Here is a 222,092-nt window from a genome sequence, read left to right as displayed (position 1 = left end):
CATTTCCCTGCTTCTGAAACCTTTTGGATTGTGTTTTCACAGGCAGTGGAGGACTCCCCTTTGCCCCTTTGATTGATCTGGGAAAGGCTGGAGAGGACCAAACACACAGGCCCACACAGGTCCAGCCTTTCAGGCTGGCATCCTTAGTTTGATGCTTCAAGACCCTGGGTTGACCTAGCTTCCAACAGAAGGGGAGGCCTAAGCCATATAGTTTTCCCCCCACGTCTCCACTGTCCTCCCGGCACCCCTCACTGGGGATGGTTCCTATGAACGTGGTATGTGAATGAGGTAAGAGGACAGATGAAATGCCCTGTCACTGCTGTTGCCTGGCAGCTCTCTGCTCCCACATGCACCTTTTTGGCTGAGTCAATGTTAACCCCCTGCCTGGGGTCAATGTTTAACCTCTGCCAGGAGTGAATGTTTAATCTCTGGCCAGCCAGCCCTGAAACACAGCATTCCTCAGTAAGCTAATACTATAGAGTCATTTTAATATCAATCACTGTAAGTCAGAAGTGTGACAGTGAATCTACCAAAGCTAACTAACCAGCCTCCCCCCGCCCCTTTTTTTTTTTAAAGGCTATTGACTGTTTGGGATACTCCATGCCCAAGTAGTTTCACCCTTGCCATCAACGGATAATCATCTGCTATTTCCTCACTCTAGTCGTCATTTGTTGGCGGGAGTACAGCATCTACTCCTCCTGTTCTGATGTCAACTTGGGCTGGGGGAGGGCATGGAGGGGGACTACTCCCCTGGTTGCTCAGCTCGGCGCTGCTGACTGGCCTTGTGGTCCCTCGTGTGGCCTCTGAGAGAGTGGGGATGGGAATAGTACGTTTGGTTGCTGGACCTGGGTAGACTTTTAGGGAGTTTCTGAGTCCAGACTGATGTTCAAAAGCAGGAACCTTTTGTAAGGTGAGCTTCCCTGTTAGGGGGTAGGTAGGAAGTCAAGTGGCAGCATGTGTCAATGCCAAGAGCAACCTTCATGAGGGACAAGTCAGAGGATGACAGGCTGGTGGTGGGCATGTGGGGGTGTGCAAGAGGGGAGAGGGCTGTTGCCAGATTAGCAGTTCTAGACACTGGGTAGTGTTGGAGATCATAGTGACATAGTGGCCAAATGTATGCATCTGAGTCTTAAACCATTTTTTTTTTTACATGAACTCACTGAATCACCTCCTTCTCCCTGACCACCTGCCTCCCTGTGTCACAGTCTAGATGTCCAATCCCTCGCCTGTTTTCCTAGCTCTGTTGACTCCCACCAGAGAGGGAAAACTACCTCTCTGGGGCTTCCAGGATGGGAGGTGTCTGTACTGTTTATCCTTTTGGCTGGTGGAGGTGTAAAGGCATAGATGGCTGTGTCTTGCCCTGAGGAGGTTGTCATTGTGGAGAGCAAAGAGTGAGGGGTGGCACTTGAGAGCCTAGCAGTGGAGCGCTGGCCTTGGTCCTCGGCTCTCTCAATTCCCCCTGAGCCAGAGACAGCTTTCGAGACTCTGGTTCTAAGAGGTAAGAGTAGACGAACCAACCCTTCCTGAGGTTGCCCTCTCCTACCTCCATCCCTGGCGGGGGAGGGAAAGAAGGAGGAAGATTTTTGGAGCAGGCATCCAAAGTCAACGAGAGGAGTATCAGGTGACAGGGCCCACAGCCCCTCTCATAAGCCCTCAATGTATTCCGAAAGATTTGCTGTTTCCTTGTTCCTGGTCTAAACCTGGCCTCCAGCCCAAGGTTTGCTTGGCAGGCAGACATTGAAAATATCCCATGATCCCCTGCAGCCAGTGCCCATCTGAGCTGCAGCATTCCTATCTGTACAATGGCGTGCAATCCCCTTCTTTCTGGGGATGGATGCAGTAGTTAATTCTTAGTTGTCTGCACTACACAGGTGAAAGAGAGGGCTGGCAAAAGGAAGAGCGTAGACCCTTGCAGTCCTCCCGAGGCCAGGATCTGGAGAAGCAAACTCCCTGATGCCCCTTCCTGAACTCTCTTCAGATGTGAAGTACATTCAGACAAATTGCGAGGCAACTTAGAAAACACTTTGGGCCATGGCAGTCCTGCTTCTCTTCCTCCTCCCTAAGACATTCAGGGCTGGGGAGCCAGAAACTTGTAACATTAGGGAACGAAGTGGCCCTTAACTGACCCTCTACGCACTGAGCAGAACTGTAGATCTAGGTCCCAATGGCAAATAAGAGAAGGGTGGGGACTCGGCCAGAGGCTGGAAGAAGCAGGACACAGAAGACTCCTGTGATAATTAAGGAATGAGTGTGTGTCTGCAACAAAATGGGACCCGGAGGCAAACGGTGGCCTCCTGGCCCAGAGCCTCAGTCCTTGCTAGTGTGGCATTGGGTCCTCTCCCAGAGCAGGCACCTTTCTGCTGCCTATTTGGGTTTCAGCTGAGCCCTCGAGAGTGGACCTCAGGTGCCAGCTCACCCCCTTGCTGGCAGTAAAGGGAACAGGGTGGCCTGGGAGGGCCCGTGTAAGACAAGCTATGTCACTTTATGAGGGGCGGAGAGCTTTGTGGTGCTGGACGCTCCACAGAGTCTGTTTCCTTTTGTGTAGAGTCTCCATTCTCTAGGCAATGTTTGTCAGGCGCTTTGTCTTGGAATAGCTTAACCAATGAGAAACAATCACCTAGCCCATGTTTACTTGGCTGAAGTACATGATGGGTCTTTCCCTGGAAATACCTTCCTCTTTGCTTCGGACCAAAGCAGCTATTAAACCAGTTCTGTATTTCCGGACTTCACTGGCTGCTGGAGGAGAGAAAGAACCCACCCTCAAAATTTAAGTGGAGAACAAGGAACTGCTGTCTGGGGGTCGGGCATCTGCGCTGAGTTACCTGAGAAAGATGGACCCCCTCTCCCCCCCTCCCTTCCCTCTTCTCCTCGCCCCCCCGCCCCCCCACACCATCCCACAGGGAAAGAAGATCTGAGCTCAGTTTGTACAAACCCAGGAAGGACCTCAGGGCTGGTGACTTAGTTTTTAGCTGTCAGTTTCAGCTCCCTGAGCTTTTACATGCCACTGGCCAAGACAGGACTATGCCAGTTAGGTGACTGAAATTACTGGAAATGCTTATGAATCTTTCTATACCTGGACCTAGAAGAAAAAAAGAAAGGGGGCTTTGGCAACCTAAACAGGAAAGGACTTGACCAGATACCCAGCCATACCTCCAAGCATGGAGGAAGGCAGTGCGGCCTACTGATCAAAGGTTTAGTCTATCCCTCACGTTGCATTTAATTCCCAGCTTGCCCTTTCCCTAGTTGTATAACTAGCTGACGTCTCTGCATTCAGTTTTATCATCTGTGAAATGGGAATTATTATACTTACCTTACAGAAATGTTGCATCCACTACAATAAGGGAATGTGAAAACCCCTGGGGTGGTACCTGCTATGTGGAGACACTTTATCAAGTGGCAATTGGAGAACATCATGCTGAGTGAAACAAGCCAGTCAATGAAAGAGAGACACCACATGACCTCACTTATTTATGGATGATAAAGAACATTATAAACTGAAGAACCAAAAGATAGATATAGAGAAAGTAAAGCAACAAGCAGACTGTCAAATTACAGCGGGGCGGTTGGGGAGATCTGGGGGAGATAAGAGATCAACCGAAGGACTTGTATACATGCATATAAGTACAACCAATGGACACAAAACTCTGGGAAGGGAGGGTATGTACGGAAGGGGGTATATGTACAAAAATAATAATTTAATAAAAAAAATATTAAAAAGAGAGAGAGAGAGAGAGAGAGAGAGAGAGAGAGAGAGAGAGAGAGAGGAGAGTGAAAGAGCTGTGCCCTGAGCCAAAGGACCTGCAGGATCATAGAGAAGTCAGTGCTTCCTGGGTCTGGGATTAGAAATCACCACAGACATGCCCTGACTCCAGGCTGGTGGTGGATGTTTGTCTCTCTGCTCCATGTCCTTGTGATGTGGCATCATGCTAGCAGGAGATACACAACAAAAAACAAACCACTGATAGTACCAAGCAGTGGAGTTGGCTGGCTTTGCCTATTCTGTGTCAGGTCGTTTAAGTCAACCACTCCTGCCTCATTCTATGCATCAATTAGTCCATAAAAAAGAAGCTATAAACACTCGGGGCTGCCCCACTTCCCTCCTGGCAAAGATTTCACTCAGATCTTATCTCTGCCCAGTTCCATACTCGGCCCTGAGACTCTGATCTTATTTCTGTTCTGGCCCTTTGAACTTGTACTGGCTCCCCCCGTGGACCTCGGCGTTCCCTGTAACACCTTACCTTGGCAGCCTTTTCTACTTATGGGAGCTGCTCCTGGCTTCAGCTCCCTGGCCAACACGCTTGCCGGGCTGGTGTCCTTTCCCCCCATAAGATGGGTGGTCAGGCACGGTGTGCTGAGTGCTGAGTCCCAAGCAGAAAGAATTAGAGGAGTTGGGAGGAAGGGGAAGTGCCTATGGAGCTTTTGAGGAAGAGTGGGCTCTGGTCCTCCCCACTGGAGTAGGAATAGGAAAGTCTGGTTGGTTTAATGGCTTAGTGCAGGAATTGGCAAATTCCTGCTACTTGCTCCTGTAAATAAAATGTTGTTGGAAGACAAAGTCAGCCCTTCATGCATTGTCTCTGGCCAGTTCCTGTGCGACAACAGCAGAGCTGAGTGGTTGTGATAGAGGCTAACTGCCTACAAAGTCTAAAATATTTACTAGTGGACCTTTGTTAAAAAAAACAAAATTTAACTGAGTAAATTTTAAAGATCTTGGCTTTATTCAACAATTCATGAGTCGGGCAGGTGAAATAGAAAGGAGCAAACAGAAAGAAGCTCCAAGGAACTGTGCAAAAATGACAGATTTTTACAGACAGAAGGGAGAGGGACAGGTAAGTCATACCAGCAAAAAGTGAATTGGCTGTGGCAAGGCCATTGTCCTTAGAGTAACAGCTGGGGTCTAGCAGGCAGATACCCTCACTACTGTTGACAGGAGATTCCTGATTGACTGATTTAAGACTACATTTGTGGGAGAGGCTGAGAATATAATTAAGTCTCTTTGTGGTGATGTGGGCCTTAGCATAAGTGACTCCATTTTGGGCCTGTTGTTTTGTTTTTAGCACACTTAACTTTTTTTTTTTTTTGGACAGTTTATAATAACCAGACCCTGGAAACGATACAAATGTCCACCAATAGGTGAATGGATAGTCCAAACTGGGTATATGCATACAATTAAATATTTTTCAGCAATAAAAAGGAATGAACTATTGGTAAACACTATAACCTGGGTGAATCTCAAAAGCATGTTGAGTAAAATAAGTCAGACACATACAAATACATACTATATAACGTAGGCATAAAGATAGGCTTAATCATGGAAATCTGATGAATAGGAAGAGAGAGAAGGGGGTTGCTGGTCATTGTTGACTCATCAAGGAAACTGGGGGTGAGGGAAGTGGTCTACATCTTTTTATTTATTTTTATTGAATTTATTGGGGTGATACTGGTTAATAAAATTATATAGGTTTTAGGTGTACAATTCTATATTATAATACATCATCTGTATATGGTTTTGTGTGTTTACCATCCTAAGTCAAGTCTTCTTCTATCACCATTTATCCTCCCTTTACCCTCTTCTACCTCACCTTAGCCCCTTTACCTCTGGTAATTACCATTTTGTTTTCTGTGTCTATGAGTTTTTGTTAGATTTTTTTTCTTAATCCTAATCCTAACCCTAAACTTAACCCTAACCTTAACTCTAACCCTAACCCAGTGATAGGCAAACTCATTAGTCAACAGAGCCAAATAAATACAGTACAATGATTGAAATTTCTTTCGAGAGCCAACTTTTTTAAACTTAAACTTCTAATGCCACTTCTTCAAAATAGACTCGCCTAGGCCGTTGTATTTTGTGGAAGAGCCACACTCAAGGGGCCAAAGAGCTGCATGTGGCTCGTGAGCCACAGTTTGCCAACCATGGCCCTAACCCATTTCACCAAGCTCCACTATCCCCTCCCTTCTGACAGCTGTACAAAAAAATTTTTGCAGATCCCTGCTTTAGTGCATTAAGCTTTCCCTCAAAAGGGGTGATCTGAGGAACCCAGTTTTGTAAGATTACTTCGTCAAAATGCAACAGTCCAACATGTTGGGGAAATAGACATAATGTTCCCACCTCCTGGGGCTATTCCCAATGCTCTTTAGGGTATTAGAAGCTCTAAAAGAAAAAAAAAAAAATCCCATGCAGAAGAAACTGTTTATTGTTTAACTTTTATTTGCCAAACTTCTTTGAGTTACCAAATCTGCCTTTCCTCAGAACACCTCTTAACAATCCTGAGGAGCTAGCATTCTGTAGAATGCCCGATAAATGCTACTGGTAATTAGGTAAAATGATTTTATATAACCTGGTTCTCAGCCCATCCCTGCCTCTAACGAGCTAAGTGACCTTGGCTGAATTACATATCCATCGGGGCCTGCTTCCTCATTGGCTGAGTAGGATAATGTTGGCTGTTATATCTCTTTTACAGTTTTTTTTAAAGCAAGTCACTGAGATAGTGTGCATGAGAATGGCCTGGAACAACACAACTTGGTGTAATTGATTTTTTGATTAGTTTTGTTTTGAATATTGTTAATAACGGTGATAGTGGAGACAGCAAGAGATCAAGGTCCTGAGTTCTCTTTTCTGGTCCTCACTCTGCTACTACTACTAACTGGGTTAACTGAGTAACTTTGAACAAGTTCCTTCCCCCACAGGGCTTCAGTTAGCTCCCATGAGGTTGAGGGATTTAGAGAGGTTAATCTCTAAGGATCTATTAGCTTTGAAATTCAATAATTCCCTTTGGTTACATGCATACAATTTCCCTACTTATCCAGAACAATGGGTCTCTCTCTCACAAACCAGGAAGACAGCATCTCCTTGATTTTCTTAAGAAGGTGTCCGGCCTCAGACTCAGCTATGAGAAGGTATTAATAAAAGGTCTCTGGTGCCACGGACAGCTTAGGAAGCAGGGCTAAAGCTTCTGGGAATGTCTACCTAACAATTCTCACTCTCTATCAGAGTCTTTCTTTCCCTTCTCTTCAATTGCCCAGACATGAAGCTCAGGCAGCTGGTTAACAGATATGGCAAAATAAAAAAGCAGTGGTAACTCCTGCAAAGACAGTGGAACCAAGGGTGGAGCAAAAGTCTCTCCACAGGCATGAGATGAAGTGGTTAGAAAAGCAGAATTCACATAAATTCCATTTGACCACTCTCTTTCTTACCCCGGCCCCCTACAACCATTTTCTAGCTCCATCAACATCCTTGCTATCAAGGGTTTAGAAGCAATTGAACAAGAGAAGCTTTGGGAAGAAGGTGAGAATCTACTGAAAAATACCCTCCTCCTCCACGAATTTAGGAAAATCCCAGAAAATCTTGCCTGGGTCAAATAGTCTACAGCATGATGAGTATGGGGCCAAATGGGGAGAGATGATTTGAGGACTGGCTGTCCTTTTGGTCTCTTTGTAAAAACCACAAGGGCACTCCTAAAATTAGGGACAGTCAGACCATCTGCATGAGTAGGGTCCCCAGAGGCCACTGAGATCCATGCCCTTGCAGTCAGCCATTCAGTAACAAATATTTATGGGGGGCCCTACTGGAATGGAAGTTCTCTGGGGGCATTGTGAGATAAAACACAGTTACTGTCCTAAAAGAACTTAGAATTTACTTGAGAAAACAAGGCTAGTATACATGAATATAATTCAATGTGTGCAGCAGGCTGAATGCTAACAGACGTCAGAAAAGAGGGCAACTGCCATGGGCTAGATGTGATGGTTGAAAATTTGTAATTCCTCACACTGATTGAAAACCTCTTATATTTTGAAACCTTCAAGAATGGAAATTTCACATTTTTCCTAAGTGACCTCCACCAGTGTTTAATAAATCCTTTCTTGAAGCCTTCTTTGAGTCATACTGTCATCTTTGACTGTGGCCAATTTGTGACCTTTATAGGTCTCAGCATTTGCTTCCCCAATGGAAGGCCAGCTCCATTCACTTCCTTTTGTACTGGTGAAGGAAGGATGAGAAGGGGTCATGGTGTTTGGTCCTGGTTCTCCCTCCATGGTGATCAAGAAGCTTATCCTTCCATTCCTCAGGGTCCAGGGTCCCTCTCTGGGACCATCATGGTGGCATGGGCAGGAGAAGAATCCTCTTGGAGTATCTTCCTTTCCACATGGGGCAGCTGATCTGGCTGGAGGCTCAGCTCCAGCAAATGTGTCATGTGAATCAAGGTGACTCTTGCTGCCTTTTCTGTCTCCTGAGCTGCACAGACAGAGCACACTGTGAGGGTAGTGGGCACTGAATTTGATTCCTCAAGAATCATCCCCATCCACCATAAGCCTTCAAGAGCTTCCTGAACCCTTAGGTCAACACAAATTGGATCTGAGAATCTTAGCTTCCTCCATTCGCTCCCCAAAAATTTTACCCCTTCTTCACCAGATTTAAACACCATGGGGGGTTTAAACTCATTTTAGCAATATTTAAACCTGATAATGTTGCTGTAAGAGACTTTCAGCTGAGCCATGTTAAGGGTGCAAATATAGTCTGGTCTCACATCTGAGCCCTGCACTCCTGCTATCTGCTGCTGGGGTTGCTCATGTGGTTCATACGTCTATGGTTGGCATAGGTCGTGCCATTTTCAGAAAAGCTTCTCCTTAAGCTCTGGGATGCAGCTGAGATATAAGGTCAAAGATGATTTTCCTGTCTGATAAAGAAACCAAGGCTAAAACCCCTGGCAATGGGCAAGGAGACACCTGATTGGTGGTGTTACTCTTATATCAATCAGGGGCAAAGCAGATGCACAGCTCTTAGTTCATCCTAGCTTGATGCCTGTGTTGGTGGCCAGAGCTGTTTCATGCCTGAGGCACATAAAATAATAAATAATAAATAATAAATAATAAATAACAAATAAATTATATGTATATTAGAGACCCGATGCATGAAATTCATGCAAGAGTAGGCCTTCCTCCCCCTGGCTGCTGGCATCAGCTTCCCTCTGGCACCCAGGACCTGGGCTTCCTTCACAGCCCCAGCTTTGTCCGGAAGGTTGTCCGGAAGGATGTCCAGAAAGCCATCCTATCTAATTGGCATATCATGCTTTTTTTTAATTATTATTATAGATATAGGAAACCAAGGCCAAGAATGGTTAAATGGCTTAGGCTAGAATTTACCACTTCTACATCTAGAAGTCCTGGCACCAACTTTGACCCAACCCAGTCCTGAGGGTGTCAGATGGGAGCAAGCCCCCTCCTCCCCAGCCTTGAGGTTACTTAAACTCAACTCACAAGACCTCTTTCTCCACAGCTTCCTTTGCAATAGAAAAAGAGCCACAAGCGCAAGTGGGCACAGCACCGCGGAGACAGGAGTCAGCATCCGAGAGATGTTTTTCTCTTCTGGAGAAGCACTGGAATGCAAGTAGCAGGGGTAGGGAGGGGAAGAGCACCAGACATGTGAGGTTAGAGCTGAATAAGAGACCATTTTAGGGGTAAGAAGCTGAGGCCAAGATGAGTTGGCTGCCCTCATTCCCATGGCAGGTTAGTAGCAGAACTGGGACAAGAAGTTCTGTCCTCAGGTTCCCGAGCCCTGATTTCTTTTCCCAACTCCCCCACCCATGTGTGGGTTCCTCTACTGAGCTATAGTGGGAAAGAGGACTGGGTGAGAGTCAGGGAATCCACCTTTGGCATTTGGTTCTGCCACAATCTTTCCTTGTGGTTTTAGCAAGTCACCTCCTCTCTCTGGAGCTGTTGTTCCTCACCTTTAAAAAAAAAAGTCCCACCCTGGCATGTGTGGCTAAGTTGGTTGGGCTTTGTCCCATGCACCAGGAGGTAGCTGGTTCAATTCCCAGTCAAGGCCACATGCCAGGGCTGTGGCCTTGATCCCTGATAATGAGTGTGCAGGAGGCAGCCAATTGATGTTTTTCTCTCACTCAATGTTTCTCTCTCTCTCTCTCTCTCTCTCTCTCTCTCTCTCTCTCTCTCTCTCTCCCTCTCCTTTCTTCTCTTTCTAAAAAATAAAACAAAACAAAACAAAAAAAACAATGTGGTTTTTTTATAATATATATAAAAAACTAAAATATATATAAAAAACTATAATATATATAAAAAACTAAAATATATATAAAAATAAACTTTAAAAGTTCCAAAGGTTCCATTGTTTAGATTTTTCTTGAAAATACTAATGGACCTTGAATGAGGAAGGAGGGATGATTTTATGTCCCTTGCCCTTTACTGTCTGTGGTTACAAAAGGAAAGAAGTGAGTAGATGGAGAGGGCACAGAAGTCAGCTTACTGAGGGGTGTGCCAGAGGAAAGGGCAGATGTGGAACCTCAGCTGACAGAAGGGCCTGGGGCTTTACCTCTTCATGGAGGACCCCTTCCCTCGAGGCCTTAGGGGTCCTGCTACCAGGTCCTGGCTTGGTGCTGTTTGGGGACCACTGCCTCCAGCAGGCATGTCTAGGTCCCCTTCAGTACTCCCTTCGGCAGATGACATCTCTGTGCTGCTGGGCCCCAAGGCCCATACACCTGCAGCTCCAGTAGTTCCTTCAATGGAGCCCAGGGCTTGTGGCGTAGAAACCAAGCTTGCTTCTTGGTGGGTTTCCCACACCCATTTTTCTGAGGCCAGTGTTGATTGCCTGATGGTCTTTATGGCTGTCCAGTCTGTAGCCAGGGCTATTCTGACCCTTTCTGCTTCCTCTCTTGGCCTATTGGTCTCAATGGTTATCTCTCTCTCCTTCTCTTTGGCCCCAGCTCTGTTTGTTGCTGAGCTCCCGGTGCCCCACAGCCAATCATGTTCTGCTGTATCGGGCATCCCTCCAACTGCTGAAGCTGGACTCTTAGGAATAGAGATGGTGGCCCAGATGGAACTATCTACCTGGCTAACTGCCTCTGCAGCCACCAACCCAGGGGTTCCTGGTGTTTGCATTCCCTTAGCTGAAGCTGTTGTTTTACTGGTTTCTGGAGTCAGAGCAGCTCTGTCCCATTCTATCCCCTGCCTTTCTATAGTCTGGGTGATTCCTGGGGCCCATTTGTTGGCCGCTGGAGAGGCTGTTCTGAAGAATCTCCTGATGAGCTCACTGGCAGCTGACGTCGCTCTGGGACTGGGGCTGGGGCTGGGGCTGGGAGGGCCTGTGTGAAGAGCAGAGGGAAATATGAGAAGGCTACTTGCTGCCACAGAGTTTAGCAAACTATGCCACACTGAAGGTATTCGCTACATGCAATGCAACCTTGCGAAGTGATATAGTCTTTGGTCAATGTGTTGAATAAAATTAAAATTTGGGAAACCAGATGTATTCTCCAATCTGTTGCAAATATAGACATTTGATGGTCCTATCTCTCTTTTTCTGCCCACAGAGTCTCTAACCAAGCTGTTGGATCCTGTGTGCTACTCCATTTCCCAGAGGCCCACAGCCTAGCATGTACTCTTGTCAAATAAGAAAAAAAGTCACAGTGGAGCAGTGGAGCAGCCAGTCTCAGCAGGTGGTTAGATCACAAGTGACACCTAATAAATAAAACAAGTCCATGGGCACTGTTTGCTGACACACCACCTCTCCTGTAGACTGGCTGTCACAGCCTTCCTCAGACTCTGGGTGCCTGGCTCGGGGTCAGGTCTCCAGAGACCGCCATGTAGGGCATGGACCTGGTACACCACAGCCGTAAGCAGTTGCATTATCCAATTCATTACTTTCTTGGAACTCTCCCTGAATGTACAGGCCACACGTTGGGGGGTTTGAAGGGGTGTGTGTGAGAGGAGTGGCTAGCCAACGTGCATCCAGGTGGGCAATTCTCCCTGACATCCGCCTTCCTTCTGATGGTAGTTTCCTTAGAGACAAAGCCTTCTTCTCAAAGTCTTTCCCTCATCACAGCCTCATGGTTAAAGTCCCCTGGGACCGCTTCCTTCCTTTACACCTGTTTCCTGGCACCCGCTTCATCAACCTGTGTGGAGCGTGGCTACAGTGTTTGGACAGGTTCAAGCCTCGGACTAATGAGAGGACACAGTCCTCTCGTGGCCACGTGTAAGTCCCAGCTTGGGGGGGAAGAGCCCTCCCAGCACAATGATAGCCAACAGCTGTAGTTGTCAGCTTGAACCTATGGTCCGAACACGTGGCCCCACGTGCCTACGTGATATAGGCTGCAAGTAAACAAAGCTTGATCAGGTGCATGCAGTTGAGTAGGATTGAAACCCAGGAGAACGCTGTAAACATCTTGACCACGCCCTTACTTTGCCTCGTGGCATCTGCTATACAATAAAGACACAGCTTGTGGGCACTGGTCTTTGTCTCTCAGAGAAACAGTGTCCCACCGAGACCCAGCTTTCATTCTCTTGTCTGTCTTTTCTAAGCCTTTCAGCCTCCCCCGTTCAGGGTCACCGTTGGCCGTGCAGATGCGGCACAAACTTTGACTCACCCATACCTGCAGAGATGGCCAGGTTCATGCTCAAGAACAGCATATTGTTCCCATTTCCGATGCCACAGCGGTAGGACCCCACATCTTCCGGGGACAGCTGGGTCAGCCTCACCACAAACAAGCCACTGTGAGGGAAGTCTGCCAGAGCCACGCGGCCACTGTAGTGAGCGTGCGTGTAGTGGTTGGTGGACACGATGGTGTGGCAGAGCCACGTCAGGGGGCTGAGGCGGCACCAGTACTTCCGCTGGTGCCTGTTGATGGAAGTGGGGGTGTAATGACACTGGATGGTGACAGCGCCCCCAGGGTCCCCAGACACCAGCCTTGGGCCCTTCAGCGCGTTGGCAGCTGCAGGCAGAGAAAGCAGAGTGTCAGGAGAGGGAGTGTTGTGTCAAATCCAGCTCCAAACGGTGTCAGAATTAGGGAGCAGGCGAGAAAATGCCTCCTTCAAAGTGAGGCAAGAAGAATCAATATAGAAACATCAGCACTTAGTCCCTGAATGAAGAGTAGTCTCAATATATGGAATGAAGCTACATCCAAGGCCCCATCTGAGAAATGAGCACGAAAAAAGCACCTTAGCCACGACTTAGCCCACACTCCTCAGGCGCCAGGTGTTCCCACACGAGTCCGTGCAGGGCCTGGCTTCCTTTCGCTGGGCTCGGATGCAGATGTTTAAAAGGCTGCCATCTGAGCATGCGTAAGAGGGCGGAGGGGACATCTGGCAGAGGACTGTGGTGTATTTGCATGAAATGTAAAAAGAAATGTTCAATAGTAAGAACAGATCAGCGTGCTTTCTGCTGAAACTGGGGTGGGGATTGGGAGCCGGGAGGGGACTGAAACACAAGAATTCTAGGCTGCATGGGGGTCTATCCCCAGACCAGAGTTTGCAAAAGTGTTCACACTGGCCACCTTTTTGGGGAAATGGACACAAGCACGTGCCACGTCAAGGCCCAGAGGCCGGTATTGTGACTACGTTTGCTTTGGCAACAGGTGTAAACACCAGTTGAATCACAGTAGGTGGCCTGTTTATTGAATGCCTTAAACTTGATCGGTGCCAGCAGAAACAATGTTTATCCTTTCTCTTTCTGCCTGTTCATCCTTGCTCTGTGGACTTCTCTGCTCCCTCATACAATTGCAGGCATGCTCTCACGCACCATGGCTTTCAGTCTCACCTCGGTAAGAAAAAGCCAGCCTAGACTGCAGGCATATGTAAAATCATGGAACCAGTCCAGTCAAGACTGTTTCCACCTCCACTCTCTGACCCAACTGAAGCTGTTCTCTTTCTTTCTCCCAATTAGGTTTGGAGGTCTACATGGAGGAAGGGGAGGGACCTTTGGGGGTTTCTTGCTTTGCTCTACCCCTTCCTTTACCCCATCTGCTCTTTGAGGCCCCTCTGGGAGTGGATATGGAGGAGAGCGAAGAGAGGGGCAGTGTGGTCTGCTCTGGTGCCCTGTGGACATGCAGATGGCCAGAGCAGATTCCTTCTCTGCTGCCTCTCAGATGTGTCCATGCTTCTGGCTGCAGTCCCTTCCTTGTCAGAACTGCCTTTCTTGCTGGCCTCCTGGGACTTCCCCACCTCCAAACTTATGACTTCTGGCCATCACCTGTGGCATGTTGTGGTCACAGTGTCCTCTGGATGGCCCTCTTGGTGGAGGCCCCAAGCCAGGTCCTTTCTGTAGGTTCCATATTTGCTCACAGGAAGCACACCTTTGTCCTGCTGTCACAGCAAACTTGGGCATACAGCAAACTTGTTGAGCGCCTTTCTAGAAGTCCCTTCGAACCTGGCTTAACGTGGGTCCCACAGTGAGCTCTTCTACCCTCAGATGGTCGGCTACTGTGGGAACAGCCAGCTTTGCAGTCTCTCTCCACAGTCCTTCACAGTGGTTCAACATCTATCCATTGATTCTATGTCTTTAGTACCTCTGACCCAAGAAAGTTCAGTTTAACATCCTATTGTGAGGACCCGCTATATAATTTGCAGGGCCCATTGTGAAATGGAAATATAAGATCCCTTGTTCAGAAATGGCAGGGTACTAATAAAGCAGGCCCTGTCCGTTGCATGTGTCTTGAGGAATAGTTATAGGAAGAGTCAAAGTCATAAATGCTATGGACGTACCAACAGTCAGTGTAGGTTTAACTAAATGACCAAATGTCAACTATGCCCCTATTAATAAAATTAAATAGCAATTTACCATTAGGAGGCAAAAAAATTCACAATTGCAAACAAGGATCTTCTCAGGACAAGAGTGATGGTGCCCTGATAGAGGGCTTCTCCCCCAGATTTCAGGAACTCTCATGATCAACATGTGGCATGTGTGAGAGGCACTCTGCCCTGTCAATCAGCAGGCTGGGACGGTCCAACTTTCCTGTGGGAGGCTGATTAACAATCCTGAATCGACTTGGCAATGCACATTTTTCTTTCAATAATACTACTGAATTCTGCTGGCCCTTAACTCATGTGGTAGATTACTGATGAGTAGCTCTTAGTTGTCTATAATCAAGGTATTATATTTGGGGTTTTCTTATTGGTCACCTGTGAAAATTAAAGAAAGGGCCAGTGTTTCAGTAGGAGTGGGGTGCCCATGTGGGGTCCCTGATGCAACTCTTTGCCCTTCAGAGGCAGAGGGGCCCTGCTCTCTCTCAACCACCATTTCCCAGCAGTTGTCCGTACCTGTGGCTTCTACTAGGGAGGGTGAGTGAGGCCTGCAGTTGGAGGGAGGCCCTGGACTGAGCAAGACTTGGCCTGAGAAGATGCAAGAGGTCAGTGGGGTTATCCCTGCCCTGGCTCTCTCCTTCCACCAACAAAGGTGTGAGAAACGTGTGTGTGTGTGTGTGTGTGTGTGTGTGTGTATGTGTGTGTGTGTCCCTGGTCAGGAGGTGGGGCCTGGAGGGAAGAGAGCCAACCCACAGCCATCTGTGACAGGGGTCTTCTGTGTGAGGGGCCACAGCAGACCCTGGGCACAGGGAGGAGATGGGCCAGCAGGGGCCATGAAAGGGTCCACAGAGGCACCTACAGGAGGAAGGGTCGGCTCTAACCCCCTGCCAGGCCGTCCCATCACTAGAGTCCCTGCCTCTGCCTCTCCTCCCTCCTGCCGCTGTGACCCTGGTAGGGTCCAAATGGCAGCTGCCAAGATAAGGGGGAATGGGAGGGGAAGAGAGAAGGTCGCCACCCCAGCCCCCTTTCTGCCTTTCTGACCGAAGCCCTTGAGTACATGAGGGGCCATGTCTCTGAATGAAGATTAAAATGCTGACCAAAATATCTAGCTGGACACTTAAAATGATTACTTTAGCATGTTTGAAACTTAAAGGAATTAAATTAGGACTAGTATCTACATGTCAGCAGAAAAATCATGAGTTTTCAATTAGGGACATGGGGAGTCAGTTCCTACTGATAACTTAAAGGGAGCAGTGAGAGATTAAAGAAATGGTATGATTTATCAGAGAATTCTTGCTCAGAGATTAGCTACCTTTGATTCATTAAAACTCTGATTTGTTGGTGGGGGGGGGGGAGGAACATTTGTAATAATATGAACAATAAAAAATTTATTTAAAAAAATATAAATAAATAAAACTCTGATTTGTTTATAAGCCAAAAACATTGTGGTTTTTTTTTTTTTTTTTTTTTTTTTTTTTTTTTTTTGCGTTACCATAACATTTTCATTTCGCTCATTCACTTGCTAGCAATTTGTTAAGTATCTACTTGGGGCCAGGTTCTAGGTACCAGACACTGTAGGCACGTACTTACTACATTCCTTAATGGCCCTCTGGCCATCAAATAAAGTTCAGAGACCACAGCATGACAACAGGCCATTCATCCTCTGAGGCTAATATGAACCTGGCCAGCCTCACCTCACCGCCTGCCAGCGCCTTTAGGGCAGGGACCCTGCTTTTCTTCCATTTGTCCCTCGTGCCTGGCACATGGCAGGCTCTCTGTAAATACGTACTACATATCTACTAAGTGAATATTTGCATAGATACTATTTTTATTTATCTATCTAGGTTTTTTTTATAGACTCTTTTCAAGTAGGACAGGGTCTTCTTCTTTATGTCTCTTGTACTGGGCCTGATTGTAGAGTAAGTAGTCACGGCGCAGTGCTAGTCTTTTTTACATAGCCTGAAACCTTGACCCTGCAAATGCAGCTGACTTCCAGACATTAAGTTGAATGGAAGAGGGCAGAGAGTAGGGAATATCAGAACAATGAATATTCTGGAAGCCATCAAATTAGGCATGTGCCTTCTCCTGTGAGCTCTTGGCTTCCTCACTCCCCCGGACCCCAGATCTGACCACTCCTTGGACCCGCCACGTGGCCTTGGATGCCAGGAGGAAAAGCCATGGCTGTGCCCTGACTGCCGAGGGCCGAGGTGCCCTCTAGGAGTCTCTTCAGCCTGGAAGGGTCGGGTCTGGCTTTGCAAGCTCTGCCCCTGGGCAGTTCGGAGCTCACCTTGCAGCAGGCACAGTATGAGGACCACCAGCATTTCCCATCCTGCTCTCTGGTTGGTGACCTGCAAAAAACACTAAATGAAGCAATGAAGCGGGCTGAGAAGGAGAAAGAGGGGAGCTGGGGTGAGCAGCAGTGGGCCTGGTTTTGGCACCTCTGGCTTTGGGGGCTCGGTCTGCTCAGTGTGGGCTGGATGGACATCTCTAAGAGCAGGACAGGGGCCGCCCTCTCTGAGAAAAGCTGGAGCCCATCTTCACACTCCCAAGCATGTGTGCTTGGCCTGGGCCACTGCCACCAAGGCTACCATTTCCCCACTTGGCCGTTTCTGTGTTCAGAAGAGGCGAAAGGCCCTCTGTGGCATTCACCCTCTGCACCCTCTTGGCAGTGGGAGCTCTGGGTGGGGAGGTCTGAGTTCAGGGAGCATGGTGCAGGGGAAAGACCAACGCTAGAGGTTTAACCCTTAGTGGCCTGTGGGACCTGGTCAAGGTTACTCTGTGCCAGCGACTGGTCTCCCCTCCAGGAAAAGAGAGCACACACATGAGGTTGTTATGGGACACCAATGAGATTGCCTTGGAAGTGCCAACAGTGAGCCTGGCACAGAGCAGCTCCCTTCCCCCTCTCCTGCCCCTTTCTCTTTTGTGGAACAGCTGGTCATGTGCCTCTGGAAAGTAACGAGGAGTTAAAAATGAACTCACAGCCCAAGGATTGTCTGCAAGAGGGTTCTAGAAAGCTCTCCCTGTCCCCTCATTCACTCCTATCTTCCCTGTGGTGTCTCCCATGGCCTGGGGAGCTCCTTGCAGACAGGGCTGGGTCTCCTCTGTCCTCCTCCAGGCTCTGAAGTGGGATCCAGCTCAGTGTGGGCGGCCCGGGTGCAGCTACTGTGAACAAGATCCCACCACTATTTTTTTTTTTCCTTTTTTTTTTTTCTTTTTCTTTTTTTTCTATTTTTTTTTTTCTTTTTCTTTTTTTTCTTTTTTTCAAAAGGCCAGGAAGCCAACCATCCCCTGGGCCTCTGGAAGGAACGCCGCCCCGCCAGCATCTGGGCCTCCGAGGCGATGTGGTCTCAGAAGCAGTGTGTATATACAGTATATATATAAAATTGATTTTTTACAGAGAGGAAGAGAGAGAGAGAGAGAGCTAGAAACATCGACCAGCTGCCTCTTGCACACCCCCCACCGGGGATGTGCCCACAACCAATGTACATGCCCTTGATTGGAATCGAACCTGGGACCTTTCAGTCCACAGACCGACGCTCTACCGCTGAGCCAAACCGGTTTCGGCTCCATCTACTCTTAATAGACCGCATACTGGTCATGGCAATGGTCTCTTAGTGCCTGCTGATTCAGAAGACAGTGTATATTATACTATTGTACCCTCCATAGGGTTTTCATGGATGCTTTTTAATGAAAAATCTGTTCTTTGAATCCAGCTACTGTCTGTTTTTTTACCTACCGATAAAAACTAAGGCAAACTGCCCTGGCTGGTGTGGCTCAGTTGCTTAGAGCATCATCCCACATGTTGAAACGTTTCAGGTTCAATCCTCAGTTGGAGCACATACGGAAAACAACCAATAGATGTTATCTCTCACACTGATGATTCTCTCTCTCTCTCTCTCTCTCTCTCTCTCTCTCTCTCTCTCCTTTCCCTTTCTCTGGAATCAATAAGCATATCCTTGGGTAAGGATTTTAAAAACAGGCAAGCTAAAGGGCCATTGTTTTCTCCTTCCTCCTCTCACAGCCCACACTAATGCTAAGAGCAGGCTTTGCAAGCCAGTGGTCGGGCCCAAGGGCAGGAGCCCCTGTCCCCCTGCCCCAACCAAGCCGCTGAGCTACATGCGGCCACTGGCCAGTCCGGGACAGGCTACAGGAGGAGAAAAGGGAATGGGAGAGAGATGACAGGAAAAAAATCAGAAAAATTCAGAGCAGGGGGAGAGGAAAGGAAGGGTGGGAGTTGAAAGAAAAAAGAGAGGAGAGAATAGGAGAAAAGCAGAACCCTAGGTTTGCCCTGTAGCTGCAAATTGTCACAGCAGCTTGGCTCTGCCCAGCCACCTCCACCACAGCCTTTGTCAGCCTATCCCGGTAGAGCCCTGAGTGTGGTCGGTTTTGGAGAAGTCCAGGGGCTCCTCATACCCCCTCTGGGCCTCCCCTCAGCTCCCCTGCCTTGGTCCCAGCCTTGGGCCTCCCCTGCCTCCCAGAGCTCTGACTTCCTGCCCTGGCCTGGACGCTCCCCCAGGTGTGCCCACACCTAGTCCATTGTTTGCTTAATGTTCTCCGAGCTCCGGCTCATTGGGGGCTGGCACCAGGCCCCGGGACCAGTTTCCCTAAAGAGCCAAGTGCTGACTCCACAGGCATTGGGGCCAATTTCTTCTGAGGCGCAGAGTCTCTGCCTCAGAGGGGCAATGAGGAAGCACAGCGTGGAGATTAAATGTCCCCGGGCAGTTATCAGCCTTAATTGGAGGCTGGAGGATAATGCCTCGCACTGTTTGGGCCCTGCCAATGACCTTCAGAAAGCCTTTCTCAGAGGGTGCGGGCCTGTTACTGGGCACGGCTTCTCAGGCCCCGAGGGATGCTCAGGGCCTCTCTTTTCCCGCGGTCCTGCTGGGAAGAGCCACTAGCTCACCGTCAGCACAGGCTGGTGTATGGCCCCCAAATCCTACTGCCTCCTGAGAGCCATTCTCTTAGCCTCCCAGCCCTGGGACAGCACACAAGGAAGGAGGGAGCCAGTGAGATGTAGATGGAGGTGAACAGAACCAGGATTAAGTAGGGTCTGGCCACGGAATGGCCTGGAGCAATGCGCCTTCCGTCTCAGTCTCTGCTGCTGTAGTGGAAGAGCACTGATTGCAGGATCTCCAAGTTCCCTTGGATTTCCAGCACTTGTTGGTTCTAAATGCTGCAAGGGACCCCCAGGGAATCAGGCTCTGATGGGAGGGAGAGTGGGAGTGAGCAGAAGAGGAGGGAGAGGGAGAGTGAGCAGAAGAGGAGGGGGGAGGAGGAGAGGCTGAGCCCTAAACTCCAGAGTCTTCCCTGGCCTTCTTGGGGGCAGGGGGAGCCAGCTGCTCTGGGAAAAGCATTGACAGCCACCCCCTTCAGCTCTGCACCCACATTCCACCCTCGGAGACCAGACCCCAGCCTCTGGGGAGAAAGCCTCACCTCACCTTTTGTCCTCCAGGCACAGCGGGGGCCTCTGCATCCATCTCAGTCTAGAAACGAAGTCCACTTGGCTTTCCCTCTTTCTCTCTTTGAGATGCTGGTGGCTGGACCTCTTCTAGCTTCTTCTCTTCAGACCTGCGGACTGAGGAGGCAGCATGGGCTGGGAAGTGGCCGGAGGCAGCCCTAAGGATGGAGGTGCAAGCGCAGCTCTGCTCTCACCCCCATGGCCTCTCCGGGGGAGTCGAAGGGGCCATGTCAACTCGAAGGTCTTATCCCGGGAAGAGGGAGCTGGTCCTGGCCCCTGGTCTCACTGCCTCTGATTTCTGCAGAACTTTTCCTGGAGCAGTGACCGTCGTTTCAAAAAAACACACACACACTGGTCTTAGCCTTCCACCTGTCACCCCTCTAAGTCCCGGGTCCCAGACTTGTCAGGGTGCTGCAGCTTAGCCAGCCCATTCCAGTGATGCAAACCCTCAGGCAGGAGAGAAAATTCAGGAGAGGAATTCCCCTGCTGACGGGGGCAGCTGGTGCCTTCGAGCTGACCTGGCCCCTTGGACTCCCCTGGAGAGGCCGATTGGGTCACTGACTGCAGTCCAGCTGCTCGCTGGCAGTGACTCAGTCATCCCGGACAAAGCCCCACAGTGATTAGATGATCTCATGGACAGGGAACACTAAGTGTGGCTTGTCTAGCTGGATGACATGCTTGAAAACCCCCCGATATTTCCCTCTGGAAAGATTTTATGGGTTGGTTTTGTCCCCTATGAGATGTGACCTGCCTACCCTGCTGGTTTTAAGCTGACCTCCCAGCGTCTGGCACAGCCCAAGCCCTCAACAGCCAAGGGCTCCTCGGATGGAGGAGCTGCGGCCTGTGGGTAAGGGCTCTCACCAGGACCTCGCAGACAATGTGGCACCCTTGGGCCAACGAGGAAGGACCCTTATTCCTTAAGAAAAGTAACGTGAGCAGGTACATTGCAGCACAATTTAATAAGCACAGTGGCAGCGTGTACTCTATGCATTTCCCCATCCAGGTGGGAAGACAGGTTGGGATAGGGGTTGGGTAGTGACTGAAAGCCAAAAGTGAGGGAAGGAGCAACTGCCCAGAACGCCTGGGCTGGGATGAGGTGGTCTCGTGCATGTGTGTTCCCCGTGAGCGTGCACAGGTGCCTGTGCTACTGTCCCAGGGCCTGGCTGGGAGCCCGTCTGGAGCTCGGCCTCCCACGGACATTAGGCCACAGCTAAGCCGTAAATGGCATCCCCAGAGCGAGGCACGCTTGTGCAGTGCACAGGAGAGTCAGAGGCTGTCCTAGACTGGAATGACCCTGTGCAGGGGGGGAGAAAGGCTTAACGCCTGGCAAGGTGCACCCCTCCCAGCTCCTCGGGGAGCAGCCTGGCATTTCGGTTGATTGATCCCTGGGTTGATCACTAGACTTTGGAATCAGACTCCCTCCAAGTCAATATCGCAGCCCTCCCTTTTTACTGAGGCAGTGATATGCCTCCAATTGTTTACCCTCCCTGAGCCTTGTTTTCCTAATCTGTGAAACAAGACGCGATAGTGCGTACCTCATAAAGTTATTATGCGGAGTAAGTGTGATAATCAGAAGGCATTAGCTGATAAAATGTAACAGTTGAGCTTTCAGCAGCAGGAAGCTGGTGTCTGTCTGGTAATGATCAAACCTTAAAAAAAAAAAAAAAAAAAAAAAAAAGTCCTTTTGTCCGGCCCGCATGGTTTGGTGGTTTGAGTGGCGACCTATGAACCAAGAAGTAACGGTTCGATTCCTGGTCAGGGCACATGCCCGGGTGGTGGGCTCGATCCCCAGTGAGGGGTGTGCAAGAGGCATCAATGATTCTCTTTCATCGTTGATGTTTCTCTCTCTCCCTCTCCCGTCCTCTTTGAAATCAACAGAAATATATATTTTTTAAAAGTCCTTCTGAAGGCGTTTCTCTGTTCAGAAGTCTGCCACTTTCTTACGTTTTTTTGTTCTTTTGCCATTTTGTTATTTTGGCATTTTGAAGGATTAAAAAGAAATCAATTGGGGACATGCCTGAGTTGATTTTGTATATTAAAATAAGTATTTATCAAATGTGTATTATCTATAAACAATGCGGTCATTTTATATCCTTGAGGCTGTCTTTTCCATTATGTTTACTTTTGGACACTTTGAAGAATACGTTAAAGGCTGGTTAGCTGTAAAGCACTGGGCCAGTTTCCAGGGCGGTGTCCCCGAGCCTGGACATCCCTGAGCCTGGACCTTTAAGGGCTTCTTCTTCTGGGGCTACATCTTGCCCAGCACAAAGCCACACGTTGCCTCTGTTTTGTTTTATTTATTTTTAACCCTCACCCAAGGATATTTTTTCATTGATTTTTAGAAAGAGTAGAAGGAATGGGGGAGACAGAAACATCCATGTGAGAGAGACACTCGATTGGTTTTCTCCCACACATGGCTCGGGGTTCAAGCCTGCAACCAACGTACATGCCCTTGACTGGAATCGAACCTGGCACCTTTCAGTCCCAGGGCCGAAGCTCTATCCACTGAGTTAAACCAGCCAGGGCTGGGTGGCCTCTTTACCAAGGCTCATGACACTGTGACCTTCTGATTTCAGGCTCCAGAAAATGGCTAAGTATTAATAGTACTTAGACCAAATGTCAGATTTGGGAAGAGCTTTATCCACTCCCCATCCCAGTTTTAGCAAAAGATTTTACCTGCTAAATGGACACATAAGGGTAAAAATCAGTAAGCAGAACACTAACCAGTGCAAGGAAGGCCCTTTGTGGTATAAACAGTCCATATTGTTTATATTGATCCTTTTCCCGGTGAATAATTATGAACAATGTACAGAGATGTGTTAAGCATCGATGTGGCTGGCACTCGAGGCTTACATTCCTCCTTAGATATCATTGCAACGTTTTCTGCTTACTCTGCCCACACATTTGAGCTTTTTTCTACCCTTGTTATTTGCGGGAGCGACACACCCCTCTTCACAATTCCTCACCAAAGCTCTGGTCAGAATACTGAATGCAGAAGAAAACACTGTTTAAAGACTCTTGGGTTACTACAAGTCCTACAAGTCTTGACCATTTACTTAGAAACTCCTAGAACAGTGGTCAGCAAACTCATTAGTCAACAGAGTACAACGTTGAAATTTCTTTTGAGAGTCAAAGTTTTTAAACTTAAACTTCTTCTAATGCCACTTCTTCAAAATAGACTTGCCCAGGCCGTGGTATTTTGTGAAAGAGCCACACTCAAGGGGACAAAGAGCTGCATGTGGCTCGAGAGCCGCAGTTTGCTGACCTCGGTCCTAGAAGAATGTAACTCTGACATTTACCACTCTTCCAAATGATAATAAAAGGAAGTATTTGTACAGCACAAATAAACATTTCAGAGTTGCCCCCCCTCCTTACCTATGATTTCACTTTGTAAGGTTCAGTTGCCTGCAGTCAATTGTGGTCTAAAAAAAATGAAGTGGAAAATTTCAGAAATAAACAATTTATACTTTTAAATATATATATATATTGACCTCAGAGGGGAAGGTTGAGGGAGAGAAAGATAGAAACACCAATGATGAGAGAGAATCATTAATTGGCTGCCTCCTACACGCCCCCCACTGGGGATCCAGCGCATAACCTGGGCATGTGTCCTGATTCATGGATCAATGCTCAACCACTGAGCCACACCAGCTGGGTCAATTCACACGTTTTAAATTGTGCACCATTCCAAGGAGTGTGATGAAATCTTGCGTTGTGATGAAATCTCGAATCGCCCCTGTGTCCAGCGTCTCCACGCCGCAGACACTCTCTCCCACTAGTCACCTAGTATCTGCCATCGTGGTTACTATATGGGCTGTCAAAGTATCAAAGTGCTTGTTCAAGTTACCCTCACAGTAGCCTAACGCTATGTGACATGTCTACGTCACTCACCTCACTTTATCTCATCACCTAGGTATCATGTCATCTCACATTATGACAAAATGAAGAAGGGTGAGTACAGTACGGTAAGAGATTTTCAGAGAGAGAGAAAGAGAGAGACCCCATTCACATAACTCTTAATCTAGTATGTTGTTATAAACGTTCTACTATATTATTAATTATTGTTGTTAATCTCTGACTGTACCTACTTTATAAATGAAGCTTTATCATAAGGATGGATGGGTAGCAAAATACGTTATGTAGAGAGAGTTTGATACCCTCTGTGGTGTCAGGCATTCATGGGGTGTCTTGAATGTATTCCCTTGTGGATGACAGAAGACTGCTGTCTAATGGCACTTACAGTAGTAGGTTTGACAATCTCCGCCATCATGTGGCTGATCGTGAAGATTGCAACCCAGCATCGTTAACACCCCTCCAAAAGCAACAGGCTTTCCCGAGGCGACAGGAGAGGGCTGTGGTTTATGTCCACACACACAGCTGGTTGAAGCACAGGGTACAGAAACCCTAGCTCATTTCCTAGAACCGTAGTTGGCAAACTGCGGCTCGCGAGCCACATGCAGCTCTTTGGCCCTTTGAGTGTGGCTCTTCCACAAAATACCACGGCCTGGGTCTATGTTGAAGAAGTGGCGTTAGAAGAAGTTTAAGTTTAAAAAATTTGGCTCTCCAAAGAAATTTCAATGGTATACTGTTGATAGTTGGCTCTGTTGACTGAGTTTGCCGACCACTGTGACCTAGAACATAAGGACATGTTGTCTAAGACTTCAGCTCACACTCATCTCCCCATGTTTTTAGGGACAAAATTCAACCCAATAACAGGGAAACAAAGAGAAAAGAGCTGACAAAGTATCATCTGGAAAACAGTCTCACACACCTGAGCAGTCTGTGCCTTCCGACCACAGAAGCTGCTGGGAGCAGGGTGTCCCAGAAAATGCTAGAAACAAATCTGAATTTAGGAGCTGAGAGAGGCCAGCTTTTCACAGCTGCCAGTATGGTTGTGCCATCTGTCCCAAGGCAGGGATGGACCAGGTGATCCCCCACAGATCCTTGCATTTTAAGACACCCTCTCTGTGTTAGCTTTATTTCCAGAGCTGTACTGGGTTACCCCAGAGGCCCCTTTCTCAGCCACAGATCTACTGGAACCGCCCACAAGCCGCAGTCCTTTTTCAACTGTGAGAAGATGCTGTCACCTTGTGGCAGAACGAAGCCATGACTCTGGTGACCGCTTAATGTTACTCTGACTAGAACACTTTTTAAAGTGAAAGGGGGCACTTTTAATCATTGTGGTGGGACAGCAGGTGTAAATAGAGACAATCTTAATTGTTCACATAAGGGGAATGGTTTTTTTTTAAAATTTATAAAGCAATTTGTTTTTTGAACTTTTCCTTCTTCAGAGCCGGCCATTCACCTTCCTGTGTAGCCAGGCTACTTCGCGGTTCCTTTCTTTCCGCATCCGTTCCATGACTTCTGAGAGCTGCATCCCAGCTGGGAGCTGTTTTTGTGTGATGATTCCTGGGACTGCTCCTTTAACTACACGGATGTGTTTGCAGATCAGTCTTTTCCTTGCTCCTCCTTCCTGCTTCCCTATTTTGTTCCAAACTTGAGGACTTGACCAGCAGGGGGTGCCAAGTGCTAGTGGCACTGGTGGCTCTGCTCTCAGATCCCTGGCTGATAGCACTTCCTTTGGTTTTCCTTTTCTGTTCCTTAGTTTACAGACAGCTGTGGGAGCTCTGCAGTGGGCCAGATGCGGTGTCAGAAGGGTTTCAAGGGGCCTCACCATGCCATGGGAAAATGGCCACACAACATACATGAGCACATGGCTTTTTACCTGAACCAGACAGCCGTGGCTTGGCCTCCAGTCCACAAGCCGCTGCAGGGAGAGGTTTCTCCTGGGCCATGGTGCCATGGCCTCCTCCTCGCACACCAAGAGCAACTCCCAGCTCTTCCCACGGGCTTTGAAAGGGTGCACCAGAGCGTAAGCTTGGCTTGGCTTGTGTGGAGCTGCTATGTAAAGAACCCCAAGAAGAAAATTAATCAGCTGGGCTTGAACCTCTGAGACAGAGACATGTGGTCCAGGAGCACACAGCGCACCAATAGATCCCCCACGGCCTCTTGGAGGCACTGGACAGGGCACTGTGCGAGCAGCTGGCCATGCACACCAGAGCAGGAGCCGCATGGGAGCCAGAAGTCCAGGCTTAAGTCAGCATCCCCGCAACATTTAAATAAAGGAACACGCCCAACCCTGGAAATGTTTCCAGGGCTTTCTCCTCCATCACCCCTTCCATCTCCCGCATGGCATCTCGGAGGACAAACTGTAGGAAACATCTGGCAACACGTACAGAACTGAGCACCCAACTTATCAATTTCTCTGAGGTCTGGGAGTTGGGGGGGGGGGGGGGATCATCTGTAGCCAAATCTCCAACACATTCCAAAAGGAAGCTGACCAGCTTTCTATGGTTGCCTTGTTTCCTGCTGCAAGACTTGGGTGGTTGTATTTCCGAATTTTCTCCACCACCGTAAGCTGCTCTTTCATCGGTTTTCCTGACAATAAAGATTTCTGTGCCCTATGGGATCCAGGAGCTGCCAACGAATAGGGCAGCTCAGTCCTGGTGGCTCCTCGAGCCACCTGACCCTCACTTGCTGGCCTTTTCCCAGGAGTCTGCCGCTGCTCTTCCGAGGCCTCCCTCTCCCTCGCCTCCTCCTGCCTTCCTTAGGTTCCAGGTCCGATGGGCTCTCTGAGCCACCACTGTCCTCTGTGTCCCCCTCACCCACTTCACCCCAGTTCTCACCCCTTCCTCCTCGTTCTGCCCATCGCTGGCTTCCCTGCTTTGCTCTTCCTTAACATTCATCTTCCCGACTCAGTAGGAGAGCAAACACCTCTCATCCTTATCCAATCCGAAGCCATTGCTTAAGTCATCCGCTGACATACATTTGGGTTTCTTCATATTTTCATCCTTGTCCTTTCTAGGAATTTTTCAGAGTCCTTTAGCCTCCAGGCTCTTGAGCTGCTTCTGGTCCTGCCCATCATTTTCTGTTTCCACCGTTCAAGGGCTGTGCCTTCATCTCAAAGCCAAGCTCCCGAACCGTCATGTCCTACGCACCAGGCCTGGGCTCTCCTTTCATCTCTGACTCGGGTGCTTTGTGGCCGGGAGAGACGAGCTTCTTTCCAGTCTTGTTTCTCTTGTGTTTTTATTATTTTTTTTTTTCATTGATTATGGTATCACATAATTGTCATCAATCCCCCATTCCCGTCCCAAACCCCTCCCTACATAAGCCCCCATGCTCCTGTTGTCCATGGCCACTGGTTAGGCTTATATGCATGCACACAAGTCCTTTGGTTGATCTCTCCCCTTCCCCCCACCTTCCCCTACCTTCCCTCTGAGGTTTGACGGTCTGATGGATGCTTCTCTTTCCCTGGGTCTGTTTTTGTTCATCAGTTTATGCTGTTCATTATTTCCCTAGATGTGTGAGATCATGTGATCCTCTTGTTTTGGCTTCGCAGTGAGCTCTTCAGTCAGTTCTTTGTGTGCTTCTGGTTCCCTCCCACCCCCTTTCTCTAGGTCTTCTAAGGAAGGAGCTCGCCACCAGGTCTTCACTACCCTATGGCCCGTGTCCATGGCTGTGCGTATAAGTGGATAAGTCCTGTGGTTTATCGCTTCTCATTCCCCCAAGCCCTCATCGCGGTTTGTCAGCCTGTTCCATGCCTCCCTGCTTCTGATCTTATTTTCTTGGGCAATTCATTTTGTTCATTAGATTCCACAAATAAATGAGATCATGTGATATTTGTCTTTCTCAGTTTGGCTTATTTCACTTGGCATTTTCCAGGTCCATCCAAGCTGTCCCAAAGGGTAAGGGATCCCTCTTTTTGAACGTTTTCAGTAAGTATATAATTGGTCCTCCGCCTCTGTGGGCTGCGAATCTGCAGATTCAACCAGCCTCAGATGGAAAACAGAATTTCTGACCTGCAGTTGGGAATCCAGGGATGCGGAGGGCCAATGGCACTGTGCCGCCCCATTTTATAGGGGGGGACTTGACAAGCACTCGTGGATTTTGATAATCCAGCAGGGACCCGGAACCAATCCCCCACAGATACTGAGAGCCCACTGAAGTTTTGGGGGAGTCAAAAGGTATACACAGATTTTTGATTGTGTGGGGTCAGCCTTCCTAACCCCTGAGTTGTTCAAGGGTCAACTTATCATCAAATGCCTCCAGGCCGTGAGAGGTTGGTTGGGTCCTCGTGTCTCAGCTGGACCTAGATCCACTGCTGCTCCACATGGGGGGCCTCAGCCACACCCGTCACCCTGCAGGCTCTTCTCAGGAAGATGGTGGGGCCCTCCCCAGGAGACCCTGGGGGGGCGGGGGGAGAGAAGGGGAGAGTATCACAGGCACCCTTCTTCTGCCTCCGCAGCCCTGCCCAGCTCAGCGCACTCTATCACATTTCTGAGGTCAGAAAAACTGGTTCTGGCTGTTTATTTACCTTCGATGTGTTTGTCTTTGGCCTGTGCCTCAGCTTTTGAAATTGAAAGCCCATTATTTGATGGTTTTATTATTTGGTTCTGCTGCACCACAGCCTCAGATATAAACGACAGCAGCACAAACCACAGTAAACATGCACACTCATCGGTGAATGTGTCCAAAAGCCCACCACAAAATGCTAAGAGAAGCAAACAGAACCCCAGAATGGCACACGGGACTTCATTATAACCATGTCAACATTACCCGTGCATTTGTGTGAAGCTACAAGGCAATATTAAGCTAGGTGATGTGATGGTGAGGAGAGAATATGGGTGACTTGGGGGAAAAACACACACATTTCCTTTATATTTGCTGTATGTAAATACCAGCCAAGTTGTTTGTGAAAAACATTAGATTATTTTACCTCTAATAATGCAGATTCCCCCTAGTTCCTGTGCTGCCCACCTGGTCTCCCGTCACTCTCCACCTGGCTTCTTCCCTCCAGTTAAGCCACAGGGAGTAAATGTTTCTCTCTCATCAATGTTCCTCTCTCTCCCTTCTCGTCTCTCTAAAATAAATAAAAACATATTCTTAAAAAATCACGCCCATTGAGTGGTGATCTTTAACAAAGTGAATTTTATGTTATACAAATTATATCCAGAAAAATCATAAAGATTGGTTTTATTTATACAGAGGTCAAAAATAAAGAAAACAAGCCCTAGCCAGTTTGGCTTAGTGGATAGGGGGTCGGCCTGCAGACTGAAGGATCCCAGGTTCAATTTCGGTAAAGGTGTCCCTCCATCCCAGGTTGTAGGCTCGATCCCCAGTAGGGGATGTGCAGGAGGCAGCCGATCAATGATTCTCTCTCATCATTGATATTTCTCTCTCTCTCTCTCTCTCTCTCTTCTCTCTCTCTCTCTCTCTCTCTCTCTCTCTCTCTCTCTCTCTCTCCCTCTCCTTTCCTCTCTGAAATCAATAAAAATATATTTTAAAAAGAAAGAATATGAAACAATGCATGGCTTAGGGACAGGTACATATATGGATAACACAAAGAAAAGCAAGGGCATCATCAAAATGTGGGCTGGCGGTCACCTTCAGGGGAGTGGGGGAGAGGGTCAGGGAGGGCCACAGAGATGTCGGAGGATCAGCTAACACTCTCCTGAAGCCCGGGGGCAGGTAAGTGGGTGCTCGTGCTATTACTTTAACAGAACACATCATCCTTTAAAGTAGGGGTGTCGAACTCAATCAGAGAAGGGGCCAAAATCTAAAATCCAGCCTAAATCGCGGGCCGAATGGTTTACTGAACAGTCATAAACTGACAATGTCATAAACTGACAGCGGAGTGCAGTGATGACAGCGCGGTGCGGGCCACATTGCAAGGCCTGGGGGGCTGGATTTGGCCCGCGGGCCTTGTGTTTGACACATGTGCTTTAAAGTGAGCTTCAACTCTCTATCTCAGATCTATCTATATGTCATCTATCTATGTAGATATACATACTCATCCATGTGTATATTTCCCAATTTCTAAGAATTAAATCCCTTTTTCCTATCCTTACACTTAGCGTTTAGTTTGTAGCTTTTTTTAATTTTTTATTTATTTTTATTTTTATGGATGTACTAAATATTGCTGAGGGTATTCACTTCAATATTTTACAAATTTCCTTCCTGTTAACTTATCCATTTGTTTACAATCCTCCCCCCGCCACCTACCCCCAATGCCCCCTCTAAGATATCTGGTTGTCCTTGGCTGTCTCTACATATTTGAAAGCATGACGCTGGGAGTTCTGGGAGCTTGTACTCACCTTGCTTTGGCCTGGGGAGCCGGGGAGCCAGTGGTTACATGGGGTGGGGGAGGGGGGACATCTAAATGCCCCTTTGAGAGTATATTTTCTCTGGGACTATTCCATTTTTCAAGGGAAAAGGCCCTCCCTTGTTTTTGCTTGGGCATCTTGTTTGTTTGGGGTTTGGGGTTACTCTTTTATTGCCCTGGGAGGTTGGTGCTGGCTCCTTCCTGTATGTTTGGGCAGCAGGGTTTCAGCAAATCCCTTCTTTCAAGCCCATGCCTCATCCTTGGCTTCACTCCACAGGGTGTTTCCTAGACCCAAGCCCTCTGGGCTCTGCAGAACTTGGGCGCCCCTGTCACTCTCTGTCACCCCCAGTCACTCTCTCTCCAGGCCCTGGTTCTGCTCAAAGCTTTACCCTTGTTACTCCTCCATCAGTCTCATCTCCTCCCCCACCCCTCACCCCCACCCCCATATTTATTCACTTCTCTCATCTGCTGAAAACCTCTCTACTGGTCTCTTCATTGCTCAAAGTTCATACATTTCCATTCTTTATTGTTACTTAGAGGATTCTATTATTATTTGAAGGGAGAGAAGAAAATGTGCGTAGTAAATCTGTCATCTTTAATCAGAAGTTAGGTTACCTTTAAAATTAAAAAAAAAAATACAAAGAAAAAGAACTCATGTCTATTGAACACTAACTAAGGGCCAGGCACTGGTCTGAGAATGTCGCCTGCATTCTTTTATTAATCTCCCCAACGATCCTGTGAGGCAAGTGCTCTTATTTCTTTCCCCTACTTTACAGATGAGGAAACTGAGAGACTGGATGATTAACATCTTGCCAAAAACCTAAGAGATAAGAAAGTGGTGGAGCCAGGCAGCCCCATGCAGGAGCCATGTCCCTAATCATCTAATCATCATGTGACACAGATATTGTAGATAGGTGACAGGTAGATAGACATACCACCTGTGGTCCTATCATCAAAGCGGCAGGTGGAAGACTCTCAACTCTGTCACAAAGTGAAAGAGTGACAATCAGCTCAGAATGAGAAATAGAAAAGCAGCCCGGCCCTTAAGCAGGTTGAGAGGACCGACACGGACAAAACCAGCTGCAAAATTAACAGAAACATTGCTTCTCTCAAAGGCATGCTGCAAAAGAGCCTCCTTCCGAGTGAGCACAGCTTTCTCACCAGGGATATTCCCAGGCTGCTCTGCTCTACCCATCTATTACTGGGGAGACACAACTGCTAATGGCCCTCTACTCATGACAGCATCCAATCCCTCATTAGACCCCTGTATCTTAACCCTGCATCGGAAACGGCAAGGAACTCAGAACTGAACCCCACTTCCCAGAGACTTTCCTCAAACACGTTCAGCAGGAACTTACGCCTTAGGCTCTTCCCTCTTGTTGAGTCTCATTCTGAAGTTCCTTTGGAATGCCCCCTCCCACCCTCAGTGCACTGAGTCTATCAATGCTATTTTGTCAGACGACAGGTTTGTGCCTGGTGGTCTTGGCTGCTTATGCTTGAACGTAGATATGTGTGGGTTCTTAGGGATTCATTCCTTTGGCTTAACGTCGTAGTGAGCTTTCTTGCAGTGCCAGGGAGGGCCGGGCAGCGGTGGAAGGTGGTCAGGTTGGGAAAAGTCATGAAAAGCCTTGGGAGAGAAGGCCCTCCTTGGGGGGAAGTGGGAGGGTAGGACTCGGAAGGCCCAGGTCCCTGCTTTGTATTTTGTTTTCCAGTTGGCCTTCGTTCTCTCCTTTACCTGGTCTCCAGGCACCACATTGTCTCAGTTTTAAGAGGAGTTTCAATCCTGCCTGGGGCAATGCAACTGCCATTTCTGATCTGATAAAGATCTCCCCCGCCTGGCCCTCCCGACCTTTGTACTTACTTTTTATTTTATTTTTAAACTTTTGAGAAAAAGAGAGAGAGAGAAACATCCATTGGTTGTATTTCACAGGCCCTTGCTGGGGAACAAACCCACAAGCTGGGTATGTGCCCCGACCAAGAGTGAACCTGCCACCTTTTGTCACTTACTTTAGCCAGACGGGGCTTCAGGATAACGGTGTCTCAGCTAAGAGAGAGGTGGTCTAGCCCTCATGCTCAGTGCCAGGGGAAGCTGCCCTGACCTGGCATAGCATCAGTGTGAGAGGGGCTGTCCTAGCCTTGAGTGTGGCATGTGAGGGCCAGGAGGGCAGTCTCAGCCTTTGGTTGGAATTTTATTTTATATATATATATATATATATATATGTGTGTGTATATATATATATATATATATATATATATTTAAATGTATTTTATTGATTTTTTTATAGAGAGGAAGGGAGAGGGATAGAGAGAAACATTAATGAGTGAGAAACATCTATCAGCTGCCTCCTGCACACCCCCTACTGGAGCTGTGCCCACAACCCAGGTAGATGCCCTTGACCGGAATCAAACCTGGGACCCTTCAGTCCGCAGACTGACCCTCTATCCATTGAGCCAAACCAGACAGGGTGGTTGGAGTTTTATTAAAGGATTCTCAGTGCTTTGGCAGCCACAGATGAGGACAAAGTTATTATTACTGCTCTTGTTGTTGCCATTCATATCATTATTAATACTTCTACACGAAGTTGTGATTCAAACTTTTCTAAGTACCTTCACTCTGATCTTTCTCCTCAGTGAGGTATATACCACACGGGGGAGCATTCTCTTATTTTCTAGTTGAAGAAAACGGAGCCCAGAGAAGTTGTGTTACTTGTCTGTGTTGGTGACAGAGCAGAGGTCTAAAATCAAAGTCCTGCCCTAACCAGTTTGGCTCAGTGGATAGAGCGTTGGCCTGCGGGCTGAAGGGTCCCAGGTTTGATTCCGGTCAAGGGCATGTACCTTGGTTGCTGACACATCCCCAGTGGGAGGTGTGCAGGAGGCAGCTGATCGATGTTTCTCGCCTATCGATGTTTCTACCTATCCCTCTCCCTTCCTCTCTGTAAAAAAAATAAAAAATAAAAAATAAATAAATAAATAAATAAAATTTATATATATGTATAATTTTAAAAAATAAAATAAAATAAAAGCCCCTTGGCCCCAGGCAATGGTCACTCCAGTTTCTCACAACAGGAGAAAAGACTACTGAACAGTGAGTGGTAAGAGATCTGCCTGAGCCTGGAGTGTTGAGTGGTGGATATGCCCAAAGTGTACATAGACCATTGGGGCTTAGTGGGCTACCAGGACTAGAAACTGGTTATTTCCATCTCCGATCCAGAACCTACCAATTAATCTTGCCTCCAGAAGCCACCCAGCCCCAAACAAGAGACAGGAGCCATGCCCGGAGCCCAGGTTATGTAAGTGGGGGCTGGGCTGCTGCCACCTGTCTGGGTAGGAAGGGGCGGAGGAGGGCCTTGCTCTGCCCTGGCCTCCCTCCCCGGGGGAGTGTGGGCACAGGAATGCGGAGCGGCCACTCTGAGCCAGGCCAGGTGGGTCCTGCCTTGCAGCCAGCTCTAAACCGACAGGCTCAAACCAGTTTGTGGCTTAGCCTGCACTTCAGAATGGGGTGGTGATTGCATTTTCCCCCCCCATCTGAGCCCTAACCCATTGAGAAGGAAGCGTGGATGGCACAGGAGGCGGTAGGTCAGACAAATAAATGTGCTTTAGGAAGGAGAGGACTCTAAGGACAGGAGGCTGCCTCTGCTCTCCAAGCACCGCCCCTGGAGTCAGCTCTCAGGCCCAGCCACCTTGGGTCTTTATCCCGAGTTTTCAAGGCATCAGTGCTTTTTAAACTCAGTTTCCCTCTCTGAATCTCCTCTTTCTCCCTTTTATCTATTCCTCACATAGCAATCCGAGTGAGCTTTCAAAAACACAGCCCTGATCATGTCATTCCCCGGCCTAAGACTCCCGATGGTCCCCTCTCGGCATCAGGCCCAGTCCCCCAGCATGGCCGGCCAGGCTCTGCGCGCTCCACAGCAGCCCACAGCAGCCTCAGCGTGCCCCACTGTCCTCACTGCTCCCCAAGCTAAACTCACATTCCGTGGAAAGGGTTCCGTGCTTTCCTGCCTCGAGACCTTTGCCCCTGCTATTTTCACTGCCTGGAATGCCTTTTGTCTTTAGATCCTTCATATACGAGCTCAGTATTTTCTTCGGAAAAGTCTACCCCAACATTAGAAAATATATCAGGAAAAAAAATTTGCTAAGATAAAGGTCAGAGTTATTGCCTATGTTTTCTTCTAGGAGTTTTATGGTTTTGAGTCTTACACTTACTAGTAAATCTCCAATCTATTAGGGGTTTATTCTTTTTAAATATATATATATATATATATATATATATATATATATATATATATATAAAATTGATTTTTTTACGGAGAGGAAAGGAGAGGGATAGAGAAGTAGAAATATAGATGAGAGAGAAACATCGATTCAGCTGCCTCTTGCACACTCCCAGCTGGGATGTGCCCACAACCAAGGTACATGCTCTTGACTGGAATCAAACCTAGGACCCTTGAGTCTGCAGGCTGACACTCTGCCTACTGAGCCAAACCAGTTAGGGGATGGGGTTTATTCTTGTATATGGTGTAAGAAGGTGGTCATTGTAAACCCATTAATTATTTACTAACATGTTATTTAGCCTCGATGTGTTTGTGTGCTTTTTAGTTTTGTCTTGTAATTGATTTCTAGTTCTGTACCATTGTAGTTAGAGAAAATTCTTGATATGATTTCAATCTTCTTAAATTTATTGAGACTTGTTTTGTGTTTTAGCATATAATTTATCCTGGAAAATGTTCCATGTGCACTTGAAATGAATGTGTATTATGCTGCTTTGGGCTGAAATGCTCTGAAAATATCAATTAAATCCATCGGTCTAGTGTGCTATTTAAAGTTGCTATTTTCTTGTTGATTTTCTGTCTGGAAGATTTATCCTTGATGTCAATGGGGTGTTACAGTTTCTTATTATGACTGTATTATTTTTGATCTCTCCCTTCAGTTCTATCAATATTTGCTTTAGGTGTTTCTATGTTGGGTGTTTACTATGTTGGGTGTAGAACTGCTAGCAGGGTCGCCTAAGACCATCAGAAAACACAGACATTTATATTATGATTCATAACAGTAGCAAAATTACAGTTATGAAGTACCAATGAAAATAATTTTATGGTTGGGGGTCACCACAACACGAGGAACTGTATTAAGGGGTTGTGGCATTAAAAAAGGTTGAGAACCACTGCTCTATACTCTTCCCACAGACCTTGCCCAATATATCACCTCCATCTGGTAGTTCCTGAGTTATACCCTTTTATAATAAACCTGTGTCCTGTGCACTGCTCCAGAAAATGATTCAAACCTATGCAGGGGGGTCATGGGTACCTGCAGTCTCTAGCTGGTTGCTCAGAGCACAGGTAACAACCTGAGCTTGTGACTGGTACCTGAAGGCAGCAGGGGCATAACAAAAATAGCTTTATGGTTGGGGGTCACCACCACGTGAGGAACTGTATTAAAGGGTCACAGCATTAGAAAGGTTGAGAACCACTGGTGTAGAGCTTCCATCTCCTCTCCAGGCACACCACTCCCCTTACCGCCATGTGTTCACCAACTGGGAAACTCTCAAAATCCCATTCTTATGTTGTTGTAAATGACAGCTTTATTACACAGACATGGGTTGATTAATAATTCATGGCCATTGGTGATCAATTCAACCTCCATCCCTTCTCCTCTTTCTGGAAGTTAGCTCGGTGACACTGAAGCTCCAACCCTCTGATCCCTTGGTAGAGTCACCTGGCAACTAGTCCCCCTCCCTAGGTGATCTAGAGGCATTCTAAAAGTCACCCCATTGCCGAAACCGGTTTGGCTCAGTAGATAGAGCGTCGGTCTGCGGACTGAAAGGTCCCAAGTTTGATTCCGGTCAAGGGCATGTACCTTGGTTGTGGGCAATCCCCAGTGGGGGTGTGCAGGAGGCAGCTGGTCGATGATTCCCTCTCATCAACATTTCTAACTCTCTATTCCTCTCTGTAAAAACTCAATAAAATATATTTTTAAAAAATAAATAAATAAATAAAATAAAAGTCACCTCATTAACATAGCAAGGTCACCTTTATCACCTCTAGCACTTAGGAAATTCCAAGGGTGTTAGGAGCTCTGCGCCAGGAGCAAGTGGAAGACCAAATATATATCCTATTATAAATTACAATATCACAAGACCCTAGCCGTTTCTCCCACCCTTTCTGATAAAATCCAAATGGCTTTTCTCTTCCCAAAAGTGGCCAGAGGTGACCTCTGAAAATCATTCGCTATCCACTTGCCCCAGAGAACCCCACAAAATCATGCAAATCAGAAGGTTGGAAGTGGTATGTTCGCTTTAACAACACTCATGAAACTGCCCCGGCCATCAAGGGTATGCATCTTTGCAAAGCCTCCAAGTATCTGAAGGGTGTCACTGTATAGAAGCAATGTGCCGTTTTGCCATAACAATAATGGATGGAGTTGGTAAGTGTGACAGGCCAGACAGTGGGGCTGGACACAGGATTGGTGGCCCAGAAAAAAAGTGTTGAATTTTTGTTGCATGTGCTTAAACATGCAGAGTGTAATGCTGGCCTGAAGGGTTTACATGCAGATTCTCTGGTTACTGAGCACATGCAGGTAAGCAAAGCTCCCAAGATGCGGCGTAAAACTTACAGAGCTCATGGGCAGATTGACCCCCAGAAGCAGTCTCCCTGCCATACTGAGAGGGCGCCTCCTGAAAAAGAGCAGATTGTTCTTAAACCAGAAGAGGAGGTCTCACAGGAGAAAAAGATACCCCAGAAGAAACGGAAGAAACAAACACTATGGCCCGGGACTAAATTCAGCATAAAATAAATACTGACTATATCTATCTCCAAATAGTCCAAACAATGGCGCTAATCTGTGAGCACAAGCCCTCCTTCCAAGAGTCATTCTTGATCAACTAGTCCTGAAACTGGCTGAACGCCACCTGACCCTTCCTCCAAAGCCCTGAACACATTCCTCTCTCCTTCCCCAAGTTAGGAGGGAACCAAGGCTATGCTCATGGGGCTCTGAGGATGCTCCTTCACCATGCACTCCCTGTGATAAAACAGTCCAGTCCGGGAGAGGGTCTTCTTTTTACCCCAAGAAACATCTTCTGGGGGAAGAGAAGAAAGAAAGATCATTCTACAGTTTGTGGAGGGATTTGAAAGAGTGTGCCAGGGAGGACGATTCTAGAATAGTGAAGGTGGGCCTAGCAGGTACCCCAGCTGGCCCAGGACTCTCCCGGACCCGTCCCTGGGTGGATGGCCCCTCACTTCCTCAAAGCTCACTGCGTCCAACTCTCAAGCCAGCTGTGCTTGCTTAGTGCCTCTGCTTCCCTGAGGAGCCACAAGCACCTGCTAGTTTTCCCTTTTAGATTTTGCCTTGGGAAGGCAATCAGCTGAAATAATGGAGAGGAAGTAAGGAACTGGCCCTTCACAGGGGAAGCCAGGCCCCTAGAAATGCTGGAGAGGACAGGTCTTAGTCCCAGAGTAGCGTGGACACAAGCCCTTGTTCTCTCTCCACATGGTTACCTGGCCCCGATCCTATCTCTTTCAGGGCAGGTGCAGCATTCCTGGGTGTGAGGAAAGCCTTATCAGAGGGGAGCAGCAGAAGCATGATATGCAGGCCAGGGTCCAAAGTCAGCCCCACGCTAGGTACAGCCACCTGCGTCTGGAGAACAGGACTTCCTCACGAATGCACTTCCTGCTCCTGCTTTCCCTGAATGGAATCCCAGCTTGTTTTCTGAGGGACGAGGTTAACAAGGCCAGGGTCCTATCAAAGGGCCTTTTGTCTCCTGAGCTAAACATTGGCTCATTGTTGCTTTCCTGCCTGGACCCTCCAGAGGTGGGAGGCCACTCGGAGCCTCCAGTTTCGGTTTGTGGCTCTGAATGCAATGGTGCAGGAGGAGGAGGCTGGCCCGACTCTGGGGAGAGGGACCCTGGGACAAGCTGATGGGATGCCTCCGCTCAGGGCCTCCTGTCCAGCGATGATGAGTTGATGGGCCGTTGACACGCTTACCTTCCTTCAGAACAAAGGATTCTTACAGCTTTGCCTTCCTCCCTTATAAATATGTACACATATAATACCTTAATAATAATAAAAAAAGAATAAAATAAATAAATAAACAAACAAACAAACTCAAGCCTGTTAACAGGATTTTTTTCCTCTTGCTTCTCAGGGGGTGGAAGTAACCCTGCAGTTTCTCAAACTGGAAGTGACTCACACCACCTTCCTTTCTCTGCACATTGACACTTTCTCGGAGAACACAGGGTGGTCTCTGACCCCTAGAACATCAACCAAGTAGGACAGTTTTCACCTCTTTCAGAGAATGATTGAGAAAGAACCATTTTAGAAAGTTTGTAGAACAGAGTTAAAGACCTGACACCACTTGTTAGCTGTGGAACTTAAGACAAGTCTTTTATCCTCTTTATGCCTCAGTTTCTCTCCTACAAAATGGCATAATACTGGAGTTGTTGTGAGGACTACACAGGATAATGTGGACAAAGTATTAACTGCAGTCATGTTACCTAGCATTGTTATTCTCAGGTTGGGCCTCAGGACCTGACCTCAGAGTCTGCCTAATCCGTTCCCTGATGCCCCTCAAAGCACATAAACATGGTCTTGGGGTGAGGTTCTCTCTCTCTCTGTTTAAAAGGTTCCCCAGTGTGCCCTAACTGGTTTGGCTCAGTGGATAGAGCATCGGTCTGTGGACTCAAGGGTCTCAGGTTTGATTCTGGTCAAGGGTATGTATCTTGGTTGCGGGCACATCCCCAGTAGGGGGTGTGCAGGAGGCAGCTGATTGATGTTTCTCTCTCAATTGATGTTTCTAACTCTCTATCCCTCTCCCTTCCTCTCTGTAAAAAATCAATAAAATATATATTTTTTAAAATGTTTCCTCAGTGTAGTTCAAGGCCATGGGTACAAGGGTAGAGACAATGTCCACACATTTGCTTGTCAAGCCTGACTACTAAGAGAACTACAAGGGTCACTTGACTATCTAACACCAGGTCCCAATATGAATAGAAAATTAAGATGAGTCACCTGAGACTTGGTGGGTCAGATTTCCCACAAGGGCTGTAGGAAAGATGAGCCCTTGTGGCATCCTGCACTCAAGTTCACCATTTTTTTCTTCATTAAATGAACAAATATTCATTGAGTGCTTACTGCTTGCTGGGAACTGTGCAATATTCAGGGCATACAAGATGAGCACAAGGATGTGTGGTCTTTGATCTTGTGGAACTTAGTCTAATGGAGGAGCAGACATTAATGTAATAGGTACGAGCAAGTACACTTTGGGGAAGAGAGTGACAAATTCCATTAACTGATGGAGAGATAAGCTCAGAGACAGTGCAGGCGAGGCTGGAGGGATGGACCGGGGTTGTTTGTGGTGGGACTTGAAGAGCTTAGAGTCCACGTTTAGGGTTTTGGTCTGTATCTAAGAGCAGTGGGGAAACCAGACAGATCATGACTACTTCAACTTTCTATTTTTTTTTAAATCTTTCTTAAAACTTTCTATTTTAAAATAATTTTTGACTTTAAAAAGTTTCTAAAATAGTACAAAGTGTTCCCACATTCTCTTCACCCATGTCCCCTAAATGTTAGTGTCGTACATAGCACACTTATTAAAACCAAATGGGGATGTCCTTTTCTGGAGCAACAAGATAAATGATAGCCATGGACACTACCACAAAAAAATACATTCTTCCATATTGATATAAATAACTATTTGAATATATATCATTAAATGGTATTAAGGCCCTGGTTGAGTGTCTCAGTTGGTTGGAACCTCATCCCATGCACCAGAAAGGCTGTGGCTTTGATTCCTGGTCAGGGCAAATACCTGGGTTGCAGGTGTGATCCCTGGTCAGGGCACAAGCAGAAAGCAACCAATAGATGATTCTCACATCAATGTTCCTCTCTCTCTCTCTCTCTCTCTCTCTCTCTCTCTCTTTTCCTACCTCTCTCTAAGTATATCCTCAGGTGAGGATTTAAAAAATAATTATAATAACATTTTTAAATTGGGGTTAAGAAACAATTCTTCATTACAGTAGAATTCCAAACAATAAATGTAGAAGAAACGATGGAAGTAGAAAAATCACAATTTGGCAAACACCATAGTGATAATTGTCTCAGGCCAGAATCATTAATGGATACTAAAATTAGTGGAAGAAAGTATGAGAAGAAATAGAATATTTGTGTAGCCCTAAAGTATTTCATTTCCCTTCTCTAACAGTGAGAAATCTGCTTCTTTTATCCAGAGATAGTTATTTATTTGTTTAATCTAGTAACATACATAAGAATGTTAGCCTCTAAGTATAAAAAACACATTCAAAATCTAGAATCTGTTTTTAGCCTTTGACAGTATAAAGCAAAAATAAATTTTTTCAAACTTAGTTTAGGTCTTTTCTTCCTCATTCCTCTCAGTATAGTTATGTCATTCTTTTATTTATTTTTTTAATACAGTGGGTTTGTTTTCTACTCTTTGGTATACCATTTTTGGATCTTTCCACCCTCCTCTAAACACACACACACACCCTTTACCCACACAAACACACACCCTGCTGTTATTTATTTATTTATGTATTATTTATATAATAATTCTATGGATATGCAAAACATTACCATGGCTCTAAAATCTGAGAGCTGCAAAAAGATATGTTCAGAGAAGTGCCATCCTCCCCCTCCTTTCCATGCTGTTTCCATTCCCCCCTTCCTTCCAGTTTCTCCACCCACCCTCTGTAGATAATCATATTAGTTTTTGGTTGACCCTGTCTATATATTTTTTGCGCAAATGCACTAATACATGTGTATTTTCTTAGGTCCTTTTATTCTTCCATGAAAGGTAGTGTACTACAGAGGCAAAGATAATTCTGGTTGCTAAGTAAAAGGGGCTAGAGTGGATGTAAAGAGAACACCTAGCTGCTGCTCTGGTCCAGGAGAGATAGTGGGATCCCAAGTTTGGCTGTGATGGTGCCAGAAAAGAAGAAAAAACTGGTTGGAGTGATGTTTGGAGGTGATATTGCCATGATTTATAATTGTTTACAGAGGACAGTGTCATGGATAGTCTTTTGATTTCTGGCTCTACTCATTGGGTGAGTGCTGGTCTTGCTAAACTAAGATACAGAACACTCTAAAAAGGGCCAGATATGTTGAGGGGCCCCACATGGGTCTGTGCTTGGACATATTTGGTTTGGAGTGGAAATATGTATGCAGCTGAGGCATTCAGCACTGAGGGGAGGTCTCAATAGAAATTTCTAAAGCTGTGAATTCTGGCCTGGTCTTCTGCACACACAGGTCAGGAAAAGGGAGAGCATGAAGAGTAGGATCCTTTGCTCAGTTCCAGTGAGCATGGAGCTCCCCACACCACCAAGCAGGTCTCAACACCAGCTGGGTGTCTTACAATTTGACTCAGTTCTGACCTTGTCTACCTGGAGATAGAGTCAGATCCCACAAGTTGAGGCCTCAGTCCCACAAAGCTGCCTCCCCATCCCTTCTGATGCCAATTGCAAGTCAGGATTGTTACCTGTGCTTTTGGCCGACAGACTAAATCAGAGGCTCTCACGATCCCCTCATTGGGTTTGATTAATTTGCAAGAGCAACTCAAAGAATTCAGGAAACCGGTTTACTCACTGGTTTACTGGTTTATTACAAAATATATTAAAGGAAACTAATGAACAGCCAGATGAAGAGATACACAAAGCCAGGTCTGGAACAAAGGAGCCCTGTTCCTGAGAGCTCAGGGCGGGAACTGTTCTGGTTTACCAACCTGGAAGCTCTCCGAACTCTTGGGTTGTTTTTTGTTTATTTGTTTGTTTTTTAAAATATATTTTATTGAATTTTTACAGAGAGGAAGAGAAAGGGATAGAGAGTTAGGAAGAGAGGGATAGAGTTAGAAACATCGATGAGAGAGAACCATCGATCAGCTGCCTCTTCCACACCCCCTACTGGGGATGTGCCAGCAACCAAGGTACATGCCCTTGACCGGAATTGAACCTGGGACCTTTCAGTCTGCAGGCCGACGCTCTATCCACTGAGCCAAACCAATTTCAGCCGAATTCTTGGGTTTTTAGGGAGGCTCCACTACATAGGCGTGATTGATTAAGTCACTGGCCATTGGCAATTAAACTCAATCTTCAGCCCCTCTGTTTTCCCCAGAAGTGGGGTGGGTGGAGGGTGGGACTAAAAGTTCCCAGGTGGTCAGCTACCTTGGGGTTTTTCAAAAGTCTCTCATTGACATAACAAAACACACCTTTATCGGTCTCCTCATAAGAAATTCCAAAGGTTTTAGGATCCCTGAGCCAGAAATGGAGATGAAGACCAAATACATATTTCATATTAAAAATCACAATTTCGGTCTCATGCAGAAGAAAAAACAGAGACAAAAAAAATTGATCATCACCCAACCTCTTCTTGAAGGAGACTGGCTGGCTGTCTCAGGGCAGGGCAGCCACAAGAGGATGTGTTTTTTTAGTGGTGGGTGAAGTTAGAAGCAGGATGGCAGAAGATTGGAACGAGAATTATACCAGATTTCAAAACGATAACGATGCCAAATTTGGCCTAACCCTTGGCCACTGTATGTTTTCAATTCTTCCTCTCCCCTGCTCTCTCTCATCCATCCACTCATCTATCCATCCACCCACCCATCCACTCACCAACCAATTTATCCATTCATTTTTCTGACTATATTTATATCCACTTATAAGTATAATTCCCCGTTAGGTAGGAAGTTGGATTAGATAACCTAAACATTTCCTTCCAGCCCTTAGGTTATATGAGGTATCTTTCACCTTAGGTTATATTGTGATTCTTTTTGGCAGGGTGTCGGTCTTTCTAATTAAGTTGTTTGGTTTCCTTGAAACATACATTTTTACTGAAGCTCACTTCGTCCAGAGCTTTGTCAGGATATCTTTTTGACTCAGGTTATTTTGAACTTGAAATATGTGGCATGTGGTGAATAAGAACAACCATTCAGACAGACAATGAGCAAGAGGGAAGGACAGCCTGGAATTAGATCATCATCTGGTTTTATCTCACTTGTATGCTACATCAATGATGACAATGGTGACAATGATGGTGGTGATGGTGATGATGGAAGTGATGGTGGTGATGGCAATGATGATAATAAGTTCAGTAGATCATATGGCCCTTATAACAGAGGGAATTTAGAGAGGTCATCCACTTGACCTTCTTGCCTCCTATTAACTAATGCCTGATTCATTCCTGAAATATGCCTAACCCTATTTTTAGAAATGGCCCCAAGAATCTTGAAATCTTTTCTAGCCCCACCTCTCCCTGACTTTGGCCAGAGTTCCCTCCTGCTATATGTTTATTCTTCCCCTTCATTTAAAAAATGATTGAAACAATAAATACTAAAACATAATTATTGGATAGAATATAGTTCTTTGAGCTACACAGTGAAAGAAAATTAAAGGAAACAAAAAGAATCAATCTATATGGTCATGGGTCGCAAGAGATCGATGAAAAAGGGGAAGCCAAGTTTGAGGATAGAGAAGCTGGAACTAAATGGTTCAGCCTTCGTGGAAACACAAACACCATATTGAGGCTGATCTCTTTCTTTTCAAATTCCAGGAATCGTGGTGTGGTTGAGACTGAGTCACCTGGAAGGTGTGCCAAAGCCTGATTGTTACTTTGGACTTCCATTTGCAGAAAGATCGCTCCCATTTCCTCAGAACTGGATCAAGTGTGCTCTTGGTGTCCTACCCTTCCTACATTTGCTCCCTGTGAGGAGGAAGGAATAAGATCCAGAAGACAATGCTATCATTTATGGAGTATCTACACAGTGTCAAGCACTGAACTTTACACAGTTTATAGCACTTTATTCATCCCCACAATCTTAAAAAGGATGGCATTATCCCCATGTTTCAGACTGAGAACTTTAAGGTCCAAAAAGTACCAGGGTTCCCTGATTGGTAAGGGATGAAGGTTGAACTGAGCCCAGATCTATATACTTCATAGTCACTCACATGAGGAAAAGGGCATGGGAGCATTTTACCTGAATTCCTCCTTGGATTCTGACTGAGATGAACACAAATTCTCTTGTCCATGCCCTAGATCTCTACCTCCTCTTGTCTATGAGCCTACAGCTTCATATTATGATAATATGATCCTTTCCTTCCTACATGTATGAGCATGGATCAAAGGATGGAGTGGTCATCTCACATACACATATTATAGACTCTGAAATCACCACCTCCAGCTCTAACTCATATCAAATAGAGCCTCTTCTCCAGTCCCTGACCCGTCCTTCCTTCCATGGAATAAACACTAACTTTTGCATGCCTGCCTACCCCCGGGTTACAGGGAGGCCTCTGCCAGGCCATACTTCACACTATGAAGAAAGGCATCTAAGGCATGCTTGGGCCCATCCCCTGACCTCTGTGCAGGACTGCACGTAGGCCTGCCCCACCGAGTCACAGGGCAGGACTCCCAGAGTAGCACCTGAGTGGTGATTCAGAGGAGCAGCTGCCAGTATGTCTGAGGGCACAGACCCCACGTGCCAGGCTGAGAGGCCTGTATTTGGCAGATGGTTTGTTCCCAGCAGTAGCAAGACTGCAGCAAGGTATAACAGAGATACAAGGTCAAGTGGAAGTAGAGTTGTCACTTGGGTTTTTTAAATCAAATGACTTTTATACACTTTGATCCAAAATCCTTCAAAAAGGGATAACAACAACCCTGAAGACACTTACCCTCCACCCAATCAGTGCAAGCTGAATGAAGAGCAATCCTATATGGATATAAAAGAGAGAGAAATTCCACAGGTGGCTCTGAAGTCACCTACAGGATGGCAGATGTCCATATTGGTATCCCATTGCCCATCTTCAAAGTGAGGACAACTAGTCTATTTTTGAATCCCAAAGACCATCTATAGAGAGAAACATGTTCGTTGAAGGATAAGGACATGGGACACATGGCATCTTTCAATAACAAGGGAAGGCACTCAAATGAAGGGGATTTGGGAAGTGGGCATGCCACTAGGGTGAGGCTGCAGGGCTGGAAGGTAAGCTGTACATAACTCTGCTTGGTCTGGAGAGAAATGACCTCTATCAGGAATGGGGATTTAGTAGGAGATAGTCCTGACCAACCTGTGTCAGTCAGCCTTGAGCTGGTGTCAGGGCCTGATTTTTACCAAGGCTTACTTTACAGTTAACCCTAAGTTTCCATATTCATCAGGGCAATTAACAAAAAATAAAGTGATTGTTCTTCAGGTTGTGTCTTAAAATATACACATGAAGCAGATCCACCAAATACATCGTGTCCACTCAGCCCTCCGGGAGGGGGACTTCTCTCTTTTGGGGAGTCTGTCATAAGACTTGGCTTGACCAACTGTGGGAGTTCCTATGGGTTGTGACAGACCAAGTCCTCAGCCAGGGCCAGGAGTAAGGCACCAGACTTTTGGGTGTGTGTGAGAGAGTACACAGAAACCATCACACCCACACCCCACATACCACAACAGGGTGGAGCGAGCCACTAGTCCTTACCTTAATCTTCTCATCATGTTCAGAAATGCTGAGCTTTGACAGTGCTGGGCTGGCTCCTAAGGATGCAGCCCCAAAATGCTCAGCCAACCTAAAGGACACCTTTCCAATAAGAGCTTCCTTCCTTTATCTGCCCCTCACGTCCGAGGATCCTAGATTCCAACCAGGTCACAGCCACGAGTCCCATTTATTTCCCAAGGGGAAGTAGGAGTCATGTCTCGCCACGTCTGATCTGTAAGCTTGTATTCACAAGCTCACACCACCCACCCAGATTACCGTCTTTTGGCATTTTCTCAAGTTGCATAACTTGGTCAGGAAGTTTGGGGTTAATAATGACTTACTCTACTATTGTTTTTATTTTTATAAAATAAAAAGCCACACATTAAATATGACACGAACAGCATTTAATCTCTGATATTTCAGAAGACGCGTTAGGATGTGAAGGTCCCGTGGGGTGCTGTATGGATGCATACAAGTACATGCAGCCTGGATTGGGATCAGGAGCCCAGCTCTGGCAGCTCTCGGCTACTAAGTGGCATTGACTGTGGATGGGTCACTTCCCTTCTCCAACAGGGTTGGGTTTGAGCATCTGTAAGGCCCCTCCCAGCTCTGATATTCTATGCCTAACTAGCAGAGAATGTATTGTGTTGATTTTCCATAGGTGCTGAGGAAGATAAAAACTACTTGCAATAGCGTGGCAAGACCTGAAACAGTTCTACTGTAAGTACCGAAGCCTCTGGGCTCGGGCTCCCAACTCATTGTTGGCCCAGCCTGGGTCAGTCATGAGCAGACTGAGACAGGAGCAGAAATCACAGAACCAGGGACCACAGCACAGTTTACGAGGGCATTTACCAAGTCCATGGACAAGGACCCTCCCCAGCGGAGGAGTGCACTTTGGCCACTGATCCTGCCTTCTCAGACCAACAATAGCTCTGCTGCTCTCTATCCACCAAGAGTTTTTAGTTGCAGGAACATGTCCTATCCCTGGGCCGGGGAGACAGTGAGAAGGTAGCAGGTGAAGAGATAACCAACTTCTCTTGGCTCCTGTCCAGAAGGCCAGCACAGAGAGAAGGATCGAGTGAAGTATGAGCCAGGCTCCATCTATCACAGGAATTCTGGAAGACCCGCATTCCAGGTGATGCTGCATCTGTGGCACCAGCACATCCATGAGCTCCTTTGACTTTTTTTTTTTTTTAATCAGGCTTGGCCACCCCCCTCGATTCCGTTCTGATTAGGCCGAATGCTAACCAATGTACAAAAATCTTCACCATGAGCAGGATTCTCAACGATTCCTTGTCTTATAAATAATTTCAGTGATATATACAGCCTAACACACACACACACACACACACACACACACACACACACACTTGTGAAAATCATCTTCAGGATGATTCATCAGGTACTCATTGGCACAACCACCCTGAATCTGAGCGTAGGCTTGGACTCCAATCTCTCCCTCCTCTTCCCTTCAGAGAGCAGAGCGTCGGAAGAAGCCCAGCCCCTGAGCAGCGAGGTGGACAAGGCTCCTGGGTGGAGCCCTGAGTGCTGTCTTGTAGGACAGGAGGCAGGGATGAGGTTGTGCGGGCAGTGCTGGTGGGCAGGGCCTAACTTTACTCCTTCCACAGCCCCAGCTTCTTCAGAGCCTCCCTTCTGTGCTCATCAGGGACGCCTTTGGGGGAAATCTTGACACTGACACAAGAGGGGCGAGGTAGCTTGTCGCGGCTCTGTCCTTGGTAAGACAGGTGCTTGGTGCTCTGCTCGTGGTCAGCCAGCCTGCTCACCTGAAACCCTGCAAAGTCCCTCCCGGTGCCCAAGGAGGCAGGGCGGGGTCGGGAATTACGCAAGTCACTGGGTGAGATTTTGTTCAAGAAGGGGTCTTTTCCCAGAGAAGTGCTGGTCTTGGAACTGGGATCTTTCTCAGCTGAGAGGTAGCTGCTCAGCCCCACCCCCGACCGCTCCAGAGTGTTGGACTTGAAGTTCATCTGTCTCAGCCCAGGGATGCTGCTCTCCTGCAGAGTCAAGGGACTACCAACCCCGGAGGCCCTAAAGATGGGAATTGGCATGGACTTGGCAGCTGGAACCTTCCCTGGATTGGGTTCCTGGGCAGGAAGGAAAACCTTGCCTGGAGTAGACCCCTGAGCTGGAGCGGGAGCCAGGGCTTTCATTGGAGAAAGTCCCCGGGTTGGAGCAGGAGCAAACACCTTCCCTGCAGCAGGCATAGCTGCTGAGACCTGAGGTGCAGGCTGAGCCTGGGCAGGAGCTGGAGCTGGGGCGGGGGAAGGGGCCTGAGCGCCAGCCCCCTTGTGCCTGATGGAGCTGGTGGGCTTACTTAACTGGGGGCTGGGCTTCTCTTGGTCCTGGGGCAGCCCCAGCTTTGCCAGAGCCTCCTTGCGTGCTTGTGCTTTCCTCTGCTCCTGCAGTGAAGAGGAGACCAGGCCGGAATCGCCTGGGGCGGCCTCGGAGTGGCGGGACAGCCAGTGCTGGGGTTCACTGTGGAAACTGCTTCGGCTGCTCTTGAGAACAATGTTAGGGGGGAGCTTCCGGGGCTTAGGCCCTGTGAGGGGAGCCACCTGGGCATTTGGATCCCGCCCTGATGGGACGGAAGCATCTATAGCTCTGGCGTTCTGAGACGACATGGCAGGAAGAGGCCGAGGTTGTCCCGGTGCCCCTGTGGAGCCTTTCTCGTTGGCGTTTTGGGACATGGCCTCTGAAGAAGTCTCCTTTCTCTTCGGGGGGCTGAGTGACGTGAGGAGCTGGGGCGCGGGGGTCTTCTCCCCTGGCCCCGTGGGCAGGCTGTCTTCCCCACGCTGCTCGGGCTGGGAGTCCCGGAAAGCCTCCGGTGGGGGGATGAGAGTTGTGTCTAAATCAAGGGTGGCCTCCTGGAGCCCCACGGGAGTCTGGCTGGGCTCCCTGTTCTGGCTGAGCTGCTCTTCCTTCGGGTCTGGGATGACCCTCTGGACTGGAGCCTGGCTGGGCTCCCTGCTCTGGCTGAGCTGCTCTTCTGTGGGGTCTGGGGTGACCCTCGTGGGTTCCCCCGGCAGCTGGCTATTCGTCTGGGCGGTGCTTTTCCTGAGGTGCTGGTTCCTGGCGATGTGGATATTGCGGGGGAGGCTGTAGGAGCCGGATCTGAAGCCCAGGTCTTGGGGGTCAGGCAGAGGGGGGAAGCTGGACTGGGTTGCTCTCCTTGGCTCTAGTCTTTGCTGAGCAGCGGTCTCCTCCGGATGTCCTGTGAGGGGCAGGGAGAGCAGGCAAAGAGAGGACAGAGGTGAGAGCCCTGCTGCCAAGGGAAAAGCAAATATTCCTTGAACTCTGATCTCTAATTTGCATGGATGGGTTTTGTTTTTTGTTGTTTCTTTGCTCTAAAAGGGGAAGCACTCTTGCCTGGATATCATCTAGATGAGCAGATAGATACTAATAGATTCCTTTCCACCAGGGATTAATTTTTCACAACAGCTGGGGAAAGGGCAGCCCCAGATGGCTCCCTGTCCTGGACGCAGGCTCTTTCTAGCCCTCTACAGAAGCACCGGGGGTGGGAGAGACCCAGGGCAGTCCCCTAGGTATCTTGGGGCTCCCCAGTAACTGAGTCCAATGGAAGCATTGAACTCGAACAGCATGAACAGGTGATTGGCTCTTGTTGGGCTCCACCTTCTTCCTTCACATCCCATACTGGTAAGTACCTGGATGATTCTGGGTAATGGCCAAAGCTGTCCCCACACCAGAGAGTGACATGGGCTCTTTCCTTCCAGTGAGCTAGTCAGGTGCACCGGGCCCACTGGGCCAGGGAGTGAGTCCGAGGTGGCAGTGAAGCCCCGTGTTCCCATTGACTGCGCTAGCTTCAGGGACATTCTAACACATTATCAATAAATATTTGCTAAACGAATGAGTGAATGATTGCAGCCTTGGTTCCAATGGGTCTCTTCTTAAGTGGAAAATGCCCACCCCACCCTGGGACATATGGCCCCACACTCACGGCCACATCATATGCCACCCTGTCTCCCTTCTAATGAGCCTCAACACCACTGGCTCTCCACACACTCTCCCCAGGGCCTTAACATGCCACCCACTCAGGCTAAAGGGGCCCCTCCCTCTTCTTATCTCCTGCAGCCTCCGCCTCTGGGTCATCCAGATTAGCTCCCCAGCCTGACTCAGACTCTACAGAGCCAACCACCCACCCTTCCCTCATCTCTGTGGTTCTATCTATTTACAATTCCTCCATGAGTGGGTGGCAACTGGTCAAACCCTCTCCCTCCCAGGCCTCTAACACATATAGACAGGCACAGGGAGCTGGCTGGTCAGCACACCCTCCTTCCCTCCAGGGACAAAGCTTTCTTCCGGTCAGGAGCGTGGAGGGGAGTGTGGAGCCAAGAGCAAACAAAGTAGAAAGTGGCCAGAAGGACGTTCCGATTTTCTGCGTTTTGCTAGAGGTGCTACCCCAGACAAGTCCCTCTTACCCTGGGGAGCAGGCTGGAGCAGGGGCAGTGCTCGGGGACTTTGGGGAGTTGTGGCTTGCTCAGACTCCTCCGTGGACAGTCCGCTGTCAGCCTCAGTGTCCAATGAACCAATGGTCTCCTCCAGGAAGAGCAAACACTCCTTCTCTTCAGCGGACAGGAAGTCGTAGCTGTCAGTCTGGAGTGAGGACAGGAAGGAGAGGAGGGAGCTATGAGAGAAAGCTTGGCAGAAACTGGCGGGGCCTGAGAACCACCCTGCGTTGGGGAAGGAATGCTGAAGAGCTGGAAACCTTTCCACGGAGCTACTCTGCAAACCTGCTGGAGTTGCTTCCTGAAACTGTAGGCACCCGGGAGGGCAGAGACTGGCGGGCTGCTGTCCCACCAGCACCCGGCTCAGGTGGCTGGGAAGGCAAATGGCAAGAAGCCTTGCTTTTGCTCAGTCCTGGGGGAAATGCTTGGGAGCACAGATCAGAAGCAGCCCCAGGTTTCTCTGGAATTATTTGTTGCTTCTTTGCTCAAACATGTCACTTTGGGTGTCTCCGATTTAGCTCTAAATTATACAAGCAACATAAACATTTGACCTTCAACTTGAAAGGTATTGCTTTCAATTTTTCTAAGTACTGCTGCATACTTGACCTGGCATGTCAAGGACAGAATGAAGACAAACGGGAAATGCAGCCAACTGCTGGCTGCCAGGCCAGTGGGAACAGTGGTATGACTAGCCACAGATACATCTACCAAATAATTTATACTTGACTCTGAAATGCATTCCATACAGGATTTTTTCCCCCCCGTGTGTATTTACCTTCTTGATAGTATTTGGCTTTGCTAACATTCAAACGAGTGTGTGTTTCTTAAGCAAATAGTAACTTAAGGAGGGAGGGTGAAGAAATTGGATGAGTACAGAGGAAGGGGGGAGAAAGCTATTTACAATAGTATTAAATATCAGGTAGATCGTAAGTAACTGATTTGAATTATGGGAAAGCCCATAGGAATATCTAGAAAAGAAAATGGTATGGTCATTTCCGATGGTTACTGACCATGTTCTACAGGCCAGGAAAACCCATGCAACAGTCGCTCTCCAAACAAGAGGTTGAAGGGAAAGCTAAAAGGGCAAATAGGAACAGATGAAATTTGGCCCAAGTCCGTTCCTGGCATCTTTGTCCCTCTTTCTAATATTTGAGATGCTTCAGAGTTATATATTCTCCAGACCCACTCAGATGGCCAGGAGAGATTTTGGGATAGCCCTAAAAATATCCTGGGAGGAGGGAAGAGAGCTGTTGGAATAATCATCCCAGTCCCAGACTCCTTAAAGTGCCATCTGTCAGCTGACTGAGTGGCAACTGACAGATGGCACTTACATTTCAAGGGGAACCCTAAACATAACCCTTGGAAGCCCTGGAGTCAATTCCAGAGGTTCTCTGAACAAAGATCTTCTTTACTGCCTTGACAAAGATAAGCCAGCTCTGGGTTTACCCTTTGTGGATGTTTCTTTTTGAATATCTTTAATCCCAGTCATACTCTGAGTCCAGTGGTATGTAACTATGCATCTTGACCTCAGCCTAACGGAAACAGAAAGATGTCTCTGTGGCCCCACTATCGAAAGTCAAAAAGAAATTATATACAGATTGCCTGCACTTTGGATTTTGTGTTTGCGCTGCCTTTTCTAATCCATTTTTACATATCAAAACTCATTGACTATATATAATATATATTATATATATATATATATATATATATATATATATATATATATATTTCTTCCTAATCATCACTTGAGGATATGTTTTCAGCAATTTAAGAGAGAGAGAGAGAAATATTGCCATGTTGCCTCCCATACGTGCCCTGACCAGGAATCGAACCACAACCTAGGTATGTGCCCTGACCGGGAATTGAACCCGCCACCTTCTGTTGTACAGGATGAAGCCCCAACCAAATGAGCCACACTGACCAGGGCTCACTGACTATATGAAACATCCTTGACGTACAGTAGACACACTTATAATCCTTAAATTTTCAAATACCTCTAAAGCCACAGACTACAAATTCTCAGGTGTTATTATGTATGTGAGGAATTTTCACAAGAAAGGAAAGCTTACATTTGGGTATAGGGCAGATTTGCTCTTTCACACTAGCCATACAACAATTAAGATTTAAATTCATGCCCAGAAAAATTACAATTCATTATGTGCCATTCACAAATAATTAAACATAGTGACTTTGGAAGAGTCTCAATCTCAGCTCATACATAGATGAATTCTTTTCTATAGGGAGAGAATGTGCTAAGTGCTATATATACATTTCATTTACCTCCCCGCAAGAACGCTAGGAATTCAGTTTTAATATTACCCTCATTTTAAAACTAAGGAGACGGAAGCTTAGAGAAATGAAGTAATTTGCCCAAGGTCATACAGCTCATACTAAGGAACCCAGATCTGTTCGGCTCCAGAACCCAGGCTCTTAATTACTATGGTCTCTTTGATATTTTAAAGACTGAAATAATGCTGCTAATTACAGAGAACCTCAGGAACACATGTGCTACAAGGATCTGCATTCTAGTTTCCACCACAACCTCAGATCACCGGCCTGTTCTCTCATCTCCACTCAGACCCCCAACTCTAATGAAAACTAGGAAAACGTCTCACTTGTCCAACAGTGCTCTGGGGTGGTCCCACCCTACAGAATCACGGGTGACTCAGAGACAGAAAGCATCAACTGGTGTGATTCACTCCCTGACAAGGAAGATGAAAGAGAAGGAGCAGTGAGCCAGGTCGTGGTGGGCAGGGTGGGGCGGGGCAGGGCAGGTGTGCAGAGAGCGGGCCAGGGTGCAGGACAGAGAGTACGTACAGATCCAGAGCGGGTGGAGGTGGCGCTCGTCATGCTGTCCCAGCTGCCGATGCGGGTCACGGGTTCCGAGCCAGGCCCCTCTGGCCACAGCTCCCTCTCGGGCATTGCCAGAAGCAAGGTGCAGGGACGGCGAAAGGGGCTCCCAGAGGGGAAGCGAAGAGAAGCGAAGAATGTCCCAAGCTGGGCCTGAAAAGAAAAGAATCAAAGCCACGTGTGAGCCATGCCTGGGCTCTGGCAAGGCTCTGCCCAGGCCCTGGAGCAGCGTGGCAGCAGGGACATCATGCAAGCAAAGTGTTGGAAGGGGCTGTGGACAGCCATTACCCAAACCCATCCTCCCCACTCCCCCGAGCCTGCAGGGAAGAACACACAAGAGCCGGCTAACATACATGCAGCAGGACGGACTTAGGTGGTGGAGAAGCATGTAGTCAGAAAGGAAATTCTATCACTTCCCTTAGTCACCTTTTTCTCTGAATTAGGGAGCTTACCCTACATCCTCATTACTATAAACAATAAATATTATAGGGGTTAATAGCTTGGATTCTGGAGGTCGTTGGATCTGGGTTTAAATCACAGGTAAGCCATTTACAGTTATATGACTTGAGGCAAATGACTCAGTTTGTTTTTCCTCCACTAAAGCCAGCCAAGCCTTGGAGGAGAGTAAACAGCAAATGAGAACAGTGAGCATCATTTAGCTCAGTAGTCGGCAGACTCATTAGTCAACAGAGCCAAATATCAATGGTACAACGATTGAAATTTCTTTTGAGAGCTGAAAACTGACTTCTGCGCATGGTATTTTGTGGAAGAGCCACACTCAAGGGGCCAAAGAGCTGCATGTGGCTCGTGAGCCGCAGTTTGCCGACCACTGATTTAGCTGGTAGTAAATATTAAACAATGAATAACTAACTACTACTGTTCTTATAACAAGAAAAAGGTCAAAATCCATCTGGGATCAAAGTAAATTGGAGGAAGGGAAACAAGAGTTTAGAACAGAAGGGTTCAGGTTTAAATGGAAGACTACAGGCTTGAAAGAAGGAGCAGGGCCCTTGATAGTACCTACGTCATAGGGTTGTCTTAAAGATACAACAACATAATCCATGTAAAACCCTTGCACAGTGTATGGCCCGACGGTTAGCTAACGTTACAGTCAACAGCACCATCATCACAGCAGCCATTATCTCCCTATCCTTGGACACACATGCATAGCACCCACAGTGGTTGGCACAAACCCAGTTTTCCTCTTGTGCATCACCCCCTCCATGGTTGAACGAATCCCAAGGAGGCTTCCTAACTTGTGCCAAATAAACAAGAAAAGTGTCCTAGATAGCGTCCTCCCAACTCCAACTCCCAGGGGACAACGTTTCAAGTTCATTGTGCTAATAGTAATAGCAAAGGAAGGCCGTCTTCCCTCTGAAAAGGACAAGCATTCCCACATGCCTGTTCCAGCACAGCTAGGAAGGCCAGAGTGACTCTCCTTTGTGAAAATGAAATTCTAAAAGAAATAAAGATTAATAGACAGACGAAACAGAAAGTTGAGGGAGAGGTAGAATACAAAATACAGAGTACAGTCTGTTTCTGAATCCATATTCTCCCCATGACACATACTTTGTTTTCTACCATTTTCCCTACCTTCCAATTCTAGGTAAAATGTCCTAGAAAAAAAAAAAAAAAAAAAAGTGTCTTATTGAGATCTTGGGACTTGTCAGATTTGGGCTGTGCTGGGCGTGTCAGCCTGCCAGCTCCCTAGAGCTGACAACCCCAAGGCCTCACAGAGCTCCCCTCTTGCTCGAGAGAAAGTCCTCAGGGAGAGCAGGTGGGGAGGAGCAGTACAACGGGAAATGAAGAGGGAAGATCCCTGATGACACATGTAGTTTATGATGGTCCAGCTCCTCTCAGGAGATAGAGAGGGAACAAGAAGGGACAGAAATGCCAAAGATGCCCAATGGTAAGTCATCATTGGGTAAGACAGTTCTTAAGAGTTCCTTCAGGAGGTGAGCTGCCCAATATCTAGAACCCCAAAGAAACAAAAACATGAGAATCCATGTGAATGAAGCTCAGTCACCTCATATATCCACTCCATTGATGACTGTCTAAGTTCAGATAGTACTAACTCATTCTTGACATTCTGTGAGATTGACGCCATTGCAGAAAAGGGGAGCCATCTCTCATAAGATGAAGCGCACAGAAGGCGCTCAAGAAATGCTAGATGAATACTTTGGACATCCATTTTAGTGTCTGTTGAGTTGAGCTATGGGAAGACTTCCCTTTTTGGCTTTTACCCTATTACTATAAGTGCAATGGAATCTGGCCAATGCTTTCAGTTAAACTATCAGGCACGGAGCATGCACTGTTTCTGAGAAGTGAGTATAGAACCATGGGGGATGATACTGTTGCCGTAACACACGCAGAAACATAGTTTTTGCCTCCATTTTTTTTCTTTCTGAAAAATCGGGGCAGTACATATTGGAAGTGGCTCACTGGAATTAATATAATATAATATTCTCTGTGAATGGGTGAGAGGATGCTCCCTCTTCCTTTCAGAGAAAATTACTACCCGGCTTCTTCCAAGCACATTTCAGTGTTTAAAGTGTTTTCCTAGCCTTTCCTTCCTTTTAGGTTGCCTGTCACACTCTCACTTCCGAACCAGGATAGCCTGAAGCAGCTGGAAGAGATGGAAACAATCCGAATAGCACTGCTTTAAAAAAAAAAAAAAAGAAAAGAAAAAAGCTTACAAAGTACTTTAAATATGCTAATGAGATCTTCAAAATAGCCTGATAACAGCTAGGAAGGCCAGAGTGACTCTCCTTTGTGAAAATGAAATTCTAAAAGAAATAAAGATTAATAGACAGACGAAACAGAAAGTTGAGGGAGAGGTAGAATACAAAATACAGAGTACAGTCTGTTTCTGAATCCATATTCTCCCCATGACACATACTTTGTTTTCTACCATTTTCCCTACCTTCCAATTCTAGGTAATGAGATCTTCAAAATAGCCTGATAACAGGCAGGATGTGACCTACTTCTCCTTTCCAAGGAAAGCAAGGAATGACCTCTAAGTGCACATCCGGGACAGCTGGCGGCCCCTGCCCTTCCAAAGGGCATCTCAGACCATCCAGATGCGAGAGGGCCATGTACCTAAAGAAGGTCACTGGCCGCCCCCGACAGCACAGAAGCCCTCCAGTCCCCTTTCCTTCTAACTCACACCTTGAACCCTGTACATTCCCTACTTCAGCTTCATGCTCCAAGGCCAGGTTTGGCCCCCACAACAGCTGTCTCCAAACTAAAGGCCTTACGCCAAGTGCCACTGAAGATGGTATCATCAGATGCTACCTAGCCACTGCAGAGACAAATCCCAACCTGAAACCAAAGTTCAATGAGTCCTGAAGTGCTCCAACCCCATCTCCACACCTTGCTTTCTGACGCAGCGTCTGACCCGTGAAAAGGTCTTCTCTCCCCACTCCCACCTCCCCTCCCTCACTCCCTCCCTCCCTCCCTCAACAGTTTGGCCTGATCTGGATGCTGCTGCATTTCCTTCCACCAATTTTACAACCTTGAAACTTGGGGGCTATTTCCGGGCAACCACTGAAACCTGAGAGATTCCAACCTGATAAGAAGTCCTAGTGCAAGCACTCAGGTGAGAGGTTGGTATCTTTTAACCCTTGACTTCTGGAGGGCCGGAGGGGAGGAGGAAATGGGTTAAGAAATGTGTATGGTTAGGGCTGGCCATGCAAAGGCACATTAAACATTAACCACGCCACTAAAGCCCAGCCAGGCCTCAGAGGAGAGTAAATAAATAGCATGTGGAATTCTGGCATCTGGAGAGGGTGGGTGGGGAGAAGGCTTTGGTCGGCCCCATTTCAGTTTTCTCTGTGCCTTCTGAATAGACTCCTCCCACGAGCCACCCCACACCCTCCCAGGGCTTGGTCTCCCTCTCCAGAAGTCAGGGAGGTCGCCTATGTCCTTTAGACCAGGGGGTCTCTGCTATTCTACCCAGAAATGCACCCCAGGTGGGGGAAGATCCCGAGGAAACCCCCAGGATGACTTGCATTGCCCTGCGTGTGCAGAACTTCCCGGGAGCACGCGGGCAAGTTTCTGCGTGTGTCACGGCCTCGCTCTAATCCCCTCTTTCACCACTGGGTTTGAGGGAAGGGGCTGGTATGCATATTCTCTGCACAAAAAGAGCTTTGTTGGAGACTGCGGGTTGTCTTTATTGCTGACAAGTTCACCCTCTGTAGCAGCCCTCAGTCAGTGAGTCTGGTGGGCCTGTCCTGGGGTGTGGCGAAAGCGCCAGTTGCCAGGACTGGAGATCTAATCCAAGGGTGGGCAAAAGTAGGTTTACAGTTGTTCTTTTAAAAAAACAAACCAAGAATAAATTCTGTTTCACATGTTCACAACTGTTAACCTACTTTTGCCCACCCTTGTATATTCACTCAGTTTGCGTCTCAGACACCGGGTCTTCCCGCTTCCCTCTTCCTGCAGCAGGAGAAAGGAGGCAAAGGGCAAAGTTACAGGCCAGAGTGTAGCCCTCCACCCCACTCCCCCACCACCACTCCCCAGGGGTGGATAATGGAGAGCTGACTTACTACTCTGACTCTGACTTCTGGATCCAACTTCCTTGTGCAGGTAAACCTGTCAAACAAGCTGCTGACTGGGGGCCCTGCAGGAAAGCACACCCGGGGAAAGCACATCGCACTGCCCGTGGCCTGAGCCCCTCTCGGAACCCCCACCAGAGTCGGCATGCTACCGTGAGAGTCATAAGAATGTGGACGAGGCCCCCCGAGCAGCCGCCTAGCTTTCTGCTTGCTGGTCTCTAGGTCTGTTAACAGGTAAAGTCAGGAAATTAATTGAGTTGGACCCAAATAAAGGGGATTCTGCAACCAGATTGTCCAAGGGGTTTCCAGAATAGAGCTGGTAGCCTGAGCTGGAGTCTTCCCAAAGTAACCAAACCTCGCATCCCCTCACAAACAGCCCAGCAGAACTCATGCCTTACACACCTGCCCGCAGAAAGCTCCATTATCACACTGCCATTATTAAACACACACACACACACACACACACACACACTGCACCCTTTACTTAAACAAAGATAGTTGGTGGGTTGATAAAGCCACGGGAGGGTTTCTTTCCAGTAGAAATGCAATGGAAAAGCACTCTCATTCTCTGGGCCTCCCTGCATGTTGCCTTCTCTACTCCCACTATTCTCTTCCAAAGTCACAGCTCATTCGGAATTGCTCAGAGATGGAAATTTCCAAAACAAACCTATCCCCCCCCGCCCCCCCGCCTTGTATGCTTATCCAACCTAAATAAGCGAGGGGGGGGGGGGAGTAGAGGGGGCGGCCACATTCCAGCCCTGGTCTCCACCAAAGCACTTTAATCCAATCTTCTTGGATCTCCGACTGGGCTCTGGGAGTTGAGGAACAAAGACGAAAGCCCCCTAGCTGGGGTGTAGAGGGCTCCCCACAACCCTCTAGCTCTGAATTCCCACACAGCCACCCACCCCCTTTCACCACCACCCTTCTCTCCCCCCTCACCCCCCCCCCCCACACACACACACATACTTTGCTATACAGTATAAGCAATAGTTGGTTAGCGATTAACTCACCTTTACTGGATGGGGGGCTGAGGGAGGAAAGAAATACCCTTCTATTTCAAAGGGCAGAGAAGCAGACAGAGCCTGCTTCCCCTGACTCCTGCTGGTTTCTTCTTCTGACCTCTTCCTGACTTACCTGGACAGGTAAATGCTTCATCTGTGCTGGTTCGCCCCACCCTGCCACTGACTCTCAGCCAATCGCAGCATTCTCTCCCTACCTCTCATTCCAGCTGTTTCTCCAGGGAAGGTGTGGGAGGGGAGTGGGCAGGGCGGTGCTGCTCTCACTTAGCCAATCACCTCTTGCCATTCCTTCCCCCATTAAGAGCCAATAAAGAGCCCTTTTAAAAAACGGAGGGCTGGAAGGAAGAGGGACTGGTTTGGGCTGAGACTGGAAAAGGAGAGTTGGCAGTGAGGGAGTAGGCAAAAAAATAAAAAATAAATAAAAAATAATATTTTTTTTAAAAATTACATCTTCATATATAGAAACAGTCCCCTGGGCAGTATGCTCTTTTACATGTCTCTCTGAAACTTGGTTTTCTATCTAGAGCTGCCTTATTCCACTTGGAACTAAGTTTCCCCCTGAATTCTCCAAATTTAAATCCTCTGTGGCCAATTTTGTTCATGGTTTTTCTAATCTCTCAGAATCACTTTCAGCCCCTAGCAGCTCATAGTGTTTCAAACTCCACCCCTGACAGCAAGGAAGATGTCTAAGACTAGGGATACCCACCTGACAGACCCTTACCCCCTCTCCCACCCCCACCCCCAGATTGCCAAGGGCCTTCTTGGCCTTATTTATTTCTGCGGGAAATGAAACCATTTCTCCCTGGACATTTCCCTGCTGCAAAAGTGCCTGCATAGCCTCAACGGAAAGAACATGCTCGTTGTCCTAGGGTCTCTGGTCTCTTAGCTATTCATGGAAGGTAGCAATAAATATTAATAAATAAGAACGAAGTAAGTTCCCCACCAGGGTAGCAAGTCCTGAATCCTCCCATGGCGGGTCTTTGGCACCTGTAGGTAACCAGAAGAAGCAGGAGAAGAGAGTAGGTGGAAGAATCTGATGCTTTCAGGAAGAAATCCCTTCCAAGTATGGAGGTGACTTTTACCACTTGTGGTTTGTGCCCGGAGGCAGACCTTTCCTGGTTATACGTTTTCCTTGATGTGAAAAGGGCAGGAAGAAAAATTAAAATCAATGCACTTAATAATTGCCCACATTGATCAAGCTGTTGCTGTGCATTAGGTATTGTGCTGTGCTAGGCATGTTCATCCACCATTTCACGTCATCTTCATTTCAACTTCCAAAGGTAGATGCTGTTAATATCCAAATTTTACAGGAGGTTACATAACTTGTCCAAGGTCATGTAGCTAGAAGGTGGCAGAGCAGAGATTTCAATTTAGGCGCCATGACGGCAAACTTGCCACCTACCAGTATGATGCCAGTCAGCCTCTACTTGGGGGAAAATCTTAAGTAGGAAACATGAAATAATCAGATCATTGGCAGGTCTAATTCTAGGCATTAGATTCATCCTTTCCCATCTCACTTCTATTCATATCTTTCATAACCAGGTGACACATGGCTTTCATCTTTTCTCTTTCTATGATCATAATTGGGTAGGAATTGAGAAGTGCAGTGATACTGGAGCCAAGGTGGAGAAGAGGTGGGGCAGGACGAGTGAGGAGGAAGGAGGCTTGAGGAACCCTGGAGAAATCCAGTACCCTGTCAGCAGGATATGGATGGCAGAGCTGATTGATTTAAGGGCAATGACCTCTCTTCATGATGTGTCACTCAAACATGTATGATGTCACAATACTAATGAAAGAGGAAGGGCACCTCCTACTCAGGGTTCAATGCAACCCGAGTTACACCCATGGATGAAGTCACTGATGTTGATCCAGCTTCAGAGGTGTGTAAGGTGAACATTTGCTAAAAAGAAAAAAATAAAGAAATGAATTGGCTTGTGAGGATTGATCTCAAAGGGATAGCAGGCATAGTCTTGTTGGTGAACTGACCTTTTTTTTTTTTTCGGTTTATAATGAAATTGAAATAGTGAAGAAGAGCTGTCTTTTACCAGGTAGACAAGTGACATAGACAAAGTGATCTTTCTGTTCCTCTTTCCTTTTAGACATCTTTTTGAAAAGTATGAAATATTTCAGCTAAATGAAATGTACCTAATGCCCAGGTCAAGAACTGGAACAGGAACATTACAGTTGACATTCCTTACAAGCGTCACCCCTCCCTCCTCTTCTGCCTCCTCAAAACATACATACACCCAGGCTGAAATAAATCACCCTCATGCATGTCATGTTTTTTATCCTCTATGTCTTTAAGTGGTTTACTCTGGAATCTTTTTTTGTTTTTCTCTGCTCTCTTGGAAAAATACCAAGTCCCTAAGGTTCCAAGAGAATGGGGAAGGAGGCCTGAACTCGAGAAGAGAGAGGACTCCAAAACCCAGACATATCTGAGACACTAAGCTCCCTGATTGATGCAGGTCATAGTTGGAGGTGGAGTTCGGTTTCTGTGTCATTGCTCTTTGGGTATGAATTCCTGTTTGGTGACTTGACGCCATGCAGACTAATTACAGTCCAGCTCACCTGACTCATCTGTGTCCTCACTCCTCCATCCTGGCATGCTGTTGTGGGGCAGTCATCTCCTGGACTGTCAGAGACTAGTTTACTATTTCCTTGTTTACTATTTCCTTTCTCAGTACAGCCTCCCAGCCAGGCAGCTTACTTCCTCACTCAAACACACCTTCTTCTTCTTCTTCTTCTTCTTCTTCTTCTTCTTCTTCTTCTTCTTCTTCTTCTCTCTCTCTCTCTCTCTCTCTCTCTCTCTCTCTCTCTCCTTCAAAAGTGAAATATACCACCAATAGTCATTGGGTAATCTTTCCTCTTTGGACACCTTATACTGGCAAACTCTCTGCAAAATATTAATAGTCTTGGGCCTCTATTTTAACCATTCATGATACTTGTTCACTCACATTATAGTCACATTCTACCAGTGTCTGTCTTTCTCCTTTTCCTCTTTAAAGAAAAAAGGATGTTATTTTGAACATTATTATCACCATCCCTAAGAAATGCTGGGTGCCCACTATGTTCATGGTATTGGGCATGCTACAGTGTGCTGAGTATATTTCTGAGCATATTTCTAACATATTGAGGGGAGGAACCGTTTTATTCCACAAGAGCTTGCTTTAGCCCGGCCAGTGTGGCTCAGTGGTTGAGCATCAACCTATGAACCAGGAGGTCATGGTTCGAGTCCTGGTCAGGGCACATGCCCAGGTTGTGGGTTGGATTCCCAGCAGGAGGCAGCTGATCAATGATTCTCTCTCATCATTGATGTTTCTACCTCTCCTTCTCCCTTCCTCTCTGAAATCAATAAAACCATTAAAAAGGGCTTTATTTAAAGAGAAAACAGCTAGGGAAGGATTTGGATAAAGGTGATCAGAATTTGGAATTGATAGGCCAGATTAAAATGAATTAGATCACTAAATTCTCACCCAAGTGATGTCAGTGTTAATCCTAATATAATTAGATGGAAATTAAAGGGTGTAATGAACTGGATTTGGATGAAGGAGTTCTTAAATTGCTTACCCATTAAGTAGTTCCTGGGAGCAGCTTTCTTTCTTTTGGGGGGGGGGGATGGGGGAGTGAGCAGTGTTATTTGGGCCCACCTATCATGGACATTTAGAGGATTCAGTGGTCCTTTTCCTCCAAGTGTTAATGAAAGTTTGAGGGATGAGGTCATCTATCAGCATCAGAGAGTTTTGTAAGAAACACCAAATCTTAATGTGTTCAAAATTGAGCTCATCTGACTCCTGCCCCTCAGTCCTGCCCTCTCTCCTCTATCTGCATGCCAGCTAACAGCATCACCATACCTAATCTCACCCAGACTCAACACCTCCCAGCGATCCTCCCTTGTTCCCATGAGATTGCGCTCATATCTCTTTTTAGCTCCTCATGCTCCTTACTCTGACTCAGGATTTTACTACATGTAGAACCATAGGTTATTAAATGGAAAAGAAACTAAAGAAATTCCTTGTTTTATATCTTCCATTTTATAGATGCACATCTGAGTTTCATTTCTCTCAAAATGCTTTGATGTATTTTCATAACATTCAAGATGAAATTCCAAGTCCCCATATGACATAAAAAGACTTTTATGAGCTGGCATCTCCTGTCACATATTCATCTAGGATAGTCTTTACTGTATTCATATTCATATTTCTGAAACTGCCATGTTTTCATGCTTCTGGGCCTTTGCACATGCTATACCTTTCCTTGGACCTGTCCCCACCCTGTTCTCCAGGCTTAGTCTTATACTTCCTTCAAGGTTCAGCTTACCAGTAAATACCACTTTCTTTTGGAATAGGATGGTATTGGGCAGGCTACAGTATAATCTCTTAACTATATATATTTAATTCACTAGAATGTAACTGTTTTCTTTTTCTTTTTGTAAAATTTAAATTTGCAAAGGGCATCAGATTTTTCTGTGAACAACTCTTCTATTATGATGTTACTAGAGGTCTAGTGCATGAGATTAATGCATTTGGGACAGGGATGGGGTGTCTCTCAGCCCAGCCTGCGCCCTCTCACAGTCTGAGAGCCCTTGGGGCATGTCCGGGTAGCAGGCCTAAGCCAGCAGTTGGAAATCCTTAGTGCTGCCACAGAGGCAGCTTGCCAGCTGTAAGCCCAGCTTCTGGCTGAGCAGCGCTCCCCCTGTGGGAGTGCATGGACCACAAGTGGGGAGCTCCTGCATTGAGTGTCTGCCCTCTGGGGTTCAGTGGGCATCATAGCAATAGGCTGTTCCACTGTTCGGTTGATTTGCATATTAGCCTTTTATTATATAGGATATATTAAAAGGCAAAAGATTTATGCGGTCTGAAGAGAAACCAGAGCATTATTATATAGGATATATTAATGACAAGACTGATGATGAACTTTTTGAAGTCTTTTAAGAAAATTGCCCTGGGGAGGGAAGGGGGCAAAAAAAAAAAAAAGAAAAAAAAAGAAAAAGAAAATTGCCCTGAAAATTCATATTTTATATCATGTTAGTAGATTATCTACTGCTACAATTTTGCTTACTGTTTTTCCCCTTAATTTTGTCTTTTGAAATACTATTAAACTGTAAATTGCTCTTAGAAGTAGTAGGCATTGGCTCTGAAAACAATCAGGATTGTTTTCAGAAGTTTTTGATCTTTTTTTAAAAATATGTTTTATTGATTTTTTGTACAGAGATAGTCAGAAACATCGATGAGAGAGTCATCGATCAGCCACCTCGTGCACAACCCCCACCGGGGATGTGCCCGCAACCAAGGCACATGACCCCGACTGGAATCAAACCCGTGACCCCTCAGTCCCCAAGCCGACGCTCTATCCATTGAGCCAAACCGGCCTTGGCAAGTTTTTGACCTTTTGATGTAATGAATATACCCGTGTCTGAGGTACTATAAAGACCCCAGATGATGATAGCTTATATTGCAATGATTTAAAACACCCATCAATGTGTTGACCTATTTTCTTTTTCTTAAAATGCTTCTAACATTTTTTATTTACTTATAATTATGGATAGCTCAAGTTATTTAATAAATAAGAAATATTAGGTTTAATAGTATTTACAAAGAACAGTACATGTAGCAAATATTCAATACTGGAAAATTCCAGTGAACATTACTGAATAATATTTACATCTACCAAGCTCCTACCAGTGTTACACAGAACTTTGGTTGAAACTGCAAATTTAAGAATTTTGCTTCTCAAACTTATGTCTTGGAACATTCTTCATAGAATGTGCATTAAATATACTATAATTTATTAATATTTATTCATTGTTAGCAATAGACATGGCCACGAAATACACACTTGTGACAATACTTATAAGCAAGACATTGATTAGACTGTTACCACCTCTCTCCTAGCTGTAAATACCCAACCTCCCAGGATGTCAGCTTTTACCTTCAACTCTACATACCAGCATTCCCTACTCTTCCTTTAGATTGGTTATCATTGTGTTCCTTCAAACCACTAACATTCCTTGTTAATCATACAACAAGCAGATTGGCACTACTATGAATTCATGAATAATAACCTCCAATAATAACCTTGCAGACTTTTTGCTCCCTTCATTTTCAGATAACGATTTTACCACAGAATTTGGAAAATTTGCTAAGAAAAACTGCAGCTCAGAGGCAGTAATTCCATCTTCCAGTCACCAAGTTTACAGACATACCTTCCTTTGAACCCATTTTCTTCTTTTCTTTTGGCATAACAGAGAAAATGTCTTTCCTATAACCCCACCATCCACATGTGCTCTGGACCTATCTGATGAACTCAATAGGTTTTTTTATTTTTTTATTGGCCTGGTAGGAATCCTCAGAGAAGATTTCTCAGAGAAGAGTATTTCAAAATTCTGCCTGAAGGACATAATTCGGAGCTTCATATGAGAAGATTGTTGGTCTCCATCTGGTATGTAAAATAGCACTTTATTCCTTAGTTTTAGACAGAGAGCCTCTGTTTTACCCCCTCTCCTGGGAGGAAATGTAGCAATCTTTTAGTTGCTCAGAGTGGAAGAGGATACCTGAGAGGCTAACTTCTTTAATCAGATTCTCTCCCCATCCTCCTGATTTTCCCACCCCTGTTTCCAGAGGCACTAATATCACCAATTCTTGACTTTGGGGGAGAATCCCTGGAAAAAATAGGGTTGCTGGCTTAGGATTCAGTTTTTGTTTTTTATTTTATTTTCTTCAAATCTGTTAGGTTAGCTACCATTCAACTACTGCTGGCTAGCTTCCAAAATTTTGTTGGTATTAGTTACCTCCCTATCTGTTTGTCCTTTAGAATTTATGCATTTCAAAGACCCATTGCAGATTTGGGAGAGTGCAGATTAATGAATATGTTTAGCCTGCTATCTTTAACTAGACACCCTATTTACGCCAACCCACATCCATCTGGCTTCTTTTCCCACTATTGCCTGAAATAGCTTAAGTTCATCCATCAACTCCAAGTTACCAAATTCTACAGACTCTTCCAATCCTTCTCTAACTTGGTTTTTTTCAGAACATCCAACAGAACAGTTGGCCACATTCTGTTTCTTAAGCAACTATTTTCTCTTGGATTTCATAACATGTAATGTTTATGCATCTCTGAACTCTTCTTCGGTGGCTTTTCCTTCTTTAACTGCCTTATAAATGCTCTCTTTTTTCTTTATCTGACTTCCAAATGTTGGGAGTTGGGTTCTGAGCCTTCCTCTCATAATATAGTTTCTCTAGTTCAGCGTTTTTCAACCGCTGTTCCGCGGCACACTAGTGTGCCGCGAGATGTTGCCTGGTGTGCTGTAGGTGCAGACAAGACAAGAATTTTATAATTTTTCACTATTTTGTTTACTTAATATTTCATAATAAAGTAATTATAAAATACTTTCTTTGTGTTTATTTGATTCCTATTCAAGAGAATTACTTTATATATAGTCAATATAGGCACAGAGTTAAATTTTTTAACATTTTCTAATGGTGGTGTGCCTCGTGATTTTTTTCATGAAACAAGTGTGCCTTTGCCCAAAAAAGGTTGAAAAACACTGCTCTAGTCGACCTCTTCCATTCATGTAACTTTTAACTATTTGTAGGTCGACAAGTCCAAATGTAGGTCTTTATGTTCAGAAATTTTAAACTTTAAACCTATAGTTGCCATCTCCTTTTAGGTGAGTCACAAATATCTCAAACGTAGTATGTTCAAATTATTATTGTCTTTATTCCTCCCAAATAGTTTTTCCTTTCATCTTTTGTGGGTCAATAAAGGTCACTTTCTTCCACCAATTATTTGAGTAAAATCCCTGAGATGCTTCCCTCTCTATTACTCCCTAGTGTCACCAAGTCCTGGAGATCCTATCTCCAAAATATTTTTAAATCATCTTCTTTTGAGATTTACCTAGTCCAAGCCATCATCCATTTATTGGCTCTTCATCCTTGAGGAAGTTATCAAACTTCTCTAATTCTCAGTAACTGTATCTACAAAATAGAGATGATGATAATAATAGTATGTCTCAAAGTTACTGTGAAGATTATATAACGCATGCACCTTGTAAGCACTCAACAAATTCTATTATAATTATTACCATCATCACTTACAGATTACTGCAGGAGCCTCTTCCTAACTAGTAACCTACTTTTACTCTTGTCCCCTTCAATTCTTTCCCCATAGAGCAGTTAAAACAACTTGGAGAAAGGTAAGTCTAATGCTTTCCTTAAAATGCTTTAATATCCTCCCACTGCTCTTAGGAGAACTTTATTCTTAAATTACACATTAACTTCATTTGTTTAAATGTTCATTCATTCAAATATATATTGAACATCTACTATGTGTCCAGTACTTTGTTCAGTGTTGGGAGTAAAATGGTTCTGAGAGAAAAATAGTCCCTGCTCTTATGAACAAACTATGTAGGGACACAAATATAAGCAAGTAAATAGAATGTGATAAATATGAATTACAGTAACTGCTTAATATAGCCTATAGATGTTGCAAATCTGGATCATTGATTGCTTCTAAAACTTCATCTCACATCCTTTTTTCCCTGTTACCACAGTATGGCCTGACTGGCCTGCAAAATATTTCATTTTCCCTTGCAATATAGTGTCTTCAAATGCTATACTCCCTACTTAAAATGCCCTTCTTACTCTTCAACTAACTTCTAGTTATGCTTCAGGTTTCAGCTTAAATATTACTTTCTCAAAAAGGCTTTCCAAGGTTCACCACTTTTATAGACTATCCAATCCCTTTATTCTCTTCATGGCACCTGCATTTCTATTTTTATAGCATTACGTATGTGCCCCCCCCCCCCCAACTTAATACCACAATGTATACCCAGGATATAATGCAGTTCCTGAAACATTAATATTAAAAAATGCTTATTGAGCAAATAACCTTGTAATCCTGAAATATTTTATACCATTTCTGACAAGAAGCAAAAGCTCAATAAGGTTAAATAAAACTGCTTAACCGTTTATCTGAGATATGGTATGGCTTTACATGTTTCTAGCCAAATCCAAGATCATTTTCTAAGTCTTCATTATTAGAGAGTAAGAGTAAGAATATAAGGCTGAATATTAAAGATGGACCTAATGGAAAGGGTTATTTTGGCAGAAAGTCAACATAATTCAGTCTGTTCATTGGTTTAGTAGGTTTAAAACTTGATTTAGTTTACTCCATAATACAGTTTTGGGAAAATTAATTCTTCCAATAAAATTATTAAGAGAAAGATGACTCAATTAGCCGAAACCAATTTGGCTCAATGGATAGAGTGTCGGCTTGGGGACTGAAGGGTCCCAGGTTTGATTCCGGTCAAGGGCGTGTACCTTGGTTGTGGGCATATCCCCAGTAGGGGGTGTGCAAGAGGCAGCTGATCGATGACTCTCTCTCATCGATGTTTCTAACTCTATCTCTCTCCCTTTCTCTCTGTACAAAATCAATAAAATATATATTTTTAAAAAGATGACTCAATTAGATACTTTTGTAAAATATCCCACATAACAGACTCTAAAAAATTATTCTTATTTTATGAAAAATGACACATTTTCTATTTAATTCGATATAAATATCCAACAGGATTGAAATAAACTGTGCTATAAAATTTTGTGGCTATTTGATAAAGTGCTTCTTCCTTCTGGACAGTTCTAAAAAAAAACAAAAAAACAACACTCTAATTCTTACTATCCTTTACCTCCTCCCACTGTTGATAGAAAAAGTGTGTTATTAAATAATTTGCTTCATACCTATTATTTCCATGTCTAAGATTATATCTTTTTAAACAAATGTTATGGCATTTGTTTCTTGATTATCATAAGAAACAAGGGCTTCCATTTCCAGTCATTCTGGACTAGGACTTGTAACACACCCTTCTCCTGAAGCAATAAAGAGCCGGAAATACAGTGAAGAGTTTGAAGACCTGCTAGGCTTGGGTCAGAATGAGGATGGAAGTTGAATGAACATTTGGGGCCACTTTTTCCCTGTAGACAGTCTTCTATCCCAGAATCGGTGGCTGAGATACTGAAGGGTGCCTCTGGCAGCTTCACTGAAGCAGGGGATCAGGGATTGAGTTCCAGATTCCACCAATGCATGGCACCTAGGGAACCACATTCCTTGTAAGTTGTACCCCAGGAGTGAGCTCTTCCAAAACTGGGGAGGGGACTAGCTGTGTTGGACTTACTAAGTTATGGTAATGCCTATCTACTCTGTTCTAGGAGCCAGTTAAGGGGTTGTCAGGAATAATTTTGTCTATGTTTTGTATTTAACATCAGCATTTGTTTTGAACTTGACACTTGGGTAAGCTTTGACTTCAAACGAACAACTCTCAGCCTACTGCAATTATTCAAGAGGGCCATCTTTAGGGTTTTAGAACATGGCCAAGTCACGGTGACATCTGCTCTACTGTCTTAAGATTCAGTGACGAAGCCCTTCATTTGAATACAAGAAATGAAGTGAGTAGGATCAGAAAACTCTTCTTGGTGTATAGAAGAAATTTCAGAAGGACAGAGAGGTAGAGAAGCAGTTAAGAGAGAGGCAGTTACTAAAGCCAAGAGGGAATTCTTGACTCAAAAAATCCTCACACACAGAGAAATTAGGAAAGTTTTAGGAAGCTTAGGGAAATATGTTCATACTAAGCTGGCACTTATTTCATCTGATAACAACCCTCAAAATCTATAAACAAGAGACAAAGACAATTCAAAACAAATTTTTAAAGTAGAAAAAAAATATTTGAGTTGCCTGCTTTTCTATTCTTGAATCTCTCAGTCTAGACTTAGATATAAATAAGCATAGTATACATTACTACCAATATAGGAGTCCTGATTTGCAGCTTCTACTGCACTCCTTTCCAAACACTAATGGGATGGTAAAGAGGAGAAAAGGGGGGGGGGGGAGGGGGGAAAGAGCTCCCCCTTCTCCCAGGGAAGTTCTTTTTGTAATATCTATTCATTTCATAACTAATATTTGACACAAAATTTTCAAGATGTCAGGGTCTTAATGGTTTCTAGATTTAAAAAAAAAATTTATTGATTTTTTTACAGAGAGGAAGGGAGAGGGAAAGTTAAAAACATCAATGAGAGAGAAACATCAATCAGTGGCCTCCTGCACATCCCCTAACTGGGGAATGTGCCAGCAACCAAGGTACATGCCCCTGACTGGAATCGAACCTAGGACCCTTGAGTCCACAGGCCGATGCTCTATCCACTGAGCCAAACCCGTCAGGGCTAGATTTGTTTCTTATAATGTAGAAGGCTATATCATACTTGAGCTTTAATATTAAAGCATTTCATTTGTTTTAGGTAAATTTTATTTTGCAATATTTACCCTTTATTGGTCCACATTCTTTCTTCTAGAACTCAGAGAACAGATCTAATTCATCTTTCACATACTTCTCCAAATGTCGATTTTAAATCCATTTTCTCTTGTCCAGGTAAATGTTCCCAGTTCTTTCAACTATCACATAACAATTGTCAAACTATAGTTTTCATTATGTCTCACATGTAAAAAACCTTATCCAAACCTCTAATGCACTGTGACTAAAGCAGGGTACGTCAATACTATTGCTTCCTGTTTTCTAGATCTTGTAACTATTAAAATGCAATTATTTCTGCAGCCCAATTCATATCACTCTGTTGGGAATCAGAATCACAGTTAAGTAATATTGGTATTTCATTGTCAAATCTACTATAAATCCAGGTTTTCCCCATGCTGGATTCATGTAATAGATTGTTTTAGAAATGAAGGGGATTTCACATTTATGAGTATATAATCTTAGGGTTTTCAGCCTGCTGTGATTTTTGAATTGTCATTTATTGACTATCCAACTTCACTGGGCTTATATTCTTTATATGTAGTAAATGTATTTAATTAGTGCATGAATGGAAATTGCATGAGGCCAAGAACACAGGACAGATGTTAAGCCATCAGTTCTCTCCAAGCTGATAATTTAAACAACCATGGTTATACTGGTGGTTCTCCAATTTCATCATGAACCAGAATCACCTGGAGGGCTTGTTAAAACAGGTTGACCTCGTTTCTTTCGGAGAATCTGAATGTGATGAATACATTTTGGGTACTGTTTTTTCAACCAGCTACCACTGCACACACCATGAGATTTCTTACAGACCTTTTCATATGAGGTTTGGCCTGATTTATTCTTACGCTGGAGTTATACTGACTCCAAAGATATATTTACCCTTTGCACTCCGCTGTCCCCTCTTAGGGGACATCGGAATTCTAGCATATCACTCGGATGTCCCCTCTCAGGGGGGACATTGCAGTTTATTAGTGATTACGGGGAATTGAGTTAATTCCTTCCCTTCCCACTGCTGGAGCAATGCAACAGGCAACCGTGTGAACTTTGACACAAAATTTTCAAGATGTCAGGGTCTTAATGATTTCTAGATTTAAAAAAAATTTTTATTGATTTTTTACAGAGAGGAAGGGAGAGGGAGAGTTAAAAACATCAATGAGAGAGAAACATCAATAAGAAGCAGATACATACTCATCGTGGTAGCTGGTAGCCAATGTCCAGAATGGTTCGGAGTGCAAAGGGTTTAGTCCTGGTGCACAAATTAATTAATTACATTATGGTTCCATTTCCATAATTTTAAAACTTTCAATGAGAAGGATAAAGGGTTCAATTTAGTTAGAGCCTAAACTGGCCAAGTCTAGTAACGCCAGTGTTGTTTCAAATAAATGTTTAAATGTCAATGTTGTCAAAGATTAAGTAAATTCTCCAGGAGAGATGTTGGGGGCTCCAAATAGATCTAAGTTCGCACAGCTCTCCTTTATAAACTAAGGGAATATTCAGCCTTCACAACTGGACAATTTGTCAGCAACAGACATTGAATTACAACTCTCAGGAACTGACTGCACAACAGAAAAGATGGAGTTAGGAAGGGAACTTTCAAATGCCCTCTGGTGTTACAAAGAAGAAATGTAGTTTCTTCTGCTGAAATCATTAAGACTCCACCCACAGAGTGAGATTTGACAGATTCTGATACACAAGACAAAGCAGTGGTCTATTAGCTTTTGATAATGAATACTATGCAACTTGAGTATAGCAGCTGTTCACTGGCCCTCTTACCTCACCCCCAAATATGCTCAGATAACAATATTTTCACTTCATTTATTCCTTTAAAACAAGTCATTTCATACAGCATTTGCATATTTAAAATCATACACTTCATAAATAAAATTAATGCATCTTAATGACAATGGCAATATCACATAAGAATTGTACAAAATAAAATTGGACATCTCCCAGGTAGCATCAGTGCACCAACTGAAAAAAAAAAAATAATACTGACAAACAGACCAAAGAACATTTTTTAAAACCACAAAGCACTGTCCATTTTCATTAAGGAAAATATTTTTAACAAGAAAACCAGAACTTTGTTCTGGTTCGCTCTTCCCTACTACTTTTCAAGCCACCGTCTAAAGCTCTTGGTCTGACAGTCTTTGTGGTTTTCTTCGTGCTTCAGGTATTCCTCTTCTACTGCATTCATACAGAAAATATATCCTGCTTCACAAGCTATCCATATTTATTTTGTACCTTAAACTGAATTCAATACTTTTTAAAAAGAAGGATTATTTTGTTGAGGAAATTGTATTTCCTGTAAACAACTTTGAGTCCTGAATGGCACCAAGGTGAACTGGAGAACTGGATGCCCTGGTCCTTTCAAGTAACGTCTGGGCTACAAACTACACATCCCACATCAGTTAGAAAGTCAGGCTTATGCTATCGTAGTAGACATCCTAAAGCTTTCTTCGGTCAATCTTCTTTTTGTAACCTACAACTTCACCAAATCATCCCTAAACTCCAGTTGCAGGTTTGTATTTTTTAAAAACAAGTATAAAAAGGCATCATACCAAAATGCTTATATTCATGGTTTTATACCTTAATGACTAGCTTTTCAGTTATGACCCTGCTACATTCTATGCCAGGGGAGAAGGCTTAAGTTCACACATAGGCATTGCTTGAACATTTTTCCAAAAAGCATAACTCATGACTAGGAGAGCAGCCATTTGAGGGTCCCTTCTGTTTAAGCGGTACTTTATCCTCCCACCCCTTTGTCCCTTCACTCTAAAACAGCATGGGAGGGCTAGCAATCTCTTTGAGAGTCATATGAACCAAGACTGAAATCAGCACCCCACAATTCAATTATCAATGTAGTAATTTCTTCAAACTCAAATATGCTAAGCACTATAAACACATTACCAGCCAATTTTTGCAGAAGAAAAAAATAAATAAAACCTTTTCCTACAGTCAGGAAAGCTTTACATTCTAAATAGGATGAAATGTGCTGAAATATTGTAACTTTTAGTTAATATTATCTTTAGTTAGTAAATAGCTTATTCAAATCAAGTGTTTCACTGTAGTCTTAAAAATGTTGCTTATTACGTATGATACTTTTAAGGCCTCTGACTCAAAAATCAGCTCCCTTAAAATAAGTTTGCCTAGAAACAAAAGATGAGTCTTTTCAAAGTTGTTACAGTCATCTTTGTGCTATAAGAACAAATCTGAATACTGCATTGTACAATGAACGATAAAGAACAATCACATTATAGAATTAACATTTTGAATGTTAGGGCACAGAGCATGCTCCTAAGTTACTGAAATTGTGTGCTGTTATCAAAACACCAGAATGTTGTACCACTGGATACACTATACACTGATGGTATTTGTTAATTGTGAGTAGCTGACTGTAAGAAGCTCAAGAATTATATTTTAATGTCTTTAAGATTCTTGGAGAGGGCTAACATGTAAACTTTTATTTCTTATTTTTTAAAGTGCTGCAAATAATAACAAATGCCTATTTCAACACATGATAGAACATAAGTCTTAATACATGGAAGTTTAGGAAGGCCATATAATTCGTAAAGAAAAAAATCACTCTGCCGCTAATCTTGCATATTTCTCATTCTAATTTTTTTTTTTTTTTTCAAAAAAGACAGAGAAAACTATATTTAGCTAGGGTAGCCTGCAACATCTATGTTTTAAAGCCTACATAGGATAAAAAGAATAGGCTTGATAATCAGATTAGGCATGTATAGATAATTCATTCCTGATTGATTTTGTGGGCACGTGAACTTCATGTAATAATCATGTAATAATCAAGTGGCATGACTACATTAGCTTTTTCCAATAGGGTCAAGCTGACCAGCAGCCAAACTCTCAATGTACCCATTTTTCATGCATGGGAAATAATTTTAAAAAATCAACCACAGATATTAACAGAAGATGGTGTCTTAATGTGGCTATCACCATCAAAAAATTATCAAGGATATAATTTTAACTTCTGAAATCACTCTCTCTAGAAGTGCATCTTTATAGCCCTACACCTAATTTTTAAATCCAAAGAGTAAGGCAAAGAATAATGGAAAGGAGTGGGGGACGGGAAAGTACAATCTTCATTCAGCCACTAATGTAAACAATTTTCATTTTAATTAAAAAAATATTATTGTATGGCAGTCAAAAACAATGACTAGGAAGAATGGTTTCATTCTGCTCAAGCATAAATTTAAGAAAAAGTTTCTTTTAATCCCATTGCAAGTACTAAATCCATAGGTTTTTAAATTCTCAAGAGTAGAATCTACACATTAATAAAGTAATTTCAAGAGTTTAATAAGTGCAGTAACAAACTATAAATTCTGTGAGGCTCATAAAATTGAGTTTAGAATGAGTACAAGCTTAGGTTAAGAGATCTTGAGAGATCAAGATCATCGATAAGCAATTAAGTCAAATGCTGCCATTTTGAATTCTCCATGATCAGAAATTAAAGTTCTAGTGCTGAATTTCAGCTGCTGACCAATTTTAAAAAGCCATTAATGACAGCAATGTCAGTTTCCCATTGGTGAATGGACAACTTAGACAACAGTAAACTAAAATAAAATAAGGTCCCCTGAACAAACACTTGACACTTGCTATCAAAGCATAAGTTTAGATATACCAAAAAAAAAAAAAAAAAAAAAAAAAAAAAAAATATTTTAAATAGAGGGGTTTAATTTTATAAAATATCAGGTTCTTTTTCTATTTGCTAACAGAACCCAATGCAGACAGAGTATACTCAATTTTAAAGTGACAGAAGTTTATGTTGGGAAACACATCAATAGATGCCCGGTACATTATAAGTTACTCAATAAATATTTGTTGAATGAACATACTTCTCTAAAATTCCAGTTAGTAAATGTCAACTTTAGCTTCTGAAGTACCTAAGAAAGGAAGGAAAACAATTTGATAGATGTTACCCAGTAGTATACTCTTCACTTAGAATTTTAAATTTAGTATTTTCTGGGAAAAAGAACAGATACAAAAACCTTTTAGGCTGGAGGACAGACAGGTACCAAGAGATTTTCAATCATATTCATTTGTACACATTATGATTGCCAAACATTAATGATCACAAACTTACAAGTGCTATTTTTAAGGCTCTGTAAAATAGAAAATTAAACAAGTTATATTGACCATAGCAAATTTTGCCTAAAGAGGCTATTCACATAAAACATACTAAAAAAAAAGGTCATCTAATGATTTCCTGTATATTTTGTGACTTGTTTCTTAAAGATACTTTTCCCCTACATTGCTTATATGTTCCCTAATTTAATATGGCTACCTCCACCAAGGGAAAGTGCTAAAAGTAAACCTCAGTTGTGTAACATTTGTCAACAAGATATGGTGAAGAAGATTTTAGTGCTTGCAAGTATACCATTTTAGTGCTTGCAAGTTTTCTAAGTGAGATACTTAATAAAAATGAGACCAAACTAACAAAACGTCACAACATTAAGCCTCTTCACATTATGTGAGCTAATACACATCAAATTAAAATTTAGCATCCCTGATCGTCAGAAGATTCATGAAAAGAGGTAGAAAATTTTTTATCTGGAAGATCTCAGAGAGTGAAGCTAAGTTTTAGAGGGTTTGCTTTAAGGATTAGCCCACCAAGCAAATGGCTATACATCTAATATTAGGAAGAAGCTTATTCAGGTAAGGCAACAGTTTTAAAACTGTCATATTTTGGAAATGAAACTAATTCATTCACATTATTATCCCAATTACTTTAAAACTCTTCAAAAGTCCAAGTAAGAGCTCAAGATCATCGATAAGCAAAGTTATATTCTGCAGAAAGGTGAAATTATTAAAAGAGCATTAGTGGCAGGATAAGGCTAAGATAAAAACATCATGTTTAGATAATCAAACATCTACCAAAAACCAAACCAAAGCGTAATCATTAGCACTTTAAAGAATTTTTTTTTTAGGAGTTGGAGGAAGTGCTCTTAAAAAGCTGAGGAAATTAAACCCCTTTAAATTAAATCTTTGTGTAAAAAGGCAAAATTCAAGCATTCAAATTTCATGGTACTTCAGTTAAAAAAATACCCTGCTGAACTAAAATTTATCCAATGGGACAAAGATTAATAAAGGAGTTGCATTAAAACACGAGGCAATGGTCTTTGAAAGCTTCAGCAAGCTGCTCAGGCACCTTATCCCTCATACATTCTACTTCTCCACACTAAAAACCCTAAATTGGGCACCAGCAGTTCCTGTTTTTAGGTAACATTCTCAGGGAAAGACTCATCCCTGTAAAAATTGCTTGTATTTGTAACTGGTTAAGCACACATTTATCAGATCTACGCAATATAAATAAAACCAGTTTTGACAAGTCTGTGCATCTTCTTTTGGGGAATCAATTCATAATTTAGACACTATTAACTCGAGAGTTTTTAAAAGGACGTATTACTGGAGACACTGGTTTCTGTCCTTCCGCTTTACCCCAAACAGGCAGCTGTTTTCTTCTACATGTTAACGCTGTTGGGAGCTAATTTACAAAATGAAAACTCAATCTTCAGGTTAGTGACAGTAGGTAGGAAGGACCACCTATTCTGTTACCCCCAGCACGAGGAGGGCACGTATCACCGCTGTAGACACATCTGTAAACTTGCACACTAATTTTAATCTTAACAAGGAATTTCAGTGCCTTCGTGGTTTTAAGTTAAAAGGATGATTCAAGCATTGTGTGTCCTTGGTTCTTTAAGGTTACGAATAGCTTATTGGAAAACCCAGAACCTTCTGGATCTGTGAGGTAGTAGGCTTCAGTCCTCATCATGCATAGATCACACTTCTCCGAAGTTGGTATGGCCCGTCTCCTTGGCATGTTCTCTTGCTTCTGCTTGTCCAATTAACCCCTTTTGACATATCATGCATCTCAGGGTGAAGCGGTTGACATCGGTAAACTGTCTCTTTCTTTTAGCTTCATCTGCTAATTCCAGTGCTTGTACCAGGACAATGTCATCATTCGAGGAGAAGATGGTCAGAGGAGGGGTGTCCGGGTCAGGGAAGTTACGTTGGAGCGGGTCATAGTGGACACCGTCATAAATAAGCAGGACCCTTTTGGAGTATCCTGCGTCTTCCCCAAAACGGTCAATCCTCACGGTCTGGGTATCCACCACACATATTTCGCATTGGTAAAATTTAGACAGAATGGATATCTCAATAGCTCCTCCCCAAGTGTCATCCCTTTTGATCCATTCACAGTACTCTTGATTTGTTTTGCCCAGGATGGCTTCGCTGTAGAAATCTGGATCACTTGCTACGATTCGTGCTATGAGGCGTCTCATCTCGGGGGCGCAAGCTGGATTCAAGACCCCTCCTTCCACCACATAGTACACGCTGGTAAAGAGGCAAGAGTTGTCTGCTGGGACCATGGTCCTGGTGAGCACAGGCACAGCTTCCCTGCCGTAACCAGGAGCACCGTGTCTGGTAAACGCAGGGGAGGCGTGGGGCCTGGCTTGGTCTTCTTCAACGATCAGCATGTCGCCTGTGAAAAGGAAAACACATCCAGAACTGCCAAGAAAGTACAGATGAAGCCAAGTCTGTTAATTACAAACAGAAGGAGCTAAAGTGTATATAAGCTGGGGTTACTAGGGAGCATACAGCTTGGCAAACAAGTGACTACCAGCTAATACTGTTTGTTCACTGGATCTTCATAAAAGCTCAAGACAGCCGAAACCGGTTTGGCTCAGTGGATAGAGTGGATAGAGCGGACTTTCAGGCCTGCGGACTGAAAGGTCCCGGGTTCGATTCCAGTCAAGGGCATGTACCTGGGTTGCGGGCACATCCCCATTAGGAGGTGTGCAAGAGGCAGCTGATCGATGATTCTCTCTCATCGATGTTTCTAACACTCTATCCCTCTCCTTTCCTCTCTGTAAAAAAATCAATAAAATATATATATTTTTTAAAAAGCTCAAGACAAACAAAGACCAAACATCTTAGACTGCAACCCAATTCTGCGAAGGGGTGAAGCACCTTTCACAGTTTCTTGAAAAGGTACATTTCAGGAACAAAATGTACCTTATGCTTGCTCCCTGTATTTAAAAAGCACCCATCTTCCACAAGCTGTTTATCCCGGTCTAGGCCTCTAGGGGGGGTTCTCTCTCCTTCTGAAAGTTATCCAGCCTGTTAGCTGTTTACAAGATCCCAGATAAAACAGCAGAAAGCTTTTCCCGATCAATATTGCTACTCCAGGCTTAGTGCTTGGATAGAAATAGCTGCTGCTGTTTAGCACCTGACAGGGCCTTTAGTTAGTGGATGTGTAAAAGCGAACCCTACAGTGAGGACACCTGCCGAAGGCGGTATCTGTGAAGGTGATGGCAAACACAAACCAGGGAAGCAAGCAAGAAAAGCATCTGCATCCTCCAGACCTGCTATCTTCTTTCAGTGATAAAGAGTCATCAGGACAGAGAAAACGGGTCCTACTTAATATATGCTTTTGTGGATGCTGAGGGGAAACAAAATGAATGAGATGTTTTCAAGACAGACTAGAAAGCAGTGTGAGGAAGGAGGGAAGGGGTACACTCAAAGGCTTGGAGCTTCTCGCATGGGCTGGGACCTCCCTGTCTCTTTTCAGCGTGTCCCGGCTTCCGCCCGAGTTCTCCGGGCTTCCATCTCCCCTTCGCCTGGTCCTCAAAGCCCCTGGCCGACCCTCAGCCACCTCGCCTTTCCGGGCTGTTCTCCCTCTTGCCCCTTGCAATCCTTCCAGGGTTTCCCCCCCCACCCCCATCCCCACCCTCTGGCCCCAGCCTCGATCCCCTTACCTGACTGGATGGGCAAATCCCCCAGCATGGTATCCCCATTGCTGAGGTCCAGGCACTCGGGCGGGTATCCCACGAGGATCCGCTGACAGTCGGGGGCGATCCCCGTGATGGCAGCGATTTGGCCCTGGAGCTCCCGCAGCCGGGTCCGGCTGGACAACTCCTGCAAGACATAGGTGCCGTCCTTGGCTTTGCAGCGGAGCCGCCACATCGTGTCGGTCCGGCCACCCATGGGCCTGACAGCCGCGGGGCCACCAGCCTTGGTCCCGGCAGCAGGATGGCAGGCGCCGCCGGGGCAACCAGCCTCCGGACGGACTCCAAAATGGCTACCCTTCGCTGGGCCAAACATCGCGAGAACTCGCCGGTGGGCTACCGTTTCCGCGATATTGATATTTCGGGGCAGCGGCGTTTCCGCACTCGGAGAAGAGCGGGTTCTCTTAAAGCGACAACAACGAGTTCCCCCACCCCCTGCCCCCCATCAGCAGCCGGAAGGCTGAAGACTTATCAGTATTTCTAAAGAACAAAAGGTCTCGCTGCTACCTGTAGATCAAGTGAGGTGCCATCCCAATCGGCCGCATATATGCTCAAGGCGAGAGGGCGGGGACGGAGCTCCTGAATCCAGTACATTGGAATGTGATCTTGCACTTAGCTGAGGTCGTTAATGGTTAAATGGGGGCTTCCGCACTACACCGGGAGAGAGAGAGTCATGGTTCAGGACGCAAATGAATGCCAAGAGTGGTCAGTGAGTCAAAGGGCCTGCCAGAAATAACCAGATCCTCGGGAACAGACTCATGGCTGCAGCAAACATGGACTCATCGAGGTTAAGGGGTGACTGGCCTTCCCACCTGCGGGAGGCTATGACCTGAAAACGTCCATTGGCCACATCAGAAAGCTCAGTATGAGGTCAGACTCATCCTGGGCTTATTGCCCTCGGCCCCCCAGGGCAATTGCTACACCCAGGGATGTGGGTGGCAGCGTGGAGGACTTCATGTGTGTCACCCACATTCCAGTTCAGGCCCCGAGTATACAAATAGGAAGCTGATTCTTCCCTCCCTGCCTTTGAGGATAACGAGTACTGTTGTCGGAAGAGAGGGTGGGGTGTAAGGGACTCATCGCCACTACATTTCACAGCAGCGTGAGAATGCTAGATGATGGGACCCCTTTCAAACCCTGTATTCCTAGAGCCAACGGCTGTGTCTAGCAAATAGATGCTCGGCCAATACTTGCCGAATGGATCTATACTCGCAGAGGGCAAACTAGCATAGACTGGGAGTTGTAATAGGGCTTCCAAGGGAAATACCATTAGAGCTGTTTGAAGGAAGATTTTTAACCCCCAGCTGAAGGAGACATAAAGACATCTCTGAATTTTACCTCTCTTGCAAGAGATTCATACTCATTGTCCTTTTCCCATCTCCATAGAGCAGTACGCCCAAACCTGCGTAGGGGTGGGGAATGGGGTTTATCCACAGAATCCAGCGCACGTGAAAAGTTTGTTTGAGATGTGCAAACTCACCTCCTCTGCACAGACCTCTACCTCTGAATGAGCTATAGGTAACCTTTGACTCTTTTCACGCCTCTCATGACCCATTTTCCTGCTGGAGCCGGTTTCCGCTTTGGTTCCTCAAGATGACCGTGACAGCAGGTACAGTGTGGGAGGCAGGAGGGGGCGTAATCAAGGTGGTAGACAGACGTCCATGGAATAAGTGGATGGATCCAGAGAAGCTCGCGGTTTAGCACTTAGTTGGTTTTCTTCATTTAGAAAGTCTCAACCTCTGAGAAAGATATGCAAACACCCTCAGCTGTCATCCGCTAGAGCGCGGAGGCTCCAGGAGGAAAGGGTTAACCTCCCCAAAGTTTTGGTCTTTCAAGTCACACCCACTCCAGAGGGCTTCGTCCACACTCTCGCGAGAGTATGCAAAAAGCGAGATACCGCTTTTAACAAACCCCGCCCCCAACCTTGTTAGTTGCCTAGCAACGACGCAGCCAACCTCCGCCCGTGCGGGGCAACTTGGGAACTCGCTCTCTTTTCCCCTTCACGGCGCTGTCCTCCTCGGGGAGCCTGCGTCAGCGAGTCCTGCCGGAGCCCCGCCTCCCCGGAGTCCGCGGGTGCCGATTGGTCGAGGATTCTCTCCAGGTGAGGACCAACGTGGGGGTGGGTGGAGCCAGGCGGGGGCACTTGAATTGCGAATGACTGACTGGTAGTGCCGGGCCCCAGGCCACCGTGTGTCTGTGTAGGGTAGGCTGGTGTCTGCTTCGTTACCCCGGGGATCTGCCGGGGTCACTGCCGGGAGGGATCTTGGGGATCACAGGGTGAGCGACAGCTGCACTGCGCCAGGCAGAGCCGGGGAGGGCGGGAGGAGGGGGACTGCGTACAACCCGGAGGAGGTGCGAGACGGAGGTGCCCGGCTGTTTCTGGGAAGTGCCGGCCCAGAGACGTGGCCCGGAGTGCGGACCTCCGGGGACTTGGATCGCAGCAGGTGTTTGGGTGGGAGGATCTGCTTGGTCAGTGAGAGCACAGCCAGTGCCAGGTTCTTAAAGCCATAGGTCCTTCCTTCCTCACGAATTTCTTGTCTGGGTTTGGGAGGGGGTGGTGGTGTGAGCTCGGGGGCTCTCCCACCCCAGTTTGAACTGATCTGATGACACCTTAGGGTGTTTGCATCCCCTTAATTCTGTAGGTGACCTTGAGGAAGTCATTGACCACCTCTTTTGTGCCCCCAATGTTCCTTCTGTAGACCTTGTCCCGGGGATAGATGGGGAGACCGTGCAGAGGAAGGGCTTGAGGATAAGAATGCCAGAGGAGACATGGTGACGATCAAAAACGGGGTGTCTTGTCCAGTTACAGTGTCTCCTTAAGGAAACATGTTTGATATGTTCCCACTTTCTCATTCCCCCCCCCCCCCGCCCCGACTGAATCCTACCATTGGACTGCCATTAGTTTGTGATAATGAACTTGATCTGTTCGCAACCCCCCCCTCCCCCCAACGGCTGCCACTACTCTCCCCAGATTCTTAAACTAGAATTTGAGACCAGATAAGCCACATAATTTGACTGACCTCAGTTTTTCAATCTGTAAAATGGGAAGGAGTAATAATAATGGTACTAAAAATCTGCCTTATTGCAGGAATATTGGAAAGAGTGAAGGAGATAATTGATGTGAATGTTACTCCTAAATCAGCATTATAAATGCAAGATTCTAGTGCTCTATATATATGCAGATGAAGAAACCTAGGGCTCTGGGTTCACGCCTTGTCCTAAGGGCGTGTAGCTATTAACAGAGGAAGAGGGTTGGATCTTTTCACTTACACCACCCGGATCCTCCTCACCCTGTGTTTTGAAGGATGTCTTCTCCCTTCCCTCCTTTTCATTCCCCGTGGTCCCTTCCAGACCTCTGAAGAGCCGCCATGTCTGAGGATCCTTCACCTTCCTCGGAACAGAACGACAGCAGCTATCAAACCAAAGCCTCAAGTCTCCGCATGTCCGAGAAGAAATGCTGTAAGTTCTGGCCAAAGGGAGGGCTGAGCGCTCCCAGAATTTTATCTCGGGAATATAGTTGTAACCCTAGCCTTGGCTGCTTGGTGGGAGTGAGAAGTAACTCTTTGACATGGGAGTGGAAGACAAAGTCTGCGAGGGGGAGATCTAGTGTGAAAAAAGGAGACTCAGGGAAACAAGCTACCGTCCTTGGGGCTAGCCAGCGGGTGGAGCCCAGCCTTCCCTTACTGCTTTCTCTCCCCCGAATCTCTGTCTCCTGGGGGTATCTGCGCACTGGTTGCTAAAAATTGGGGCAAGCATTAGCCGTACATGCTGGGAGGAAGGCGGAGGGACCCTGTGCAGGAATTACTTGGGGTTGACATTGTTAACAGTTTCCCTTTGTTTTTCTTGTGAGGGGGCTGCTCACTGGGGACATTGCAAGTAGGAACCGATTTCGACAGCCCTCCGTGGAATCAGCCCTGACCTTAGACTTTTCCCTGGATCTGGGGCACCTTACTTTCTCACAGGTTGAGCCTTTGAACTTTGCAGATTATGTTCCCCTACAGATTCATTCCTTTGGGGACAGGTTTCACAGGAGTTTCTTGATGCTAGTTATTTAGACGGAGGTGGCAGGTGGGATGGCAGAGAGATGAAGCAGTTGCGGTCCTAAGCATTATTATGGATCTCAGCAGTGCAGAGGGTCAGGATGTCTTGGGGAACCTAAAAGAATGCCGATCCTTCTTTCCCTCTGCGTCCAGATTGCATATTTCCCATCAGTCAGTCTTCTCCTTTCAGTGGTTACATGTATTGGCAGGTGGAAACAGCAGAGCAGCAGGAGACCTGGGATCATCTCGTGTTCAAAGCTTTCCCCAGAGTCTCAACCTTGATGTCATGCCCTTTTCGGTCTCATGATGAATGATAATAATCTCTTCATCCGGCGCCGATGAGGCTTGCTGGGTTTGGGGTTGTAGCGGGGGCAGGTGGTTTGGATGTGATACTGGGGTTGGCATACCTCTGTGATTAGGGTCGCCTCTCTCTCTGCCAGGGCAGAAACTTAGGTACCCCGGGCAAATACCCTATGGGAGATAACCAGCATAAGTGAGATGTTTTTCAGGGCAGCCTCTAGGGTAGGGGTGTCGAACTCAATCAGAGAAGGGGCCAAAATCTAAAATCCAGCCTAAATCGCGGGCCGAATGGTTTACTGAACAGTCATAAACTGACAATGTCATAAACTGACAGCAGAGTGCAGTGATGACAGCGCGGTGCGGGCCACATTGCAAGGCCTGTCGGGCTGGATTTGGCCCGCGGGCCTTGTGTTTGACACATGTGCTCTAGGGTAAGAATCTCTACGTTTGAATCTGGGATTTAATACTTCGTGTCTGTGTGCACTTGAACAAGTTGCTTATCCCCTTTGTAAAATTAGGGTACTGATAGCATGTCCCCGCCAGAGTGATGCGAGAATTAAATGAGTAAATATAGGAAAGCGCTTAGAAGAGTGTCGGGCACAGAGCTAGGTGTATTATTTTCACCGGCAGCTCTGTTTGCATGTTGTGTTTATTCTAGAAACATATAAATTGAATTGTGGTCTAAATGCTGCGATGGGAGCTCTCTATTTAAAAGAAGCCGGTGAAGAATTATATTTTCAGTAAAGAATATTTTCTCCTCTTATTCGACAATATTGTAGCCCAGATTTTGGGGTTTGGGTGCACATTTTAATAAGAGGCGCATTGATTCACAAGGGAACAGAGAGCCGTCCATGTGTGGGGAGGAGTTGATGGATTGTGGGAGCCTCTGACCCTGCACCAGGCCCAGTGTCAGTCCCCGCTCTGCTTTATTCTCCAAAGGAATCTCCTACCTGCCTTCCTGACTGGGGGCAGTTTTCTGCCCTGAAGGCTTCTGAGTAGCCAGGAAACAGCACTTCCAGGTTTCTAGCCCCCTGGGCTCTTAATTCCTGGTTTGGGATCCTATCTGATCCTTGCAGCTCCATCCTCTGCCCCTCTGGAAGCATTTGGGTTGTCCTAAAGCCACTGTCCTTCATTTGCCCCATCTCTTCTCGCTTCCGGTTGGACTATGAAACTGTTACGGTCAAAGGAGAAATACGGTCATGAGGATATGTGTTAATTCATTTCCCTTTCCTCTGTTATTTGCCTGCATCTTGGAACAGGCTCCTCTGGCTGCTCAGGGTTCATACCCAGCGGTTCCTTTATTAATAGCTCAGCCATTATCCCCTCGGTGCTAATTACACCTGTGTTGGCTGACTTGGACTCTGTGAAGTGACTGAGCTGGGGATTGAAGGATTAATCTAGGGAAGTAAGCCCCAAGGGTGGGGTGAAGGAGAGTGCTGATGGCTGAGTGCCTTCAAGGTGCTCAGAGGACTGCTGCCAGAGGGCTCTGGAAGCAGTAGTGTGTGTGTGTGTGTGTGTGTGGGTGTGTGTGTGTGTGTGTGTGTGTGTGTGTGTGGTGGTGGTGGGGGGGGTCTACATGCTTTTCTTTCTTTGTTTCATCTATTCTCTACTATTGTGAGTAGGTCTGGAGCAGACACATTCCCATGTATACTTTCCCTAATGACCAAAGCAGCACCTGTTCATGAAATATTCAAACAGTACAGAAAGAAAGTGATAAGTAAAAAAATCTCCCACAATTTCTCTGTCCCTTTTAAGTTTGCTTCTTTCTAACAAGTCATTCTGGTTTGTTATTAATATCCTATTAAAGAAAAAAAGGTTCAAGCTGTACACTTTGGTTCTGCTGCTATTATCCCCTCCCCCACACCCCCTTTTAAGCTTGCTATATCTTGGACATTCCCTTCCATGTCAGTCAATCCAGATTTACCTCATTCTGCACAGGATTGCATTGTATGGATGTGTCAGTCTCCTCCTGATGGACATTTCCGTTTCCAATTTTCCACTGTCACAAACGATACTGCAGTGAGCATCCTTTCACAAACACACACACACACACACACACTCACACTCACACACACACACACCTTTGCATGTTTGTGCTAGCAACTTTTCTATAGAAATAATGGAAGAAAAGATAGATACATTTAAACTGTTCATCAGCATGACTGTCCTACAAAGTCCTATAAACTTTTAATATTTATTTAATAATTGGTCATTATTAACTATAGTTGCATTGATTAATAAAACAACGTTCTTAGCAGTCTGGGTATCTCATGCTTCTTAGTCAAATAGTAGAAGGAGAGAATCGTCAGTTTTATGACTTCTGATGAGAAAAAAGAAGATATTACTAATGACACCCACTTTAATGGGCAGCATATTTCAAGAATGTTGGATCTCCTTAGGGCAAATAGTGAACACGACCTTGATCATGAAAAGGCTGGAAACCATTGGCCTTCCGGGCCACCCTGCAGGATTGGATTAGAAAGCTTGGTTGTGCTGACCACATGGCTCCTTGGTCAGGTGCTGACCAGAGCTGGAGGCTGGGACTGAATGGGCGGATATGAAACCAAGAGTCCGGTCAGAGCCCTGACCTTGATTCTCTTTCTACTGTGGGTCATGCTGAGCTTGAGTTTTTCTGTCTATAGGAGGGAAGTCACCAAGCCCTCATTTCCTCTTTCCCATGAGTGTGTTCATGAAAGGAAAATAAGTTTAAGATCGAGAAAGTGAGTTAAACCTGTAAAGAAGATAGAAGAGTCAAGATTGAAACGGCTTTCCATGATAGGCCAATGGGCATGTTACATTGTCTCTGAAATGAATCAGCACGAAGTGTCTACTACTGAAATTCAGGTGGCGGTGCTGGTGCTTTTTAACTGGCAGGACAGTCTGTTCCCGGTTCTGCTAATGTGGCAGTTTGAGGCAGGAAGTGTGGAAAACGAGAAGCCCTGGTTGCAGCAGATGTTTGTGGGTGGATTGTGGGCAGAGGCAGGTGGTGCGGTTCTGGAGGCCGCTGTGGGGAGACATTAGTGACCTGTATTTTCTTTTGTTCCGAGCCCTCTTGTCCAGTTTGGTTTACACAGAGCAGCTGGTTCCTTCGTTGGTCTCAAAGCAGCTCCCAAGTATCAGTTTATTTTCCGCATTAGGGGGGTCACAGAACCTTTCGGAGTGCCTAATGGGCTGGAAGGTGTGGACAAAGCAGGCCTGGAAGTGCAGGTAATGAGCCAGTCCACGGGGGATGGAGAAGAGCGAGGCGCTGAGTTGGAGAAAGTGAAGACTCAGGAGGATTTAAACACTGAAATCCCAGGTGGATAGATTTGCCTGTTGGGGGGTCAGAGGTCAGGGATAAACATCAGCTGAGGATGCTGGGTGAGTTCTCTTGCTTTTGTGCTGCAGATGTGATGAGAGATGAAAATCACTTCTAGAGCCCAGGGCCAGGAATTGTCTATGTGCCAGGCCCTCTGACCCTGAGCCCACCCCTCCCTCACCACTTGGGCCGCTCTTTGGCTTCTGTGTTCTTGCCAAACACCCCTAGGAAACTCTTCCTTCCGAGGGCTGTTCTCTACCCGGGCCCTTCTGCCCACTTCTCCATTGAGCTCTTTTGACATTTCTTTCCCAGAAGAAAATAGATGACTTTCCACCCACGTACCCCAATTTTACAGAACTAAGAGCTGTTTCTTAGCTTTATGGGGTCCCCTTGTCCCGGGTTAGAGCAGTGGCAGTGACTTGCAGGGTACCCCCTGGAAAGCAGTGCTGGGAAGTGAAGGCAGTTGGTGCTTTCCCTCTCTGGTCCCTGTGCCCTTAGAGGAGCCCACCGAGCCTGAGCCTCCCAGGTGACCTCCTGCAGGTCTAGGCCTAAGAAAGTGGCTGGCAGCCGTGCAGGGCCCTTACCCATCACTCCTTCACAGCAGGATGGGCAGAGAGGAGCCAGATTCTATGGGCAAGCTAATGAGAAATTACAGGCTCTTTTTAAAGAGAAAAGCCCCCGAGGAAACACAAAATCTGGACTCTAGTACCAGCTCTTCCCTGTCTTATTGCGTGTCCATAGGCAAGTCACTGGGCTGACTGAATATCTAGTTTGCCCCCTTTCCCCCCCACTCCTGTCCAGTGAGTTTGTAAATGAGTATTCCTGAAATAAGTTTCCTAAGGAAGCCTGGACCAATGACTGATCTTGCTTCTAAATTGTCTTGCTTTCTTGTGGGCCATTGAGGCAGGCTGGCCATGATGCCCTTGTGGGCTAAGCTTTACTGAAGTTTTCTGAGGTCTAGTCAGAACTTATGTCAAGTAGGCTTCTCCACAAGCTAATCTCTCTTAGAAATTCTGGCTTAAGCTCAGGTCCCAAGTGCAAGGCCGAAACAACTTGAAGCCAGGCTCTTTTTGTGGTGGGCAAGCTAGTTCTTGCCCATGGCTCTGAAGGGATAGATGAGATACTCAGCCTAGACACTCGGTTGGACCTATTATAGGAGCCTGCTCAGTTCTAAACGGGTAGGATCTCCAGACATAAGACCCTCCCTCAAAGCTAGATCATTCTTGTGTTAGGCAGGGTGCCATCCTTACTGTCTATTTCTTTCCACCTTGGGGACCTCTGTGAGACCTTGGACCTGTGGGGAAAACATGTCTTCATGTTCTGGGGACTTTCTGAAAATCGACATGACTCTTCAACTCTTTCAGGAGGGTTTGCCCGATAAATCACCAGTTTGCCTTCCCAGTCTTCCTGGACCCTTGTCTCACTGAAGTGTTTGAGGATTAAATGAGTTTCTAGCTATGAAGTTGCTAGCCCTGTGCACAAACCTTACTTGGTCCCTAATCATTTAGCTGTATTATGTCTTTTTCTTTTTAAAAAACTTTTAATTAATTATTTTATTTCTTTATTGATTAAGGTATTACATATTTGTCCTTATTGCCTCATTACCTCTCCTCCACCCCCCTGTTGTCTGTGTCCATTGATTAGGCTTATATGCATGCATATAAGTCCTTTGGTTGATCTCTCCCCCTTACCCTATTCTGTCTCATTTCTCTCTAGCATGGGCATCCTACATGACCAACTCCCCGACTCTCATCGTTATGATTGGCCTGCCAGCCCGGGGCAAGACCTATGTGTCCAAGAAGCTCACACGTTACCTCAACTGGATCGGAGTGCCCACCAAAGGTAGGCATGGGTCGTCCATTCTTTGGGAATGAATCTGTTCCTCCATCTCACAGGCCTCTGCGGGATTTGGTCTTCCTCACATCAAGGTTACAGGGTGCTTCTGGCAGGAGTAGTTGTTGCTTCTGGATTTGCTGAATTTATTCTTGTTCATTCTTATTTCCTCCTGAATATATGATTCTATCCTCAGTGCCTTTGACGGCACACACTTTACATTGTTAAAGCCCTTCCCTATATGTCACCTTGTTTAGTCCTAGCAGTGCCCCAGTGAAATAGCAGAAGCGGCTGAGGAAATTGAAAACTGAGACAGCTTAAGGCTTGCCCAAGGTCTAATAAGTCTGAACTCCACCATAATTTGATTCTTAATCTGATATTGTTCTCTACATACCTTGGTGCCTTTTTTTTTTTTTTTTTTTTTTTTTTTTTAATCCCCTTGGCCACTGTGATGTTAGACCAGGATGTCCCCTTTGGTGGGGCCATTATATGGTCTCAGTGCTTACAGGTGTTGGTGTCTCCTGCAGTGTTTAATCTTGGGGTATACCGGCGTGAAGCAGTCAAGTCCTACAAGTCCTATGACTTCTTTCGGCATGACAACGAGGAGGCCATGAAGATTCGCAAGTGAGTCTCCTGAGGCCTGACCTCTGGGCCAGCTCTTTCTTGGCCTTCATAAGAGAGGGTGTGATGGGGCTTCGTTTTCCTTTCAGTAAATATTCTGTGGGGATTTGAAGTGGGAGTTGTCTTCTGGACAGGTCCTTTTGGGCTTGTGTGGGTAGAAGAACAGGGCTTAGGGAGATGTATGTATGCTTGCACATTAAGCCTACAGAGGGATAAGATAGATGCATAGGGTGGGGGGAAGGGAAAGATGATATAAACATCTCAGTGGGGAGTTGAAAGTTAGGGAAGTTTTTGACCAGTGAGAAAACTAAGCAGGAAGGGACGTGACTCCTATAGCAACCCAACTGCTCCGGTCTCTGGCTATGCCTGAGCCAGTCCCCTGCACTCCTCCTGCTGATTTCCTCTGCTCTTACGGCAGACAGTGTGCTGTGGTGGCACTGGAAGATGTTAAGGCGTATCTCACCGAGGAGAGCGGGCAGATTGCGGTAAGCCTTGCCTACCTCTTCCCCGACTTGGTGTCTACCTTTTCAAAGCTCTATAGCCCCTCCCCTCTCCCCCTTCTTGGGTCCATCTTGGTGGGATTCCATTTTTGTTCCCTACTCATTTACCTTGTGGGCACTCTTCCCAGGTGTTTGATGCCACCAATACAACTAGGGAGAGGAGGGACATGATTTTGAACTTTGCCAAGGAGAATTCCTTCAAGGTAGGATCTGAGTCCACATCGGAGGAAAGGGGATAAGTGGAAGTGGGCAGTTGGAAGGAACATGGAGATCTGTTTGGCTCTGGGTGAGTGAGGCCAAGACTGGATTTATGATTCTATCCTCTTGGGGCAGGCCCACAATCCTTGAGTGTTTTCTTGCAGGTACTTTCTCAGACCCTTAACCTGTATGTCTGAGGCCTGGGGATGTGGTAAGAGTTATTTTTAAATGAAAAGGCCTTGAAGGCACTTTCATGAAAGAAAATCCTGGGAGATGTGGTGGCTGGGTGAAGTAGGTATGAGCATGTGCTCTTAATGAACAGCCTGGCCAATTTTGACTCATTTATCATTGCCCTCTCTTTCTGGCCAGGTGTTCTTTGTGGAATCTGTCTGTGATGATCCTGATGTCATCGCTGCCAACATCCTGGTGGGTGACACTCCGTATACCACCACCTCTTTATCCTTTGTGCCTGGTGTGTATGGGGGGAGGGGACCAGGAAGGGAGAGTCAACAGGGTAATGAAAGAAAGAAATAGACATGTTTAACATCACTGATCTATTTGATCTGCCAGAGCACGGTTTTGTACTTCCACACTCTTGAGAGAGGAAACAGGCTTTAAGGAATAAAATAAGAATTAGCTGTTGAATGGAGACCAAGACTTAGACTGTAGGATTCCTGGCCCCGTGTTCTGGAAATTAGCTGGATGCGCAGACCTAGAGGTATTCTTAGAATAGACCAAACTCATGATCTGTCAGGGCCACTTTCTAGGAAGGCCATCTGCCCAGTGTTTGTCTAATGGTCAGAGTCTAAACCAGTGCCCATTTGATGGGTTGTGCTGTGCCATCAAGATGGTGCTCTCCCAACAACGTGGGTACTTGGGATCATCTAAGGGAGAGGCGTCTGGTCCAAGTCAGGCATGCGTCAACTCATGCATCTTATCCTAAACGGCCGTGGGGAGAAATGGAAACACATTCTGTTTTCCCAAGGAGTACATAGAGGATCAGGGCTCAGGAGCAGCTTCTGCTGCCTGACCGCTGGCTGTCCTTCAGCCAAGGGCAAGCACATGACTCCCCAGTTGTCTTGCCCTTCTGGGTTGCCAGGATCATAGGACAGAGGGGGGTTGGGGGGTGGGGCTCAATGAATGGGGGTTGCCAGAGCTGCAGTGAAAGGCCACTGCTGTGGACTTCCTTTTCTTTATTTAGCTGTGGCTGTTTGCAGCAGGGCTAGTGCGGGCAGACCTCTGACTAGTCCTGCTCTTCTGTGATTCCAGGAAGTAAAGGTGTCAAGCCCTGATTACCCTGAAAGGAACAGGGAGAATGTGATGGAGGACTTCCTAAAGAGAATTGAGTGCTACAAAGTCACCTATCAACCCCTGGACCCAGACAACTATGACAAGTAAGGTTTGAGGCCATGGTTTAAAGGACATAAATACGGACCTCTTGAGGAAAGAGCCTTTCTCTCCCTGTTCCCAAACTTCCTTCTGCCATTCCAGACCCTTTTATCTCTTCAGAGAGATAAGGTATGGATTTGTGGCTCCTATGTGGGTTGCAGCTTACCCTTGAACACTGACATGTTTTGTTTTTATGATCATCAATTCTTCCTGTCTCTCCTCTAGAGCAGGGGTGGGGAACCTCTTTCCTGCCAAGGGCCATTTGGGTATTTATAACATAATTCGTGGCCATACAAAATTATCACCTTAAAAATTATCTGCTAAATTTGGTCAAACATTTAATTAACTCGCCCCTCATGCCTTGGCAGGGCCAGACCCAGTGATTTTGTGGGCCTTGTTCAGCCTGTGGGCTGGACATTCCCCACCTCTGCTCTAGAGCAAGATTTCTCAGCCTCCACATGGTTGACATTTTGAACTGGATAATTCTGTGTCATTGTCTTGTGCATTGTAGGATACTTAGCAGCATCCCTGCCCTCTGCTCACACGATGCCAGTAATAACTTCCAACCTGTGACAACCTAAAATGTTTTCTGACATTGGCTGGGGAATAAAATCACCCTTGGTTGAGAAGCACTGCTTTAGATCAGTAGTTTTGAACTAGGGTAAATGTAGGGTACCCCTTAGAGATGTGTCATCAGCTTTTGGTCAATTTTTAAAGTGTATAGTGTATGTGTGTGCATATATATGTTAAGTAATATATATTAATACATATACATGCATATATTACATATATAACAACACACACAATATAAAACAATGTGTATGTTATATGTATGTACTGTATATGTAATATGTATCTTGTTATATATAATAGGTAACATATTATGTACATATAAATACATAATGTGTTACCTGTTATATAAATACATAATATCTTACCTGTTATATATAACAAGATATATATAATTCAACTACACAGAATTATCCAGTTCAAAATGAAGTTCTCAGGAACATGACTGGCTTAATGAAATGTCTGATCACTGCTAGCTGTCGCTACCATGGCAGCATCTATCAGCAAAGTGGTGTACAATACACATTAACTTGATGTGTGTGAGTTATAGGAGCCATAGCAAAAGGTCAAGTTCATGTTGAAGAAAGATGTGTGTGCATGGAAACACTTGAGGACTTGGATTGCTGAACACACATAGAATATACAGATAATGTATTGTAGAATTATAAACCTGAAATCTATGTAATTTTATTAACCAGTGTCACCCCAACAAATTAAAAAAAAAAAAAAGAAAGAAACCTGTAAGAACGTGGCCTTTAAAATGGCACGCAGTCCACAGTTCCCTTCTATCTCAATAAGAACACAGCCCTACAGCCCAGCAAATGAGACTGGTTTGCATAGCCACTGTTGAATTACTTCAGTGTCTGCTTTTGAGTCTTTCAGTTCCTTCAAGGGGTTGCCCAGAATGTTACTATTTGCAGGTGTTTTTTATAAGAGGTTGCAAACCACCTCCCTAGATATGGCTTAATAGTATATTCTTTAGTTACCCCCAAAGTTCTATACATAGAACAACATTCTGAAAGTGTGTGTGTGTGTGTGTGTGTGTGTGTGTGTGTTTATAGATATTATCTCTGGTGGTAGGCTTATGGGTGATTTTTATTTGCGTCAATGTACCTTTAAAAAATTTTTTTTGGAATAAGCATTATTATTTTTATAATGAGGCAACTCCATGATGGCCACAAAGCAAACTGTCCACGGAAGTGCCTTTGAGGGAGGATTGATGTAGGTAGATGCCAGGAATGCACAGAGGTTCCTCTGGTTCTGCTTCTCCTGCTTCCCCCTCACCACTGGTGATGCTGTACATGCTGTACCCTGGCCAGGTCTCGACCCCTCAGATGGGGGGTTGTGCTTCTCACCCAAATTCAAGGTTAGCAAAACCTTCAGGTCATCTAGTGTAGCCCCTGATGGGAGCCTGAGTTCTGTTGGTCACACTTATTTCATGGCACAGGGAGGGACTCCGGGCACTGAGGGACTGGCCAGGAGTTCCGGAGATTTTACTTCATCTCGGTTCTGGGGAGTGATCCAGCTCTTACCATTCAGCTGCATGGGGCTCTGACAGGGGAGGAGGAGAGCTGCTGTGAGTCTGTGAGAACTGTGACCTTTCCCTGCTATGTTATCCTAAGATTTTTATACTCAGGGGATCCCCTCCCCTTCTGTCCCAGGGATCTTTCTTTCATCAAGGTGATCAACGTGGGCCAGCGGTTTCTGGTGAACAGAGTCCAGGACTACATCCAGAGCAAGATAGTCTACTACCTCATGAACATCCACGTCTGTCCCCGCACCATCTACCTTTGCCGGCATGGAGAGAGCGAGTTCAATCTCCTGGGGAAGATTGGGGGTGACTCTGGCCTCTCGGCGCGGGGCAAACAGGTGCGTAGTTGGCCAGCAGGCTGGATTTCCCAGGCTTAGAATTAGAGGATGTGGTGAAGGCCATCTCTCTTATCGCCTTACTTCTTCCTAAACTCCACTGAAGCTTTTTTTTTTTTCTTCAAAATATATTTTATTGACTTTTTTTTTTACAGACAGGAAAGGAGAGGGACAGAGTCAGAAACATCGATGAGAGAGAAACATTAATCAGCTGCCTCCTGCACACATCCTCACTGGGGATGTGCCCACAACCAAGGTACATGCCCTTGACTGGAATCGAACCTGAGACCTATCATTCCGTAGGCTGACGCTCTATCCACTGAGCCAAACCGGTTTCGGCAAGGCTTTATTGTTCACTAATTCTAGCTCCGTACTGGAGTGTGGATGACTTGGAACCATTTTTGCTGTGGTCATTCAGCCATTGGTTATTGGGCACAACTTGTGTGCTTAGCAGAGCACAGGGAGCTTCAGCTGAAGCTGTTTTTCTCTTGGGTTTATTGCATGGAGCAGCTTCCAGATGCCCACTGCGGTCATGCACAGTGCCCTCCTAGGCTGAGTGAGCAGGTGTACGTGTGTGTCCGTGTTTCCTCTCTTGAAACTTTTATTTCAAACCCCAGTTTGCCCAAGCTCTCAGGAAGTTTCTGGAGGAACAGGAGATAGCGGATCTCAAGGTGTGGACCAGCCAGCTGAAGAGGACTATCCAGACCGCGGAATCGCTGGGGGTGACCTACGAGCAGTGGAAGATTCTGAATGAGATTGACGCTGTGAGTTGGAAGCTCTGGTGGCCCGGACGGTCTCTTATTCAGGCAGGATTTCTCAGACGTCACCATTTGGGCAGTTTTACCTAACATCTAGGACCACCAAGTAGAGACATTGAAGAAGCCAAAACTGGCTGGTGTGGGGAGGAAGTGGGAGCAGTTCCGCCCCTGATTAGGGCTTCCTGCCTCCTGGAACACCTGTGCCAGTAATGGCACGCCAACCCATCTTGGGGCACCTGGGAGTTCCATTTGGTACCTCGGTATGTTTTTTTCCCGGGAAAAATAAATAGCTAACAGCTCTTGCCTTTAATTTCTACTTAGTTCCTTTGGTCAGCTATTCTAAAAAAAAAAAAAAAAAAAAAAAAGTCCTTTTCATTAGTTTCCTTGGCTTTCTCTGTCCTTGAGCACAAAAGTAGGCATTTCTTTTTCTTTCCTTCCTCTGCACCCTTTTAAGCCTTCTGCAAGAATTCCTCTTCCACTTCCTTTCACTTCCTCTCCTTCCCTGCTCCCTGTTCCTTTTATCCCACTGACTTTTCTCGACCTTTAAATTCCTCCCAGTAGTAGGAGAAAGTGGCGGCTTACACTAGAGAAGCCGCCTCCTCTCTGCCGTGGCCCTCACCCTGCCAGTCCCAGCCACCCTGGCCAGGCAGTGGCAGGACACGCCAGGACCCGGCACAGTGCCTGGCGTGTAGTAAGAAACTAGTGTTCCTCGGTGTCTCCTGCCTTCGTTGGGTGGGACCCAATGGGCCTGTCTACCCCGGTAAGCCAGCGTGGCTCCCTGCAGGGCGTGTGCGAGGAGATGACCTACGCCGAGATTGAGCAGCAGTACCCAGAGGAGTTCGCTCTTCGAGATCAAGAGAAATATCTGTATCGCTATCCTAGCGGGGAGGTGAGATCCCCTCCTGTGGCACCACTGCCCCGCCCTGTGCTGGGAGTTTAGTGCTAACTTTGGGGAAGGATGGAATGTGATTTCGGGGGCAGGGGGATCTAGAAAGGGTGCTTAAGGCAGTACTTAGTTTATCCTCCTGTCTTTGGGTCCTACTGTTTTTAGTTCAGCTTAGGCAGTCAAATGCCTCATTCATTTGTTAAGATCTCTAGGGCAGTGGTCGGCAAACTCATTAGTCAACAGAGCCAAATATCAACAGTACGACGATTGAAATTTCTTTTGAGAGCCACATTTTTAAAACTTAAACTTAAACAGAGGCAGGTACACTGTTATGAACTTAATTAGGGTACTCCTAAGCTGGCCTTTGCTAAAAACTCAAGGGGCCAAAGAGCCGCATGTGGCTCGCAAGCCACAGTTTGCCGACCACTGCTCTAGGGGAAAGAGTAGCAAGACAAACTGTTGAGTAGGTTGTAGAATCAACTTGATCTTTTTCACTTTATTTTTCATTCCACTCACTACATCTCACGCCCAGATATGGGCACCAAGTAGATAGATGGGCTGTGAGTGAAATCCCTATCATCTTCAGTGTTTTGGGCTGTTTCCTGGTCTAAGTGGCTCCTCGGTCTAGGGATGTGTGAGATGAAGGTAAGTCAACATATGACCGAGGACCAGGAGGCCCCCAGGAGCCCCCTGTTGCCTTGTGCTCTGCCCGTTAATCTGGGGAAGAAAAACCCCACATGCGGGATGCAGATTTTTCTCCTCTTGATATGTAGTTTCCTCAGGCTGAGTGTTGCCCTTGAAAGGTCTGAATATTCTTAGGAGCTTCCAAGGCCGGGGAGTGAGCAGGCGACATGCAGTCAGTCGCTGAAGCTCTAGGAGGAAAGCCAGCTGGGGAGGAAGGAGCCGTGGCCTCTTTACTCTGGACACAGCCTCTGCCTCGGCTGCCAGCTTGCGCCGGGCCTCCTAGCAGCCTGCCCACTTCCCCCCGCAGTCGTACCAGGACCTGGTGCAGCGGCTGGAGCCTGTCATCATGGAGCTGGAGCGCCAGGGCAACGTGCTCGTCATCTCCCACCAGGCTGTCATGCGCTGCCTCCTGGCCTACTTCCTGGATAAGGGCGCAGGTGCCACTGAGGGGAGGGAGGAATGGGAGGGGACTGGACTCGGGGGTGGCACCAGGATCCCTGGCAACTGGACCTCCCCCCTCTTTCCCTCAAATTGGAGTACATTCTTCAGGCGCCAGTGTGGGGCGCCCAGCAGCCACCGAGCCAGCTGTTTGCTGAATTGATTGCTGGTCCAAAAGCCCCCAGTGGAGGGGCTGCTGCTGGGGCTGCTCAGTCCTGCTTGGCTAGAGGGCAGCCTCGAGCTAACCCTTCTGGCAGCGCCAGAAGAGCGGCTGAACACTGCCAGCTTGTTCCTTTGGCTGCTAGGAGGGTGGTGTCCTAGAAGCTTCTTCATCCTTAGATGTAGGACAGTTGCTGGGTGTAGCCGGAAGGAAGTGCTGCTGCCATCTCGGACACTTCCCTTTCCGGCCTACCTGACCCTGAGCGGCTGGGAAGCTTGCGGGTGTGTGGGTGTGTGTGTGTGTGTGTGTGTGTGTGTGTGTGAGGTAGGGGGGTTGAGGTTGGGGGGGGCTACACTCTTTCCTTCCACGGGGTCCTCGCTGCAGCACTTACTCCTGTTTGGCCTGCATGGAGGGATCTAAGCCACATAGTTGCTTGGGTGGCTTCTTTGGTGGCTGCCTTGGTAACCATCTGGGGTTTAGGGGCGGAGCTGTATAACTCCAGTTCCAGGTTAAAGGAGGAGTTGTCTAACTCCAGGTCCAGGTAAAGAGAACTCATGAGCTCCTCAGTCTCTTTCTGCCACTAGCTTGGCCTTACTCCATACTGAGAGTCTTCCTCGCCTGGTCTTTCTGCTTTCAGATGAGCTGCCGTACTTGAGGTGCCCTCTCCATACCATCTTCAGACTCACTCCTGTGGCCTACGGTAACTATGCATTTAGGAGCTGGGCAGAAGGTGGGGATTGAGGAAGGTCAGGATTTCTCTGAAGTGTGTGCAGAAGTTCAACCCTATGTGCCAGGAAAGCTCTGTTTGTAAATGTATGTAGGTATCGGGGAGCACAGGCATTCTGTTCTGGTGCGCTTCCCCATACGGAAACAGAGGGATCTTTCTCGGAGCTCTGCCCCCCAAAGGCCTCTTTCCTTCCCTCCGTGTTCCCAGGTTGCAAAGTGGAAACGATCAAGGTCAACGTGGAGGCCGTGAACACTCACCGCGACAAGCCGGCTGTAAGTATTTCCCACGGATGAGCTTGCAGGTGCCCTGCCACATTGAGTCTCTGAACCTTCGGCCTCAAGACACTGGGGTTGCTTTTATGGACAGAAGGAAGGCAGATCCAGAGCGCACGTCCTGGGGAGTCTGCTCACTTCCAAGAGGCAGAGATGTTGGCATTACTATTTCTAGAGATTAGTACCTCTTTCATGAGTCTTGACCTTGGAACCTCCCGGAAATCCAGTTAAAAATGCAAAGCGTTTGGCTGAAGGGAAGTGCAATGCCCTCCTCCTTCCCCCCCTCACCCCCCTTTAGAAAGCGGGATCTAGCAGAACCCAACCTGTAAGGTGGGGTGAAGAGGTGCAGTTTGGTTCCTAGGTCTGTCCTGATAGCCTGTTCGCTCTTAAGTAAGCCCCTTCCTTTCTGTGTTCCTCTTGCCTGCTTTGGAGTTTGATGCTTAAGGAGAGTCTCCCTCTACAACCCTTTAGCTTCCTGGAGCTAGGGGACCCGGCCGCCCCCAGGGCTCAGGAGACTGCCTCGGGAGCAGGATGGAGGGAGCTGTTGTGGTTTATAAGCATTTATTTAACCTTCACGAGTGAGCTCTTATCTTGGCTTTCATTTGTGTGGTGTCCCTCCGTTTCTAATCAGAACAACTTTCCCAAGAACCAAACCCCTGTAAGGATGAGAAGGAACAGCTTTACACCGCTGTCCAGTTCGAATACAATCAGGCGTCCAAGAAATTACAGTGTTGGGAGCCGGCCCCTCAAGCCCCTCAGCCCTCTCCGTGCCCTGGACATGCAAGAAGGGGCCGACCAGCCGAAGACCCAAGTCAGCATTCCGGTGGTGTAACTGTGTGTTTCCCTCCAGTCCTGGCCTCCCGCCCTTGCCACTAATCACCAAGGAGTCATTTAACTTCCAGTCCCCGCCTTCCCGACCACGAACGTGAGGCCCTGTGTTGCAAACCAACCTTAGCTCTCCTGCAGTGTGAACCCTCTCCCCATCCTGGGGCAAGTTGCCAAGTTGGGTGCTTCAGATCACGTCCTCATTGGGTGGTCTGGAGGAGGAGGAAGAGGGGTGATTGCCCCTGGACTGATTAGCTTACCTGGGACTGAGGCTAAGCAGGGCCAGCACATTGGTCCTTGACAGTCTCTGGTGTCCAAAGTGACTGATGTCAGTAAATTGGAGTGGGGTGGAGGGGGACACATGAAGCCCATTTTCCCTTTACCTTTGTCTCTTCAAAGTGTGCTTTACTCACAGCTCTTACCTGCCTGCTTCCTTCCCCCTCCCTCATCTCCCCATTGGATTGTCTAGTGTGATGCATGTCATTGTCACTGTAGTGTCTGACTAGGGGGGAAGGGAAGGTCAGCAAGAGAAATTTTCTCTGCGGGGGGCCCAGATGGATGTGGTCAGGGGTGGGGAGGGCGGGGAGCCTTTCCTTTCTCCTCCCTTTCTCTCAAGCCGGGTCTTGCTAGGGTCAGCCTAGGCTCTAGAATAGGGGTGTCGAACTCAATCAGAGAAGGGGCCAAAATCTAAAATCCAGCCTAAATCGAGGGCCGAATGGTTTACTGAACAGTCATAAACTGACAATGTCATAAACTGACAGCGGAGTGCAGTGATGACAGCGCGGGGCGGGCCACATTGCAAGGCCTGGCGGGCTGGATTTGGCCCGCGGGCCTTGTGTTTGACACATGTGCTCTAGAACATCCACAGATGCTCTGGAGCCAGGAAGTGGATGTAGGGTGAGAGTTCTTGCCTCCTTTCATGAGAAATAGCCCTAAGGCTTTGCTGCCCTGGGGAAAGCTGCCTCTGAGAGAGGGGGAAGTAGGTTGGTTTGCGTTTCTCAGGAGCCAGGCATAGGCCTTCTGGCAGCTGTGGGGTGAGGTTTAGGAGAGAGGGCGGTCCCCCACTGCTGCAGGGCTGTCGCAGGGCAGGTCTTATCTGTTCTCCAGTGGCTCCCAGCTTCTCTGCCAGCCTCTGCCAGCCAGTGACCTCGGGGGCTGTTTAGAAGGACAGTGACCACTGATTCAGGAGTCGCCACTGATGTTTGAATTGTTCAAGTCAAAAGGCAGAGAAGAGTTCATCAAGCTGCTTATTATTTCCTAAACACTCCTTTTTAATGAAAACATCTCGAGGCTTTGGGACCCTGCGGGGTCTAGGTCTTCGCTGCTTATATTTATTTCCCTATTCCGCTCTGTCACTTTATTTTTTCTGTAGGGTTAAACAGAAGATGTTTACAGCCGGGACTCTTAGCCCCTCGGTGATTTACGATGGCATGCTTCTCCCCCTGAATTTGTATGTAAAATATGAATATGTGGGCATTTTCACAAGAGATTTTTAAAAGAGAGAGATGACTCCCCATTTTGAAGTTATCAGTTTGTCTTTTAGAAGTAACCAGGGAGAACATAGTAGCTGTTTGCCCTGGGGTTGGGGGTAGAGGGGGGTTGGTGACAGACCTTTTGTCAAGATTCTTATCCAGGAATCATCATTGGAACCCCCGTTAGCACTTTTGAAATGTACACCTGCCTGGGTCTGTTTTAGGCTCATTGTTCACTCAGAATCTCTAGGGTTGGGGTCTCACGTGCCTGTGGTCAAACAGCTTCCCTGTTGATCCTGGTGCATTCTCCAGGTTGGAGCTCTGTTCTGTGAGGTTGGGTAAAGGAATACTGGGACAGTAGTTCCTTAGACAAAGCAGCAACCTAGGGATTCTGAATCTCCTGGAGCGAGATGTTTCGCAGGTCCCAGTACTAAAAGCAGGCTGCTGTGTTCTAGAGTTATTCTAGGTCCTATCCTATCTTTAACCACTTACACTGCAGGAACAAATCACTATGTAAATACATAAATGTCCTTGGCTGATCACTGGGGATTTTAAGCACCTGGATGTAGGCACTGAGATAAAACCTATAGGTTGAGAAAGATTATCATCAGAGGCAGCTGACTTGTGACCTTGAGTCCTTCATTCTAATTGGAAATCTAGAACAGGACATCACAGTGAATTTCCTAAGGCTGCTTGCCTAGATTCTGCTTGGAATTACCTGCTCTTCCTGCTTAACCATTTGCGTAATGAGAAGGTTCAGCAGGAAGAAGCCAGGAGAATTTAGGATGGAATAGAGCTACAAATTTTATTTTATTTATTTCATTTTTAAAAATAATATATTTTTATTGGTTTCAGAGAGGAAAGGAGAGGGAGTGAGAAATATCAATGATGAGAATCATTGATTGGCTGCTTCCTGCATGCCCCCCCACTGGGGATCGAGCTCACAATCCAGGCATGTGTCTTGACCGGGAATCGAACCATAATCTCCAGGTTCACTTAACCACTGAGCCTTGCCAGCGGGTGAGCTACAAATTTCAGAGAAGTCCTACTTCTTATCTTTTTTCTTGTCCTCCTCTCTTGTTACTTGATTGTGTATTATTCTATGAAGAAAAGGTGGACTCGAGCATTTTTTTTTGCCGAGCCTGTCAGTTTTGTTATAGGAGTAATAAGTGAAGGATTTAGCCTCTATCTATTTTTCAGTTGCAGTTGCCATTCAGTTCTATTTTCTTTTATTGCTTTAAAGCTGAAGGAGGAATTCTGTGACATACTTTAATCCTCAGATTTGAATTTAGCTGTTACTTATCTGTATTGTCTTGATTTTGTTTTGGTAAGGGGATTATTTTACATTCAATTAGAAATCAGAATAGGGAAGTAATTTAAAACTCTAACATTTTGTGCTAGATGGTCTTATCATTATCTCTGGGTTTTATTTTTGTTTTTTTGTTTTGTTTTGTTTTTGTTCTTCTTTCCCCCCAAGAAGTTAAGAGTTAGGAATACGATGTTTGTTTTCCTAGACTGAACAGTTGAGTGTTTCCGATGAGACTTTGCTGTTCCTCTTCGGAGGTCCTGGCATTTTGAAGGAACAGGAAATAGCTGTTTGGAAATAAATACATCTTAAACGGTACTTCTGTGAGCAGGAGTTCTGAGTTCCAGAGAAACTATGGATGCTTGGGGTAGTGAAACTATGGATGCTTGGGGTAGAGGGGAAGTGTCTAAAAATGGAGAGAACCATATCTTATGCACAGTTCATGGTCTTCTTCTAAGCTCAGAAGCCAGACTGTGTTTTCAAGAGATTTGATAAATTTACCCAGGTGTTCCAGTGTGCATTTAGACATGTTTGTGTTTTAAAATATTTTAATTTAAAAAGTTACATAACAAGTGAGTCAGGTTTAGCAGGATTGATCTCTTACTTCCTATAAAGGTGACATAGACATCAAAAGTATGTCCAGGAATTTAGTTGAGATTCATAGTGGCCAGAAGACTGTATGTAGCAGTAGCTACGTCCTGACTCACTCACTGACAGACTCTAGTGGGGTCTGTATGCTGACTGATTGACTGACAGACTCTAGTAGGGTCTGTATGCTGACTGACTAACAGGCTCTAATAGGATCCGTATGCTGACTGACTGACTCTGGTAGGGTCTGTGTGCTGACTGGCTATACTAGGATATGTAAGCTGACTGTCTGACTGTTTTGTAACTGTACCAGTTGGGAGTATATTATTGTAGTTCTCTGTCTATTGCATGTGTCCTACAAAGAAAGGAAGTAAACACTCCACATGTGTTTTTAGGGGGAAGTTCTGTAAATTATGATTTCTAATAGACATTGCTTTTAGAGTGGCAGCCAAAGTTTCATTTTTAGAAAATTAAGGTTGTGTATCACTTGTATGACATTTTGTAAACCCAGCTAAGGAAATGTCTGCTCAAAGCCTGAAATGGTTATTCTACTTGAAGTCACCCCATTTGTTCCCCAACTTCTAGGCGGATTTCACTTTTACCACCTGTGTCTAAACCTTCTGTGTCCACAGCTTCTCTGTTATAGAATGTAGCACTCCATTGGATAATGTGGTGATTTTCGTCTGCCATGCATTTGGCGCTTATTCATAACCTAATAAATAAAAATGCAAAGGTAATTTCACTTTAAAAATTTTAAGAGGTGGCAAAGTATTCTTAGTAAGCCTTTCATTGGGTCTCTATGACTGATATTTACCTATTCAATGTTTTGTTTCTGAATTGCTTATGTACATTTTTTTATTGTTTTGAATTAACTAGATCAACTCATTCTGATATGGTAATGGTTTTGCTATGGCAAAAGCAAAGGACTGATCACTAACTGTGCCCAGGTTGGGAATAGGCTGAGTACTATTGGGTTGAATGGGAATGGACTGGAATGGGAACCCAAGCAATAGAATTATCCTGCTGATTTCCTAGGCACAGCTCTGTTGAAAGAAAGAATGTAAGTCCTTAACAGCATTCTGATTTAATCTGGTGACATTGATATCAAAATATGCCACTCAGATCCACAGAAGGTGTGTATAACTGTACTTGAAATGTGTTTTGTGTGTGTGTGTGTGCGCAGAATGGGTAAATAAAATTGTTAAGTAACTTGAACCTATCAGAAGGCTCCTGGGTTTTTTGTTTTGTATTTTGGGTTGTGTTTTCTACCCATTCATCCCTTCTCCCCCACTGCCCCCACCCCAAGCTTTGCCTCACACTGCCCAGTGATTGAACCCCAGACCGGCCAAAGCCAGTTCCCAGTGACTGGAGTCCTTGGTGTAGGCATGGCTCTCTTCCACCACCTTCTGGGGAAGATGGGAAGGACATCATGCAAGGCACGTGAATTCCTGTAGGAGCTGTGTGTACTTTTTGAGAATGACCTCTACAAGAATTACCTGTTACCTTTGACTTCCATTAACAACATGTAACTCACTATTTATTGTAAAGAAGAAAAAAAAAACCTTAAAGATCTCTTAGAATTTAGTGGCTGTTCCTTCTAAATCATGACCTGCCTGTTTCTAAAGAGGTTATAGCCAGTGAGATAAACCAGCGTTAGCTTCTGGGACGGAAAATACGGGTGAATTGTATCACCATTGCCATGCCTTATTCTTCTTACTCTAACGGAGAGTGGGACGGGAAAATACGGGTGACTTGTATCACCATCGCCATGCCTTTTTCCTGTTACTCTAACGCAGTGTCTCCCAAACTTCTCTCATGATGAGAATCACCTGGTGGAGTTGTTAAAATACAGATTCCTGAATCCCAACTAAGAAGTGCTAAACTAGAATTTTTGGGAACATATAGGTAAAATTGTATACTTAACTTAGTGCTCTGTCTTAGAATCTTAATCTTTGTCTTAACAGGATTACCTAGTGATTCCCAGGCACACTTAACATTTGAGAAACACTGTTCTAAAGGGAAGGATTTCTCCCAAGTTAAAACATTAAATCCCAGTTTAGGGGAAGAGGTTGATTTCTGCTCTGGAGTCATCAGTCAATTTCAGAATGGGTTGGGATAACTACGATGGCAGAGACCCTCCTCCGAAGCCAAGTAGCCCCCGACTGCAATGTCACCCTCTCGGCATGCTCTCCTGGCTGGTGGAGCCTACCTACTCTCCTTGTACCACAGGGTTCCCGCCAGCCTCTGCCTCATTTCCTGGCTATGTAGCTTATGGCCCAGGGGTAAAAGGACTGCCTGGTCCAACCTGGCATAAGGAGAGTCTGTTTTTCTGGGAAAGAGGCCACTGGAGTCTGCCTGACTCCCAGGAGTAGAGGGGGATGTGCAAGCACACCAGTGTCTCTGCGCATGTCTGTGTGCAGATGGGGTGTGGGCGGTGGGGAAGCAGTGCAGGGACTCTGCTCTGCTTTTCTTGATTTGCCAGTTTGCTGGTGTAATTGCTTTGTTTCTCTTCCTCTCTGGCTCCCAGGCAAAGACCTCGCTGGCCGTGCCTAGACGCTCCTCTCCGGCCTCCCTCCCGGCGCTCTCCTGATCGGGAAGCTGAGTCCAGGCCTCCCTGGGGCACTGGGATCTGCTGGAAAACTTGGATGTCGGCTTGATCAAGTAGCGAAGCGGGGATTGGACGTTGGGCACCCCCAAAGTGGGGCCTGGAGAAGCATCACCACATTTCTCCCCCTCGTGCCCAATGGGGATATCGGTTACACTGAAAAACTTAACTTCTTTGTGCCTCCAAACATTAACAGCCTGAACTGGTTAGTTATTATTTTTTGTATGATCTCTTCGCTGCATTTGGCCCAAGTTGGCCAATCTTGCTGTGTTTTGGTATCTAGCACCCTACCTGTGACTGTCTCTAGCTGGCTATTTTTGTATGTGTATGTGTGAGGTGCAAATACACCTCTCAGATTTCATTGTTTCCAGGTGTGAGGGCTGAACCCCAGTAAGTCTTTTCTGTCATGTATGAGCCGGTCTCCCATCCTTCCCAGGTGAACAGGATTGGAGTACAATTTACAAAGGTTAGCATTCACTTTTTTTTCCCCTTCACATTGGAATCAGACAAATTCCCCAGGTGACTGGAGGGTATGTGAGTAAGTAGTCCCAGAAACGTCTCTCCTGTGATGATGGAAGAGTGGTGTCTACAGCAACCTTTTCCTTTAGAGAAGTTTTGCTGGTTCCAGGCTCCTCGAGGGCAGGATCTGACTGCAAGACTCCCCCAAATGGGTGCCTGTCTACTCCTCTGGAGCTGCTGTGTTTTCTGTCTGATGCTGCGTGCCTCTCAGGGCTGAAGAGAAAGAAAAAAAAAATAGGGTGCCAGTTCTGTCACATGAAGAACTAAAGAAGACTCCTTGGGAATCAACTCCACCAGGGAGTTTTTTTGATTTCAAAACAGATACCCTTCTTTGGGGTTTGTCACCATGACATGGTCCCTGCAGAAAGCTGTGGCCGTGACTTTAAGAGCAGCTGGTTTTCTGACTCCCGCCTCTTAGCTAGTTGTCTCTATTTTGGCCTACCTGTCTCATGTAAAACATGGGAGGTGCAGGGGAACCAAGCCCTTAGTCCGTTGGTTTCCCTTAAAGATAAGCCAGATAATTATCCCTGGTTAGTGATTATCAAATATGCAAACATGTCTCTGTAGATATCGATGTCACTTCCTGAGGGAGGATGACAGTTCCAAAGAATATTATATCTTACACTCAAAATCATTGCTCCCCCCCAAGAATGAAACGTTTTTATGCTTTTGCATTTTTGTTTTCTTTTGACTCCGATGCCCACTTGCTGGGCAAGAGGGTGAGTAGCAAGGAAAGTAATGAAATGTACCCTTTTTTTCCAAATGGTTCTTTTATACTGTGGTTGACACAGGGCCGTTACCGAAGATACGATGAGCTGGGCTGCAGGCAGTTCAGCATCCAGCACCTAAGAGGTGCTTTTATATGCACGAAGCTGCCTTCAGAGAGGCTCCTGACTCTGCTCTGCAGCAGGTGATTTTCATCTCGCTGCTTGGAGCATGCTCTACTGTACTAATTGTGTTCTTGGGATGCAGGTGTCTTTCTGCATCTATATACACTGTCTTTTGATGACCAGATAATTTATTTATTCATCCATGTAAGGTATTTTTTAAGTCCCCGTAGTAGTGTTTGCATGTATTTAATCAAAATGTATGGTCATCTGTGTTGTCATTTTTTTTTAAATTTTTTTTTTGGTCGAAATTGAGGTCCTTGGAGCATTCAAGTCTATTGTTCATAGTATTATCTTAAGTTAAATTTCTAGAATATAGATATCTGTCTTCTGTAAAAGGCTAATAACTATTTTAAAGCACAGTGGATTTCTTTGAATACTGTTTTGCTCATCAGTTTTTATCTATGAATCAAGAGATGCATTTCTCTGCACAAAAGTTGATCTCCTCGATCAATAAAATCATACTGAAATATGTAATATGTATTGCTTTTGTAATAAATACAATAAAAGTTATTTTAAATTAAAAATGCAATTTTTGAAATCACACACAAAAGAAGATAACATTAGATACATTATGCATACACAAAATATTAATAACATTGTGCAAAATGTGTTTGAAACTAGCTTCTTTAAAATTATCCTTAAATTATTAGATTGTGTATATATTTTCAACTGATGGTTTTACGGTAATTGGTGACTCCTGCCTTTATCAAGTTCATTAGCTTTTCAAAAATGATATCAGTGGGATCATTACAGTCATGCATTATTGACATTCTAAAGCTTTATTAATTTATTTAACATATTTAATGATCACTTTTTGGTTGCCATGCAATGGTAACAAGAAGTCTTTGTCCTCTTTCTAGGGTTTATGATTGGAAAGGAAAAAGTGAACAGCAGTTCTGTAACTCAGCCCTCCCTATGGGGGATGCCTTCCCTCATAAATAACCTTGACCGAAACTGTTATTAGGTAATAGTTATGTAAATGTTTATGATAAAGGGACTTTGAACACTCTCATTAGCGTCAGTAGCAAAAGATAAAATGAAATGTTCGTTATAAGAATATAGTCCTAGGCATCTGATAGAATGAGAACTAGTTATCAGTTCTCCAAGTGCAATTGAGCGGCAATGGTTATAAGTATTGCTAAATGTACTGAGCTTTAGCAGTGTATCTGGAGGAGTAACAATAATGATGGTGTCAAGGATGTAATTTCACTAGATCTCTAAGCACCTTTGGAGGTGTTTTCTTATTCACCAACCAGTCCATCCTTTGTAGAAGGCTGGGAGGCTCTGGCTACATTAACCCTGTTTTACAAATAGGTAAACACCCTTTTTGAGTGGCTCACCTCAACACTGATTGAGTTTTTGTCAAAGCCCATACCTCAGAACAAGGTAAATCATAATATTTGTAGCAATGAAGGCTCGACAAACATAACATACTACTATTTTTAAATGTAGCTGGAAACTTAACCAATATATCAGGATTAGAAAATGACTATTCAGTGAGTTACCCAACGATGGCCATTATATATTTGCTTGATTTCTGTAGCCTTAATTATTACATCATGTTGTAAACCTTTCCGGGGTCTTCACTAAGGACTCACTGTGAGAAGAATCAACCTTCAGGCTCAGTAGCTTGTCCTGGTTGGTGACAAACTTATTGGCACTTCCTGCGGCAGTTGGGCTGTCACCTACTACTAAGGTCTCAAGGTATCCAATCTACATTCTTTGTCTTGACTCACTTGAAAATTTGGCAAAAGCCAAGGGCTTTCCCCAGAAAAAGGTAGACACGTGTAAGTTTTTCATTCCATTTATGGAGCTCAGGACCTCCTCAAACCCATCCCTGTGCATCAAGGTAGGAAACAGGAGCGAGATAACACACCACATACACACACACACACACACACACACACACACACACACCCCTCCCTTTCTTTGACATGAAAAAAATGACATCCATTTGATATTAACTTTTTTTAAGCAGAGGAGGAGAATATATGAAATACTTTTTTGTTTTTACTGGACATTGTGGAATATTTGAGTGGGTTGTAATCATGGAGAGTAATATTTAAAAAACAAAACAAAACAAAAAAAAACCTCACTTGATATATTTATTGATTTTTAGAGAGAGAGAAAAAGAGAGCCAGACATAAAGAGAGAGAAACAGAGAAACATCAATTGGTTGCCTCCAGACCACATCTCAACAGGGAGTGGAACCGGCAACCTAGGTATGTGCCCTCACCGGGAATCGAACCCACAGCTTTTTGGTGTAAGGTTAGCCGTTAGACAACTGAGCTATCCAGCCAGGGCAATGCTTTCTTTTTCTTAAAAACTTCAAGGCACTGTCTTCTTTGATTCTCATTGAGCCCATGTCAGCTATATTACTTTCATCATTACGGGCAGAACTTCCTCCTGAATTCCCAAAGGCATTTACATATCCTTTTTGGTTGTATGCAATACCTTACCCATGAAACCAGGTCAGATTCTAGAGGTGAATTTATCCTTGCAATGAAGGGAAATAATTTCAGAAACAGAGGGGCCCTTGGGAAGCAGCATTCCAAATCTAATGAGGCCTAGCCTCAAACAGTGCAATGCCCTTCACCCCCACCCTGCCCACTTTCAGGAAGTAAATTGTTGATCCACGTGAGTTTTCTTCATTAGTGATCTGTTTACATTATTCTTTACATTCAGTTTTCACTTCTCCTTTCTCATTCATTTCATTGCCTTTTTAGAATTGATGGATGGGATGGGAAACAGTCTATAGGCATGATTTAATAAGGTCTATTAAACATTCTTTTCCACATTTAAATTTCTGGCCTTAACTGTTTTGGCTCGATTGATACAGTATCAGCCTGCGGACTGAAAGGTCCCAGGTTTGATTCTGGTGAAGGGCATGTACCCTGGTTGCGGGCACATCCCCAGTAGGGGGTGTACAGGAGGCAGCTGATCGATGTTGCTCTCTCATCGATGTTTCTAACTCTGTCCCTCTCCCTTTCTTTCTGTCAAAAATTAATAAAAAATATATTTAAATTTCTGGATCATTTTAATTGATTCATGGTTTGACCCTAATTTTCTGCATTCCTCAGAGTATCAGAGGAAATGTGGTTTCAGCGGAAGGTGTCAGCAAACCCAAAGTATTAGCACCTTCTGTCTGACAGAAGATTACCGTCACCTACAGTGAAGTTTGGAGATAAGCAGTCTGAGACTAGAATGGAGCTCCCTCAATCAACGAGGACCCAAGTCCTTCTGACGTTAACGCATCATCCTCAAAGCGTGTTAGAGTCCACCTCTTGTACAATATAGCTACTCAAACTATGGGAACTGGGTCTATACTATATTCCAGTTGGCAGAAAGGAACAAAAAAGATACACCAACTTATGTTAAGGATATTTTCTAAGTGTTGCATATAACATTTATGCTCACACCCCATTGTCCAAGGCAAGACAGGCTGGGATTTTTTTTTTTTTTTTTTTTTTTTTTAATTCCAGGTGGTCTTGTGCCAGCAATAAATATGAGGTTTAATTACTAAAGAAGAAGGTTAAATAGATATTGATAAGGGTTAGCTATCTGGTAGTAGGGACTTTTCAGCAAGTTCTAAAAGATAACAAGATGAGCAGTAGTCTGTAATTATGCTGCTATCATTTAAAAGAGGGTATGTTTCATTCATCAAATCTGATCTTGCCATAGTGCATGGTAGTCTTTACTCACAACCAAAGCAAACTCTACAATATTTCGTGAACAGTGAGACCTTTTGAAAATTTATATTAGTTTTATTATATAATCTGCATACAGGCTTCTTTTCTGGTCCAGATTTTTCTTCGTGAGGCATTCAAGAAATATCAACTCAATAAACAGAAACTAATTGGAGAAGCAATTTGAATACTTTGTGAATTGACTTGACAAATGCAAAAGTGGATGCACTCATAACATAGTGTAGAACGTCATATATATATAGAATTTTTACAGTGAGGAAGGGAGAGGGTTAGAGAGTTAGAAACATCAATGAGAGAGAAACATTGGTCAGCTGCCTCCTGCACACAGTGCTCGCAACCAAGGTACATGCCCTTGACTGGAATCAAACCTGGGACAAACTGGTTAGGGCAGCATAGAACTTCTTAAAACCATCTCCCAGTTCTCTCAAAATCTCACACACACACAGACACGCACGCACGCACGCACGCACGCGCACACACACACGCACCAGAGCATGTATGCCCCTCTTGAATTCCCCACAACCTTTCCCCTAGCCTAGGCATGGCTGGCTTTTGTTTTTCTACCCTTCCTCATTCTCCTGATCTCTTCCAGTAATTACTGCCTGCCCCTTCTTTGTAAAGCTATCAAACCTGGTCTGAGTACAATTCTGCACCTGACCCATTGCACTCCAGAAAACAATTTAGATTAGATTAAATTGTTCTTGAAGTTCAAAGGTCTAGAAGAGCCTGTAATGCTTATTTGTTAATTTATATGATCTTGGATACATAATAAAACATATAATTCTATAACCCCTCATATGTAATCGCAAAATCTAAATAGCTTTAGAAACAAAGATTTCTTCTAGTTTATTTGTCAAGCAAAACCTGACCTTAACTTTGTGAGAGCATTTATAGCCTCTATATCCTACTTAGTATAAATATTTTTATACTTCATGGAGAAATATTAATAAAACAATATTATAAGCAACATAGTACCTTTCTGAAGCCCTAATAATTCTGAATCTGAAGTAAACCATTGAGATGGAGAATTATTTGCAATTATTCCCTGTGGCAGTGCTCTATTTTATGCTCATATTTATGTAGGGATAGACAAAATTTACTTCCACTTTTTAAAATTATTTGTTTTTCAAACACAATATATATTAGGTACTGTGAAATATGCATGCCTCAAGAAGTTGAACATGTGGTATGTTAAGAAAAATTACTCAGAACTTGGAATTAGGCAACAGGGATCACTGGAAATTTTTCAGTGGATTACTAAGTACGATCTAGCAGACCTTCTCTGGGGATTATAATTTCCCCAGAAATTACACAGGGGTGTGTAATTATGTTTCATTTTCTACTTAACTAGGTCTTTTGTTTTATAACTATAAAAAGTAGAGGTCAATTTGTAGACAATGGATCAGAATGCAAGTGATTCTTTTCTGAGACTAACACAATGATTCTGATCACAGCAAAGCAAATGAATTTTGTCCAGTAAATTCATTTCCATCGATTAGAAAAGCTGATTCCAAATATTAGTTTGTTGCCCTGTCTAAGATTAACCAGTTTTGCATCTACTGGAAAAGTGAATTCAGAATGCCTTTTCCTGACTGACTACATTAACCCCTGTTCCTCAAATTTTTCTTTGAACTATGTATAGCGTCTTAATGGTCCCTCATTAATTGAGCTGAGTAAAATCTCTGTCACATATCTTTTTATGTTTACATACCAGGTCAATATACACAAACTAATTGGAGAAGCAAATTGAATATTTTTGTGAATTTGACAAAGGCCAAAGTGAATGCATTCACAACATAGTGTAGAACTTCTTCTTCTTCTTCTTCTTCTTCTTCTTCTTCTTCTTCTTCTTCTTCTTCTTCTTTTTTTTTTTAATATATTTTATTGATTTTACATAGAGAGGAATTGAGAGGGACAGAGAGTTAGAAACACCGATGAGAGAGAATCATCGATCAGCTGCCTCTTGCACACCCCCCACCGGGGATGTGCCCGCAACCAAGGCATATGCCCTTGACCGGAATCGAACCCGGGACCCTTCAGTCCGCAGGCCAACGCTCTATCCACTGAGCCAAACCAGTCCTGGCTAGTGTAGAACTTCTTAAAACCATCTCCCAATTTCTCAAAATCTTACACACATGCACCAGAGCATGTTCACCCTTTGTTGAAACTCCCCACAACCCTTCCCCTAGCCTAGGCATGGCTGGCTTTTGTTTTCCTACCCTTTCCCATTCACTCGATCTCTTCCAGTAATTACTGCCTGCCCACTCTTTATTAAGCAATAAAGCCAGTCTGAGTACAGTTCTGCACCTGACCTATTGCCCTAGTTTTCCAGAAAACAATTGAGATTAGATTAAATTGTTCTTAATGTTCAAAGGCCTAGAACTGTAGTCGGCAATCTATGGCTTGAGAGCCACCTGCAGCTCTTTGGCCCCTTGAGTGTGGCTCTTCCACAAAATACTATGGCCTGGGAGAGTCTATTTTGAAGAAGTGGCACTAGAAGAAGTTTAAATTTAAAATATTTGGCTCTCAAAAGAAATTTCAATTGTTGTGCTGTTGATATTTGGCTCTGTTAACTAATGAGTTTGCCGACCACTGGTCTACAAGAACCTGTAATGCTTATCTATACTAATAAGAGAGTAATATGCTAATTAGACCAGGAGACCTTCTGGACAAAGCAGAGATTGTTAGGAGCAATCAGGCCAGCAGGGGAGAGCAATCAGGCCAGCAGGGGAGATCAGGCTGTCTGGGGAGAGCAGTTAGGGGGATCAGGCTGGCAGGAGAGGGCAATTGGGGACGATCAGGCAGGCAGGCAAAGGCAGTTAGGGGTGATCAGGCAGGCAGGCAGATGAGTGGTTAGGAGCTGCTGTCCCAGATTGTGAGAGGGTGCAGTCTGAGCTGAGGGAACCTCATGTGCTCCCCCTCCCCCCAGCACGTGCACAAATTTTGTGCACCGGGCCACTAGTTCATCAATAAGCATTATGAATGTTATTAACCATGGAAGATTATACTTTAAAAGGTGTTTGCTCTCATGCCAAAACCGGTTTGGCTCAGTGGATAGAGCGTCGGCCTGCGGACTGAAAGGTCCCAGGTTCGATTCCAGTCAAGGGCATGTATCCTGGTTGCGGGCACATCCCCAGTAGGGGGTGTGCAAGAGGCAGCTGATTGATGATTCTCTCTCATTGATGTTTCTAACTCAGTATCCCTCTCTCTTCCTCTCTGTAATAAAATCAATAAAAAAAAATTTTTTTTTTAAAAGGTGTTTGCTCTCTAGCAACTCACATATTGACCAAAGATAAGCTATGAAAAACCTATAAGGCAGGTAAGTATACATTAAGTCAGCGTTTTTCAACCGCTGTTCCGCGGCACACTAGTGTTGCCTGGTGTGCCGTAGGTGCAGACAAGACAAGAATTTTATAATTTTTCACTATTTTGTTTACTTAATATTTCATAATAAAGTAATTATAAAATACTTTCTTTGTGTTTATTTGATTCCTATTCAAGAGAATTACTTTATATATAGTCAATATAGGCACAGAGTTAAATTTTTTAACATTTTCTAATGGTGGTGTGCCTCGTGATCTTTTTCATGAAACAAGTGTGCCTTTGCCCAAAAAAGGTTGAAAAACACTGCATTAAGTGAAAAATATAAATGATCAGTGTGGATTGGCAAGGCTGTTGTCAAGTTTCTGGATGACTATGTATAGCATAGTCATTGATTCTGCATCGCTTTCCATTCACTTGGCAGGCAATTCTGCTTTGCATTCTGGACTGCAGAGGATAGGAACACACCAACCAGGCACACTCCCTGTTTCGGAGTTGTTAACACTTAACACGGGAGAAAGATATGAGCAAGTCATTTCAAAGTAATGCAAACCCATGGAGGAGAGAATGAAATTTGAGATCTTACTGTGTCACTTAGACTTTATCTTTATTACAATTTTTTGTACTATTTTTTTAAACCTAAAATTGTGTAGGAATTTTACTCCTATTTTACCCTGGCACATAACCACCAGAGAATTGTTGTAACAGACAAGGAGCTATGAGAGCCCCAGCGCTAGTTTCCATACAGGACTTTGGAGGTCTTCTCAGGTTTGGCATCCAGCAGGACCAGCTCCTTGCTGGGAAGCCATGAATCGGGAAGATCAGAGACAGGTATGGTTGACTTTCCTGTGAATTCTGTCTTCAGCGCGCTCACAGCCTGGGCAGAGCTGGTTATTTGAGAAAGGGGGATGAGGTAGTGCCCAGAGTTGGGTTTTACCTGGAAAAGCATCAGCGATTGGCACCCCTTTCTCCACCAGCAGCGCTGGACAGAGTTGCAGAAGGTGGACTTTAAACATGGGCAAATATTGACAGAGGTGAAGGTCACGGCAAGACCCTGTCGCCCATGTCTGTCATGGAAGGATAAGCCTGCACTTCAAAGGGACTGTCAGCTGGATTTGCATGACCAGAACCCAAGCAACTTCTGAAACTGAGTTTTAAAACTGGCAGTTCTTTTTCCACCCCTTTATGTTCTTGCAAAGTCCTTTCTGTAGCAACTTCACCCAGCTGTTTTTAATTTCCTGTTTACAAATTCTCCACCCCCCACCCCCCACCCCCCACCTCCCCCCCTTTTTTTTTTTTTTTTTTTTTTTTTGCATTTTTTCCAGGGAGGAGAAATCAATACAACCCCGTTCTCTAGGAGGGAGGTGGTTGGTTGGTCTGATCTTGAGCGGTATTAGAAGACCTGTTTTGATCCAAACCAGGCATCCAGGCCTGAGTCAAGCAATTGATCACAAGATGTTTTTCCCGGTTGTGTGCTCTCTTGTGGTTGTGTGGCTGATTTCTGGCTCAGATGGTACGTATGCTTTGCTTAAGCTCAGTTTTCAAGGCACTTGATGTCAGTTTGTGGGTTCAGAGGCATTCTGTCTAGGATTCTAATGACATTACAATCAATGAAATGTATGGGTTGCATTAAAAAATCTCAGGTTGCTTGGCTCTATTTTTTGTACTCCATAGGGGCTTAGTCAACATTTACTCTGAGTCTGCTCTGTAAGTGGGCGGCTACCTGCTTGCTTACCCCTTCTGTTGAAGGAGCAAAACCAGTATCCGTTTCAGTGGTCTTATATAAACTCCAGCAGTGCCTTTTGGAAAGGGGATTGCATTTTTTTTTTCCTCATTTTTTTTTTATTAAGGTATTATATGTGTACATACTTTACCAATCTCCCCCCCCCCCCCACTCCCATATATGCTCTCCCTCCCCAGAGTTTTGTGTCCATTGGTTATGCTTATGTGCATGCATACAAGTCCTTCAGTTGATCTCTTATCTCCCCCATATCTCCCTACTCTCCCTGCTGTAATTTGACAGTCTGTTTGTTTCTTTGCTGTCTCTGTATCTATCCTTTTGTTCATCGGTTTATAATGCTCCTTATTCTCCATAAATGAGTGAGGTCATGTGGTGTTTTTCTTTCATTGACTGGCTTATTTCACTCAGCATAATGTTCTCCAAGGGAATTGCTTCTTTGGGAGTGGATAACGTGCGGCTGAATTTGAGTGAAATTCCGGTGAACCTGAATCCCAGGATGTGGATGTACATGAACATGGAAGATTACAAGGAATCAGAATCAATAAGCCAGCAAAAAGAGAGTCAATGGGGGAGGAGGGGGGACTTGACTGAGGGCTTCCTCACCACCACACCTGACGTGCCAGTGAGTTCGTTCCCTTTTCCCTCCAGCACAGAGCTGTCCGGAACTTCCCTCCGTGGACTATAGCATAGTTGTTGCGAAGGAGGCGGAAGGACGCGTCCTGGGGACCTACACGTGCATGCAGGGCTACCACCTGGAAGGAGAGAGCACCTTGTTTTGCAACTCCTCTGAGGGGTGGAATGCCCCCACCCCCAGGTGCCGCTGTAAGTTGGATCTTTCTGCTTCTTTGTCCATCTTGCCATCCCACTGTACCCTTTCACCATTCTACCTCCAGTAGCTCCTGTTCAAACGTGGTAAGGCAAGAATCCCAACTCCTAGGAATCCATTTTTAAAGCACCCTAGTGGCGGGACTTCTTTTAGGCGGCACATAATCAGCTGCGCATAGACTCAACCACCCTCCAAAAAGGAAAGACTTTCCACCAAATAGTAAAATGACTTTTTTTTTTTTTTGGGGGGGGGGGGAGGTTGTGAGGGCCTGTTAAATGATTAATATCATGCTGATTTGCAGTTTTTATATTATGAAGACTTTAAACGTATTGAAGGCATAGTTACTTATCACCCAGCTTCAACAAGTATCAGTCAGCACACGACTGATCTTTTTTCCTCCTACAACGCTGCTTTGCGTTATTATTACTTGGAGGTAGTAATCTGCCATATCATTTTTCTTCATTCACCCTATACCTTTGAAATGAGAAAAATTTATGTCGTTAATTTATAAATGTGATAACTGAGATCCACGTGACTTGCTCACGCTCTCAAAACTCACTTTATGGTGTCTGTAGAGATGGAGGAAAAGTCGTCCGTCTTCTCTTTATTAGTACTACGTTTAGGAATAGTTGGATCGAGTCTCCTTTATTCCCAGGGTGAAGAACACCAGCATGTTAACCTTTTACTCGTATGACCAAATTCACATCTCTCTGCATTCTCTCCTGTTTTTACACCCGAGAAAACAAAATGAAGTAAACAAACAAACAAACAAACAAAAAAAGGACAGTACCCATGTATATTTGGCTGGATAAACAAGAAGGAAACACTTGCCTCAAACATAGGCTCAAGGATTTTGAGCAATGCTTTACATAACAGGATGATGAACTTGCCATTGGCAATTTCCAGTTCGATGCTTAACTATTTTTTATTAAGTTCAAGTGCCTGTTTCACTCTTGTCCAAAACCAAGACCTTTTCACTCTTGGTCACGTACAGGAGTGACAATGACAAGAGTGACCCTCAGGCCACTCCAGTCTTCTCTCACCCTGATTGATACCATTTGGTATCATGTACTAGTCCCTACTAAGAGAGTGCAGTTTTAGCTCGAATTTCTTGTTTTCTCAATGACGTGCCAGGAGGTCTAGGGTCTGCTGTGGTGGGTTTCATTCTGGCCCTTTCAGGTCACTGCCTCTTTTCTTCTGCAGTGGGCCACTGTCCCGACCCTATGCTGCTGGATGGCAAGTTTAGTTTCCAGTGGCCTGTGAAAATGAGAGACAGAATCACGTTCCGATGCAATGAGCACTACATCCTCAAAGGCAGCAACTGGAGCCAGTGCCACGAGGACCACACCTGGGTGCCTCCCTTTCCCATCTGCAAAAGCAGTAAGTTCAATAGAAACACATGCAAATCCCAAAGATGTTGATCAACATTGGCCGCCAGGCACTCGCCACATCCATTGGATGACTTCCTCTCTTCCTCTCTTGTGTATCTGGGGAGGGTTTAGGATCTAACAGATAGCCAAGAAACACTGGGAGGCCCTAGCCTGTTTTGCTCAGTGGATAGGGCATCGGCCTGCAGACTGAAGGGTCCCAGGTTCGATTCCAGTCAAGGGCATGTACTTTGGAGTGTGCAGGAGGCAGCTGATTGGTGTTTCTCTCCATCGATGTTTCTAACTCTCTATCCTTTTCCCTTCCTCTCTGTAAAAATCAGTAAAAATATATTTTTAAAAAGAGAGAAAGAAACACGGGAGCTCAAGGAGCAGGGCCTCAGCTCCAGGTGGCATATTCCAGTGAAATGAGCAGCATTCAGACAGTGAACAACGCTTTTTTCTTTTCTTGAGTAGGATTCCCGTCCACTAGGTCTAGCACAGGGCAACTTGGAACATCTGACTTTTAAAATATATACATATATATATATATATATATATATATATATATATATATATATTATTGATTTCAGAGAGCAAGGGAGAGGAAGGGAGAGGGAGAGAGAGATCGAAACATCAATGATAAGAATCACCGATGGGCTGCCTCCTACATGCCCTCCTACCTGGGATCAAGCTAGCAACCTGGGTGTGTGCCCTTGATTAGAATTGAACCTAGGACCCTTCAGTCCACATGCCTGATGCTCTAGCCACTAAACCAAACTGGTTTGGGCCATCTGACTATTTTTTAAATTTTTATTTCAAGATACTGAAAAATTTTATTAAAAAAATACACAAAAACATGGAAAAAGGCCATTACTTATAGTAAAATAAGAGTTGAAAGTACCTCTTATTATTTTATTATATAGAATAAGAGTTGAATGTACCTCCTCTATCATTGTAATTCACAGTTCTCAAAGGCAATTAGTTGGGTGTATTTATTTCATGATTTTTTTTCTTTAATTTATGCAGGTATTTTAAATAAACAAATGCAGTGGTTCCTGTCATAGCTCCAGAATGCAGGATTTCTGTCTTTTTGTTTTAGTTCATCGCCCAATTCTGAGGGAAGCTCCCTCGGTCCCTGAATAAAGCAGACTCTTTTCTGTTTAGGTCCAAGATCCAAATCATCTCCTTCAGTTCAAAACCGTACTCTTAAAAGTCACCAGAAAACCCTATCTAAACTTGAGTTTCTTAAGTCATTGAAAAAATTTTTTTCTTTTCTCTATCAAACCTTTGAACTCAGTTTTTGATCTTTTTAAAAAATATATATTTTATTGATTTTTTTTACAGAGAGGAAGGAAGAGGAATAGGGAGTTAGAAACATCGATGAGAGAGAAACATCAATCAGCTGCCTCCTGCACAGTCCCCACTGGGGATTTGCCTGCAACCAAGGTACATGCCCTTGACTGGAATCGAACCCGGGACCCTTCATTCCATGGGCTGATGCTCTATCCACTTAACAATTATTTATTAACTGCTCAAGTAATGTATCTCTGTTGTAAAAAAATATTTCAGAAAATAAAAAGAGAAAAATATAATTACCTACAGGCTGACCACCCAGGGATCGCAGAGTACTTTGATATATAATTTTCAGACATTGTTGTTCATAGATGTTTGTATAGGATGGTGTTTTACAAAAATTATATTATAGTATACATACTCTTTGATGCCTTGCTGTTTGTACTCAGCTATTTGGGCTGAAGACCTTTATAGACCTTTATGTTTCAGTAAACATACACCTGTGTAATTATTCTTGATTTAGCCTTTAATCTTGATCAACATGTTTAGACTTAACCTCAGAGCTGAAAGCATAATATCATTTCACCTGCTCATCGTATAGGTTAGGAAGAAAGCCAAGAGAGATGAAATGGCTTCGTTAGTGCCATGCGGTTACTGGAAGAGCCAGAACTAAAACTCACAACATCTAGTACCTCCTTCAGCTCTCTTTCTACAATTCTCAACCTTAATGATCCATGCTTTGTTCTCCTTTAAAAAAAATTTTATTGATTTTTTATAGAGAGGAAGAGAGAGGGATAGAGAGTTAGAAACATCGACAAGAGATAAACGTCGATCAGCTGCCTCCTGCACCCCCCCTACTGGGGATGTGCCCGCAACCAAGGTACATGTCCTTGACTGGAATTGAACCCGGGACCCTCCAGCCTACAGGTGATACTCTATCCACTGAGACTAACCAGTTTCTGATGTTCTTCTTCTTCTTCTTTTTTTTTTTTATGAAGCTCTCATATTGTATAACTCTGTTCCTTGGGGATGTCAATCTCCATTTGAACTCACACCATTGATTTCCTGTTTCAGAGTTTACTTCTTCAATTTCGGTTTGTGGGCTAAATTTTTTTTTCTTATATACTACTGACAATTAGCATCTCGACCACTTAACCACCTTTCCTTGAGCTCCTGCCAATCAGGAAAGTCCTCTCAAGTCTCTAGTGACTCAGGATGAGCCCAGGGAGGGGGTCTTTCCCATGGACAGATATGATTTTGAGCAGAAGGAAATAAATGGAGAACATACATGTCCCTAGATGTCACATGTACTGCTATGATGATGGTAGGTGCTGGCATGGACAATTACACGTAGGGGGTGTTGTTAATTGAGCATAACTGAACTTCAAAACTGTCTCTCCTATTGTCCTGCCCCCAGGACACTGTGGCCCTCCTGGGAACCTAGCTCATGGCTATTATGAAGGAGCAGATTTCAACTCAGGATCTACCATTACTTACTACTGTGAAGACAGGTAAGAGGAGAGCTTGCCCATTGACTAGTAGCGTTCTTTTTGGGAATGACCCAGTCTGTCTCAAAACTAGTCCCCTGATTTCCTACTGCTCAGGATTCTGAGCTCATTCTAATTTTGAGAGCGGCCTTAGTCCATTTCCAGCTACACCCAATCCCTAGAAGACAGACAAACCTTCCTATTTATCCTAATTAAAGCATCATCTTTTTTTTTTTTTTTCCTGTTAGGTAAGACAAAATAGATATTATAAATGTATTTTGTTTTTCCCTAAGGAACCTCCGAACAAAAAATTCAAGTAAATACAGAACACACAGAACTGCAGAAATAGAGAGATTTAGAATATAGGTCCTTAAAATACCCTAAAGTCTAGCCTTAATTTAGACTGCCTGGTCACCCACCTTACAGATCGCCTCGCTATTTCTTTTCCTTGCTCCTTCTTATTGACTCAGGGTTGTGTGCCTTCACTAGCATTTCAATCTCATTATGTACCTCCAGCAAACTTTGCAGTCAATTCTCATGTGTTTTTTAATTAAAAAAAAATTTTTTTTTTTCTGATTAGAAGTTGCAGCCTCTTTTCAGGCAGTTCACTAAGATGCACTTGAAGGCTGTCTCTAGCTTTCTGCTCCTTTTTAGAGCCTAGATGACAGATGCTTATTTAAAGCTCTTCCCCTCACCCCCATCCAAAAACTGTATGTATAAATGCACATATTCAGAATTTCTCACTTCTCCCTGTTTTATGGGTTGACTCATCCGTTGGGCTCTCCACACTCCAGGGGGCGGTTGTACTTGAGTACTGCCTTGTAATACGGAGAGCACTGAAGCATGCCTTATGGGTACAGGGCAGAGAGGTGGGTTCTGTCACAACCAGAAATACCGAAATACAGCAACACAAAACCACCCTTAGTTGCCCCGTTCAGAAGGTGAAAGGCTAAGCCTTGTGGCCATTCTAATTTCTGTTCAGGTACCACTTGGTGGGCACACCGGAGCAGCGATGCATTGATGGGGAATGGAGCGGTGAACCTCCGGTCTGTGAACTGATCTCAGAAGCTCCCAAACCAGCCCCACAGACTGCACATGAGAAGGCACTGGTACGTAGTAGGCTCTTGTCTGACTTGTTCACAGCTGGATCTTCAGGGCTTGGCATTGCTCTTAGTACATGCTTAGTAAATATCTGATCAATTTGGGATGATTTTGAATGGCTTGGCCTTGACCTGATTGTGGAATGGGGGCATGTAATCTATTATCTCACATTTTTTATATATGGTAGTTCCCATTTGCCACCCAATGAGGCACTGTTAGTAGGTGTCATTGTTTCATGTACTTTGTAGAGCAAGGCACATAAGCTCATGTCTATAATATTTTTATTGATTTCAGAGAGGAAGGGAGTGAGAGAGAGAAACATCAATGATGAGAGAAAATCATTGATCGGCTGCCTTCTGCATGCCCTTTACTGGGGATTGAGCCAGCAACTCAGGCATATGCTCTTAACTGGAATTGAACCTGGGACCCTTCAGTCTGCAGACCAACACTCTATCCACTGAGCTAAGGTGACAACTCAATTTTCATTGAGACTCCTCTTTTAGTTTATATTTACTACTGGGATAATAGTAAGTGTATTTGAGCATCATGTTTAAGATTCACAGCACTATGTAAGTTGGGCTGGTTCTAAGCCCCATTCACATACTCACTATCTTCAGAATATCGAGCTGGCTCTCCATTCTTAAGTTGTCATTTACAAAAAAATTTTCTTTCTTCAGCTTGCCTTTCAAGAGAGTGAGGAACTTTGCAAAGCTGTAGAGAACTTTATGCAAAGATTAAAGGAAAATGGCACAACAATGGAAGAGCTAAAACATTCTCTGGAAAGAAAGAAAGCTGAGTTGGAGGCAAAAATATTGTCCTGACATTGTAGCTGAGTTGACTGGGTAATGTCAATACACCTATAAATAAAGTTTCCTCTTGGTTCTGAAATTGATTTCAGAATTTTCTCTCATTGGACTGAAAAGCAACTTCATAGTAATCAACTGCAGTTGTATGATGGACCGTGTGTGAGTGTGTGTGTGTGTGTGTGTGTGTGTGTGTTGTGTGTGTGTGTGTGTATGTTTGAATGTGGAAGGACCAAGTGTGATGGTTGTCTATTTAAGACAAGAATTAGCAACACCATTAATGGGGAGAAAAGGATTTGATTTCCTGTATACCAGGAAAATCAAAAGCTCAGATCATAACTAAGAGTGTGCCTCATATTAATATGAGGCAGGAATGATTCAGCCAAAATTAACCTCAAGTGAACCAAAATTATGAGGTAAAAATTAACCATTTATTTTGGGGAAACAGGCTCAAAACAGTTATATCTTCAAATGGGCCATTGAGGAATAAGTAGAATTAGGATCCAAACTCTCTCCTGGGTTTTGCCCCTATATCCTATTTATGAAACCAGGTTTCCAAATCTTCCACAGAACGTAAGATTGCTCATGGCCTTTTGGATGAAACCCATCCTGCACAGTAAATGTGAGATGGTGCATCACAAGTGAATATATTCTTTTATTTTTTTTGAGACCAGAAGACACAACAATTCCAATGGTTTCCTGTCAAGATGTTATACTGAGCTGATATCACAAGCTTCTTCCATCCCCCACTCTGCCCTCTGTTTAAGACACATAGAAATGTGAGTAAAATACAAGCCAAATACATAAGAGAGCTTGAAATAATGGAAAATCTCTAGGAGGAGGAGGAGGAGGAGGAGGAGGAGGAGGAGGAGGAGGAGGAAGAAGAAGAAGAAGAAGAAGAAGAAGAAGAAGAAGAAGAAGAAGAAGAAGAAGAAGAAGAAGGGGAAGGGGAAGGGGAAGGGGAAGGGGAAGGGGAAGGGGAAGGGGAAGGGGAAGGGGAAGGGGAAGGGGAAGGGGGAGGGGGAGGAGGAGGAGGAGGAGGAGGAGGAGGACAACAACAACGACTCTCAAGTAGCCCACAGTCTCTGAATGTACATGTCTTCATTCAGGATGGTTAGGATGAAACAGGCGTCTTTCACAGAACAGTGTGCTATGGGAGCCCACATGTGAGGAGCACGACTTCCATCTGGGAAGAGTTAGAGGCAGGAAATTTGTCAAGGAAGATGTCATCGTTATTCGAGCCTTTAAAAATGAGAAGAAGTTGGAGACAAAGATTAGGGAGGAGACATTCCAAGTGAAAAAAGAATTTGAGAAATGTAATAAGAGAGCCTGAGCTTTTTTAACCAAGTAAGTCTGCTTGTAGAATTAATCTAATGAGCAAAATTGCTTTCAATGTGAAGCTATTCATTTTGTTATTACCTTTATAGTCTGCCCTAGTAAGGACTTGTGAGCATTTGAAATGTCCCATCTTAGAGAAATGTTAAATAAATCATGACACATCAAATGTAATGCAGCTTTTTATAGTGAAAACTAGAGGCCAGGGCATGAATTCCTGCATGGGTGGGGTCCCTTGGCCTGGTCCGTGATTGGGGCTGTCTTGCCCAGTCCTGACAGGGGCCAATTGGGCCAGCTGGACAAGGAGAGAGACCACGGAGGTGGGCTGGCTGTGGGAGATTGGCTGTGGGAGCTCACTGACCACCATGGAGCAGCTCTTGCATTGAGTGTCTGCCCCCTGGTAGTCAATGCATATCATAGTGACCAGTCAACTGGTTGTAACAGTCACTTAGACTTTATAGATATAGATATAGATATAGATATAGATATAGATATAGATATAGATATAGATGTATATATATCAGAAAATTATAAAATATAATCTTGAATCTTGAAATAAAATACGGAAAGACAAGTTGCTATGATTGAATTTATTAAAAAACTTATTCTTATAGAAAAGGATCAGGCAATAATAGATAAAGATGAAAACAGTTGTCTTAAAAGATGAAATTACAGGTATTAACTTTTAAAATAATTTGTTCCCACTGATTTTTAGAGAGAGTGGGAGGGAGGGAGGGGGGACAAAAGAGAGATGGAGGAAGAGAGAGAGAGAGAGAGAGAGAGAGAGAGAGAGAGAGAGAGAGAGAAAGAATCATTAATGTGAGATTGGTTGCCTTCCTTCCCACATGGACCTGACTGGCCTGGGGATTGATCCTGCATCTCAGGTATGTGGCCTTAGCCAGGAATCAAACCCATGATCCTTAGGTGTGCTGGATGACACTCTAACCACTGAGAAACACTGGCCAGGGCTAAATAATAATTTTTGAGAGGTGCTCTGCAGAGGCAGGAAAGATGGGGCCTATTTGAGGACTAGCACATTGTCTGAATTGGCCTGGATAAAGCATGGGAAGTGATGAGAGAAAAAGCTGGAAGGATCCATTACAGTGAGTCTATAGAGGGCTTTAAAAAGTATGTTGGAGATTTTTAAATTATTTGGTAGGCAGCGAGTACAAATGTAAGACTTTTAAATAAGGAAGTGATGAGGACAGAACATAGACTGTAGGTACTACTGGTGGAAGTAGGAAAAGAACTGAGACAGAGAATCCACTACAATAGTCCTCATGAGCGACAATGATGGCCTGAACCAGTTTGATGGCAGTAGAAATAGAAAAGAAACAGCAGATAAGAGAGACATTGCAAAACCCAGTAAGAATAATACGTCAACTGACTGAACGTTGGAGGATGAGGGAGAGAAGAGTTTGAAGGGGAGTCTGAAATAGTATTCCTGGGAGCCTGGCTTAATGGTGGGGTCAGAGGTAAGGCTCTGGGCAGGAAATGAGAAGTTCCCCTTTGGATGTGCTGAGTATAAGGTACTTGTAAGATATCCATTTAGGAGAATAATCAGAGATAAAGATAAAGATGTAGTTAGAGATAAAGATATAGTTCTTTTATAGGGAATAGTTAAAGCCATGAGAGTAAGTACGGTAACTAAAGATGTGAAGAAAAAAGAATTTAAAAGAAGAACCTGGATGTAGTCACACTTAGAGATGAGAAAGAGAAAGTAGGGGTACAAATAATCAACAAAGAACTATTAGTAAGATTGGAGCATCAGGAAAGTCTAAGTGAATGGAAGCCCTGGGAGAAGAGAGTTTCAGAAAGGAGATAATCAGCAGTGTTCCAGGCTGCTAAGAAACCAAAGGAGATAAATTAAATACATTTTGGGTTTGGAGAAAAGGTCATGTCTCAAAGAGGTCTTTCAGAAATGGTGGGATGAAGTCAGATGGGAAGGCCACAAAAGGAGGGCTGAGGACTGATAATGAGAAAGAGTAGGGAGGAAACGTGGGAGCCTTTTTTTGAGAAGTTCAGCATTTCACAACAGAAGAAACAGAATTTAAGGTTTCAGCAAGATGAAGGCAATATTTCAGGATGAAAGACACACTGAAAATAAGGAAGGCTTTGGTTGGTAGTTCAGTTGTCCTGATACACCAAGGTTTTGGGTTTGATTCCCAGTCAGGGCACATACAAAAACCAACCAATGAATGTATAAATAAGTAGAACAAATAGATATATATATCACTCTTTCTCTCTCTCTCTCTTAAGAAAATAGGGGGAAATGGGTGTGTGTAGGGGGGGGGGGAGAGTAAGAGATCAACCAAAGGACTTGTATGCATGCGTATAAGCATAACCAAAGGACACAGACATAGGGGGGTGAGGGTGTGTGCTGGGGGATGGGGAGAGGTCAATGGAGGAAAAAGGAGACATATGTAATACTTTAAACAACGAAGAATTTAAATTAAATAAAAACAAAAAAAAAGAATATAGGGGAAAGAACAAACACATATCTTCTGAAATAGGAGTGAATAGGAAAGAAAACTTGGGGTGGGGAGAAGCTACTGTAGAATGGTTTTCTTTTTTAGTGAAGTAGGACACAGGTCATCTGCTGAGATTAAGACACTTAATGATCTGGAAAGAAAAATTTGAAACAGTAACTCTGAAAAATAAAGAACTCCAATAGATTGGAAAAATGGTATTTTCAAGACCCAATTTTAAGGTAATATTTCCTCTAACTTAGCTCTCAAAACTATGCAATCCAGAATCCTCCTTTATGCTCATTCTTATCAAATCATTTTCACCTTTTCACCCATGTGCTTTTTACCTCTAATATCTTCCTCATTTTATTATTTATTTATTTATTTACTTAAAATATATTTAATTGATTTTTTGCAGAGAGGAAGAGAGAGGGATAGGGAGTTAGAAACATTGATGAGAGAGAATCATCGATCAGCTGCCTCTTGCACACCCCCTACTGGGGATGTGCCCTCAACCAAGGTACATGCCCCTTGACTGGAATCGAACCCGGGACCTTTCAGTCCCCAGGCCTTCGCTCTATCCACTGAGCCAAACCGGTTTCGGCATCTTCCTCATTTTAATCTAGTAATTTCCACCTTTCATTCAAAGCTCAACCTAAATGTTATATATTCTGTCAAAACATCTGCTGTGCTTCTATTCCTTCTTTTCTGAAAAATTTAAGAGACTTTTGTGTTTATTATAGAAAAGGCAAAGTTGTCAGGAAGAATTGCTTTCTCATAGCAATCTCCTGAGCTCACAAACTTGAATCTTGAGGATTAATAACTGGATAATGTTCGAGTTTGAGATCTGTCCTGGATCATGTGATAATAAACATGGCTTGCTGTTCATTGAATTCTTCTGAGCAGCACTCAATGGTAGACTAACTTCTGGAGGTCATTTAGTGCTCAGCATTTAGTAGTAGTAGGGTTGGTATAGTTAACATTTACTGAGTACTAATAATATTGCAAGCAATGTGGCACCAATCAGGAACTCAATAAATGTATGAAACTCCCCACCTTTTTCCTATTTTCTTGAGGTGACCAAGACAGGTCAAGGTCATCTAGAGGTCACAGTGCCCAGGAAAGCCTGCTGGACCTAGCATCATGGAAAGTGCATCATGTTTGTGAACTTAGTCTGAACCCTGTTGTAGCCAAGGATCACAGGCTAGCTGAATTGAATTTTTCATAACCTCATGTGTTTATGAATAAAGAAAAAGAATTCTGGCATCAAATACATATTACATTTTCATTTAGGGGAAATGGTTGGCAAGGAGAAAAACGATTGCAACATGTTATCAAGAATGAGGGCTAGTAGAGAGGAAGGAGATTGGGTAAACACTGGTGCTGTGTTTCTGCTGTTAATCATTCACTGGGCCAATAAAGAATCCGTTCGCCTCTTTTTATGCTGCCATCCCCAATCAGCCAACGACATGGCTGTAATTCCGGGACTTTCGGTAGACCAATGACTAGAAAGCATCAGGATATTCTGGTAAACTGTTATCTGAGGATGAACTAGCACCATTAGAGATCAAGGCAGTTTTCTTCCTTAAGAAACTACCCAAGGCATCACAATAGAGTCTTCTGCTGCTTCCTCAGCTACTTGCAGGTCAGTGGATTTCTTGGGGTACTTTGGGGAAGGCTGGTGGTTTAGGAGTGCAAGATTAGAAGGATGAGACGGAGATAAACACTTGGGGTGTTTTCACCAGAAATCTGTCCAGGAGTAATGCATTAGGGTGTTTACATGACTTGAAGAGTACTTTTAATCTCTCCTGAGCCTCAATTTTTAATGATAAATGGGGGAATAATAAATACATACTCAAAATAAACTGAAGTAGAAAAGAAGTAAGGTGTTGCTCTTGTGATTGTATCTAAAAGTTGAGTGTGTTGGTTTGTTGTGCTCTTTTTTCTTTCCCCATCTATGAAGGAGAGTGGAAGCAGGAGGTAAGCCAGACTTTCCAAAGGGGTTCAAAGAAGAACTGGTTTTCATAGTCTGCATTCTGAAAATTAATGCAATTTCCTTTGGAGATTTATTAGCCCCTCGATACCTCCTTCACCATGGACAGTAAAGACCTTTATAACTGATAAAAAGGAGGATATTGGTCAGTGTCAAGTTACTATTTGAAGCTAGAAGCCATAGTCATCCTCACCTCCTCTCTTTCCCTCACTTGCAATGTTATTATTTCTTCTTGAAATTCTCTTCCTGCTTGGGCATGACATGGTACTATTCTGGGCCTCATTTTAATTATTCATCCACTTTTCTTTTTGTCAACTCCTGTTTTGTCTCTTTCTATAGTAGTACAAGGAGAATAAAAAAGTAGAATATCCAGAAGAAAAAGAAGCATCAAAAAAAAGTTTATAGTAAGTGTAGAGATATATTTAAATATAATATGCACACAGAAGTAAGAAACTGATATCTATCTATCTATCTATCTATCTACCTATATTCTATGATATGAAGGAAAATGTGGAAACAAGTTCTTCCTGGAATCTCAAAGTGATGTGATTGAGAATTGCAGGCATAAGCAAGGAGACAAAACAATTGAGACTATAGAAAATATTCTTTACCAAGGTATCTGAAATTTAGAAGGAGTAGTTTAGATATAATAAATACATTAACTTGAAAGTAATCTTTGATGGAAGAAGAAATTTGGGGGCTGAGGATTTTCCCCATGCCTCTCAAATTGTACTGCATTGGCCAGGGCCAACAGTATTTTTTGCAAGAGACCCACCATGTTGACTATGGCTCTTGAGTTGGTTTCATTTCCGTAAGAATTTAGAAGGTGAGGATGTCATTGACCTCTGAGGGCATATGCTAGAGAAACGTTAGCTTTTCAGTGGGCACGTACAAAAGTCTGCACTTTGTGGACAATAGATTTAAGTTTAATGTCCAGTGATTTAAGTTTAATGTCTTTGTTTTCATGATGAGAAACAGATTCAAGGAGCTGCTGTAGTTTCTACAGGATCACAAAATTAGATGATGGTACTGCTGGGACTCAAGCTCAGACCTCCATACTCTGGTCTGCTGAGTTCTGGGCAGGTTCTGCTGAGGCACCAAAGAATAGGATGGTGAACCACAAATACTGCATCTGCCAACTGAGCTACCATACATCCTGAGAATGTGTAAGGGAGTCAGATCACTGTATCATCTCTTCAAAATACACAAAGCACTTCTCACTCATTATTTCATTTGACCCTCAGTAAGGCAGTCTATTGTTCTTAAGGAGATAAAACTGAATTGGATTTTATGTATCTCACATTTTTTGGAGCTCTATTATATGCCATATATAATAGTAGGTTAGGCTCCTTACAAGGACACCTGAAGCCCTAGCCGGTTTGGCTCAGTGGATAGAGTGTTGGCATGCAGACTGAAGGGTCCCAGGTTCAATTCTGGTCAAAGGCATGCCCCTCGGTTACAGGTTCGATTCCCTGGCCCTGGTTGGGGCATATGTGGGAGGCAACCAGTCAATGTGTCTCTCTCACATTGACGTTTCTCTCTATATATCTCTCCCCCTCCCTTCCACTCTTTCTAAAAATCAATGGGAAAATATCCTTGGGTGAGGATTAACAGCAACAACAACAAGAACAGTTGAATAAAGAACTTCCTTGTCTGGAAGAGACTTACAGTCTATTTCAGGAGGCAGAAGTGAATAGAGACAATACAATGTGGTGTTGCAATTAAGGTATTAGGAATGTACTAGAGGAGCATAAAGGAGACTGGTATTTCCTGGTGGTATTGGCACTTCTTTGTCAAGGAAGTGACCTGATCTCCATGTTGGAGGTGAGAGCATCCATGCACAAGGGAGAGTACTCTATACAAATGACTGACGCTGTTTAAGATTCATCCCAGGGGGTGCTTTGGGAAAGGTAAGCACGTTCATGAACTTGAAGCATGGAGTTCGAAGTGAGCAGAAGCAGAGGAATGGGGCCCTAAGGAATTGGGAACCACGAGAGCTTTTCAGTAAGCTGCTTTTTAGGATTATCACCAGGCCAACGAGGCAGCTGGCTTACACATGCCCGAAGGCTTTTGCAGTGGTGTAGGGCAGGGTGAAGGAAATGAGGAGAACCGCACCCCGGACTGTGGAAGTGGGGTGTAGAGGAGAGTGACTGGATATGAAAAGGAGCCACGGGAGAGGAGGCGAGGATGACTCGTTTCTGGTGGGGGCGGCGAGGTGGAGAGTATTTATTACTTTAGTGAAACAAAGCACAGGGGCCGAGCACTATTCAAAAGAAGAAAGTTTGGGATCTGTTGGATCACAGGTATGTGGGAGATAGAAATGAAGCAGTTGGAGATACTGATCTGAACCTTGGAAATTAGAACTTACATTTTTAAAAGTTTTTTTTTTCTCTCTCTTAAATATGAAGTCTAACAAGTGGTTGCTAGGTCTCGGGGTGGGCACAGGAATGGGAGGAATAAGGAGAAGCTGGTAAAAGTGTGTTAACTCTCGGCTATAAGATGAAAATTGTTTGAGGTTCTAGTGTAAGACATGTGACTACAGTGGGTAATATTGTACTGTACCGTATCATTAAAGTTTGCTAAGAGAGTAGCACTTACGTGTTCTTGCCCAAAGAGGAAAAGGTAAACCTGAGAGGAGGTGCATGTATTCATGAACTAGGAATGGGGAGGGTAAGGTTCCTTGGCAGTGCCTCTGTCTGTCAAACCACCCTGGGTACACTTTAAAAAACTTACAATTTGTCCCTTTCACCGCAATCAAGCTGACATTTAGAAAATTCGAGAGTCAAACGTTTTAGCTCTTAGAGTTACAAGTGAAGAGGAAAAGGGCAGTGACTTATTTCTGGATTCGCAAAGAAAACAGACAAACGGTTACACTTTTCAAACACAAATGTTAATTTTTAAGTATTATCCCAAAAACAATTTGCTGAGATCACCAGTCAGCATTACAGACTTTTACAGGGTTAAAGGTTGAGTGCAATTGGCAAAGCTACACTCTCTAAAGTCCAGTAACACCTGCTTTGTTAGAAAAAAACCGTTTGCAAGATCAGTTTTATGAAGCAGATATCTGCTTCTCTGCAGCTGCAGGGGAGAGAAAAGACTTTCTCCTTATTTTGCCAAGATTTCTTTCACTGCTTTTTTTTTTTTTTTTTTTTTTTTTTTTTTTTTTTTTTTTTTTTTTCAGGCTAAGCCTTGGAATTCCACCAGTTAGCAACTAGAACACGGGAGGCAGGCCTGAATGGCTCAACATTGACATGGAAGGAATAGGGTAGAAAAACGTGTTTATTAACAGTGAGTTTATGATGCTTGCAAGGTTTTGTACCTGCAGGAGGCAGTTGGGCCCAGAGGCCTATGAGTGATTCATGGGTGATGCTTAAAGTCGTGGGGATAGATGAGTCCCTCTGAGGAAAACAGTTAAGGGTGAGGGAAGAAGAAGCCCCTGAGAGAGGGGTGAGGCTTAATAAGCTTATATAGGTTTCAAGTGTACATTCCTATGACCTAAGATTGGTTCGTTACACTGTGTACCCTGCACCCAAAGTCAAATCATCTTCTGTCACCAGAAATGTTGAATTTTATCTTTTATTCTGACATTTCTGTTAGATCCAGATGAGATTGCACCCCCTAACCCTCATAGTCTGGGACAGAAATATCTTTAAGGGAAATACTGAGGACATGCTTAGTATGAATTATGGACACATGGGAGTGCATATATATAGATCTCTCCTCTCTCTCTCTCTCTCTCTCTCTCTTTCTCTCTCTCTCTCTCTCTCTATATATATATATATATATATATATGTGTGTGTGTGTGTGTGTGTGTGTGTGTGTGTGTGTGTGTAGATATAGATATATAGATAGATATAGATATAGAGCCACTTTTTCAAAACTGCAAATTGCTTGATGACCTATTTTTTCTTTTTTTTCTTTTCTTTTTAAATATGTTTTATTGACTTTTTACAGTTAAGAGAGTCAGAAACGTTGAGCTGCCTCCTGTACACACCCCCACTGGGGATGTGCCCGCAACCAATGTACATGCCCCTGACCGGAATCGAACCCGGGACCCTTCAGTCCGCAGACCGACGCTCTATCCACTGAGCCAAACCGGTTTCGGCTGATGACCTATTTTTTCAGTTGACAGCTGTTTTGAGGAATTTCCAAGACTATACATAGCCATCCAACTCTTTTTCTCTATCTCATTTCCCAGGCTTTTTGTTTTGTTTTATATTTGTTCCCTTTTCTCTAAATCCTCTGCCATTTCCTCAGTCACATCATCTCTGTGGCTCACCTGGTCAATTGTAATAGCCTTCTTTTTTTTATGTCATTTTAAAATTATGTAATATTTTATTTTATTATTTTCCCCCATCACCATTTATCCCCCATATGCCCTCTTTCACCTCTGCTGCCCCTTCAGCCAACCTTCCTGTTTCTTCTCTTTGTTTCATCTCTTGTGTACACATCTGCCACAGCCATCTTCTTAAAGCACAAGGATGTCACTCCTTAGCTTTCAAGCAAACAAACCCCAAACCAACTAACAAAAAGGCTCTTTATTCCTCAAAGAATAGCACCCATAAACCCCTAACTTGGCCTTTCTATCCCTTTTCAGGCATACCTTTAAGTCGTCCCTTCCTTCACGACTATCTCCCCATCTCAGGCACTATTTTCTAGCCACATTGAAATACTGTCAGCTGGTCCCCAATTTGCCCTGCATCCATTCTGTAATTTAAAAAAAATATATTTTATTGATTTTTTTTACAGAGAGGAAGAGAGAGGGATAGAGAGTTAGAAACATCGATGAGATAGAACCATTGATCAGCTGCCTCTTGCACATCCCCTACTGGGAATGTGCCCACAACCCAGGTACATGTCCTTGACCGGAATCGAACCTGGGACCTTTCAGTCCACCGGCCGACGCTCTATCCACTGAGCCAAACCGGTTTCGGCCATTCTGTAATTTTTAAAGCATAACTCAGCTACAGTCACCTCCTATCTCTCCCCTGGGAATTAATCTGCTTCTTAATAGAGTCCAACCCCCTCCACCACCACCACCACTCCCCACCCCAGAAGCTAACGCTTGTCTTGTGTTGTCACATTGGTACATGTCTTCTCTTCCAGCCTAATTTTCTTGAAGATACTGGTCCCATTGTATTTATCCTAGTGCCTTATAACAAGTAAGCATTCAATGACTGTTTATTAAATTGAGTTCTTTCAGCAGAAAAATGGTGGAGACAGCTGAGATCACGTACCCTCCAAGAGCTCCAAATGGAACCCTTGATAGAAAGGGGAGAATGACAGCCTGGCCCTTCTCTAGGCTGTGGAGAGTCTCCGGTTCAACTCTGTTCCAAATGACCGTGGTGGCTGCTCTCCTGGCTACTGTTCTTGGTGAGTCATAGGCAAGTTTAGATAGGCCATCAGCATCTAAGATGATCCACTTTGTTCATAAGACTAACAAAGAGATGACTAAGCAATCAACCAGAAATCCATCTTCAGCAATCAAGGGTTTGTTTGACCAGGATTTTGGATTTATTTGAAATTTGGAATTTTAAGGGGATTTGGAATTACTTGGAATTTAGGGGAATTTGCTTTACCCATGAAAGAGGCAGTTTTCTAGACACTTCTGGCTAGATTTCTCCTCCAGGAATTTCCCAACCTGTCTCCCACCCATGACTTGAGATAAATCTATCTGCTGTATCAGCTTGAATGAACAATTTTCACTGCCAGTGGGTTTATCCAGAGTGGAGAGGGGGAGCCATTAGGACAGTGGTCGGCAAACTGCTGCTCGCGAGCCACATATGGCTCTTTGGCCCCTTGAGTTTTTAGCAAAGGCCAGCTTAGGAGTACCCTAATTAAGTTAATAACAATGTACCTACATAAATAGTTTAAGTTTAAAAAATGTGGCTCTCAAAAGAAATTTCAATCATTGTACTGTTGATATTTGGGTCTGTTGACTAATGAGTTTGCCCACCACTGCACTAAAACTACTAGGTCTCCTAAAAGGTAAATCAGGTCTGTAATCGATTCTTGCTAGGAAAGCAAGATTAATATTTTCATATTTCAAGGGCTTCAGGTTTCTGCCTTTATATCATTCAAAGATCAAAAAGTACACATTAAAAATATTATTCTTATTCATCTCCCAGTCACGCAGTTTCTCTTCCCCAAGGCAACCAATGTTATATAAAGTTATTTTTAACGAAATACTATGTTTCTATTGAGGAAAATTTCAGGGACTTTTTGACTTTGCACAGATGCATCTGAGTCAGCAGAGATGAAAAATCTGATGGACTGATGAAATCATGTCTGCATTTTAAAAAAAATGAATTTTCTTATATGTAGTAGAGGAAGGATGAAAAATTTCTGCCTTTTATCATTATTAGTCATCAACATACATGTATTTCTGATCAGCACTGGATTCATTGAGCAACAGAGATAACAAAAGTTATTTTTTCTTGATTTGAAGAGGAAAGAATGGATCTTGCTCTAAAAATCATATTACTGAAAACCCCAGATGCTGGGTGTCCCAAGCTTTAACTTTTGGTGCTCTTTGTCATTTTGGTGTCCAGGTGATTGTGGTCCTCCACCCAATTTAAACTTTGCCTTTCAAATGGAAAAGTTCAATGAGACAAGCTACAAAGAAAGAACTCGTGTGTACTATAGCTGCCGCCCTGGCTTCTTTAAGACCAGTTCAAGAACTTATATTACCTGTGAAAATGGCGAGTGGCGGTACAATACCTTCTGTGTCAGTAAGTATAAACATTTATTTTCTTATTTGTGTTTTCCCCTTTTTTTGCAAAGTTGTCTCAGGAACTAAGCTTTCTGAATGCAAATAAGAACGCTTGGTCACTGAGAAACATCCTGTTTGTCAGTGGCTGATTTCAATATACACATTGCCACTTTGTGAAAAACATAAACAAGCCAACAAACAAATAAGTAAAACAGAAAAATTAGGAGCTACCTAGTTGCATTAAAAAAGAAGTCTGCTCTTTACACTATAATTCAGTAAACACTTTTTTTCAGAAGTTAACTACAAAATCAGTTTTCATATATTAAAAACCAGATTCACCCAGACGGCATGGCTCAGTGGTTGATCATCAACCTATGAACCAGGAGGTCAAGGTTTGATTCCTGATCAGGGCACGAATCCTGATCAGGGCAATGCCCAGGTTGTGGGATTCATCCCTAGTAGGGGGCGTGCAGAAGGCAGCCAATCAATGATTCTCTCTTATCATTGATGTTTCTCTCTCTCTCTCTCTCTCTCTCTCTCTCTCTCTCTCTCTCTCTCTCCCTCCCTCCCTCCCTCCCTCCCTCCCTCCCTCCCTCCCTCTCCCTTCCTCTCTGAAATCAATAAAGATATATTTAAAAAACAAAAAAGAAAGCCAGATTCACTCTTTACAAAAATTATAACAAGTTATATGGCTGGACAGTGGTAATGCAGTTTTTAAAGAAACCTTATCCCAAATATCTGCTGTGTTTGGAAAAAGATGCTGTAATTCTCTCTTAGTGGAGAATATATTCTGTGATGTTCTTCCAGGAATAAAAGTGTACAATCTCTACTTCTTTTGTGTTTCCTTATGTGATAAAGGATTTGCAATATTGAGTGGCTTAATTGCAAAGTATACACCGCTGACATAGAACACAACAAGCTCTCTGGTCAGTGTATTAAATCCATGACCATAGTGATTTAACTGGCCATTTTCCCCATTGGTAAAATATGCCAGAAAAGAAGGAGATCAATTTTTAAATTTTATTTTTCCTCCAAAGTAAATAATCAATGAGTCAGGATCTGCAATAAGTGTGAATCTAAATCTCTGGTCTTTGTGGAAGCAGAGTTCAAAGCTAATCAATCAGCCTTCTTTTCTAATGTCATATCTGTGAGAACTTGACATCATTAATCCTCATTTTAACTTCTTTCTTTCAGGGAAAAAATGCAACAACCCAGGAGAATTACGTAATGGGGAAGTGATCTTGAAGCCAGATTATTCTTTTGGATCACATGTAGAATTCAACTGCTTAGAAGGGTGAGTGTGAGACCGTCTAGAAACAACACTTTAAACAATTAATAGCTGATGTGCTTATAGATTTCAGAAGTAAAAATGATGTAAAGAATGATGTAAAAAGCTACAAGCAGAATTCTTGCTTTTACTCTATTACCAGCCACCCATTCCTCCCGTCCTTAAACAGGCATCTAGTTTGATGAGTTTTCCATGCATCTTTCTAGTGTTTATTTTTACAAATACAAGCTAAGAAATTAGCAAATATTTTTATTTTATACATTTTCAATCAGGAACATAATTTTCAAATCTGGCTTTATTTTTCTTTATTGATATACACTGAGTGGCCAGATTATTATGATCTCTGAATGCATAATAATCTGGCCACTCAGTATACACACACACACACACACACACGTACATATATATATGTGTGTGTGTGTGTGTGTGTGTGTGTGTGTGTATACTGAGTGGCCAGATTATTATGCATTATGCATATGTGTGTGTGTGTGTGTGTATGTATCACACACACACTTATATATAGTGGAGAATATATATAGTGGAGAATACACACATACATACATACACACACACACACACACACACACACACACACATTAAAGGCCCAGTGCATGAATTCATGCATGGGTGGGGTTCGGCCAGCCTGGCCAGGGGGAGGGGACATGGGCGGTTGGCTGGTCTGCCTGCTGGTCAAACTCCTGGTCGAGGGGACAATTTGCATATTAGTATTATATAGGATATACACTGAGTGGTCAGATTATTATGCATTTAGAGATCATAATAATCTGGCCACTCAGTGTATACAGGAGGCATTTTCATGTTTGTGCACAGAAAGGTTCCTTGTTAATAACTTTTTACAACTACATAAAATTCTATTGTGGAATATATGATGGATTAATAATCTCTTTGATGGATCCAGGGGTCTTTTTAATCCTTTGCCATTCTGAGCAGGACTCCCATTGCATTTACCTTGCACATATATCATTTTGTACATATGATGTCATATCTATAGGGTAAATTTCCAGAGTGGAATTTCTGGGTCAAAGAATGCATATATTTGAAAATTTGAAAAATATTACAAGTTGTTCTCTCTTGGAGTTACATGGTTTTGCAGAGTATGCTAATGTTTGTCTTTCCCTAAACTTTCCAACTAAGCGTGTTGCAAAACTTTTGAAAACTTGTCAATTTTTGGAAATTTTTCCAACTTAAGAGGTAGAAATAAAATCTCACTATAGTTTCAATGTCAATTTCTCTTACTATGAGTGAAGTTGAGCACATTTTTATATGTTTAAGAGATGTTTGTATTTATTCATAAACTACTTGGCACTGTATTCTCTCCTCCTGTCCCCACCCTACTCTGTCTTTTCTGCCAGAAGATTTATGTCATTTGTATGATCTCAGCATTACTGTTAAATACTCATATATGTCTATAACTTGGTTTCACTACCAACTCTCACAGATGAGGAAACAAGAAAGTGGGCTTTTCCATTCTCTCTTCCATCTCCTGTTTGTTACCATATTTCGGCACTGTCAGGGCTCAAACATTTACATTTCATTCAGTCACCCCACTTTTGTTTTTGTTCTAGATCTGCATGTTTCATGCTCACAGCCGGTTGTTTTGTGGTTTTGCTTTAGCTGAAATTTCCTGTGTCAGAGTATGTCTTCTGGCTACAGTTTGTCTTCGGGTGATTTCCTAAAAAAAAAGCTCCACATAAAAATTATTAAGTTCTTGTAGGTTCAATACTGTCTGAAGCCTTGGTACTTAAAAGATAATGTGGCCATGCCGAAACCAGTTTGGCTCAGTGGATAGAGCATCAGCTTGTGGTCTGAAAGGTCCTGGGTTCGATTTCGGTCAAGGTCATGTACCTTGGTTGAGGGCACATCCCCAGTAGGAGGTGTGCAAGAGGCAGCTGGTCGATGAATCTCTCTCATTGATGTTTCTAACTCTCTATCCCTCTCTCTTCCTCTCTGTAAAAAAATCAATAAAATATATTTTTTTAAAAAGATAATGTGGCCAGATATAAAGTCCTTGGCTGAGACTGACTAGTGTAGCTCAGTGGTTGAATGTTGACCTATAACCCAAGAGATCAAGGTTTGATTCCCAGGGCACATGTCTGGGTTGCAGGCTAGATCCCTAGTAGGGATGTACAGAAGTCAGCCAATCAATGATTCTCACTTCCTCTCTGAAATCAATAAAATATTTTTTTAAAAAATTTAAAGCGTTGGCTGATAATTTCTATTCTTGACACATATATAGTGGATGTTGATGTAGAGAACTCTGCTGCCTGCCTATTTAAAAAAAAATAAATAAATATATATATATATATTATTATTATTATTATTATTATTATTATTATTGATTTCAGAGAAGGAGAGGGAGAGAGAGAGAGAGAAATATCAATGATGAGAGAGAATCAGTGATTGGCTGTCTCCTGCATGCCCTCTACTGGGGATTGAGCCTGCAACTTGAGCATGTGCCTTTGATCAGAATTAAACCCAGGACCCTTCAGTCTGCAGGCGGACACTATCCTCTGAGCCAAATCCTAGCTGGATTTCTTATTCTTAAATGTAACTTGGTCTTTGTTTGACCATCCAGAGATATTACTTTTTTATCTTTGAAGTCTAATAAATCTGCTCTTAGTTATTTTCATCCAAACCATTGTGTTTAATTTTTGTTGCTATGTGATATACAATTTAAAAATGTGGATTAAAGTATTATTGTACTTTTGTAATATTTACTTGAAACACATTTAAAATAGCTATTTTGTGGTTTTTGTTTGTTTGTTTGTTTGTTTGTTTTTTGGGGGGGTTGCTTCTTCTTCAGGTTCTCCAATTAAGTATATATTGATTCTCCTTTGCTGGTCATCTATATTTCACAGTTTTTTCTCTACTTTTTTTTATATTATTATTGTTTCATTTTCTTAGATTTTCTCATGTTTATCCTATTTCCTGTATTGTGAAAAGCTTCTAAGAAAGAAAGGGAGTCCAGTTGGTGTGGCTCAGTGGTTGAGTGTCGACCTATGAACCAGGAGGTCACGGTTCTATTTCTGGTAGGGCACAACCCCAGGTTGCAGGCTTGATCCCCAGTAGGAGGCGTGCAGGAGACAACTGATTAATGATTCTCATCATTGATGTTTCTATCTCTCTCTCTTTTCCTTTCCTCTCTGAAATCAATAAAAATATATTATTAAAAAAAGGAAAAGGAAAAATTCAGCACTATAGTGCTGTTGGAACATTGATGTGCTCCTATTGAAATAACCAGAAACAGTACTTTTCATTTATGCTCCTGACCAGGTTGGAAAAATTGCATTTGAAAGAAATTTAAAAATAAAGATATCCTTAATTCTCACTATATTTTATCTTATTAAAAGATTCATTTTCTTAAGAACTATTTATTTTTTAAAGTTCTGATTAAATAAACTATAGGGGCTCTTAAATTGTTGAAAATATCATTTATGGTAGTGTTCAATCATAATGTAGGCTATCCCTTGATAACAGTACAATTTGAAATCATACTAACAATCCTTAGTTTTTTCAATGGAGGGCAGAAAGCTTAGAAATTATGAAGAGCAAAAAATGTGACATGTGAACATGGAGTGTTTGGTACTTGGGGGAGGGCAAGCATCTGGAAGTCAAAAGGAAACTCTAAACCGGGAGAGTATGGACCAGTAATCTAGCTGGTATTCTTATCCAAGCTGCATAACACACTCAAATGGGTTGGGGGGGGGGGGGGTTTTTGTGTGTGTGTGTGGGTTTTTTTTTTCATGATATAGTTCTGCTTGAACTCTGTGTGAACTCCATGACTGACATCTAGTTGATGTTCAATAATACATTTCAGAATAAGAGAACACACACATCTCCCCGCAGTGGTGCAATTTTACTGAATGGAGTGCTCAGTGGGACAAGGCTCTCTGAGAAAACCTTGTTGCTTCATTGTTAGCATGGAGTAACCATTCAATTCATTTGGACTCTTTTATGCCGTTTAATTTAGGGTAAGGATAATTCTATTAAAATCTTTTATCCTGTTTTATTCAGATATGTCTTAATAGGCTCACCCATTAGTTATTGTGACATCCAAGATAGAAATGTTGGCTGGAGTCATCCTTTCCCACAATGTGAAAGTAAGTAAAGACTTTTTCTGATTTGAGTATACACTGATACTGTGTTAGGTAATAAAACTCCTGTGCATGTTTGCTGCTTTTTTTTTTTTTTTTTTTTTTTTTTACTACCCATGAGATTTGCATCATGGATGTGTGATTTGGAAAGGTACCTCCCCTGATGATTTCTTCTTCTTCACTTACTCATCCCAGTTGCCAAGTGTAAAGTTCCTCCATCCATCAGCAATGGGAGGCACAATGCTGGATATGAAGATGACTACCCATATGGCTCTTCTGTCACCTACAGTTGTAACCCCCGCTTCTCCCTGATTGGTGATGCTTCCATTTCCTGCACAGTGGAGAATAAAACAATCGGTGTCTGGAGACCCAGCCCTCCGACTTGTAAAAGTAAGTTGCAGTTGAATTGCTGGCTTATCATTTGAACTTTTCTCTTTTGTTTCAAAGAGCAAGGAAAAAACATGTTTTAGAGGGAAATGAGATGATTCAAAGACAAACGACTTCTTGCAATGGTGAAAGCCATGCATTTGGTCAACTGATACTGATGCATGTTGTACCATTGCATAGTAACAAACAGCACCAATAGCTCATTGGCTTTGCAAAGTAGGTTGCTTCCCATGCATACTGAGTCTACCGCATGTTGAGGAGATATTCAGGTGTCTAGTTTAGCAAACCAGCTCCACATTCCAGGTGGATCTTGTGGCACCTCCATATCTAAAGGTTCTTTCATAGTGTCTTTGGTAGAGGAAGAGAGAAAAGCAAACTGAGACCTGGCTTTTATGAGCTTCGGCCTGGAAGTAACCACATATCCCTTGACATTGCAGCCTTTAGTCCAAAACGAGTACTGTGTAGACTCTACCTAAGGGAAGTGGAGAATGTCATCTATTTCTGTTCAGGAATCAGAGCAGGGAATTTTGGTTAGCACTCGGAATGTCAACCACCTATGCTTACAGGGCAAGCTAAACCAGCAGGTCAACAGGGCAAAGCAAGCAGGAATTGAGCTGAAAGATACATTGGGGTATTACTGGTTTGCTAATCTTCCTTTGCTACTCAGTGCCTACACAGTATGATTTACTATTCTGACTCCCCACAGGACACAATCAAACCAGGGCAATGGAGGGCATGGTACTGCAAACATGCCTGGGCTCTAGACTGAAGGGTGATAATGACAGGTACTGAGCCTGGGAATTTAGCTGAGGAATGGAACATGAGGTGGCTCTCTCAGGAGTTCAGGAGGAAGGTGATGGAGAGACGTTGAAAGGCTTAGCCAGGGGATCTTAATGTATTGCATATTAGGAAGGTAACTGGCTACAGAATGGCCAACAATTTATAGTAGGACACAATCTAACCCATAGGCACCATCCAGCCCCGAAGTGAAAATGGCTTCAACTGATTGTAGAGGAAATAAGGTGGCAGGACTTGACTGACTGCTGCGGGGGGGGGGGGGGGGGGGGGGGAATAGCGGGGGGGAGAGCAGTTTGTTCTTTGCTTGTGAGGGTGCATATGTCTGATATCTTCCTTGGCTGCCTCACCATCATGCATGTCATATAATTGCCATTGGCCACTGACCCACCCCAAAATCATCCAGGAAGGTAGGTCATTATAAGGGGAAGATTTGAGGATTTTGAGGATGTGTTTCTCTGGGTCAGATATGACTAGTTTTTCTTGAGATAAATGAGGAAGTGAAGTTATCCATAGACCTCATTTTCCAGAGGTTTTAAAAAGTTGAAAAAAAGATAGACATGTATGTGCTTTTAAGAGTGTTTTCCTTGCTGAAACCGGTTTGGCTCAGTGGATAGAGCTTAGGTCTGTGGACTGAAAGGTCCCAGGTTTGATTCTGGTCAAGGGCATGTACATTGGTTGCGGGCACATCTCCAGTAGGGGCTGTGCAGGAGGCTGCTGGTTGATGTTTCTAACTCTCTATCCCTCTCTCTTCCTATCTGTAAAAAAACAATAAAATATATTAAAAGAAAAAGAGTGTTTTCTTTGTAGCTGCTTGATATCAGGCTTTCGTGTTATACTTGGAATTGGATTAGCAATAGCAGTAATATTCTTATTGCCATTTCTTTTTTGTAATCCACTGTCTTTCTTATGACATATATTTTTTAAGGAGTCACCTGTCCTCAGCCACAGGTTCAACATGGAAAGATCACCTTTGGATTGGGACCCACCTATACTTACAAAGACTCTATTACTTTTGAGTGCAATAAAGGTTTTGCCCTCAGAGGCAGCGAGACAATTCATTGTGGGGCTGATAACAACTGGGATCCTTCTCCTCCCATCTGTGAGATCAGTGAGTATGAACCAAAAAAGAACGTTAATGTTTGGCATCTAAAGTTACCCAGGAATGTTGGTGAGGGCATATTCATATGCACAAGCCCACTTGAATCACTGTAAAAATTTAAAATTTAGATCAATGACTTTCTTTTTATTTTTTCTCATGGGGAAAAAAAGATGTATGACAGTACACTGTGCAAGATCACTTAACATCACAAAAAACTGCCACATGCAGTTATGTTTCCCTTAAGGGGAGACATTAACACTGCAGACTTTGTGCCATGGATCAGGCTTCTGGCTGAGCAGTGCTCTCCCTGTGGGAGCACACTGACCACCAGGGGTCAGCTCTTGTGTTGAATGTCTTCCCCCTGGTGGTCAGTGGGCATCATAGCAACTGGTCGTTCTGCCCTTCAATCTATTTGCATATTAGCCTTTTATTATATAGAATTATAAAGAGGATTCCTTTTTCACCAAAAGTTATCAGAAATGCAAAGCGATAGGAAAGATGATGATGAAAATTGCCTTTGAGGGGGCCCAAATGTTGGGCTTAGCAGAAAAGAAGTTCAGAGCAGTTATTATAAATATGTTTAAAGATTCATATTACTAATGATGTCACTTGCTTTCAGCCTGAAGAAGTTCCTTTAATATGTCTTGTAAGGTGTTCATCTAGCAACATTGAGATACCACCTTACCCCTGTCAGTATGGCTATAATAAAAAAATAAAATAAATAGTCACAAATGTTGGTGAGGATGTGAAAACATTGGAAGCCTCATGTACTTCTGGTGGGCATGTAAATGGTGCAGCCATTTTGGAACAGAGTTTTTGCAGTTCCCTCAAAAGTTTCAGTTGCTTTTTTGAGCCTGTGCTATCAAAGGGTACCATGTGTTCATTCAGCCATTAACCAGCCTGCCATGGCTGGTGAATTAGCCACTCCAAAATACACACATAGACATGTGCCCAAATAGACATGTGCACAATACCAGAGACATTCTCTCTAAACATATTACCAAGTGGTTCCTGCACCCTCTCGCAATCTGGGACCTCTCTGGGATGTCAGAGAGCCAGTTTCGGCCTGACAGTAGAAGGACCAGTCGCTATGACACACACTGACTACAGGTAGCAGATGCTTAATGCAGAAGTTGCCCCCTGGTGGTCATGCACTCCCACACGGGGTTCACCACTCAGCCAGAAACCGGGCTCATGGCTGGTGAGCACAGTGGTGGTAGTGGGAGCCTCTCCTACCTCCGCATCAGTGCTAAGGATGTCCAACTGTGAGCGGGTACAGGCCGGGCTGTGGGACTCCCCTGTTCCCCCGAGTGCATGAATGCACCAGGCCTCTAGTATGATATAAACCAGTAGAATCAGGAAATAGCAAATAGGGCAAGATCAAGTCCCTGCTCAAAAGATGCTTGGAGTATTTTTGCTTTTGACAGCCCTTTAATGAAACAGTTTCTGGTGTCATCTGGATGAGGGGAATGACTCGTTTATTTTTTTTTACCAATAAGTCAGGAGATAAGAAACTTAGATTAATCTGGGACAGTTTTCCAGCCACATCTACCTAGCAAGTCTTACGCTTTCATTCAGAGACTAAACTTCCAGAAATACAATGAGGAGAAAGGAGAATTAGCATTTGGATGGTTGGCATGTACACACAGGAACCATTTGGTAATATGTTTATTAAGAATGTCTCTGGTATTGGGCACATGTCTATATGGGCACATGTCTATGTGTGTATTTTGGTGTGGCTAATTCACCAGCCATGAATGGCTGAATGAACACATGGCACCATTTGATAGAAAAGGCTCATTGATCATGCTGCATCCCTACTAACAGTGCTCTTTTCCCTTATTCTTCTTTTATGAGCAGATGCTTGTACTAACTTATCAGATATCCCGCACACTTCCTGGGAAAACTATAACCAACGCTTACCAACAAAAGACCAACTGTATGAAGTTGGGACTGTGTTGAGGTACCGCTGTCATCCTGGCTATAAAACCGCTGGAAATAAGCCTCTGACTGTGACTTGTCAGAAAAATTTGGAGTGGACCCCATATGCAGAATGTGAGGGTGAGTTTCTGTTTTTAAAAGACTTTACTATGTTAAATTCCCAGCACATACAGTACTAGGATTTTCTACCTTAAATGAATATAATTGTGTTCCTCAAATTAAATTTATGATTATATTAATTCAATAGGATGATTGATATTGCCAGAAGAGACTATAAAGGGCTTGGAGTTTGAGGGACTCTCCCAATTTTTATTTGCCATCTCTGCCCTCCTACCAGTATCAATATGGCTTCTTCTTTAATTTCATAGTCGTAGAACTTTCACTAAACCAGATTTTGGTTGTTTTGAATGATGGTTATTCTGTTTAGTTACAATTTTGATGTGGTTGTGTGAGAAGGCAAGTACTACATTTACTTATGTCACCATCTTGACTGAAAGCCATTATAAACTCTTGAGAACATTCTTCCTTCTGCATTGTGGGAAGTATAAGTTATTAGAAAGCTTAATAATGATGTAACACTAGCGAAGCCATAAGGAGATGAATGTTATTTGTCATTGCTCTTAAATAACTTTGAAAATTTACATTTTCATCCAGGTTTAATCCAACTTCTCATTTTGCAGGCCCCTAATGCAATTATTTAATTGGAAGGAAATGACTGGATTGAACTACTTTAGCAAATCAGGGACAGGGAGCGGGAGCAAGGATTCAAGGTGTCTCGGGTACCCTTGTCTGTTCCCCCAATCTGTCTTGTGTAGCAAACTCTTCTAAAGGTGGAAATGAGATGATTAGCCATAGGAGCCTCCTCATGGTGATTTTACCAACCTTACTTTTTATTAGCCTCACTTTCCATTTTTCAGAGGTTTGTTGTCCAGTACCAGAGTTGAAGAATGGCGAAATCACTGAGCGAAGATCACCGAAAAAAGTAGCCAATAAGTGTGAATATTTCTATGGAGACTCAATTTCATATTCATGTGCTGAGAGACGCAACTCTGCAGCTTCATGCCAAGGAGATGGCACCTGGAGTCCTGAAACACCAACATGTGGAGAGAGTAAGAGCTTATGGAATGATGTTATCTTAGAAGTTTCTTCCTATCCAAGTCTTGAGGGTTATTAAGGGAAGGGTTCAAATTAGGTAAAAAGAATTTCTATACTCTGCATGATTCTTAGAATGGATACGGTTGTTTAATAGCACTGTCTTCAGTCTGAATTTCTCTTTTTCCCCCTAATGGTTGTTGCTCCCATTTTCTTGACCTTCCTGGTTTCCTTTCCCGAATCAGTGAAATTAGGCCACATCTCATAGAGCAGCTAGACTTCTGAATTACTGTGTTCTGTTTCTTGGTATTTATTGTCTTCTCTTCCATTGTTCCTGGTCCATATTCCTTAACCTGCAGAACAAGGCTCCCAAATCTATTTGGACTTGCTTCCTTTCTTCTGCTGCCTCTCAGCCCTTCTTCAGCCTATTTGTCAGTGTGAAATGCCTACCTCTCCCTCACCAGGAGCACTGAAGTACTAAACACAATCCTCCCATCTCCCACTGTTTTTCCATAATCCTATCTGTTGATGGCCAGGAATAAGCACTGCTACCTGAATAGTGATTCTTTGCCTTGCCTTCTGAAAGAAGGAGCCCAAAGGAGCTACAGAGTGACCAGGTATCAATCACAGTTGAGAAGTCAATGGGACTCTTATCTCCCCAGTTGAAGTGTTTCCACTTTGCCTACCAGATCTTTTCTATCTGCAGATCACAGAGTTCAAGGATAAGAAGAACATTTTCCCCAAAACTTCACTTAGAGTTACTATAAATGGGGTTACTCATGCTTCCATCTCTTGGTTTCTAGGCTCATGGACTTTATTTTTTTTAATTGGGAACCCAGTACCATATAAAGGTCAATTTTTTTTAGTTTAAAGTGAAAACTGTGTCCTTAAAGTTACTGTAAGTAATATTGTAAAGTCCTATCTTAACCGTCACTTCAGCTAAGCATTTAACGGGCCATTCCAATGTCCTAATACCATGGTTGGCAAACTGCGGCTTGAGAGTCACATGTGGCTCTTTGGCCCCTTGAGTGTGGCTCTTCCACAAAATACCACAGCCTGGGTGAGTCTATTTTGAAGAAGTGGTGTTAGAAGAAGTTTAAGTTTAAAAATTTTGGCTCTCAAAAAAAAATTTCAATTGTTGTACTGTATTTATTTAGCTCTGTTGACTAATGAGTTTGCCAACCACTGTCCTATCAGGTCTGCACGTTTTGGGCAACACAGTTTGTAATATAAGGAGTGCATTTCATGGTCGCATCCCAATGCTATACCTGTAGGTGGCATGTAGTGGGATCCTCTGCCAATTGTTTAACACTCTGTAATCCTTCAGATAGCAGGGCTGACTGAAATCCTGTAAGCAGGAGAGGAAAACCCATACCTGGAATAGCTGTCTCTTTCTGTCAGAATAAATAGCTGTTTTTTTCCAAGTGGAAGGGGATCCAACATAGTCATCAACCACGTGGCTTTTTGGTTGTGTCAAGGGATGATATCACATCAGAGGCTTAGCACTTTTGCCGGCAGGTTGGATAGTTAGTGACAACAAAATTCTCTGCTGTAGTGCATGGACCTGCTTCAGTATTTCAAGGGTCTATGGTGTGATTGTCCCATTGACCTTTGCATCTTTTTCTAGTGTAGCCACCTCAGTGTAGTAGGCTCTGCAGGGTCGTAGGGCCAACCAACAGAGAGGATTTCACTGCTGACTGGACTTGCCACAGAGCCCTCTCCTAACTTGGTCCCTATTCAAACCTGACAATCTTGTCTGTCACCTAACATATGGGTTAGAATAGTATTCCCAAATATGGAATATGCTGCCTTTAGAATCGGATAAGTCATGCTAGGCATTGTGATTCCTTCCTTGTACCATTTAAAATTATTTGACTATAGTTTAGATGGAATAGCCTAGCATTCCCTGAACCCTGAATTCTGTGAGCCAACAAATTAACCAAACCCAAGAAGGGGATCCAAAGAATATATATTTATTTTATGGAGTAACATACATATTTATTTATTTTCTATTATTTCACATCATACTAGCATCTTATTGCTCATTTAATAGAATTAATATGATGCCACTGATATACCGGACTAATATGATAATGTCTGTACATTCAGATACTCATGACACCTTCAGACTATTACGAGAGGGGCAGGTGGGTTTTCATAGGACAAGGCTAAAATTGCAAATGTGTGATCTTGACCCTTTCCTATGCTTGCAGGTCGTTTCTGATCTTTGTCTCTGACAGGGTGGGAAAGAAAGCCTTTGCTAAAACAGTGCTCTCATTTCCATGAAGACATATTAAAGCCAAGTTACCATATCTGGTACAGTGTCTGTAGTAGGGGCTAAAATGTTGAGTGATCAACAATCTACTGTAATTGTCCAGAATTCTAAATGGCGATATGATGAGCATGACCACTTCTGCATCTTTAGTTCTTTAAGAGTGGCACTAATTTTTCCCTTTCCCTCTACACATATACGTATATATTTTAAAGTAAATGTATGGAGTAACATTGGTTAGTCTGATATATATTTTAAATTGATTTTCCTTAGTCTAAGAGGGAGGGGTCTACTTGGCCTTCTTGCATGATATTGCTGTTACCACACAGGTCAATGACCCAATATGGAGAATGAAGAACTACCAATTTTGTTTATTAGATTATACTTTTGAAGACTATAGAAATGACCACCATGTAGTCTATTAAGGTGCCATCATGGTTCTTCAGCACCAGGTTTAAGGGAAGGCAGCATAGGAACTTGGGTTGGGCTAAGTGATTCTTGGGCAGAGAAGATGGCAGGACAGGACAGAACCTGCAGAGACCACACAGATTCTGGGACATGCTGTTCTTTATGTCCTATAAACTCAAGCTCTCTCACTTTATGTCTTCCCAACAAGGTTGCTTTTATCCTCCTGTCATTGACCATGGACGTTCTAAACTAACTACACACATGTTCTCACCAAATGAGGCTAAATATGAATGTGACAATGGATACATTCTGGTTGGAAATCCCACTATCACCTGCAGTAAATCACGCTGGTCTGGTCCACCTCCTCAATGCAAAGGTAACTCCAGCCCATGGCTAAGTGGGAGGAACTGTTATGCAGGGATTGAGAATAACGTTTCTTTCCAGGCAGAGGCAGAACAAAAACATGATTTATTTATTTTAAACAATTACTATGTCCAAATGGTACCCGAAGCAAGCAAAAGTACAAGGGGTATACAGAATCATTAATCTTCACTATTTCTTTTTTTCCCAGTTACAAAATTCAGCCTCCTTGAGGCAGCCCCTGTTCCCACTTTCTTGCATATCTCTGGAAGTAGTCTATAAGCAGTACATTTTCTTGTGGCCTGAAGCAAAATTTTCATGGAAACTTGCTCTGGCATGAATGCAGGCTCTCAGGGGCTGATTCCAAACACCAGAAAGTGAGCCTCATGCAATGTCGGGCACCACCTGCCAATGGGAGGCCTGTGGTGTGGCATTTCCAGTTTGCAAACTGATGTGGGGATGGGCGGTGGGAAGATCAGGTTTGCTTTTTACATGCATACAGGTTTAGTGTCACTTTGCCATCAACAACTCCAGGAATTATTTGTCACCATTGGTTCTTTGGCTCACAAGAGGCCAATGGGCAAGAGAGAACATTTCATCCCAGTGTTTTGTAGTGATCACAGTATGAGAAATTGTTGCTTTGATGGCTGAGTCTGGGGTCCTGTGCCTTTTTTATACCCTGTCATGTAATTTAAAGATGCTATGTCTTCAACAAGTTTCTTAACCCCTCTCTATTCACTTTTTCTTATTTAAACGGGAATAACAACAGTGCTCACTTTATAGAGAGGAGTGAGACTTCAATGATATCCTATATAATAAAAGAGTAATATGCAGATTGATCATCACTCCAACACACAAGATGGCTCTGCCAATGTGGTCAAAGATCCTGCCCCCATATGGACACAAGATGGCCATCAGGGGAGGGCAGTTGGGAGGGACCAACTGCCATCAAGCCTGCAAGGGAGGGCAATTGGGGGTGACCGGGCCTGCAGGGAAGGGCAGTTTGGGGAACCCAGGCCTGAAGGGGAGAGCAGTTGGGGGGACCTGGCCTGTAGGGGAGAGCAGTTAGGGGTGACCAGGTCTTTAGGGAGGGCAGTTAGGGGCAAACAGGCTGGCAGGGGAGCAGTTAAGCATCAATCAGGCCGGCAGGAGAGTGGTTAGGGTGTGATCAGGCTGGCAGGCAGAAGTGGTTAGGGACAAACAGAAAGGCAGGCAGGTGAGCTGTTGGGAGCCAGCAGTCCTAGATTGTGAGAGGGATGTCTGACTTCCCCTTTAGGCTTGATCCTGGTGGGACATCCCCCAAAAGGTCCCAGATTGGAGAGGGTAAAGGCTGGGCTAAGGGACACCCCCCCACCCCTGTGCACAAATTTCGTGCACCAGGTCTCTAGTAATCACATAAAATGGTTAACCCTGAAGAATGATATGAGCTAATGCTCAATTAAAATGGGAACTAATATTATTACTCTCAAAAAAAAAAAAAAAGATAAAACAATGAGAAGAACCTACGTGTAGTTCATTTTAATCATCCCAGCCTGTGGTAAGTCTTCTTTTCTTAGATTTACACATGGCTTAACTGTGCTTTCCTTGTAGCTCTGTGTCCAACACCAGAGATAGAACATGGAAATCTACTTGTGGGTAAGGATCAGTTCCTTGAAAGTGAAAATATCACCATCCAGTGTGACTCTGGCTATGCTGTGGTCGGTCCTCAAAACATCACCTGCTTAGAGGACAGAACCTGGTACCCAGAGGTGCCCAAGTGTGAGTGGGTAAGTGGCATAATTCAAGGGACTTTCTATGCTTTCAAACCTTAAAAATGGCCCCTCCCCAAAGCACTGTCCCAGCCAACTAAGGCAAGATCTGACTTGACCGGACTTTTCTTCCTTCTTCCTTTCCTTCCTTCCTTCCTTCCTTCCTTCCTTCCTTCCTTCCTTCCTTCCTCCCTCCCTTTCTTTCTTTTTCTTTAAAAAAAAAACACAAAAACATATTGCCGAAACCTGTTTGGCTCAGTTGTAGAGCATCGGTCTGCGGACTGAAAGGTCCAGGGTTCGATTCCAGTCAAGGGCATGTACGTTGGTTGTGGGCACATCCCCAGTGGGGGGTGTGCAGGAGGCAGCTGGTCGATGTTTCTCTCTCATCAACGTTTCTAGCTCTCTATCACTCTCCCTTCCACTCTGTAAAAAATCAATAAAATATATTAAAAAATAAAATATTTTAAAAATAAACATATTTTATTGATTTTTTACAGAGAGGAAGGAAGAGGGATAGAGAGTTAGAAATATCAAAGAGAGAGAAACATCGCATAGCTGCTTCCTGCACACCCCTGCTGGGGATGTGCCCACAACAATGTACATGCCCTTGACCAGAATCAAACCTGGGACCTTTCAGTCCACAGACATAAGCTCTATCCACTGAGCCAAACCGGTTTTGGTAACAGAACTCATTTCTGAGTCACTCAAAAGAACTCTCTTGTTTTCCCTTGGAGCACACATTTAGGATGGCAAGTTTTCATACTCTCGCTTAGAACAGGAAAAGCTGAGCCCCTTAAGAAGAGGAGGCTCTCAGAGAGCTGGGAGTGCTCCTACATTTCCTTTTCTAGATTGTATAATACACTGTGTTCTATGTCTGGATGGGTAGCCGAAATAGCCTCTGTCCTGACAGAGGCCCTATGGGTAGTGTCTCAAGAAGATCTATATCCCTCTGGGGAAGACTACAGTGGGGCCCATGGTCTCCTGGTCTTCCTGCTCTCCCATCACTCCTGGGGGTGGTCTTGGACCTAACTCTCTGTCCTGCATTGTCACGATCTCAGAGAAGCCTCCCAACGACTCAGCACCTGTGTCTCTTTTAGGTGGTCCCTGCAGGCTGTGAGCAAGTGCTAGCAGGCAAAAAATTCATGCAGTGTCTGCCTAACCCAGAGGATGTGAAGATGGCCCTGGAGCTATATAAATTGTCTTTGGAAATTGAACTCCTGGAAATACATAGAGACAAGGAAAAGAAATCCATTCTGGAACCATCACTCTGATTTTTCCCAGAAGAGGCAGGGAAAGGTGCTCTGCTGTCTTCCATTCAACATGGGTCACTTTAGTTTAGCAACTCTGCCATTCTTTTGCATTGAAATTAATACCCTAAAATATGATAATAATGCTTTTTTTTTTTTTGCTATTGCTTTGAGATGATAGAATTGTTAATAATCTTGTGTTTCACATTTTTTTGCCTTTTGGACACAAAGTGCAGATATTTTCCATTAAAATTTTATAGAGCACAATTTTGTCTTTATGGTCATTGAGGTCCATACACAAATCCCAAAATGTATTTACATAAAGTTACTACATTAATTGTATTGTATGGGTCTTGCTTGTGGAATTGGATACAGGTCAATTATTTTTCCCTGGATTACCTCTACTCCATGTTCCCACCTGCAAACCACCAGGTCACTCCAAAAGTCTTGTCAATTCTCTCCTGTTTGAAAAGAGTTGCACCCTTTCTAAACTCTCAAGTGCTTCGTCTCTGACGTGCTAAGGCTGCCTCTCCACTTTTGTCTTCTATCAAGAGCATTAATGTTGTTGAAATAAGAGCCACTTATTTCATCCTCGGAGAACAAACTCTGAAAGCTCAATGAATGTGAGCCCACATGGCAGTCCCCTGTGCATTTGCATGTCCTTCATCTGATCTGGTTCTCCTTTTCTTTAATAGAAAAATAAAAAGCTGTGAGCAACTATTCCACTCACAAGGAGAAACCCCATACCAATCACTTCTATAGCTTGAGATATGTCAGAGGCTCAAGTCACTTCCACTCACCACTTCCTCCAACTTTGCATCCTCTGCAATGAGGTCCCTATACAAAACCAACAGTGTTTTTACATAAAGTTACTGCATTCACTGTATTGTGTGGGTCTTGCATGTGGATTCACTCATATTTCACTCCACTGGCTCTCCTGCCTTTCCCTAGTACACAGTACCTTATGCTTAACATTGGCCTCTTTTGTTTAATTTTTCAAATATATTCTAAAGAGGGATTGGTGTAGAGCAGTCTTTCAGTAAATATGCATCCTCGCATATCTCTTGCATCACCCTAATCCTGGGCCTCCAATAATTCTGAAGATTAAGTGCTGCCACTTAGCTCTGCTCTCCTGGAATTCTATGAGCCCCACTACTTCTGGGCAGACAATTGAATTTCACTGGAATGGCATCTCCCCTATCACAAGATGTAGAGAGCCAGTGACAATTGAATTTCACTGGAATATTGGTCCCTGTCACTGGTACATTCCTTATTGCCTTGGTAAATGGTACATCCATACTCAGAGTTCTCCTGAAGATAAAAGCAGGTGGGTCTCCTGGTTTTATAAAATGGATCACTCTGCCTACTTCACTGAACCTTGGGTAACTTCCATTTTTTTCCATGGCAGTTCTGTAATCTCTACACTATGTAACATGAACCATCATCTTTCTTAAATTTTTGAAAGCATCACAGAGAAATACCAAAACTGACTTCCAGGTCACTTGCTAGGTTGTTAAATTCTGTGTTATGAGAGAGGGTGCCCCACCTGAAAAACTCTCTGATACCTGGCTTAAAGGTCCCTTCCTAGGCACCCTCTCCCAACTCCTCACACAGGCCAGGAAGGTTGCACAGATTCTGGATGCGAGTCCTTTCCTCCTTTAGCAGGTCCAGCACATTCTTAGTTAGTTCATGCAGAGGTTTGACTCTATCTATTGGTCTGATGCCTGGAGATGAGGTGTGAATAGATCTGGAGTTGAGGAATTATGGCCTTATAAGATATATAACACATTTGATGTCTTTGCATTATTTTCAAATAATGGGGGCACTATCTTATAACAAAGGGAAGTGAGCCTGTTATATAGGCTCTTTAAGTATAGGTGATTCTGGGGTTCAAGATTCTGTGGTCCGTCTACTTACATATCCTCATGCCAGGTCTAGAGGCACCACTCCTTCTGTAAGGGCCCTGCCTTTTAGTACAAAACTTGCCAGATATAAGAAATCATATTTTATTGAAGTCCTACTATTCTTTTATGATTATATCCTGAATTTAGCCTTTAGTTTAGCCTTCCAGCTACCTGAGACAAAAGTTTCTTTAATACTGACAAGGAGGCCTTCTGGATTTCACATTGGGTTTGAGTTGTGATTGATTGCCTTGATCTTTCATTTTTCAGCAAAGGGACACTGAGTCTGTATTAATGGTACTCAGTCACCTAGTTTCACAACCATTAATTCCATTTCCACTGTCCCTGTCAAATGTCAGGAGTATTGTACAAGCCAATGCATCTCCTTCCATCTACATCCAATGGCACTTAGCAGGTGAAAATGTTCATAGTTGCAATCCTACAGCAAGCCAGGACTATCAATATTTCACCCATGACCAGTGATTGTCAGTTGGCTGGTAGGTGATCCAACTGTAGAATCCCATTCTTAGAGTTTGCCTTTGAGGTCCACTTGTGGTATAAACTGTCTTCAGTCAGTTTCTCCAGAATGGATTTAGATGTATCTAAATGTTTGTTGATTATTGGTGTGCTCATCAAGAAACACACACACACACACACACACACACACACACACACACACACCAAAACTGTAAGGGAATGAGGTAGCACAGTAGGGGAACAAAAGGAGCTGAGCACGGACGTGTTCTCAGCTAGTGCAGCCTTCACTTGATCCATGGTGAGCTCTATCTATAAATTCCCTCACAGAAGGCAGAGAACAGCTACAGCATTTGGACAAGTTCAAGCCTGGGACTTCTGAGAGGGCAGGATCCTCTCATGGCAAAGCCACATGCAAGTTTGAGCACAATTATAGCCAAAGGCTATAGTTGTAAGCTTGACCTTATGGTCTGAACCTGTGGTCCCATGTGGCTGAGTGATATAGGCTGTGGGAGGTACAGCAAGTAAACGAAGCTTGACCAGGTGCATGCAATTAAGTAGATACAAAACCCATGAGAATATTGTAAACATCTTGACCACTCCCTTACTTTGCCTCATGGTATCTGGCTGTAAAATAAAGACTTGGCTTGCAGGCCATGGCACTCTCTCCATCAGAGGGCAGCATCCCACCTAGTGCCTAGCTGTTTTCTCTTGTCTGTTTTTTTTTTTTTTTTTTTTTTTTTTTTTTTTTTAATCTTTCACTGCCCCTTCTCAGGCTCACCCATGGCCGTGCTGGCTTGGCAAACAGAATTGTCCAGACTGGAGGCAAGGAATCAGGGCTTTTGTATCCTAATATTAGTTGGGCATTGATTGCTTCTGTGGCTGGGGTATAACTTCTAAAGTATTAGGATGAGGAGGCTCCTGTCATTTCAGCACATTCTCTGGAGAAGTTCACAAATCTATGCTATTAACTACACCAACAATAGCATCTGGTGGTGGACATACCATCAAATAAAGCCCAACAGTGTTGATTTACTCCTAAATGGCTGATTCATTGTCTTTACAGGAAGCCAAAATTGGCCAAAAAGTGGAAATTCTTTTGGTATAAAGAAAAAGCTTGTATTTTAAAATCAGTCTTGGGCTCAGAATTTGACTTACCTACTAACCATCTAAGCGGTTTGAGGGCAGGTAATATTTTCTATCTAAACCGGTTTCCTCACTTATGCAATGAGGAAGGTAAAAACTATGTCATAGGATTTTTTAAAATATTAATTATGATAATTTACATAAAGTTCTGGTACACTACATGCTGAAAGATTAAAAACAGGTTTCTGGTTAATCATTTAAATCACTTCTCTTTTTTTGTGATTCCTCTTTGTAAAGGAAATAACCATTTGGTGGCTTTGCTTTCCTTGATCCCTAGGAAGTTGACATTTAATTGTGCTTTCCTCAGTATTCCAAAGAGTTTCACTGCTGTATTTGGTAATTCTTCACATTTATTTTTGAGAAGTAAGCAATTTGGTTACTATTGGTACATGGTAGTCATTCCAGTTCAGCTGAGTAATGAAGATCCCTTTAGAACAATTTCCAGGGCTTACTCTTTTGCTTTAGGCAACAATCTAAACACAGATATTCACACTTGGTGGGCAAGAAATGGAATCCAGGTTGGGAGTTTTATCTGTCCCACTTAAGGAGACAATTTAGGAAATAATATGGATGGATAGTCAGGCAGTCTTCGATGGTTAAGAGAAACTTAGTCTTGGGGTTACCAATTCATGAAGCACAACAAACACACCTTCCATTCCCTTGGCTCTTACTGCTCAGAGACAAAGTGCTGGGTTTCCTCTGCATCCAGCATCATCCAGATAGTTGAAAGTCACACTAAACCTTCCTTTCTCCTTAATTGATCCTGTCCATCCTTTTCACTTTCAGTAAATGCTTCTCTGGTGCAGACACAGACTAGGATGGTTCCTACACCAGAACAGTTTCATAAAGTGAGTCATCCGGTGTTTCATGTATATTAGCACACCCAGGAAGTAAAGAGCTCCCGTTGAAGAATTATAAGGATAACTAGAGGTCTGATGCACAAAATTTATGTTTTGGGTAGGAGGGGTCCCTAAACCCAGCCTGTGCCTTCTCATAATCCACGAGCCCTCCTCCTAACTGTCCACCTGTTTGCTCCTAACCACCTGCCTGCTCACTCCTTCCTATCAGCATGCTAGATTCTTACTGCTTGGCTCACAGCTCCTTAGTGCTGCTGGGGAGGCAGGAGAGGATCCTGCTACCTATGCTACACTCTCCAGCTGTGAGCCTGGCTTCTGACTGAATGGCACTCCCACTATGGGAATGCACTGACCATGAGGGGTCAGCTACTGCATTGAGAGTCTGCCCCCGGTTGTCAGTTTTGTCATAGTGACAGATCCTTCTGATCATCTGGCTATTCTGCCATAGCAGTTGCTGGATATATATATATATATATATATATATATATATATATATATATATATATAATTATTGTTTAGAATTGATTCTTGAATATTTTCCCACAGACTTATATTAGTGTGTTCTTGGTAGACCATAGGCTAACTAGAAAGAAATTTAAATTTCTATATTAAAAAACTTCATTCTATGAGCAATTCAAACATTAAATTGAAGAAACCACTTCGCTGGACAAGTACTGTTTCTCAGATATTTTCCTTTCTTTTATACTACACCTTGCAATTCCTGGAGAGCCTTCCACATACCTTGAACATCAGGATCTGCATGCCTTCACTTACTCAGAAAGAAATCATATTTCCAGAAAGAAACTCATTACCTTTACCATCTGAACAGCAGTGAAGTCTTGGGGTTACAATAGTAAATACGTACAGCACCCCACAGGGCACTTGCATCAAGTTTCAGAATCTTCTCCCCAAAACTTTTTAGCTTTCCCTGGCAGATCTGAGCTCAGCACCTGGTCTCCTAGTCACTCCCACCGCCCCTCCCCTTTAGTGACACAGTGTTGGGACTTTGCCAAGGTCCAGTTCCTGTTCCTTAGTTTAGGCACCATTTTGACTGTTATTTACAGAACATTTCTTCATTTTGAGTTGAGGTGTCTAAGAACGCTGAGACTCAGCACCATGCCCCTCAAGTGGCAGAGCATTCTCCCAGCCCTGTACCTCTATGGGGTCTTGACCCTCCTGCTGTGCCCTTCAGGCCTGTGTGGTGAGTACAGTGGTTATTGGGGAAAGGAGGTATTTTCTCTAAGGTATAAAGAAAAATGCCAAACAATTAATCAAATGTAGCCAATTGATGGTAGTTTATAACCTTTTTGAAAGAGTATAATGAATTATGTTATTAATAAAAATAAATAATTTTAAAATATAAAAGACATTGGTCTAGATCAGGGGTCTGCAACCTTTAAGACATAAAGAGCCACTTGGACCCGTTTCCGAAGGAAAAAAAAACCTGGGAGCCGCAAAACTATTGCGACATTTAAAACAAATATAACACTGCATATATTGTTTCTTACCTTAAAGCTATATACCGGATCGTGCAGTTAGCTGTCAATCTGAAGAAAAAAAGGACTTTTTCACTTAACAATGTAAAATATATTTTTGCAAATTAATAGCTAATTAAAATATTTAATTTACCTGGTTAATGGGATTTTTGCTCCTGAACTTCAGTGCACAGTGTCAGCACATCAGGACTGTAAGACGTTACCTTCATTTTCACACAGGCTTGCAAGTTGTTGGAGCAGCGGTAAAACTTCAAAAGAGCCTCATGCGGCTCTGGAGCCGTAGGTTGCCGACACCTGGTCTAGATAGAGGCTATTATGTCTAGAATAATTGTGTTGATACTTAAAAAAATTCTTGTGAGGCTGCTTTAGCAAAGAATAATCTTTAATTTTCAAATCAATTTCTTATATTTAAATGCTCTAAAATATTTAAATAGTTTTACCTTCTAAGTTAATTATGCCATCTACAACCTTAGTTAGTGATTCATTGGGGTGGGGGGAATTCCATCAGTAAAGGAAAAATATTGTCTGTTATCACAAATAATTAGTATTTCTAGAGTAAAAGAGAGGGCACTTGGAGAACTGCAAACAATTATATAAATATAAGGCATTGTTATTAAAGTGGAGAAAATATTTTACAAATGAAGGAGAAATAAAAGATTTTAAAAGAATTAACCAGAACTGTTCTAAGATTTGTTGTTATGCAAATTACTTTTTTGTTATATTATCTAAATGGGAATGTCATTTAAGCAAAATATTTTTCTCTTGTGCTAGATTCATATTTTTACTTTGTCTTCATTATAGAGAGATTTCTATGCATATTCCCTGAAAATGGCTAACATGGCATACAAAATGTAGGATTTCGGATAGCTGGGAGGGAAAATCCTGAATCTAAAATAATAGTTGAGTGCTCTTATGTGAGCTAGCAGCTTGATTTGAAAGTGTGGAAGCCATGCCTTCTCCATCACTGAGAGAGGTGAGGGGGAAAGCATGGGTTTATTAAGGAAGAATTCATAACTGGGAGGTGATTTTTCCCTCAAACACCTGGACATCACTGAGAAGGAGCATACCTTTAGGTTAGAGAGTCAGCTCAGCATGAGGAACATTCTGCCCAGGGGATGTTCAGGCCTCCAAGTTGTCTCTGAGTTCTCCTCTCTTGGAGTCTGAGGTAGCAGAAGAAAACCTTATTAAACTTGTCAACATCTTTCAATTATTCTTCATGTGTCTGTTTCCCTGTCTCTGTTTCTTCTATTTCCTCAAATCTTTCATTATCTACAGCCTCAACCCTTTGAAATGGCATTTAATGTCAGTCAACTTTGACCTGGAATCTCCCTTTCTAATTCTGCCTGCCCTTTTCTTTATAGTAACAATCTTCTGAGGCCAGAGACTTTGCTCATTGCCTCAGTACTGATCTGCCTCTACTATTTTATCAGCTGCTCGCTTCTACCCAACCCTTCAAGATGTATCTCCAACTCATTCCTGGATATCTTCCCCTGATACTCTAATCCCCATTTCTATCAGCCTTTTCCATAGAACTCATTTGTTATCCTACTCTGCTAGCACTTGTGTGACTGGTATTGTAGTGTAACTATTTAAATGGCTATCTTATCTAAGTATGTTGCAAGTATGGGCTCTTAATATTACCTGAAAAGCCTAGTACAGAACTCCATATATATGTTATTCATGAAAATTAAGAGCTATTTTTCTTAAACTCACCTAAGGCTAGGATTTTATTGATTTGAGAGAGAGAGAGAGAGAGGAAGGGAGAGGAAGAGGAAAACATTGACCTGTTGCTTCTTGCATACACCCCAACCAGGGGTCAAACTCACAATCTGGGTGTGTTCCCTGATCAGGAATTGAACCTATGACACTTCAGTGTCTGGGATAGTGCTCCAACCCACTGAACCACACCAGCCAGGGCAAGAGCTATTTTTTTATATTTCTAAGAAGGTACTTAATCTGAGGATAGATGGAAGCTGTTGACTTATACACAGGTGAGATAAATAAAATTTTATCACACAATTCTCACGACTCAACAGGATGTCCTACAATTTTAATTCATTCATAACACTGTCTACCTGGAGGAGTGTCAGATCCCACAGGTTAAGGGCTCACTCCCACAAGACTGGTTCCACCCCTCTTCAATGTCATTCACAAGGAGTAGGTCCCCAGATTAACCCCCACTTCTGTCCAACTAGACTATAAATCAGAGGGTCCAAGTACCTCTTCTTGGGTTTGCTTAATTTGTTAAAGTTATATATTTTTGACGTTATATAAAGTTATATATATAACTTTAAATATATATATATATTTATAAATAAATAAATATATATATATATATATATATTTCTATTATCTCAGATCATGCTAGCATCTTGTTGCTCAAGTATAATTGTGTTCCTCAAGTTAAATTTCTGATTATATTAATTCAACAGGATGACTGGTATTGCCAGAAGAGATCATAAAGGGCTTGGAGTTTGAGGGGGCTCTCCCAATTTTTATTTGTCACGTGTGGGTGTGGGGCCAGCACATTTCACATCTCTACCCTCCTACCAGTATCAATGTGGCTTCCTCTTTAATTTCCCAGTTGTAGAACTTCCATTCAGACAGATTTTGGTTGTTTTGAATGATGATTGTTCTGTTTAGTTTGAATTTTGATGTGGGTGTGTGAGGAGGCAAGTACTACGTTTACTTATGCCGCCATCTTGACTGAAAGCCAATGTAACCTTTTGAGAACATCCTTCTGCATTGTGGGAAGTATAAGTTATTAGAAAGCTTAATAATGATATAACACTAGTAAAGCCATAAGGAGATAAATATTATTTGTCATTGCTCTTGACTAACTTTGAAAATTTACATTTTCATCCAGGTTTAATTCAACTTCTCATTTTGCAGGCCCCTAATGCAATTATTTAATTGGAAGGAAATGACTGGATTGAACTACTTTAGCAAATCAGGGACAGGGAGCGAGGTCTCAAGGTGTCTCGGGTACCCTTGTCTGGTTCCCTAATCTGTCTTGTTGGCAAACTCTTCTAAAGGTGGAAATGAGATGATTAGCCATAGGAGCCTCCTCATGGTGATTTTACCAACCTCACTCTTTATTAGCCTCACTTTCTATTTTTCAGAGGTTTGTTGTCCAGTACCAGAGCTTAAGTTTGGCAAAATCATTCTGCAAAGACAACAGAGAAAAGATTTGGCCAATAAGTGTGTATATGTCCATGGAGACTCGATTTCATATTCATGTGATGGGAGCCATAACTCTGAAGCTTCATGCCAAGGAGATGGCACCTGGAGTCCTGAAACACCAACATGTGAAGAGAGTAAGAGCTTATGGAATGATGTTATCTTTGAAGTTTCTTCATATCCAAGTGTTGAGAGTTATTAAGGGAAGGGTTCAAATTAGGTAAAAAGAATTTCTATCCTCTGCATGATTCTTAGAATGGATATAGTTGTTTAATAGCACTATCTCCAGTCTGAATTTCTCTTTTTTCCCCCTAATGGTTGTTGCTCCCATTTTCTTGACCTTCCTGGTTTCCTTTCCCGAATCAGTGAAATTAGGCCACATCTCCTAGAGCAGCTAGACTTCTGAATTACTGTGTTCTGTTTCTTGGTATTTATTGTCTTCTCTTCCATTGTTCCTGGTCCATATTCCTTAACCTGCAGAACAAGGCTCCCAAATCTATTTGGACTTGCTTCCTTTCTTCTGCTGCCTCTCAGCCCTTCTTCAGCCTATTTGACAGTGTGAAGTGCCTACCTCTTCCCTCACCAAGAGCACTTAAGTACTAAATACAATCCTCCCGTCTCCCACTGTTTTTCCCTAACCCGATCTGTTGATGGCCAGGAATAAGCACTGCTACCTGAATAGTGATTCTTTGCCTTGCCTTCTGAAAGAAGGGGCCCAAGGGAGCTTCAAAGAGACCAGGTATCAGTCACAGTTGAGAAGTCAATGGGACTCTTATCTCCCCAGTTGAAGTGTTTCCACTTTGCCTACCAGTGCTTTTCTATCTGCAGATCACAGAGTTCAGGGATAAGAAGCACATTTTCCCCAAAAGACTATAAATGGGGTTACTCATGCTTCCATCTCTTGGTTTCTAGGCTCATAGACTTTATATTTATTTATTTATTTGTTTGTTTGTTTATTTATTTAATATAATGGTTGATCTTTGACTTAAAGTGAATACTGTGTTCTTAAAGTTACTGTAAGTAATATTGTAAAGTCCCATTATTGTAAGGCACTGCCTCTCTACTGGCACTTCAGCTAAGCCTTTAACAGGCCATTTAAATTTCCTAACACATCTACAGGTTCTAGGTGACAGTTTGTAATATAAGGAGTGCATTTTATGGTAGCATCCCAATGCCATACCTCTTTTGCTGTAGGTGGCATGTAGTGGGATCCTCTGCCAATTGTTTAAACACTCTGTAATCCTTTAGATAGCAGGGCTGGCTGAAATCCTGTAGGCAGGAGAGGAAAACCCATACCTGGAATAGCTGTCTCTTTCTGTCAGAATAAATAGCTGTTTTTTTTTTTTTTTCCCAAATGGAAGGGGATCCGACATAGTCATCAACCAAGTGACTTTTTGGTGGTGTCAAGGGATAATATCACATCAAAGACTTAGCATTGTTGCTAGCAGGTTGGATAGTCAGTGACAGTAACTGATCGTCAACCTTGGGAAGTAGGAGTTCATGCTGTTGGGCTGATGCTTGTCCTTCTTTCATGTCACCTTGACCACTTTATCCATTTTTTCTTGTGACAGCTCTGCTGAGGAGAATGACAGAGGATAGCTGACTAAGGCATTCTTTTTTACTTACTTGTTTAATGCCTCTTAAATTGGGGGTGCTTGCCAGGTGTTAATATGCAAAACAAAGCTTGACACTTCCTGGTCACTCCCATATGTCCAGTCACCAGATCTCCTTGTGCCCAATCTTCCAATCTTTGTCGTTAAGGCTATGACAGACAACCTATTCATTCCAGGCCACAAACCTGAATTTGGTCTACCCATAGGCCACTTGTTTTTTTCAAAAAATAGAATGAGCAGATATATCACCTAAATCTCTGCCTATCAGAAATATTTCCCTTTACTACTGACCTTTGAGATCACCCTGATAGGGCTCTAATGCAACTTCCATGCAATTTAGCTTGTATACACATATTACAAATATTCTTCTGTGAACCATGATCAACCTTTCCTCTGCTGGGTAAGCTTGCTTATAATGGATACTTCATAAAGCCATAAGTGGAGCTAAGAGAGAGGCACTAGTGCCACAGTGAATGGGTATAAGCAAGATGAGGGCTCCTTGTTTGTGCAACTTGCTCGTGCTTTCTGGTCTTGCTCATGCTCAATTCAAGATGCACCACATTCATCTTATAATGAATGGTTGCCTGCCTGACTTTATAACGTCATGGGTCTTACAGACCCAACTCATGTTGAGTGATTCAGGCTGCATGATCACATGATGACCAAGGTCAAGAACTGTCATTATCAAGACTAAGTAACATGCCGGGAATTCTATTTTAATGACCCAGTATGGAGAATGGAGAACTACCAATTTTGTTTATCAGATTATACTTTTGAAGACTATAGAAATGACCACCATGTGGTCCATTATGGTGCCATCATGGTTCTTCAGCACCAGGTTTAAGGGAGGGCAGCATAGGAACTTGGGTTTGCCTAAGTGATCCCTTGGGCAGAGAAGATGGCAGGACAGGACAGAGCCTACAGAAACCATACAGATTCTGGGATTTGTTGTTCTTTATGTCCTATAAGCTCACGCTCTCTCACTTTATGTCTTCCCAACAAGGTTGCTTTTATCCTCCTGTCATTGACCATGGACGTTCTAAACTAACTACACACACATTCTCACCAAGTGAGGCTAAATATGAATGTGACAAAGGATACATTCTGGTTGGAAATCCCACTATCACCTGCAGGTATTCACGCTGGTCTGGCCCACCTCCTCAATGCAAAGGTAACTCCAGCCCATGGCTAAGTGGGAGGAACTGTTATGCAGGGATTGAGAATAACGTTTCTTTCCAGCCAGAGGCAGAACAAAAACATGATTTATTTATTTTAAATAATTACTATATCCAAACGGTACCCGAAGCGAGCAAAAGTACAAGGAGTATACAGAATCATTAATCTTCCCTATTTTTTTTTTTCCCAGTTACAAAATTCAGCCTCCTTGAGGCAGCCCCTGTTCACACTTTCTTTTTCTAAATATATTTTACTGATTTTTTTTTTTTACAGAGATGAAGGTAGTGGGATAGAGAGTTATAAATATTAAAGAAAGAGAAACATTGATTAGCTGCCTCCTGCACACTCCTTACTGGGTTGTGCCTGAAATCAAGGTACATGCCCTTGACCGGAATCAAACCTGGGACACTTGAGTCTGCAGGTCGATGCTCTATGAGCCAAACTAGTGAGGGCTGTTCCACTTTCTTGTATCTCTCTGGAAATAGTCTACAGACAGTACATTTTCTTGTGGCCTGAAGCAAAATTTTTATAAAAACTTGCTCTGGCATGAATGTAGGCTCTCAGGGGCTGATTCCAAATACCAGAAAGTGAGCCTCATGCAATGTCAGGCACCACCTGCCAATGCGGTGGCCTGTGGTGTGGCATTCCCAGTTTGCAAACTGATGTGGGGATGGGCGGTGGGAAGATCAGGTTTGCTTTTTACAAGCATCCAGGTTTAGGGACACTTTGCCATCAACAACTCCAGGAATTATTTGTCACCATTGGTTCTTTGGCTCATGAGAGGCCAATGGGCAGGAGAGAACATTTGATCCCCAGTGTTTTGTAGGGATCACAATATGAGGGATTGTTGCTTTGATGGCTGAGTCTGGAGTCCTGTGCCATTTTTATACATGTAATTTAAAGATGCTATGTCTTCAACAAGTTTCTTAAGCCCTCTCTATTCATTTTTTCTTATTTAAATGTGAATAATAACACTGCTCACTTTATAGAGGGGAGTGATACTTCAATGAGATAATCACATAAAATGGCTAATCCTGAAGAATGATATGAATCAATGATCCATTAAAATGGCAAATAATATTATTGCTCTCAAAAGAAAAAAAAGATAAGACAATGAGCAGCACCTACATGTAGTTCATTTTAATCATCCCAGCCTGTGGTAAGTCTTCTTTTCTTAGATTTTCAGATGGATTAACTGTGTTTTCCTTGTAGCTCTGTGTCCAACACCAGAGATAGAACACGGGAATTTGCTTGTGGGTAAGGATCAGTTCCTTGAAAGTGAAAATGTCACCATCCAGTGTGACTCTGGCTATGCTGTGGTAGGTCCTAAAAACATCATCTGCTCAAAGGACAGAACCTGGTACCCAGTGGTGCCCAAGTGTGAGTGGGTAAGTGGCACAATTTAAGGAACTTCCTGTGCTTTCAAATCCTAAAAATGGCCCCTCCCCAAAGCACTGTCCCAGCCAGCTAAGGCGAGAGCTGACTTGACAGGACTCTTTTCTTTCTTTATTCCTCCCTCCCTCCCTTCCTTCCTTCCTTCCTTCCTTCCTTCCTTCCTTCCTTCCTTCCTTCCTTCCTTCCTTCCTTCCTTTTTTCCTTCCTTCCTTCTTTTCTTCTTGTTGTTTTTTTTTAAAACATATTTTATTGATTTTTTTACAGAGAGAAAGGGAGAGGGCTAGAGAGCTAGAAACATGATGAGAGGGAAACATCGACCAGCTGCCTTCTGCACACCCCCTACTGGGGATGTGCCCGCAACCAAGGTACAAGCCCTTGACCAGAACCAAACCTGGGACCTTTCAGTCCTCAGACATAAGCTCTATCCACTGAGCCAAACCGGTTTTGGTGACAGAACTCATTTCTGAGTCATTCAAAAAATCTCTCTTGTTTTCCCTTGGAGCACACATTTAGGATGGCAAGTTTTCCTACTCTCACTTAGAACAGAAAAAGCTGAGCCCCTTAAGGAGGGAGATCTCTCAGAGAGCTGGGAGTGCTCCTACATTTCCTTTTCTAGATTGTATAATACACTGTGTTCCATGCCTGGATGGGTAGCTGAAATAGCCTCTGTCCCAACAGAGGCCTTATGGGTAGTGTCTCAAGAAGATCTATATCCCTCTGGGGAAGACTACAGTGGGGCCCATGGTCTCCTGGTCTTCCTGCTCTCCCATCACTCCTGGGGGTGGTCTGGGACCTGACCCTCTGTCCTGCATTGTCATGATTTCAGAGAAGCCTCCCAATGACTCAGCACCTGTGTCTCTTTTAGGTGGTCCCTGCAGGCTGTGAGCAAGTGCTAGCAGGCAAAAAATTCATGCAGTGTCTGCCTAACCCAGAGGATGTCAAGACGGCCTTGGAGCTGTATAAATTGTCTTTGGAAATTGAACTCCTGGAAATGCAGAAAGACAAGGTGAAGAAATCCATTCTGGAGTCACCACTCTGATTTTTCCCAGAAGAGGCAGGGAAAGGTGCTCTGCTGCCTTCCATTCAACATGGGTCACTAGTTTAGCAACTCTGCCATTCTTTTGCATTGAAATTAATACCCTAAAATATGATAATAATGCCTTTTTTTTTTTTGCTATTGCTTTGAGATGATAGAATTGCTGATAATCTTATAGCTTACATTTTTGCTTTTTTGGACACAAAGTGCACATTTTTTCCATTAAAAATTTACTTATAGAGCACAATTTTGTCTTTGTGGTCATTGAGGTCCATATACAGACCCCAAAATGTATTTACATATAGTTACTACATTAATTGTATTGTATGGGTCTTGCTGTGGATTTGTGTTCGCAGCAGTTATATTTCCCTGGATTACCTCTACTCCATGTTCCCACCTGCAAATCACCAGGTCCTCAGTATTTACAATAAATGTCAACACGCCTCAAAAGTCTTGTCCATTCTCTCCTACTTGAAGAGATTTACATCCTTTCTGAACCCCCAAGAGCTTGGTCTCTGACTTGCTATGGCTGCCTTTCATTCTTCATCTTATACGAAGGGCATTTATGTTGTATCTGAGAACTTATTTCATCCTCTGAGAACAAACTCTGAAAGCTCGATGAATGTGAAGCCCACATGGCAGTCCCCTGTGCGTTTGAAAGTTTTTCATCTGATCTGGTTCTCCTTTTCTTCAAATAAAAAAAATAAAAAGCTGTGAGAAACCCCATACCAATCGCTTGTATAGCTCGAGGTATGTTGGAGGCTCTATTCAATTCCACTCACCACTTCTTCCAATTTTGCATCCTCTGCAATGAGGTCCCTATACAAACCCAGCAGTTTTTTTTTTTTACATAAAGTTACTGCATTCACTGTATTGTGTGGGTCTTGCATGTGGACTTGGGTTCTCACTCATATTTCAGCTCCACTGACTCTCCTGACTTTCCCTAGTACACAGTACCTTATGTTGAACCTTGGCCTCTTTTGTTTAATTTTCCCAAACATACTCTGGAAAGGGATTGGTGTAGAGCAGCTTTCAGTAAATTACAGATATCACAGAGGGGCTGGGACTGTTAGAAACACTCACTTAGTGGGAGGTACCTACCCATGGTATTGATACTATTCTCTGCTCCCGCTACCAGGAATTCCTTTTGCTTCATGTTTATTTTGAGTTTCCCTTGAAGCAAGGGTTTGTGGGTACCTATTTTCTCTAAGAGGTGGGCCCTGGAACGCACGGTGAGTGGGTGGGTTGTAAGCTGAAGAAGGGAAGGCAGTCTAAAGAGGGAGCAGTGCTGAGGGGATTATTATTGCTGTTGCTGATAGGAGCTCAGTTATGCTGACAGCCCTATGAATGTGTGTGGAACCCAACTATGATTTGTCCTCTGGAGAATGAAGACCTTGGGTATTTAGTGAATAGGTCTTGATCTTAGGACATCTGACCACACTGCAGACCAGCTAGGCATGCTCCTGACCAAGCTGACACTGGTTACCAATGGCACCTATGGGACTGTGTAGGGTAACCTCCAGGGTAGGGAAATGGACAGACAAAGCAGACACTGGGTTTGGAAGTTGTCCAGAGTTTGCCAAAGTGAGAGGGCCCTGGTGATCTTGAGAGAGATTTGACAGTGTCTGCCACACACTTTGACATGCAATGGAGGTTTTCTTGTCTGTGTGCTTGCTTTCCTGTTCTATCTGCCTTTGCTTTTCTAATTCATGTTCGTCTCTCTCTCTCTTTTTTAAAAATACATTTTATTAATTTTTTATAGAGAGGAAGGGAGAGGGATAGTTAGAAACATCGATGAGAGAGAAACATCCATAAGCTGCCTCCTGCACATCCCCTACTAGGGATGTGCCTGCAACCAAGGTACATGCCCCCCACCGGAACCAAACCTGGGGGTAGGCCAATGCTTTATCCATTGAGCCAAACCGGTCAGGGCTGTTCTACCATACTGTTATGATTTATATCCCGAATTTGGCCTTTAGTTTAGCCTCCCAACTAACTGAGACAAAAGTTTATTTACATACTGACGAGGAAGCCTTCTGGATTTCACACTTGGATTTGAATTGTAATTGATTGCTAAGGGACACTGAGTCTGTATTAATGGTACTCAGTCACCCAGTTTCACAACCATTAATTCCATTTCTACTGTCCCTCTCAGATGTCAGAGTTATTGTACAAGCCAATGCACCTCCTTCCATCTTCATCTCATGGCACTTAGCAGGTGAAAATGTTCATAGTTGCAATGCTATAGCAAGCCAGGACTACAATACTTCACCCATGACCAGTGATTGCCAGTTGGTTGGTGGGTGATCCAACTCTACAATCCCACTCTTAGAGTTTGCCTTTGTGGCTTCTGCATTTGAACAGGTTCAAGCCTGGGACTACTGAGAGAGCAGGATCCTCTTGTGGCAAAGCCACATGCAAGTCCCAGCACAATTATAGCCAAAGGCTATGGTTGTAAGCTTGACCTTGTGGTCCGAACTTGTGGTCCCATGTGGCTAAGTGACATAGGCTGTGGGAGGTGCAGCAAGTAAACAAAGCTTAATCGTGTGCATGTAATTGAGTAGATTCGAAACCCATGAGAACATTGTAAACATCTTGACCATGTCCTTAATTTGCCTTGTGGAATCTGGCTATAAAATAAAGATGGTTTGCAGGCACTGGCACTGCATCCCACCTAGCACCCAGCTTTCTACTCTTGTTTGTCTTTTCTTAATCCTTCACCGCACCCTCTCAGGTTCACCCATGGTCATGCCGGCTCGACACACAGAATTGTCCAGACTGGAGGCGAGGAATCAGGGCTTTTGTATCCTAATATTAGTTGGGTATTGGTTGCTTCTGTGGCTGGGATATAACTTCTAAAGTATTAGGATGAGGAGGCTCCTGTCATTTCAGCACATTCTCTGGAGAAGTTCACAAATCTATTCTATTAACTACACCAACAATAGCATCTGGTGGTGGACATACCATCAGATAAAGCCCAACAGTGTTGATTTACTCCTAAATGACTGATTCATTGTCCTTTCAGAAAGTCAAAATTGGCCAAAAAGTGGAAATTCTTTTGGTATAAAGAAAAAGCTTGTATTTTAAAATCAGTCTTGGGCTCAGAATTTGACTTACCTGGTAGCTACTTACTAAGCAGTTTGAGGGCAGATTACTTTTTCTATCTAAACTGGTTTCCAAAATTTATGCAATGAGGAAGGTAAAAACTATGTCATAGGGTTTTTTAAAATTAATTATGATAATTTATATAAAGTTATAGTATATTACATGTTGAAAGATTAAAAGCAGGTTTCTGGTTAATCATTTAAATCACTTCTCTTTTTTTGTGATTCCTCTTTCTAAAGGAAGTAACCATTTGGTGGCTTTGTTTTCCTTGATCCCTAGAAAGTTGATATTTAATTGTGCTTTCCTCAGTATTTCAGTTTCACTGGGTTATATTTGCTAATTCTTTGCATTTATTTTTGAGAAGTAATTTTTTTGGTTACTATGGGTATGTGGTAGTCATTCCAGTTCATCTGAGTAGTGAAGATCCCTTTAGGACAATTTCCAGAGCTTACTCGTTTGTTTTAGGCAACTATCTATACACAGATATCCACACTTGGTGGGCAAGATATGGAATCCAGGTTGGGAGTTTTATCTGTCCCACTTAAGGAGACAATTTAGGAAATAATATGGATGGATAGTCAGGCAGTCTTCGATGGTTAAGAGAAACTTAGTCTTGGGGTTACCAATTCATGAAGCACAACAAACACACCTTCCATTCCCTTGGCTCTTACTGCTCAGAGACAAAGTGCTGGGTTTCCTCTGCATCCAGCATCATCCAGATAGTTGAAAGTCACACTAAACCTTCCTTTCTCCTTAATTGATCCTGTCCATCCTTTTCACTTTCAGTAAATGCTTCTCTGGTACAGGCACAGACTAGGATGGTTCCTACACCAGAACAGTTTCATAAAGTGAGTCATCTGGTGTTTCATGTATATCAGCGCCCCAGGAAGTAAAGAGGCTCCTATTGAAGTATTACAAGAATAATTATTGTTTGGACTAGATTCTTGAGTATCTTCTCACAGACTCATGCTAGTGTGTTCTTGGTAGACCATAGGCTAACGAGAAAGAAATTTAAATTTCTACATTAAATAACTTGATTCTATGAGCAATTCATGCCCCAAATTAAAGACACCACTTTGCTGGACAAGTACTGTTTCTCAGATACTTTCCTTTCTTTCATACTATGCCTTGTAATTCCTGGAGAGCCCACCACATACCCTGTGCATCAGGACCTGCAATCCTGGTGCCTTTTGCTTTGTTTACTCAGAGAGGAATCATATATCCAGAAAGAAAATCATTACCTTTACCATCTGAACAGCACTGAAGTCTTGGGGTTATTATAGTAAATGAGTACAGCACCCCACAGGGCTCTTGCCTCAAGCTCTAGACTCCTCTTCCCAAACCTTATCAGCTCTCCCTGACAGATCTGAGCTCAGCACCTGGTCTTCTAGTCACTCCCACCGCCCCTCCCCTTTAGTGACACAGTGTTGGGACTTTGCCAAGGCCCAGTTCCTGTTCCTTAGTTTTGGCACCATTTTGACTGTTATTTACAGAACATTTCTTCATTTTGAGTTGAAGTGTCTAAGAACGCTGAGACTCAGCACCATGCCCCTCAAGTGGCACAGCATTCTCCCAGCCCTGTACCTCTATGGGGTCTTGACCCTCCTGCTGTGCCCTTCAGGCCTGTGTGGTGAGTACAGTGGTTATTGGGGAAAGGAGGTAGTTTCTCTAAGGTATAAAGAAAAATACCAAACACTTCATCAAATGTAGTCAATTGATGGTCGTTTACAACCTTTTTGAAAGAGTATAATGAACTATGTTATTAATAAAAATGAAAGAATTTTAAAATATAAAAGAAATTGGTCTAGATAGAGGCTGTTATTATGTCTAGAATAATTGTGTTGATATTTAAAAATTCCTCTGAGGCTGCTTTAGCAAGGAATAATCTTTAATTTTCATATCAATTTCTTATATTTAATGCTCCAAAATGTTTAAAATACATTTACCTTCTGACTAAGTTAATTATGCCATCTACAATCTTAATTAGTGATTCATTGCGGGGGGGATTCTATCAGTAAAGCAAAAATAATTATCACAAATAATTAGTATTTCTAGAGTAAAAGATAGGGCACTTGGAGAAATATAAACAATTATATAAATATAAGGCATTGTTATTAAAGTGGAGAAAATATTTTACAAAGGAGAAATAAAAGAGTTTAAAAGAACTTAACCAGAACTGTTCTAAGATTTGTTGTTATGCAAATTACTTTTTGTTATATTATCTAAATGGGAATATCCTTTAAGCAAAATATTTTTCTCTTGTGCTGGATTCATTTTTTTACTTTTTCTTCATTATAAAGATATTTCTATGTATATTCACTGAAAATGGCTAACATGGCATGTAAAATGTATGATTTGGGATAGCTGAGAGGGAAAATCCTGAATCTAAAATAATAGTTGAGTGCTCTTATGTGAGCTAGCAGCTTGATTTGAAAGTGTGGAAGCCATGCCTTCTCCATCACTGAGAGAGGTGAGGGGGAAAGCATGGGTTTATTAAGGAAGAATTCATAACTGGGAGGTGATTTTTCCCTCAAACACCTGGGCATCACTGAGGAGCATACCTTTAGGTTAGAGAGTCAGCACAGCATGAGGAACATTCTGCCCAGGGGACGTTCAGGCCTCCAAGTTGTCTCTGAGTTCTCCTCTCTTGGGGTCTGAGGTAGCAGAAAAAAACCTTATTAAACTTGTCAACATCTTTCAGTTATTCTTCATGTGTCTGTTTCCCTGTATCTGTTTATTCTGTTTCTTTTGTCTCCTCAAATCTTCCATTATCTATGGCCTCAACCCTTTGAAATGGAAATGGCATTTAATATCTGTCAACTTTGACCTGAAATCCCTTTATTTTTTAAAATATTTTTATTGATTTTTTACAGAGAGGAGGGGAGAGAGATAGAGAGCTAGAAATGTCGATGAGAGAGAAACATGGACCAACTGCCTCCTGCAGACCCCCTACCGGGCATGTGCCTGCAACCAAAGTACATGCCCTCGACCAGAATCAAGCCTGGGACCTTTCAGCCCGCAGACCGATGCTCTACCACTGAGCCAATCCAGTTTCGGCTGAAATCTCCCTTCCTGATTCTGCCTCCCCTTTTCTTTATAGTTGGAACCTTCTGATGTTCGAGACTTTTCTGATTGCCTCAGTATTGATCTGCCTCTTTTCACAGTGTGTTCTAGTAAAAAGCCTGCTCAGATTGGCCACAGTCAGAGAGGCGGTATATTAAAAAAAGAACTGGTGTTGCCTCGGAAATGGGGGGTAGTCTTATACAGCGAATATAAGCCTAAACCTATGTTTTAACTGTAAAATTAGGGGGTCGTCTTATACGCCGGAAAATACTGTAGTTTGGCAACCTGCTCCACATTGCAGGTGGATCTTGTGGCACTTCCATATCTAAAGGTTCTTTCATAGTGTCTTTGGTAGAGGAAGAGAGAAAAGCAAATTGAGACCTGGCTTTTATGAGATTCCGCCTGGAAGTAACCACATATCCCTTGTCAATCAAGCCTTTAGTCCAAAATGAGTACTGTGTAGACTACCTAAGGGAAATGGAGAATGTCATCTTTTGTCTGTTCAGGAATCTGAGCTGGAAATTTTGGTTAGCACTCGGAATGTCAACCACCTATGCCTACTGGGGAAGCTAAACCAGCAGATCAACAGGGCAAAGCAAGCAGGAATTGAGCTGAAAGATACATTGAGGTATTACTGGTCTGCTAATCTTCCTTTGCTACTCAGTGCCTACACAGTATGATTTATTATTCTGAATCCCCACAGGACACAATCAAACCAGGGCAGTGGAGGGCATAGTACTGTAAACATGCCTGGGCTCTAGACTGAAGGGTGATAATGACAGGTACTGAGCCTGGGAATTTAGCTGAGGAATGGAACATGAGGTGGCTCTCTGAGAAGTTCAGGAGGAAGGTGATGGAGAGACGTTGAAAGGTTTAGCCAGGGGATCTTAATGTATTGCATATTAGGAAGGTAACTGGCTACAGAATGGCCAACAATTTATAGTAGGACACAATCTAACCCATAGGCACCATCCAGCCCTGAAGTGAAAATGGCTTCAACTGTAGCCATGGCAGTGGGCCTGGAAAGAAGTTAAGGGATTGTAGAGGAAATAAGGTGGCAGGACTTGACTGACTACTGGGCGGGAAGGGGGGAGGGTAGCGGGGGGGAGAGCAGTTTGTTCTTTGCTTGTGAGGGTGCATATGTCTGATATCTTCCTTGGCTGCCTCACCATCATGCATGTCATATAATTGCCATTGGCCACTGACCCACCCCAAAATCATCCAGGAAGGTAGGTCATTATAAGGGGAAGATTTGAGGATTTTGAGGATGTGTTTCTCTGGGTCAGATATGACTAGTTTTTCTTGAGATAAATGAGGAAGTGAAGTTATCCATAGACCTCATTTTCCAGAGGTTTTAAAAAGTTGAAAAAAAGATAGACATGTATGTGCTTTTAAGAGTGTTTTCCTTGCTGAAACCGGTTTGGCTCAGTGGATAGAGCTTAGGTCTGCGGACTGAAAGGTCCCAGGTTTGATTCTGGTCAAGGGCATATACATTGGTTGCGGGCACATCTCCAGTAGGGGGTGTGCAGGAGGCTGCTGGTCGATGTTTCTAACTCTCTATCCCTCTCTCTCTTCCTATCTGTAAAAAAACCCAATAAAATATATTAAAAGAAAAAGAGTGTTTTCCTTGTAGCTGCTTGATATCAGGCTTTCATGTTATACTTGGAATTGGATTAGCAATAGTAGTAATATTCTTATTGCCATTTCTTTTTTGTAATCGACTGTTTTTCTTATGACATATATTTTTTAAGGAGTCACCTGTCCTCAACCACATGTTAAACATGGAAGGATCACCTTTGGATTTGGAGCCACCTATACTTACAAAGACTCTATTACTTTTGAGTGCAATAAAGGTTTTGCCCTCAAAGGCAGTGAGACAATTCATTGTGGGACTGATAACAACTGGGATCCTTCTCCTCCCATCTGTGAGATCAGTGAGTATGAATCAAAAAAGAACTTTAATGTTTGGCCTCTAAAGTTACCCAGGAAAGTTGGGGAGGGCATATTTGTATGCACAAGCCCACTTGAATCACAGTAAAAATTTAAAATTTAGATCAATGACTTTCTTTTTATTTTTTCTCATGGGGAAAAAAAGATGTATGACAGTACACTGTGCAAGATCACTTAACATCACAAAAAACTGCCACATGCAGTTATGTTTCCCTTAAGGGGAGACATTAACACTGCAGACTTTGTGCCATGGATCAGGCTTCTGGCTGAGCAGTGCTCTCCCTGTGGGAGCACACTGACCACCAGAGGGCAGCTCTTGTGTTGAATGTCTTCCCCCTGGTGGTCAGTGGGCATCATAGCAACTGGTCGTTCTGCCCTTCAATCTATTTGCATATTAGCCTTTTATTATATAGAATTATAAAGAGGATTCCTTTTTCACCAAAAGTTATCAGAAATGCAAAGAGATAGGAAAGATGATGATGAAAATTGCCTTTGAGGGGGCCCAAATGTTGGGCTTAGCAGAAAAGAAGTTCAAAGCAGTTATTATAAATATGTTTAAAGATTCATATTACTAATGATGTCACTTGCTTTCAGCCTGAAGAAGTTCCTTTAATATGTCTTGTAAGGTGTTCATCTAGCAACAGTGAGATACCACTTTACCCCTGTCAGTATGGCTATAATAAAAAAATAAAATAAATAGTCACAAATGTTGGTGAGGATGTGAAAACATTGGAAGCCTCATGTACTTCTGGTAGGCATGTAAATAGTGCAGCCATTTTGGAACAGAGTTTTTGCAGTTCCCTCAAAAGTTTCAGTTGCTTTTTTGTGCCTGTTCTATCAAAGGGTACCATGTGTTCATTCAGCCATTAACCAGCCTGCCATCGCTGGTGAATTAGCCACTCCAAAATACACACATAGACATGTGCCCAAATAGACATGTGCACAATACCAGAGACATTCTCTCTAAACATATTACCAAGTGGTTCCTGCACCCTCTCGCAATCTGGGACCTCTCAGGGGATGTCAGAGAGCCAGTTTTGGCCCGACAGTAGAACAGTAGAACGACCAGCCTCTATGACAGGCACTGAATACAGGTAGCAGAGGCTTAATGCAGAAGTTGCCCCCTGGTGGTCATGCACTCCCACAGGGGGTTCACCACTCAGCCAGAAACCGGGCTCATGGCTGGTGAGCACAGTGGTGGTAGTGGGAGCCTCTCCTACCTCCGCATCAGTGCTAAGGATGTCCAACTGTGAGCAGGTACAGGCCCGGCTGTGGGACTCCCTGCTCCCCCCAGTGCACAAATTTCATGCACCAGGCCTCTAGTATGATATAAACCAGTAGATCAGGAAATAGCAAATAGGGCAAGATCAAGTCCCTGCTCAAAAGATGCTTGGAGTATTTTTGCTCTTGACAGCCCTTTAATGAAACAGTTTCTGGTGTCATCTGGATGAGGGCAATGACTCGTTTATTTTTTTACCAATAAGTCAGGAGATAAGAAACTTAGATTAATCTGGGACAGTTTTCCAGCCACATCTACCTAGCAAGTCTTACGCTTTCATTCAGAGACTAAACTTCCAGAAGTACAATGAGGAGAAAGGAGAATTAGCATTTGGATGGTTGGCATGTACACACAGGAACCATTTGGTAATATGCTTAGTAAGAATGTCTCTGATATTGTGCACATGTCTATATGGGCACATGTCTATGTGTGTATTTTGGTGTGGCTAATTCACCAGCCATGAATGGCTGAATGAACACATGGCACCATTTGATAGAAAAGGCTCATTGATCATGCTGCATCCCTACTAACAGTGCTCTTTTCCCTTATTCTTCTTTTATGAGCAGATGCTTGTACTAACTTATCAGATATCCCACACGCTTCCTGGGAAAAATATAACTATCGCCCACCAACAAAAGACCAACTGTATGACGTTGGGACTGTGTTGAGGTACCGCTGTCATCCTGGCTATAAAACCGCTGGAAATAAGCCTCTGACTGTGACTTGTCAGAAAAATTTGGAGTGGACCCCATATGCAGAATGTGAGGGTGAGTTTCTGTTTTTAAAAGACTTTACTATGTTAAATTCCCAGCACATACTAGGATTTTCTACCTTAAATGAATGTAATTGTGTTCCTCAAATTAAATTTATGATTATATTAATTCAATAGGATGATTGATATTGCCAGAAGAGACTATAAAGGGCTTGGAGTTTGAGGGACTCTCCCAATTTTAGTTGCCATCTCAGTCCTCCTACCAGTATCAATATGGCTTCTTCTTTAATTTCATAGTCATAAAACAGATTTTGGTTGTTTTGAATGATGGTTATTCTGATTAGTTACAATTTTGATGTGGTTGTGTGAGAAGGCAAGTACTACATTTACTTATGTCACCATCTTGACTGAAAGCCATTATAAACTCTTGAGAACATTCTTCCTTCTGCATTGTGGGAAGTATAAGTTATTAGAAAGCTTAATAATGATGTAACACTAGCGAAGCCATAAGGAGATGAATGTTATTTGTCATTGCTCTTAAATAACTTTGAAAATTTACATTTTCATCCAGGTTTAATCCAACTTCTCATTTTGCAGGCCCCTAATGCAATTATTTAATTGGAAGGAAATGACTGGATTGAACTACTTTAGCAAATCAGGGACAGGGAGCAAGGTCTCAAGGTGTCTCGGGTACCCTTGTCTGTTCCTCCAATCTCTCTTGTGGGGCAAACTCTTCTAAAGGTGGAAACGAGATGATTAGCCATAGGAGCCTCCTCATGGTGATCTTACCAACCTCACTCTTTATTAGACTCACTTTCTATTTTTCAGAGGTTTGTTGTCCAGTACCAGAGTTGAAGCATGGCATAATCACTGCGCGAAGACCACCGAAAAAAATTGTAGCCAATAAGTGTGAATATTTCTATGGAGATTCAATTTCATATTCATGTGGTGAGAGACGCAACTCTGAAGCTTCATGCCAAGGAGATGGCACCTGGAGTCCTAAAACACCAACATGTGGAGAGAGTAAGAGCTTATGGAATGATGTTATCTTAGAAGTTTCTTCATATCCAACTCTTGAGGGTTATTAAGGGAAGGGTTCAAATTAGGTAAAAAGAATTTCTATACTCTGCATGATTGTCTCCAGTCTGAATTTCTCTTTTTCCCCCTAATGGTTGTTGCTCCCATTTTCTTGACCTTCCTGGTTTCCTTTCCCGAATCAGTGAAATTAGGCCACATCTCCTAGAGCAGCTAGACTTCTGAATTACTGTGTTCTGTTTCTTGGTATTTATTGTCTTCTCTTCCATTGTTCCTGGTCCATATTCCTTAACCTGCAGAACAAGGCTCCCAAATCTATTTGGACTTGCTTCCTTTCTTCTGCTGCCTCTCAGCCCTTCTTCAGCCTATTTGCCAGTGTGAAACGCCTACCTCTCCCTCACCAAGAACACTTAAGTACTAAACACAATCCTCCCGTCTCCCACTGTTTTTCCCTAACCCGATCTGTTGATGGCCAGGAATAAGCACTGCTACCAGAATAGTGATTCTTTGCCTTGCCTTCTGAAAGAAGGAGCCCAAAGGAGCTTCAAAGAGACCAGGTATCAGTCACAGTTGAGAAGTCAATGGGACTCTTATCTCCCCAGTTGAAGTGTTTCCACTTTGCCTACCAGTGCTTTTCTATCTGCAGATCACAGAGTTCAGGGATAAGAAGAACATTTTCCTCAAAAGTTCACTTAGAGTTACTATAAATGGGGTTACTCATGCTTCCATCTCTTGGTTTCTAGGCTCATGGACTTTTTTTTTTTAATTGGGAACCCAGTACCATATAAAGGTCATTTTTTTTTTTTTAAGTTTAAAGTGAATACTGTATCTTTAAAGTTACTGTAAGTAATATTGTAAAATCCTATCTCAACCGGCAGTTCAGTTAAGCATTTAACAGGCCATTCCAATGTCCTAATACAATGGTTGGCAAACTGCGGCTTGCGAGTCACATGTGGCTCTTTGGCCCCTTGAGTGTGGCTCTTCCACAAAATATCACAGCCTGGGTGAGTCTATTTTGAAGAAGTGGCGTTAGAAGAAGTTTAATTTTAAAAAATTTGGCTCTCAAAAAAAATTTCAATTGTTGTACTGTATTTATTTAGCTCTGTTGATTAATGAGTTTGCCAACCACTGTCCTATCAGGTCTGCACGTTTTGGGCAACACAGTTTGTAATATAAGGAGTGCATTTCATGGTCGCATCCCAATGCTATACCTGTAGGTGGCATGTAGTGGGATCCTCTGCCAATTGTTTAACACTCTGTAATCCTTCAGATAGCAGGGCTGACTGAAATCCTGTAGGCAGGAGAGGAAAACCCATACCTGGAATAGCTGTCTCTTTCTGTCAGAATAAATAGCTGTTTGGTTTTTGTTTTGTTTTGTTTTTTTTCCAAATGGAAGGGGATCCAACATAGTCATCAACCATGTGGCTTTTTGGTTGTGTCAAGGGATAATATCATATCAAAGACTTAGCAATGTTGCTGGCAGGTTGGATAGTCAGTGACAATAATTGATTGTCAACCTTGGGAAGTAGGAGTTCATGCTGTTGGGCTGATGCTTGTCCTTCTTTCCTGTCACCTTGACCACTTTATTCATTTCTTCTTGTGACAGCTAAGCTGAGGACAATGACAGAGGATAGCTGACTAAGGCATTCTTTTTTACTTACTTGTTTAATGCCTCTTAAATTAGTGGTGCTTATCAGGTGTTAATATACAAAACAAAACTTGACACTTCCTGTCCACTCCCATATGTCCAGTCACCAGATCTCCTTGTGCCCAATCCTCCAATCTTTGTCGTTAAGGTTATGACAGACAAACTATTCATTCCAGGCCACAAACCTGAATTTGGTCTACCCATAGGCCACTTGTTTTTTTCAAAAAATAGAATGAGCAGAGATATCACCTAAATCTCTGCCCATCAGAAATATTTCCCTTTACTACTGACCTTTGAGATCACCCTGATAGGGCTCTAATGCAGCTTTCATGCAATTTAGCTTGTATACACATATTACAAATATTCTTCTGTGAACCATGGTCAACCTTTCCTCTGCTGGGTAAGCTTGCTTGTAATGGATACTTCATAAAGCCATAAGTGGAGCTAAGAGAGAGGCACTAGTGCCACAGTGAATGGGTATAAGCAAGATGAGGGCTCCTTGTTTGTGCAACTTGCTCGTGCTTTCTGGTCTTGCTCATGCTCAATTCAAGATGCACCACATTCATCTTATAATGAATGGTTGCCTGCCTGACTTTATAACGTCATGGGTCTTACAGACCCAACTCATGTTGAGTGATTCAGGCTGCATGATCACATGATGACCAAGGTCAAGAACTGTCATTATCAAGACTAAGTAACGTTCCAGGAATTCTATTTTAATGATCCAGTATGGAGAATGGAGAACTACCAATTTTGTTTATCAGATTATACTTTTGAAGACTATAGAAATGACCACCATGTGGTCCATTATGGTGCCATCATGGTTCTTCAGCACCAGGCTTAAAGGAGGGCAGCACAGGAACTTGGGTTGGGCAGAGAAGTGATCCCTTGGGCAGAGAAGATGGCAGGACAGGACAGAGCCTACAGAAACCACACAGATTCTGGGATGTGTTGTTCTTTATGTCCTATAAGCTCAAGCTCTCTCACTTTATGTCTTCCCAACCAGGTTGTCTTTATCCTCCTGTCATTGACCATGGACGTCCTAAACTAATTACACTCACATTCTCACCAAATGAGGCTAAATATGAATGTGACAAAGGATACATTCTGGTTGGAAATCCCACTATCACCTGCAGTTATTCACGCTGGTCTGGCCCACCTCCTCAATGCAAAGGTAACTCCAGCCCATGGCTAAGTGGGAGGAACTGTTATGCAGGGATTGAGAATAACGTTTCTTTCCAGCCAGAGGCAGAACAAAAACATGATTTATTTATTTTAAACAATTACTATATCCAAATGGTATCCGAAGCAAGCAAAAGTACAAGGGGTATACAGAATCATTAATCTTCCCTATTTCTTTTTTTCCCAGTTACAAAATTCTGCCTCCTTGAGGCAGTGCCTGTTCACACTTTCTTTTTCTTAAATATATTTTACTGATTTTTTTTTTTACAGTGAGGAAGATAGGGGAATAGAGAGTTAGAAATATCAAAGACAGAGAAACATTGATTAGCTGCCTCCTGCACACTCCTTACTGGGTTGTGCCTGAAACCAAGGTACATGCCCTTGACCGGAATCAAACCTGGGACCTTTGAGTCTGCAGGTCGATGCTCTATCCCCTGAGCCAAACTGGTTAGGGCTGTTCCCACTTTCTTGCATATCTCTGGAAGTAGTCTATAAGCAGTACATTTTCTTGTGGCCTGAAGCAAAATTTTCATGGAAACTTGCTCTGGCATGAATGTAGGCTCTCAGGGGCTGATTCCAAATACCAGAAAGTGAGCCTCATGCAATGTCGGGCACCACCTGCCAATGGGAGGCCTGTGGTGTGGCATTCCTAGGTTGCAAACTGATATGGGGATGGGCGGTGGGAATATCAGGTTTGCTTTTTACATGCATACAGTTTTAGTGTCACTTTTCCATCAACAACTCCAGGAATTATTTGTCAACATTGGTTCTTTGGCTCATGAGAGGCCAATGGGCAAGAGAGAACATTCCATTCCCAGTGTTTTGTAGGGATCACAGTATGAGGGATTGTTGCTTTGATGCCTGAGTCTTGGGTCCTGTGCCTTTTTTATACATGTAATTTAAAGATGCTATGTCTTCAACAAGTTTCTTAACCCCTCTCTATTCATTTTTTCTTATTTATATGGGAATAATAACTCTGCTCACTTTATAGAGGGGAGTGAGACTTCAATGAGATAATCACATAAAATGGTTAACCCTGAAGAATGATATAAATCAATGATTCATTAAAATGGGAACTATTATTATTGCTCTCAAAAGAAAAAAAGATAAGACAATGAGCAGCACCTACATGTAGTTCATTTTAATCATCCCAGCCTGTGGTAAGTATCCTTTTCTTAGATTTACACATGGCTTAACTGTGTTTTCCTTGTAGCTCTGTGTCCAACACCAGACATAGAACATGGGAATCTGCTTGTGGTTAAGGATCAGTTCCTTGAAAGTGAAAATGTCACCATCCAGTGTGACTCTGGCTATGCTGTGGTAGGTCCTAAAAACATCATCTGCTCAAAGGACAGAACCTGGTACCCAGAGGTGCCCAAGTGTGAGTGGGTAAGTGGCACAATTTAAGGAACTTCCTGTGCTTTCAAACCCTAAAAATGGCACCTCCCCAAATCACTGTCCCAGCCAGCTAAGCCAAGATTTGACTTGACAGGACTCTTTTCTTTCTTTATTCCTCCCTCCTTCCCTTCCTTTTTTCCTTCCTTCCTTCCTTCCTTCCTTCCTTCCTTCCTTCCTTCCTTCCTTCCTTCCTTCCTTCCTTCCTTCCTTCCTTCTGTCCTTCCTTCCTTTCTTCCTTCCTTCTTTCCTTCCTTCCTGACTTCTTTTCTTCCTTTTTTTTTCTTTTTTTAAAAAAAACATATTTTATTGATTTTTTTACAGAGAGAAAGGGAGAGGGCTAGAAAGCTAGAAATATTGATGAGAGAGAAACATCGACCAGCTGCCTTCTGCACACCCCCTACTTTGGATGTGCCCGCAACCAAGGTACAAGCCCTTGACCAGAATCAAACCTGGGACCTTTCAGTCCGAAGACCTAAGCTCTATCAACTGTTCTGTCAACGGTTTCGATGACAGAACTCATTTCTGAGTCATTAAAAAAAATCTCTCTTGTTTTCCCTTGGAGCACACATTTAGGATGGCAAGTTTTCCTACTCTCACTTAGAACAGGAAAGCTGAGCCCCTTAAGGAGGGAGATCTCTCAGAGAGCTGGGAGTGCTCCTACATTTCCTTTTCTAGATTGTATAATACACTGTGTTCCATGCCTGGATGGGTAGCCGAAATAGCCTCTGTCCTGACAGAGGCCTTATGGGTAGTATCTCAAGAAGATCTATATCCCTCTGGGGAAGACTACAATGGGGCCCGTGGTCTCCTGGTCTTCCTGCTCTCCCATCACTCCTGGGGTTGGTTTGGACCTGACTCTCTGTCCTTTATTGTCATGATCTCAGAGAAGCCTCCCAACCACTCAGCACCTGTGTCTCTTTTAGGTGGTCCATGCAGGCTGTGAGAAAGTGCTAGCAGGCAAAAAATTCATGCAGTGTCTGCCTAACCTAGAGGATGTGAAGACAGCCTTGGAGCTATATAAACTGTCTTTGGAAATTGAACTCCTGGAAATGCAGAAAGACAAGGTGAAGAAATCCATTCTGGAGTCACCACTCTGATTTTTCCCAGAAGAGGCAGGGAAAGGTGCCCTGCTGCCTTCCATTCAACATGGGTCACTTTAGTTTAGCAACTCTGCCATTCTTTTGCATTAAAATTAATACCCTAAAATATGATAATAATGCCTCTTTTTTTTTTGCTATTGCTTTGAGATGATAGAATTGCTGATAATCTTATAGCTTACATTTTTGCTTTTTTGGACACAAAGTGCACATTTTTTCCATTAAAAATTTACTTATAGAGCACAATTTTGTCTTTGTGGTCATTGAGGTCCACATACAGACCCCAAAATGTATTTACATATAGTTACTACATTAATTGTATTGTATGGGTCTTGCTGTGGATTTGTGTTCGCAGCAGTTATATTTCCCTGGATTACCTCTACTCCATGTTCCCACCTGCAAATCACCAGGTCCTCAGTATTTACAATAAATGTCAACACGCCTCAAAAGTCTTGTCCATTCTCTCCTATTTGAAGAGATTTACATCCTTTCTGAACCCCCAAGAGCTTGGTCTCTGACTTGCTATGGCTGCCTTTCATTCTTCATCTTATACGAAGGGCATTTATGTTGTATCTGAGAACTTATTTCATCCTCTGAGAACAAACTCTGAAAGCTCGATGAATGTGAAGCCCACATGGCAGTCCCCTGTGCGTTTGAAAGTTTTTCATCTGATCTGGTTCTCCTTTTCTTCAAATAAAAAAAATAAAAAGCTGTGAGAAACCCCATACCAATCGCTTGTATAGCTCGAGGTATGTTGGAGGCTCTATTCAATTCCACTCACCACTTCTTCCAATTTTGCATCCTCTGCAATGAGGTCCCTATACAAACCCAGCAGTTTTTTTTTTTTACATAAAGTTACTGCATTCACTGTATTGTGTGGGTCTTGCATGTGGACTTGGGTTCTCACTCATATTTCAGCTCCACTGACTCTCCTGACTTTCCCTAGTACACAGTACCTTATGTTGAACCTTGGCCTCTTTTGTTTAATTTTCCCAAACATACTCTGGAAAGGGATTGGTGTAGAGCAGCTTTCAGTAAATTACAGATATCACAGAGGGGCTGGGACTGTTAGAAACACTCACTTAGTGGGAGGTACCTACCCATGGTATTGATACTATTCTCTGCTCCCGCTACCAGGAATTCCTTTTGCTTCATGTTTATTTTGAGTTTCCCTTGAAGCAAGGGTTTGTGGGTACCTATTTTCTCTAAGAGGTGGGCCCTGGAACGCACGGTGAGTGGGTGGGTTGTAAGCTGAAGAAGGGAAGGCAGTCTAAAGAGGGAGCAGTGCTGAGGGGATTATTATTGCTGTTGCTGATAGGAGCTCAGTTATGCTGACAGCCCTATGAATGTGTGTGGAACCCAACTATGATTTGTCCTCTGGAGAATGAAGACCTTGGGTATTTAGTGAATAGGTCTTGATCTTAGGACATCTGACCACACTGCAGACCAGCTAGGCATGCTCCTGACCAAGCTGACACTGGTTACCAATGGCACCTATGGGACTGTGTAGGGTAACCTCCAGGGTAGGGAAATGGACAGACAAAGCAGACACTGGGTTTGGAAGTTGTCCAGAGTTTGCCAAAGTGAGAGGGCCCTGGTGATCTTGAGAGAGATTTGACAGTGTCTGCCACACACTTTGACATGCAATGGAGGTTTTCTTGTCTGTGTGCTTGCTTTCCTGTTCTATCTGCCTTTGCTTTTCTAATTCATGTTCGTCTCTCTCTCTCTTTTTTAAAAATACATTTTATTAATTTTTTATAGAGAGGAAGGGAGAGGGATAGTTAGAAACATCGATGAGAGAGAAACATCCATAAGCTGCCTCCTGCACATCCCCTACTAGGGATGTGCCTGCAACCAAGGTACATGCCCCCCACCGGAACCAAACCTGGGGGTAGGCCAATGCTTTATCCATTGAGCCAAACCGGTCAGGGCTGTTCTACCATACTGTTATGATTTATATCCCGAATTTGGCCTTTAGTTTAGCCTCCCAACTAACTGAGACAAAAGTTTATTTACATACTGACGAGGAAGCCTTCTGGATTTCACACTTGGATTTGAATTGTAATTGATTGCTAAGGGACACTGAGTCTGTATTAATGGTACTCAGTCACCCAGTTTCACAACCATTAATTCCATTTCTACTGTCCCTCTCAGATGTCAGAGTTATTGTACAAGCCAATGCACCTCCTTCCATCTTCATCTCATGGCACTTAGCAGGTGAAAATGTTCATAGTTGCAATGCTATAGCAAGCCAGGACTACAATACTTCACCCATGACCAGTGATTGCCAGTTGGTTGGTGGGTGATCCAACTCTACAATCCCACTCTTAGAGTTTGCCTTTGTGGCTTCTGCATTTGAACAGGTTCAAGCCTGGGACTACTGAGAGAGCAGGATCCTCTTGTGGCAAAGCCACATGCAAGTCCCAGCACAATTATAGCCAAAGGCTATGGTTGTAAGCTTGACCTTGTGGTCCGAACTTGTGGTCCCATGTGGCTAAGTGACATAGGCTGTGGGAGGTGCAGCAAGTAAACAAAGCTTAATCGTGTGCATGTAATTGAGTAGATTCGAAACCCATGAGAACATTGTAAACATCTTGACCATGTCCTTAATTTGCCTTGTGGAATCTGGCTATAAAATAAAGATGGTTTGCAGGCACTGGCACTGCATCCCACCTAGCACCCAGCTTTCTACTCTTGTTTGTCTTTTCTTAATCCTTCACCGCACCCTCTCAGGTTCACCCATGGTCATGCCGGCTCGACACACAGAATTGTCCAGACTGGAGGCGAGGAATCAGGGCTTTTGTATCCTAATATTAGTTGGGTATTGGTTGCTTCTGTGGCTGGGATATAACTTCTAAAGTATTAGGATGAGGAGGCTCCTGTCATTTCAGCACATTCTCTGGAGAAGTTCACAAATCTATTCTATTAACTACACCAACAATAGCATCTGGTGGTGGACATACCATCAGATAAAGCCCAACAGTGTTGATTTACTCCTAAATGACTGATTCATTGTCCTTTCAGAAAGTCAAAATTGGCCAAAAAGTGGAAATTCTTTTGGTATAAAGAAAAAGCTTGTATTTTAAAATCAGTCTTGGGCTCAGAATTTGACTTACCTGGTAGCTACTTACTAAGCAGTTTGAGGGCAGATTACTTTTTCTATCTAAACTGGTTTCCAAAATTTATGCAATGAGGAAGGTAAAAACTATGTCATAGGGTTTTTTTAAATTAATTATGATAATTTATATAAAGGTATAGTATATTACATGTTGAAAGATTAAAAGCAGGTTTCTGGCTAATCATTTAAATCACTTCTCTTTTTTTGTGATTCCTCTTTCTAAAGTAAGTAACCATTTGGTGACTTTGTTTTCTTGATCCCTAGGAAGTTGATATTTAATTGTGCTTTCTTCAGTATTTCAGTTTCACTGGGTTATATTTGCTAATTCTTTGCATTTATTTTTGAGAGGTAAGCTTTTTGGTTACTATGGGTATGTGGTAGTCATTCCAGTTCATCTGAGTAGTGAAGATCCCTTTAGGACAATTTCCAGGGCTTACTCGTTTGTTTTAGGCAACTATCTAAACACAGATATCCACACTTGGTGGGCAAGATATGGAATCCAGGTTGGGAGTTTTATCTGTCCCACTTAAGGAGACAATTTAGGAAATAATATGGATGGATAGTCAGGCAGTCTTCGATGGTTAAGAGAAACTTAGTCTTGGGGTTACCAATTCATGAAGCACAACAAACACACCTTCCATTCCCTTGGCTCTTACTGCTCAGAGACAAAGTGCTGGGTTTCCTCTGCATCCAGCATCATCCAGATAGTTGAAAGTCACACTAAACCTTCCTTTCTCCTTAATTGATCCTGTCCATCCATTTCACTTTCAGTAAATGCTTCTCTGGTACAGGCACAGACTAGGATGGTTCCTACACCAGAACAGTTTCATAAAGTGAGTCATCTGGTGTTTCACGTATATCAGCACACCCACCCAGGAAGTAAAGAGGCTCCTATTGAAGTATTACAAGAATAATTATTGTTTGGACTAGATTCTTGAGTATCTTCTCACAGACTCATGTTAGTGTGTTCTTGGTAGACCATAGGCTAACGAGAAAGAAATTTAAATTTCTACATTAAATAACTTGATTCTATGAGCAATTCATGCCCCAAATTAAAGACACCACTTTGCTGGACAAATACTGTTTCTCAGATAGTTTCCTTTCTTTCATACTATGCCTTGTAATTCCTGGAGAGCCCACCACATACCCTGTGCATCAGACCTGCAATCCTGGTGCCTTTTGCTATGTTTACTAAGAGAGGAATCATATATCCAGAAAGAAAATCATTACCTTTACCATCTGAACAGTAGTGAAGTCTTAGGGTTATAATAGTAAATGCGTACAGCACCCCACAGGGCTCTTGCCTCAAGCTCTAGACTCTTCTTCCCAAACCTTATCAGCTCTCCCTGACAGATCTGAGCTCAGCACCTGGTCTTCTAGTCACTCCCACCGCCCCTCCCTTTTAGTGACCCAGTGCTGGGATTTCTGCCAAGGCCGAATTCCTTGGCTTAGGTACCATTTGAATGTTACTTTCAGAACATTTCCTCATTTTGAGTCAAGGTGTCTAAGAAAGCCGAGCGCAGTGTGGCACCTCTGAGACTCAGCACCATGCTCCCCAAGTGGCAGAGCATTCTCCCAGCCCTGTACCTCTCTGGGGTCTTGACCCTCCTGCTGTGCCCTTCAGGCCTGTGTGGTGAGTACAGTGGTTATTGGGGAAAGGAGGGAGGTAGTTTCTCTAAGGTATAAAGAAAAATACCAAACACTTCATCAAATGTAGTCAATTGATGGTAGTTTATAACTTTTTTTGAAAGAGTATAATCAACTATGTTATTAATAAAAATGAAGAATTTTAAAATATAAAAGAAATTGATCTAGATAGAGGCTGTTATTATGTCTAGAATAATTGTGTTGATATTTAAAAATTCTTCTGAGGCTGCTTTAGTAAGGAATAATCTTTAATTTTCATATCAATTTCTTATATTTAATGCTCCAAAATGTTTAAAATACATTTACCTTCTGACTAAGTTAATTATGCCATCTACAATCTTATGTAGTGATTCACTGGGGGGGGGGGGGAGTGGATTCTATCAGAAAAGCAAAAATAATTATCACAAATAATAAGTATTTCTAGAGTAAAAGATAGGGCACTTGGAGAACTATAAACAATTATATAAATATAAGGCATTGTTATTAACGTGGAGAAAATATTTTACAAATGAAGGAGAAATAAAAGAGTTTAAAAGAATTAACCAGAACTGTTCTAAGATTTGTTGTTATGCAAATTACTTTTTTGTTATATTATCTAAATGGGAATGTCCTTTAAGCAAAATATTTTTCTCTTGTGCTGGATTCATTTTTTTACTTTTTCTTCATTATAAAGATATTTCTATGTATATTCCCTGAAAATGGCTAACATGGCATACAAAATGTAGGATTTCAGATAGCTGGGAGGGAAAATCCTGAATCTAAAATAATAGTTGAGTGCTCTTATGTGAGCTAGCAGCTTGATTTGAAAGTGTGGAAGCCATGCCTTCTCCATCACTGAGAGAGGTGAGGGGGAAAGCATGGGTTTATTAAGGAAGAATTCATAACTGGGAGGTGATTTTTCCCTCAAACACCTGGACATCACTGAGGAGGAGCACTACCTTTAGGTTAGAGAGCACAGCATGAGGAACATTCTGCCCAGAGGACGTCAGGCCTCCAAGTTGTCTCTGAGTTCTCCTCTCTTGGAGTCTGAGGTAGCAGAAAAAAACCTTATTAAACTTGTCAACATCTTTCAATAATTTCTTCATGTGTCTGTTTCCCATTCTCTGTTTATTCTGTTTCTTCTGTCTCCTCAAATCTTCCATTATCTATGGCCTCAACCCTTTGAAATGGCATTTAATATCTGTCAACTTTGACCTGAAATCTCCCTTTATTTTATTTTATTTTTTTAATATTTTTATTGTTTTTTTACAGAGAGGAAGGGAGAGAGATAGAGAGCTAGAAACGTCGATGAGAGAGAAACATCGACCAGCTGCCTCCTGCACACCCCCTACCAGAGATGTGCCCGCAACCAAAGTACATGCCCCCGACCGGAATCGAACCTGGGACCTTTCAGTCTGCAGACCGAAGCTCTACCACTGAGCCAAACCGGTTTCGGCTGAAATCTCCCTTTCTGATTCTGCCTCCCCTTTTCTTTATAGTAGGAACCTTCTGAGGTCCGAGACTTTTCTGATTGCCTCAGTATTGATATGCCTCTACTATCTTATCAACTACTCGCTTTTACTCATACTTCATGTACCTCCAAGTCCTTCTTGGACACCTTCCCCCGATACTCCAGTCCTCTGTTCTATCAACCTTTTCCATAGAACTCATTTGTTGTCCTACTCTCCTAGTACTTGTGGGACTGATGTTGTAGTGTAACTATTTAAATAGCTGTATATTATCTAAGTATATTGCAAGTATGGCTGTTAATATTACCTGAAGAGCCTGGTACAGAATGCCATACCTATGTGATTCGTGAAAATTAAGATCTATTTTTTTTATCCCCACCCAAGGACATGATTTTATTGATTTTAGAGAGAGAGGAAAGGAGAGGGAAAGAGAATCATCGATGTGTTGCTTCCTGCTCGAGCCCCAACTCGGGGTCGAACCCACATGTGCCCTGACCAGGAATCAAACCTGTGACCTTTTGGTGTTTGGGATGATGCTCCAATCAACAGCCAAACTGGCCATGGCAAGAGCTATTTTCAAAATATTTGTAAGAAGGTACTTAATCTGAGGTTTCATGGAAGCTGTTGACTTATATACAGGTGAATTACACAGAGTTTACCTTGGAATGGCTGTGACCAGGCTTTCTAAACTTCCCAGAGTTGAAGCTTTGGAAGGGCAGACAGAGGGAAGCAGTGTTTGACCTGAGCTGATTCTTGGCCCCTCGGGTGTTTAAAGCTTGCTCTGTCTCCTGTGAGTTTGTTTGTTTTTGTGGGCACTTCATCATCACTGAGGATCTGCCAACCGCCATTCCTGGGGAGTGGTCAAACCCACCTCCCAGTCTGGTTGATAGCGTATCTGTTCCCATCTTCTAGATTTCTGGTGACTCCTCGAGGTTTTTTTTTTTTTTTTTTTTTTTTTTTTTAAACTGAGGCCTTCCTTGCACCTCAGGTGGTCCTTTCTGGATAGATCTGAAGAGGACTCCACCTGGGTGTCTTTTCAATGAAGCCTAGTTCTAGTCCATGGCAAGTACTTATCCTTTGTTCTGAATAATGTGAGGAATACAGACCAATCCTAAGGTGCAGAAATCTGTCTTTAGCTCTCATCTTCAGAACTGCTGAATGAGGACATACCAGGCTTTCTCATAACCCTTTTCTCATCTGCATTTTCTGGAGATAGAGGATATCAAAAGCATTATAAAACACTTCCCCAAATATTATCCTTAAAAAATTAATTTAACTGGTTCCGAGCCAACTATTTTTCAAGTATGGGATATTACTTGACATTGAAAATAACAAGAAGACTGCTGTTCTAATCCCTAAGTTTTATTAATCACTGGTATTTACTAGTATGTAGAATATTTCACCCCTTTAAGGTTGTGTTTCCTTTTCTCTAGAATGGGCATGATGATAATACTGTCTCAAAGACTTAATGTGAGGAGTAAACGATATAACATACTAGTATATGAAATGATTAACACAGTGGTGAAGGATTAACAAATTCTTTCTCTTGGTTTTAAGTGAAACACACCTCAGTAGTATGATTTAATGACTTAGTTCTATCACATGAGAGGAGTACCTCAATCTGAATTGTTAATGAAATTAAACTCTGTCTCATTCTCTTTCACCTTTTTGTATCACCATCCAAGATTGCAGAACGCCTCCTAGGATTGCCCACGGATCCCATCATGACATAAGTTCATTTTTATCCTTTACGACTGTGATGCACTATGAATGTGATGAAGGGTATGTTCTGGTTGGAGACCCCGAAATCACCTGCAGAAGTTCACAATGGTCATCTCCAGCCCCTCAGTGTAAAGGTAATTTCAACTTTACTGATGGCTCATGTGAAGGTAGAACCACCATGGAATCTGGAGTCTCCTCCCAGCCAGAGGCAGCACTTAGAAATTTGTATTCTGTTTATTCAGTTCATGTAGTTCACATGAATGCATGCACATAGTACAGTATTTTTAAAGTGTGACCCAAGATGGATGTTTTCAGAGGTTACCAACATGTATATTTTCAGAAGTATGTTTTCTACAAGGCCACCATTTTGCTTTTTTAAATTTTTTTTTAAGTTTTAATTTAAATATAACATGCTACAGAATTGTGCACAAGTCTTAGGTACTTAGGGCAACCAGTAGCATAAAGTAAGCCTGATTTGACCGATGAAACTATAACTCAAGTCAAGGAGCAGTACCATTGCCAACACCCAGAAGTGTTCCACATGTCTTTTCCCATTTACAACCCAAAGGAGGTCACTATTCTAATACCATGGGTTAATTTTTGCCGGATTTTTAACTTGATATAAAGAAAATCATGCATGCACTCTCTTGTGCCTGGCTTCTTTCCTCAGCATTATGCTTTGGAAAATCACCTGTGTTCTTACTTGTAATGAGAGCTTATTCATTTTCATTGCCGTAACAGGGGTCTTCAAACTACGGCCCGCGGGCCACCTGCGGCCCGCAGAGGAGTCTGATCCGGCCTGCCAGGTTTTTTGGGCAGTGAGCGCAGCCGAGGTGTTAGAGTAGGAATTAGTAGTTCATATAGTCCGGCCCTCCAGCTCTCTGAGGGACCGTGATCTGGCCCCCACTTTAAAAAGTTTGAGGACTCCTGCGCCGTATAATATTCCTTTTGGATGAATATAACACATTTTAGTATCTTATACAAATTTGATGTATTTTATGTTTTAGGCTACTATGAATAATGCTTATATGAACATTCTGATGCGTGTCTCTTGGTACAAATGCGCCAACGTTTCTGTTGGGAATAAATTTAGGAGTAGAATTACTGTTTCATAGAGTATGCACATATTCATTTTCAGTAGGTGATACTGAATTTTGTTCCAGGGTGGTTGCAAAACTTTACATTTCCACCAGTGGGATATAAGTGTTCTAGTTCTGATAAACAGAAGTTCTACATGCCAATTTAGCTCCATTTATCAATATTTTTCTTGATGTTAGAGCTTTTTGTGTCCTGTTTAAGAAATATTTGCCTACAACAGGGTCACAGAAATATAGTCTCCTATTGTTTTATCTTTCACATTGATACCCCCAACCCACTTGGAATTTCTATGGGCCTCTGGTGGAAATTAAAAATAAAAGTTTGTTTTTCCCCAATGAATAATCCATGAACCCTACACCACTTATTAAATGAACCACAGTTTCCACACTGCTCTGCAATGGTGCATGTATGCTTTTGTTTCTGCTGCCATATTCTCCAATGAAATTGACCTCATAGGAGGTTCCCGGTTGATCACAAAGATTAGGCATGCCTTTAAAAAACAAACAAACAAACAAACAAACAGAAAAACCACACTGTAAACAACATCTCAAGGGATTAATTTCTCTCCATTATTTCAATTTAATACAGAGAGATAGTAAGAATATGTAACTTAAACTTATAGTCTTGGGATCATATAAAGGGTAAGGTTTTGAGATATAGTCGCTTTGAAAACTAAGATTCTAGGACCACAAAACCTAGGTTTATATCATAATCATGCTACTGAAAAGCTATGCAACTTTAGACAAGTCACATAAACTATCTGCACCTAATTTTCCACTCCAGCAACATGGAGTTAATAATAATGTTTTATGTTGATAGAAGAGTATAAGTTACTTTTATTGTTACAATTATACAATAAATACTGTAGAGGTCAAAACAACTCGCATCATGCAGGTATAATTTATTATCCGGTGTTATTCACCCCTCATTTTAATGCTTTTTCAATATTCTCTATTATTGTAAGATTTTATTCTGAGAATCACAAGATGATCAAAATATTGTTTCCATTAACAACAGCTCTGTGTCTGAAACCAGAGGTAGAAAATGGAAATCTGTCCGAGGATAAAGATCTGTTTATGGAATCTGAAAATGTCACCATCCAGTGTGACTCTGGCTATGGTGTGGCCAACTCTCAGAACATCACCTGCTCTGAAAACAGAACCTGGTACCCAGAGGTGCCCAAGTGTGAGTGGGTAAGTGGCACACATACCAGGGAGCTATCCCACATTCTCCAGAGCATTGTCCCAACCAACACTGATGAGATCTGACTTTTGTCAGGAATCATTTCTGAGTTGTTTAAGTCACTTTTGGAATCAGCAATTTCACCCTTGAAGCCCTTGGTGAGCTCACTAAGGTGAGTTCTAATTCTCTCAAGCTCTAATTTTCTCATTAATAGCAAGAAGAACAAGGCCTCTAGATAGGAGGCAGGTTTCCAAAGACCCAGGTAACCTGGAGCCAGCCCTGTATTCTCTACCATGAGTGCTATGCTTTTGCCTAGCCATCAACACCATCCCTCAGTTGTCCCTGAAGAGGGCCCCTGGGTGTCTTTGGCAGCACTGTTCCTCCCCTGCTATATTGGTCTAGACTCGAGTCGTGGTCTGATGTTTCTCTGATTTATGCCCTCATATCTTGTATTGCTTCCTTCCGTCCTGCGGAGGGTCCTGATACTCTCATTTTGTTGTCATCAGTGAGGCATCCTGAAGGAATCTTCTACTTTTCAACAGTTTGGAGAGAAATTCTCTCAGAATGCATCCTTTTATCTCTTTTAGGAAGTCCACCATGGCTGTGAGCAAGTAATAGAAGGCAGTGAACTCATGCAGTGTCTCCCAAACCCCATGGACGTGAAAATGGCCCTGGAGGTGTACAAACTGTCTCTGGAGATTAAACGACTCAAGGGAGAGTAAGACTTGAAGAGGAACACCAGTTAGAAATGAGTACATCGGTTTCCCCTCACTCATCACCCCTCAGTAAAGTATTAGGTACATTTCTCTTATTAGCAAGTCTACTGTACCTTAAGTACTATTATTTACTGGGGGTGGGGGTAGGGAGAAACAAACACCTGTTTTAGGAGAATCTTAGTGACACTGAAAATGTGGAACTATTGATTATTTGTATCTTAGCTCATATTAAGCTCTGTTTTCCTGGATTTAGTGGAATGGTAGAAATAAATCAGCACCAAGAGATTAGGGTTAGATTCCTGGTCAGGGCACATGTCTGGGTTGCAGTCTTGATCCCACTAGGGAGCTGGTAGGAGGCAGCTGATTGATTTTTCTCTCTCAATAATATGTCTATTTCTCTCCCTCTCTTTCTAAAAATCAATAAAGACATATTAAAAAATAAATAAAGCTGCATAGTTGACTTGCACTAAAGCTTTCGAGCTAACAGAGGGGTATAAGGCTGGCTACAACACTGGATTTCCACAATGCATGTGACATAACTAATCATAAAAGACCATTGCCTTCCACTGCCATCAGAAATCTTATCTGGTGGGCTTGTCTGATCTGCCACTTTTCCACCTCAATTCTCTCCTTCACAGATGTATCAGATGCTGTTCCAATTCCATACTCTCCCACCATGTTCCTGGAGACTCATTCCCAGGAACTCATTCCCAGGCACTATCCTCTTGTGGCAAAGCCAGGTGCAAGTTCCAGCACAATTATAGCCACAGGCTATAGCTGTAAGCTTGACTTATGGTCTGAACCTGTGGTCCCACGTGGCTGAGTGATGTGGGCTCTGGGAGGTGCAGCAAGTAAACAAAGCTTGATGAGGTGCATGTAATTGAGTGATCCATTCTTACTCCCACTCTCCCAGAAACCCATTTTCCTTTATTAGGGAAATAATTTTAGCTCTGTCTTTCCCTAGTCTCGGGATTTATATCCAAAAACTTATAAATGTACTCAGATAAACAAAGGGCCGTCCATTAGGTTTGGGCCCCACGCTGTGAAGATCTGGAGGAATCTCTGAAATGAGTCTTTCTGTATTCCCTCCCCCTCAAGTCTGTGGGGGCCGTGTGGAGACTTTTTCACACAGATGTGAATGATGTCACTTTTTTTGTGCTAAATTAATTTCACATAATTACAATGATGGAAATAATACGTGTATGTGCAAGCAATAAATCATAGAGGGTGATAAAAAATAAAAATAAAATTTCTGTTTGTGCCTCAGTCCTACTGTTTTGAATTTTTTTTTGCTCATTAGCTTAGCCCCTCTGAAGAGGATACACACACTATATCATTTGACTTTTTATCTCTAAGTCATATATTTTAATTTCTTGTTATGAAATGATCACTCTAGCTCCTACTTTCCCTCTCCCCTCTCTCTCTCTATGGGTCAGTCTCATTTATTTTCTTTTATTGATTACATATTTTCATGGCTTTAAATAATATATTTAAACCTGTACTATTTATGCAATTTTATTTTTTTTAACAATTTACTATTTTATTAAAGAAATACATAAAATAATTTAAAAATAAAATAATCCAAGAAGACTTACAATAAAAAAACTCATTTAATCTTATCCTTTGGTTTTATCCTCCCCACCCTCCCACCTCTCAAATAATCACTTTCAACTCCTTTGGCTCTTATGATATTTATCTATATATTTCTAAATAATATTCTCAGTCTGCATATATTTACTGTTTTTAAGCATTATGTATTTGTGGAGCATGGCTACAGCGTTTGGACAGGTTCAAGCCTCAGACTACTGAGGGGGCACTATCCTCTTGTGGCAAAGCCAGGTGCAAGTCCCAGCACAATTATAGCCACAGGCTATGGCTGTAAGCTTGACTTATGGTCCGAACCTGTGGTCCCACGTGGCTGAGTGATGTGGGCTCTGGGAGGTGTAGCAAGTAAACAAAGCTTGATGAGGTGCATGTAATTGAGTAGATTCGAAACCCTGGAGAAGGTTGTAAACATCTTGACCACGCCCTTACTTTGCCTTGTGGAATCTGGCTATAAAGTAAAGACTCGGCTTGCAGGCCGTGGCACTGTCTCTCTCCATCAGAGAGTGCAGCGTCCCACCGAGCTCCAGCTTTATTCTCTTATTTGTCAGTTCTAAATCCTTCACCGACCCCTCTCAGAGTCACCGAACCTGGCTGTGCTGGTGCAGCACAGTACTGACTTAGTACTATCAGGAAGGTAGGGGAGGGTGGAGGTAAGGACTTGTATGCATGGACACAGACAACAGGGGGGTGAGGACATGAGTGTGTGGGGCAGATGAGGACACATATATGTAATATCTTAATCAATAAAGAAATAAAAAAGAAAGAGAATAGGATTTAGGTCTTTGCCGCCTGTCCTCACAGTTACACCCCACTCCTTGGTTAATATTCAATGTTTACATTATTATGACCAAGAAAGTCTTGATCTTTGCCAACCCAAGCAATGATCTATGAGTTTATTTACTTACAAGACAACTCTTTAATTTGTGTGGAATTAATAGTTGATCTTGTCTTTTGGTTTAGTTTTCTAAGTTCTTGTTGCTGATTCCTGCTCAGGCGACCCACAGGTTGAGAACTGCTGCTGTAGAGCCTAAGACCATCGTAAAACACAGATATTTACATTACTATTCGTTAACAGTAGCACAATTACAGTTATGAAGTAGCAATGAAAATAATTTTATGGTTGGGGGTCACCACCACATGAGGAACTGTATTGAAGGGTCACGGCATTAGGAAGGTTGAGAACCACTGTGCTCCATTCTCCCATAGATCTGTTATTGTCAGTGATATATATCCTAGTGCTCAGACGTATCAGATGCTGTTTCAATTCCATACTCTCCCACCATGTTCCTGGAGACTCATTCCCAGACCCTTTCTATTCAGTGGTTCTGAAATGAGCTGCCTATTGATATTATTATTATTTTTAGAGAGAAACATCAATGTGAGAGGGAAAGAAACACTGATGTGCGAGAGAAACATGGATCAGTTGCCTCCTATAGATGCCCAACCAGATATGTGCCTGCGTGGAAATTGAACCTGCAACGTTTCCGAGTATGGCAAGGCACTCCAATCAACTGAGCCACCTGGTCAGGGCTAGCTGTTTAATACCTTAGGTCTTTTCTTTGCTGTTCTCCTTATTTCTTTGATTCCAAGTCTTTGTTTTAATTTATTTCCTAATTTTTGCTGCAACATATCCTTCAGAAGATGCCTAAGAAAGTGTGCCTGGGAAATACATTTTTGAGTCCTCAAATGGCTTAAAATATCTATTTTTCTTACCCTTATAGTTAATTGATGGATAGATTGTATGTAGAAATGTGGGTTCTCTCAGAATTTTGATGATATTTCTCCATTGCTATGTGCCTTCCAGTACTGCTATAGACTAACCCATGATATTCCAATCCTTGATACAATGTTGTTCATCATTTTTTTTCCCTCTCAATCTGAGATATAGTACCTTCTCTTTATTCATGTGGCTTTGCTTTATAGTGTTTTTAATGCATTGACCCAGGTACTTGCTGGGACTTTTAGATATGGAAACGTGCTTTAGATCAGGGGAACTTTTTAGAATTTTTGTTTTCATTTTGTTTTATTTTTTTTTCCCACCCTCTGGTATTTCGTTAGTAAAATGTTGTTATAAATGTTATTTCTGTCCTAATTTCCGTATTTTGTTCTTAGTGTTCTACTGTCTGGGAAACTTTCCTGACTTGTTATTTTAAGATTGTTATTGAAGTGCCCTAACCTGTCTGGCTCAGTGGATAGAGCGTCAGTCTGTGGACTAAAAGGTCCCAGGTTCAATTCTGGTCAAGGTCATGTACCTTGGTTTTGGACACATCCCCAGTAGGAGGTGTGCAGGAGGCAGCTGATTGATGTTTCTCTCTCATCGATGTTTCTAACTATCTCTCTCATTTCCTCTCTGTAAAAAAAATCAATAAAGTATATTAAAAAAAGGAAAAACAAGATTGTTATTGAAGTTTAAAATCTTTTTTCTTTAAATTTTCAATAGCTAGTTCTTATTTTGTATAAGTTACTTTTAAGTAATATCTTGTTCTTTTTTTCATAAATACAATGCCATTTTTTTCTGTCTCTGAAATATTAATTATAAGGTGGCTTTTGGGGGACATTGCTTGCTTTCTGTTATACAAAGAAATGAAACCCCAAAATATTGATTGATATCTCTGTATGCATGAGTAAAACTCTCTAATGGTCAACTTCTTTTAGCATGAAGGGCAGCAAGAAGATTTAATGATTTGCATGTTTGTTTTAGTTTAAAATGAACATATATCTGCAGGGGGTTTTTTTTATTTTTATTTTTTGAAGGTGCTCAATGCCTCCTGAGAAGATTTCTGTAATCTCTTTATTTTTATTTATTTATTTATTAATATATTTTATTGATTTTTTTACAGAGAGGAAGAGAAGAGGGATAGAGAGTTAGAAACATCGATGAGAGAGAATCATTGATCAGCTGCCTCTTGCACAACCCCTACTGGAGATGTGCCCGCAACCAATGTACATGCCCTTGATCAGAATCGAACTTGGGACCCTTCAGTCTACACTGTAGACTCTACAGGCAACGCTCTATCTACTGAGCCAAACTGGTTTCGGCAATCTCTTTATTTAAAAAAATATATATTTTTAATGATTTCAGAGAGGCAGGGAGAGGGAGAAAGAGTTAGAAACATCAATGATGACAGAGAATCATGGATCAGCTGCCTCCTGCACAGGTTTCGAGCCTTCACCCCAGGGATGTGCCCTGACTGGGAATTGAACCGTGACCTCCTGATTCATAGGTTAATGCTCAACCATTCAGTTGTAATATCCTCTTTATTGATCTATCTACCTTAGCCTTTTCTCTTGAGCTTCTACTACTTGTATGTGCTATGTAAAATTAAGAAGTGAGTGCTTCTAAGTTTATGTTCTATTTCACTGCCCTTTTAATCTGTCAGCCTCTATCTACATACTATTATTTTTACATTGCATCATATATAGCACTTTGATTTTATTATCTGTGACCATTACCCACTGAAGACAGAACTAATTAACTACACTCACCATTTCATTTGTGGGGTTTGTTCAAACTAAGTGTTCAATAATCATTTCATAAAGGTCTATTTGAAGTTCCATGAGCTAAAATTTGGTACAAAAATTCACACTTTAAAACTTCCTGCTGAATGCAATTTCTTCTATAGTATCACAAACCAAAATCAGTTGACCTGTTCCTTTTCTGGAATTAACAGGAGAGTCCCAGGGTCATGAAAAGGGTCAAGAACAGCCGAGATAATCTTGAAACAGAAGGAAACTGAAGGACTAACACTACTATATTTCAAGAATGATTATAAAGATAGTAAAGACAGTGTTGTGTTGGCACAAATAGAATCTAGCTGGCTACATGGATGAACACAGAATTGAGACATATTTATATATATCTTAATATATTTACCTTAATTGTGACAACTTTGACTCTTCAGTGTGGTAGGCAGTATTTATTAAATGCATATTTCCTGGATCAATTGGAGAGCTACATGGAAAATTTTGTCTGACACCCTACCATATTTCTACTCCAGTGAAATACAAAGTGGATTATAAATTTATATGTGAAAGGTAAAAAAATAAAAACAGCCCTACCTGGTTTGGCTCAATGGATAGAATGATGGCCGTGGACTGAAGGGTCTGGAGTTTGATTCCAGCCAAGGGTACATGCCAGGGTTGCAGGCTTGATCCCTAGGAGGGGACATGCAGGAGGCACCAATCAATGATTCTCTCATCATTGATGTTTCTTTCACTTTCCCTCTCCTTTTCTCTCTGAAATCAATAAAAATATATTTAAAATAAATAACACACATAGGAAAATATATTTATGATTTTGAGTTCAGAAAATATTTAGTATATAAACAACATAAGAAGCACATTGTAAAAAATGTTATAAATTGTGCAAAATTAAAATAATAATTTCTATGTATTTAAAGACATCATTAAAGTTTCCAAAGAAGATGTAGAAATGGCTAAGAAGCACATGAAAAAATATTCAGTATCATTAGTCATTAGGGAAACACAAATCCAAACCACAGTGGTCTAACACTTTCCACACACTAGGATGACTGGTATTTCTAAAAGGGAAAATACCGTGTGTTGGGGAGGATGTGAAGAAACTGATATATTGCTGATGGTAATGTAAAATGTTTTAGTTGCTGGGGAAAAAGTACATCAGTTCTTCAAAATGTTAGAGTTACCATATGATCTAGCAATTCACGCCTAATAACATTCCCACGATAATTGAAAGCATATCTTCATACAAACACATATACACGAATGTTCACAAAAGCATTACTCATAACAGCCCCAACTGATTAATGAATGAACTAGTGTGGTATTTCCATACAATAGAATATTATTCAGACATAAAAGGCAATGAAGTGCTGACCCATGCTACAGCATGGATGAACTTTGAGAACATTATGCTATGTAAAAGATGCCGTCCACAAAACCACTTATTTTACATTACATCATATATAGCACTTTGATTTTATTGATTATCTGTGACCATTACCCATTGTTGGTGAAGGTATAAATTCATCCGACTGCCTTGGCAAATTTGTTAGCAGTAAGTATGAAAGCTGGACATGTACTTACTTTATGATCTAGCAATTTCACGCCTAGGTGTTACCCCCCAAAAATGCACACACTTGTCCCACTCCCACAACGGACCTGTAGTAGAAGGTTTGCAGCAGCCGTATCTGCAATGGTCCCAGACTAGAAACTACCCAAATGCTCATGTGTGGTAGAGGGGATACATTAATTGGGGTATGTTACAGAATGAAATATACCACAAAAGTGGAATGAATTTCAAAACAGGATAGTGCATACCATTATTTCATTTATTTAATCTACAAATGTCAACAGGAAGCTCGGATGGATGAGATTTGGGTAAATCAAATCCTTTGCTTATATAAAAGATATAGAAGTAAAGAAGGAAGTTATCATGTCTTAGCTGGTTTGGCTCAGTGAATAGAGCATTGGCTAGAGGACTGAGGGTCCTGGGTTCAAGTTTGATCAAGGGCATGTACCTCTAGTTGTAGGCTCGATCCTCAAGCCCCCTGGTCAGGATGCATGCAGGAGACAACTAATAGATGCTTCTCTCCCACATTGTAGTTTTTCTCTCTCAGTCTCTACCCCTCCCTTCCACTATCTCTATAAAAATAGGAAAATATCCCGGGGCGAGGATTAACCAAAAAAACAAAAGAAGGAAGTCATCAAGGTCTGGACAAAGAGCTGAGAGAGCAGGCGCATTTTCCAGGTTAGACGGAGGTCAAGTTTCCGGACTTCAGGATCTTCACAGTGGGTAAATACACTGCTGAGATAATTTTTATCTGTGAAAAAGCCTCAGGGAATTTCTGGAAACCCTGGTGCTCCCTTCTGAGCATCACCACAACATTGGCCTCATGCTGACATTTGACAAAAGCAAAAGCAAATCAATGAAGGAAAGCAAGCCCCTCTGACAAACAGTACTAGAACAACTGGACATTGCAGGGAAAAACGAATCTTCCATCTTATCGAAAAATTAACTCAAAATGAGACCTAGACCTAATTGTAAAGCACAAAATGCAAAAAATTTTTTTAGAAAGCACAGGAGAATTTTATGGGATCTGAGATGTAAATGTGAAGTGTAAAACTATAGCAATTTTAGAAAAATATTTGAGAAAAACCTTGGAATATATGGCTCGGCAAAGAGTTTCTAGACTTGCATCATTTGTTAAAGGAAAAATTGATAAGTTAGACATCATTAGAATTAAAAGCTTTTGCTCTGCAAAATATGATATGAAGAGGATGAAAGACAAGCTACCATCTGGAAGGAAATACTTTCAAACCATATATCTACTATCTGAAACAGATAACCCAAAACTCAACGGGAAAGCAAACAATCTGATTAGGAACCAGGCAAAAGTCACAAACAGATATTTTACTGAAAAGAATATGTCAATGGAAAATAAACATATGAAAAGACGTTTAACATCATTAGCCATTAGAAAAATGCAAATCAAGGTAACAAGATAGCACTATACACCTAGTAGAATGGCAAGAGTTAAAAATGCTAATACCAAATGCTGGCTAGGGTGTGGACAAACTGAGTCCTTTGACATTGCTGGTAGGAATGTAAAATGGTCAGCCTCTCTGAAAACAATATGATAGTTTCCTAAAAACATAAACTTGTAACCCCCACATGCCCCACCAATTGCATTCCCTTTTGTTTAACTCAGAGAGATGAAAACTTACATTCATACAAAAACCTGTACGTGAATGTTCTTATCACCTCTATTCATACTAGTTAAAAACTAGAAATAGCCAGCCCTGGTTGGGTAGTTTAGTTGGTTAAAGTGTCATCCCGATACAACAAGGTTGCAGGTTTGATCCCCAGTCAAGGCACATAAAAGAAACAACCAATGAATGCATAAGTAAATGGAACAAATCTCTCTCTCTCTCTCTCTCTCTCTCTCTCTCTCTCTCTCTCTCTCTCTCTCTCTCTCTCTCTCCCTCTCTCTCTCTCTCTCTTTCAAATCAATAATTTAAAAAAACACTCAATGATTCTAATTTAAACCCCCCCACAGAAACAGTGTAGATGTCACTTCAAGATGAGTAGTTAAAACACTGTGATACATTCATACAGTGGAACACTCCTAGCAGTTGAATAGACTATTGACAGATACAAAAACTTGAATGGATGTTAAAGAAATTATGCCGAATTAAAAAAAAATCCAACCTAATCCCAAAAGATTCCGTACTGTATTATTCTATTTATCTAACACTTTTGAAATAGAAGCCAGACAAGTGGTTGCCAGGGGTTAGGGATGGGGCGATGGCCAGGATGGAGGTGCTGTGGTTATAAAAAGGCAACACGAGGCATCCTTGTGGTTATGGAACTGTTCTGTGACTTCACTGTGGTGGTGGATACACAAACCTTTGGATGTGATAAAACTGTATAGTATTAAATACGATCAATGTCAATATCAATTCATTCAGTAGTTCTTGATTATTTCCTTTCATGACTTGGAGAAGGGAGTTGATGCTTCTGCTTTCTAGCTCTTTTCCCCATTTTCCTACCCTCCATTTCATGATCAAGTTATCTTTTTTTTTTCTTTTTTTTTTTTTTTTTTACAATTACTCACATTATTTAAAAAGGACTGGGTTTATAGTGGATAGTACATATCTGGTTCAGAACCTGGCTCAGCTCAGTATTGTGTTACTTAACTGAGTTTGAGAAGGGATACAAAAATCATAGGATTATGGCAAGATTAAATGGAAGCATTTATGGAAAGTGCTTATTACTTGGAAGGAATAATTAAAAATGGTCTTTTAGTGAATGTTTAAATTGCTTGTTTTTTCTAATATTAGATTCTCTTTCTGAAGTTGGACAAATTCATGGTGTATTTATTTGCTTTCCTTTCTCTCCAAGAAGGTTGAAATTTAATTGTGCTGCAATCAGTATTGCATCATCATTTATCCAGTTATTTCTGGTAAGAGATAAGCACTTTGGAGTTTGAGCTCAGTAGGCAGGTCATTTTCAGGACAGTTTTCCCAAAACTGTCTTAATCAACATCAGCGTATCTTCAAGTATTACTTCCCATGAAAGGTAAAAAATATGCAGGTAAACACTTGTCTTGCTGCTTTTATCAGAGACATAATTCCGACTGGATGTGTCATTTGGCTGATCTAACACATTCCAAATACTCTCAAGATCTTGTGAAACCTTCCTCTCTTTCTACTGTGTTTCCCCGAAAATAAGACATCCTCCGAAAATAAGACCTACTTACAGGTTTCCTTCTCAGTGAAATATAAGGCATCCCCCCGAAAATAAGGCCCCCCTAGGCTAAACATGAGAGATTTGGTCCACTGATTCTGAAAGAAATGGAGTCACAAGAAATTCACCAGGAAATTCAGGAATTGGATTGTTATGATGATGTTCCAGAAGATGATGACATGATTGTCACTGAATAACTGAGTAAATTCTTGATACTGTAGGATTCACAGTTTGTCTGGTTTGTGTTGACAACTACCGTACTACCATACCATTTACAGGTAATAAATTTCCTTTATTTTCATTTAACAATGAATGTGTACCATATTCTTCTTCATGGAAAAATAAGACATCCCCTGAAAATAAGACCTAGCGCATCTCTGGGAGCAAAAATTAATATAAGACACTGTCTTATTTTCGGGGAAACAGGGTAGTTACCACTCCCAACCACTTCACTGTCTGGTGCATGATTTTCAGTGGAGCAGGCACCACTGTTCCCTCTTCTAACGGATTAGCATGGCACCAAAGTGTAATTCAGTGGTCGGCAAACTGCGGCTCCAGAGCCACTTGGGGCTCTTTGGCTCCTCGAGTTTTTAGCAAAGGCCAGCTTAGGAGTACCCTAATTAAGTTAATAACAATGTACCTACCTACCAAAGTTTAAAAAATTTGGCTCTCAAAAGAAATTTCAATCATCGTACTTGGCTTACTTCATCATTTTTTGTTTTGTTGTTTATGTTTTAATTTCATGCTGCTGTTGGCAGTCCAAACTCATAACTGAAGGCACACCTTTTCCTAATAGGAAGTGCTTCTCAGAAATGACTTTCTTTCACACTAATTTCCAGACTCTACTAGACTTTCTTTGAGATTTGGTGAGTCCGCCTACTCAGAACCAGAGTGTTCTTTTATTCCATCCTTTGTCTTATTGCTCAAAAATGAATCATTTACATTTCTAGAAAGCAACTTCCATTCTTACCAGAAAACAAAACATTGGGATTACACTTCTAAATATCCCCAGGGGCTGTGTGCTCCTGGCACGGGGCCTTCACATTAGAATAGAGGTTTCAGGTGTCTTTTGACTCAGATGATTCTAATTCTGCCCTCTTCTGTCAGCTTCTTCGTAGCCCAAGAGCTCAGCAGTGACCCGGACTTTTCAGGAATTTGCTGTAACTCCAGTTAAGCTCACGAGGTCTGCATCAGGGAGCAGCTCTCCAGTTCTGTGTCTCCTGATGGTTCTGACCTCTCTTTTATGTCCGGCCAGCCCACATGGTGAGGTAGGTAGTTGCTGATACTCAGGGTCCCAGGAAAGCAAGAATGAAGTGCTCAGTTAATGAAGAGAAGGTAGTTTAGACCAGAGGTTGGCCAACCGCTGCTCGAGAGCCACATGCAACTCTTTGGCTCCTTGAGTGTGGCTCTTCCACAAAATATGACCTGGGCAAGTCTATTTAGAAGAAGTGGCAGTAGAAGAAGTTTGAGTTTAAAAAATTTGGCTCTCAAAAGAAATTTCAATCTTTGTACTGTTGATATTGGGCTCTGCTGACTAATGAGTTTGCCTACTACTGCCTTAACTGAACCTGTATTTCTTTCTTTTTTTTCTTTTTTTAATTTTTTAATTTTTATTTTTAGAGAGAGGGCAAGGCAGAGGGAAAAGAGAAAGACAGTAACACTGATTACCAGTTCGCCTCCTGCATGCCCCTATTGGGGATTGAACCTACAATCTGAGTATGTGCTCTGACTGGGAATCGAACCTCCTGGTTCATTGGTTGGGGCTCAACCATTGAACCACACTGCTAGGCAGTACAAAATACTTCTTATTTTCTTAAAGCCATGGGTTATTTAGAACTATGTTATTTAATTTCCAAGTATTTGGAGGATTTTTCAAATAACCTTGTTACAGATGTCTAACAATACCAGTGTGAACAGATAAGATATTGCATATAATGTAAATGCTTTTAAAAACTTATTGATACATGTTTCATAGCTGAGAATGTGGTATCTTGCTAAATGGTCAATTTGAACTGGAAAAAGTTGTATTTTTGCTACTATTGAGTGGCATTTCCTATAAATGTCAATTAGATCAAGTTGGTTGTTAGTAATGTTCCTATAAATTCTAAACTTCCTGTTTTTCTGTTCACTTGTTCTATCAATTATTGAGAGAAGGGTATCAAAATTTCCAACTATAATTGTGAATTTGTCTATTTTTTCCTGCTTTTAGTTGTTGTTTTTTTTAAAATCTTTATTATTGAATGTGTTACATATGTCCCCTTTTTTCTTGCATTGACCCCTTATAGCCTGCCCCTTTTCTCTGACCCAGGCCTCCTCCACCCTACTGTCATAGATTATGTAAGCATGCATACAAGGTTTTTGGTTGATCTCTTCCCACCCACCTACCTCTGCCTTCCCTCTGAGATTCCACAGTCTGTTCCATGCTTTAGGTCCATTTTTGCTACATGTATTAAGTTCTTTTATTAGGGGCATAAATACTAGTAGTTAGAATTTACATGTCTTATTGATGAATTGATCTCTTTCTCATTGTGTAATAATCTTCTTTATCTTCAAAAATGTTCGTTGTCCTCCAATATACTAAAATACAATTTGTATGATATTTATATAAACATTTTACATTTATTTTCCATAAATTGCCAGATTAAATTCTGAAAGCCATAAAGTAAACCATGTAATTTTCAAGCAGTTACATTAATAAAAGTAAAAATAAGTAAAATAAATTTTAATAATATATTTTATTTAACCCAAGTTTGCAAAATATTCTCATTTTAACATGCAATCAATATAAAAGTTATTAATATGATAATTAATAGGGTTTTCTTTATATCTTCAAGATATAGGATGTATTTTATTATTTGCACACATCTAAAGTTAAACTAGCCACATTTCAAGTGTTCAATTACCACATTTGGCTAATGGCTACCATATTATATAATTCAATTCTAGATCTTCTCCAATGCAAATGTAAACAAATATTAACAGATACGCTCATGGTTTCATGATTTAGGGGTGTATTTGACATTTTTATGCCTTAGAATCAGGAAGGCATAAGAAAAAATGTGCAAAGAATGCAATGCTAGGTACAAGATGGGAGGATATTTATCTATGGCTAAGATATGAAATACTGCAGGAATGCCAGTGCTCGAAGAGAAGACATAATAGAAATTAGAATAATTTAGGCCTCTAATTTCTCCAGCTCTTAAAAATGCACATAGAAATGATGAGTTACCAAAATTTTAAATCTTGAGTGCCTGATTTGAAATCATTCCTATATTATACACAGAAATAATAAACTTTTATCCCAAGCCATAGAGAGCAGCTGTTCAGTGTTACAGATAACAGAGCTAAAGTAGAGAAGAGATGACGCAGGAGTGACTCAGGCTTCTGAAGGGTGTTGGAGGGGCTGGGATTAGTATACTGGGTGGTTTCACCATGTATCATTAGAAAGTTATTCAGAGGAAACCTGAGGCCTGAGGTGAAGACTGCCCTCTAATGGCAAATGGCCAGAAAAGGCCTTGGATACGTCTACAGATGTGTCCACTTTCTTAATCATACCTCTCATTAAAGGTGGAGTCTTTCTTCAGTCTTGAGTTTAAGCTGCCTTGTGACTTGCTTTGGTCATGGACAAAATGGCAAATACGAAGCAACCAGAGCCTTGTAATTCTCTTGGGGTATTAGGACTTGTTCTTGGAACTTTGTGACCACCATCCTGTGACTAAGTCTAGACTTACCTGTAGGGGGATGGAAGATAGATGCTCCGTCTTTGTCCCAGCTGATAGCCAGCCAGTTGCCAGACATGTGGGTGAGGCCATCGGGACTAGTCAGTCCTCAGGTAGCTCATCAACTGACACAGACACATGCCACAGTCTAACAGAGATTAGCTGAGTCTGAACCATACCAGAAAGATTACCCAGAAGAATCCTTGTTTATAGATAGCTGTCTAGGTAACTTAATTTTGTTTTTGCAGCTAAAACAATCCAAACACCCTTGTAATTTGATTGCAGTTTGTTCGGCTAAGGTGCAGAGAGGTGGCAGTTATGTCAAGTTATCAACCCCACGCACCTTGCTGAACTCATTATATGTGGGATAGATTCAACTTACAAAGAATTGATCAAGGCTGTGGCCCATGAAAGTACTCACTTTTTGTCATTTTGTTGTTGTGGTTTATGTGGTCTTTGTGTAGACTACACAAGCTAAAATCACAGAGAACGTGGAGTAAGAGACTGGGATGGGTGTGCACCCCATGCACTCTTTCTAGAGACATGGGTAAACCCTGACTAGGACCCAAGTGAGGCTAGAAAAGAAGTGCGATGAAGGCTTGTTCTCCTAATGCTGCTACCGAGCCTCACACCATGGAGCCTCTTTCCTCTGTAATGGGTGTGATAGAGGTGACACAGGAAACCATGCAAGTTTTTGTCATGGACTCAACAAATCAGGCCAAGCAAGGATGTAGGAAACAAGAGAGGTTTCAGAGATGTTCCAGGCAAAGCCCTGGGAAAAAGGTGGTCCAGGATGAAGGTGGCAATGAAAATAAGAATATGTCTCAAAATAATGATTATATTGTGTCTTCTTTGTACTTCTTTGAGAGAGAATTGTGAATATATTTGCTGAGGCAGCAATTTTTGGGGGGAGAAAAGTAGGAATGGGTACAGAAAAGTTTTTCATCAGAAAAAGTCAGAGAGGATGTGGACTGCACTCTCAAAGGTCCTGTATCTGGAGCATGGCCTCCAGAAGAGGTCCAGCATGGCCAGCCCCGTCCCAGGGGAGGAAATGAACCAGCTAGCCCACAGGTGCCTTCAAAGTTACTCAGCACTCAAGATGGCCCCTCCCAGTGTGTGTTAGTTTGGAGGAGCTAGGTTTGCTTCCAGAGTAAACAATCCCCAAGTCTCAGGGAATCAAAGAAGGAAGGTTTAGCCCTAGCTGGTCTGGCTCGGTGGATAGAGCATCGACCTGCAGACTCAAGGGTCCCAGGTTGGATTCCAGTCAAGGAAACATGCCTGGGTTGAGAGCTGGATTCCCAGTGTGTGTGTGTGTGTGTGTGTGTGTGTGTGTGTGTGTGTGTGCGCGCCCGCAAGGATGGGGTGGACTCTGCTCTGGGTCCCATGCAGAAGGAGCCTCTGCTGCAGTGGAAGGAACATGACAATCACACACAAGACTTCAAGACTTCTCAGTTTACTGGCACTTTAAGGGAGTTTTAAAAGGAGCAGAGAATCACAATTCTATGTGCCTGACAAAAACTTCCAGCCAAAGTTATACAATTATATGTGCTCATTTCTTTTGAGTTTCTTGTGAATGCAAATCAAGGGCAATTTCTCAGCTGATCACACAGGAAGCAGAGAGTATTTTAATATAAATACAGGAACACTGGCAGAGGAACTCTGGAGGTTGTAAGGGCCATAGGATTCAACAGGGAAGGCATGACCTTCTCTAGAGCATTCAGGCCGAGATGATCTAATAATAGCAATAAACTGATGACAACCCAAATGTTTATCAGTAGGGGAATGGATTCAAATACGATGTGGTTACAAACAGTAGAATTTATTCATTCATTCACCAAATACTCACAGAGTGCCTATGCCCCAAACACTGTTTTAGGCACCAAAGCTAGAGCAGTGGATATTAAAAAGCCATTAAAATTAAAAGCATTTATGAACATATTTTTATATGTACTATAAAAAATTTATATAACATGAACATGTTTTTATATGTACTATAACAAATCACAATTTTTATCTATGTAATACTACTTAAAAACACTAATATAAATGTATAGACTGACAGAAATTATATTCAGTTGCTAAAGAAAGTAAAGGCAGAGAGAAGACAGTAGCTGGAGCAGGAGATCAAGTTAAGGGATAAAAGAGCTATAGTAGACAGAAATGGCATTGGAGAGGCTGAGGTGGGAGAATAACACAAGAATCCTAATAAAGAGGTTCAGAGTTTGGCTGAGAGAAAATGACCATACATCGGAGGATGGGTGTCCTTTTACATGGGGAGTGGGGAGGGGAATGGATGTAGGGATGCTGTATTTGAGTCATCCTTTATGATGGCTTGTGTTTTCCCACTGATGGAGGGAGTAGGAGCATCTCCCCAAAGAGGGAAGCAGTGGGGAGGTTTGCATTTCATGAAGGCTGAGAGGCTGAAAATGTTGTAGAAAGTATAAGAGCAAGCATACTAAAGAGGGACTTTCCGGCGTCAGAGTTGAGAGCTCAGGTGAAAATGGTAACCATAACGTTATCGTGATACCGATCTATTTAATTGTATGTTTGTTTGTTTTCCAGAGCTCTGTTGGCATGCAACAGCTGAGCCCTGACTCATTTAATGTTTTGGTTTTGTTAGATGGCTATGATGACAAAGGACAAAGGAGCAAGACAGTTTAGGATATTTATAAAGATTGACTTTCAGTTGGGAAGCGAAAGAACAAATGAAAAGAAGGACTGATGGACAGTGATGTTGAAAAAACATATTCCATGGCAGACTATTAAGAATGAACAAACTGGAAAGATAAAAGATCTGGCCACAGAATGGCATATCTGAATTTTAAATTCTTCAGGTGGAATAGTTCTGAGTAATCATAAGGATGGCCATTGGAAAAGTGCTGAGTGAGAAGGATGTCACTGGAGATATGGAACTCAAGGGATTGGGGGGCCTGGCCCTAACTGAGATAATTTCCTGACATATTTCCCAGTTAGGAAGCCAGGCCAAGGAGTACGGATGGGGACAGAGTGATGACAGGGAAGGCGGGGTGCATTTGGCTAGCCATAAATCAGGTCTTCCTGAGCCCCTTGGTCACACTGCAATGTACAACCACCCAAATCCCTATATGGTCTCTAATAATGAGATCCCTGGCCCTCTGGGGATTAGGGCTCTATGCCTTAGCTTCTGCCTTCTGGCACCTGAAATTCCATCACTGTCCTGATTGATCATTACTCCAGATCCTCCAAAGGGGAAGGCTCAGATATTTTGCTCTGAACCTATCAAATGAGACTAATAGGTTTAGTTTGTGGCTACAGCCTTTTTACTGCCCTGGGAAAATGTGGCACCAATTAAGGATCAAGCCTACCCCTCCAGGAGGTAGCAGCCCTTGAGGGCTAATTATCAGAGGTTCTGTTGGTGACATTTTCTTCTCACAGGCCCTGATTTTTGCAGCCCTTCCTCCCATCTCTCCCAGGACTTCACCTATCCCAAACTTTAGAATTTGTATGAGAGAGTAATCTAAAGTACTTAGGTTATAACACTTATTACACAATTTCTATCTTTTATGAGTTCTTGGGTTGATTGCAAATGACTATTTTTAGTGTCCTGTCTGACAGGGAAGATAGAAGAGATTAGTGGTCATCCACCTAGAACCTAACAAACATCCTGCTCCCAAAGGGAGCTTTGGGACAACATGAAACATAACAACAGTCGAATCATAGGATACCAGCAGGAGCAAGGAATAGAGAACCTGTTTGAAGAAATAATGACACACACACAAAAAGTCCCTAATTTGGTGAAAGAAAAAGTCACACAAGTTCAGGAAACATAGAAAATCCCAGTAAAGATGAACCTAACGATACCCACAGCATAATTAAAATGACAAATGTTAAAGTCAAACATTTGTTTGAGAGAGGAGAAAGTTAAAACAAGGGAACTCCTTGTTTATTTCTCAATAGAAACACTTCAGGCTAGAAGAAAGTGGCATAAAGTAGACAAAGTAATGGAAAACAAGAAACCGAGTCCAAGACTACTCTATACAGCAAAGCTGTCATTTAAAATTGAAGGCAAATAAATAGCTTCCCAGATCAAAAAAGAAAGAAAGAAAGAAAAAGGCTAAAAAAACACATGACCACCAAACCAGCATTGCAAGAAATGCTAAAAGGACTGCTTTAAGAAGAAGAAAATTTAAAAAAGCAAACAAAGGTATGTAAAAAAAAAAAAAAAAAAGTACAAATAAGTACTTATCAGTAACAACCTTAGTTGTAAATGGACTAAATGTTCCAATCAAAAGACACAGGTTAGCAGAATGGATAAGAAAACATGACCTGTACATATCTTGTTGACCGAACAGAAGATTCACACAGACTGAAAGTGAAAGGATGGAAAAAATATTCCATGCAAATGGAAAAAAAAAAAAAAAAAAAAAAAAAAGAGAGAGAAAAAGCTGGGGTAGCAATCCTCATATCTGACAAAATAGAAGTCAAAACAAAAGCCATACAACAGACAAAGAATATCTATCTATATAAAAGCCTAAGCAATCGAAGAACCTAATGATCAATTGACCAGCCACTTGATACACACTGATCACCAGGGGGCAGGCACTCAACACAGGAGCTGCTCCCTTGTGGTCACTGTGCTCCCACAGCCAACCTCCTGCAGCCCCTCCCCCTTGCCAGCCAACCTCCTTCGGCCCTGATCGGCCCTGATCACTGGCTAAGCCTAGGATCCCCACCCATGCATGAATTCATGCACTGGGCCTCTAGTATAATAATAAAGTGATCAATCCAACAAGAAAATATAACCCTTGGTAACATATATGCACTCAATGCATATATTTAGAGCATGTAAATATATAAAAATATCTCTTGATGGACTTAAGGGAGAGATAGATAGCAATACAATCATAGTAGAAGAGTTTAACACCCCACTGACATCACTGGATAGATCTTCCAGACAAAAAATCAATAAGGAAACAGTGGCCTTCAATGACACACTAGATGTGTTGGATCTAATTGATGTTTATAGAACATTTCATCAAAAAGCAGCAGGAAATACATTCTTCTTAAGTACACATGCATCATTCCCAAAGACAGGCCATATGTTAGAACACACAATAAGCCTTAACAAATTCAAGAAGATTGAAATCATATCAACCATTTTCTCAGATCAAAATGGCATGAAACCAGAAATCAACTACAATAAAAACTCAAAAACATTCAAACACATGGAGGCTAAATAGGATCTTATTAAACAATGGATGCATTAACAATGAGATCAAGGAAGAAATAGAAAAAAGCTGGAATTATAAACAAATGAGAATGAACACACAACAACTCAAGATTTATGGGACACAGTGAAAGCAACTCTGAGAGGGAAGTTCATAGCATTACAGGCCTACCTCGAGAAATAAGACAAAGCTCAAACAATCTAACCCTACAAAAAAAAAAAAAAAAAAAAAAAAAATTAGAATGAGACAGGAATTGGGATTTAAAGGTGTTAAAGAGATCAACACAGAAGACACAAGTACACCTGCCCAATAAGCCTGACCCTTAGGAGATATTTCAAAAGGGTTTGTCATGAAATGAATGCTAATTGCAGGAATCTGGAGAGAGGAGAAAAATGGGAGAGCAAATTTCATCAATAAAAGCCCTATGTGCAGGGCATTTACTTTTAAGTTAATGTGAAGATGAAGAGTTGGAAAGACTAGCCCTGGCCCTTGTGGCTCAACTGGTTGAGTGCCCTTCCATGCACCGAAAGGTCACCAGTTTGATTCCTAGTCAGGGCACCTACTCAGGTTGTGGGTTTGTCCTGGTGGGGGTGTATATGGGAGGCAACAGATCAATGTTTCTTTCTCACATTGATGTTTCTCTCTCCCTCTCCCTTCCACTCTAAAAATCAATAAAAACATTAAAAAAAAAAAAGTTGGAAAGAGTTAATAAAAAAGATTGATGGGCTGACCGGCACAACAGGATATGATTCCCCACCCCCACCCCGTCATGAAACAAGTGGGAGTGGAAGGTGGGGATTTCATACGGAAAGGCAGTTGGACATAAGTGTCATCAAGATAATAGGGTTTCTGTTAAGATAAGAGGAAATGAATGTGAACCTGTTCAACAAGTCAGATGTGATACGGGCCTACTAGCAAAGTCTGATGATGGAGAGCAGGGTTGAAGGAAAAGCAGGGGTGATGGTTTATTTTATTTTTTTTTAAGTGGTAGGAGTAAATATTATAGATGCAGGAAACTGGAGACTTAAATAGGAGGCTGAGAATGAAATTTGGTACTGAAACATCCATCTTCTATAAAAACTGCTGTTTGAAAGTTTAACTGCTATTTTGGCTTCTGTAAACATTTGCTTAATTAAATAATAAGAAAAATAAGACTACTCCCATTCCAGAGAAGCCATAAACTATGCCCCAGACATAGCTGTCAGTGCTGACACTAGGCCACGCCTTGAAATATGGTCTCATAGCCCCTTCCCAGCATTCAGGCCTTCTTTTCAGAAGTTCCGGAAGTCTCATTTCAAATTTGGGAGACAAAAGAGCTAGAAAAAGTAGAAATAAAAAAAGTTTCCTCCATGTTGGGGCACCCAGAATTTGAAAGACATATTTTTCTCTGGGCCTGTGCAGAATTTATAAATAAAATGTAACTCCCTTTCTCTAAGCATGGCTTGGTTTTTCTCTGGTCTTCTGTAACCATACTAGTTCAGGGAAGAACAAGCTAGACCAAATCCTGTTGGTTGAGGGGGTTTGAGGTGGATGGCAAGAAGTTCTCTAGTTAATAGATTTTTGCATGCAGGCATAGTTTATTCCAAATAAACACTCCTGAATTTGATTTGATGTCAATAGAGCTGTTTCCTTTTCCAATGAGTAGAAAACACTTTGTTTTGTCTGAATTCGTGTTATGAACTCCATGGGAACAACAGGTCAGAAGCTCACATCTGTTTTTTTCAGCTTCAGACATGAGAAGTGTAGCCTTTCATCCCAGCTCATTCACAGTTGTTTTTAAAGAAAAGGATGTTCTCACCATAATTCGGCAGGTTCCTTTTCCTACTCATTAGCTTCCTGACATTTGTCATTCTGTTAGAGTGAACTCAGAATAACAAATACTGTTTAGAATGACCAAATATCAAATCCTCTGCCTGGGGAACCTGCATTTGCCCACTTGTAAGTCCAGTTTCTTTTGACTCCACATGTCTTATCCTTGCAAAGGCTCAATCAACCTTAGCAAATAAATTCAGGATTCTGTGTAGGTTTGGGCAAGATGATCTCACAAGAACAGAAAAAAGGAAACATTTTAGTGATGGAAATCTTATACAAATAGATTAGTAGTAGTCATTTTATATAAAAAGTATAGTGATAGAAAAGTCATCAAGCCTCTTTTGCTTCAATAAGCACTCTAGCCCTGACTGTTTTGGCTCAGTGGCTAGAGAGCCTGAAGAATGAAGAGTCCCTGGTTTGGTTCTGGTCAAGGGCACATGCCAGGGTTGCGGGCTCAATTCCCAGATCCCCAGTAAGGGGCGTGCACGAGGCAGCCTATCAATGATTCTCTCTCATCAATGATGTTTCCATCTCTCTCCTTCTCCCTTCCTCTCTGAAATCAATATATATATATATATATATATATATATATATATATATATATATATATATATATATATCACTCTAATGGTATAAGCTCACTGATGAGCTACTGAGTAAGGAAAAACTTGATAGTTTCCAATGTTAATTTAGGAGTGAGGGGTATTTTATTCTGATTTTCTGGACCTGCCCTCATCTCCTCACCCATTCTCATTGTACAGACATGGGAATAGAGTGCTAATGAATTGTTTATGTATTTTATATTATTAAACCAAACCTCTAAAGTACAAAGGCATCTTCTGGTGTATGGGGGTGGGGAAATCTCATGCAAAGAGTAGTGTTGTTCCTGGCATCGATCCCATGTCTAAATATGTATTGACCACCATGTAGTCAAGATGTCTAGGAGATTCAAGGTATTCAGATGATTTCCTCCATAGGAAGCTGAGCTGAAACTTTGGAAGTCAGAACACAGTTATGATGGGGTCCTGCTACCCTAAACCATGGTACATGGGCATATTGAATGCCTTAACCCCATGGTCTGCAAACTGTGGCTCATGAGCCACATGTGGCTCTTTGGCCCCTTGAGTGTGGCTCTTCCACAAAATACATGGCCTGGGCGAGTCTATTTTGAAGAAGTGGCGTTAGAAGAAGTTTAAGTTTAAAAAATGTGGCTCTCAAAAGAAATTTCAATGGTTGCACTGTTGATATTTGGCTCTGTTGACTAATGAGTTTGCCAACCATTGCCTTAACCTAATGGAGTTTTGAGGAAACAGTAGAATCAGGGAGGTCACTCTGACCTCTACCCTCACATTTCCCCCTGGAAGGAGCAGATAAATCTTCAGAGTGAAAGGTTCCCTCCCTCAATCATCCTTATCACCAGAGACAGGGAACTGGGGGTTGAGAAGGCTACAAAAACAAATCTTGTTACTGCACCGTTTTACTAGCCCAAACTCCTTTGTCTTGTCAATTCTTCACAAATTTGTTGATTCTTTGTCTAAAAGGTATAAAAGAGTTGCACTCTGTCACTTCTTTAGGTCTGCGTATTTTTAAAAGGTTCCCATGTACATGTAAAAATGTAATAAAGTTTCCATGCTTTTCTCCTGTTAATCTGTCTCTGTCCAGTAGTTTTTAGATCCACCCATGGACCCTAAGAGGATCAGAAGAACCTTTTCCTCCCCTATGGGTAGAATTTGTGCCTTCCACTTAGGGTTAAGTAAATCCACCTCGGGTAGGGGTAGGGTATTAAACAGGACAAGGTCTATAAGCCCTGGGGGCACACCAGCACATGTAAAGATAGAAAGCTGTATTTTATATGACCCAGAGTTTTCGTGCATTGATATGTTTAATGTTCCTTTCCTCTTTTTGTTTTAATTGCTATTTAGAAAAGCTTCTGTGAAAAGTCCAACCCGTGTTAGCCATGCTATGGGGGAAAGCAAAGAACTGAGCTCGTGTCCACATATTGTCCAAAATTAAAAGGCCCAGACTTCCACCAGGAGTGGCAAAAACCGGCAGCCTGGAGCAGAAGGTGGATTGGGAGGAGCAGAGAGCTGCTTGGCTACTCGCTGGGCCCATGTCAAGATCCCCTTAGGAAATGAAAGCTTAGAAATGCTCCATTTCCTTAACACACGGCTCGAGCTGCTCCTTCCCAGGCAGACCCAGCCCTCTAAGCAGACGTGTTATAGTTGCAGGCAGATTTACTGCAGACCTTTCGCTGTCTTCATTTCAGGATACTGCATACCAGACTGCTCAGGGAGGCAACCTCTCCCTTTAAAGATAAAACAACTAAGTGCCCTGTGGAATCATACTTGACGACTTACTTCTGCAGCATACATTTACTACAGTTAGAGCTGGCCTCACCAAAACTGTTGTCAGCCTTTGTTTATCTTAAAAAATGCAAGTGATGTGTGTTCATCTGGATTGGGCTAACGCTTGAATTTCTGACATGCACAGTTGTATTTGCGTTAACTGCCGCTCTTTTTCTGCATCCTCTGAAAAGGATATTTTGCTCCCAGAGGAAAAGTTGCCAAGCTCCATTTGATTGGAACAGATGTGTTTTTCTGACATCAGGAATGATATTAGAGAACCGGCCAATTTGTGGTGGAGAAAGCAGTGGCATTGAGGGTGGGGTGTGGGTCAAGGAGTACATCAGGACAAACTTTACCCATGTTTGTTTGGTCTGCTTAGAATTGCTCAGTCATTAAAAAAAAAAAAAAAAAAAATCAGATTTCTTTTCAATTTGGAAGTGGGAATGACCTTAAAGATTTTGATCGAATGATGTAGAAAGAGTATTACTGAGCAAAGCTTTTAATCCCCATTTTAATCATAATGTAGGTAATGTCATACTACAGTTTTAATTTGTTTGCCATGGCACTGTAATTGGAAAATAAGTTCTCTTCCATCTGGAGGCTGTTGCTAGGGTGAAGAATGAGCGTGGCCAATATTAAGACTATCACTGGCTGGCTCTTCCCAGATGATGTCGGTTTGACTTGACTGCAGTCAGACTTGTGAAGGTTAACAGCCAGAAACACAAAAACAGTTGACTAGTTGGACTCTAGAGTGCCCAATGTTGAGGGAATCAGTTTAGTCTAATGGGACTGATAGAAAAGAAGAAGGGAGGAAGAATTGTTCATTAATTAAGCAAGCATTTAATGAGGACTTAATATAAGCTTATTGAAGCATGTGTTATTAAGAAGTAAAGGAAAAGCTGAAGGTCTCCTCCCTCTCACAACCCAAGAACCACTTGGAGAGACAAGACATCTGCAGCAGAAAAACTAAGTGGGAGGTCAGGGAGGTTCTGGTTAAATGTCAGTGCTGTGTATAGGAATTCAGGCCAAGAGAGACAACTTTAGCTGGAAGGCTTTGTGGGGAAGGTGAAATTTTCATCATGAACTTTGTACTTATTAATTGTCCCTTTCCATTGAGCATGCCTAAGAATTTTGAATATTGTAATTTGCAAGACCCATATTAGATCAACTAACGATGGAATAGAAGCCACATGGTAGTCCTATGGGTCAATAAGACTGGTGGAAGAGTCGATACTCCTATTGAGCTATATAACTGACAATCCTATTGACAAAAATAACTGACATGATTTTTTGTTTTTACATTAGTTGTGTTGATGCTCAAACCTCAGGAGAAAAACAGTTGGTTTTTTTCTTCTGAGGAAGGTATAGAACAAAGTAAAACCCTATCTTTATGAGTCTGAGAATGTAAATATATACAGCTAGACCTTTTCCATCTCTGTCTCATCCAGCTCTTCCTGGGGCTCATCTGAAGGCATTTTAACACACCCCACAGTGTCTCTTTCCATAGTTGGAAATTAAAATCAGACATTCCTCTCCATTCTTAAAAGGGACCTATTTAATGTGAAGCTGCCCACAGCCAAGTTCTTTAGTTGTTGGAAAGAAATATGCCAAAGAGTAGCATGTTAACATGAGGTTTCAAAATGGGAGAGGTGGGCACAGGAATCCTAAATATGTAGACAGAGCAGCAAAAGAATCTGAAGGGAATGATGACTTGTCTGACAGGAAATGCCTACCAAGTGCAGTCTCTCTTACTCCTAAAACAATGTTGTAGGCCATGGTCTCAGAAGATTCTTAGTTCTTACTTGTGCTTTTTTTTATTTTATGTTCTTCTATCTTTTTTCTGCTCTAATAAATAAAACCATCTCCAAACTTCAGGGAGGAACTCGGGTTTGAGTTATTCTGATATGCTTCTAGCATAGTACACTTTATGAGCACTTTCCCTTAGGCAACAAATAGCTGGGTCTCCCCACCTTTACCAGCAATGAATATTTCTTTCCTGTAAGACAGGGTGGGGCAAAATAGGTTTCTATTTGTGAGTGTGTGAAGCATGGAATTTATTCTTGAATTATTACTTCTTGTATTATTTTCCATGTGAATAACTATAAACCTACATTTTGCCTCACCCTGCATTATTGCCAGGCCCCAGAGAAGTGAGGGTTTCCAGAACTCACCAGGTTTAGCACAGACTGAGCCACTGTGAGGTGCCTGATTGAAAGTGGCACAGCTCTTCCCAACCAGAACCTCCCCTTCCCAGAGTTTTGCACTCCAAATATTGTGGTAAGGGATTTCACACACACACACACACACACACACACACCACACACACACAGTAAGATGTTTCCACTTGAGAGAAAAATGTTAACTGCATCAGCAAACTAGGAGGATGTGGCACTTGGGCGGTAGTTTCTATGTGGCTTAGAGTCAATAGTGACCAGGTTCTCAGCTTTCTCTTTCTGGCAGCAAGACTGCTGATTCCAAAATGTAGCTTCAAAAACATTTATATAGACACAATATGTGTGTGTCTCTTTCTTTAAATTCCCTCTAATGGAGTCCTTATTCCTCCCTACTAGTTCTCTTTTTCAATATCGTTGCATTTGTTTTCAAGAACTATAAATAAAAAAAACAAGCCCTCTCCCTTACTTAGCTATAAAGGCACAGATATATATATATATATATATATATATATATATATATATATATATATATATAGTTTGTTTGTTTGTTTGTTTGTTTGTTTTGTTTATTTTTTATTTTTGATGGGAAAGATGTCTTTCCCACAGGTTCCTCTGGTTTACAAATGACAAAGGACTCGCTGAGCACAAATGTCTTTGGGTGGGCTGGTCACATTCAGGGATGCCAGAAACAGGGAAGGGCTGCTATTTCTATTCTGGAATATCTGGAATTTGGGCTCTGTATCAGCTATGCTTAAATTAACAAGGAAATGAATGTCTTCATGTCTTCAGTGCCCATAGTTTGTTCTAGCTCTAATAAAGATAATGCTTCCAGATTTTGGAACAAAATGTAATTGCATAGCACACACATAGTTGTGGAATGGGGAGAAGTTCCAAGGCAATTTGATGAATAGCTGTCATCTGATGTTTGTGTAAACTGATGGCGTTTCTCTTCTTTATCAGAGCTGGATGAGTTTGGGTATTTAAAGGTGATATCATCCCAGGATAGTATGCTGTAGTCCAGTGTTTCCCAAACTTCCCTCATGATGAGAATCACCTGGTGGAGTTGTTAAGACACAGATTCCTGAATCCCAACTAAGAAGTGCTAAACTAGAATTTTTGAGAACATATAGGTAAAATTGCATACCTAACTTAGTGCTCTGTATATAACATCTGTCTTAGAGCACTAGTTAAGTATACAATTTTACCTATATGTTCCCAAAAATTCTAGTTTAGCACTTCTTAGTTGGGATTCAGGAATCTGTGTCTTAACAACTCCACCAGGTGATTCTCATCATGAGAGAAGTTTGGGAAACACTGCGTGTAGTCCTAAATCAACTGGTAATTTAACAATGTTTCTTCTCTCTAGGAGACACCCCTTCCAAAGAAAAATTAAATTCATTGCTAACTTTCTCATTTTTTCCCCAGGAATATTGGGGGAGGAGGATTCTATAAACCACAGAACAGTCTACAGCAGTGTTTTTCAACCTTTTTTGGGCAAAGGCACACTTGTTTCATGAAAAAAATCACGAGGCACACCACCATTAGAAAATGTTAAAAAATTTAACTCTGTGCCTATATTGACTATATATAAAGTAATTCTCTTGAATAGGAATCAAATAAACACAAAGAGAGTATTTTATAATTACTTTATTATGAAATATTATGTAAACAAAATAGTGAAAAATTATAAAATTCTTGTCTTGTCTGCACCTACGGCACACCAGGCAACATCTCGCGGCCCACTAGTGTGCCGCGGAACAGCGGTTGAAAAACGCTGGTCTACAGGCCTTGATGTATCCAAACACTTTTTAGAAGCTGTTAGTAATGACATCTTAATACCGTAGATCTTTCCGTGGTCTGTAGTATAGGTCATTGACTAAATGCCATGGTGCTGATGACTCAGGAAATACTCAAATTTGTGATGTCAGCAGTTGCACTTGACATGATGTCCTAATCCCCCTGCACACTCTCAGATGTGGTCCATTTGCTTCTATGGCAGAAGTTAGACTCCATGTATCAGCTTCAGGTTAATTGAAGACAAAAAAAAAAACACAAAACAACAACAAAAAAACTTCTCTCCCCCTCAGGCTGCTGCTGAGCAACCAACCCTGGAGCATCCCAAGGGCAGAGGCAGCCGGATGGGTTAGGCACTCTACCACGGGGACTCTGCAGAGCAGCTCAGCTTATAATTCCCAAAGTGAGAGTCCAGGAGGGAAAGGGGAAATAAATAGACTCACTGAAGTACATTCTACCAGCCATAGCTCCCTTTGGAAGAACCCAGCTCAAAATATCTCTGGAAGCTACTGAAGTGAAAAGAGTCCAGTGTTTAGCCCATGAGGAAAGGCAAATTTAGAGGGAAGATACAATTTGATTGAAATACTCTTAACATGGCCAAAGATGTGGCCCAAACAGGCAATTATCTGGAGGAAAGCTTTACATGTGTGGTCTGTGTGTAATTGGGGGATTTAAAGTCTGGCCTTGAGGAAAAATTGTTCCCAGCGGTGACCATCTCATGAGCCAAAGTGAGAGTTGCTAAGCAATGAGAGAAACAAAGGCAAGTTCCAAGAAGTTCATTAAAACCCACAGCTGCAGGGCTTTGCTCAACTGTCTCCACCCTAGTGGAGGAGACATACCCTTGGTCCCTATTCTCTGTCTCTGTCTTCCCCACATCACACCCCTCTGAGTTCCTACAGTGTGCTGTTGACACTGTTCGCTTTAGCATGGACCACATTTAGCCTTGTACCATAGCCTTGAGTATGTCTGTGTTTCCCAATTTTAATCACTGGCCCCATAAAGGTGATCTTATTTGTCTTCTTACTAACTTAGTGCCTAAAACAATCTTTCTGTACACAATATGGTCATAATTCATTGAATGTTAACTGCATATAGTTATCACTGCCTCTTGAAGTTCTAGCCTTGCTTTAAGGCCTATCTCAAATGCTCCCAGTTTCAAGAAGTCTTTACTGATCTCTGATGTGTTGTCATTTCTCTTTGAATTCCTACACACTTCCCTGTACCACTTCTATAGCACTTATTTTGCCTTGGTTGTAGTTATTCTAGTTCGGCCTTAACTATGTGATCCTTTGGGATAGGAACTGTATATGACTTCCTTGGCTCTATGTCTTTGCATACAAAGTCTTACACACAGGTTTGCTCATTCATTTATTCATTCATTCCTTAAATATATGTGGCATGTGTTCTAGGATGGGGATATAAAGCAAATGAAATACACGTGGATTTTATTCTCATTGAGATTAATGTCTCATGGGGGATTTTGACAAGTAAAGAGGAAAGCAAAGCTTGGTGCTTTGATGTGATATGGAGGCCATGAGATCTCTTACCTGATTCAGGGAACCAGGGACAATTTCCTAACAGGCGATACTCGTGCTGAGACTTAAAGAATGAAGGAACAGCATACCCAAAGACTAGGAAGTGTGAGAGAGACTAGTCTATTTAAGAAGTTACACAAAGTTTAAAAGTTCAAACTGGCTTCACATTTATGTCATATTTTCTCTCTAGAAAACTGAAATCTACAGGGACAAGGCACAAAAATTTAATTCATATATTTGACTAAACTAGTAAGAAGCTCATGTATTCTACTTCCCAGATCAGTTCTTTTTCCAATAAATATTTCTATTTCTGCATTTCTTTCCCTGTCAAGTCTCTTTTTCTTCCTCACACTCATTGAAATCTTTTGATGCAGAAAATAAATATATGCAAACATTTGATGTATTATAGCTTATGTCTTCTTAAATCATGAATATATTTCTCCATTCTGGTTAAACAGTATTCACTCTGATTGTTCATCCTTAAGAGAATAATGTGAGTTAAAGTATCACATGTGGGACTTTGCCACAAGTATTTGACAAGTAAATACTTACACATAAGTAAGTAAATATACAGGGAATAATTTCACTGTCTGTCAGAACACAGACCCGTGAGTGACTTGGACAAAGCTGGTTTCGGGAATTGAGTGTTTTACTGGCTTTATTTTGGCCCATCTACAAAGTTTCAATGGGGAAGGAGGAAATGGGACTATAAGGAGGGTTACCACACAATTTGTCATCCCAATTGGGACGCTCTCGAGAGTAAAATTGTGAACTCATAATAACTATGCACCGAGAAAACAGGAATAAACTGGGACTACGGAAGTAAATTGGGACACATAATCATTCCATGTATAGCCAAAATGTTCACAGATTTAGAAATCATAATGTTCAGGGTTTCTCTTTTACTTGCCTTTATTCTAGATCACATTTTACAGAAAATGCTCTGAAAATAGTTGATGCTCAAAGAATGTTGTTAACTATATCCTAGAAAACAGAAGAACCATGTTCCCTCTCTTCATTCCTAGTGAACTAGGTCCCTCATCTCTAATTTAAAACTCTGTAAGCAGTGGCTATCTGCACAGCCAATATTCATGAGTATGAAGTAATAAGCAATGTTACTTATAAAGTAATAAGTACTATTTCTCTTCCCTTGGTTTCTGTTAATATTGGTCTAGAAGTCTTAGAACCCTCATAATTTCCTGAGTGAGAGGAGCATCTGACACAGAGCTCCCAAATTCCTTATAAATTCCTGGATTATAGGAGGGTTTCTCATCCTAATGAGGTGACTCTGAGTAGGCTCCTAAATGAAGACTGGTTATCAGAAAGACAAAGCCATGATTAGAAACTTGAAACTTTTATCTCCACCTCCCATTCTTTAGGGAGAAAAGGTGGTTGCAAATTGAGTTAATGATCAATCAAGCCTACATAATGAAGTCTCTATAAAAATTCCTGAAGTATGGGGAGAACGCGGATCCCAAGCGGCGTGAACACTTGCCCTCACAGGATTGCCCCACTGCTCAGCGAAAAGGTCAGATTTCGCGGGGAGAGGGTGGAGAGCGCTCGCGGCGAAAACAAAAAGCCTGTGCGCACAGAGCGCGCTCCCGGAAGCTGGAGGACAGGGGTGGTGATTACAAGTAGAAGCCCCCGCTGTTGGGCGGTTGTCACCCTTGAAAGTGGACGGGGCTCCTAACAGGGGAGATATCTAAAGAGCAACACATTTGGATCCGGCTCGGAGG

General features: G+C 42.9%; 6 protein-coding genes and 1 pseudogene across 19 annotated transcripts; 4 read left to right on the top strand and 3 right to left on the bottom strand.

Annotated features, from left to right (window-relative positions):
• Positions 1-7,555: 7,555 nt before the first annotated feature.
• On the bottom strand, positions 7,556-20,298 carry FCAMR (Fc alpha and mu receptor). 2 transcript variants are annotated; one of them, XM_084865885.1, is made up of 6 exons: positions 19,956-20,298; positions 16,805-16,877; positions 12,372-12,710; positions 10,319-11,087; positions 9,250-9,368; positions 7,945-8,227 (listed from the first exon to the last, which is right to left on the bottom strand). In XM_084865885.1, the coding sequence occupies exons 1-6, from the start codon at positions 19,992-19,994 to the stop codon at positions 8,058-8,060; spliced, it is 1,509 nt and encodes a 502-aa protein (XP_084722011.1). In that variant the 5' UTR covers positions 19,995-20,298; the 3' UTR covers positions 7,945-8,057. The 2 variants fall into 2 exon arrangements, with proteins under 2 accessions (XP_084722010.1, XP_084722011.1); XM_084865884.1 differs by lacking the exon at positions 9,250-9,368 and having other exon boundaries at positions 7,556-8,227; positions 10,319-11,071; positions 12,362-12,710.
• Positions 20,299-36,356: 16,058 nt separating this feature from the next.
• Positions 36,357-36,926, top strand: LOC311613062 (large ribosomal subunit protein uL22-like; annotated as a pseudogene). Its single transcript has one exon. The product of its transcript is annotated as a large ribosomal subunit protein uL22-like (transcript).
• A 9,056-nt stretch (positions 36,927-45,982) lies between these two features.
• LOC311612796 (specifically androgen-regulated gene protein) lies at positions 45,983-58,682 on the bottom strand. Of its 2 annotated transcripts, none has more exons than XM_084866049.1 (4): positions 58,490-58,682; positions 52,891-53,076; positions 50,047-50,221; positions 45,983-48,821 (listed from the first exon to the last, which is right to left on the bottom strand). In XM_084866049.1, the coding sequence occupies exons 2-4, from the start codon at positions 52,993-52,995 to the stop codon at positions 47,206-47,208; spliced, it is 1,896 nt and encodes a 631-aa protein (XP_084722175.1). In that variant the 5' UTR covers positions 52,996-53,076; positions 58,490-58,682; the 3' UTR covers positions 45,983-47,205. The 2 variants fall into 2 exon arrangements, with proteins under 2 accessions (XP_084722175.1, XP_084722174.1); XM_084866048.1 differs by lacking the exon at positions 58,490-58,682 and adding an exon at positions 57,471-57,589.
• Positions 58,683-71,602: 12,920 nt separating this feature from the next.
• On the bottom strand, positions 71,603-80,411 carry YOD1 (YOD1 deubiquitinase). 4 transcript variants are annotated; one of them, XM_084866061.1, is made up of 4 exons: positions 80,091-80,149; positions 79,118-79,261; positions 78,581-78,740; positions 71,603-77,304 (listed from the first exon to the last, which is right to left on the bottom strand). In XM_084866061.1, the coding sequence occupies exons 2-4, from the start codon at positions 79,202-79,204 to the stop codon at positions 76,601-76,603; spliced, it is 951 nt and encodes a 316-aa protein (XP_084722187.1). In that variant the 5' UTR covers positions 79,205-79,261; positions 80,091-80,149; the 3' UTR covers positions 71,603-76,600. The 4 variants fall into 4 exon arrangements, with proteins under 4 accessions (XP_084722187.1, XP_084722188.1, XP_084722186.1 ...); XM_084866062.1 differs by lacking the exon at positions 79,118-79,261 and having other exon boundaries at positions 80,091-80,411; XM_084866060.1 differs by lacking the exon at positions 80,091-80,149 and having other exon boundaries at positions 79,118-80,077.
• A 154-nt stretch (positions 80,412-80,565) lies between these two features.
• On the top strand, positions 80,566-105,874 carry PFKFB2 (6-phosphofructo-2-kinase/fructose-2,6-biphosphatase 2). 8 transcript variants are annotated; one of them, XM_084866052.1, is made up of 16 exons: positions 80,566-80,711; positions 81,962-82,069; positions 87,965-88,090; positions 88,609-88,705; positions 89,121-89,187; positions 89,331-89,405; positions 89,770-89,826; positions 90,670-90,794; positions 93,021-93,228; positions 93,843-93,989; positions 94,768-94,872; positions 95,861-95,990; positions 96,789-96,851; positions 97,086-97,150; positions 97,782-97,961; positions 103,869-105,868. In XM_084866052.1, the coding sequence occupies exons 2-16, from the start codon at positions 81,979-81,981 to the stop codon at positions 103,929-103,931; spliced, it is 1,599 nt and encodes a 532-aa protein (XP_084722178.1). In that variant the 5' UTR covers positions 80,566-80,711; positions 81,962-81,978; the 3' UTR covers positions 103,932-105,868. The 8 variants fall into 8 exon arrangements, with proteins under 8 accessions (XP_084722178.1, XP_084722180.1, XP_084722184.1 ...); XM_084866054.1 differs by lacking the exon at positions 80,566-80,711 and adding an exon at positions 80,736-80,813; XM_084866051.1 differs by lacking the exon at positions 80,566-80,711 and adding an exon at positions 80,749-80,887.
• A 7,839-nt stretch (positions 105,875-113,713) lies between these two features.
• Positions 113,714-121,086, top strand: C4BPB (complement component 4 binding protein beta). The gene is made up of 6 exons (XM_084865942.1): positions 113,714-113,896; positions 114,773-114,946; positions 116,154-116,330; positions 119,028-119,121; positions 120,080-120,206; positions 120,876-121,086. The coding sequence occupies exons 1-6, from the start codon at positions 113,839-113,841 to the stop codon at positions 121,017-121,019; spliced, it is 774 nt and encodes a 257-aa protein (XP_084722068.1). The 5' UTR covers positions 113,714-113,838; the 3' UTR covers positions 121,020-121,086.
• Positions 121,087-126,250: 5,164 nt separating this feature from the next.
• Positions 126,251-193,197, top strand: C4BPA (complement component 4 binding protein alpha). Its single transcript, XM_084866534.1, has 16 exons — positions 126,251-126,449; positions 132,004-132,170; positions 133,349-133,528; positions 134,704-134,803; positions 138,833-138,918; positions 139,108-139,302; positions 141,023-141,205; positions 174,502-174,702; positions 175,476-175,670; positions 178,337-178,504; positions 179,726-179,901; positions 180,834-181,005; positions 185,621-185,758; positions 188,906-189,076; positions 191,058-191,233; positions 191,810-193,197. The coding sequence occupies exons 2-16, from the start codon at positions 132,008-132,010 to the stop codon at positions 191,942-191,944; spliced, it is 2,439 nt and encodes an 812-aa protein (XP_084722660.1). The 5' UTR covers positions 126,251-126,449; positions 132,004-132,007; the 3' UTR covers positions 191,945-193,197.
• The last annotated feature ends 28,895 nt before the right edge of the window (positions 193,198-222,092 follow it).

Source organism: Pipistrellus hanaki, assembly GCF_964339955.1.
Source record: "Pipistrellus hanaki genome assembly, chromosome: 18".
Lineage (NCBI taxonomy): Eukaryota > Metazoa > Chordata > Mammalia > Chiroptera > Vespertilionidae > Pipistrellus > Pipistrellus hanaki.
Note: the sequence above shows the minus strand (reverse complement) of the source record. Positions and strands in the feature narration are given on the sequence as shown.

Bases quoted from the DNA above. Each gene is read 5' to 3' on its own strand.
- FCAMR (XM_084865884.1), bottom strand. From the start codon at position 19,994: ATGGATGCAGAGGCCCCCGCTGTGCCTGGAGGACAAAAG. The intron at 16,878-19,955 runs GTGAGGTGAGGC...TGCTTCATTTAG, and splicing joins CTGTGCCTGGAGGACAAAAG to TGTTTTTTGCAGGTCACCAA. The intron at 12,711-16,804 runs GTGAGCTCCGAA...CTCTGCCTGCAG, and splicing joins CATACTGTGCCTGCTGCAAG to CTGCCAACGCGCTGAAGGGC.
- LOC311612796 (XM_084866048.1), bottom strand. From the start codon at position 57,575: ATGTGCTTTCCCCGGGTGTGCTTTCCTGCAGGGCCCCCAGTCAGCAGC. The intron at 53,077-57,470 runs GTAAGTCAGCTC...TTTTCTTTTCAG, and splicing joins CAGAAGTCAGAGTCAGAGTA to GCCCAGCTTGGGACATTCTT. The intron at 48,822-50,046 runs GTAAGAGGGACT...TGCCCCTCACAG, and splicing joins GCTCCAGCCTGCTCCCCAGG to GACATCCGGAGGAGACCGCT.
- YOD1 (XM_084866059.1), bottom strand. From the start codon at position 78,926: ATGTTTGGCCCAGCGAAGGGTAGCCATTTTGGAGTCCGTCCGGAGGCT. The intron at 77,305-78,580 runs GTAAGGGGATCG...TCCTTTTCACAG, and splicing joins GGATTTGCCCATCCAGTCAG to GCGACATGCTGATCGTTGAA.
- PFKFB2 (XM_084866052.1), top strand. From the start codon at position 81,979: ATGTCTGAGGATCCTTCACCTTCCTCGGAACAGAACGACAGCAGCTAT. The intron at 90,795-93,020 runs GTAAGGTTTGAG...CTTCTGTCCCAG, and splicing joins GACCCAGACAACTATGACAA to GGATCTTTCTTTCATCAAGG. The intron at 93,229-93,842 runs GTGCGTAGTTGG...TTCAAACCCCAG, and splicing joins TCTCGGCGCGGGGCAAACAG to TTTGCCCAAGCTCTCAGGAA.
- C4BPB (XM_084865942.1), top strand. From the start codon at position 113,839: ATGTTTTTCCCGGTTGTGTGCTCTCTTGTGGTTGTGTGGCTGATTTCT. The intron at 116,331-119,027 runs GTAAGTTCAATA...TCCTGCCCCCAG, and splicing joins CTTTCCCATCTGCAAAAGCA to GACACTGTGGCCCTCCTGGG. The intron at 120,207-120,875 runs GTACGTAGTAGG...TTCTTTCTTCAG, and splicing joins CTGCACATGAGAAGGCACTG to CTTGCCTTTCAAGAGAGTGA.
- C4BPA (XM_084866534.1), top strand. From the start codon at position 132,008: ATGGTGGAGACAGCTGAGATCACGTACCCTCCAAGAGCTCCAAATGGA. The intron at 138,919-139,107 runs GTAAGTAAAGAC...TACTCATCCCAG, and splicing joins TCCTTTCCCACAATGTGAAA to TTGCCAAGTGTAAAGTTCCT. The intron at 174,703-175,475 runs GTGAGTTTCTGT...TCTATTTTTCAG, and splicing joins CCCATATGCAGAATGTGAGG to AGGTTTGTTGTCCAGTACCA.